At 64.0% G+C, this 259,758-nt stretch overlaps 9 protein-coding genes across 31 annotated transcripts; 2 read left to right on the forward strand and 7 right to left on the reverse strand.

Annotated features, from left to right (window-relative positions):
• The first annotated feature begins 14,256 nt into the window (after positions 1-14,256).
• GPSM1 (G protein signaling modulator 1) lies at positions 14,257-41,529 on the forward strand. The gene is given in 15 exon segments (XM_032308126.1): positions 14,257-14,551; positions 21,360-21,581; positions 22,280-22,415; positions 22,975-23,117; positions 23,650-23,773; positions 23,960-24,075; positions 24,745-24,900; positions 25,630-25,738; positions 26,860-26,983; positions 32,610-32,680; positions 33,505-33,681; positions 38,085-38,241; positions 38,662-38,870; positions 39,900-40,044; positions 40,047-41,529. Coding segments are annotated over 15 exon segments (2,349 nt in total). The 5' UTR covers positions 14,257-14,486; the 3' UTR covers positions 40,442-41,529.
• A 2,136-nt stretch (positions 41,530-43,665) lies between these two features.
• On the reverse strand, positions 43,666-45,406 carry DNLZ (DNL-type zinc finger). Its single transcript, XM_032308141.1, has 3 exons — positions 45,081-45,406; positions 44,559-44,698; positions 43,666-43,917 (listed from the first exon to the last, which is right to left on the reverse strand). The coding sequence occupies exons 1-3, from the start codon at positions 45,279-45,281 to the stop codon at positions 43,752-43,754; spliced, it is 507 nt and encodes a 168-aa protein (XP_032164032.1). The 5' UTR covers positions 45,282-45,406; the 3' UTR covers positions 43,666-43,751.
• Positions 45,407-45,493: 87 nt separating this feature from the next.
• Positions 45,494-55,096, reverse strand: CARD9 (caspase recruitment domain family member 9). 2 transcript variants are annotated; one of them, XM_032308132.1, is made up of 13 exons: positions 53,339-55,096; positions 51,972-52,169; positions 51,660-51,797; positions 50,839-51,143; positions 50,585-50,764; positions 50,277-50,420; positions 49,869-49,994; positions 48,320-48,511; positions 47,806-47,847; positions 47,556-47,601; positions 46,267-46,343; positions 45,794-45,870; positions 45,494-45,701 (listed from the first exon to the last, which is right to left on the reverse strand). In XM_032308132.1, the coding sequence occupies exons 2-13, from the start codon at positions 52,153-52,155 to the stop codon at positions 45,602-45,604; spliced, it is 1,611 nt and encodes a 536-aa protein (XP_032164023.1). In that variant the 5' UTR covers positions 52,156-52,169; positions 53,339-55,096; the 3' UTR covers positions 45,494-45,601. The 2 variants fall into 2 exon arrangements, with proteins under 2 accessions (XP_032164023.1, XP_032164024.1); XM_032308133.1 differs by having other exon boundaries at positions 51,972-52,187.
• Positions 55,097-55,189: 93 nt separating this feature from the next.
• On the reverse strand, positions 55,190-74,926 carry SNAPC4 (small nuclear RNA activating complex polypeptide 4). Of its 6 annotated transcripts, none has more exons than XR_004277520.1 (25): positions 74,827-74,926; positions 74,027-74,165; positions 73,258-73,304; positions 72,178-72,345; positions 71,904-72,029; positions 71,306-71,384; positions 70,866-70,947; positions 69,993-70,097; positions 69,835-69,907; positions 69,323-69,487; positions 66,638-66,785; positions 66,355-66,461; positions 66,114-66,208; positions 64,440-64,534; positions 63,441-63,520; positions 62,642-63,127; positions 61,684-61,767; positions 61,308-61,548; positions 60,834-60,904; positions 60,261-60,371; positions 59,555-59,579; positions 57,354-59,014; positions 56,583-56,694; positions 56,272-56,389; positions 55,190-55,391 (listed from the first exon to the last, which is right to left on the reverse strand). XR_004277520.1 is itself a non-coding variant. In XM_032308124.1 (23 exons), the coding sequence occupies exons 1-22, from the start codon at positions 74,211-74,213 to the stop codon at positions 56,279-56,281; spliced, it is 4,347 nt and encodes a 1,448-aa protein (XP_032164015.1). In that variant the 5' UTR covers positions 74,214-74,334; the 3' UTR covers positions 55,190-55,391; positions 56,272-56,278. The 6 variants fall into 6 exon arrangements, 1 of the variants encoding a protein (XP_032164015.1); XR_004277521.1 differs by having other exon boundaries at positions 74,806-74,892; XR_004277522.1 differs by having other exon boundaries at positions 74,848-74,889.
• Positions 74,927-76,407: 1,481 nt separating this feature from the next.
• On the reverse strand, positions 76,408-82,124 carry ENTR1 (endosome associated trafficking regulator 1). Its single transcript, XM_032308140.1, has 10 exons — positions 81,916-82,124; positions 81,632-81,781; positions 80,949-81,017; positions 80,004-80,119; positions 79,313-79,726; positions 78,717-78,790; positions 78,283-78,394; positions 78,019-78,081; positions 77,535-77,674; positions 76,408-76,987 (listed from the first exon to the last, which is right to left on the reverse strand). Exons 2-10 carry the CDS (start codon positions 81,675-81,677, stop codon positions 76,891-76,893), a joined length of 1,131 nt encoding a protein of 376 aa, XP_032164031.1. The 5' UTR covers positions 81,678-81,781; positions 81,916-82,124; the 3' UTR covers positions 76,408-76,890.
• Positions 82,125-82,167: 43 nt separating this feature from the next.
• PMPCA (peptidase, mitochondrial processing subunit alpha) lies at positions 82,168-91,238 on the forward strand. 5 transcript variants are annotated; one of them, XM_032308136.1, is made up of 13 exons: positions 82,168-82,288; positions 83,328-83,530; positions 83,935-84,014; positions 84,258-84,340; positions 85,217-85,311; positions 86,365-86,465; positions 86,893-87,156; positions 87,812-87,904; positions 87,984-88,102; positions 88,199-88,289; positions 88,420-88,482; positions 89,807-89,951; positions 90,942-91,051. In XM_032308136.1, exons 1-13 carry the CDS (start codon positions 82,215-82,217, stop codon positions 90,944-90,946), a joined length of 1,416 nt encoding a protein of 471 aa, XP_032164027.1. In that variant the 5' UTR covers positions 82,168-82,214; the 3' UTR covers positions 90,947-91,051. The 5 variants fall into 5 exon arrangements, with proteins under 5 accessions (XP_032164027.1, XP_032164026.1, XP_032164025.1 ...); XM_032308135.1 differs by lacking the exon at positions 90,942-91,051 and adding an exon at positions 90,796-90,931; XM_032308134.1 differs by having other exon boundaries at positions 82,215-82,288; positions 90,938-91,238.
• A 1,685-nt stretch (positions 91,239-92,923) lies between these two features.
• On the reverse strand, positions 92,924-104,514 carry INPP5E (inositol polyphosphate-5-phosphatase E). 6 transcript variants are annotated; one of them, XR_004277524.1, is made up of 12 exons: positions 104,419-104,514; positions 102,532-103,580; positions 98,680-98,803; positions 97,374-97,471; positions 96,707-96,831; positions 96,476-96,595; positions 96,123-96,230; positions 95,405-95,566; positions 95,209-95,324; positions 94,615-94,751; positions 93,878-94,304; positions 92,924-93,755 (listed from the first exon to the last, which is right to left on the reverse strand). XR_004277524.1 is itself a non-coding variant. In XM_032308129.1 (11 exons), the coding sequence occupies exons 2-11, from the start codon at positions 103,335-103,337 to the stop codon at positions 94,251-94,253; spliced, it is 1,803 nt and encodes a 600-aa protein (XP_032164020.1). In that variant the 5' UTR covers positions 103,338-103,580; positions 104,419-104,514; the 3' UTR covers positions 92,924-94,250. The 6 variants fall into 6 exon arrangements, 5 of the variants coding, with proteins under 5 accessions (XP_032164020.1, XP_032164018.1, XP_032164019.1 ...); XM_032308129.1 differs by having other exon boundaries at positions 92,924-94,257; XM_032308127.1 differs by having other exon boundaries at positions 92,924-94,304.
• Positions 104,515-104,808: 294 nt separating this feature from the next.
• Positions 104,809-138,130, reverse strand: SEC16A (SEC16 homolog A, endoplasmic reticulum export factor). 8 transcript variants are annotated; one of them, XM_032308244.1, is made up of 32 exons: positions 137,459-137,645; positions 135,410-135,496; positions 129,922-133,567; positions 127,954-128,090; positions 124,839-124,936; positions 123,647-123,773; positions 122,990-123,164; positions 122,716-122,890; positions 121,489-121,631; positions 120,866-120,927; positions 120,620-120,758; positions 119,996-120,241; positions 118,894-118,991; positions 118,178-118,259; positions 117,855-117,972; positions 117,562-117,673; positions 117,270-117,375; positions 116,548-116,688; positions 115,566-115,679; positions 115,168-115,360; positions 114,355-114,600; positions 113,793-113,875; positions 112,845-112,988; positions 110,609-110,689; positions 110,399-110,455; positions 110,181-110,292; positions 109,656-109,793; positions 109,344-109,438; positions 108,721-108,795; positions 108,201-108,260; positions 107,275-107,334; positions 104,809-106,440 (listed from the first exon to the last, which is right to left on the reverse strand). In XM_032308244.1, exons 3-32 carry the CDS (start codon positions 133,501-133,503, stop codon positions 106,372-106,374), a joined length of 7,068 nt encoding a protein of 2,355 aa, XP_032164135.1. In that variant the 5' UTR covers positions 133,504-133,567; positions 135,410-135,496; positions 137,459-137,645; the 3' UTR covers positions 104,809-106,371. The 8 variants fall into 8 exon arrangements, with proteins under 8 accessions (XP_032164135.1, XP_032164142.1, XP_032164140.1 ...); XM_032308251.1 differs by lacking the exon at positions 135,410-135,496 and having other exon boundaries at positions 122,990-123,161; positions 129,922-130,320; positions 131,032-133,567; positions 137,459-137,644; XM_032308249.1 differs by lacking the exon at positions 135,410-135,496 and having other exon boundaries at positions 129,922-130,320; positions 131,032-133,567; positions 137,459-137,644.
• Positions 138,131-146,848: 8,718 nt separating this feature from the next.
• On the reverse strand, positions 146,849-189,855 carry NOTCH1 (notch receptor 1). Its single transcript, XM_032308242.1, has 34 exons — positions 189,538-189,855; positions 187,783-187,864; positions 171,504-171,766; positions 170,594-170,932; positions 168,493-168,615; positions 167,924-168,157; positions 167,433-167,588; positions 167,049-167,234; positions 166,790-166,903; positions 165,837-165,950; positions 165,474-165,707; positions 165,266-165,376; positions 164,654-164,846; positions 163,506-163,651; positions 163,244-163,357; positions 161,572-161,691; positions 161,132-161,284; positions 160,388-160,616; positions 159,602-159,803; positions 158,775-158,928; positions 158,502-158,686; positions 157,886-158,018; positions 157,315-157,572; positions 157,128-157,240; positions 156,120-156,691; positions 155,513-155,941; positions 154,886-155,034; positions 153,974-154,190; positions 153,749-153,836; positions 153,492-153,657; positions 152,654-152,949; positions 151,369-151,516; positions 151,179-151,276; positions 146,849-149,985 (listed from the first exon to the last, which is right to left on the reverse strand). Exons 1-34 carry the CDS (start codon positions 189,596-189,598, stop codon positions 148,462-148,464), a joined length of 7,704 nt encoding a protein of 2,567 aa, XP_032164133.1. The 5' UTR covers positions 189,599-189,855; the 3' UTR covers positions 146,849-148,461.
• Positions 189,856-259,758: the final 69,903 nt, after the last annotated feature.

The following is a 259,758-nucleotide window of genomic DNA, read 5'->3' on the forward strand; positions in this document are numbered from 1 at the left end:
GAAGTCTGAGCCCCAGGACCCCCTGGCCTGCATCCTTGGCCCTGCCCTCCTAGGGGAGCACCCCAGGAGGGTCCACCTGAAGCGGGCGTCCTGTCGCCTCCTCGCCGACCCTGGCAGGGCAGTGTGCTGGGGAAGACGTGGATGCTGTCAGCTGGCTCTGAGCTTGGCATGGCCCCGAGGAGGAGAGCTGCTTCCAATCCCCACTCTGCCCCCAGCCGGCTGAGTAACCTCGGGTGACCAGACACCCCACCCTGCCCTGCCTCTGGGTATTGTGAGCTTCTGGTGAGTTCACGCCAGCAGGAGGGCACGAAGCAGGGCGGCCCGCGTCCATGAGCAGCGGGCTGGCTGAGCTGGCCACGAACGCTTCACTTCCGGGATGCCCAGAGGAGGGGGGTCTGCCGCAGAAGAGCTCCTCATTCCAACAGAAGGGAGAGCCTCCTTGATGCTTATCCTAAGAGCCTGTCCTGGGGAGGCAGGGATGCCTGGAGATGGTTGCCCCCAGGACAGGACAAAGGGCAGGGCTCTGAGCCCAGCGGGCCCCTGGTCGCAGAGGACATGGTCCCATGTTCAGCCACCAGCAGAAGAAAGGGGACGCCCCAGGCACAGGCCCTGCTCAGAATGTGAGGTTCTGACCCTTCTACTCCAAAACCAGCTTCTCCTGCAGTTGGGACAAGGGCAGAAAAGCATGCACCTCAGACCGCAGAGCCAGCCTTTGCCCCAAGGCCCTTGACCACACCTGGCGGCCTAGACTAATGACATGGTCCCCCTGCCGATGGCCCCGAGACCACCATATCCCCTCTGCCCCGTCCGCCTGGCCAAGAGTCTACCCTGCCCTGGCTGGCCTGTTCCACTGGGGACATTGCCTGGTGAGGCCAAAATGCCATGGGCCCCACCCCTATGTTTCTTTACGATGTTTGCGAGGGGCTGGTGTCACAGAGGGCTGCCCTGGGGGTTTGGGAAAGCAGGCCCTTCCAGGAGAGCCACGTGGCCCACGCAGTTTCCTGAGAACTGCAGGGGTTACACGGGGCCTACAGACAGCTCCTGCTACATGGGAGCTAGCAAGCTCAGGGGACATCACCAGGGGGTGACCACAGTGTCCCCTATACTACTCTTAGAGGCCGGACAACCGAGGAGTTCCAGAGACAGCTCAGCCTCCGCTGATTAACAGAGAATCTCCCCGTGCTGGACAGAAACCCCCTGAGGACTCTACTGACAGACCCCGCGGTCACTGCGGCCCCCTCCGGCCTCTACCTATGGATCCCGCGGTCACTGTGGCCCCCTCTGGCCTCTACTGACGGACCCCGTGGTCACTGTGGCCCCCGCGGCCTCTACTAACGAACCCCACAGTCACTGCAGCCCCTGGGGCCTGTACTGCAGGGCCACGCCCCTGCCTGGCCCTGGGGTGCCTACATCAGCTGATGTCCTGGGAGGCACCCTCCCCAGTGTCCACCTGACTTCCTAGCCCTGCTCCCTCAAGGGCAGTGGGAAAGGGTCATCCTGAGCTGCGGCGACAGGAGCCAATGTCCATGTGTTTCTGGAGATCAGCTGGTGGTCCCAGTTTCCCACGAGCAGGAGAACCGTGGGTCCGGAGCAGTGGCCTCTGTGGGAAGCGGTGGGGTTGTGAACTCGGCCGCCGGTGGCCACGCTCCAGAGTCAGTAAAAGGAGAATCCAGGAACGAGTGTGTGATGGTGCACATGACCCCAGCATCGCAGCGACCCCGTGAGCTGGGACCAGCCCAGAGCGCCTGCCCTGCCCCCTGCTCCACCAGCTACCCCCTTCTGGGCTGGTCCCCCGTTGGTTCCCCCGAGGCCTCTGCCTGCCCAGGACCCTCCGAGCACCGCTGGCCTGCGGTGGCACGACTGGCCCCAGTGCTCTGGCTCCTGCTGGGGTGACAGGAGCTCTGTGAGCCGGGTCACGGCCAGGGCCACCAGTCGTGGTGTGGGGACCAGCAGCCACAGCCTGGGATGGGGACACCCATTACACAGGTGGGGCCCCCATGTCTCCACCAGCCCTGAGCAGAGAGGTAGGCCCGGCTGGGGGGTCCCCCGGCTGTGGCAGGCACCCCCATCCTCACCCCCCCACCTCCTTTCTGGTTCAGGACCCACCAATGCCAGCCCCACTGCGTCCTGGCGCCCACTCCTCTGGCCCCCGTGGGGACTGGGGACACTGGGGGACAGGGGCAGCTCCCGGTAAGAGCCATAGCATGTCAGGGTCCTGTGTGACTTTATCTCCCTGGGAGTTCCCACAGCCCAGGGTCGCGGCAGGGTCAGAAGTAGGGGGGTGGGGAGGGCCACAACGGTGGGCTTCTTGGCCTGAGGCTTACTGTGGAGAGCAAGGTAAGCATCCGCATGCCCTGCCCAGCACCTCAATGTCCTGGGGGCCCTGACCTCAGACTGGTGGTTCCTTTGTCAGTAGAGGGAGGGTCAGAGACACAGTGCTCACCTGGGGGGCGGTGGCCTGGGGGTGCAGACTGAGGAAAGAAAGCCCGCACACCTCTGCCCTCCCCAGCCCACCCTGGCACCTGGATGGCCAGCCCAGATCCCCACCACTGGCCTGTCCCGTGGGGTATCTGCAAAGTGCCGCCAGAAAGGGGCAACTCACCAGGGCTCCTGCCCTTTGTCCCGGGGTCAGGGGGCCACCCACAGCACCCACAGCCCCTCACAGTTCAGACCACGCTACTCTTCTGGCCCAGGCCCCTGCTGGGCTGCTCCCAGGCAGGCTGGAGGGGTGGGGTGGGGTGGGGGCTGTCCTCCAGGAGCTGGATGTGGCTTCTCACCTGCCCGTTCCCAGGGCAGCAAGCCCCATGCTGACCAAGCAGGCTTGGGGACGGGGTCAGTGGACGTGAAGGAGAAGGGCCCACCGTGCCACGGCCCCTGGGCCCCAGGGTTTGAGAGCACAGAGAGCTTGCCAGCCACCGTAGCTGATACGGGCATGGACGTGGCTGTGACCCCTACAGCTACCTGCTCAGACCCAGCCCCGGTACTCAGCGGTCCCTGCAACGAACACGCCCAGGCTGGCCCTGTACCCAGACTGGAGTCTCCAGCGGCCACATGCCCCACCGGCAAGTCCCCCGCCAGCAGCAGCAGCCAGGTGGGGGGGTGCAGGGGGGCTTTGAGGGCCAAAAGGAAGCAGTGGGAGGCTGACCCAAGCTCCAGTGGTGTCTGGGGAGACATGCAGCAACAAATCATCTGTCCTACTAGGCCCTCTTGCACAAAAGCACACACTCCCCTGCCGGGCACAGCGGACACAGATGCACACACATGCCCACTGCCCGGGTCTGCAGGGCGGGGCAGGCAGGGCGGGCTGGCCTGGCTGCCACAGGCTTCGTGCGGGAGTCTGGCCAGGGCGGTGTCCCCCGCCTCTGCCACTCACTCTGCCACAATGGCCACAGCGTCTCCGCCAGCTGCTCACAGAGGCTGAGGGACTCCTCGCAGCTGGTTGGGCCCCCAGGGCGGCAGATGCGAGGGCGGGGAGGCGGTGACACAGCCAGCGATGTGGGGAAGACGGTTGGCCGTTGGGAGGAGGGCACCATCAGGGACGACAGATGGAAGCCCTGGTGGGCGAGGTGGGGCAGATAAACACCCTGGCCAGCCTCAAGTGGCCGGGTCGGCAGGCAGAGGGGGCCACGCACGTGAGTGCGGTGGAGCGGAGGCTGCCCGCACCCCCACGGCCTCTCGGCTCCAGCAAACGTCCGCGGCCACACAACCAGAACCCATGACGCCACCGCCCATGGAACCTGCGGCCTGGGGGACCCTGGGGCCACCATCCACTCCTGCCACGAGGGACTCACGGCCATGCCCACCGAGAGTCAGCAGGGAACTCCGCCCGCCCCCAGGCCCTGCCCCTGCCCTCGTCCCCGCCCCACATGCCCCCCTCAGGCTGCTGGGTCACTTGTGGAGACTGCTCGGGGCACCACCCTGCGCCTGGGGCGTTCCCCAGGCGACCCGGGGCTCCTCCCTGAGCTGGCGAGGAAGGCATTGTCACCTTGCCCACAGTCACACAACACAGAGCAGAGACCTGCCCTGGGTCCTGCGTCCTCCAGACCGGGGCAGACCGGGCACCTGGGGACTCTGAGAAGGAGCCTGTGGACACAGACACACCCCGGGGCCCAAACCATCTTCAGACGGTTCAGAGCAGTCAGCCGGGGTCCATGGGTCTCCTCCTGCCTCTGCCTCAACCGGCAACTCACGCTGCTGGACAGGAACCTTCCAGCAGGACAGGACGGCCCGATGGGCCCTGTACCCAGGGAGGTAGCTAGACAGGACCCAGGCTGGGCTGGCCTCCTCGTCAGAGGATGGCCTTGCTGGGGGACCCAATGCAGAACCACCCACCAGCCCCAACCAGGGGCTGGGAGTGTATTCACGCTCTTGTACACATGGGGAAACTGAGGCACAGGTCATCAGGGGAATCTAGTGCTAGCCTTACAGCAGCACCTGAGCCCAGAAGCAGGCAGCCCCCTGGGTAGGGCTCACGGGCATCGCACTCCCAGGGGCAGCCTGGCTTTGCCTCAGAGGGAGCCCCAGACAGGGAGACCCCTCCTCAGGAAGGCAGGACAGAGAAGGATGTCTACGCGGCTCTCAGCCACCTCCGTGTAAGAAGGAAAGGCTAACCCCCTTCCCAACCTGCCCGTGCCCCCCACACCCTCTCCCAAGACCCCGGCAGGCCAGGTAGGGCTCAGGCAGGGCCCCCCGCCAGGGTACTCACCAGCTGTCTGCGGGGAGGGCGCAGGGCAGCGGCCGTGGCTCGAAGGCCCATCGACCGCCTGCGGGTGGAGCACAGACACCAGGACGCGGGGCACCTGTACCTGCAGGTGCGCGGGAGGTGGGGGAGGAGACTGGGAGACCCGCCCTGATGTTGCCAGAGAAACCTGGGAGTCCATCCATGCAGGCTCCTCCTCCAGGCTGGCTTCCGGGAATCTGGGGGTGGGGGGTGGGGCACAGCCTCACCTGCTGATTCAGTCCACCTGGGCAGGGGACACACACCTGGGGCCCTGTGGCTGTGGGGGCAGGGCAGGAGGCAGGTAGGGGGCGATCTCTAGTGCGGTCCAGACTGCTCCCTCTCTGCCCTCCGCCCCTGCCCCCGAGGGACCTCCAGCAGCTCCCCCCAGGCCTCCACCCCGACCTCTGGAAGTGCTGCTCAGCATCTAAGAGCCCTGTCCTGGAGGCACCGTGTGGGGCTGGGGGGACTCCTGACAGCAGGGAAGTGCCCAGTGCGGGGAGATGGGAGGAGGCAGAGCCGCTGGGAAGCCCAGTGACCAAACTCAAAACCTGAGTGTCGCCTGCCTCCTTGGAGTCTTGTGGCTCAGGGAGGGCTCCCCAGGGCACTCACCTTGGCAGTGGAGGGACAGGAGGGGCTTGGGGGACCCCAGCAGTGCATTCTGTGCCTGGACCTGCAATGGGGGTCCTGGGGTTTGGTCATCTGGCTAAGATCTGTGCCCATACGTGCGGCCCTTATGGGAGGTTTTTAGCAGTGGGTGCGGGTCGGTGTGCCGGGGGAACCGTGCTGCCCACAGCCCTGTCAGCTCTGAACTCGCACTCCAGGGGTGCCCAGGAGTCCCTCGACGGGCGGCCTGTCTGATGGAAGTCAGGGCCCTCCCCGGACATGGTGTCTTCTCTCTGTCACGCCCAAGGGAGCCAGCTCTCCAGGGAGGTTCCCCCCACCCTGCCGGTCCCTTCCACCTCCCGCCCCCAGAAGGGGGGTCTTTGCCTCCCAAACAGACTCTAGTAAAATCTCTTACCAAAAGATTCCTCTCCGTGTTCAGGAACTTCGGGTTTGGGGGCAGAGAAACTCGGAGCAGCCTGGTCTCTTACTCAGGGGGTACACCTGCCCTTCCCAGAAGCGGCATGCGAGAGCAGCCCCTCGGCCCTGGGGAGCTGCTGGGCACTGTCCTGAAAAATCGAGGCACTTGGCCAGGACCCCTTTGCCCAGAGCTTGGCCTTCCAAGCAAGACCACATTGGAGGCAGCCGCATCCTGGGGCCCGAGGATCAGGAGGGGTGTGACCCCGCTTCCCTGACCACGCTCGGCACACTGGCTGGGCCACCTCAGCCCTCAGAGACATCTGGCACCCGGAGCGGGGCGGTGGGAGCCAGAATGGGCACACACAGGGGTTGCCCTGCTCCACTGATGTCAGAGAAACAGGGCAAGTCCCCCTGGCCCGAGGTGGCCGAGTTTTGTTACCCAGCCCGAGCAGACTGAGATACATGCCTTCTGGCATATAAGTCTAGTGTGCAGCTGGGCCCCAAGCCCAGCTGAGCCTGGCACCGAGTATGGCCATCGCGAGCTGAGTCTGGCCAGGCCTCCCACGCCTGAGGCCCAGTGGCCCTACCCAGCCCACGTGGGACAGAAGAGGCTCACCCAGAACCGTGGTCTGGGCCCCATGGCACCCTCGGCTGCGGCACCCGGCCCTCAGCCTGGCCCTCCGGCTGCAGAGCGGAGCCGGCCCAGCCTGGCAGCTGAAGGGGCAGGGTGTGCCGAGCTTGGTCACTGGGTGGGCCCCTGGGAGTCAAGCCGGCGCAGGCGCGGCAGCAGGGCGCCCTCCTTGCCGGAGGGGACAGGGCAGAAGGCTGTGAGGATAGGAGGGCCTCCCAGGGGAAGGGCTCTGCCCCCGGTCCCCGTGTGTGGAAGGACAGCGGCGGGTGGCCTCCCGGCTGATTGGGACCCTAAAAAGGAAAGGAGTGAACGGTGCAGGAAAGGGGGTCTGGGCAGAGGCTCAGGGCGCGGGTGCAGCGCACGCGGGTTTCTCTCCCTCCATTTTCTGCCCATCAGCGAGCACCTGCCAAGGAGCGGTACGAAGCCACTTAGACCCGGCCCGGCCCTGCCGGTTGGGGTCACCAGCTGCCTTGGTGCTGGCCCGAGGGGCGCTGGCCACACTGACAGAGACGGACGGAGGCCACCCGTGTGCCCAGCACCGTGAGCTCTTAGGGGCCAAAGTCGGTCCAGCTTTCCCTGCCTCCAAATGCCCAGCCTACCAGCACTCGGGGCGGCACGGGGCCCCAGAGCTTGGCCACCGGGCAGCTCTCTTGGGCCTCCTTGTTCCGGAAGGGCAGGAGGGGGTCCTCGCAGAAGGGGGTCTCAGGGCATGGGTTGGCCTGCTCTGCCCACGGGGCCTCAGCCGACACACCCCCTGGGGTTATAGGCACGTCTGACCCATGACACGGCTCCCACTTTCATCAGAGTGCATGAGGGGGTGGCCCCAACTGGGGACACAGCCACAGCAAGGAGAACACAGCCGGGAGTGCCCCCGGGCCCGACTCTGAGAGGGGAGGGTGCCTCGCTCAGGATCTCCCTGAGGGCTGCGTCCCCAGCAGGAAGGACAGCAGGGCCTGGGGACCCAGGGATGGGAGCAAGTCTCACTCAGCCAGAGCCCAGCAGGCCTGGCCACCTGGTGTAGGCCCCTGACCCATGTCATGCACCCCAAACTCTGCCTTGGCCTCCCTGTCTGGAGAAACTGACCTGCAGCAGGTGGGGCCAAGGTCAAACCGGTCACTCTGAGGGATGGCGGGCTGCACACTCCAAACCTTTGGGGCTGGCCAGACCCTGAGAAGACCCCTCCGCTCTCTCGCTTGGGGGGTGGAGCCAGAGGCAGGGAGGTCTGTAAGCACCCCCATTCCCTGGCTCTCTGCCTCTGCGGGCGGCGTGGGGCACTTGGTCCCAACCTCCAGCTGTGGGGGGTCACCTCTGGAATCCAACCCCCCCCCGCCCCCGCACCTGAGGGCCGGCCCCCAGCTACTCCCTCTTAGGTCCTCTGTGTCTTTATGAGCTTGTAACTTAACAAAGAAACTCATTACAGTCATTTTAATGGGGCTTCCAAGGGTCCAAAAGCAAATGCACACGGCTGGTTTGTCCCCAGTGGGTCCCTAATTGCCCAGTCAGCCTGGCTCTGAGCTCTGACCGGTCCTGCAGGGAAAGGAGGGAGCCTGGAAGCCCGGGGTCCTGTGTCCGGGGACGGAGGGGCCAGACCTGCCTCTCCTTCCCTCCTCTGCTCCGTTCCCCGGGTGTTCCAGGCCAGACCCTTGGGAAATGTCCGTGCCCCCATCTCAGGAGGCTTGCGGTTTGGAGGACCAGAATGGTGGGGTTCCAGAGGCTTTGGGGCCTGGGGACTCCCTAGGGCCTGGCGTGGACGCCTGCTGTGCTGCGCTAGGTGACAGCAGCCCACCCCTGCCATGTGCTTCAGTCGTTCCCCCCAGATGGGTTAGGGCCCCTGGCGCGGGGGTCCCACACCAAGGGGAAAGTGAAAACCGTGACGGGAACCCAGGGCCCCGCGTCTCCCTCCCTCTTCCTCTCCCCGGAGCCGACCCGGTGATTTGGAAATGAGAGAAAGGACTCGCTGTCCTTCCTCCGGGGCAGCACGGAAGAATGAGCTCTGAAAAGAACCCCACCCTGAGGCCACAGAGGGCTGGGGAGGAGGAGGCCTGGCTGAGCTTCTGGCAGAACCCGTGGAGGAGGGGCTCTAGGATGCAGGGTTTCCATGGCAACCATAGCTGTGGGGAACCACAGGGCAGAGGCTCAGGGAACAGACCCCATGTGGGTGAGGGTGAGGGTCAGGTGGGGGCGGGCAAGAGGTGTGGCCCCTTCTCCTGCTTTCCTAGGCCCCTCTCTGCTGCTGAACCGAGAGCCAGACCTTGCGGAGGGACCCCACGGAGGCAGGCAGCTCCTCTTGGCTGCCTTCCTGGCGGCCAGGTCCAGGTGTAGGTCTCGTCAACACGGGGAAGGGGCACTGCGTGCTTCCTGAGATCTCCTATGCCGGTTGCCCTGGGGAGCTGGCCACGTCCTCGCTCGGCCCCAAGTCCTGTGCCCCCCATAGCTTCCCACCCTGCTTCCTGTGCCGGCCGCTGCCCTCCCTGAGTCCCCGTTCCCACTGTGCCCAGGCCACGGGACCCCTGAGCACCCCGCGGTCCTCCCGCCCTGCCCCGGGCTGTTGGAACATGTCCCTCTAGCCTGCCTGGCCACCTGAGGCCTGAGTGGGGGTGACCGCATGTGAGGGCAGAGACAGGGCAGGAACTGGGGTTCTTTTTCCGTGACACCTGGAGGTAGGTGGGGCCTTCAGGGAGTCTGGCTCCCATAGACACAGGTGCACGTTGGGGGGTGCCCATGAGAGTGAGGGGGTCCCACGGGACCAAGCCTCCTCCTGATGTGACATGTGGCTTCCAGGTGGTGGGCACCCAGCACTGGAAGGCCGAGCCTGGGGGAGGGAGGAAGGGGTGGTGGGTACTGAGGGTGGAGGCCCCTCCTGCGGGACGCAGGGCCCTGGGGATTCCTCTAATTCCAGCCAGGGCTCCAGGCCCCTTACTAGCAGGCCGACCCAGTCCCTCAGCCTCTGGTGGCCCCAGACACACCCAGTCCCCCCACCTCCCCTCGCTGCCTGAGAAGGACCCTCTGCCCAGACCTCCAGGCCAGGCAGGAAGGGTCAGGCCGGGGAGGTGGGAGCAAGTCTCCTGGTGACAGCCGTCCCTTGCAGAGCGTGTGGTGTGTTCTAGGCCTGTGCCAAGGGCTCCCCAGCAGCCCGTCACTCTCCAGGCTTGTGTTTGGGAGAGGAGAGAGACCCAGGGGAAGGCTGGGGCCCAAGCTTGTGAGCTGCTGCGCTGGGCCGGGCCTGCTTCCCCGCTTGTCCCCTGCTCCGGGGGGCGACATCAGCACGGGCCTGTGGTGTCCCAAGCTGCACACTGTCCCTGCATTCTAGACAGGCGGGGTCCCCACAGTCAGGGGTTTTCTCTCGCATGACGGCTCTGTTCCGGGAGCTGCTCCCACCCCCAGGACCCCGGGTGCTCCACTTCCCCAGGACAAGGAGGAAAGGGGTGGTGAGGGCCTGGTCAAGGAGCCGCAGCCTACCCACGGACGAATGTCACAGAGCCCTGCCCCCAGTCACGTCTGCGCAGACCTCTTTGTGAGGCCTGGGTAGAGCTCGTGAGCTAATGGTACCGGCAAGAAGGCCACAAAACCACATGACCTGAGTCACGCAGCAGCTGTTGTAAGGAAGCACTGGGAAGTGAGGGGAGCGGGGGTCCCCAAAATGGTGTCAATGTGACCCAGTTTGGAAAAAAGATCTTTGCAGGCGTACTTAAGTGAAGGACTTCAGGATGAGACCGTCCTGGGGTCGGCGGCGCTGCGTCCGATGGCCTGCCCCTCCAGAGAAGGGGACAGGCCCTCTGAGGACGGAGCGGAGGTGGAGGGTTGCCTGGAGCCCCGGGGGCTGGGACAGGCTGGGAGGACACTCCCCCGGAGCCTCGGGAGGGAGTGCGGCCCCGGGACACCTGGACTCTGCCGGAGCCGAGAGAGAGCAACGTTGTTCTCAGTCAGTCAGCGTGCCCTCGTGGGCACACCAGCCCCAGAGACACCACAGAGGCCTTCGCCCCATGTCGACGGAGCCTGGCGGGTGCTCACAGCGCCTCACCCACTGTCCTGTCACATCACCACCCTAGGGCCGCCGGGACAGGTGCCAAAGGGGCAGGGAGCTTGGCCAAGGTTGAGGGGCCAAAGGGCTGGGGGTGCTTTTTAGCCCCAGCAGCACTCCTGGAATGGGAAACTGTGATCAGGGAACCCCTGAAAGGGGAAAACCCGCTGCCTTTTTTGTCTGCCGTCGAGGGCTTCCTCGGGTCGGTTGGGGTGGGACGTCTCCCCTCCGCTCACACACACCATCATGGGAACCCGGAGCCCCCAGACTCCGCTGCCAGGGTCAGCCCTCCCTCTCTCTCCGTGTCTCCGTCTCTGTCTCTGTGTCTCTCTCTCCAAGTCCCTGCATCTGCCAGGCCCGGGCTGGGGACACAGATGGGTCGGGCATCACTGAGGCTGAGCCGCACAGACTGACCTGCCCTCGCCGCCAGGCGAACGTGTCCCGCCTCCCGTGGCTCCGGGGGCGTGAACAGCCGGCCAGCCAGGACCACAGGAATGCCGCGTGGCCGGCTGTCGTGGATGTCTGTCGTGGATGTCGTGGGTGGTGGGTGGCCTCCCTCGGACCTCCAGCTATTTCCTGGGCACGCGGTCCCGGGGGTGGGCAGATAGACCGTTTCCTGCCAGCTCCCCGTGGCCCGTGCCCGTGCAGCCGCACACCCGCCTGACAGACCGCACTCTCTAAGGACTTTTGAAGGGCCCCAGGAGAGAGGAAATGGCTGCGGGGTGACCCATGAGGGGTCTCGGGACCACAGGAGCAGGCACTCGCCCGGCAACTGTGTGGGACAGTAAGGTCCTTCTCCGGGTCATGAGATCGTCGGGAACACAGTACACCTGAGTGATCTGCTCTGGCCGTGCTCCAGCTCCCACTGGGCCCTGCGGGAACAGCCTTGCTGCAGAGGTGGGAGCGGAAGGGGGGGGGGCGGTTGGTCTGGGAGACCACAGGCGAGGAGCAGCCACCCTGGCCACAGGAACATCCCCATCACCCCCGGCCTCAGCCAACACCCAGGGGGCCTCGGGGGCCGCACACCCTGCTAAAGCCTGTATGCCCGTCTGCTCGCCTTTGGAGCCTCCAGGCAGCCTGGATGCCCTCCACCGGCCTGACCTTCATCCCGGGCCCGTGGGGAGCCTGGAGAGCCCACCAGGTCTCCCCACTTCCAGGGGCTCAGAAAGAACCCTGCAACCATCCACCACCATCTCCCGCCAGGCATGATGCAGAGGACAGATCCAGGAAGGGGTGAGGCAGGAGACCAGGGTGTGATGCCGTCCGTGCCCCTGCGGCCCAGTCCCCTTGGCCCAGTCGGGAGACCCGGGACGCCACCGCTCTGTGTGCTCGCCTGTACAGCAGGAGGGGTGTACCGGCGAGGCAGGGTGCCAGAAAGGCTGAGTGGTGAAGGGCAGGGCGGGCACGTGGCAGTGCCCTCGAAGGGAGGGAGCACCGTGGCTGACGCGTGCTGACAGGAACGCCCGGGCCCTCCGGATGCCGTGTGTCAGCCCTCGAGACCGGGTGCCTCCCAGACCGGGGTCAGCGTTGCTGCCTGTGCCTACCCCTCACGTTCCGCTCAGGGATGTGTCTGGGCAGGAAATCGCTTTCCTTCCCTCTAACGCTCCTTTGGGAATGAGGCCCATTAGGGATGGATGGCTGGATAGATGGCTGGATGGATGGAGGGCATGTGCTTACGGCCTCCCGTGGGAGCACTCTGGCTGGCTGGGGCACCTGGCATCATGAAGTGGGGAGGCAGTTACAAGGCAGAATGTAAAGACGTGCTCCCCCGTCTCTGGGGAGGCTGGGCAGGGTGAGCAGAGCCGATGGAGCTCCAGGAGCTCCTCCCGGCCCAGACCTGTCACCCAGGAGCCCCCTGCTCTCCGTGGACCAGTGATGTGCTCCGTCTCACAGGTGGGGGGCCGTGTAGGCAATGCACACTGGCCTGTCGCCTGGTGGCAGCCCTCATCACGGGCCATCTCCCTGCAAGTGTTCTCTGGGCAGGAGAGAGGAGTCAGGTCCAGCCAGGACCACCATCGGGGCCCAGCGGGGACCAGGCCCAACCGCGCAGGCAGAGTGGTCCCAGTGCCGGTGCTCCCCAAGCTCTCAGCGCACCACGGACAGTGAGGAGCAGCGTCCACGCCCCCATGGGCCTTCACGGTCCCTGCAGGAGCGAGCCACTGAACCCTATTCCTGTGGCAGAACTGGGGCTCAGAGAAGGACAGCTTGTGGCAGCTGACCCGGTGCAGGGGACAGGGGGCAGTCCTGCCTGGCCTGGCAGCCTGAGCTGTGGACCAGCTCACCGCACAGCACCCCTAGAGGGTCCCGGCTCTCCCAGGAAGCTCTGATATAAAGCAGAGACTCTCCCAGCCCAGGGCGCCTGGCTCCCCAGTCTGCCTGTTTCCAGGAAGGAAAACAAGGTGCTTTCCCCGCAGCGACCGCTACGGTGGCCGCACATTTCTCCCCCATTCTGCCATTCATATCCCGTCACTCTGAGGGTCTTCTTGGCACCAGGCCCCCCCGGCTGTAGACCCAGGAGACCCACAGGAGCTAGCAGCTGCAGCCTCCTGGGGACGCTGAGCTCCGGTCTGGCAGAGGTGGGGCCCCGGCCTCAGAGTGATGCCCGCTCGGGAGGCACCCCAAGGACGCAGGCCTGGGGCTGTAGCAGATAAGGGTGGTGGCTCCGCCCACAGCCCCCCCACCCCCCAGCCAGCAGCCTGGCCCCAGCCGGGGAGCAAGGCCTTGCCCAGCTCCTGTGGTCACGGGGGAGGGCGAGTGGGATGAGCTGCCAGGCCGCCAAGGCTTCGGGCACAGATGGTTCTCATTCCCGCTGCCTCTCTTCCGTAGGAAAAACAAACTAGCCCCGGGCCAACAGGCTCTTTTCTATCTTCTGTTTAGTTTTGTTGCCGTTGGCCTCTGCCTGTGGGCTGAGGGTCCCGCCGGAGGCCCTGGCATTTCCCTGACCTCAGGGCAGCTCTCCTGGGAAAGTGGCCGCTTCCTGCTCCCAGAGCTGTTGCTGTCCCGTTGGGCCTCAGCCACTCTTCCAGGGTCCGGAGTCCCCTGGCTGCACCAGGAAAGCTGGGACTGAGAACCGCAGGACAGAACCAGGTGAGACCCGGGTGTGCCCAAGGGGCCTTCTGCGTGCCCGCACCCCCTCCCCCCAGGCGCTGCCCTGGGGAAAGGCCCCGAAAGCCCCGCAGAGCCCAGAGTGGGAGGCCGCAGGGTAAGGTGTAAGGTGTCAGCAGGCCGGGCTCGCAGGCACCCACAGAGGGGCCCAGCGGGGACACAGGAGGGCGGTGGCAGTGGGGGGCGTGGGCGCAGCGTCCTTGCACTCACATTTCACAAGTGAGACCATGGTCCGGAGGCTGATCCCAGGTTTGGGGAGTAAGAAACAGCAGGGTGAGGGGCTCCCGGGGCCAGCCCACACAGGTCGTGGTGAGTGCAGATCCCAGGCCCCCTCCAAAGGACCAGGGGAGTCAGACAGGGGCATGGAGCAGTGTTTCCCATCAGCTTCCCGGCTGTCTCTAAGGCAGGCAGAGGGTCACCCCAGGGCCAGCACCCACTGTCAGTTGAGAAGGGGGTGGGCATGTTGGAGCTGGACATGAGGGAGGCAGGGGACCAGCAAGGGGGGCTGGCCGCCTGCCAAATAAAGGCAAGGAGGCCTCAAACGCCCCCCGCGTGGGGGTGGGGAGGCCGGCAGGGCTGCACGGACACCCAGGCGCCCCGCGGGTCCCAGAAGAAGAGCCCAGAGCCAGGCCCCTGCCCCCCGTGCCCCCCTAGCCCCGAGCTGGGGAGAGAGGGGGTCCTGGGGGGCAGAGGCTCTTGCTCAAAGGCCCCGCCCCCTCCCCCGGGGCCGCGCGCGGGGGGAGGGACCCGCGGCTCCGTCCGCGCCCCCTCCCCTCGCGGGCGGCGGTGACATCACGGCCACGGCGGGAGGGGCGGCGCCCCGCGCGCATCACTTCCTCGGCGCCTCCCGCGGGCGGGCGGACAGACCGACGGAGGGACGGACTGACGGTGGACGGTGGGCGGCGGACAGCGGACGGGGACAGGCGCAGGGCGGCGCGCGAGCGGGGTGGGGGGGGCCTGCGCCCCCGGTCCTCGGCGACCCCAGCCCCATGGCCGGTCCGGCCCCGCCCGCCGCCGAAGAGCTGCCCGGCCCGGCCCGGCGCCTCTACTCCAGGTAGGCTGGGCAGACCGGTGGGGGCCTGCGGGGACGAGCGGGGACGCGCGCGGGGACGGGCGGGACGCGCGGGACCGGCGGCAGGAGGCGGGAGGCCCGGAACAAAGGCTGCGGTGGGCGCGCAACGTGGCGGAGACGCGCCCTCCCTGCGGGCTGGCGGCGGTGGAGGCGCGGGGGAGGAGGGGTGCAGGGGTGGGGGCGCCCGCGGGGGCGGGGACTGGGGAGGACGGGGTCCTGGGGTAGGGGGCACCCGGGGTGAAGGAGGAGATGCAGAGGAAGGAGACACCTGGTGGGGGAGGTGCCCGCAAGGGTGGGGGGCGTGGGGGGGAGGACATGCAGGGATGGGGGGCACTGAGGGTGGGGGCCGCAGGCCTCCCAGGGCTGTTCGGTCGCCAGAATTAGCCAGTGGTCAGGATGGTCGGTTGGCTGGGGTGGGCTGCTGCTTGCTGGACCGCCCCCCACCCCCTGCCCTGGGACAGTGGGAGGGAGACCCTCAGCTTCCCAGCTGCGCTCCTGACAGCTGGGCAGCCTGGCCCAGCAGGTGTGTGGAGGGGGCCCGCCAGGAGCTCCCTCCCAAGCCCAGCACCACCTCCCCACAACTGCGGTTTGGGTTCTCTGGAGGCAGCATGGCTGAAGGAACCCGGCTTTGTCCCCACGGCCCCACTATGAATCTGTGTTCAGGGGACCACAGGCTGGAATCCAGGCTGCAGAGCCAGCCAGCCGGGTGGGGTGTGTGTCTGCCTGAGAAGGCTCCAGCCTCCGGGCCCCTGCATGGAGGCCGGCGGCCCGCGCTTTCTGAGCTGACACCTGCGGGCGTGCCTGCCTGCTGACCCCGGGCCAGGGCGTCCTGCACGGCAATGCCAGGTGCCCGAGCACGTGGGCACCAGGTCCTCCCAGGGGGATGGACTCTGCCAGGGATGCCGGGGGCCCAGTACAGTCGGCACAAGTGCCAGGCAGGGGCTGGACTGGCTGCCTCCAGGGCGCCTGACGGGTCCCCAGCTTGGACTTGGACGGACACCATCATTCCTAGGACCTGGCGGCCTCCCCAGATGCTGGGCCTTCAAGGGGCCCAGCCTTGCCCAAGAGGATTCTCCAGCCCCAGCTGGCCAGTGCGTCAGCAGCAAACGCCTGTTTTACGCGCCCCCCCTCCTCGGCACCCCCCCCCCCCAAAGTGCAGAATGAGGCCCTGGTGGTGAGTGAAAAGGTCTGCCGCTCCTCCCACCTTGGTCCCTGTGCCACTGGTCAGACACAGCCGCCATTGTGTGGTCCCAGGATTGAGTGCTGAGCCCCCCGGCCTGGCTTCTGGGCCCCATGTAGGGGGAGGGGTGTGCGGGTGGGTTTCCTGGCAGCTGATACTGGAGGCCCGCCCTAGAGGTTCCCCTGCACAGCTGAGCCTGGGGTCCCTTTCGTGCTGGTCCACATCCACAGTCTCGACTTGGCAGTAGGGAGTGTGGGCCGGTGCTGGGGCCCAGTAGTAACACGCCAGGCAGGACACTGATGGGGGAGCCGTCCTTGGCAGGGACAGAGCTAAGAGGGGACGCTGGCAGAGGCCCTGAGCCCGGCCATCCTTGCCAGCCGAGAGCTGAGTTGAGCTCGAAGGGGCGAGCCGAGCACAGACTTGGGGTGCGCTGCCGCAAGCCCTCCTGCGGGCCTGCGCGGACACCCCTCACAGGGGTGTTTGGGTGGCCACAGCCAGCAGGGTGGGTCCCGCTCGGTGCCGGCTTTCAGAGGCCGGCAGGCAGGGACGGGAGTCGGGAGCGTGTGTGGGAGCATCCTGGACGGGTGGGGGCTGTTAGCTGGAGAGGAGAGAGGCGCTTCCTCTGGGAGGGGGGAAGGCATCAGGAGGTCGCCCACCCCCTGGCCAGGAAGCCCACCTATGGCAGGGCAGCGGAGGGGCCCTGAGCGGCCGTTTGGTTTAACCACTCTGCAGACAGTCGTTCGGGGGCACCTCTGGGGGAACCTCCCCCAGCAGCTCCTTTCCCATGCCAAATTCCTGCCTGGTGATATGGGGTCTGGGGGACTTGGGCTCGGAATGCACACAGAGAGGGGTGTGAGTGTGCCCGTGGGCCCAAGGAGTCCCCAGATGGGGCCCTGGGGAGGGGCCGGTGCTGGGGAGGCAGAGGCTCCTTCCTGGAGCAGGGGTTGGGGAGGGAGGGGCCGACAGGGCCTGGGAGAGGAGGGTTCAAGGGAGGGGCAGGTGGCCAGGAGGTCCCTGAAAGTGGGGAGGCCCTGGGGGAGTGGTGAGCACCCCCACCGTCGGGTGCCCTGTCAGACGTGGGTCCCAAGCATAAGGTGGCCAGACAGAGCCATACTCAGGAGTGGGACGGCCTCCTGCCGCTTACCCGTCCCCACCGTGGCTCTTTCCACCGTATCCCAGGCACCAGCCGTGGCACGGCATCTGCAGGCTAACAGCCTGGCCCCAGGGCTCACTAGAAACGCAACCCCCAGCGCTTTCCCAAGCTAGGTGACGCACATGTTCTCCACCAGCAATTCCTGTTCCCACCACGCTCCCTGCCCTGTGCTGTCCCGAAAGCTCCATGTGGAAGGGAGTCAGGATGGCTTTGCTTTTGGGGGCAGCGGGATGGGGTGAGCAGGGGCCCTGGCACATCAGCTTGATGGCCCGGACTGGGGCAGACATCCCTGGAGGGGGAGGACAGTGACTGGCTTAGCAGAGGACGGAGGGAAGACGGACACAGCCCCCAGGGAGCCCTGTGCGGTGGGAGCTGGGGGCCTGGCGTGGAGACCGGCCGTGGTGTCTGCCCCCGAGGACCCCGCAGAGGCTGGCGGGGCAGGTGGGTGAGGGCAGGAGCCTGATGGAGAGCAGAGCAGTTTGGTCCAAGTGAGGCTGGGCTGATGGCTTCTGCGGGCTGCTGTCTTGGATGCCACAGCGGGGCTGGAAGGGCGTGGGCGCCATGTGGCCAAAGAGTAAGGGTGGCCACCGGGGAGTCCATGACCATCTTATTAACCGGTCAGCCTGCTGGCGGGCGGCAGGAGCTAGGCAGACGGTGTCCTTCCTCCCGGCCACTGTGGTCCGGCCTCTGGGCACGCCGGCCTGGTGGGCCCTTGCAAGGAGGGGCGACGCATCCCAGGTGGGAAGGCCGTCCCTCCCAGGGAAGGGAGAGGCCGCCGGGGAGCTGAGGCCCCGGCCCTGGGGAGCTCTGCAAACTCTCGTCAGCCCAGCCCGGAGCTGCAGGGGCTCTTGTGCCCCGAAAGTGGGTCTCCTGATAGCCTGTGCGGTGGACAGGCCCCGGGCAGTCCTGCCGCAGGGAGGACGTGAGGCTAGAGGGCAGGAAGGTCGGCTCCACAAACTGGTGCTGGAGTGGGCGGCCCAGTGCGGCTGCAGACCGGTCCCTCACTTGGGTCAGCGGGCACATGCCAGGCGACGGGGCAAACACCCACAGGCCTGCAGAGGTGGTGTTGGGGCAGAGGCTCTGGAATCTTCTTCCTGAGCAGGGATGTGGGCCTGGCCAGCCTGGTGGGTCTCAGGCAAGACAGGGGAGGATAGCCTGTCTTCAGGCCGGCCCTGGGAGGCAGAGTGGGGGGCCTGGGGTTGATCTGAGGGTTCGGAGCTCTAATTCGTTAATAGGAGCTGGGTGAAAACGCGGTGACCCAGGCCCGCCCTGTACCTGTCAGCTGAGTGGTCCTGGGGGGGTGGATGGGGGTATTGGCAGAAGCCTTAGCGTGTGGGGCTACTCGGTCGGGACACTGGGAAGCAGGACCCGGTGTGGCCGGCAGCCTGGGACCAGATCCCCCATCCCTGTCCTCACCTGCCCCGGGCCCTCCGGAGACTCGGCCTCACCAGACCCCACCGCCCAGTGAACAGGGCCCCCAGGGCCGGTGCTGGCCGTGAGATCCTGCACCTGGGCTGGTCTTTGCCCTGGGCCTCCCACCCTCCCTCGTGTTCTCGGTTTCGCCGTGTGCTCTGACTCCAGGTAGTTTCGGGGTCAGAGGGAACCCCAGAGCGGCACCCCCTTCCTGTTCCCGTGGTCCAGAGCTGCACAGCCTTGGAGGCCTCTACCACCCCCATGCCCGTTGCTGAGCTGGGCAAGTGGCCTGGCAGAGAAAGCCTCTCCCCCGCCTGGGCCCTGCCCTGCTTGCTGACGGTGCTGATCCCCAGCTCTGAGCTGCCCTGATCCCTTGATCCCCCTCAGTCCCCGGGAGGCCCTGGACAGCCTGCCCGAGGACCCGGGGTCTCCTGGAACTTGGGACGCCAGAGCCTTTGGCCCACCGCTCTGGAGTGGGTGGAGGCAGGGGGACCACGAGGCCGGGGCATCCCCGGGACTGGCAGCCAAGGTGCGCCGGGAGCTGGTGGGCCAGGAGGGAGGCCTGGAGCCCCGCCATGCCGGCCGCCTCTGCCGAGGGCCAGCCTGTGGCCCTGAGCCTGGCAGAGAAGGCCGTGTGCAAGGTGGTGTACGGTGCCCCGCGGCCCCGCCCCCTGCTGCTGCCCGTGGGCCTGGAGCTGTGGCTCTACGTGCAGAAGATGCGTAACCTGCGGAGGAAGAGGTGTGCTGGGTGGTGACGGGGGCAGGGGGGTGGGTGCTGGAGGTCAAGGGGCCGTGGGGGGCTCTTGGGCTCAGTAGAGGGGGTGGGGCTCCTGGCCCGGACTCCCTGCCTGCGGCCTGTCCAGGGGGTGTCCTCACGATCCTGGAGCCAGGATTAGACTGTCCTGTCTGGGACTCAGAGTGGCCATGCCCAACACCCCTCCGTGGACCCCCCACCTCCTGCTTCTTTGGGCCCCAGGCCCTCCCCGCACCAAGGCAGGCCCAGGGGTTGGGGGCAGCCGCCCCCCCTCTCCTCACTACCGACCTGGTCAGAGCCAACAGGGTGAGCTCGGTCCGGACACGGCAGCGTCACAGCCCCGAGGCTGCTACATCCCTGGGAGGAGAGGTTGGCCCACGGCGTCCCATGGCCTGGTGCCCAGCTGGGTGAGGCCTGCCAGGCCTAGATTAAGGAGCCCCACGCGTGGCAGTGGTTCCGGGGGAGGCCGCTGGGGGGCTCCTGCAGTGCGGCATCTGGATGGACCTTCCCAGAGCGGGCGGGTATGAGGCCAAAGCTCTGACCCCCGGCTCTCGGAGGGGCCCCCCAGGCTCAGCTCGAACCTGGCGCGGGCAGGGCGGTGCCAGGTCCCAGAGCCCAGCCCTCCCGGGAGGAGTGGCCCCGATGCTGGGGGTTCGAGGCTGGGCAAGCAGTTCTGTGAAGGTGGGGGCTTCCCAGCAGAGAGCTCTGAGCCCATGGGGTGTGGGGTGCTGGGCTCAGCATCTCGGGGCTCCACAGGTGCGCCCTGCCTCTTGGTAAGCGGTGCTGTTGGAAACGCTGGACGTGCACGTTTTCCTGTCAATGTAGAGGTGAAGTGGGCCGGGCGCCACGGTTTGTATCGAAGGGGGTTTGGTCAAACGGTGGAGAAGCACTGCCGTAGGCAGATTTGTTGGTTGGTTGAGGGGGGGCGTGTGCTTCCCCCCAGTAACTGCTGACCACTGCGCAACCCAACAAAGCTGAGGGGCAGGTGCCCTGGGCCATGTGGGCCGTTTGGTGTGGACATTTTCAGTTACCTGTAGGCTTTCCATGGACCCGGACCCGGGATGTCGGGGTTGGCCCTCAGCCGTGCGGAACATGCCCCCCACTTTTGCAGGGCTGCATGTACGGTCACCTGCCAGGGTGCCCTCCAGCTTGGGGCCCCACTCTCCCACCCAAGGGCAGGGCCATGGGCCAGGCCTTGAGCCGGGAACCCACAGGACCAGCCAGAAGAGGACGGAGGAGGAAACCAAGGCTCTGAGTGGTGATGTGGCCTGCCCAGGACCCCACAGCTAGGAGGGCCCGAGCCAGGGCCGGCCTGACTGAGTGGCCCCACACATGAGGCTCCCGTGATAGGTGGTCTAAGACCCAGGGACCACAGGACCTAGGCTAGCAGCTGGGGGGCCCAGACCCCCACCTTAGGGGCCGAGCAGGGCCCTGCTTCTCTGAAGCCCCCGCCCAAAGGTCAGGGGAGGAGGGTCTGGCGCAGCCTCCGGCTAGGGCCTGGGTTGTCACGAGGAACTCTGGACCCTTGGGGTCAGGCTGGCTTCATGGGCCAGGAACCTGGAACAGTTTCCAGGGGTTGGGTTCATCCTAAGCGTGGTCCTGTCCTGTCCTCCCCTGGTAGAGCCACGAGGTGGGGGAGCCGCTGTCCATCAAGGCAGTCGTGGCCGTGGGGCAGCTGAGCGCTCCTCGGCTCCCAGGGCTGGCTGACCCTTGGCTCCGATGCGGCCATGCCTCCCCCAAGGATGGGAGGTGAGAACAGATGATGCCTGAGCCCGCAGCCCCCCATGGAGACCTTGGAGGTTCGGGGCGTACTCTAGGATGAGGGGGGGTCAGGTTCTGCCCGTGTGGCCTTGGCCAGCTCTCCAAACCTCTCTGAGCCTCGGTTGTCCTTGGTGACGCTCAGGGCCCATCCCAGGCTGCCGAGGCCACCCTGGAGGAGGGGTGGCCCTCACCCAGGCGCCTGAGACTTCTTGGGAGGCTGTGTTTGGAGCTTGGCCGCCATGGCCTGAGGCCTTGCTGTGGTCACAGACTCACGCCTTTGGCCGGAGCCCCTGAGCCCTAGTAGTGGTGGGGGGGCAGTGAGACGCCCTCGGTGAGGTGCACAGGTATGCCAGGTGGGAGACGGGCGTGCCAACGGCCCTGGCACCTGCTCCCGGGCACAGCGCGCACATGTGCAGTGTGGGTCCCGCTGTCGGAGGGCCTCTTGGTCCTCGCGACGACAGGGTGGAAGCCCGCGTCCCCGGCAGGGCCGCGTGAGAGGCAGGCTGTGACTTTCCTCCCCTCCGCCCAGGATGGAGGCCTCGTGCCTGGAGCTCGCCCTGGAGGGGGAGCGTCTCTGCAAGGCGGGGGACTTCAAGGCAGGCGCGGCGTTCTTTGAGGCGGCGGTGCAGGTGGGCACGGAGGACCTGAAGACGCTGAGTGCCATCTACAGCCAGCTGGGCAACGCCTACTTCTACCTGAAGGAGTACTCCCGGGCCCTGGAGTACCACCGGCACGACCTGCTGCTGGCGCGGTGAGCGCGGGCGCCCGCCTCGGGGGCTCGGGGACCTGGGGACCGGGACCAGCCTGTCCATCGGCCCGTGGGCGTGGCTGGGGCCTGCTGTCCCGAGTGTGTCCGCGCTTGTGAGCCTGCCTCCGGGACTGTGTGTGTGTCCGCTGGGGGTGGGGGGCGACCGCCTGTGCTCCCGCAGGTCCCCACCCTCCCTCAGCCCCCCCGGCCTTGGCTCGAGCTGCTCTCCTCCCCGAACACCCCCCTGCTTGTCTCCCGCCCGGGGCCCCTCCTTCGCACGTGCAGTCAGCCGCGGGGGCCCCTGAGAGGGAGTGGAGCTCGCCGGGGCTCCCGCCAGTCATGCCCGCGGGCCCTTCCCCGGCCAGCGGGCCCTAGGTGTCCTCCGCACCCCGCCGGCTCGTTGAAAGTTACTCACACTGCCAGGTGCCCCCTTGTCCCCGGCTCTCCCGGTCTCCATCCGGCGCCCCCCAGGCCCTGACAGCTGCAGGCTGGGCCCCGCAGAGAAGTGACCCCCAGCTGGACTCCCCATCCTGGGGGCTGCCCGAGGGGGCCTCGCCCGCCAGCACAGGACCCCTGCCCAGCATTGCCCCAGTCGGCTCAGGGCCGGTCCTGCCAGGCCAGCCCCACCCCTGCCCGGCGTCCCTGCGGGACTCAGCGTCTGGAGCCCTCAGCCTGGCTGCTCACTCCCCACTGCCCTCCAGGACCATCGGGGACCGCATGGGGGAGGCCAAGGCCAGTGGGAACCTGGGCAACACCCTGAAGGTCCTGGGCCGCTTTGACGAGGCCGTCGTCTGCTGCCAGAGGCACCTGGACATCGCCCAAGAGCAGGGGGACAAGGTCAGTCAGTGGCTCCCTGGGGGGCCGGCACCCCCGACCTGTGGCCCCACGCTGGCCCCCGTGGGAGGAGGATGGGAGGGTAGCCTGGCCCTGCCCAAGCTAGAGGCCCCGGCCCCCCAACATCCACGTCGGCTCTTCCTCTCACCGACCTCCCTGCTCTGGGCTCCAGAGGGAGACGTGGCCGCGCGGCAGCAGGGGATGGGGAAGCTGTGGGGCCAGCCCGGTGCGGACGCTTGACTGTCCTGCTCCGTGACCTCCCTCTGTGACCCTGGGAGATCAGCATGGATAAGGAAATAGGGTGACTCACCCCAAGTCGCAGCTCAAGGGGGCCAGGCCTGGCTGGGAGGCCCTTCCTCTCCCTGGGCAGCAGAGACCAGAGGGGTGCCCGTTACCAGGCATGACCCCCCAGCCCTTCTTGGGGCTCCGGCCCTACCTTAGCGTCTGGATGTGGTGATCGTCCCCCTCCGGGTCCTTGCCTCAGGGGATATATGGACCGGGGACAGTGGGCTCCTCGGGGGCCCGGTCTACAGAGGTCCCCCAACCTCGGTGCCACCCTCAGGTTGGGGAGGCGAGGGCGCTGTACAACATCGGCAACGTGTACCATGCCAAGGGCAAGCAGCTGTCCTGGACCGCCGCGCAGGACCCCGGGCACCTGCCGCCGGACGTCCGGGAGCCGCTGCGCAGAGCCTCCGAGTTCTATGAGTGAGTGGGGTGGGCGGGGGCGCCCGCAGAGCCGGCGGGCCGCGGGGTGTCCACGCTTTCCCTCGCGCTTCCTGACGCCCCGCTGCTGGTCACGGGGCGTGGCAGTGCCCCTATCTGACCCCATCGGCTCTCCACAGACCCCTGCATGGCGATGGCCCGGTCAGCTCTCCTTCCCCACCCCCGCCGCACCTGCGCTCAGGGTCTGGTGGGGCTCCACCCCAGCCCCCGGTATCTCCCCACGCGCCAGTCATCCACGGCGGTGCGGAGAAGCCACGTGTGGCATTTAGAAAACATCTGGCTGCAGGAAGGCCGGGGCGTGGGGCTGAGCGTCTGTGCATGCGAGACGCCTGGGGCAGACGAGCCCCGACTCGGCCTCAGAGCTCACACGGCGCCCGCTGGGGTGCGCCCCTGGGAGGAGCCAAGCGGAGGCTGCCTGCTCATCGCCCTCTAGCCTGGTCGGGGGGCGGGTGTCACGGGGCCCCTGCTTCCCATGCACTGAGAGGGACGTGGCTCAGACAGACGCGACCCCCAGGAGGAATCTGTCCCTGGTGAAGGAGCTGGGCGACCGGGCGGCCCAGGGCAGGGCCTATGGCAACCTAGGCAACACCCACTACCTACTGGGGAGCTTCATGGAGGCCACGGCCTTCCACAAGGAGGTGAGTGCACCGCGGGGCTCCCCCAGCCGCCTGGCTTCGCTGGCTCCCAGTGCAGGGACCTGGGCGGACCCCTCTGCACGCGCAGACATTGGCCTGGCCGCCCTGGGCGGGTAGGCTGTGTCTGCTGTCTGCCTCGGGTCCCAGGGCTGCTGTGTGACCACCCGGGCCTCGGGTCTGTGTCCTCAGCGCCTGGCCATTGCTAAGGAATTTGGAGACAAGGCGGCCGAGAGGAGGGCCTACAGCAACCTGGGGAACGCCCACATCTTCCTGGGGCGCTTTGACGTGGCTGCTGAGTACTACAAGTAGGCAGGCCTGCCCGCCCGCCCCCACCTGCCCAGCCCAGCCAGGGGGAGGGGGGCCACCTGGACACCAGCCCAAGGTCAGAGGTGAGCCTGACCTCCCAGCCTTCCCAGGGGCCAGGTGGGGGGTTCTGGGCCCACCCAGAAGGGTGGCCTGGCAAAGCCCTCGTCCGGGGGCTGCCAGGGACGGGAAGAATGACCTTCACTCGGTAAGTGCTGGCGGAGGCCACCGTGTGCTGGGGACGCAGCCGGCCGTGGCGAGGGCCTCCTGGCGCCGGCTGTCGGAGGAACCCCGGAGCTGCCTTTGCCCCTGACGACGCCCCTAGGGCGCAGGTGTGGTCCGTCTCATAGGGACTCATAGGGTAAAGACCATGGGGGCTCCTGGGCATCCCTGGCTTGTGCTGGGAGGCTCTACAAGCCTGGCCTGAGTCGCAGAGGCCGGGTCACCAGCCCCAGGTCCCGTGCCGAGCCCTGACATCCCAAGTAAGGACCCCGAGCTGGGATGTGCTGTCCCTAGTCCTCTCTGGAGTCCTCTGTGGGACCCTGGGGCTGAGGGCTCTGAGCAGATGGACTGCATCCCTATTGCCTGTCCACCCCGCAGATGGGGGCCCCCCAGCAAAGGGGGCTGCTAGAAACCCTCCTCCCTGGGGCTGACCCCTGTGCCCTCCTCAGGAAGACGCTGCAGCTCTCGAGGCAGCTCAAGGACCAGGCAGTGGAGGCGCAGGCCTGCTACAGCCTGGGCAACACATACACGCTGCTGCAGGACTACGAGCGCGCGGCCGAGTACCACCTCCGGCACCTGCTCATCGCCCAGGAGCTGGCCGACAGGTGTGCGGGGCGGGGACTGGGGGGCTGTGGGGACGCTGGGGGCGGGGCCGGCCCCTGGGGATTCTGGCCGGTCCTCATGGGCTAAGCCACAAGCTGCTTCCAGCGAGGCCCTGGCCTGCTGCTGACCGCCAGGCGACTCTAAGCAATGCCTGGCCTCAGCCTCCCTCCGTCACGGGCCCCACCATGCACCAAGTGGGACTCGGTGAGACCCGGTGGGCGCTGGGCCAACTGCTGTGGCAACACTGGGGGCGGGCTGGTTGGGGGTGGGCCCTCATCACCACGTCCGTCCGTGGCCCTTGAGCACCCCGTGTCTCCGAGGAGACACAGGAGTCTGAACACATGGGCAGGTGTGGGCGGCGGCCGGGGCAGGGGCCTCCGAGCCGTGGGCTGTGTGCCTCTTGCGGGGAGGAGAGGGCTGCTGGCTGGCTGCCCTGTCTGGGGGCTCCAAGTGGCCAGCTCTTGCTCCTGGGGGGACGACGTTTTGGAACCAGATGGTGACGGCTATGGATCGTTAAGTGCACGGAGCCCCTGGGCTGGCCCTGAAGGGGTTGCCTTTACCTTGTGTGATTTTTCACCTTAATTGAAAGATTAATGACTTGGGGAGTGCCCCTGTCCCTGTTCTCAAGGATGGAGGGAGCCATGGGGGTGAGAGCCTGATTGGCCTGTAGGGGGCCAGTGAGGCCCAGCAGGCCACGGGCTGTACCTGTGACCTGTTTCCCACCCTGGCAGAGTGGGCGAGGGCCGGGCGTGCTGGAGTTTGGGGAATGCCTACGTGTCCATGGGGAGCCCCGCACAGGCCTTGACTTTTGCCAAGAAACACCTGGAGATCTCCCAGGAGGTGAGCCCGGCCTGTCCTGCCTCCCCTGCCACCTGTCCCCCACGGCTGCCTTCGCTGGCCTCAGAGGCCCCCCAGTGCCCAGTCCACCTGGGACCAGGCTCCTCTGTGTGCCCTGGCTCCTGGCTGGACATTCCTCCATCCCTCCCGGGCTGTCGTGTGCTGGGCGAGCCTTCAGAGGCCGGTGGGTGCTTATCTCTGCAGTCAGGGCGTCGGGGGAGGGGAGCAGGGGGCCTGTGTTCCACCCCTAGAGTGTCATCATTCCCTGTGGGCCCACCCACGCCCGAGTCCTATGTCCCCGATGGGACCTGGCCAGGCCAAGGTGGAAATGACCTGCCACAGGCAGCCCAGGGGAACAAAGTCATGGCCGCCCCCCAGCTCTTCCCCCGGGAACCCCCAGCTGTTCACCCTTCTGGGGATGGGAGGCAGGGTCTTCGAGGGACCCTGGTCAGGTCGTCCCAGGTGGCCTCTGGCTTCCTGGTGCCTAGCCTGCCCCCTTCTCTTGGTTCCATCCTCCTCGGCCCCAGTGACACGGCCACATCCCCCTAGCACACACCCAGTGCCCACCCAGACCCATCACAGCCCCATGCCTGCTATTGGCAAGACCCATAGGAGCCCCAGTGGTGGGGAACAGGGAAGCTTGGGTCAGGAGAGCCCATCCCAGCAAGGCCGGCCCCAGTGGCCCCAGGGCTCCACTCAAGGTCTGGCCATCGCCCACTCACCGTGTTCGGGCTTGTCCTCGGGCAGTGTACTCTCCCCTATGCAGCAGGGCCATCCTCTGCTCTGACCTGGGACCCTAGAGGGGGCCTGAGGGGCCCAAGTGGTGCATGGGAAGCTCTGGGACTAAGAAAGGTGGGGTCTGGGGCAGGCCACCTGCCCTTGAAGGGCGCTCTGGCAGGAGTGCCCCACATGGCACAGGGCTGGCTGCCCGAGGCCTGGGCATTCCTGGGGTATGGAGGTGCTGCTTGGAGCCCACATGGCCCCCCGTTACCCAGGGCCAAAACCCCCAGACTCCATCCCTGAGGTACAGTGAGGCATGGTTCCCTTGGAGGCTCAGGGCTCAGCGACGGTCTGCCAGAGCCACCCGCTCACCTGCGCACTAACTGGGCCCCGCTCGGCTGCAGGTTGGGGACCGCAGCGGGGAGCTCACAGCCCGCATGAACGTGGCGCAGCTCCAGCTGCTGCTGGGCCGGATGCCCAGTCCCGCGGCCACCGAGAAGCCAGACCTGGCTGGTTACGAGGCCCAAGGTGAGTTCCCAGACAGGGTGGGCAGGGGTCTGGTAGGAGGCCCCCCGGGGTGCGTGGGGCATGGGTGCAGTTGACCCGAAGGTCAGCGGGAGAATTTTGGACAGAGCTGCCCAGTGAGGGTGGTCCGCCCCAGCCGCGGGAGTGTCTGCACGGGCACCCCTTCTTGGTCCTGCTCTGGAGCACCCAGATGGGGGGCAGGGGGTCCAGGGTCCAGGGTGCTCAGGGCACAGACAGACGGTTCTATTTCCCCGGGTCAGGCCAAGAATTGGGAGATTGGAAAGTATGGGGTAGAAAGGCATTCAGGGGCAGGGACAGCGTGGACAAAAGTGTGGCCTGAACATGAGGCCTTCAGGCCAGTGCTTTGTTGTCTGCGGCAGTGAGGGCCTGGACTCACCCTGAGCGCCCCTGGCTCATCACCTGGTGACGCCGTGGGGATGGGGAAGACGAGGAGAGGGCCACTCGCCACCCCTGTCTCGGTGATCCTCCTGCTCCGGGCTGAGGGCTGGGCCCCGGGGGCGGGAAGCGGAGGCTGCGTCAGCCAGAGAGGCTCAGGGTGCTAAGCCCAGGGTGGGCCAAGGCAGCTGTAATGACCTCATTCACGGGCTGCGGGTCCCCCCACACAGGTCCACATCGTTAGGCACACGGGCACGTGGGGACAGAATGTTCCTTGCAAAGCAGAAAATGGATAAAAAGTGTGGGGCCGGGGGGAGGGAGGCGCTCCCTGAACTGGCTTCCCAGGGGGCAGTAGGTGGGTGTGGGGCAGGGAGCTAGCTGCCCCCTCCCTGCCTGCACGGACCCCAACCTATGGTTCTTTGAGTTTTGACCCCAATCCCTTCATGGCCGTGTTCCCCAGGGGTGCCTGCCCGCCCTGCGCCAGCCTCCAGAGCCCGTCAGGCCTGCTGAGGAGGAGGCTGAGGAAGAGGCTGTGGGCTGTGTGGAGGGGCTGCAGGGTTTCCATGCCTAATGCTGGGAGTTTCTGAGCTTGCCCTGTCCTGGGAAACGGGGCACATGTCACTCCCACTCGGGTGAGGACAGGAGTAGAGGCGCAAAGCCTTCTGGGACCCCCAACCACCCTCGTTTTGGAGTGCTGTGGCTGAAGGGGGTGGGGTGGAGGAGGGCTCCCCCTTCGTCCCCGTCCTGCCCCAGGATGCATAGGACGGTAGCGACCCTTTGGGTGGGGTTTTCCTGAAGGTGGGCAGCTCTGCTTGGAGCCCCTGGCCCTGCGAGGCCCCCGCCGAGGAAGCCAGCAGCAAGGGGGGGCGAGGCTGGGCTGCGTTTCTGGAAAGGCGCCCCCGGGGGCGTGGCTAGTCTAGGTTGTGGGGCTCTTGTCCCCTTCTGCGAGCTGAGGAAAGGCGGGGCGCATCACGGGCGAAGGGCTGGGCTGTGCTGGGAACAAGGCAGCTTCTGTCCTCCCCAGGCCGGCTCTGCTGCCCTGCCCCGTGCCCAGACCCTTCCCAGCCAGGGCCTCTGGAAGCCCCCTTCCCGCCCGCTGCCAGGGCTGGCAGGGGCCGCTCTCCAGAGCAGCCCGCTCAGGCCATGGAGGCAGGTGTGGGGGCCCCGGGCATCTCTGGGGGCCTTCAGACCCTGCAGTGCAGCTTCTGGGGGCGGGCAGGCCCCCGGAGTCTGGGCAGCTCTGAAGGAGAACCCCTGTTCAGGTGAGCCTGGCAGGGGCTGGTCCCTGTGGAGGGGGCACGCGGGACACTCCTGCAGGGGCCGGATCACTCCCTCATGGACTCCGTGCACGCGCACAGAGCGTGGGTGGGGGCCTGGCCCAGTTTCCAGAAGGGTGCCTGGAAACGGACCCTCCCGGCTAGGGATGGTGCCCTTGTGTGTACATCGTGTCAGTCCTTGGGGGGGGGGGGGTGACGCGGAAGGGGGCCAGGGGAGATCAGGGAGGGGGCTTACCCGCCCCACATTCTGGAACCCTGAGAGGATGTGAAGAGAGGCCACGGCGGGCAGGGCCGCGGCAGGCAGGGCCGCGGTGGGCGGGTGGCGGACTCGAGCTTTTCTTTACTGTTGCGAGAAAAACAAGAGTCCTTTATGCTTTGCGGCTGGAGGACCCAGAGCCTGGCGCGGGGCGTAGCTCAGTCTGTGGGTTGATCGTAGGTCCCAGCCTTGCAGCCGCCATCCCAGCAGAGACCCCAGAACAAGTCTGGGTGGGCACAGGCTCCTCCCAGCCGGCCGCAGGGGCCTGGGCCTGGGCCTGGGTCCGGTGTCCTGCCGGGCCGTGAGCCTGCCCTTTCCGGCGAGGGCGTGTCAGATGCAGGTTCCAATGCACCCGCCGTGGACGTGGCAGCCCGATCAGTTCATGAGAGGGTGGGGCCGGCCCTGAGCCCTGGGGAGCTGGACCCAGTGGTCTTGTGTCTCACAGGGAATGGGCCGTCCATGGACCCTGTGTTTGGCCACCATAGTGGGCTGGGATGTGCAGCGAATGTCTGAGCCACAGCTGTGGCTGCAGGCCCTGGCTCCGCCCCGTCCTGGCTGGCGGACCCCGTCATTGGACCCAGCTGTGCCCCACTGTCCCCGCCTGGGAACTGGGCCCACTGTTGTCCTGGGGCAGGGATGAGAGCTCTCCCTGGGGCGGGCTGAAGATGCACACTTAGCAGGTGGCCTGTCCCCGTTCACGAGCCAGGCACCCACGACACACGGCCGAAGACTTCGAGGCCGCGGGGGTCCTAGCTGTCCTCATGTCTGTCCCTTTCCTGGCTGCTCCACGCTTGACCTTCTGGAGCTTGCCAAATGGACCTGACCTCTCACGTCCTGACCCTGGCTCTGCGTCTCCAGGCCCTGTGACCACGGCTGGCCATCTCTTTCTTGAGCCCCCGTATCCAGGGTCTTGGGAGGGCAGCGGGTGGGACGGGCCCCACGTAATGAACACCCGGAAACACAGGCTGCGCATCAGGGAGCAAGCCTGCCCAGGCGACCAGGGGTGACAATGTGTGGCAGGCAGTAGTGGACAGATAACGCGCAGCAGGTGTTTGGGAAGAAGGAGCAGCGTGAGGCTGAGTATGAGTGCGCATGGCCTTGTGGGGGCCGCCGCCTCCGTCAGCTTGGGAGCGGATCGGAACACCGCAGACCGGGAGGCTTGAAGGCCTAGATGTTTACTTCTGATGGTTCTGCTGCCGCTGGGGACTGGAGGTGCGAGAGCAGGGAGCCAGGACAGTGGGGTCTGGAGGTAGAGGGGGCTCTGTGTTTTCTCACAGGGGCACCCACCCCAACACCCGCAGGGCCTCAGCTCAACCCTGATCACCTCTCAGGGTCCTGCTTCCTGTCATCACGGTGCAGGGGCGGTTTGGGTCTTCAGTATGGAATGTGGGGGACACAAACATGTCGTCCATAGCAGTGACATCTGATCAAAGACTTAGAAGGGGAGGAGGGAGTGAGCCGGAACTTAAATGGAGAATAGCTGTGCAAAGGCCCTGGGGCCTGGGTAAGCCTGGCTGGGAGGAGCAATGAGGGGGAGGGGGCCCCTGCAGGGTGAACAGAGGAAGCAGATCGAACACGCCCTGCAGGCATCTCTCTGGCTCCCCAGCGTGGACAGGGTCCAAGAGCAGGGAGGCAGACCCCAGTAAGGGTGAGGAGGGCTCAGATTCTGGATCTGTTTTGAAGGTGGAGCTGCTGGGATTTTGGAAGAGACTGAAGGCAGGGAGAAGCTGGGGGGACACAGCCACGCAGTTAGAAAGCAGGATTGCCCGTGTCGATGGGACAAGCTGCACGTGGGAGGGGCAGGTCGGGGCTGCGCGCAGCACGAGACTGGTAGGGCAGAAATGACGCCGGCGCTGGTCAGACGCAGGCAGGAGTGGGGTGGTGCTCAGGGAAGCTTCCAGACCTCACCCTCTGGCTGGGTGGAATGGGACGCGTGCCAGTGCTGGTGTGGCCGCACGCCCCAGTGAGGGCAGCCTGCGCTCCCGACAGAGGGTGCATTTAGCCAGGCTCAGAGGGCCACGAGGGGACCCGCCCTGGAGCCGGACACAAGCCGTGTCTCAGAGCGGCAATTCAGCCTCCACCGCGGCCTGTGCCTGACCGTCCAGCCAGGCAGGGCCCAGCACACAGGGTGGAGACCTTGAATCGGGCCCTGGGGTATCAGGGAGCAGAGAAGACAGGGGCCACCAGCCCGCCCATGGCGGGAGATGGAACCAGGTTGTCGCTGGCTATGGTGAGTAACGGGCTATGCACAGAGGCCTGCCCATCCCAACGGGCCACTCAGCTGTGGGTGACTCCCAGAACGGAGGTGCCCCTCCATTACTGCCATGGCTGGTCGCGACCCCCAGGCACCGGCTGGTGCAGGATGGATTCCAGTGTTTCTTCAGAGCCGTCTGCCTAGTCCGGGGTGGGGGTGGACGGGTTGGGGTGGGTGCCCTTATGAGGAAACACACAGAGGGGACGCCCCCTCTGGGCCTGCTCTAGCTCCTTCGGCCACACAACGTGGGGTCGACACCTGGGCGCTGCCTGCTGGCCAGGGGCTGCGTGCAGGGGGCAGAGGCAGGCTTGGCCCTGACGGCAGCAGCTAAAGGCACGGGGGAGGGGCCGCGGACAGCCCCACGTCCTGGGCCCAGATAGCTGCAGGCCACCGTCTCCTGGTCAGGCTGCTGCAGCTGTCCCCTCCCCGGCCTGCTGGGACAGCAGTCCCCAACGCCCTCCTCCGAGAGTCACTGCTTTTTCACCCAAGGCCTCTGGAGTGTGGGGGACAGGGTGTGGCTTCTTCAGAACCCCGAGGCCAGGACAGGGAGAAGGGCTGGACACCTATTCCGCTTTTAGGAAGCCCTGGGCGTTTGGTTGGGCTGATCTGAATGACCTCTTGAGCCGGCCCCTCTTGCTCTGGGGACCGTGTCTCAGGCAGCGCGTGTGGGCCCAGGGTGGGGTCGGCCTGCGCTGTCCGCCACGGGTGTTCGCGTGGAGCTCCGTGCCGTGCTGGGGTAGCTACGGAGGGCAGGCCGTCCTCGAGATGCAGCCTGCGGGTGTCCACAACACGCCAGCCGCAGTCAGACGCTTCCCCGGGGCTCCCTCCGCACCGCCGGCGACAGGCCTGCAGGCCCAGTCTGCCAGGGGCACCGAGCCCGAGGGCAGGCTGTGGGTCCAAGGTCCGGTGCTGCCAAGACAGGACCCTGGAGCGTCCGCCACACCGCAGGCCTTGCTCACTCTACGCATAGCACTTCCTTGCCTCGCACAACCCCACCCTTGAACAGGGGCCCCCAGCGGGTGCCCAGCCTGTGTGTGGAGCTAGAGGGGTGTTCAGCTCCTGGGAGGACCTGGGCTGCGCGTGTGCGTGTAGGTTGAGGAGTGAACAGATTAGGGTCCGAGGCCCCATCTGCACGGAGTTCGGTGGGGGAGGCCCCGGGCATGGCAGGAGCTCAGACACAGGACCTGTGGGGAGCACCGGGGCCAGACCCCGCCCAGGCCCTAGGGAGTCTGCCCCACCCCACTCCCAACTGCTTGTCCGTTGGGGGTGCAAGGTCATGCGGACACTGTGTCTGCTTTTGCAAGGGACCGTGAGGTGGACATTCCCCCGCCAGTCCCCAGGGTGCAGGCTGACACCCTGACCTTCCCCAGAGAACCCGGTGGCCTGGGCCAGCCCACCTCTCGGCCCCCAGTCAGTGCCAGGCTGACCGGGCCTGCTGTCTTCCAGGTGCCAGGCCCAAGAGGACACAGAGGCTGAGTGCAGAGACCTGGGGCCTGCTGAGGCTCCCCCTGGAGCGGGTGAGTGGGGCTCGGGGTGGGCGGCTGGGGCCCTGGGGCCAGAGGGGCAGCCCCTGGCCGTGAGCAGCTGAGCGCGGAGAGCAGGTCCCCCTGAGGCTGGCCCAGTACTTGCTGAGCCGCCTCCATCCTCCACCCCAGTCTGTGTCGCATCCCCGCAACCGGAGACCAGGGTGCCCTCCGCAGCCTGAGACGCAAGCCCAACCACTGGCCCCCGGAGAGGCCCCTGCAAGGCCCTGTCCCCGCCCCCTTCATCCCAGGGTCCCACCAGCCGTGTGCCCCGGGGGACAAGCCCCAGTCCTTACCCACTGTAGACCCCAAGCCCCCACCCAGCCACAGTCCCCAGTGTCCTGGGAGGCTCCCACTCCTGGGTGCTCCCCGCCGTTCCAGCTGGAGCAGCTAGGCCTTGGCAAGCCCCCAAGCGACTGGACACAGGGCAGGGTAGGGCTCTGGGCCCACTTTGTACCTGCCAGAAGTGGGCACTGTGTCGTCCTGGGGGAGCGAGCTAGCCTTTTTGAGCCTCTGGTTCCTCCAGCGTGGACGGGGTTCAGTGTGGGGGTCTGTTGGGGAGCAAGGCGCGTGGCTGCCGTGATCACTCGCTGCTCAGTATGGGGTCAGCTGCCTCGCCTGCAGCTCCTCCAGCGCCCTGCCCTCCCTCTCCGCACCCCCAGGCCCTCTCTCCCTCCCCTCTCCGACCCCTGAGAGCTTAGGTGCAAGTCTGGGAGACAGGGCTGCTGCTCTCCCTTCTTGGGGTCCCGTGCCGGGGAGCATGGGTTTGGGATTGCTGACGGCCCCCGCCCATGCCTGGCCTTCCTCCCCCTCCCCAGGAGCAGAATGGAGACAGCCACCAGGTGGGGGAGTGGCGGGGGCCAGGCAGGGACGTGCTCCCTCTCCCCATGAGGAGCAGGAAATACCAGGAAGGGCTGGAGGCTGCCGAGAGGCCCCGAGAGGGCGGCCACTCCCCGCTGGACAGCGCAGACGTCCGGGTGCAGGTCCCCCGCACGGTAGGCGACCTCTTCTTGGGTGCCGTCCTGTGCTGCAGACCTGGGCTGGGCCAGGCACCCACCCCCCACCCGCCGGGGGCAGAGGCCACGGCCCTGGAACGCCCCCAGGCCCGAGCGCGGGGCACTCGGTGCACGGACAGCACTCCATCTGTTGTGTCCTGGCCTCGGCTGGGCCCAGGCCGTAGAGAAACTGGACTGGAGGCCTCGTGTTTGGGGGTCTGTAGGACGGCCTTGCGGGGACCGCAGGCCCTCGGGCCGGCCAGCAGCCCTGTCTGGGTACACAGCGTCGGGAGCCGGAGGCGGACGGATGGTGGGTGAGGGAGCGATGGGCTGGCAGTCAGATGCAGAGCGGTGGGGGCAGAGGGCCAGGGACCTCCCGCTCCTGGCGGGTATCCGTGAGACGGGGCTAGCCCATCTGGGCTCACGGAAGCCGGTCAGGGTTTGGGAGGCCCCGCCGAGCCAGGTTCAGAGGTCAGCCTAGAACACCACCCCTCACCACCAGGCATGCAGAACACCTGGGTCCAAATGCTTGGGAATTAGTCTGAAAACAGTTTCCTTTGAGGGCTTAATCAGCACCTGCCCCGACACTGAGGAGCGTGGGCGCCGCGCTGGGTATTCTTAGCCCCGGAGGCTGCTCTGTGCCCGTCTTTCCCTTGTGCCCGGGAGGGCCTCTGCCAACCCCGTGTGACCCCGGCACTGCCCTCCAGCCTGCCGGCCAGGGTCTGTGTCCGTGGAGGGAGGAGGAGGGGCGCCGCTGAGGCCCCGGCAGAGTGGGGCTGCCACCCACACCGTGCGTTTGGGGCCCCCAGCCCTCAGTGCGGGGGCCTTGCCACCATCACACGGGGCTTTGGGGGCCCCGGGAACTCCTCCTGGGGCAGGACGTGGGATCAGGACTGCGCCGGTCCCGAGTGTCACGGTCCCTCCAGAAAGTGTCTGGCAGGGGAGGACCCCCAGGCACCAGGGAGCCACAGCAGGCTTTGAACAGGAAGGCCTTTCTCCATGGTAACCTGGCCCTAGCTGCGTCCCTGTTGCTGCCATCCGGGGGAGGGGGTGCCTTCCACCAAACATGGATAGTAGCCAACGTTCAGGCTTGCCATGTGTAATCCGTTTACAGCAGCCCTAAGAAGGAAAACTGATGCACAGGGCAGCCGAGGGAGGTGGCCTGAGGGCACCCAGCTAGGAATGGTGGAGCTGGGGTTCCAAGGCCGTGGTCAGCTCCTGGAACCCCAGCTCTGCTCCTCAGAGACCTGGCGGGCTCTGGGCTGTGGGGACACCTTTGCAGGAGATGCCAGTGGTGGAGAGCCCCAGCTGGAGGCCTGGACCCCAGTGGCCGCCTGATTCCCCTGTCCCGAAGACACTGGCCCGGCTCCCCACCGTCAGAACTGGGGGCGGGCCCTCCTTCCAGGGCTCTGAGCTCCCTGTAGGTGCAGAGCAGAGAGGGCCCTGGGGGCTCTGCGTCCCCTTCCTGTCCTCCCCTCCTGCCAGGGCTCCTACCCAGTTCCCCCCAGTGCCCCAGGGTCGGCTGGCACTGGGCCCTGGGCCAGCGCGAGGAGGACTGTCCTGGGGGCCAGCCAGAGGCCGAGGCTCATCAGACCGCCCGGTGCAGGGAAGGGACCGCCTGGCGGGTGGCAGGGGCGGGGAGGGCGCTGGGGGGGGGTGGAGCCCCTGGGGCTGCTGCACAGGGAGCGGCCACACAGCCCGTGCCCGTGGGAAGGGCCAGCATCCTTCTGGCTCCTCATGCGGCCATGGCAGACCCGGCTCCGGCCTCAGGAGTCAGGGCTGAAAAAAGAGACAACTTCTGGGCTGACCCAGCTTGGAAGGAAGCCGGACCCCCGTCAGCGGCCCCTGTCCATGGGAACGCTGCTTCCCAGACGGGTTCCATCCCCCTCACCCCTCGGCCTGACCGCCCGTGGGCCAGAGCAGGAGCCCTCTGTGCTGGAAATAGTCTGAGTGTTTACAGAGCGTATGCGTGTGCGTCTGTGCCTCGTGTGTGAGTGTGCGCCCGCGGGAATGAGTGAGCGCAGGCAGGGGGGCCCTCCGGGGCGGGGACAGTGCTCCCCTGGGGCCTATTTAAGCACTGAACCTACGGGGGCAGCACAGACGCCACATGGCCCAGGCTGGGGACAGCACATAGTGCACAGCCCGGTCACGCCGCTGGAGGGGAGCTGCGGTGCTAGCGTAAGTGTCGGGTCCCCGGCGCGGGAGGCTCAGGGAGCACTAGGGGCCCTGTGACGCTGGAGGGGGGTTGCAGAGCAGAGCTGTTGTCCTGGGGTTGATGCTGTTGGGGTGAGCTCAGCACCTCTGCACCCGGCCAAGGCAGGGGTGCGGGGAGCCAGCAAGTCCCAGGCCAGAAGTCCAGCAGGACCCAGGGAGCCTGAGTCAGGGGCCCATGGAAAGGGCACAGCGTGTCCTGTGGGGACCCAGGGTGGCAAACCACGTGAGCAGGGCCTCTCTGTTGTCCAGAGCCTCATCCCTACACACCCCCAAATGACGGAGGCCCTAACCCTTCCCAGGGTCCCACACAGCTCTGCTCTGGGGCCCTCTCTGCCCAGCCCCAGCTACAGGGGTGATGGGCCAGGGGAAGCCTCTGGTAAACAGTACCTAGCTCAGCCCCGGGAGGCTGGAGTGCTGAGGTCCCAGATGTCTAGAGAAGAGGGGCCCTGCGGCTACACCTTTTCTGGGAGAGGTTGGCTCCCTTCACCTGACCCACAGTCCACCTGCGGTCCCCAGCAATAGGGGGGTGCGGCATGTACCCCCATACCTGGCTGACCCCAGGGCCCCAAGCAGCCTGTAAACAGCCCTGTAGGGAGGCACCTACACGACCCCCACCCGTGCAGAGCTGATGCTTGGCCCTGACCAGTCCGCCAAGAGCAGCACCCCCGGGCCCCCACCCCGGCCCAGGCCCCTGTGCACTCTGTGCCAGCTTTCGGTTCGCTCCGGGCTCTTTGGGGTTTTGGGCCAGGATGCAGGACAGCAGAGCGCTGAGTCGGAGGCTCCTCAAACACCCTCAGCCTTGGGTCTGGGCCCACGCTGGTGGGACAGGGGAGGGGCCGCTGTCCTCCCACATGGGCCACAGGCACGGCTCCCCTGTAGGCTGTGTCAGGACCACCCACGAGGTTGGCCCTCCCTGGATCCCTCTTGGCTTTGGGGGACCGTACCACCCTGGGGTCCCAGACTGGGCCTGTTTGGGGGATCCCCAACCGAGCTCCCCCCGCCCTGGTACCTGCCTCTGCAGTGGGGTGGGGGGGGGTCGTCAGGAGATCTGGGCTCCAGCCAGCGCTTAGTAGGTGACACTATTGCTATTGTGGTCTCTCCGTGAGCGAGGCTCTGAGCAGGCCCCAGGAGGCCCCCTCAACCAGCCAAGAGGTGGACAGGCCAGGGCTGGGCAGGGGCCACCGGCGTCAGGGGGAGCAGGGGAGGACCCAGTCTGTAGCCAAGGTGGCTCCTGGAAGCCGCCCCCTCCACCAGTCACCCTCGGGGCCCTGAGAGACCACTGCCTCCAGCCTCCCCTCCTATGGATGTGTAAACTGAGGCCCAGAGGGGGACTGGGTTTGCCAGCTGGGACTCAGGCAGGTCCAGTGGCCCGGACTCCGCTCGCCATCCCCCCTCACTCTGAGGACCACCGCCCCCTCCCTGGCCTCATCAGTGGGGCTTGCCCAGACCTTGCAGGTGGCCCCTGGGTCAGCCCTCCCCACCACCTGGGCTGCGCACTGAGGCATCTCCCAGAATCCCTCAGTGTGTCCAGGCTCTGCCCCCCCAGCCACTCAGAGCAGAGCCTGGACACCTCAGCCAGCGTGCAGGGGCCTGGGGGACAGCTGCACCTTCTCTTTAGCCTGAACATCCTGCACCCAGGGTCCTGGCCGCCACACATCTGTCCTCTGGGCCTGCCCACGGGTCTAAGCGCAGAAGGGGTGGGACTGGGGTGGAACACAGGAGCCCTCACCTCCCCCAGCTGTGGCTCCCTGCCTGTGGTGATATGACCTGACACTGCTGGTCCCGGATCCGCTGTCACGGCTGCCGGGGCCCTGGCACAGACAGGCCACTGTGATACGGGAGCTGGGCAGCAGGGCTTCCCGCCGGCCCAGGGTCCCGTCACTCACTCGCTACTGGTTGATTCGTGTGTTCGGCCGCCCCGGCTGGAGCTCGACAAGCATGTGATAGGGTCCCGTGCGGCAGGGGTGGGGGACGTGGGGCACAGGGACGCTGCTGGGAAGCGCTCCAGGAGGGCAAGCGGGGGTTGGTGGTGGGGTGTGGGAGGAGGATGGGCAGGTGGGGCGAGGGTCCTGACCTCATCCCGGGCGGAGCAGCAACCTCAGTGCTGTCTGGGGGCCTGAGGAGCTGGTGACCGGAGCCGGGCCACCGTGGCTGGGCCAGAGCCAATGCTGACTGCATGCCCCCCCCAGAGCATCCCTCGGGCCCCATCCTCCGACGAAGAGTGCTTCTTTGATCTCCTGAGCAAGTTCCAGAGCAGCCGTATGGACGACCAGCGCTGTCCCCTGGAGGAGGGTCAGCCTGGGGCCTCCGAGGCCACAGCTGCCCCCACCCCAGAGGAGAGAGCCGGTGAGTGCCCCCCATGGAGCTCCCCTTGTCCTTGCCACGCTCACTCCCCACCCTCCAGCGCAGTGCCCCCCAGGAGCCCTTGCTCCCGAGGGGTGGGATACCCCGCTGCGAAAGTGCCCCTTGTCACCACCTCATCCCCTGCCTCCCCCAAAAGCTGCGTCCTCCCTGCCCCCTGGGGCATGCCGTGTCGGTGCACCGTGGGCCAGGAGCTGGCGTGGCCAGGAGCAGGTGTGGGAAGCCAGGCTTTCTCCCCAGCACCTAGGAGCCCCCGTGGGTGGGCGTGGGGCCTGTGGCAGGGACAGCCCAGGGCATCTGGGGTCACTGCTGGGAGCCCCGTGTCCCCCAAAGTGTGGAGGGTGGGATGGGGCCCTGGCCTGACCCGGCCCGTGGGGGCCCCCCCTCCCCACCTCGCCCCCACAGCCCAGCCCTCGCTGACGGCCTCCCCGCAGACCGAGGAACTCCTGGACCTCATCGCCAGCTCCCAGAGCCGCCGGCTGGACGACCAACGGGCCAGCGTGGGCAGCCTGCCTGGGCTGCGCGTCACCCACAGCAACCTGGGCCGTCTGCGTGGTGATGGGGATCCACAGGAGCCAGGGGACGACTTCTTCAACATGCTTGTCAAGTGCCAGGTGGGCCTGCGGCTAGGGGACTGGGGGTACCCTCTTCCCCATGCCCGCCCCTGTCTCCCTCCATGCCTGCCCCGTGCCCCCCGTGCCCTCCTCCCCGTGCCCGCCCCCCCGCGCCCCCCCACCCCACGTCCCTCTCCACCTCCAAGCGGCCCCTTCACCTTCGCGCGGGAGGGAGGCTCCTCAAGCCTGTGGTGGGCTCAGGCCGGCTGCACTGCTGTCACCGGGTGCCCACAGGTGCTCCTGGCCCCCCCCGGACACCCTTAGGCTGGCTGTTCCTCATGGGGCAGGAGCTTTGGCTGGGGGGCACCGCTGGGGCGTGGTGCAGCCCCTGGCCCCCCAGGCAGGGCGAGACAGCGGAAGGGTTCAGGGACCTCATGCAAGGCTGCAGGAAAGGCTGCAGCCTGGGGGACGGTGTGGTTTCCAGACGTGCTGTTCGTTCCCACAGAGCAGAGGAAAGCGTGGCCCTGGGCGAGTCCGGAAATCCTCCAAAGTGGCCCCTACAGAGAACCCCCGAGCCCCTGGCCCACACGCCCGCACGCGCCAGCAGCTGCACCGGCTCCCGGCTCTTCTGCTCCAGGCCCTGCGCAGGAGTCCCAGGGCCTCCCCAGTCCTGCCTCAGACCCCTGGCCTGACGGGGCGCCCTGGGGAGCTTCACACCTTGGGCTCGGGGAGCTACAGCCCCCAATCCTGCCCCCGGGGCTCCTGAAGGCATCCCTGTCGGGAGGTCTTGGGTGCAGTAAGGGAAGGCCAGCCGGCAGCCCCGCAGCCCGGCCTGCTCCCCCATGCCTGGCGGTGACTCAGTCCTCCCTCCCTGGGTGGCCTGGGCAGAGGCTCCTCGTTCTTGAGGCCGGGGCTCCCAGCACTGCCCGCAGGGCTGATTTTATCGGTAAATGCAGAGAGAGCCGCTGGCCAAAACCCCCGCGTGGGCCTTGTCCCCGAGACCAAGGACCACTGGGCCCGTGCGCGAGGCCAGGCCCTCCGAGGCGGGGGAGGCCCAAGCTGCCAACCGACGGGTCCGTGTCTGCCCAGTCCTCCAGGATCGATGACCAGCGCTGCCCGCCTCCTGACGTGCTGCCCCGCGGCCCCACCATGCCCGACGAGGACTTCTTCAGCCTCATCCAGAGGGTGCAGGCCAAGCGGATGGACGAGCAGCGGGTGGACCTTGCCGGGAGCCCCGAGCAGGATGGGGGTGGGAGCCCCGAGCCCCGGCAGCAGTGTCAACCCGGGGCCAGCTAAGCCCCTGCAGCCACGGCCAGGCTGGCCCCAGCCCAGCTCTGGGCCTTGGGGCCAGGGGGCTCACTGTCACCTGTGATGCCCACAGCCCCTCGAGAAGCCCATTCCTCCAGAGGCCATGGCTGAGGGCAGGCTCTGCATCCCCTGTGGCCGATGCTGGGCACACGGCCCCCACAGCATCCCTCTCTTGGGGGGGCAGGCTCGGGCCGGGGCTGCCCTGGGTGGGTGGGGCCTGCCTCTGTCCTGGACTGGCTCCCACGTGGGACACGGCCCTTCTGCCCGACCTGCCTGGCCTGGCCTTCTCCCCGCCCCCACCCTGCCCCAGGTCTGGCCTGTAGCTTGCTGGTCCCTAACCCTCCCTGGCCTCTCCCCGCTCTGCCCAGCTCCATCCCTCCGGCCCACCCGGCAAATGTGAAGACTCCACGGCAGCCCCTAAGCCCCCAAAGGCTGCTCGGAAGCCACAGCCACGGGGCCTGCCAGCAACATGGATGCTTCGGTCCTCCCGGGGAGGGTCCCAGGGATGACAGAGCAGACATGCTTGGCCCAGTCCCAGCCCCTGGCCTGCCAGCCCCCCTGCTTGCCTCCTCTGGGCTGGAGGAGGTGGAAGGCCGGCTGGGAAAGCCTGGAGCCCGACGGGACGGTGCAGGCGGGCAGGGGTCCCCACACACTGTCGCTGGGCCCTGGCCCCCAGCCCCAGCTGGCCCCCAGTCCAGAGCAGGCAGGGGCCTTGAGGGAGGTGAGGGGAAGGGTGGGGATAAGCTGTGACACCCTAAACCCTAAGCCCCGAAAGCCCAGGGACGGAGCAGGCCCGGCTGGAATGCCAGCCGGCAGCGAGAGCTGCTCCCTCACCACACCAGGGCCGGGGCAGCTGGCAGATGCCGGGGGTGGGGGGTTCAGCTTGGCTCAACCCTGTGCCTCCAAGTGAGCACCCAGCCCTCATTTGGGAAGATGACATCACTGCCTCCTCCTGTGGGGAGGGTTCGCTTGCACACACCATCAGCCCACGGGATTGGGCAGGAGACGGGCCCTCTGGGGGGCTGCAGCCCTGGCCTGCCACCAGCCCTCTGGCAAGCCCCTGGCCCCGCACCTCAACCCCGTGGCCCCTAGGGTGTGGGGGCTACCTTCTCCCCAGGAGGTGCCTCAGCCGGGCTCCTCAGTCTTTCTCTGAGGCTCTCCAAGCGTGGGGAAGCAGCCAGACCCCCACCCCACAGTACAGCCTGGGGGCCCCAGGCCCACAGCGACCATGCTCTGAAGGGTGTGGGGTCCGACACCAGAACATGGGCTTCTCCCGGGCCGCCCCACATACTTGAATGTACGTGCATATTTATTGCTCACGCGTTGTCTGCCATGCTGTCAGTGGGTCCTTTCCAACCCAAGAGGTACATTTTTTTTGTTTTTCCCAAAAAAATAAAGTCTGCCAAGTGAATTATGTCTGTGTCATAATTAATCCTAAGGATGAGGGGATCTGAGTCCTTTAGGGAGCCCCAGGTGATTGACCTCATCTGGGTAAGCAACCCTGCACTGTGCAAAGGGCCTGGGGCCACCACTGTGCTACAAGCCCACCCCCACAATGGTGCCAGCCAGCCACCTGGTGGCAGGTTTGTTCTGTTCTCCACCCTGGGAGTGGCTGTCTGTGCTAAGTGGACAGAGTCACACAGTGTCCAGGAGCGCTTGCGTCTCCAGTCCTGAGTTCTCAGCAGTAGCAGAGCTGTGGCCCACCCGTCCAAGACCTGCTCGGGGAACAAGGTGCAGAGCACCCATGATGTCACACCCCTGGCACCACGGCCAATGAGTGCAACGGAGCTGTCTGCGAAGATGGGGAGCCCGCTTGGGGAGCACACCCCCAGCAGACACCCCAACCCCCAGCTGCTCTATGGCGCTGTGTCCCCAGGAGGAAAACTGAGGGGTCCGGGGACCCAGCGAGGCACTCCTGCCTCACTCACCTCTCCTGTAGTGCCCCACCGGGCCCAGGGCGCCCGCCTGACCACAGGAGGCTGCACAGCCGGGCGGGAGTGGGGGTCGGGAGACCCCTGAGATGCGGGTGGACCAGGGAGGCCAAAAGCAGGTTGGGCGGGAGGTCTGCAGGGAGGACCACAGTCAGGACATGCCCACAGAGGGCATGCCCACAGGGGCCCCGGGGGGCTGTCACAGAGCCCCTGACCCGACAGTCCTTGGTGCTTTGGGAACCCGGGCGCCCAGAGAAGGCGGCTCTGCTACGGGGCGCCGCGCTGCCCCTTACTGCCTCCAGAAGCTGTGGTTTCCCAGGGACGCAACAGTGTGGACCGTCTCAGGAGCTCAGTAGTGGGGCCCCCCTTGTTGGCTGGTACCTGGCCATGGGGTACGTTCAGCCCATCCAAGGTCAGTGGGCCCTGGACGTCAAGCATCAGAATACAGGAAATATAAGCGTGGCCTATCCCCACGTCCACACCCCGGCCTCAGTTTCCCCATCTGTGGAGAGCAGAATTGGCCCGCGGCCGCGGTCCTCTGTCCAGCTTGGCACGGTCAGGTCCAGCGGGCTCCCAGGGGACAGCAAGGCAGCCAGGCACAGGCCCGGCCCTGCCTCCCGAGGCCCACGGGAGGGGCAGGCGCAGGGGCTGGCTCAGCCTCCAGGCCGAGTCTCCGGGAGGGAGGCTCTGAGGGGGATAATAGGTGGTTGTTTGCCCGGGGAAAGACAGGGGGTAATCGAGTCACACACACACTGCCAACGCCCCGGGGAACAATGGCAGCCTGGGGCGCTGACGCAGTGCTCCAGTGCTCCAGGACCTGCCGGCCGTGGCTGGTGATTAATGGTGAAGGTCACACTTCTGGAAATACCCGCGCTCCTCCCATAAACACAGCACATCCTGAACACGCCATCACACAGGGCTGGGAGACAAACCGCACGGCCCTGGGGGCAGGGCACCACATGGGGCGCGCGGCCCACCGAGACTCCCACCCCCGTCTCGCCACCGCGGCCCCCCAGGCCCCCGTGGTCACGTGCGTGAGCAGCCTGATGTGCGGATCCCCTCTGGCCCACAGCCAGAGTCAGGGTCAGGGCCGAGGACTGCGCGGGCTCCCTGGTGCCCTGCAGGAAGTATCAGGGTCGGCAGGGGCGGGGGAGGAGCGGGGTCTGGGAGAACCTCCCCGTGTCTGGCCAGACGGGACCCACGGTGGGTGCTGCCCCCCAGGAAGAAGAGTGGCTGACTGGCCATGCCTTCCAGGTCCCCGCCAGGCCCAGCACGCCCGGGGGCCCGGCCTGCAGAGCACACCCTCGCCGCCCCCTGCCCGTCCCACGTTCCGTCTTCGTGCCCTTCCGCCTAGCAGGGTCTCCCATCTTTATCCGGTGGGAAGGCACAGTTCAGAGAGCAGAGGGACCCATCCGGGGACACCGGCCACAGCCAGGGGGCTCGGGCTCCCCGCCCCGTCTCCTCCCACACAGACACAGCTGCCAGCAGGCAAGTACAGGGCCCGTCCTCTGCGCAGAGGGACCGTGGAGGACCAGGACCACCACCTGGCGGAGGCTCCCGGGAGTCCTCCTGACTCCGGAACCAGGGACAAGAAGAAGGCGCCAGACCCCACCATCTCCATGGGACGTGTGTTTATTGAGAGAAAACAGGCCAGCCCGGGAGGCCCCGGGCCGAAGCATCTTCCGGAAGGCAGAAGACAGACTCAGCTGGGCTCCGTCTTGCCAGGATGAGTGGGGTCCTGGTCCTCACTCTCTGGAGCAGGGCTGGATCTGGGGTTCCCGGCAGCCTCTAAAACCAGCTCTAGGGCCCCCTCGCCAGCCACTCGGCACACCTTCTCCCCTCTGGCCGCCAGGATTTCTTCAATATTCCTGAGAGAGAAGGAGGCGTCGTGACCCTCCCAGGGCCCCGACCCTGTACCTGGGCTCTTCAGCACCACCCAAGGGCAGCCCAGGAGCCGGGAGCGTGGGTCCCCACGCTGGTGTGGCCATGAGCCCCACACATGCTGACCTCCGGACTCTGCAGAGCCCCCAGAAGCAGCTTTTACCAACCCGCCCTCAAGCGGAACAGCCCAGGACCCCCAGCCAGGAGGCGCCTGCCCTGGGGGGTGCACACCACCTCACACACACCCCGAGTCTGGAGAGACCGACCAGCCTGCGTGGGCAGAGGACGCAAGTGAGGCACTAGGCCCCCGCCAGAGCTGACCCTCCACACCCCTCTGTGGGGACGAGGGAGCCCATGACAAAAGGGAATCAGCCCAGCGCGCCCCTCACTTCACAGTCCCGACCCGGACAGGCCAGCGGTGAGGGCCAGGGGAGGCTGGGCCCATCCCTGCCCAAGTCATACCTGGTCTCCCCGAAACTCAAACCCAAAGCCCCTCCTGTGCCAAGGAGGCTGGGGGCGCAGGCTCCCCGGGGCTCCCGACAGGAAGGGGGCCCGGCGGACGCCGCGGTGGGCCCCGAACCGGCAGGCCAGCGGGGCCTGTCCTCCCACCCTGCCCGCAGGGCCTCACCTCTTCCCATCCAGGTCTGAGAACCAGCCCAGGTTGTCGGCAATGACGTGGTGCTTCTGGCAGCCGGGGCAGGTCACAATGACCACGCCCCGGTGATAGGCCAGCTTGGAGATGCGCTTGGAGGACCGGCTCCCACACACCTGGGGACACCCGCAGCCCAGGTGACGCCATGTGCCTGGCCCCGCCCCTCAGGAAGACCCCGCCCCCTCTGAGGATCACTTCACCTCGGGGCCCGGCCTCCTCCGCCTCCTGAGACAGCGGCACCGAACCGGTGTGCTGGGCCCCGCCCCCGGGAACGGCTCCACCTCTCTCCTGGAAAGGCTCCGCCCCCGGGAACGGCTCCACCTCTCTCCTGGAAAGGCTCCGCCCCCGGGGACAGCTCCACCCCTCTCCCGGAAACGCCACGCCCCCCGGGACAGCTCCACCCCTCTCCCAGAAAGACCCCGCCCCCGGGGACGGCTCCACCCCTCCATACTGTCCTCGGGTCCCGGGGAGCCAGTTTCGCAGCCGTCGCACGCTCACCTTGCAAGTGTAGACAAGCTGGTAGTGCGCGGCCCCGGGCCCCGAGCTCAAACGCCGCCAGCCCCAGACCCCGACCCCGGCCTGCCTTCTCTCCGCAGCCTCCGGGCCGCCCCCGCGTCCCCACAACCCCCTCAGGCCGGGCCCCTGGGGCCACCTGCGGCTCAGTAGCGGCGGCACGCGGCTCAGCGCAGCCCGCAGCATTCCGCCCTCCGACGTCGGCTGCCCCGCCCCGCCCCGCCCCGCCCCCGCCTCCACGCGGCTGAAGCCGCGCTGCCGCCATCTTGGAAGCGGGCACGCGGCGTCAGCGGCCCTTTTCGGCTTCCGTCCGCCGAAGGGCAGGCCGCGCTGGGCGGCCCCCTGGAGGCGGGAGGTGCGCGCGCGGCTCGGGGTGTACGCGGGAGCGAGGCGGGCGGAGGACACGGAACCGGGACCCCGGTCGTTTATTCACGGAACTGCATGTGACAGTGCTGCCCGCCCAGAGAACGCCCCCGGCCCGGCGTGGTCCCCGCGCGCGGGCCTGGCTAGGAGCCCTCGGTGTCGGTGTTGTCGCTGCCCGTGGTGTTCTCCCAGTCCGCCTCCGCCGGCCGCGCGCCGGGCTGCATCTTCCGGAGCGCGCGCTTCCTGCGGGGCGAGCGCGTGTCCGCGGGGCCGGCCGCACCCCCGCCCCCCGGCCAGCACCCCCCCCCCGGGCCGCCCCCGCCCGCGCGGCGCACCTGCGGTAGTTCTCGAAGCTCTCCTTGAGGCGCCGCCGCTCCTTCTCGGGGGGCTCCCCGCCGCTCGGGCCCGCGTCCTGGGGGAGGAGCGGGGCTCAGGCCGCCGGAGCGTTGGGGGGGTCCCCGCCCCGCGGCCGCGCAGCCCGCGTCCGGAGGACCAAGCAGAGCCGGGACGCACGGCCGGCCGGAAGCCGCGTCGCGGGCCAGAGTCCTGGGGCCGCCGCGCCCCGGGGCCTCGAACACAGACAGGCTTCCGACGGCTGCCACGCCCGGCCCGCTGCCCTCTGCCCGCTGCCGCAACCGCCGACAAGGGGGCACTCGGCTCCCGGCTTGTGCAGCCCAGAGCCCGTGGGCGGAGACCCCTGGCATCACCCCCAGGCATCCAGCTTGAAGAGTTGGCCTTCCCAGCTCGGTCACACAGAGGCCCGTGCCAGCGGCGCCCCTGGGCAGCAGGGACCCCCGGGCAGCCTTACATTGGGGGTCAGGGAAAGCTGCTCCTCCTGCAGAGCCGCAAAGGGCTGCTGTGGGCTGTCCCCGTCGGCCGGGCCACCTGGAATGGAGGAGGAGGCCTGTGGGTCCTTCCCAGCTGTTGGGACCACACCTGGCCGCCTCCTCTCCCCAGAAGCTGCCAGCCAGTCCTGCACCATCTCCTGGGGCATCGCTTGAACCCCAAAAGGCCTCCCGTTGTTTACACAAGAGGACTGGAGCTCAGATGTCAGTGCTCACTCCGGACCCTCTAGGCAGGCAGAGGCTGCTGGAAGCCCACCAGGGCCCCACCATCGAGCTCTGCTCCCAGCAGTTGGGAGCACAACATTCCAAGCTGCCTGGTCCCTTCAAGATCTGCCAGGGCCTGGACAGGCTCAGGGCTCTCAGGACCGTCAGAGGAAGGTGCTAGATGGACTGGTTCTCCTATACTGGCCAGGATGGGAGCCTGGACATCCAGTCTCACGGACGTCACAGGGGGAGAGACCCCAATCCGGGTCTCTCCCGGGGCTGGTACTTTCCCTTCCTCGGCCTCTGACCCTCCAGCCCGCCCCAGCTCCTTCAAGGGGCCACACCAACCCTGGGCCGGGGCTCCCAGGGTCTCCGCCTACCACTCACTGCCTGCTGGGTCCTGCCCACCTGTCCCCATGTTGGGGCTCCATGGCCTGAAGTTCAGGTCTCTGGGCAGTGCTGGACTGCTCTGCTCCCTCACTTCTGCACTGGCTGTCCCTCTTTTGCCTCCCTTGGAGGCTGGTGGCAGGTCTGAGGCTGAGGAGGTCTGTCTGGCTTCCCACACCACCTCCCCACCTCCCCTCTGGCAGCCACCTTCAGAATGAGCCCCTGGACCCCTTGTCACCCTTTGTCACTCCCCAGGCCATCCCTCTGCCATCTCTGTGCCTGGCCCTGAGACGCTCCCTTCTCCCCTGTTTGCACCTCCCCCACTCGCTGGCAGACTCCCCCCAGGCCCCCCTCCCCGCCCCAGCCGAAGCTCAGGGAGAGCAGGGTGCCTCAGCGCTGCATTCCTGGGCCCAGAGTGGGCTCCGATGGAGGGACGTGTTCTCAACATCAGAATTGGGGTGCAGGCCCCCCACACCTGGCTCTTGTTTGCTTACTGGGGAGCCTGGGGGTCACTCGTCCCTCTAAGCCTCAATGTCCCCATCTGTAAAGCAGGCTTGTGAGGTCAGTGGGAGAGGGCTGCCCCCTGTCAGGACTGGTGCTGAGTAAGGTGACAAAGAGGCCTCGGCCAGACTCGTCCATGAGAAGCTGCCCCCCGCCTCACCTTTGTCTGAGAGCTGGATGGCCTCCAGGTCCAGGGGAAGCGAGAGCTACCAGGGAGAGAGATGGGCGTCCAGTTAGACCGCCACCCCCCGGGACCCACCGCGCGGTTTCTCAGCGACCTGGCAGGAAGGGCCTTCCTGCCCCAAGGACCCAAAGGCAGTCAGCCCACCCGGCTGGGGCCTGGGAGGAGAGCAACTGGCCCAGCTCCCGTAGGGGATGGTGGCCTAGAGCCCACCGAGGGTCACACGCACCTCCTGGGAGTTCCTGGGTGAGCTGTCCTCCAGGTCGGAGCTCTGTGGTCACAGAAGGAGTCGGTCAGCAGGCTGGGGGGAAACCCAGCCTCCCCCAGGGTTTGGGGTGGGGTGGGGCTTGGTGAGGGGGTCCCAGGCCAGCCCCTGTCTCAAGGGGGCCTCTCTCCAGGCCGTGGCCGGCGCTGGCACCCCAGAACACCCCTCCCTCCCCCTCCTGACCCCGAGAGTGGCCTGCCAGGTTCTGAGCTGTGCCCCCTCCAACCTCCTAGGAGGAGGACCCTGTACAGAGGACAGAGGGGGCTCGGGAAGGCCTGGGGCCTGCCCTGGGCCACCCGTGGTGCAGTAGCCAAGCCAGGCCTGGATCTGGGCTGCCTGGAGTCCCCTCCTTTGGGCTCTGGTGTCTCTGGGGACCCCCTTGCCCCTGAAGTCCAGTCCCCTGGGCTCTACTATGGCAGGGCTGCGGCTCTGAGCATGGGCAGAGCCCACGAAGGCCCCCAGCCCCCAGGAGGCCCACCAGGATGAGAGCGTCCAGCTGTTGCCGCCTGAGCCTGCCCTCCGCGGCCAGCAGCTGGCCCTCGCGCTGGAACAGCTGGAGCTGCAGGTCGTCCGCCTTCTCAGCCAGCTCCCGGACCTGCTTCCGCAGCGCATCCTTCTCCCGCAGGCTCCTTGAGTGCTGTGCGTGCAGCTCCTCCCGCGTGGCGATGGCCTACAGGGACCACGGCGCTGGGAGACCCCAGCCCCGAGCCCCCCTCCCCACCCCCCTCAGCCCAGTCTGGGCTTGAAGGCTCGCAGGAGTACGGGAAGCCGAGGGTGCCGGGAACTTGTGGGTAAATCTTCCAGCCCCAAACCCAGAAGAGCCCCCGCCCGCCCCCAGGCAGCCCAGGGGCACACCTCCCTCCCCCGCACTCATGCCCCTCGCATGGCTTTGCTGGCCTGCGGGGGACTAACTCGGTGGCTAGCAGGGCACGCCCCGTGCTTTACCGCCCGTCCCTCTGCACACACTGGCCGGACCACACCTGGGGACACAACTCTGACCCCCGCCGAGCGGCCAATGGGAGCCGGCCCGCCTCCCGGAGGCTAACTCATGTCCCATGGGGCCCTCGGCCTGAAACAGCCGGGACTGGAGGAATCACTGCGAATGCCTTCATTTCTGTCCCTGCTTCTGACTTAGGACCAGCCAGAGAGAATCCTAGCTGCTTACCGGGGCTGCCCGGCTCTAGCGTCCCTGGCTAGTGGCCTGCCTTTGGTGGCTACAGTGACCCCTCTCCTCTGCCTGCCCCCGAGGGAAGGTGGGAGCCCCGCTCCCCGGCCTGGTAGCGCTGCTTCCCGCTTCCCACCACCGCCTATGGCCTTAAGGCAGCTCCCGAGCCCCAAGCTCACTCTGCACACTCCAGCCCCCACGGGGTGGCTTTCTGACATGGGACTGCGGAGCCAGAGGTCCCTAGCACAGGCTGCTGGTCCCCTCCGGATGGTCACTGAAGCACCCACCATATCTGACCAGAAAGGACCCCACATGATGTGGCGGGAAGGTGGCGGAAAGCAGTGATGGGGACCCAGTCCAGACAGACTCCCGCCCCTGGTCCCCAGGAGCACAGCCAGCCCACGAAAGGGCCAACAGTGTTTGAAGTTTAAAAAAGCTATTTCTGGGGCACCTGGGCGGCTCTGTTGGGTGAGTGTCCCACTCTTGATTCCGGCTCAGGTCATGGTCTTGGGTGGCAAGATCGAACCCCACTCAGCCAGGAGTCTGCTTGGGAGTCTCTCTCCCTCGCCCCCCCAACCTACTCACACTCTCTCTAAAATCAGTAAATCTTTAAAAAAAAATTAAAAAAAAAAAACCTATTTGCCAAACAAGAAAGCTTCCCATTTTGTAAGACAAACCTGGACCTATACGTACTTTGGAAAGAATCTGGAGGTACGACCCGCCGGTGGGGTGGTTTTCCTGGCGGCGGGGGAAGGGGTCACCTTCCGGGGGTTCCCAGTTGTCCCCGAGCTCTCTGACAAGGGCCCTCCCCTGAAAGGGTGAAGGGTGAGGTACCCTGCCCCCGGGGTGGGAGGCGGCCTACCTGGTCCCTCTCACTGGCCACCTCCTCCATCTGCCGCAGCACGGCCTCGATGCGGTCCTTGTACATCTCGGAGTCTTTCCGGAGGGCCAGGCACTGCAGCTCGAACATCTCCTTCTCCTCCACGCACTGCGGGAGCGGGCAGCTAGCCCCCGCCCCGGCCCCACGCCCGCCCGTTCTGGCTCCCAGTCAGGCCCAGTTGGGGTAGGGGGAGGCCACAGGAGCCCCTGGGTCCCTGCCAGCCCTGAACTTCCAGATCAAAGCCGGGGCCTGGCCATCCTGGGGGAGTACGGGCCAGGAGTGGGGTGAGGAGTCCATGCCCCTGCACCTCCAGGAAGGGGTGAGGTCGGGGTGTGGATCCCAGGGGCTGCGTGGACACGGGGCAGCCCCTCAGCCCAGCCGGCCACATACCCGGGCATGCAGGGCCTCGCCCTGCCGCAGGGCCTTGCGCAGAGACAGGATGGTGTCGGCCTGCTCTTGGTGGTCCCGCAGCGCCTGCCTCCAGTCCCCCTCCAGCACCTGGACGTAGGGGCTGCTCTTGTCTGGCTTCCCTTCCTGGGGGTGGTGAACAGGACGGAGCGGCAGGAAGCAGCGAAGCGTGAGCGGGCCCTGCTCTGGGACCAGCGTCCTGCAGGGCTGTCCAGCTTCCCTGAGCACCGCCCCCACCCACCTGGGGCCCCCGGCTCCTGGCAGGGCCTGCCCCGCCGGCCACCCCCCACCTGCACGGCGGCCTCCAGCTCCTGCACGCGCGCCCGCAGCAGCGTCTTCTCCTGCTGCAGCTCCCACACCAGCTCCTGGCTGGGCCGCTGCTCCACGGCGTGCCGCAGCTTCAGCGTGTTCCTGCGCTCCGTCCGGCAGTCGTCCTCTGCCTTCACGAGGCAGTGCTTGAGCCGCTCCACCTGCGGGCAGACGCGTCAGCCGGCCCGCCTCGCCCCGGGGGCGCCCGGCCACCCTCTGGCCGGGGCGCGGGCACCTCGAGCTGCAGGTCGCGGCTGTGCGTGAGCGCGGCGCCCTTCTCCTCGCTCTGGCGGGCCAGGCGCAGGGCCAGGTCATAGTTCTCCTCCTTGCAGCGCCGGAGCTCGCGGGCGCCGGCCTCGCACTCCTCCCGCAGCCGCTGCGCGCGCTCCTGGTGCTTGCGGAGCAGCCCGTCCTTCAGCCGCAGCTCGGCCGCCAGCTCGTCCCGGGAGCCCAGCCGCTGCGTCAGCTCCTGCACCTTCCTCTGCAGCTTCAGCACCTCGCTCATCAGCAGCTGCGTCAGGCCCGACTCCCCCGATGCGTCTGCAACGGCTCGGCCGCGTCAGAGGCCCGCCCCGCCCTGCTGCGCCCCAGGCCTGAGGGCCGGCCGGGCCCCTCCAGGAGACAGGGGGCCCGGCCGAGGGGCCACCCCGAGGTGCTGGTGCTCCCCTTTGAGGATGCAAGCGGAGCCTCCCTGACCCACCCCACCCCCTGGCCCACCCCCAGCACGGGAGCCCTCAGGCCAGGCACACTCCTGCTTCTGTCGTGATCTTGATTGGGAGGCGAGAGGACATGCGTCTAGGCTGGGGAAAGCGTGGCTTTGCCCGTTGGTAGCGCCAGTAGACGCCCGTCCTTCTAGGAGCCGAGGCTTTGGTGGGGTCAGGCAGAGTGGTTCTGACCTATAAGTCAGTCTGTCCCCTCCAGTCCCCCCAGCAGGGGTCCTGCCTTTCCTCCAGCAGAGAGAGGAGCAGGACGGAGCCCTGCGCCCCTTACACTCGCTCTTGTCCCCGGTTTGTGTGTCAGGAGGCCAGCGCTGCCTGCGGGGGTCCCATGCCTCACCGATGATCATGGAGAAGACACGGGTAGGTTCCTTGCCCGTGACCTTCTTGTAGAGCTGTGGGTAGTAGAGCTCCAGGCTCTCGAGGAAGGCTACGTAGCCCTTGTGGCCAGTCCGCTGCAGGATGTCCAGGAGCACACCTGAAACCCACAGGGCCTGGCTGGGCCGTGGCCGTCCTGCCCGCCCGCCCTGGGCTCTCCCCTGGGGCCTCTGCTGTGCCCAGAAGCGCCACCGCTCCCCACAGGCAGGACCAGGTGCGGGTGCTGGGGGTGCCCGCTGCTGTGCCCAGCGCTCCCGGCTGAGGCAGCACTGACCCACTTTCCGCTTGCGGATGACCAGGTTGGGGTCACTGAGCACCTGCTCCTCGTCGTCGGGGCTCAGCACCTTGCACTGGCGCAGGTAGGGCGTGATGCGCGAGGGGTCGATGATGGAGATGAGCTTCACGCGGAAGCTCTCCAGGGCGCCCCAGCACTGGTCCTCGTTCTCATAGTCTGACATGGCGATGGTCACGGCTGCAGTCAGCGGGAGAGCTGCTGGGAGGGACAGCTGCATGCTGGGCCCTGGCCTCATCCGCCCCGGCCCTCCCTGCTCTGTGCTGGTGCCGAGATCTGGGCCCTGCTGCCACTCCCCCGGCGCCCAGGTTCTCTCTGTCCCCGAGACGTTCTGATGATGGTGGGGGAAGACATGGAGGGCTCCAGGGACGGGTGGTGTCTGAGAACACCGCATGCCCCGCACCGTGGCCCTGCTCTGGGCTCTGCACTCCCTATCCCGAAAGTGTGGGGCTGCTGGGCCACTGCCTCCTACCCACTGGCTGGGCCTGCCCAGGCTGAGGCCACGAGCCTGAGGCAGTGACTCGCCCGCCTGTGCCTGCGTGCCAGGCAGGGCTGTGGGGGACTTCCTCCTTCCTGGACGTGGCACCCACTCAGAGCCTAGCCCCACTACCTCCTCTCCTTCCGGCGGCCGCAGGCGGCTGGTGGTGCAACCACGGACCGCCCACGGAACAGCCAGGCCTGCCGTCCCGGGAGGGGCCGCTGCATCGCCCACGACCAGCCCCAGTTGCTGCTCTGGTGCCCTCTGTGGGCTCTCAGGTCCCGGGTGCCAGACACCTCGGGGGTCCTCTCCCTCTCCCACTCAGGCACCATCGTGCCGGCTCGCCAAGGGGGCCATCTGTGTTGGGGGGACCATCCACTGTGGCTCCCTTCCACCAGCGGGAGTGGGAACCACTGTCTGGAGGCCTGGGCCAAGCCAGAAGCCGGCTCCTGGTGGCGGGACCAGAGCTGCTGACCCGCCACCTCAGAGAGCCCTCAGCTGGCGTGGGAACGTGGTTTCCAGCCAGAGGAGCTAGACAGCACTCCCCAAGCTCCAGGGGGCAGCCGGAGGGGTCTTCGCAGGAGTCTGACTTCCCGCAGCCCTCAGTCACCCCATCCAGCCAGAGGCGGATGGCCAGCAACTCAGCGGATGGCCCTTGGGCATTCAGCCTGCACCCTGCCTTTGCTGCAGCTGACCCCCTGCAGCTGAGTGCACAGAGATGAATGAGCAGGTACCACGTGGCGGTGAAGGCAGACGAGGCAGAAGAGTTGAGGTCACTTGTTGCCCTTCTGGGGTTTGTGCCCCAGGAGCCCTGAGCAGAGGGACAGGCGTCTTCCTGGACACCTTCAGAAAGAGCAGCAGCCCTGCCTACCTCAAGGTCCTGGAGGGGCCCCTGCGCGGTGGGATGTGGGTCAGCCTGGGCCACCCTCGTCCGATGAGCGGGAGGAGGTGCTGCCGGCCAGCCGGCAGAGCCTGGGAGGAGAACCGTGCCTTCCTGACGGTGCTGGGGAGCTCCACGGAGCCTGGCAGGTCCTCCCCGAGGGAGCCGCTCCTGGGGCCTGCCTTCTGATTCGCCTGCCTGGCAGGGCCCGGGAGGCGGGGCGGAGGGAAGTGGAAGTCTTGCTTAGAGGCCTGGAGGCCCAGCCCTGGCGCCCACTAAGTGGAAGTGTGAGCAAAGACCCTCCCTGGAGCCAGAGGAGACCAGTGCACCGTCCAGTCTGCTCTGGCCTGGACGCCGCCTTCCAGAGGCTTCTCCAGCAGGGACTGGCTGGGAACCAGCAGTGCGGGCAACCTGCGAGAGGAGGGTGGGAGTCCCAGCTCCGGGCGCTCCGCCGGGGCCCACGCGTGCAGCCGCCCACCGCGGGGACTTGATCCTAGGAGGGCAGCGTCCAGAGGGCACACAGCTGGAAAGGCCGCTGCGGCCGGCAGGCCAGGGACCTGGCCACGCTTGTCCCATGTGGTCTCCAGCCTGCACCACAGCCAGCACAGCACAAGCCCGTTTCTTCCAGGAAGCGTCTCCCCTCAGCCAGCTCTCTGCAGCAGGTTCCTGGGAGCCTGACGCCACACAAACTGCTTTCATAAGCGCTGTTCCCCAGCCGGCAGAGGTCGGGCCTACCATCAGGGGAGAAGGCCCCCAGCCCTGCTCAAGCCGGGGAAAGCCCCAGGCCAATGCGTCGCCGGCGGGAGACGCTGGCTGCCAGGTGGAGGCAACAGCTAGGGAGAGGCCGGGCAGGCAGAGAAGGTCCAGACCAGGGCTCCGGGCTCCACCGCCCAGACAGTGCACCTCACCGCACCAGCTCCCTGCCATCCTCCGTCCCTGGGCCTCCGGCGCGTCGGAGTCTGGCGGGCGCGGGCAGCCGACGCCCACCCCCCACCCCCGCGGGTCTCCGGGAGGACAGAGGCTGACATCACGCTTCCAGGACCAGCTGGTTCTGGGCCCTTGATGGAACTGCGACCACCAGTGTCCCTGTCACAGTGGGTGTTTGTAAAAACTCAACGATGGAAACGTCATGTTATCAGGAACTGGAAATCCGTAACAAAACGCTAACTGGAAAACCCCTAAACATTTGAAAATTACACAGAAACCTCTAAATAACCACGCGTCCAAAGACGCCCGCAGGAAAAGGAGACACGAGCTGAAACAGTGCCAGGTGCGAACTGGAAAGCGAAAGCGCGTTCCCAAGGCTGCGTGGTGGGGGGGCACCCCCGCAGGTGGAGGACGGGGTGCCCGGGGGAGGGTGGCGCGAGGAACGCAGGAACAAAGCCTCTAGAACCAAGCGCCCTGAAAGGCTGCACACCAAGACCAGAGCGGAGCGTCCCTCAGCCGTGGCGGGGCCGGAGTTTGGGCTCCTGCCAAGCAGCAGCCACACGGGAGGCGGGCTGGCCTGGGGCCGCTGCGGGCTCTGTGGGCAGCCAGGCTGTCGCTGCTTCCAGGCACCCACCTCGGTGGGCAGTGTGGTCCAGAAGGCAGTGCGGTGGGTCCGCTGTAGGCCCCGCGGCCGCACCAAGACCAGCGGCCACCTGGGAGCTCGTGGCAGGTCCCTCGGTCCAAGGCACAAGAGCGTCTCGTGGAAAGCCCCCCCCCCCCAACACTGAGGCCTGGGGTTCAAGGGGCTCCTCAGACTCAGGGCCCAGCCAGCCAGCTCCAGACATGGCCGGAGGAGACTCCAACCCTCTGCACACGCCCAGTCTCTCAGGACATCACAAGAGCCTAGGGCTTGCCTTTTAATAAAAAACATTAGCTATTCCTTTATTCCTTCAAACATCCTGATTTGTGCCCGAGGGCCAGCCAACCCCTGTGGTCACATGGTCCCTGCTGGTGGAGCCTCCCCAGCCTCCAGCTGCTTTGGCTGTTTCTCCGGAAGTGTCGGTGCGGGGCTCTCTGGGTGGGTGGGCTCACGAGGGTCCAGCACAGCTCCTGCATCCTGGAACACAGAGAAGCCTGGATGGTGGGGACCCCCAGATGGCACTGTAGGGCAAGAAGCACAGGCAGGCACCGTGCCCCACAGAACCAGGCTGGCTGCCCACCTGCAGTCCATGCAGGGACCCTGCTGAGGGCGGGCCCGGGAGCCTGGGTGGGCTTCTCATGGGACATCCTCCACTGCCAGCATCCCCTCTGTGGACCCATCTGCCCTAGTCCCAGACCTAGGACCTCTCCAGGCACAGCCCCCACCGTGCTCAGAGGAGCCGACTCCTACCTCTGGGAACCTGTGGACCTGGACGTCCTTCCCTCTGCGGGATCTCCACCCCATAAACTCAACTTATCTGTGCTGAGTGCCTAGTTGGTGCCTGCCATCCGCACACTGAGGCCCCAGCAGCACCAACCACGTTACTGCCTGCATGGGCGCACATTCACGCCACAGCTGACACTTATAAAACACGTCAAGTGTAGAGAGGAGAGTGCCAGCAACACAGACGGGCGCCGGGACTGTGGCGCTACCTCAAAAAAGCCACGGGTAGCATCTCTGAGCAGCTGACCACTGACCAGAAGAGACATGATTGAAATAAGGGAAAAGCCTTACAGACAGAGCAGAAAGACAAGCAGCACAGCAGTGCAAAGGCCCTGAGGCACACGCATGCTAGCAAGCAGGAAGCACCACAGCTGGAGGCGTGGAACCCAGTGGCAAAGGGAGGTTAGATGGCCCACCCCAGGGCCTCCAAGATCCCAGAGGCTTGTATATACCCACACCCAGCCTAAGACCATCACACTTGATAGGAGCTCCAAAGGGCCAGCCTACTCTGCACCTGGACAGCTACTGGCTCCCACACGCCCAGAGCATGGCCACAGGGAAGGCCCGCGCTTACCCTGCGCTCACACCAGCCGCCTCCTCTTCCGGGCATGCCAGGCATGCCGAGTTCTCAGCACATCAAGGTTGTCAAAACTGTCTAGGCAGGAAGAGCCCTGCCCAGGGTCTGGGGCTTCCTGTAACAGAACCCAGGCAGAGAAGGACAAGAGTGACTCCCCAGCAGAACATGCCAGGGAGGAAGCTGTGTCCTGACACCGCAGCACCAGGAACACACGGCTCCCCAGACCTGTCCCTGTGGAGATAGGGTGGCTTGTGGATGAATGGAGACCACAGAAGTGTAGACATGTCCCCCTCCCCGGGCATCCCCACCTGGGGACTCCAATTCCCTTGGTGACGCCAGAGCCAGCGTCCCATGTCCTGGTTCTCCCAGCCAGGCCAGCAGGGCTGCGCCGAGGAACACAGGTGACTGCCAGTGGAGAGCCTGCAGGCAGGACAAGGGACAGGAAGCTCTCCCTCCCATAGCCCCAGCCCCAACCCTCCCTCTGCTGTCCTGACAGCACAAAGGTTGAGTCCTAGCTGGGGACGGGCCACCAGCGGCAGGAGACCCCACAGCCTCCCTGACGTGGCACACAGTGAGAGATGTAGCTCCCCTGCTGGCCCCAGGAACAGGGCCAGAGGACACCTTGCCAGGAGCCCCGGGGCCACCACTTCCCGTGTTTGTCAGGCTTTTTGCCAGGGAAGAAGGAAAGCAGTTTGCCTCCATGGCTCAGAAAGCTCTTCTGGGGTACACAGTGCCGGAGCTGGCAGCTGGAAGAATCTAAGTGTTCCCAGACACGCAGAGCCACCCCTGCATAGCTGGTGCCCCAGTGGAGGGTCTGTGTGCTCATGGGGTGCCCGGACCCAAAATAACCCACTCCCTCTGGTGAGGCTATGTGGTGGGGGCCCCAAGAGGGGCCGAGGGGCTAGAGAGCTTCCTTCCTGTTTTCCACACTGGCCTCAGGGCCTCGTCCACAGACTGTGCAGACCTGGAGTCTGCTTCCTCCTCCTCAGCAACCCGCGGGCCAGGACTCCCGACTGGGTGCGGGCGCTGCCGCTGGTGGCGGGGGGTGGGGGGCGCCCTCTGTGCCCACGGGCACCTACCTGAGGGGGGAGAGAGGCCGCCGGCCCGGCCTGAGGACCTCCTGCGGAGCAGCCATCTCTGAGCTCCAGCTCCTGCAGGTCACTCTCACTCTCGGGCTCAGCCCTTGTGGCCACGGACAGGGTGGTGGGGACGCCGTGTGGAGACAGGGTGGCCAGGAGTGCGGGGAGGGTGAAAGTGGCCAGGAAGCGGGCCTTCAGCAGCAGGTAGGCCGGGCTGTCCCGGAGCTGCCGGTGCACCCGTCCCAGTGAGGCCTGCAGGGCTCCAGCCGCCCCACTGGACGTGAGGGAGGCGGCTCTCCGCTCCAAGGCCCTCTTGTGGAGCAGGAGTCCCGACAAGGCCCGGAGGCCGCACAAGGCCGGGGGCTGGTAGGGCAGCCTGGTCCCTAGAGGGGGCACACACACCCCCTGCTGTCCCCTCAGCCACTCCCGCACGGCAGCCTCACTCTCCTGGGACAGGAGGTCCAGGTCCAGGGTACCCCTCTCAGCCCCAGGCCGGGGTGGGGGGAGCCTTTCCAGGCCCAGAGGCCCTGTGAGTCCCCCTGGCCCTGGGGACCCCGGTGTCCCTCCTGGGCCACTCCCAGGGCCAGGGCCCGCTTGCAGAGGCGGCCGGCTGCACGAGGGGTGTCTGGCTTCAGGGCGGTCAGCTGTCATGGTCTGAGAGGGTATCCTGGGCTCGGCTATTTCCCTGGCCGCTTGGGCCTCTCCAGGGAAGGACAATCCCCCATGGGCATGGGACCCGTCACTGCCCACTTCCACAGAACTTTGGGATTGGCAGAACCTTGGAAGGGTCGCGAGGTCTGTCCTAGAGGGAGGATCTGAGCCTGTGTCCACGTTGGCTGGGGGCCGCCCAGGGTGGCTCTGCCCAGGGGGCCTGGGGCCCTGGCCTGCCTGCATCCCAGGCAGCGTGGGCAGCAGAGGCACTGACAGTCCTTTGGGGTCAGAGATCCCTGCTGGCCCAGGAAGGCCCACCACAGCTGGCACTGGGAGCAGTCCCTGGGCTGTGAGCACCCAGGTGACAGGCAGAGAGGTGCTGGCTGCCACGTGTGGCCCGCCCTTGTGCGTGGCCAGAGCTGGCGTCAGGCCGAGGGGCTGGACCGGCAGCTGAACGGGGCTGGGGCTGGCAGGGAGGAAGAGTGGCACCCCCGGCAGGCCCTGCTTCCGGGATGCGGCGGGGGCCTGAGATTGTCCCAGGCCGCCCTGATGGCCGCTCACCAGGACCTGGCTGGGAACCAGAGCTCCGCAGGCCGCAGGAGCTGCCTCTGTGGAGGCCAGGCCGCGGGCCCCGACGGGCAGGGCGGAGGGCTGCTTGTCCTCCGCTGACGCGCTCAGTCCCCTGGCTGCAGGGTCTGCGGCAGCGGGGCCCGAGGCCGCGGGGTTAGGGGTCGCCTCTGGGAGACGGGGCTGGAGCACGAGTGGCGAGAGCAGCAGCTGTGGCGGGAGCGCCACGGTGCCTACGGTGGCCTTCCTGGCCCGGGCCTCTCGAAGCCGCTTCTCCCGCAGCAGCTCGGAGACAGTCTTGGGCTTGGGGCGAGGGCCGCACAGAGCCGGCAGGGGCGCCTGCGGACTGGACTCAGCTCGGCAGGGCCGCAACCCCCTGCTCCCTTTTTGGCTGGTGCTCTGCCTTGCAGCTTCCTGCGCTGGCAGGTTCCGGAGGCCGCGGCCTGCAGGGGACACGTGCAGGTGACCTCCACGTGAGTGGACTGTGCACAGGCCTCCCAGATGTCCCAGCGGAGGGCCCGCAGGGAGGGTGGGCGGCTGCTGGGGGCCCAGAGCAAGAGCCTTAGAATCCCATCCGCACGTTCCCAGACCTCCCGGAGCTCCTGCCGTGGCCAGGGCAGTAGGGCCTGCTGGGCACTGGCCAGCTTGTACCGCACACGGGTGCCGGCCTTCAGTACCTCCAACACGACTGCTGGGCACCACCACCCGCCTCGCAGGGTCTCCCTGGGCCCCAGACCCTTGCATGATGCTGTTGGTGTGTGGAGGCTGGCGGCGGCCCGGACACCCAGGGCTGGCTTATGTGCAGGGAAGGTCGGAGCCTGAGCAGCTGCCTCGCCCACTCCCGGCAGGCATGCTACTGTCCCCACCGTGGGACTCGAACAAGACCTGTCACCGAGGCCATGGCTGTGCTGCTCAGAGCCCGAGACACAACGCCCCTTCCCACTAGGCTAGGTGCTGAAAACAAGAGCGGCGACAGACGGTACCTGCGGCGTCCTGTGACGGTGACATCTGAAACACAAGAGCCAGCGCTTCGGGAAGTCCCAGGCCCAGGCCCACTTCTCCACCCACAGCAAGACCCTCCTCCTGCCCTCACCTGCAGTGGGAGGGGGAGCGGGGGCCCCGGGCACCAAGGCCTGCCTCCCTCCCTCCCCACATCCTCTTACGGGAACCACTGGGTGAGCTCATCATGGTGGGGTCAGGGCTGTGTGGTCTGAGGGAGAAGCAGGGGCCTGGCTCTCTAGGCAGAACTCGGGGGCTCTGGGGCCTGGATGGGGCTCCAAAGGGCCAACCCGGTCACTCTGTCATTCCCTTCAGTTGTGACGACCCAGGTACACGGCCTCTCGCTGACAGACCCCATGCCCGGCATGCCACCCCAGCAGGGCCGATGCCCAGAGCAGTAGATGCCCAAGGGCTCGGAAGCCTCCACGCAGGGCCGATGTGGTACCAGCGCTGGTTCTGCCCCTGTGGACGTGTCGTGAAGCCCTCAGGACTCCAGGCAGACAGGGAGACACCTCCTAGGAGGGCTGGCACAAGGGGGCCAAGAGCCAGCAGGGCTGCTCTCAGGGACTGGCCCTGCCTCTAGGGAACCCGAGAACACGTCCTGTCCCTTACTTCCTGGTGTTGGGAAGGGGAGGAAGGGGTGACACAGGCCAGGTGAGCCTGTGCCCGGTGCTCACCCCTGCTCCTCACCTGCAGCAGCCCAGGCGCTGGGTCCCGAGCGCCAGTCTGGAGCAGGGCAGGAGTCTGGGCCTTCCTCTCCCGAACGACCTCCATGCAGCCAGCAGTATCGATCTGGAGCAACTGAGAGACGTGTGTGATGTGCACATGGCACAGGCCGGACAAGAGCCCACCCCCCTTCCCTGTCGGGGACTGAGATGATGAGGGCGTCTGCAACCGAACTTGAGCCTGCTCTGACCACTACTCGGGGGAGGTCCGGAGGCTGGCACAGGCCCTCAAGACCACGACCCCTTCGCTCAGGCCCTGCCTGGCCTCAGGGCCTGGGGGCATCGGAGCAGAGCCCCCACCGGGCTGGGGTGTGCGTCCCCCAAGCTTCCATTTACACACTTCCCAGCACCCCGTCCTTGCTCAAGGAGTTTAACCGATGGTGGTAGGGACAGGGCTGCCCCTTCCACAGGGACCAGCCTGCCAAGCATCACAGGCCACTGAAAGACCCTTTCAAGGCTCTGAACCTTCAGAGAATTAGACCTCAAGAAGTGGGCCCAGCTTCACCCAAGGCAGGCTCTGCCTTACGGGACTCTTCACCTGGATAAAGAGGGTGAACGCAGGGGTGCTGGCCAGCCGGGCTTCCTCCAGCTGCTTCCGGATGCCATCGGCTGAGGAAGCGAGAGCGTGCGTGTGTGGTTAGCAAGGCCCCTCTTCTCGGGCCCCAGAGAACCCTGCATCCATCTGCCACCACGCCCAGCCAGAAGGAAGGGCAGGAGCCCGGAGAGAAGGCTGGCCTTGACTGGCCTTCGAAGCCCCCCAAATAGCTTTCCAGAAACCTGCACGCAGGCACTGTGCACCTGAGCCCTGAGAAGACCCTAGCTAAGGCCCGAATGCTGGTCACTCCCAGACCATCTCCCCTGGGCTAGTCAGGTTGGAGACAAAACCCAAACAGCCGTCCAAGGGGACCTCCCCGTGCACCTCCCTGTCCCAGCAGAGTGACCCTCCATCTGCCCTGTGTCTCCCCACTCCCGGGCTCCACAGGAGGCTCTCAGCGGAGCCCAGGGGCAGTACCTCGGGTGTGTACGGTGGCAGGCCTCCGGGGGAAGCACGGCAGGATGACGTCACCCACCCATGGGCTCACGGCCATCAGAAGTTGACGCTCAAGGAGCCTCCTCTGTAGGGCATGTCCCCGCCACCGCCGCCTGCTCCCAATCGTCCTGTGCCACAGCTGCCGTACAGGGGGCCCGGCCACACCGTCACTGGCGCTGGTCCCCAGGGATGAGCTGAGCAGGCACGGCTGCCTCAGTTTCTCCTGAGTAAGGAAGAAAGGCACCTGGGCTTCCCGGCCAGGCTTGGCTCCCAGACTGCCTATGCCACACCCCCTTCTCCCTGGACTGGGGAGGAGCCCTGGGCCGCCAGGGCAGTGGCGGTGGGGGCCAGCCCCTACCAGCGTCTGGCGCCGGCGGGCTGTGTTGGTCCTGAGCACCTGCAGCACGGTCTCCAGCGGCACCTTCAGCAGACGACTCCCGCTCTGAGGGACAGATGGCGTGAGGCGGGGCCCGTGGGGAGCACAGGGCCCGCAGGGCAGCGTGCACACCCCCACACCCAGATCCCAGCGCGGAGTGGTGGGAACTGTCCTGAAGCAAGGTGGCCTCAGTGGGTCCCAAGGGCCTGGCACCCACGTGCCTGCCGGGCTCGGCTGCAGCCAGCACTGGCGGAGGTCCCTGCTCCTCCAGCTGGCGCCCCTTGCCGATGGCACCACAGGAGCCTGATGGGTCACAAACGTGGCAGAGAAGCCACGCACAGCGGGGACTGGTACATACACTCTGTCCAGACACCTGGACAGCCTGCCGTCCCCTCAGGTGCCACTGAGGGGAGTCTCTGACCTCTCCCAGCACACACGGCCTGCTCACCGCAACCCTGCGCGCAGCTGGAGCCAGGCAGGCAGCCAGGGCTCCAACACGGCGGACACCGACCGGACGGGCGTACACGGGGCCGGACAAGGTGGGCCCATGCAAGTGGACACTGGGACCCTGCACGGGGAAGGTGTCTGGCCTTTTGCAAGCCAGGAGGACATCCCCTGCTTGCTGCCCCCTGCCCTGCCGCTGCTCAGGGATGTATGGATCAGAAACGGCTCCAAGTCCGTGGGCCCACCAGGCAGTACCCTCAGCAGCTCCCCTGCTCGGCTTGTAAAGCAAACCCATGGAGAAACAGAGGCGGCTGCTCTGGACATGACTCTCCTGAGACAGCCAGAAGCGAGTACTCTATCGAGCCGTGATGGGTATCTGCTCTGCCGCACTCAGGAAGTCCACCGATGTGAGGTCAGACCGGCCCGCAGTGCCTCGGCTCCAGCTTCGCGACCCCAGAGCAGCAAGTGGGACGCAGCACCAGGGCCCATGGCCTACCTTGTCTGCTGGCTCCTCTGAGTTTGAGACGTCAGCGTCCGCTGAGTCTGGGCACCCGATGCCTCTCGTGCTGGTGCTGTGGGTGTCAGAGGGAGTGTCTGCCTGGCCCGCCTCCTCAGTGGGGCGACTGGCTCTGCTGCTCTCCTGAGCCTCGCTGGAGCCCCTGGGAGGGTGGGGGGAGGCAGCACGGCGTCCTGGCCAGCCTTGGGCTCCCCCTCCACACGGTTCACTGGTGCTCTGCCTGGCAGGCACCCACAGGTCCATGTCCGGCACGGTGTGCTGAGCCGATGGGAGCTCCTGGTCACCCGCCCGGGCCTCCAGGGCTTCCTCTGGCTCCGAGCCCTCACTGTCCCTGCTGCTGCTGCTGCTGCTGCCACTGCCTCCGCCCTCGCCACCGCTGTCCCCGCTGCTGCTGTCCCCACTGCTGGAGCTCCACCGCACGCTGCGAAGGGGCCTCCGTCTCCTCCTCCCCCGACTCTGCTTCTTCTGTGGGGAAAGGCTACTTGGAGGTCTCGGCTGCCCAGGGCTCACGGACCAGGGGCAACCAGCAGGCAGGCTAGCCCTTTGGGGAGAGCCCAAGCAGGCTGGGACGTGGTGCACTGGGAGTACAGGCCCCCTGGCCCCTGACTGCCTTGAGGGGACAGCAGCTATCGGGAGAGGCCAGGGCACTCTGCCCTCGGCTTCCGGGAAGAAGAGACACCGGACCAGAAACCAGATGTCCCTCCTCCACTCCCCGCTCGGCAGTGATGTTGGCCCCACAGGTGATGGGGCTTTTGGACGGACTTTGGTAGAGACGCACCCTGACCATGATCTTCCACTTGCTCAGACACTGGGAGCCCGTCCGGTGGGGCAGCTCAGACGCTATCCTTGCCCAGTGACCTATAAAGCACAACAACGTGGAAGTTGCTTCCCACAGTCTTTGACGACAAGCTCACGGCCTGAGAGGCTCTTCTCGCACGCGTGCTGTCTCTGTACATGGCCTGCGTCGCATTCCCGGAGAACGAACGCCCGCCACGCACGGCTCCCCGCGGGAGAGCAGTTTCCGAACCGCAGCGCGCAGCGAGGCCTTTAGAAAGAGTCTAGGGGATGCACGACGGGAGGGAAGAGCCCGTCTGCGCTTATGTGAAGACGGCCCCTGCCTGTCTGCCACACCCTGGCGTCTACACCAAACACTGCAAATGTTTCTCTTCCCGACAGTGCAGGCGGGAGAAGACCGGTGCCTTGTTTTTAGAGCAGTGGGCCGCCGGGCCACAGTCAGCATTCCGCGTGTGCCCGAAGCCGGCAAACCCACACCTCGGGTCTGTTCTTAGGAAACGCCGCACACAGCGAGCCGACTCAGGCCGGCTCTGGAGCCGAAACGAGAAACCATGGAAATGCGCGTCAGCGGTGGGGCAGCTGAGGCCGTTCTGGGGTCTTCCTCAGGAAGACAGAACGTGCTGTCCACAACAGCGGGAAGGCACAGCACGCGTGAAGACAGAAGGTTCACAACGGATGACACAACGCTACGTTGCAAAGCGGGAAACAGCGGGACCCGGGAGCGCACATCGAATGCCTCAGCTTTATGAAGCTGCCCCAGAAACGGGCCCAGAGTGGGTCGGGCAGGTGTGTGCGGCCGGGAGCGGCCGTCTCCAGGGAGGAGTGGAGCCAAGACGCTCCCGAACCTTCCCTTCCGACCACGCGTCAGCGCACAAGGGGGAAGAGCCGCTGCCCCAAGCTGGGGAGATGCTGGGGACCGGAGGGGCTGGCGTCGCCACCAGCCGCGCTCCCGGGGGCTCCGGGCAGCAGGCCCAGGACTCACCGACGCCGTGCTTGTCGATCAGCTCGAGCAGCTTCCCCTCCTCGCTGGCAGCCCACCGGCCCTTCTTCAAGCCAGCCTGCAGCCGCCGCACATACCTGGGGGCAGCAACGACACGGGGATATTTTGGGCGCCACAATGCCCTCCTGCAGCTGTCCCCGCTCCCACGGCTGTCCCCTTGTTGGCAAGGGCTCTGGGACCCGGCACCAAAAGCTCATGACTGAAAAGAAAATTCAGATGAACTGAATTCCGTCAACAACCTTTTCAGTGTGTCTACAGGACGCCATTGGGAAAGCCAGGGCGACGCGGCTCTGGATGAGGGACTTGCAGCCGAGCACGTATCCGTGCACACAAAGCCACCACACACGGACAACATGGTTTCGTGACCAGGCGGCACGGTATAAATGGACGTTTCTCCAGAGTAGACATGCAAAGGGCCAGTCCATGCACCAATGCTCAACGCCAGGGGCCACCAACAGAAGTCACTGAGACGCCACCTGCCACCGTGCGCCGGCTGGAGCTGCCAGGGGTACTGAGCTCCCAGAGCCTCCCGTGGGGACACCGCTGTGGGAGACCAGGGCAGCCCTGTGTGTCCTGGAAACCCCACTCGCAGGCGCACACCCAGGAGAGACTTGCATGCCCGTCCACACAGATGCTTGTGCACGGGCTCCCGTTGTCAAGGTGCGCCCACAGGGGAGCGTCAGGCCTGTCGTCCACGTATCTTTTTAAACTTCGCTACACCCAACATGGGGCTCGAACCCACGGCCCCGAGATGAAGAGTCGCACATTCCACTGACCGCACCAACCAGGAGCCCGCCCTGGGTTGCATCGTTAAGGCCGAGAGGTACCCTACTGTCCGTCCGGCGTGAGAGCGACTTTTGTTGTTGACCTGCTCCCCCACTGACAGACACCCTGTTCCCGCGTGTGGCTGCTATGAGCGGCGCAGCTCTGACGGCACGTGGGCAGGTGCCCGGTTTCGGGGGCCGTGCGGCGGCTCAGCCAGCTCCCGAGGAAGCTCACGCTGTCCTCCGTGGGTGCGGCTTCGTGCTCTCATCTACACCCACCCCCTGGCGCAGTCTTAAAGCGCCCGTCCCGAGGCGCACAAGGTGCCAGATCGCTGCTGCCCTGGTGTTTCCACAGCGACTGAGGCCGGCGAGCCCGGTCTCCTGTGCTCTCCGGAAAAGGCCCGGCTTGAGCCCTCAACTGTTTGTTGAGGAAACAGCATTTCCCTGGGGCCAGTCACACGCTCTGAAGGTGCCTGGGGTGACAGCCACACAGCTCACCGACGACAGTGACCCCCGGACCATACCCCTCGCGGGAACATGTCATACGACACGTGGACTGTCATTAGGAACTGTTACAAAAAGCCAGGCTGAGGAAAGGAGATTGCCCAGGTGGCCTTCCAGAGACCTTGCAGTCAGGGATCTGGAAAACGGACGTTAGCCACAGGCTCAGGGTAACGTCCCCGGGCCACCGTGGCTTGTGCCTGTACAAAAGCCTGGTTTGAAAAACCAGGGATCCTGCTTCCCGACCAGCCACCCCGGGTACGGAGGGCTCTCACGACCACCCCAGCCTCCACCAACAGACCATCCGGGGCCACAGACGGCTCGCCCACCCTCTTGGCCTCCCCGGAAGTGACCCCAGCAAGGCCTCCCTCCCCAGAGAGGTCCAACTCACCGGTCTCGGCACTGGGCATCGCTCCTACCTGGCACCTCTTCCCGGATTTTAAACCAGTCCTGCTGCCCGTACTTCGCAACTGCTTGAAGCAGCTTCTGCAGGACAGGATGGCAAACACGTGAGCCTCTACAGGCCACCGCGAGCTCCCCAGGCCGTGTCAGTCTGTTTTGGCAGGGACGGCGGGCACTAGGCTCCCATCCCAGGGGACGGCTCCCCTTGGTGTCTGCGGCCGTCCACTTACCGCGTCTTCCTCGGGGGCCCAGAACCCCTTCTTCAGGCTCGGGTCCAGGCTCTTGGTCCACCGATAGATGAGCTGCATGGAGTCCCTCCCTTCCATGTAGTAGACAACTGGGGACAGACGGGACCCGCGGTGCGGAGGGTGGGTGACCCTGGACGTCCCCCTCCAGCCCTACCAGCTGGTCGCGACCATGCTGCCTCCGCCCAGGCGGGGCCTCGGGTTGAGGGGGGGGTGCCCTGCGAGCCGCAGGAGGGGCCCAGGCGACAGGGCCCAGGCGGGCACTCACTCCTCCGGTAGGGGATGTGGCTGCCGACGCGCATCTCCCGAATGAGCTGGGCGAGCAGGCGGTCCTCCTCGTGTGTCCATTCCTTGCGCTTCAGGGCCTTGTTGTGCTGCTGGTACTGCTGCAGGCACTGGAAGGCGCTGCGGTTGGTCTTCCCGAGGCCCCAGAGCAAAGCAGAGTGGGCGTCACTGGCACGCACCCCCCTCAGAGCAGTGAGCTAGCTGCTCCCACCAGACCCCGCGGGGACAGCGGAGGGCCTGAGGCCAGAAGGCCACGAAGCACCCAGTCTGCGCGCTCACAGACACACAGCGCGTCCTGAAAGCCCGTGACGCTGCATCCACGTGACCCCAAGGCGACACTGGGCTCCTCAGGGAAACGCCCTGTTCCACAGCTGGGGGCGGAGCCTCCCGCAGAACACGTGCCTCTGACGCCACGGGGGCCGCGCTGCGGCCCTAAGCTGGGCGCCGACCAGCCTCCCTGAAGCCTCCATCGAGGGCGGCTGAGCGGTGCCTGCACGTCGGGGCGGGGGGGGACACCGTCCTAGGAGAGCTCTGGGGAGGACTGCAGCCTGGCCCCCACATACGCGCCCGCCCGGCTCGTGAGCCGCCGGTGTCCACAGCAGACATGGGGCCCAAGCCTGTCCCCTCACTCGTGCTCTGACGGGAAAACCAGTGCTTCGATTTGAACTCTTTTCTCCTAAAGAAAACCCTCGGGGCGCAGAGAACACATACAGCTGGACACATGCAGCCTGCAGGCCCACGAAGTTTGGGTGTGGGGATACCTTTTAGGACACGATGCCAAGAGCGCAGTCCCGGAAAGACCAGGGCAGCGGGCCGTTGCGAGGACAGAGTCCTGCTGGCCGCGGAAGACAAGATCAGGGCAGCGAGAAGACGAGGCGCAGAGAAAAACCCGCGGAAGCCTGTGATTCCAAACGCACAGGACGGTCTTTAAAACTCATCAGAAAACAATGAAAAGTAAACCAAGTCTCCACGGGCACCAGGCCAGCAATGCGGGCGAGAGCGAAAGCGTCATATGTTCAGCAACACAGATGCAGACGCGAACGTGACGCTGCCACGCGCCTGTGAGGACGGCCATGTCTGGAGCCTGGATGCCGCCACATGCCAGGGACGACACAAGGCAGCAGGACCCTCGTTTGTGGCTGGGGGTCACGGCATGGGGCGGCCACTGTGGAGGACAGAACCAGACGTCCTCAGGATGCGACGGCTCCTTGGCGTTTACCCGGAGCAGCTGAACACTCACATCTCCACAAACGCCTGCACACAGACCTCAACAGCAGCTTCCCAGCCACCGGATCCCAAGCGTGACCAAGATGCCCTTAGCAGGCGGAGGGACTAAGTGAGGTCCATCCAGAAAACAGCGTGTTATTAGCGCTACAGCAGCACAAGCGGCCAGGCCAGGAGAGGGCCCGGAGGCACCTGTTCCCGAGAGGACGGGGCTGTCCGGATGGGCTGCACGCGGCAGGACCCCGGCTCCAGGCCATCCCGGGAGAGGCCGGCAGGGCACCCGAGTGTGCGAGGCCACCCCGCAGAAGCGTGTCCCCATGCCCTTCCCACGCCCACACAGGGCACCCAGCCCGCAGGACAGCCCCGCCTGCCACGGTCGGCTTCAGGCGCTGGCGCAACAGCACAGGCCCATCCCGGGCTACACGGAAGCGCCGTTCTGGCAGGGGCGCCGATGGCGGGGGCGACGGACGGACGGGGAGGCCCTGTGCCTGCCTCTCGGCTTACTGCGAACCAACATGGTTCTCAACCAACGCACTAAATAAAACCCCAGAAACTAAAAAAGACTAAAAACGACTTTAAGCCTGACTTACTGAGGGTACACAGCCTAAGTGCGCGTGCGCCAGCTTCCTCAGCGGCTCCGTGTGCGGAGCGTGGCCAGCAGACACGGCGGGGGTTGGGGGTGGGGGGACGGACCGTGCCTTTCTGATGCCGGCATGGCGCTCTGACCGAGCAGCTCTACGGACCGAGCTCAGCAGGACAGACAGGCCATCTGCCACCCTCGGGGTCTACACTGGTCTCTGGCTTCAGTTCAGTTTAGCTCAGTTCGCGGTGATCGCGTGCCTGTCCGCGGCAGCGATAGGCTCAAAAACGGGGCTGTACTCCTCAGCCTCCTGGGCCGCGCGCCGCTGAAACTCAAACCAGGGCACCACCTGAAGGATTCCCGAGATGCCTGAGCATGTACGAGAGAAGCACCTCCCTACGCTAAGGCCCACAGAGGCGGCGAGAGCCACAGAGAGCCGTTCTCAGCGCAGCGAGCCTCCAACACCTGCACGGCGCAAACAGGCCAAGCCAAGCCCTTGGTCCTCACCTTAGAAACAGCACAAGAGCCCAGAGAAAACTGGGAAAAGCGTCCCTCTCAGAACCCATCAGAACCAACTCCTGAGCTGGATAGAAACGAGGCAGGCTCCAGAAGGAAGCCAGAGACAGGCCTTGGGAGGGAGGTGGAGGGCGGGTGAGCACTCGGAGACCGGAGGCTGAGGAACCGTAAGCTTCCAGAGACTCAGCCCAGAGAGCGGTAGAGAGGCTGTCCTCTCTGCCAGCCACACCCTCAAGGGCGGCAGGATGAAGAAATCTGCAGGCTCCCAGCGCTGTGAGCCGTGGCCCATGGCAACCCCAAATCTGCCCAGCCTCCCCGACCTGCACCCGAGGCCCCTCCAGTCCTCACCCCCAGCTCTTTGGCGATCTTCTGCCACTGCAGGTGGCCATGCTGGGCTGCGATGGCCTTCAGCTGGTCCACCTCTTGCCTGCTCCACTCCTGCTTGTTGATGCTCGGATGCTCCCAGTTCTGCCAGAATTTCCGGATCTCCTCCGCACTGCGGCCACCCTCGAACTGCACTGGCAGAGAAACCCAACCTGTAGGGGCCATCGCTCGTGGACAGCTGGCGGCTCGGCACCCGGGAAGAAGTGGGATCCCCGTCCAGTTTGCCAGGACTCACACAGCCAGAAGTGGGGGTTCGGCTCCAAGCATAAAGCCTGAACCTCTCCACTCGTCCGCCTCAGAAAAGGCAGCACACCCCAGTGGGGCGGGCCCAACGTGCGGCTGCCCAGATGTCTCGCGGCAGGTGCGGCCACCGGGGACACAGCCTGACTGCCTGAACCTGACCTTGCCAATCCCAGCCCCTGTCCTCAGCTGCCAGGATGGCCGTGAGCCACCAGCCCAGTGCTGCCCCAACTCACGTTGACATTGGAAATCTTCTCCCAGTCGTGGCTGTCCAGCCTATTCCCCAGCAAGGTCTCCTCTGGGAGTTGCCTGGCGGAAGGGACAGGCTGCCAGGGTCATGCCAGGCCTTCCGCACCTCTCCCAGGCCACACCCTCCCTGTAAGACCCAGCTCACCGGATCTCCTGGACCTCCCTCTCTGCCTCCTTGCTCTGCTTCTCCAGGACCTGCCGCTCTGCCTCGCTTGTCACCCTACTCCGTTTCTGGTGCAAGTACTCAAGCCTACGGGGCAGGCAGACACACCAGAGTCACCCACATCACGGCCGCACTCTGGGGGGTAGGGGTGGGCGTGCTGGGGCTAGCGTGGCTTCCCTGAGGACCCCAGCACACGTGTCCTGCACAGGATAAAGCCATGTGTCAGGGAGCGGATGCCAAAGCCTGGCTCCGACCTCAAGCAGGAAACCGCCCACGGGCAGCAGCGACGCTCCCTCTCCTGGTTGTCACCATGGTCGTATCAGGCACAGACAGTAATGACTACTGGCCAGAGTCCCAGCTGCCCGCCTTGGGCTCAGTATGCAGGGAGGTGTTCTGCGGGCAGCCTGGTGACAAGCCAAAGCCTACTTAAGCCTGTGGTCGCCCTTCTGGAGGCCAGGGAGGAGAAAACCATCCCTGAAAACAAATCCTGACCCACACATCAAGCCGTGACACCAAAGGCAGCCCCTGGGACCCCTGGCCCAGCCACAGGTGCATGTGACATGGTCACACGGTGTCACATCAGCACAACATAAAAAGACCGTCTCATGAACTATCCACGTTCAGACCAGAGAAACTGCCCCAGCAGCACGACTGCACGTGGCCACTGGGCCTGCCTGGTTCTCGCACACCCGACCTCAAGCACAGGTGCCTCTTTGGGGGAAAGTCCCAGGGATCAGCGCCTCTCCTGCTCGAGCGGAGGGACGTGGCCACACGGAGTAGCTGTCACCAAGCATCCAGCCCGGACTGCCCCCAGTCACCGGGGAGGCTGGTGGCCGCAGCTGTGCTCAGACTTACTTCAGTAACTTGGGTTGAAGCAGGCGCTGCAGGCGGTCACTGACCACCGACCTTCGGAGCAAAGCCTTTTCCCAGTTCTTCCCTGACGAGACACGACGACGTCAGCAGCGCCTTCCCCTACCCTGATGCGAGGATGTGGTGGGCACACAACCAGGCCAGGACCACAGGGCTGGCGGGGGGGCCGGCTGCGGGCAGGGGGCCCTCTGCCCAGTGAGTTGGACGCCTTGACCCGAGCTCACAGCTGGCCCCTGGGGCTGGGCTTTCAGAAAGGGAGACCTGACGGTGAGCCGTAGGGAAGGGGGTCCCCACATAGCATGAGCCAGGCAGGGGCTTTGAAGGGCCAGTCCCAGGGGTCAGGGCGCGAAGGAGTTCACAGAACGGCAAGAGGGCGTCTGAGGAGAGACAGGGCTGTGGCGCTGAGACCCAACACAGGCACGTACATTTAGTCACCAGGAGCTCCTCGAAAGCCTTGATGCCCTGGGCGGCCTTCTCCCGAGTCTCTTCGTTGGCAGGAGGCCCCTGCCCGATAAAGCACTGTCACGTCGTGGCCAGGATCCAGGTACGTTCACCTTATGGGCCGAGCACGTCGCTCTGGGCCCCACTAGGACTCTGGAGCCTTTCCCTTGGCCTCCTTGAGCAGCTTGGCCACGTGGGAGGCCCGACACCAGACACCTGGGCCCAGAGCTGCTCCCTGGGGAGTGGCTGGGGGCCGAGAGGTGTGTGGGGTGGGCTCGGCGGCTCCACAGGACCTCGCTACCAGGCCGGCACAACTCGTCCAAGCTGCCCTGCCCATGGTGCCACCTCTTACGGAAATGTCCCCGGGGATGATCTGTGAAGCTGAGGTTAGCAGGCCACGCTCCAGGGCCGGAGACCCTTTCACCGCCGGCAACCGAAAAGAGTTCAAGGAGAGCGGAGAGTATCATTCTGGACAGTCCCAGGAATTCCCAACACCCACAGGTGTGGAGGTGAGGGCTCCTTCCCACGCAGCCTGCTGCCCACCCCCAGCCTCCTTGATGAGAGCAAGGCCCCGCCGCTCACCACTCCGGTCAGCCTGTCCTTGAAGTAGGGCTTCATGAAGTGCCCTATGTACAGACTCGGGGGCAGGCTCTTGCCGTCCTTTGCCTTGGGGCCTTTGGACCCTGCCAGGTCACACAGGATCTCCTCCTGCGGCATATACAAGGGGCCCGCTGGGGTCAGGCGGCAGCGACTCCCTTTGCGGATGAGGGGACCTGGGCAGTCAGGGAGCAGAGCTCAAAGCCCTGGTCCTGGGGTGTCTGGCCAGGGGTGTTCTTAGGGCCTGGCCCTGTCCTACCTGCTGCTCCCGGTTCTGGGCCAGCAGGAGGCTGACCTCCGCCAGCCTCTCCTGGATGACCTCCTGGTAGACCATGTTCAACTGCAGGCAGGTCTCTGGGTCTTCGGGGAGGGTCTTGTCCTTGGGGTCATCCTCCCCGTTGCTGGCCTCACCCCACCGCTCCTCTTCCTGGTTACGGGGGGAAACTGCTGCTGAGGAAGGAGGCACACGGCCGCCACCCCCGACCCCCCAGCCCGCGACCCAGGGCAGCGCAACGAGAATCTAAGCTCGTGCTCTGGTCCCAGGGCCAGCAGGAGACCCCCCGATGTGGGACTGTGTCCAGCGCGTGCCCACTCCATAACTTCAGACAGGAAAGAAACGCCCGGGAATGCGTCTCGGGTGGGAATGCACGAGGAACCTCTTTACTGTCCTCTTTCCGCAACAGACGTTTCCATAGCACTCAGGGCTCAGAACAGGCTCGTGTGCCCTTGTCACCACCAGGGGACAGCACGTGTGAGGATGGCCAGCAGGACCTTCGGGCGAGGAGCTACAGTAAATCTACGTCAGGGGCACTATCCTGCCGTTAAAAACGGAAATTAATTCTGCACCTACTGCCTTCGTGAAAGAACACGCAACAAACTATAAAAACTCTCCGACGACTTTACGTGCGATCCCAAAATAAACACAAGTAGCACTAAAAACCGGCCGGACTCAGGGTCTACGTGCCGAGCACCGTCTGGGACTGACTTGTGCTGTGACTGCCCCACTGCACGCCGGAAACTGGGGCACAGACAAGCAACCACGGGGCCGGACCCGGGCGGCAAGCACGCCGGAAACCTTCCACGTGTGGCTCCACGCCCACGCTCACACGCATCAGGAAGCTCGGCAGAGCCAGGAGACGTGAATGCCGAGCCTCAGACGAAGGTCATCCTGGAGCAATTTCAATTTTGGTGACAAATACTTGGGGACACATCACCAGCAATAACAAAGACACGGAAAACCTGAAACGTGCTCTGAGCAACCCCCCCTTGGTCCTGGGTGCACTGGCATGGGTGGCGTCTGCCTCCGTGGGCACCACAGCCAGCTCAGGCCAGTAGTTACCGAGCCTGGGGATCCCGCAGCCTCCGAGTCTTCGTCTGGCAGCGAATCTGTGGGAACACAAACACACTGTGCAGGTGATGGCGACGGGAGCCCACAGCCACCACAGAAACGACCCGCAGGTGCAACACAGGGTTGCTTCCTGATGGCCACCGGCAGCGGAAGGGCTGAAGGGCCTCGGGACAGAAGTGCACCTGCATCCCCAGCAGCCAGCAGCTGAGCGCTATTCACTAATAGGCAAGACGGGCCCCGAACCGAGGGCAGGGTCAGCCAGAGAGGGCAGATGCACCAGGACCACACAAGGAGCCCTTGCAGGAGCCAGCCCCGTCCTAGGGGTGCTGGAGTTAGTTGGGAGCAGGGGCAGGGCTGAGGGCTTGGAGGAGTTGGAAACTCTGCGGAACAGCCTCAGAGCTGCCCCCGAGGCTGCGGAGAGGCCTGAGGGCCCAGTTTCTCCTAGACTCTGACCCCGTGAGCAGGTTCCCAATCAGAGCTGTGCGAGGGGCCTCTGGGCCCAGGGAAGCACCGAGGACAGCACGTGGGGGTGGCTCTCAGCTGCCCGGCACGATGGCCACTGACAAGCTGAGCTCTGCAACCTTCTGACCACTGAGGAGGACAGCTGGCCGTCCTCACCGGACAACGCGCTCACTCCCGGCCCTCTGAGGACAAGCGCTAAAGGCTGCCTCGGGGAGTAAAGGCCGAGGTCAGCGTGGCCGAGCACTGCACTGGCCTGGAGGGGGCCGGACGGCTCCAGCTGCGGCCCGTGAGAGCTCACCTGCGTCGGAATCCAAGCCCAGGCCGGATGCTGAGATGCCCACTCCGACGCCCGAGGAGCTGGGGTCCAGGATCCGCTCGAGCTCTGCAATCTCCTTCGCTATCTTCTCTCTTTCCGCGTTCACATCCATGACCTCAACCTGCCAGGGCACAGGCCCCAGGACTTCAGAGACCCGCCCTTCGCACATGCCAGCCGTGGGGGGACAACAGAAACCGGCCAGAGCAGGCAGTCCGGTGTGGGGGAGGGGGCCTGGACCGTGGCTGGACGCCCCCAAACCCCACAAGCACCCGCTGCCGGCTCCCCAGGCGCTGAGGCCATGTGGACGCGGCCGGCCCGCTCAGAGGCTGTGACCAGCGGGCGGCAGGGGCGCGGACACCGGCAGGGCCGCAGAGCCCGTCTTCCCACGGCCGCACGGGCACCGGGGCCGACACGGCAGGCTCCGGACGCCGGGTCACCAGGGCACGCGAGCGAGGCCCCGGCGCGCAGCACAGGCACGGCCGGCCCCGGGGACACGCGGCAGGGCTCCCGCACCCACAGGGCGCCCGCGGGACCTGCTCCCTGAAGCAGCGCCCGTGCGGGGGGCCGGCAGGGAAAAGGGTCCCGCGGCTTCACGAGCGCGGCCCGGCCCAGGAGCCGGGGGCCTGGGAGCCCGACCGGCCGTGAGCCCAGCTGCCGCCTCCGCCGCGGCGCGGCAGCGGTCCCGGCTTCGCGCCTCCCGCCCCGCCCGGGCCCCTCCCCGGCGACGGCCCTGCCGGCCTCACCGCCGACCCCGACCTCACCGCCGTCCCCGCCGGCCTCACCGCTGTCGCCGCCGTTCGCACCACCGACCTAGCCCTCCGCGGCGCCGCCGCCCCCCACACTTCCGGCGACCGCGAGACCGGAAGTCCCGCCCCGCGGCCACAGCGCGGGGCACGCTGGGCCGGGGCCGGGAAGTGCTGCCCCCGCGCGGCCGCCCTTGGGACCGCGGAGCGCCGGCCCGGGGCGGGGACGGCGGGCGGGGACGGCGGGCGGGACCGGACCGCCCCCTCTTCCCCTCGCAGTGACCTCCGCGTCGCCGGACCCCGCTCGTCTCTGCCTGTGCTAATTCTATCCGGGTCAGTTGTTCGCTCCGGCGAGCAAAGCGGACAAGTGCTCCGCACCGCGGCGGCCAGAGCCGGAGCCCGCCTCAGCACCCACCCCAACCCCGGGGCCCCGCGCGGACCTCTAGGCCGTCGGGGGGCGACCCGAGCTCGGCGCGGCCGGCGTGCAGTGGCTCCTCCTGGGGGCGTGTGCGGGGGCAGGGCAGAGGCGCCACCCTCCCCCCCGTCTGAGGGGCGTCTCCGGGGCTCAACCGGGTCCGCTGGAACCGGGAGTGCGCCTTCCCCTGGTGGACAGAGCAGGGTCAGGGGCAGGGTCAGGGACGCCCCGGAGAGCCATACTGGACTAACGGGCCGCCGTGTGACGCTGGAAGTCCTGAGGCGGCGCTGGCCGTGCGCACAAGCAAGCCTCGGCGGGGAGCACTGCGGGAGGAAGCTCCGCGCTTCCCGCCGCCCCTCTGCCTGCCCTTGCGGGGGGCAGAGGTCAGGGCCGGCCTTTCATAGCGCCCCAACCCCTTGCACACCCAGAAGAGCACCTCTCCCTAGCACTTTGCCTCTGACACCAGAGCCGCGAACCCACTTCTACGTGGCAGGCTGGAGCGCCGGCTGTGATGTTTAAAAAGCTGGGCTGCGTGACTGAAGGATGCTCCGCCCCGAGGTTCCAACGGTGCCCACTCCAAAACACGCAGCTCTGACATCTGGTGTGCGGGCCACCGTGGTCAGGCCCCGGCAGCGTGGTGTGAGTCTACCCTTGGCCCCACAGGCCACGGATTAATGCTTAATTTATCAGCACAAATCATCCCCTACGACAAGATGCATGCCCTGAAGTCAGAAGACAATACCATGCTTCTCAAGCATAAAGACCTGTATAAGTCAGAAAAAAAGGACAGTTCATAGGAGTTTTACAATTTATTAAATAGAAAAGCTGTCAATTTGAACAGGAGGGAAAAGGGAAATTTATTTAGAAAAATAACATCTACAGAAAAATAGGCAAGAAGGCACGCAGTGCATGTTCCGCCTGCCCTATCTGGCAAAGCAGTTGGAAAGGCTCCGTGGAGGCCTTGTGCCAACACAGGGAGGCTCTGCACTCTGAACTCCTGAAGCCTAAATGTCATGATATAAACCCCCTTTAAACACGTATCAAAACCCTCCAGCCAAAGCACTCTTTCAAACCCGCCCCACGGCACACAGGTGCACTTAGATGGCCGCACACACTGGCCTGCCTGGGTGACCCAGAGCCCTGCATGGGACATCCGTGCTCAGGTCTCCCACGGCAGGCACGCCCACGGGGGGCAAGAGTGGACTCCGAGCCGGCAGGGGCCCCAAGGGAGGTTGCAGGGCCCTAGGCCTTCGGAAGCAGCTGACCGCGGCTCCCCTGCTTTCTCTCCTGTCGAAATTAAGGATGAGCCATTGACTTATCTTATAATTAACATTCCAGAATGACAACGGAAGACACTCATTACAGAACTGTGCTTTTCAGTTTAGTAGCTTCAAAAAAAATCACTGGCTTTTATAGAAACATCTTCCGATAGAGCATTACTCTGGGAAGTAGCGGGAGCTCGAGCCCCCAGAAGGGCTGCGGAGAAGCCGGTGCGGCTCTCACACAGGGGCTGCTTCTCCCTGCAGAGGCTGCTCACACTTCGCAGGTCACGAAATCAGCAGGTCATGATAAATAGCTTTACTACGGGTGAGCACGACATATTTAAAGACACAACGGCATTTCCAAATCTGGTGAGCAGAGACGTCTGGCTGTACGCGAGGCCACGGCCTAGAAGCACGTCAGGGTTCTCAAGACTCCTCCTCATCTCTAATTTCAGAAATTCTGTCTATAGATTTAAGGATTTCAGCAACAAGATTCAACGTTTCAGCTCCCGAAACCAGCTGCCTGAAACGGAAACATGGCTGTTACGGGCCAGCTACCACGACTCTCTGATGACCCCGACAGAAGCCAGAAAGCAGCCCCTGGGGGAAAGTAGACTCCAGCGGCCGCCGCTCCCTCCCAGAGGGGCCTGGCGCTGGGGCAGGCAGTTGGGGCACCCAAGGGGAGTGACTGCAGCGGCCATCTCCGGGGGGTTCTCCAACGAACTCATCTGCTTCTTATGACGAGAGGGAAACACTGTTATTCCTCTCCGTGCAGAACAGAAGTGTGCGGCAGGTGACGGAGCTGGGACTCTGACCTGTGTGAGGTCAGCGCTCCGGTAAAAACCCCTTACCGTGCAGATGGTCCGAGCGCCTGCTAGCCGGGCACACGAGGTGCAACCTGAAGGTTAACAGCGCCAACAAGTGCACGTCTGCTCCCAGAGCCCTGTCTGCTGTGTCTAGTGCAGTCGTGCTTTCAAACACCGAGCTGAGGACCCCCTACCCCAAGGCCCGCTGGCAATTTCAGCCTCACCCCTGCCCATGCCCAATGCTCTTGGCACCCCCGCACGCACTTTATTGAGGAGTGGGCATTGTTCATGACGACACGGAGGTTCTGCAAGGCCACATCGGTGTTTTGCTTGACCACCGCCAGGCTGGCGCCCTGGCCAGAGCGCAAGGCTTCATTCTCACGCTTGAAGTTGGAGACCTGTGCCTGTGGCGGCGGGAGCAGGGAAGCAGTTTGGCGGCCACAGCCTTGGCACAGGCAGTGAGGGAACATGGGCTGGCCCCCGCGGCAGGCGTCTCCTGAGGGGGCTCCCCCAGGACCCGGGCTTCCCCCGTCTGTGGATCCACCCTCAGCACTTCTCTGCAGCATCGGGAAGTTCATGCGGGGCCCCGTGCCATCCCGGACAATGCAGCCTGTGCCCAGCACCCTGCCGCTGAGCAGAGCCAACAGGGCCCGGAGGACCGGGCAGGGGGAGAGCCGGCAGGGCCGGACTGCGCGAGCCAGCGCTGCTAGGGAGGCTCCCAGACCCTAAGCCCGTGCTGGCCACGCACCTGGAGCAAGCTGACCTCCTGTTTCAGCTTCATGACGTGATTTTCTGCTTTCATAGCCCGTTTCTGTCCCGACAAATAAGAAACAAATAAGCACCAGCACCACGTAACGCGGCAAGACGTGGAAACAGAGTACGCCCCCACCCAGGGGCCTCCGGCTCGCACCATGAGGGGCCCCTCCGGGCGCTGCACCTCTGCGGGCTGACGGCAGAGGAGGGGACACAGCCAGCACGTCACTATGCCCACGCACCCTCCCGGCCCCTGTACCGTCATCAGCTCCAGGTTCTGCTCCACCTGCTGGACCACAGACTCCAGATCGTGATAGTCACTTTCCTCCTTGATCATTTTCGCTTCCAGCTTGCGCTCCAGTGTCCTCACCCTGCGGACAAAGAAGACCAGGCTGTCGATCACCCACGCAGCTCACTGTCCGAATGCGTCTGAGAGGCAGCTCGGTGGGGCAAGCGGCTGACCACCACGAGGCCAGCGACCCACAGCTCTGCCGCTCTCAGCAAGCGCGGCTGGAGGGGGCGCGGCGTCGGGTCTGAGCTTTCACTCAGAACACGAGGAGCGTGTGTGACGTGGGTGACCCGCGGACAGGGAAAGCCGAACGTGGTCCCGCCCCGGCGCCCTGTCCCAGACAGCAGATGGATGGGCGTGCTGGCCGGCATTCTGGAAGCAGTGCTGACTCAGGGCGTACGTACATTTCTGTTTGAGTCTCGGAGAAACTCTGGACCTCCGTCAGCTTTCTTCTCAGCTTTGAGTTTTCATCTTTCAACTGCAGAGGAAGAAAACCCCTATTAGAAACTTTGTCTCACTCAAACGGAGGCTGCATTGCTGCAAACTGGTCCTGCAACTTCTCAATAAACGAATATTCTGGAGAGGAAGAAAACCAGGAGTGGAGAGCTCTCCCTTTAAAGGCCTAGGGTCACGGACATGCATTTCACTCCTGACCTTCTTTTAAGTGATAATCTCTCCTATAAATGTTTCTTCTACTCAGAACACAGCGAGACATCCTTGAGCTGGCGCCTGAAGTGGACCCTTTCCTGAGGGGGGCACCTGGGAGGGTCTCCGAGGTTCCTGCCCCAGCTGGGCCGCAGCCCACTGCCCCGCACACGGCTCTGCCGGTGGTGCGGCGCATGGGGAATCGGTCAATGTGGGGCGCCGCCACATAGGGCGCACCGCAGACCGTCTGGTCCTTGGTGCCAAGACCCCAGGCCACCAAGGCCACCGGGAGGCTCCGGGTCGTCTGCGAATTCACCACTCGGACACGCGGCGCCACTCAGAGTCCCTCACTTACTGCTTCGTAGCTAATCTGCAGCGTCCGGAGATGCCTATCTCCCAGGGACTCTCCGTGGGCCGCGAAGTCCGTGCTGGGGCTCCCTGGTGGAGAGGCACGAGACTCAGAGTCGCTCAGTGTCCACGGGGGCAGGGTCTCAGGCCCCACCAGCTCCGACGGGGTGGAGAAAAAGGAGATGTATGTGCTGCAGGGTGATGTGCTGGCGGTGACCCCTGAGGGGCGGCTCTGCTCCACAGTGGATGGCAAGTAGGCTCCGTTCCACCCGTCGTCCTCATCCTCGTCTTCGTCCTCGTCCAGAAGATCACCAGCCCCTGTGGGGTCTTCAAAAAATGGCTGCTGATATTCCAGGCCATACCCCACGGTCTGGGAGGTCGGGGAGTTGCGGCCAAGTCCCAGTGTGTGTCTCGTGGCTTCCTAAAGAAAACAGCCGGAGGCACAGCTCAGACCCAGAAGCTGCTGGAAGCCTGTCTTCCGAGGGGCTCGGCAGTGGAAAGAACAGCCCCGTCCTGTCTACCAGGAAAGAGAAGAGCCGGGAAGGGTCCCGGGAGCTTCTCCACCCGAGTTTCCCATCGGCGTTAGCTGCCGGCTCCCTGTGCCCCCCCAGCTCCTGCAGCGTCTCCCACGTCGGAAGAGAGATGTCCTCTGGACGTTTCTCTGTGTACAGTCATCGCAGACGACGCCTTGGATCTACCTTTGAATAAATTCTGTTGTTGCCTGGATCCTCTCCTGACAAGCTGAGGTTCTTGGTTTTTAGAAACTCTTTAAAGGAGAACGGATTGGCCTCTGCAAGGTCTTCAAGTTTATCGTCTGAAACAGTAGGACATGAAATAATTGCCAAAAGTCTCCCAAAAGTAATCGAAAAGAAACTTCCCCGTTATTTTTTTTAGAACACAACCACATCTAAAATTGGGACCACCACCCTCTTCATCCCACCAGAATTCAGCGACGCTAGGACGTGAAAAACCTAGCCAATAAAACAGCTGTCCTTCCACATTCCGAATTTCCTTCCTGGGGTGCCTGGCTGGCTCAGGCAGTAGGACCGGTGACTCTTCACATCGGGGTATGAGTTGGAGCCCCTTATTGGGGGTAGAGCTGTAGTTAAGAATTCTCCTTCCCACTTCCAACCCCCCGGCTCCTGCACCTTGCTGCCCATGGAGACCACTCCCACGGACTCAGGTAGTTGCCCTGGGGTATAACCATGCTGGGGGCCGTCTAGAAGCTCCAACAGCGCAGCCAGCTTGAGGAACCCTGCTCTACCTCTATCCCTTTCCCTGCTCACCCATTCTTCCTTTCTCTTTCCCTGCCTGCTTCCCGCTCTCCCCATCCCTAACCAGCAATGACCATCCGAGCCCAGGCGCCAACCTTGTGCAAAACCAACTCCCGTTTTTCTAGCCCGTGCTGCCTCTTCAGACCCCTGTGGTGTGTCTTCCCACATCTCTCTCGCCTTGCACATCAGGCTCATTTTTTGTCCTCGTAGCCACGCCCTTCCTACACTGGGGTTAAGGCTGAGTCTGCGGGACTCCACCACTTGGCACACTAATTACACGCTGTCAGACTGACAACCTGCCGTGAGGCACCTGATTTGGCGCTTTGTGCTGGGCAGAGGGAAAGCGAGAGGACTGTCCAATCACCCTACCTCCAAAATGTGTCTCTTGGGCTCCTGGCAGACCTTGCTTAGTACATTTCCCCTTTCCGTAGCCAAAATCTGCAAAGAGATGTCATCACCTTAACGTGATCACAGAGGCCTCTGTGACAACAGCTTTTCAACACAGGGTCTCCGTCCCAGTGACTGCCACAGGACGGGGAACTGCTCAAACACAAGCCCCCGGCTCCTGCTGGTGGAGGTGCTGTGGCTTCCGTGGGCCCCGGCTTGTGTGATTCAGAAAAAGCTCCCAGTAAGCTCGGATGACCAATGTGGCTGCGTGTGTCCTCCTCTGCCTTGTGATGCCTTCTGAATACACCCTCACAGACTGCCACTCTCCCATGACGACCTGATGAGACCCCACCTAAAGGCTCGCCCCTGCCGCAGGGCTGCTCCAGGGAGAGTAACCCCGCACTAAAGCCAGACACTGTCCCATGTCCCCCACCTCTCCTGGAAAAGGGGTGGTTGACGGTGCTCCCCTGGGGCGTACCTCTCTCTCGGCACTTACCATCCTACACTGGAAGGGTCTGTGCGGGGAGGGGCCGCTCTGCACCCGCGCCCCCAGGGGCCCGCACTCAGCCGCACTGGGCGCCCATCGCCGGGTCGGGAGCCAGCTGGCCTCCGCGAGTCCCTACGGGCCGGCCGGCGGGGGGGGCTCCCTGAGGCCGGCGTCTCACCTGTGTCTCCCACGGAAGCTAGCACCGGGCTGGGCACATAGCACATAAACGTCGGCCGAATGCCGAGGAAGTGGGAGTCCAGGCCCCCGCCACGGGGACGCTCACAGTCTAGCTGGGGCAGACAGGACCGGCGCTCAGAGAACGCGGGGGCTGCAACAACAACGACAGCGATTGGCCGCGCGCCCCGCGGCCCGCCTCACCTGCAGCCCGGTCCGGCGGGGCGGGGGCGGGGGCGGCTCGGGGGCCCGGCGGGCTCGGCCCCGCCGCCCGGCCCGGCCGCTCACCATCCGGAATGACGAGGCTCCGGGCTCGCGACAGCGGGGGGACGCCCGGGCGGCGCGCATAGCTGTCGGACCTCCCTAGCCCGGCAGCGGCGGCCCCATGGCCCCGGCTCCGCCCCGGCCGCGGCCCGAGTCGCCGGCCCCCGTCGCCCGCCGCCGGGCAGCCACTCCCAGCCTCTCGCCGCGGCTTCCGCTCTCGGCACCGGAAGCGCGCGCACGAGCGCCGCGGGCCGGCGCCGTAGGGGCGGGGCGTCGGGGGCGGGTCCGGAAGTGACGACAGAAGCAGGGGGCGGAGACCCAAGATGGCGGCTATGGTCCTGGCGACGGCGCGGCTGCTGCTGCGCGGCTCGGGTTCGTGGCGCCGCTCGCGGCTGAGGTGAGCCGGGGTCGCGCCGGGGGCCGGCCGGGGGTCGGGGCGGCGGGCGTCAGTCCGGACGCTCAGCCTCTGGCTTCCCCACGCGCAGACGTGGCGCCGCTGGCTCGGGCTCAGGCTTCGGGACCCCGGCCCTGTGTCCGAGGCGCGGAGGGCGCTTCCGTGGCGGGGCCCGCGGGTCCGGGCCCCGAGCACCATTCGCCCGGCCTCGCCGCCGGGCTACTCCCGCCCTGTCCCCCCGGGCCGATGGGGCCCGCCGGGGGCCACGTGTCGTCTCCGCCCGGCCCCCTTGTGAGGCCGAGCGCGCGGGGCCTCGGGCCGTCGCGCCTTCTCCGCCCGCCACTCGCTCTCCCGCCTTCCTGGCCGCGGACGCGTCTACCCGGACACCGTTGGCGGGCGGCCCTCCGTGCGGGCCGGCGCTGCGGGAGCGCGGGCGGGGCGGTCGCGTGAACGCTCCAGCGGGAGGCGGGCGGTGTCGGGCCCGGGGCAGCCGGGGAGTGTGACTTCGGGAGGCGCGCGCAACGGCGGCACTCCCACGCCGGCAGACGAGCGCCGGCCGGCCCGAACGGGAAGGTCGGGAGCGTTGGAGCTGGGGAACCGAGTGTGTTCCGGGCCGGGGCCTCGCGGGGGTGGAGGGGAGCGCTCGAAGGCGCGACCTGGGGAGAGAGCTGGAGTTCGCACCGTGCGGGGCTTCTGGGCCGGCTCAGGGGTCTGGCTTCTGTTTGCACCGGTGGGGCTGAGGGAGATTTGTTTGCTCGGCACAGCTCCGGGCAGAGTGTGGTGCGGTCGCTGCTGTACAAGAGACCACAGCTGAGGTCCAAAGAAGTGACCAACTTGCTGCAAGGTCCTGGGGCCCGGCCAGGATTCGCAGCGAGCAGCGGTGATCCTCATCAGTCCTGGGTGTGGTCTCGAGGGGTGTGGAAACAGGCAGAAAGGGGCATATCGAGTGTTAGTGTGGACGGAACGAGATCGCTTGCGCCCAGATGGCCACCCCAGGCTGGGGGGTCTCTGGTCTGTGTAACCACGCGTCTTCTGTGTTTAGGTCTGGAGCCCCTGCGCGCAGAGGGTTCAGCAGCAGCAGCGCCTACCCGCGTGTCCCGCTTTCATCCCCCTTACCCGGTGTGCCTGAGCCTGTGTTTGCTACGGTCGATGGGCAGGAAAAGTTTGAAACCAAAGTCACCACGCTGGAGAATGGGCTTCGTGTGGCCTCCCAAAACAAATTCGGACAATTTTGCACAGTAGGAGGCAAGTACTGTTGCTGGTGTTGCGCGTCATCCTGTTGGTCTCCACGCGCCACACTTGTTGAGCTTAACGCACTGTCCTGAGTTGTGCTGGGGCGGGGGGGCGGAGAGGATGGCAGAGGCCGTGAAAGCCGCGGCTGCAGGCCATGAACTGCCGCACTGGTGGTGGGCTCTTCCCCTTTCTACCTTCCTAGAAACCTCACACTTTCCCACCGCACACGTGACGCACACAACTCCGTCAGTGTCGGCGTGGTGTGCGGCTGCTGGGACCTAGCCCAGGTGGTGGACACACCGGCATCCTCATGTAATTAGGTCGGCCTGTCTGGTTACCATCCGTTTTCAAGGTTTCTCTTGAGTCCAGTCTTTTCAGTGTTTGGCTTAACCTGTCCATTTTCTTTTTATCGCCAGTTCTTATTAATTCAGGATCAAGATACGAAGCAAAATATCTTAGTGGAATTGCTCACTTTTTGGAAAAGTTGGCATTTTCGGTCAGTATCCTATTTGTAATCTTTGAGACTAGATCTGAGAAGGATTTATCGATTTCTATGTTCTTTAAAATGGTTATTTCAGTAAGTGGCTAAGCTGCTAAGGTAATTCTACTAAAAGATTTTTAGGTTAAAAGATATTTGATTTTACGTGTTTTTAAAGTAAACAAGTTTTTTTTCTCAAAGAATGTATTTTAGAGGTTGCTTTGGGTTGGGTACTTAGGTTTGCTTACTTATTTTTACTAGTCGACAGATCGGTTTGACAGTAAAGATGAAATTCTGCTGACGTTGGAAAAGCACGGGGGTATTTGTGACTGCCAGACATCAAGGTATGTCAGGTTATTTTGGACCCACATGGAACTGTGGTTCTTATCTTCGGTCGGAGTCCCACTGAAACCCACCCCGGAGAGTCTGTGGGGGTTAGTGGTGGGAGGTGAGCCTGGCCTGGGCTGGGCTGGGTGGAGGACTTGTGTGGGGAAGCACGTCAGCAGCATCGTTTAGAGCAGAGAACGTGCTGCGGAGCCAGGTAGTGCCCAGAGACTGCCGGCTGGGCACTAGGGACACAGCAGGCCCCATCCCCCATACGCTCACGTATCTGGCAGAGCGCTGCACCACAGGTCACGGACACGAGAGCCAGCAACCAAGACTGGTGGAAGCACGGGGAAGGTAGCCAACCTGGTGTGGAGTCGGGAAAGGAACCGTAGCAAACTCGTCATTGGACTGGTGTGGAAGGAGTTTGCCAAAGCGGCTGAGGGGAGGAGGCGGCCCAGGACAGCATGGGGAGAGGCTCAGCCAGGAAGAGGCAGCGGGCTTTTTGGGAACGGGGAGGTCCAGTCTGCAGCCAGCCCACAGACATCAGGGTGCAACGGACGGGGCAGGTGTTTGTCTACCACGTGTGGCTCTGTCCTCAGCCGGGGAAGGCCGTGTGCACTGCACGTTGACCAGCGGGTCGGGGCAGCAGATGCTCAGGAAGCACGTGATAAAAGGGCTCCCCGTGGCAGGGGTCCTGTGCTCGTGGAAATGTCTCAGAATGGCTCCTGTCCATCTTGGCTAGACAGCTGCTGTCACTCCGGTGCATGCTGAAAGTCCCACTAAGATGGGACATAGTGAGTGTGTGTTGGTCCTCCATGCCGGGGGCAGGGAACAGCCCCTGTTGGCCTGCACCTGTGCTGACCTCAGTGCCTGGTGTCATTGCTGCTTTCCAGGGACACCACCATGTATGCTGTGTCTGCTGATTCTAAAGGCTTGGACACGGTGGTTGGCTTGCTGGCTGACGTGGTCCTGCACCCCAGACTCACAGGTGGGCCCTGGGCGGCCTGAGGGGGCTGGAGGCTGGGCCCCGGGGAGGCACGTGGAGGCGCTGGCCCGGGGGAGGAGCGCTGTAGGCAGCCCTTGTGCGCAGCTGCCAGTGACTTGACAATTTCCTTGGAAATAACGCTGATGGTCGGGAAAGTCTTTGGTGTTTAGTACTTCGATGTAATTCTGTGCCTTTTGACATTTTCAGTTAAATTAGGTCTTTCTTTTTTTTTATTTTCTAAGTTTTTATTTATTCATTTAATTCATCTTTACACCTAGCATGGCGTGGGAGCTCACAGTCCACGATCAGGAGTTGCACGCTGCTCCGATGGAGCCAGCCAGGTGTCCCGGGGAGGATTTTATTTATTATGACAGAGACCATGGGAGAGGGAACACAAGCATGGGGAGTGGGAGAGGGAGAAGCCGGCTTCCTGCCGAGCAGGGAGTCCGATGTGGGGCTCCATTCTAGGACCCTAGGATCGTGACCTGAGCCGAAGGAAGACGCTTAGCAACTGAGCCACCCAGGCACCCCTCAGACTATCTGTAAACTCTGGGCTGGTGCGCTACCGGAAGCTTCCACGTCCCTGTGTCCATCCCCTTCCTTGGCTTGGTGGTGGCAGGACCTTGAATTCTATGCCTGCAGTGGGCCGGAGTGGGCCACATCAGCCTGGCCTTGTAGTCCTTCCAGTACTTGCTCCAACAAGCTACCGAAGCGGCCGCGCGATGCCGGGTGGTGCCTCTTTTGTAAATCCTTCCTACCCTGTGCTTTGGGGCAGACGGGTCAGGGGCCTGGTGCCTCTCCTGAGAAGCTGGGGTTTGGGGCTGGTCCACGTGGCTGCCTCATGGCTGAGCCGGAGAAGAGGCCCAATGTCTCTGGGCCCTGCTCCGTGCTGCTGACCCCCTCACTTATGCAAGCACCCCCAGGTCCACCCAGACGAAGGCCAAGGAGATACTGGTGCCTGCCTGCCGATGACCCTTGGCCCAGCCTGGTGGCGTGGGCCCAGTGCCATTTCTCTCCTGGCTTGTGCGGTCTGAGCCTTGTCTGGGTTCCTTGCAGATGAAGAAATAGACATGACACGAATGGCTGTCCAGTTTGAGCTGGAGGACCTTAACATGCGGCCTGACCCGGAACCGCTTCTCACGGAGATGATTCACGAGGTACTAGAGAACCCATAGCACCCGCCTCCGCGTCAGTGCCCCCCTCCCCCGGCCCCGCACCAGCATGGTTGGGAGGGTGTGTCTGCCGTCCTGCAGGCATGGACAGAAGCTCTGTCATTCCCGCACCAGCGACTCATGGGTGTTCTTCATGTCCTCATTCTTGGACAGGATCGTCATCCATTTCCAGAATGAGCATTTTAGTTGACGTGCTTTTGGGTTTTTGTTTTTGTTTTTTTCTTTTTTTCGAGGCTTCATTCTGGAGAGAGATTTTACTGCTTTTACGAACACACGAAACTGTTCCTGCCAAGCTAGCAAAGCTAAGCTCCTCTGGGCCTTTCCAGTCACAGCTGGTGTCACAGCAGGCCCCGCTGAGGGGGAGACCGGGCCCTGGTCTCTCTGTCACTGTGTTTCTCCCTTCTTTTGTTAGGCTGCTTATCAGGAAAACACAGTTGGCCTCCACCGTTTCTGCCCCACAGAAAACATAGGAAAGATTGATCGAGAAGTGCTTCATTCCTACCTGAGAAACTACTACACCCCCGACCGCATGGTGCTGGCAGGGGTGGGTGTGGAGCATGAGCACCTGGTGGAATGTGCCAGAAAGCACCTCCAGGGAACCCGGCCAGCCTGGGGGTGTGCGAAGGCTGTGGACGTGGACAGATCAGTAGCACAGTACACTGGGGGCATGGTCAAGGTAACTCGAGGTGGGGTGTGTATGTGTTGTTTAGTTTCTGTTTTTGGCATGTTCTCAGCTTCATCGCGCCGGTGTTAGAATTAGCCACACATTCGTGGCTTTACCGCGACACACCTTCTGGGGTTGGAGCAGGACATGTTCTTGCTCAAAGCTGAGAGCTTATTAAGAAGGAGTTTAGGAGTCCCGGGGTGCCTCAGTTGGTTAAGTGTCAGCCTTTGGCTTGGGTCGTGGTCCCAGGATTGAGCCCCACATCGGGCCCCCTGCTTAGTAGGTGTCTGCTTCTCCCTCTCCCTCTGTTCTCTCTCTCTCTCCCCCTCTCCCTGCAGTAAATAAATAAGATCTTTAAAAAAATAATGAGTCTAGCTTCCGTGGAAGGCTGCAGGATCGTTTCTGTGTCTGAAGGAACTTACGCTCATGCGTAGTTTCTGTAGAACCCTCGTGGGGTCTTTTGCTTTGTTTGTTTTTTTAAAGTAGGCTCCACGCCCAGCATGGAGCCCAGTGCGGGGCTTGAACTCACGACCTTGAGATCAAAAGTTGGACACTCAGTGGAACCACACAGCTGTTCCGTGGAGCATCTTTAGGCTGACCTGACCTGAGAGGCTTTTGAGGCTTGCTTGTTTTCCGTGTGGGCACACTGTTCACTCTTTGCTTGTAGCTGGAGAGAGACATGTCCAACGTCAGCCTGGGCCCCGCCCCGTTCCCCGAGCTCACGCACATCATGATAGGACTGGAGAGCTGTTCCTTCTTGGTAAGTTTCATCTGGGTCCCACCGCGCCGGGGAGTCTGGCGTCACCTCCCGGCCGAGTTCCGCCCTCGCGTCTCCGCAGGAGGAGGACTTCATCCCCTTCGCCGTTCTCAACATGATGATGGGAGGCGGTGGCTCCTTCTCCGCCGGCGGGCCTGGCAAAGGCATGTTCACCAGGCTCTACCTCAACGTGCTCAACAGGTAGCTTGACTTGCTTTCGCTGGCTGTCCCTGTGCCATCAGGCCCAGCTGCGGGCCCTTTTGCACTGTGCCACCGCCTTGTCCCTGTCCTTTGCAGGCACCACTGGATGTACAATGCGACCTCGTACCACCACAGTTACGAGGACACGGGCCTCCTGTGCGTGCACGCCAGCGCCGACCCCCGGCAGGTGAGGGCTGGGCCCAAAGCTGGCAGCCGCCGCTTCCTGTACACAGCCAGGCTCTCGGGCGTTTCCTCTGAATTGGAAGAGAGGCTCTTAGTCCGGATCACACCTTTCATCTGTGCCCTCTTCCTTAAAGGTTCGAGAAATGGTGGAGATCCTCACGAAGGAATTTATTTTAATGGCTGGAACTGTGGATGTGGTAAGTACAGCACAGAGCCATCTCCGGACGTCCCCGCGGTGTCAGCAGGTTAGAGAACGTGGTGTGGGGGTGGCTGGCAGTGGGCCCGTCCCCCGTGCTCCCAGCCCCGCCGGCATCTCAGAACAGTGCAGCCCCCCGGGTTGGCCCAGGCCCACGGCCAAGCTCCCCGCCTGCTCGCTGCTGTCAGCACCAAGAACAGTTGCTGCCTGACCCGCCCTGGGCCTGCTCACACCTGCCTGGCCTGGGGCCTCCTTCGGCTTTGGTTTTGTGGGAAGGAATGAGGCCGAGCGGTCTCGTGTGTCCGGCCGCCCTGCGGACCGTGTGAGTTAGAGCCGCATCACACTGGATGAGCAGGTGTTCAGGTGGTTCTCAGGCTCTCCCCTCATTTCCAGTGTATTTTTTATTTTGCTTTTTTGGTTTGGTTTGGTTTTGTCTTTAAAGATTTTATTTTTGAGGTAATCTCCGCAGTGTGGGGCTGGAGCTCACGGCCCCGAGACTGAAAGCCACATGCTCTGTGGACAGAGCACACCGGGTGCGCTGAGCTCCCGTTTCGTATTTTAACCTACGTCTTTGTTTCCTTGTTTTTTGGAAGTTGGTTTTTGTCACTTTACACATTTAGAGATCTTGTTTCTTGCTGGACCAGCGCTTGCATGAATAAGCAGGTTCCGTGCGCGTGCGTAGAAGGCCCGGGCAGAGCGCCCCAGCGCGCAGCCTGAGTGCCCACGAGGCTGGGCGGACGGCTGTCCGCCGCAGATCTTTCCTGCTCATTCCGTGCTTTTGCAGTAATCACGTGGTCCCCTTTCTAGTCAGGAAAAAAAGTCATTTCTAATAAAAATGTATTTCCAAAAACTCATTTTAAGAACACATATTTAAAAATTTATGTTGGGCCTTCGTTGGTGGCCTACTAGGAAATACTTCCACTAGTCTGAGGTAAGGGTTAAGTATTTGCCGCAGTAGGAAGAGTAGGGAGAACCCGTCAGGAATCAGGAGTCCTCGCGGAGACGACCGCACGGGATCTTGGCTCTGTCTCCCAGCGTGCGCTGCCCTTGCGCCCGCCCCGCCTGTCACCGCGTGTGACCTTCCGTGCCCTCCAGTGTCTGGTGGAGTGCTGGGAGCAGAACTTGAAGGAGTCACGGTGTCCGTCTCACGTGGTCCGCGGCTCAAGGCCAGACCGCGGTAGATCTAGCTGGTCCCCTCGGAGCTGCCTGGGGGAGCGGGGAGCCCCCGACTCTAGGATCCATCTTGCTCGTGCTTGTGGCCGAGAGCGGGCGACGGCACAGGCGCCACCTCAAGCTGAACTGTGGGGCGGGGGATTGCGTCTCAGGCGGAGCTGGAGCGGGCCAAGACGCAGCTGATGTCCATGCTCATGATGAACCTCGAGTCCAGGCCTGTGATCTTCGAGGACGTGGGGAGGCAGGTGCTGGCCACGCGCTCCAGGAAGCTGCCGCATGAGCTGTGCGCGCTCATCCGTGAGTACCGGCCCGCCGGCCCGCTCGGGCTCCTTCCCAGGGGACCACACGGCCCTGCTGACCTGTGGCTCTCGCACCCCTGAGCCCTCGCTCTGGGCCGGCCCTGCCTCCCGTCCCTGAGAGCCGAGCCCCGCAACTCCGGCTTCCAGTGCCTCACAGAGGGGCCGTGCCTGCCACACGGGGCTTCCGGGCACACTCTGAGAGACGCTCCACATGCAGCTCACGGGGGGCTCCCTCTGTGACTTGCACCAAGGTCGCCATGACCTCCCGAGAGTGACGTACAGGAAGTCCTTGAGTTTCCTCTGTGTGTCCCTCCCGCTTTGAGGGACAAATCTGTCCACACTGCATCAGCTCCTCAGAGGGTCCGTGAGCCCACAAGGTTGGGACGGTGGTTCCGTGGTGACGTTTGTTACCTCATGGCAGCTCCCGTGTGCCTCGTCCACAGGTGCATCCTTACCCTGCTTTGGGGAGCCCCTCCGGCCGCGGCGCTCAGCACACCGCTCTCCCTAAGGCCTCATCTTCTGTAGTAGCACCTTGTCACTGGTCGCCGTGTTCCCACACTGCGCTCTCTATGCCCACGCACGCTGAGGCCCCAGGTCCCGCCTCGGAGGGCGGCGTGTGTGACCGCCTGCCCTACGGAGCCCCGGGCGGCAGTGCTTTTCCTTCCCTGCAGCCTCTCCCCGGGGCTGCTGCGCCTACTGAGCTGTTCCTTCTCAGGGGTGTCGGCTGCTCTGGGAACTGACACGTCTCGCATTTGAAAATCCTTTAAAACCATTGGTACCTCCCCCTTCGCCAAGAAAACTTCCCTGACCTCAGCCTCACTCACCCTGTCGTTGCCTCGCAACGGAATCTGGACCCTCTGGAGTCTGGAGTCCGCAGCCCGGCCTTGGACCCCCGGGGCTGTTCCGTGGCCGTAGCCACGCACGGAGATGGAGTCCATGCAGGAGGCGGCCGTTCTCCTGAGGTCCTTTTGTTCCCTGTGCCAGGCAGCGTGAAACCAGAGGACATCCGGAGAGCTGCCTCGCAGATGCTCCGCAGGAAGCCCGCGGTGGCCGCCCTGGGCGACCTGAGTGACCTGCCCACCTACGAGCACATCCAGGCGGCGCTGTCCAGCAGAGACGGGCGCCTGCCCAGGACCTACCGGCTCTTCCGCTAGAGGCCGTTTGAGACGCGGCCCAACTGGGCGGTGGGTGCAGCGTGTTTTTTCGGGTGTGAGTTTAGTGCGAAGATTGATAAACGGTGCAAACCACGGGACTCTTCTCTTAAATTTGAACATGTTTAATGTCATCGAGCTTCTGGTTCTTCGCTGTTGACTAGGCCATTCAGTAGAGCAAAGGTCTGCCCTCAGTGTGGCTAGAAACTGGTGGCTCCCAGGAAAGTTCCAGGCCGACTGGTGCGGGGGAGCGGGTTAGCGCCCTTCCTTCCGTCCTATGCTCCCGGAGGTGAGCCGTCATGAGTCGGTCAGTGCCTGACTGTCTCCCCACAGAGGCCACGGGGCCCATGAGCCCGCCCAGCCTCCCCACAGGCCCCGGGGTAGGGCAGGAGCCCCTGGTTGGCTTCAAGGAGCGTTTTCCTCAGCACAGTGTTTCCCTTCACCGTCGTGAGGATGGGGTGTCTCAGTCAGCAGCGGCCCTAGAACAGGGTTGGACGTGGGCAAGCGAGCTGTCTCCCAGGGGAGGCCTCTCGTCCTTTCCTTTAAGATGCGTCCGAGCGCACAGGACGGGAGGCGGGGTTCTCAGACTCGGCGGCCGGTGGGGGAGCGAAGCTCGGAGCTTGCTGGGAGGCGGAGGAGCACTAGGCCCTGCGGGCGCGTGGCCAGATGTGGAGCGCCGCGGGGCCCGTGACGCCAGTGACGTGCGGTAGCTTCGTAGGTCTCAGACATGAATGCACGTAGAGTCCCCAGAGTCCATGTGGGGCACCTTGTGGTTGCAGGGCCGCCGTGGTCCCTAGCACTCGGCAGCTGGGGACAGAGCCTGCAGCCCAGCCTCGGCCGCTCGGGTGGAGGGGGCAGGGCTGCTTTGGGGAGATCAACGCGTAAATGTTCCTTCACTTTGCCGGGGCCGCCGTCCCATTTCCATGCTTTTCCAGCACACGTGCCGGTGACTGCATTTGGGGGGTGGGTGCCAGGCTCTGTGCCCACTGGGGTGGGGCCGAGGGAGACGAGCTTGAGTCGGAGGGAAGGTGGGCAGCAACGTGGATTGTGCCATTCTCTGGTTACCCAGGGGAAGGGCAGCACCCAAGGGAGATGGAGGGCAGAAGCTTAGCTGCATGGTGGGTGTGCTGTGGGGTGGGGGTGGGAAGGCAGAGCCTGCAAAGACTGAGGCCCTGGTGGGTGTTGGGTCTGGCGGAGCGCCCATGCAGCTGGATTTGAGCCTCTGACCACATCTAGCTGCTGCCCAGGCCCCGGAGTCTGTTCAGAAGCTGGTGCCAAGCTGCCTGTCCTGCTTTCCTGCTGGCTCCTTCCCTGACCCCGTCATGGCTGGGCACCTCTGACCCCCTCAGCCCGTGGTCCCACCCCACCCCCAACGTGGCTTTCAGGGTGGCTGCCGTAGGCTCAGCAGGTGCCCGAGGGACGCTTGGTGCGAGCAGAGTGTGGGGAGGCCATGAGAGCCGGGTCATGAGGACCTCTTCCTGCTTGTGCTCCACTCTCTAAAGCTGGTTTTCAGAGACTGGCCCGCATTTCCGCACTCGTGGGGATTTTAACCCGACTTCCCAAGTGAAACCTGTTTCTCTCAGATCTCCTGGCTGCTCTTAAGCGAGTGTCCTGACTTGGGACCCGTGACCTGTGTCCTGATCCCCAAAGACATGAAGCCCTGTCTCAGGCCAGACTGTCTACACGCCACGCCATCACTCGGTCCCATCGTCAGGACGGTACCCAGGAAGGTGCATGAAAAGGCCTCTCCAGACCCCTCACCACAAAAATCTGTGACAGACATTTTCAGTTCACAATTCAAAACTCAACAGCACGTTTCTTTGAGCAAAATTTTATACAGACAGACAAGTTTCAGGTCCGATGGAGTTGACTGGACCGTCTCATGAACAGACTTTCCCGTGTCAGACCGGCTGTGCCTGGCTCCGTGCTGTGGAGGTGGGCGCTCACAAAGCAGGTACACTTGCCTTCGGAAGGGGCCCTGTTTCCTCCGCTCAGGTCTGGGGTGTCCCCTTCTCCCTTAAAAGTCCCTTTCCTGCCAGCCCCACAGTCGGGGTGGCAGCTGGGCGCAGTGTATGCGAGACCTGCCGTTGGACAACTTTGTTCTCTGAGACGTCAGGAGAATGGGCAGAGCGTGCAGATGAGCTCTTCCTAGGACTCAGTCTTTGGCCAGAAAGAGTTTAAGATTTAATATATGGATTTATTTAAAAATATAAATATCGAAAAATAAATAATTTAAGATTAGATCGAGTGCCCCTTGGTCTTCCCACTTACAGAGGCTATCTTTAGGAGCCATGGTGGGTGGTCACAGGCTCAGCCCCAGGAGAAAGAAGAGATCTAGAATGTGGTGGGGACACCCGAAGCTTTGTTAACGCTATCTGTGGCTGACGATATGTGTGCCAATGGTCTGAAATCACCAAAACCAGAAGAGGGCAGGGAAATGGTGTCATGGCTGGAGGGGCTGGGCCAGGTCCCCGAAGACCAGAGGCAGCCCAGAAACAGGCCAAGCCTTCTTGTCCCAGTGGGGCCGTGGGAGAGCACTCCCTCCTTGGAAGTCAGCTGGCTCTGGCCTGTCCAGCTGGGCCTGGGCTTGGTCCTCAGGCACCGGTGGGATGGAGACACCGAGCAGCTCACCAGCTTCAGTACCAGGACCCCTGTGCTCAGACGGAGAAGGGCACCTCCCAGTTAGCACTGCCGGGGCGGCAGGTCCACAAGGCGAGCGCTGCCAACATGAGCTGTGGGCGAGCGAGCCGCTCCAGGCCCCACCACAACCCACCTGGACACCTGCCCCGAGGGACCACACGTGTGGCGTTGCCGGCATGGGGCCTGATGCGGGCTGTGGCGTCCGGGAGCGTGGCTGGTTCCATTCCGGGCACTGGGGCTGTGGTACCGCCTGGCCGGTCTTCTGGCCTCCCTGTGGGGTTCTTGGTAAGGAAGCAGGTCAGCCTCGAGCATTGGTCCGTCCGCGGCCCAGAAGCAGGAGAAGTCCCACACAGCAACCTCTTCTGTCTTTTTAGGGGCTTTTGGTCAAGTGACCTCCCACGTGGGTGACAAGGGTCCTCGGGCGCCCTCAGGACACAGTGCAGATGCTGCTCGAGTGCTGACCCTTCAGCGCTTGCTGCCTCTGGATCTCTTTGGAAATGCGTCTTTTAATTCCTATCAAGTACAGTTCTCTGTCAAACTTGCCGGCAGCTAGTGGGATGCTGTGGAAGAAAGGGGGTCAGCTGGGAGGGCCTGGCTGTTTCCGCGGCCTCTGGGAGGCCAACTCTGACGCCTGTTCCCTGTGGGCCACTGGGACCCGCTGCACACTGCAGCGTGGCCACCATCCACGACGAGAAACCCCTCCGTGACCCAGACCAGGCCCGCTGCACTCGTGGCAGGAAGAGCCGGCCAGCCCCGACCCGGGGCGTGTCGCCTGTGTGACAGCCACTTCAGATCAGGAATCCCGTTCCCCTCCCCCCGCCCTGGGCCGTGAGAGCGGGACATGTGAGGACATGTGGCCGGGGTACTGACTTGTCTCTCCCCGGCCTCACTTTGACCCGGAACAGGCCGTACACGGGGCGGTGGTCAGATGTCTTGATGCCTGGGCAGGAGGAGTACTTGATGGGACAGATGTCCCCCTTGTGGCGGCTCTTGTACATAACCCGGTCCTGTAGAAAAGAGCCCACAAATGGGGGCCCCGATGCCCCCTGGTTTCTTGGCCTGCATGCCTGCGGGCCCAGGGCACCGACCGGTGTGTGAGCACTGGGTGCGGACCAGGCCGAGACAGCAGCTTCAGGCCTGAAACCCGGAGCCAACCGCGGGGGTCCCGCCACAAACAATCAGCCAAGTGATAGCATGCAGATTGTGCCTCGCTGTCCAGGGACTGGCAGCCGACCCCCAGGAGGGCCTCCGTCAGAGGGCACCGCCCCCAGCCCCAGCAGCCTCCAAGAGCTGTGGTCACTAGCCTGGAGCGGCTTAGGCCCGAGTCTGACCGCACCCTGCAGGCCCAGCAGCCCCCAGGGCGCTGCCCGCTAGCCCGGCCTCAGTCCACAGCCTCCAGTTCGCCAGCACGAGTAGCCCCAGACCTCGGCCGCAGAGCTGGGCTGGCCCCAGGGGACTGCTCACCGTGTAGGAGGGGGTCCTCTGCTTGGAGGTGGTATCGTAGGAGTCCTTCCCGATGTCGAACTTGTACGATGGAAGGAAGTGGATGTCTGGCTCCTGGAAACCCTTGAAGATGGACCCTGGAACAGTCCCAGCCCCGTGTCAACCCCACAGGCCGTGCCTTCTCGGGGGCGGGGAGCCCCCACCCACCGGCCCTCACCTTTCTTCATCTCCTGGGTGAGCTGGTCATGCTGGAGCAGGGCAGACACCTTCTCCCCCAGGTCCTGCTTCAGGATGGCCTCCACGGCCACGCGCCCGCCGCTCAGACGGAAGTTGAAGTCTCCAAACCAGAACACCCCATCGAACCGGGTGGTAACGTCCGCTGACCAAATGGGAAAGCACGTAAGCCCAGCCCTCCCCGCACTCACCACGCCTTAGCAACGGGGACTGGTCTGGTCGGTGTCCTGCCAGAGCCACGTGCAAGGACTCCCCAGGGAAGGCGCTGCCGCCCCAGCCTTGGGAGGAGTGCCCTGCAGCCTCTCGACAGTCAGGTTCACGATTCTCATTTCCCATAGCAACAGCCATCCGGGGACCGCGTGACAGCCCACGCTCACAGGAGCCCACGCTTCCCGCTTCCCACAAATGCCGCCTCCACCAGGGCGCTGCCCCCGTGGGGCAGCCGGGAGGCAGGAGGGCCCGTGCGGGAGTGGGGGACACAAAGCGGGGCTGGCGAGGCCGGGCTCCTGGTGAACGCCGGCCGCCGAACGGGCTGACCGCCCCAGCACGAGAGGAGCCTGGTGCCAGGCCTCAGAGCGGTCTTTTTCCTGTTACCTGGTGACTTTCTAGACTTTTCTGACCTTGATTCTTAAAAGCTCCCAAAGTCTACTTTCACTGAACTACCCGGAGAACAAGGCAGAAGCACGTGGAGGGGAGCTCACCGGCGTCGGAGCGGTAGGGGCTGGTGTCGGGCACACTCTTAGGCAAGGCCAGGCCCTGGACGGTTCTGCTGTAGTCCAGCAGCCGCTCGCTCACCTTCCCGTCGCCAGCTGGGAGAACAGAGCGTGGGGGCCTCTGCAGTGGGGCTCGCAGACACAGGCGGCACCCGTGTGCTCACTGCCCCCCAGCCAGCGTACCGCCGGGTGCTCCCGGTGTCCGCCCCACGGCCTCCTCCCCGGCGCCCACCACGGAACCGGGCACGACCGGACGACACCGTCACAGGTAGCGGGGCCTCTGCCTTCCAGGCCCCTCCCGGCGGCGACGGGGAGCGGTGTCCCGCACGCCTGGGACTCACAGGTGAAGTGCGACGTGATAAAGAGGAGGGAGGTGCCGAAGAAGGTGAAGCTGACGCCCAGGGCCCCCTTGGTCTTGATGTGAGACACGATGCGGGTGGTCACCGTGGAGCTCTCCACCTCTGCGGGACAAAGCGGGGTGACACGGCTGGTCCTGCTCACCCTGCGTGCCCCTGCTGCACTGAGGCCGGGGCTGCCCCGGGTGGCAGCGCGGAGCACGGCGGCCCACCTACCTGAGCAGAACCAGATGAGGTCCCTGCGGATGAGCACGGACATGTAGAGCGCCCCGTGCGCCGCCGAGTACAGCGTCACGTAGCGCGGGCCCAGCGTCTCCTGCAGGCGCGTCTCCCACTCCCGCCTGTGGACGGAGGCCGGGACAGCCTGGAAAGGGGGGCTGGAACCCCCAGCCCCGCTGCCCCTCACCCTGCAGCCCAGAGAGCCCCGCTGTCCGGCCGCGTCCTGCAGGGTGAGTGGTGGGCAGACAAGCAACACGAGGGCCCCAGACAGCCTTGTCCATCTCCGGTACTGGTCCCAGGCCCGTGCTCTCTGGCTACTCTGGGGGCCTGGAGCCCGGCCCCTTCCCCTAGGTCGGAGGCACCTGCACGCGGTAGGCCTCCTGCGGCTGCCTGAGGGGGGCACCCGAGTGCCAGGACGCTGCAGACCTAGGAGCCCACGTAGCGGTTGGGGCTGTAGCCGGGGCTCCGCTGCTCTTCGCGGCCTCTCCATCAGTGATGCGTCAGCAAGCGAAGCTCTTTTATTCTCAGCTCTCGGAGCTGCTCATGGGCCCGGAGGCGGCTCTGGCAGGCAGCCCTGGCCCCTAAGGCCCACCTCAGCACCGTTCCCAGGGATCCACGGGGCTGACGGGCTGGGCAGACGTAGGTAGGGCGGGGTGCTCCCTACCTGTCGGAGCAGCCCTCCTGGACCCCGACGACGTACAGATCCTGGGCGTAGTCTGCCTCGGCGGGCAGCAGGAGCTCGTCCAGGTTCGGGGGCAGCTCCTGCAGGGAATCGTGTGTAGCAAGGGCCTCCCGCGGGGCCAGCGGCCCAGCCTCTCCCATAGCCCGGGACCAGCATGGCCCATGCGACGCCTCCAGGCAGGCCTCCCTCCAGCCCAACTGGTCACCACTATGCCTGCCTCTGTGCCCCGCGCCACCAGATATGCTCTGGGTGGGGAGGTGGTGCTGCCCCGGCCGGGTGCCGTGGCCCTGGACCTGAGCGCTCCTCCCCGTGGCTGGATGTGCGTAGCCTCCGAGCCCTCAGGGCCCTGGACAAGAGCGCCATCCCCTGGACAGGCCCGGTGGTATCCCTGGGACAGTGGGCCATTAGCCCGGGCACCTGCCTCCTCCTTGAGCGGGAGGGAGAATCACTTCTGTCTCTCTCCCGAGCCTGTGTTGTTGGGACTCCTGGTTACTCAGTCCAACCCTGAGCAGGAGGTGGCCCTGCCTTGTTTCCTCCCCAGCACCCGTCCCCCACGGCCAGCCCGGGCCACCTTGTTGTGGAGTGAAGGTCCTTCTGTGATGCCACCGTGACAACCACCGTGTCCTTTGCTGCACCCTTTGGTGCGCCCATAGTGCAGGGAGCCCACGCCCAGCCGTCAGAAATCAGAGCACCGCACATACAGGGGATGGAGACCACCAACCCAGGACAGTCCTTGCCGTGAGGAGTCGTTCCAGGGAGAGACGGCTGAGCTGGCGAGAAAGCCACCAGCATGGGGTCCAAGGGGCTCCCCTGAAGCAAGAGCCAGTCCTCTGGCTTGGGCAGTCTGGCCCGGGCGACTGGCGGTCAGGACACAAAGCAGCCGTCACGGCAGAGTGGCTGGAGGTCTCCACTGTCACCTCCACACACAGGTGGCCGAATGAACGAAACCCAAAGTGACCCCAAGGTGACAAGAACCAGACCAGGCCGCGTGGGCTCACCGACAGCCACAGCCGGTCTGGCGGTGGGGGGTGGATGGGGCGGCGGGGGGAGGTTGTGCATGGGGGTGGGGGCCCCAGGGAGGTCTCTGTCCCCTGCCCATCTGCTGGGAGCCACAAGCTCCCCAGCAGACAAACACGTGTGTCAGAAAAGCACATCCTCCCCCAGCAGGCAGTGGGGAGGTGGGTGAGGCCGGGGCTTTCTGGGTGCCCCAGCTGCTGGGGAGAGCCCGGGCAGACCGAGTGCGGCCGACAGCCCTGGGGGAGAACCGGAGCGGGAGCAGGCGGCCTACCTTCTGGCCCTGCATGTTCCAGGTGGCCACGAAGAGGGCCATGCTGCGGTCCGGGAAGTACCGGGCCAGCTCCTCCGCCCCCATGAGGGCTCCGCTCGCCAGGAGACTCCCCTCCAGGTAGCTCCTGCGGAGAGTGAGCAGCCGGGGGTCGAGGATCCGAACAGACGGACCCAGGTGCAGGGGACACCGCCCAGCCACACCTGTCACCTCCCCCCCCCCCCCCCCCCCCCCCGTTTTCAGGAGGCTCTCCCAGAGCTGGGGTTTCCCGAGAGCCCGCAGGTCGACAGGGGGCACAGCGCACAATGGTCCACCGCCCTCTCGGAAAACCATCTCCATTCCCCATTCTACAAACGCCGGCACGCATTCAAGTTTTCCGTCACGTCCTCAGACGAGCAGCTTGAGGGGAACATCTAGGCTCTTTGCCCTGGACAGCAGCAGCCAGGGGTATGCGTGCCCTCTACCTCAGCGTGGCCTCCAAGGACCTGAAAGCTACAGGGGACATGTCCACCCTTGCAACAACCACCGGTCATGCCTGCTTCAAGGGTTCCGGAGCGCAGAGTGCGCACGCGCATGGTTCCAGCTGCGTCGGACCCTGGGGACAGCAGCCTCGCGGAGCCCACTCGCGGGGGGCGAGCCTGGGCAGTGATGGAGTGTCACCAGGGGCCTGCAGGCTCTGATGTGTAATTTTCATGTCTCGGGAGACATTAGACCAGGTTTCTCAACCATGAAAAAATCGTCCTCAGCCAGCGGATCACACAAAGTGTGCTAAAACTGCGCTCACACACTTGTCTAGCTGCGGCCACCGGCCTGTTCTCCTGCACACAGGGCAAGCCCAGCACGCGCACACGGCCTGGTCACCGCACAGGGGTGCAACACCAGCCTCCCTGCAACCTCTCACTCCTTGCGCGGTGTTCACATGAGGCCGCCTTTCTCCAGCTGTCTGGGGTCCTCCTCTTGCTGGGAGCTCCCCTTCCAGAACCTTCTTCCAACCCAGCTGGAGATCAGGACATGCCCAGAATCAGCACCCAGGTGACAGCCACACCAGCCTTCGGTCATTTTGTCTCCGAGGTCTTTTAGTGCCATCCATCCGCTGCAGACACTGAGCACCGATTCCCCACCCCCCACCCCCAGTGCCATCATCTGCTGTACACACTGGCCGTGGGTCCCCCCAGTGCCCAGAGGGGAGCTTCATCACCTCCTGAGTGCTGGCTGTGTTAGACTCCCTCCCCCTTTCCTACAGATGCGCCCCGATAAGCTCCGTGGGTCCTATCCCTACTCCGGCGACACCATGATGGGCTGGTACCCTGATCTGTCCACGAGAACATCCCTTGTCAGCCATCACCTTGATGGCCGCGTGCAAATGAGGGCTCTTTCCACCTTCCGGGGCAGCTGGCAGGGCTGCCCCAGTCCCGTTGTCAGGGGTGGGTGGGGGCCAAGGGGGTTCTGTGCCAAGGCCTGGCAGCTGGGCACTGCGGTGCGGGAAGGCAGTCTGGTGGGCTCCGAACACTGGGGTGGACCACCGGGTGCAGCCCATCACACCTGGCTTCGGCCCCCCATGCTGCCCTGCCCATGCCTGGGGCGCAGGCCTCACACTGGCCGGCCTGGCCCGGCACCGCAGCTTCCCCATGGATGGCCCATTCTGCGGCAGCCTTGAGAAGCCAACCCAGCGTCTGTAATGGCCACCCGGAGGACTTTCCAAGCCTCTGATGACTCTTCACCCTAATTCACTACGAAAACCTCACAGCTTAGTTTTGCGAGTAGGAACCCGCTCCTTTGAAGGAAGATCGCCCGCAAGGCTCGCGAGCCCCAGCTGACCGCTGTGAGCAGAAGGCAGTTCTCCAGAGCCAGGAGGCGCGATTCCCACACCCTCCCTGGGCGGTGCAGGACATGTACCTGATTGTGCCCAGACAGGGGCCCTGCTGCCTCAGCCCCACTCCAGGAGCCCCGGCAGGCTGTGGCCACACCCCACAGTCAGGCACCCAGAGAGCCCCTGTCTCCTGGCCTCGGGGCCCCCAAAGGATCCCCCACTCTGCGCCTGAGGGCACAGCATGCTCTCAGGACCCACAGGCCGTGGGGTTAGCCATGGTGGTGCCTGCGGCCTGCAGCACCCTGAGCGCGGGGCGCCCGCTCCGACCGCGCCCATGTCCCAGCTGTTTGTGGCCAGACCACGAGCTAAGGGCTGTTCTCACACTTACAAACGGCTGGGGAAGAAAACCCCGTGTTTGGTGACATGGGAAAATGACAGAATCCGAGCGTCAGTGTCCTCACGCGAAGTGTGGCCGCCCCCATCTGCGAGCAGCCGCTCCCTGGGCCCGGCGCACCCCACACCCGCTCCAAGGCACGCCGAGGGGCTGGAGATGGGGTCGTTGCACGCGGATCTGGGCTGAGGGATCCCCACCAACCTACTGCTTGCTGCTTGCCTGAAAGTGGGGACCGAGGAGCCGGTTCTGAGAGGACAGTCCTGTCCTCGGCACCGTGTGGTGAGCGCACACGGGTAACCGCAGCTGCGCAGAGCGCGCCGCGTGCCCGAAACCCTAGCGGCGGGCCCGGTTCTGGCTGGCGCAGCCATGCTTGCCCCCAGCTTCTCCTGCTTCCTGACAACAAGAGCGCACGGGGGGACCTCTGTGGCCACGGGGGCGTTGCAGTGTGGCTAGTAAAGGACAGCCACCCGAGAGCGTCCCGGGTTTTGTTTGGATGCTAGAGTCAACGACCAGCGCCCCAGTGAGAGGAGAGACACAGACCCTGGCGGAGCACCGCGTGCGGGCAGAGGCCAGCGGGCCACCAGGGGCCATCGGGGGCCACCGGGGCACTGGGAGCTGGAAGAGCAGGAAGGACCGTCCTCTGGAGCCTCCGGGTGGAGCACAGCCCTGTGGCACTGTGGGCTCTGACTTGAGGGCTCCAGAAGGAGAGAACACGGTCCTGTTGTTTTAGGGTTTCTGCTTTGGGGTCCCACGTGGCAGACACCAGCACAGTGACCACCCCACCTTCTGCGGACTCTGTCCAGCTGGGCGGGTGCCGGCCTGGTCTGCACTGGAGAGGGCAGCAGGTAGGGTGGTGGTGAGAAGTCTGGTGAGGGAAGTGGGGCCGGGGCCTCACTTGGGGCCTTGGGTGCCATATTGGGGAGTGGGTGGCGTGGGGACCCCCAAGTCGGGGCCTGTGTGTACTTCAAACAATGGGCCCAGCCCAAGCAGGGAGCAGAGACCTGGGCCAAGTGGCAGGACTGTTGACAGCGGTCAGCGGCCAGGCCTGGCACCGGAGGAGCAGGCAGGGGAGGCCTGTTCCAGCCGCAGCATGGGCCCCACAGTGAGGACCCCGGAGAAGACCAGACCTGTGGGCTTGGACAGGCTGGGCTCAGAAGTATCGGGGACCCTGGCGCAAAGGAGAGACATGGGGGCGGGTGGGGAGCGCCTGGCTAGGTTTTTTATAAGCTGTTAAGAAAGGCCAAATACATTAGCTTCTCAGGTCCCGTGAGGCCTGGAAACCAAGTGTCCTCTGCGGTTGTGGGGCCGATGGGAGCCGATGGCCAGTGGGGCACACAGCCAACAGCCTCAGGAGCCTGTCCCGACACACACAAGGGAGAGCAAACGAGACGCAGAGCTGTGGGGAGAAGGTCACACACGCCTCTGAACCATGTTTCGTAGGCACGCAGCCCTGAGTGGTGCTGAAACACAGAGGGAAAGTTCTGGAAGGCGTGACCCTCTGGGAAGGAGCTGCGAGCTGGGGGGTTAGCTCCACACCTCTACACCGCACAGCCTTGTGAGAAAACCTTTGCGTGCTTCTCGTGGAGGCTGCACGCGAACGCTAAAGCCAAGGCACTGATGGTGCCCACGCCCCGCCCCCCTGGGGCCCTACCTGGTCCGGACGTCCTTGGCGCGGATGGGAGCCAGCAGGCTAAAGGAGGATCTGGCCTCAGAGGCCAGGGGGCTCGGGGGCCGGCCGGGGCCCAGGCTGCTGTGGGCCCGGAACAGTCTGCTCGGCAGGCGGGCCTTGAGGTCAGCCTGACCCGAGTCCACCCGGTCGGCCGGCCGCAGGCAACCGGAGGCCACCTTCTGGTCCACAGTGGGCAGCCTGGCGGGGCTCCGGGCTGAGGCCCCGTCCCGGTGCAGGACGTCCAGGGAAGTGCTGATCATTCCGGAGATACAGTGACCCCATGAGGAAGGGCTCCCTCCCGCACTGCCCTGGGCCCTGCGGGACGTGGGGATCTCCTGCAAGGAGGCGCTCAGGCAGGGGGGGGAGTCGGTGTGGGCGGGGTGCCTGGGGACCTTGTCCTGTGAGGAGCCCCTACTGGGGCTGGCCCCGCCGCGAGCTGCCAGGTCCTCGTGGCTGTTTGGAAAACGCCGCCTCCTCCACGCCTTCTCGTCCAGGGACAGAGCTCGCTCCAGCCGGGGCCTCGGCGGCGGCTTTGGGGTGAAGCTTGTTGCCTTGGCTTGTGGGTCCTCGTTGCTGATCTGTGCTGGAAGTTTCGGGGGGAGCACTGGGCTCTTCTCAGGGCCCTCACCATTGTTGGCAGGTGGGGACCCTGGGTGGGCTGCGAGGTCTTTGCCCGTGTTTGGAAGCTGTCCCTTGAGCATTCTGTCTTCAGGCTGCAGATGGCCCTGGGTGGCGGGCTGCGGGGGAGACGCCCCTGAACAGCCCACGCCCTCTAACCTGGATGGCATAGTCCAGGGGCCGGCTCTCCCAGGCTCTGGCAGCCAGCGCCCCCCTCCCGCTGCTGGGGGACAGTTCCCGCTCTGGGCTCCCAGGGAAGCCCAGGGTCAGGGATGCACGGCCAGACCGTGGCGGGCAGCTGCGGAGGAGAGAAGGCGTAGGGGCTCCCCTTTGGGCCCGGGGCCAGCCGGTGGGGACAGGGTCCGTTGCTCCATGGCTGGGATGCCAGAAGTCCTGCGGTCCCCTACAGGAACCTAAAGGAAAACCGAGCTATTAGCCTGGGACAGCCACGACCCCGTGCCACATGACTGCTCCCATGGGACTGCAGTGCAAGGAGACAGAGGGACAGGCCGGCAGCCGTCTAGCAAGAACACACACTCAGACGAGTCGCCCGCCGCCCCCTCCCAGGAAGCCACCGCACAGAGGGGACCTGTGCCTTCCTGGGGCTCTGGGGTAGGACCAGGGCAGAACCACAACCCAAAAGTCAAGGCCAGCTGGAGCAGCCTTGGAAGGGGTAAGGGGTCCCCACACCCTCACTCACCTGCGTACCCATCACCGCCGCTCCTCCCGCAGACCCCGCCCCGAGGGAGGCCCCCTCCGCCCGCCGCCTCCGCCGCCGCAGGCCCGGGCTCAGAACCTGCGAGCCTGCGGGGCCCCAGGGCAACGACCGCAGTGCAGGAGGACCCCGCCCCCGGCCCGTGTCCCCCGCCCCCGCCCAGGGATCAACCCTCGCTCTGGGCTCGTGCCCCCGCCCCACCCCGGGGTCGCCCCGCACCCTGGATACTCGTCCCCGCCCCTGCAAAGAGTTACCCCACGCCCTGGACTCCCGCCCCCGCCCCCGCCCCGGCCCAGGGGTCACTCCGCGCTTCGGACCTGCGCCCCGTAACCCCGCCCAGGGTTCGCCCTGCGCCCCGGATCCGCGTCCCCGCCCCCGCCCAGGGGTCACCCTGCGCCCCGGATCCGCGTCCCCGTCGAGGGGTCACGCCGCGCTCCAGACCCGCACCCCTGCCTGGAGGTCGCTCCGCATACCCGCCCAGGGGCCACCCCGGGCCCTGCACCCGCGCCGCCGCCCAGGGACACTCCTGCACCCACCTCAACGCGCCGCCCGCTCACCGGCCCTGCGGCCCGGCGGCCGCTCCCCGGCAACGGGCGTCCGAGAAAGGCGGGGCTCGGCCCCCGCAGCGGCCCCTGGCGGCCGGAGGACCCAGCGCACGCCCGAGAGCGCGGAGCAGTCCCCCTTCCCCACCCTGCAGCTTCCTGGGCCAGGCGCGGGGCCGGGGGCAGAGGGACGACACGCACCGGGGCAGGCCTCCCCAAGGGGCGCACCCCTCCTGCTGTCGAGGGGTTGGGGGTGGGGGCTCCCCAGCCAACCCACCCCCGGCCAAAGCAAAGCCCCTCCAGCTCGCAGCCCCAGGCAGGGGTCTTGGCCCCGCCACCCCACCATCCATGGTGACCCACAGACAGAAGGAAGCAACAGATAGATGACAGCGCTTGCGAGCGCAAAATACTTTATTTACCAATTTGCAGTGTAACAATTTGCATTTAGGAAAAATAGCAGCTCCCGCCTGGCCTGGCAGGGAGCTTCTTGAATCAAAAGTCGCTGGCAGCCGGTGCGGGCAACAGTGGGCAGGCCAAGCGGAGGAAGCCAGGGGCATGGCGCCAGGAGGGTCTGGGATCCCAGGACCCCCACTGAGCGCGGATCAACGGACACAAGAGGCTGCTGCCCCGTCAACCAGTCCTGGCCTCTCTCCAAGTGAACAAACGCACCCAGACGTGCGTGTGGGCGACACCATGGGACGACTTCCGTGGCCCTTCCGAGATGACCCAGGGCCCGGGGGAAACAGGAAGCCTGCACGGATTCCACAGTTAGACCATTTCTGCATTTAGATTTAAGACCCCAAGCAAACTATGCTCCCCGGGGGAACCTACAGAAATTATTTTCTAATGATTCTTATAAATACTTAAATCTTTTCTGTAGTCTCTTCAGACCTAACAAGAACGAGAGAGGAATTTTCTGAACAGTCGATAAAGCCGTAAAGCTCGGAGTCCGGTGGGGAGGGTCCCCTCTGTGGTTCCCCGCGGCTGGCGGGCCGCACGCCACCTGCGGAGCTGGTGCGGGAAGAACAGAGCCTTGGACTCAGAGCGCGCGTCAACAGTCCGTTCCGCCCGCTCTTCCAGACGTCACCACCCTGAGAGGACGGCAACCAGGTGAGAGAAAGCAAGGCAACTGGACGGCACCGCGAAGACCAGTCAGGACAGAGCACAGCACCGACGGTGACACAGAGGGCACCGTGGCCCCTCGAGGTGTCTCGTCAGGCTTGTCACAGACTGGAGAAAGCCCCGTCCAACTTGTCACAGTGAGTTTCAGTAACGTGGACCGATGGGGGCCAGTCCGCGGGGGGCACAGCTGCAGGGCCGCCCCCCATGGACGGGCAAAGCCGGGCCCCTGGCTCGCACGGGGCACAAAAGAAGCTGGAAACATCTTTGCCACCCGGCAGAGATGTGCTTCAGTGACTCGGGCCTCTCTCGAAAGCTAACCGAATTCTTGCCACCGAGTCCACAGCTCCTCGGGGACTTTGATGCAGAAAGGACCTCCACGGCCACCAGGAAGGCGGTGGGGCCTCTCCTGGGCCCAAGGCTCGCTCTTCACTCGGCATTTTAAAGGACCCCGTGGGGGTTGGGGGGCAGCACGGTTAGGTTTGCAGAGACACCTGGGTTCCTCAAGAGCGAGATCTTCTTGCAGCAAAGATGCCTCCAGCCTCACCCGGGACAACGCTCTTCCAGGACGGACAGTTTTACCCTTAAATCACCGTTGGGGAATGAAGGAGCCAAGAGTGCCCCTGCTCCAGCCAGCGCCTTCCAGGGGCTGCGCACCTGCCTCCGGCCACCCTTCAGAGACGGCGGCAGAAGAACAGGTTCAATCACGTGGCATCACTGCGTGCCCATTCAGGGACGCGGGGACGGTGCAGGCAATCCATCTGAGTTCTTGCTGGAGCAGAATGATGGCTTCAGGGTTCCAGATGCTACTCCAGGGTGGGGACTCTTCTAGCTCAACGCTGGGTACTTCCTCTGGCCAATCCTCCCCATCCTGGAGCCTCCGGAGGGGGCCGAGGCCTGCAGACAGGAAGAGCGCTGACTTCCGTGTGCCTGAGGCCTCCGAGGCCGGTGGCACCCTGGGAACACCTCGAGACTCGGGGGGGCGGGACCGTCTACACCAACCCACAGGCAGTCCCCCTGGTAACTGGCCAGGCCAGGACCAAATCAGTCGTTCTTAAAGGTTTGCGCTGTGGCCAGGCGGTGAAGCAAGGGGGCCGGCTGCAGCGGCCGCGGGGAGAGCCTGCGGGCGGCGCGTGGGCATTTACCTGAGCCTCCTCGCCACAGCCCGGCGGGAATGTGCACCAAAGAATTTGTGTAAAATAATGGCTACGAGATGGCGGTAACAGGATGGGAAAAAGCACATCTTGGGAGTGGAAAAGCAGGTGCACGGTGGCCAGGTTGTAACTTGGGTGGGACACGGCAGCCCTAAGGTCGGGCTGGTAGGGGGATGAGAGTCAGGTGCAGAGGGAGAAGGCCCGGTCACCCCGGGCCGTGAGGACAGGAGCTGCACCAGGACACCTGGGCTCAGGCGAGCGTTTACATCCTAAATGCCAGGACCACCCCGCCCTGGCTCGCCCCAAACCGGCAGCCAGTCTGTCTGCTACAGGCAAAAACTGGGCACGGAGAAGAGAGAAGGCAGAGGCAGAGAAACGGAAGGGAACGTTCAGCAACAACCCCCAAATGCAGGACACGGGCTGGCCGAGAGGAGGGCTCAGGCCCACGTGTGGGAGTCAGACGCAGACCCGCGGCACAGCGTGTCGGCCGGAAAGCACAGGAGCCAGGAGCGGGAAAGGCCCGACCGAGAAGGGAGAAGGGTCAGCAGGCGCGGGCGGGGGCCAGGGCGGCACTGACCTGTGCAAACGGAGCGGGGCTGTAGAAGGGCGCGGCTGCCCCGGGGTGGTCACTGGGAGCCTGAGAACCACAGAGAGCCGTGTCAGCACCGCCGCGACAGCGCTGCGCTCGCTCCCTTTGTGAACAGACACACTCTTGGGGACCCGCTCCCAGTGATTCTAAGGGAGCCACGGACGCAGGTGGAGACACTTGTCACAGCCCTGGACGTAATTACGCCAAGGTCCACGGGAAAATGGTGACACGTAAAGCAGCATGCAGAGAGAAAGGCCTTGAAACCAGAACATGCAGGGACAAAGAGTGCGCGGCGCCAAGATGTCCCGTTCGTGCTGACACGGGGCAGTTAACAGACGCTTCTGAGGACTTCAGACCTCAGTGCCCGGCTACGAAAGCCAGTGCTTTAGTGTGCAAAGGAAAAGGTGACACGAAGCCTTCTACTGAGCCAACGGAAGCTCTGTCCCACGATACACAGGAAAGATGACACATTCCTTTATCTCTCGCCCAGACTGGCCGGAGGACAGCTTCCTGCCACCCCCCGCCTGGCCTATGAGATGCCGTCTCACACTTGGTCAGAGAACGGAAGTCCCTCCTGCCCCGTGGGCTTTGGAAACCCACTCATACACGGTGAGGCCACGCCAGAGGCTGGCCATGTGGAAACACCAATCCAGAAAGAACATTTAACAGACCGCACTCATTCACTAGGCACATCGGGGTCTACGTGCCCGTCAGTGCATCATCAGGACAGCTCCCGACCCCCCGAGGTCCTGGGGAGAAAGGAACACTACATCCTCCGGTGTGTGGTGGGTGGGGAGGCAGCGGGTCGCGTTAGTGACACGGGCACAGTGGCCAGCCAGCACAGTGCGCTCAGAGGGGACACAAAGGCGACCCAGTTCAACGCGTGTCCAGTGAGAACCGCCAGGCACAGGTACCTGATAAAAATGCTGGCTTACTTCACGTGACAATGAACTCAGTGAACTACAGCGTGAAAGCTACAGGAACACACACAAAACACACACAAATAGAAAATCAGCATGCACGCTGCTGCTCCGAGCGATCCGTGTAACCCCCGAGAGCTGCAGGATGCCCTCAGAACCGGGACAGTCTGGACGGAGAGGAGCCAGAGTTAGCTTACAAGGTCTGCCTTCGGGGGCAGCTCTTAGAGAGAAAACACCCCCAGCTGGGGGCCCGCGGTGGCCCGGCCATGCTGGGCAGCGCCAGGGGCAGGTGCACTCCAGCCCTGCTTGAGGTGGAGACCCTGGGTGATTCTGCACAGACAAGTGGGACCATCTGTTGTACAAACTTGACACCGGGCAGTTTTAAGAGGCTGCTCAACTGTCTCTTCTGACTCGTCAAGACTCGCTTTTAAAGGAAGCAGCCACGTGGACAGTGCACACGAGCGACGTGCCGGGCCTGGCTTCTGGGCAGGTCCTTTTGACGGGAGGGCCTTACCTCTCCTCCGCGGGAGCCGTCCTCGCCGGTGGGTGGGAGCTCGGGGCCAGCGAGTGAAGTGGCAGAGCTAAACGCCTGTGGGAGGAAGACGATGTGCAGCCGTCCCACCAGTGGAACCACACGGGACCCCACCCCGACCTGGCCCAGCCCGGCCTGGAGGTGCTGGGCTCCACGGAAGGCACCGGTCTGAGTAGATGCAGGGCCCATCGCTCCGCCGCCCATCTCCAAGGAACGCGGATCCCAGGCCCACGACGGCCTGGTCATCCCAACTCGGAGCAGGAAACAGACTTTGAAGCATTACGTGACGCCTTACATGTTAAGCAGCTCATTAACTGGGGACCCAGGCTCGCAATCCACTGTCCCCCTCAGACACCAGACTCTCCGTGATTCCGCACCCCAGTTTCCAAAATTAAAAACCACCTTTCCGGCTATGATTTCAGTGAGACAACCACGAGGCCTCGTGCACACGGTCACACTCCCCATCTCTAGAGGGAGTCTTCCTATACACACGGACTTGGTCCCCGGGTGCACAATGGGCCTGACACAAAGGCTGGGCCAATCTCCCAGGCAGGGTGTGGGGCAAACCCTCCCCGCCCTCCCGCCCAGCCTGCAGCCCTGCTCACCTGGGGCTCCGAGGCCGGCTCTGCGCTGGCCGGACCACCGGCAGGCACCTGCCCTTCCCTGCCGCCCCCCCCGGCAGGTGGGACTTCCTCTGCATCTGTGAAGGAGACAGCGCAGGAAGCTGTCATTCTGTTCAAAACAACGCCGGCCTGTCGTTTCCCACAGTCCCATTCGTGGGGGACAGAGAAGGGGGTTCATGAACGAGCAGATGAGGCCCAACTCTGCACATCAGCCGGGTCACTCTTCTTACGGGAGATTAAAGCCAGAGAAGCTCAGGAAAGGGATCAGAGATCAGAAGGTCCCACACTGCCCACCTGAATTCGGTCCGAACACGTGTGCAGGAATCGGGAGTGGAGCCAGGGGGGCAAAAAACTCCGCAGGAGCCAGAGCCGGCTCGCTGCGCTGGGGCCCCCCGGGGTTCAACACATCCACGTAGCGTGCTCTGGCTCCAGCTGCACCGGAAAAAGCGGCAGATTTGGGTCAGCACCCCAGAGCATCCTGTTCCCCCGGGGTCCCCCTTCCTCCAGCGGGAAGAGCAGACGGGGACGCAGCTCTCCACATGGCACAGCCCGGCTGCTACCCCAGGGGAGGTGCCCATTCTACACATCGAGGCTACCAGAGCCGTGCTGCTCACTAGCAGCTTGGGGGCTGCGGAGCAGGGCTCTCGCGCTCTAGAGATGGTGGGGGGCCCCCTGCAGACTCGCCTGAGGAAAACAGGACCCCCCTTGCAGACAGACAGACTGCCATCTGCCCTGTACTTCCAGCCCTTAAGCTCCGGCATGTCTGCAGAACAAGCAAGTTCTCAAACCAACTCTTGATTTCTGGCTCGACTCTGTTACCTGCTTTCCTAGAGAACATGTTCACAGAGGCCCTCGGGGGCCCTCCAGGACCAGGGGGCGCAGCAAGCGGAGCCTTGGGGAGCGAGATGGGTGGGGGCGGCGGAGCCTTCCTCTGTGGAGGGGAAAGCTGGCTCAGAGCCCTGCCTGCGGACCCGGAGCCGCCGGGACGGCATGCGGAGCGAGGGCCCAGGCAAGCAGAGCGAGGAACCCAGACGTACCTCCTCCTCTGGCTCGCTTACGTCCACCCACCGGTTCTTCTTCTCATCCCAGACGATCTGCCGCGATCATGAAAAGTAATGTCAGGAGACAGAGCCGAGCGGAAGCAGCGCCTGCGGCCTCCGGGCCTGGGTGACCAGGCCCGTGCGCACTGGCGACCCCCATGCACGGGCACGCGCATGCCCCTCGGGGCCGCGCTCCACAGCACTCACTGATTTGTTCTTGTCGTCCGGCAAGTAAGCTTCTGTCCTCCTTTTCCCCGGCAGCCAACGGGAGAACCAGGATTCGCCGCTCTAAACACGAAAACCATCAGAACCGCCTCGAGGACACGGTGCCGCGTGAGGTGAGCCCAGCACCGAAAGGCCCTGAGGACCAGCTCCTAGGAGGGAGGCCCCAGAGGAGCCGAACGCACAGATGCGGGAGGGGAGGGGCACGGTGTGCACCGAGGCCAAGGGCCAATCTGAGAACACAAGTCCCGAAGACGGGCGGGGGCAGCTAACACCATGGAACTGCCCTTAAAAACAGTTAAAATGGTTCACATCTGAACACGTGCCTTTTGGAGCTTTTCCTGTCTGAATGCCAACGAGCGGCAGGCTCTGGCATTCTCCCAGACTGAGCGGCAGCAAGCATGTCCTTGTGGGCCCTGGGGACAGTCCCCCGCCCTGTGGCCTTGTGCTGGGAGAACACACACGTCAGGGACGCTCACTTCCATCCCGGCAGGCCGTGCCTCAGCGGAAACAGACAAGGAGGCAGCGGTGTGTGTGCTCGCAGACCCGCCGCTCTGAGCTCCACAGCGCTCACGACGGGTCAGCGTCCTCTTCTAGCTCAGGCTCACGCACACTCGGAATCTGATCTGTGTCCCCCTGTGATGCCAGGCGTCAAGGGGGACCAGGGCGGCTCAGTCTCTTGAGCACCCGACTCTGGTGTCGGGTCGGGTCACGACCTCAGCCGGGGTGGGGTCTGGGATGCGGCCCGTGTCAGGTGCTCTGCTTGGTGGGGAGCCGGCTGCTCCTGTGCCCTCTGCCCCTCCCCCTGCTTGTGCGCTAGCCGCTCTCTCTAATAAATAAACACGAGCTTAAAAAAAAAAAAAAGGGCGCCTGGGTGGCTCAGTGGGTTAAGCCGCTGCCTTCAGCTCAGGTCATGATCTCAGGGTCCTGGGATCGAGCCCCGCATCGGGCTCTCTGCTCAGCAGGGAGCCTGCTTCCTCCTCTCTCTCTGCCTGCCTCTCTGTCTACTTGTAATCTCTGTCTGTCAAATAAACAAATAAAAAAAAATAAAAAAATAAAAAAAAAAGAGGCTAACAGTTAACTAAAGTTCGATTTGCTAAACGTACGGAAATCAAGAACAAGTCTCGCGTAAACCCACGTGAAGAGAGTAAAGAGACGGTCTGCAGGCTGGGGGACAGCACCGGTGACGCACACATGTCACAGAGGACTTGGGGCCAAGATGCTCAAACGGGAGAAGACAAGCCAGCACCACGCAGGAAAACACACAGGTGGTGACAGGCGCGTGAGAAAGGTGCTCGGCACCCCCACTCGTCAGGGAGCGAAGTGAAAGCTCCAGGAGGCACCACAACCCCCGCCGAGAGGCCGCCGTGGGCGGCCCGACCACCCTGTGTGCGCGGGAACCAGGAATGTCACCAGCCGGGCTGGTGACAAGGAATGACTGGGCCTCTCTGGCTCTGCTGGGGTCACCGCGTGCAACTGTCTAGGAAAAGAGCCAGGTCGCACCTTCCCACACTGGACACACAGCTATGCCCAGACCTAGGCACGCCCTGAGAGGAAGGAGTGGTTTCGCCAAAAGAGACAAGGAGCACACGTCATATGTCATCACCCATCTAAAAAAGGGCCGGGGCGCCTGGGTGGCTCAGTGGGTTAAGCCTCTGCCTTCAGCTCAGGTCATGATCCCAGGGTCCTGGGATCGAGCCGCACATCCGGCTCTCTGCTCAGCAGGGAGCCTGCTCCCCACCCCCCGGCCCCCTGCCTGCCTTTCTGCCTACTTGTGATCTCTCTCTCTCTGTCAGGTAAATAAAATCTTAAAAAAAAAAAAAAAAAGACCAACATCTATCACCAAGAAAGAGGAAATATAAAATTTTAGCAGCTGCATTGTAACAGATACCATGACCCGATGATTTCGAAAGATTAACCTCCTTTACAGGAAGTTATGGGACAGGTCCCAAAGTCTGAAGAGGCCACCATCTGGGGTGGGTTCTGACAGGCCATGGGGACCCATGGGGCCTCCTGGTCCCATTCCAACTCTGCTCCGGCTAGTGGTCATACAGGGACATGGACACACGGGCACTCAGGAAGCTTTGCAGGCTTCGGTGGGTGCCAAGGACAACGGGAACGCCTTGGCCCGCTGCCAGTGTAGGGGAAAGTGGTCTGTGGGAGCTGTGCCTCCTCCCTGGACCCCAGGCCCCCACCCTGCCGGAGCCAGGCCATGTCTCACCTTCTTGGGCTCCCTAGTGTCTTTTCTGTTTGCCGGTGCGGGTCTCTTCACTTCTGGAGCGGACGTCGGCGGCTGCAGAGCACTGGAGCTAGCACCCTCCCCCGCCGGGGGCGCGTCAGAGTCCTGGGACACGCCGGAGGAGCCCTGTCCCAAGGCAACACGGGAGCAGGCTCACCCAAGGCACCTCCCTGGGGGCCCTGAAAACCCGTGAGCCATGAGAGCAGAGCGGGGGAGGGGAAGGGATAGCAGCCCCAGCCTCCCGCCTGCTCCCCCAAGCAACTGTGTTGGGGTGCACTGGGCACTACAGGCCTGGAAGAAGAGGTTTGAGAGTGTGTGTCGAGGGGACGCTAGCTGCAGACGGGGAGGAGGTGTGTTAAAACAAAGACTTGGTTTTTTTTTCAGTTTATCGCTTCGCTTATCACTGAGCGAAGACCCCGTCTTCCATAAACTCACTTTACGTGAGAATATTTTCATGGAAGAACGCCCAGCAGAAGTCTGGCCTATGGCAAGTGCCTGTGGCAGCGTGCCCCCAGAAGCCCTGGTGTGTGGAGATGCGGCTGTGGGACACGCCGTGCAGAAAAGCACGTGTCCCTCCCCGCTGCGGCCAGAGCAGCCGAGACACGCGGCAAGGATCTCGAGACGGACAGTGAGGTGTCAGGGATCCTACTGCAGAGAGGGGTGCAGGACCGGGGAGGCCTTTCCGGTTTGGAAAAGTCATCGTCAGCAACGCAGCCTCCCGAGAGGGGCTGTCCGTGCGCCACTAAGTGGTCGAGCTCGTCGGCCTTCCCAGCGACCCTGCGCATAGCGAGGGCTCCCCAGCCGAGGAGCAACGAGGCACAGCTGCGCGCTTTTCCTGATTCTCCCGTTACAACTGGAGAACAGCAAGGCTGGGCTCCTAATCAACGCAACTTAAGTAAAAGAGCTCGGGGGAGAAAAGTGGGCAAGTACCAGGTTAGCAAAGTTTCCACCGAAACCCTCTTCTCTCAGCTCCAGAAGTGAGCTCCTACCCGGCGCCTCCGGTAGCATCGCCCCTGTCAACAGAGGAGAGGACCACTGTGGGCTCCGCGTCGCCGACACAGGACAGGAGCTGACACGATGTACGTGCGACACGGCACAGCTTCTCCCTGGCCGAGGGCCTCCCACCGCGGGGCTCAGAGTCTGAAACCGGAAAGGTTCTCGGAAACGTTTCTTTAGGAAAGCGAAGTGCACGCGGCACCTTATTCAAGGGCAGAGACAGGAAGGCCCACGGCAGGCACAAGAAGCCTCGTGGGGCCCGCTCGCCGCCCCCGGACATCTGCTCCCACCCGCACGCCGACACGCAGCTGAGTCCCGGAGGAAGGCAGCACTGACATCAGTGAGCCCTCCACCCTACGGCTTCCGGAACCCTCCGCACATGCTGACAAACAAAACCTGTGTCAAGTTCAGATGACTGAAGGCTCTTCCACCAACCTCCTCCTTCGATGCCAAACCCCCCAGCTCTGCTCTCGGGCTGGCGCTCCAGCAGGCCTACCTGGGTCCTGGCTCCTGGCCTCCTGGGGTGCGTGCTCACTTTCCGGCAGAGACGGTGCGCAAGGGGGCAGGCCAGGCCCCGTGTAGAGAGCCGCAGGGTCAGACCCAGAGGGCTCTGGAAAGCCAAAGACAGCCGCCGGGGGTCCACAGCCGGGCCCCAGCTCAAGGGGGCCCGTGGCTGGGGGGACCGGGAACAATGGCACCCTGGCGGGGAGGGCCGGCTGGCTGTCGGGGAGCGTCGGCGGAGCTGCACCAAGAGAGCAGGGAACAGAAGCCTGAGTTACTGGTATGGACTCTGGGCACTCGGGGAAGCAAACAGGCGGCCGTTCAACACTTTGTCACACATCCTCTCCCAGGGCCACGTTCTCTCGTTACGGGGTAAGAGAACCAGTCGTCACGGCAAGAGTGCTGACGATGCCAGGCCCGTCAGTCATTGGGGGAAAAGCAGAACATACGCTTCTTAGGGACAAGGGGAGGACATCATCAAATGTTACGTGGGGCCTGGGCCCTGACTCCCGGCAAGGCCCCAGCGGAACCCGGGAGCAGGGGCCTAAAACAGAGTTCGGAGTTCACGGAGCCCTCCCCGACCCCCTCCTCCCCCTCCAGAGCTCCGCAGGACCCCCGCCCGCTCGGACGGCTGCTTAAGGCTGGGAGACGCAACAGACCCATCGAGGGAGCAAGCGTGGGGAGGGGGAAGGGAAGACTCATGCCCTCCGCTCTCCTCGGGCAGGAGGGCAGTGTTCCACGTGCGGAAGCAGCGGCGGCGAGGGGAAGGTGGGGAGGCCCGCGGCTTCTCCAGCAGCGCGGGGCTCACCTGAAGGCAGCAGCCGCACCCCCTGGCCGAGGTGCTCAGCGCTGGGCACAGGCGGCGCCAGCAGCGGATTGCCGGCGCCCAGGCCCCCCGGCGGGCCGAGAGCCAGCCCATCACACGGGCCGGCCTCAGAGCTCGGGGTGCTGGGACAGCGCTGGGGAAAGGTCCCGTCCCGACTCCACACCGCGGCGCCCTCCTGAGGGAGAGACAGGGCAGGCGTTCCCGACAGCCGGACCCTCGCCCGGCCGCGCTTCAGGAGGGCCCTCCCTCTCCCGGGAGCGCGCTGACCAACACGCACACCCCTCGAGCGTACTCTCCGCCCCTCACGCGCGGCAGGCATGTGAACCACTGCAGTCGCAGCGTGTCCGACCTCCGGGCCCGAGACCGGAAGCACCCCGCACCTTGAGCTGCCTGTCCACGCGCTGCAGCTGCACCAACCAGGCCGGCTCCACGAAGGCCTCCTGCTCAGGCTTCTCTCGGAGCTGCGGGTCGAAGAGCCGCAGCTGGGATGCGACCTGGACACACACGGGGAGGAAAGGGCCCTGTTACTACCTGGCGTGACAAGGGACTGTGTTTTCAAAAGCCATCACCAGCCAGAACAAAAGGCATCTTCAGGGTCCGGTCGGATAGCTCCTGCCACCCAAGGTTTCTGAAGCGTGTGGTGGTGACCCGGCCCGACGCGTCGCTCGCACTGCCGAGTCGCCGGAAAAGGAGTGTGGGAGCGGGACTGGCTCTGGCGCGCCGGGCGGCCCGCGTGGAGCAGCCCCCATGGCCGGCGGCTGCCGCCCGTCCCCGACTCCACAGACTGCGCTTCAGGGATCAAAACACTGACTAACCCGGGACGTGCACACTCTGACGGGCCTTGGGGGGGTGCAGGGACAGGGCGGGGAGCGTGCGGGACGGAGGTGTGAGGAACGCAGGCCCTGAGGAGCAGCTGCCGAAGCCGCAGGAACGGGGACGCGCTGACTGTTCTGTGTCCGTCCGTGGACGCCGGAAACTCCCCACAGTAAGACACTCTCTCAGCTGTCACGGAAGCGCATTCCCTAGAACGAAGGTCCTGGGGGGAGGGTGCACTGGCCGCATGCACCGGCCGACGACCAGCCTTGTCCCACGCGCACCTCCCCCGCTCCCGCAGGCCGCGCGCAGGCGTCTGTCTTACGCAGCGAGACGTGCTGGACGTGCCGTCCTTCTCCCCTCGAAGCTAAGGCCCGGCTTCGGTTGCGGGCTGGGGTCCCCAAAAAGTTCAAAACACCCACTTCCTGCCCAAGGATGCCTGAATTCCACAAGCTGCTCAAGAAAAAGTCCCCAGCATCTACACGGTCACCCCTCAGTGCCTGAGCGCAGGGATCCGCCGCCGCTGCGGGGGCGTCTGAGAACACGTACCTGAGCCAGCTGGCTGATGAGCACGGGCGAATGCTTGTGTGGCTGCAGCAGGACGCTCTTGGCGATCACCTCACAGTAGTGGAAGGCCTGCGTGGCCAGCCCCATTTCAGCCAGGCGGCAGGAGTAGATGAACTTGAACACCTGGGACCACGGAGCGTAGCACGGTTGTCCTGACACACCTCCCCAGCTCCCGTGTCACCCAACAGCCCCAAAGCTGGCGCTATTCCAATGCCCCGTGTGCCTCACGGCCACCCAGCAGCACTGAGCCCCTCCCCAAAGGACTTCTCATGAAAGCTGCAACTAAGCTTCTCAGAAACTCCCTCTTCCTCTTTAGCACACTTTGTAGGCTTGTCACGCAGGGCTCGTCACCACAAGTGCCCTGGCCAGCCAGCAGCTAGCACGGTGGGACAGTCGTCCCCACAAACCCTGCGCTACAGTGTTTATACCCACACGCCCCCTGGGTCACAGAACACCCACCCACGACGCTGCAAACTGTGCACAGGAAGCACTGGAAACCAAACACTCAGGAAACATTTTAAATGCAAAGAAAATCCTCAATTCGATAGGACTTACTTCTCAAGAGGTACAGATCAAAAGACTCCCCAGGATTTCCAAAAACTATCATTTTGGGGGGAAGAGCTCAAAAGCCCTCAACGAACAAACATCTGCTAGCACTGACCGCCCACTTGTTCAAACCACGGGCTGGTGTGGCTCCTGCACACCTGGAAATTGGGGAAGGAACAGGTCTGCGCCCCGAGAGACTGGGCGTACTCGTAGGCTTCTGTCCTCTGGATAGCTTCATTGGTTGCAAACTTTAAAAATGGCAAACTGTTGAAAAAAGAAATAATTTCAGTGTCCGAACAAGGCACCCAGAAGCACGTCCCACCACATGACCAACAGCACCCCACCAAGACCGGAGGCCACCGCTGCCAGGTGTGCGTGCACGGTTTCTGGGTCAGCTCACGGAGGGATGCTTCCTTTCTAAAGGAAAACAGACACCTTGACGGTCCTCACCTGTGGTTCGATCCAATTAAAACAAGTTTTGTTGTTTTCTTTGTGTAAACCCCCAATCCGACCTGGGCCATGAGGTAGCAGAAGTGCGCGGCATCTAAGAGACCTTTGGAAGCTGAAGAGACATACAGCAGGCCAAGGCTCAGGACCTCTGAGCTCTCCCAAAAACCTCAACACATAGCGACTGCCAGAAGGGCCACACGAGTGGCAAAACCCCGTGGCCCTCCACACCCAACAGTGGCTCTCACGCCCGAGCGTGTCGGGCTCCCCAACCTCCGTGCCCACACCTGACCTACCCAGAGTGTCGCCCATGGTGGCCATGGCCCTGGACTCCACATCCACGTTGCTGCTCAGATTGGACAAAACCATAGCAAGATGCGGCCTCCAATCACCCCACTTCTCGTCTCCACAACACTGAGGTCAGAAAAAAGCCAAACCAACCAACCCTTATCCTCAGAAGGGGGCACCACTTTCATCTCGTCACGGCTGAGATCCAAGAGTACAGCGCAGAAGCCGGGACAAGAGAAAGCGCAGGCTCTGTGGCCCTGGAGGCCAGCTCTCACGAGAGTGACCCGGGAAGCCAGGCCACGGGGACCCTGGAGAGCCCCTGTTCACTGACCGTGGACGCAGCAGGCATCCGCCCTGACATCAGCTGGTACACTGTCTGCAAAGGGTCATTGATTGGAAGACTGTTGGCAAACCTAGGTAGACACGAGGAGAGAAAAAGCTAAGTTGGCCCTGTTTTTCATTAAACTTTTTTTTTAAGACTTTATTTAAATATTTATTTGACAGACAGAGATCACAAGTAGGCAGAGAGGCAGGTAGAGAAAGAGAGGGAAGTAGGCTCCCTGCTGAGCAGAGAGCCCGATGCGGGGCTCGATCCCAGGACCCTGGGATCATGACCTGAGCCGAAGGCAGCGGCTTAACCCACTGAGCCACCCAGGGGCCCCAGCTGACTCTGTTTAAATGACAAACAGAAACAAGGCCGGTTTCATTTTGGTTCTTTGATGACTGTCGCGGGCCTGACCCCAGCCCAGTGTACAAAAAGCCCAGCAGTTTGACAAATGAACTGAGAAAGACTGAAGAATTCGTGCTGGTTTCATAGAGCACAGAAAACTCTGTGGTAAAAAACGGTTACAAGGCTGTCAGCAGTACAACCGCAGGGAAGAGGGCCCAGCATGTCCACGCCAGTGTGACAGCAGCCTGGTGCAGGGGACACGCCCCAGCTTTCCAAGACAAGCCCTGCAAGTCACGGTGCTTCCAAGAGCTGACCAGGCAGCACGACTAGGCCAGCAGGACGTGCCCAGAAATAGTATACACAGCAAGATTCTCTACCTGGTCATGACGCGGGCATGTGTCCGGCTGTCCATCTTACTTGCAAGCAGCAGAGCGTGACCCCATAAGGCATTTTTCATCGCAGACTCTAAAGCATCCTGCAAAGCATGTCAGCGGTTACCGACGTCCCCAGAACTTCGGTGACGTGCGCAAGCAAGAAGCCACACCCGGGGGTCGTCACGCATGGTGGGCGGCAGGGGTAAGGGACCGGAGCGCACGGAAGGAGTGCATGAGTCACAGGCCGGCCAACACACGCGCCCAGTTCAGACACGAAGCAGTAGCCCGCTTTTCCCAATCTGCCTGAGCCAGAAAGCTGCTGCGGCAGCGAGTCTGCGAAGGCCCGTGCTGCTGGGTCGGCTGCCTGCGGCAGCGTCCAGAGCAAGCACCCGGATACGGAACAAAGACGGGCGAGCAGCGGTCCTGCTGCCTCCAACTGCGCTCTCCACGATGACCACCTCCACACGGACAGAGCCTTTACTAATATGGCCCCCTGCGTCCAGAATCATCTGGGGTAGCACTCAGAGGACAGCGTCTTCACAGAGATGGACGGCTCACAGCAGAGGGAAACGTTGAGCAAAGCTGACAGATCCCACAGCTCCAATCCGTCGTAAAACGTCCACGTGAAAATGGTTTATTTACCAAATACGAGCTTTCCAGCTGCCATTACGAGATCAAAGTACCAAGAACTCTGGGCCCATAAGACCCCAGCCGCCAGAGCGCAGGCGCGGCCCTCGCTCCAGGCTGCACGATTACGGGGAGCTTCCCTCCATGGCCAGGGCTTGGCGCTGGGCCACTGCAGGGCACCCCCCCCGGCACCTGCGCCCCTGAGGTGACAGCGAGGGCATGCCTAACCGAGCGAGAACAGTTTGACTTCAGTCCCGCGCACAAGTCTGTCTGAGACGTGTACATAGCAGGGGCGTACCTGTGCACAGGCAAGTCTCCGACCCCGGCAACCCTCGGAAGACGGCTCTGCTGCCAGGAGGGAACACACTGGACTCCACAGACACTAGCCCTGGGTCGCAGTCAAGGTGCCACCGTTCCCGAGAGCAGGACCGCGCACGCTAGGGCCACCCGGGGATCCCGGGGGCTCGTGGCCACTCACCTTCTTGCGGCCATACAGCAGCAGCTCCCGGAATCTCTCCGTCTCCTTCTCGAGGGTGTTGCTGCCAGCAGCCTGGTTGTCGGTGAGAAACGAGAGCTGGGCCTCCCCGGACTCCTCTTCCTCTACCTGCTCCACAGCCTCGTTAGTAAAATCGATCAGGTTGGCCTCGTTGGGTGACTTCCCAGGAAGCCACACGGTTTTGTGGTCTCGTAACAAAAGCTCGGCGAGGTCTGTTCCCACCACGGTCTGTAGGGGCCACAGGAGCAGAAGAACAAAGTGTTTCACTCCACACAGAACTTCCTGTGGCGGGGGGTGGGTGGGGGCTGGTCCAGGTCAGGTGAGGCCCCGAACAGGACTCCTCAGGTGAGCACCCTCCCCTCAACTCCACGTCCTGGGGAGCAGCCGGGAGCAGGAGGGACAGACCACAGGTGACTGGACAGAGGCAGACCCGAACCTCCCTTCACCCCAAACCCCACGCCCTGGAATTCCGCTTCCCCAAAGCACCACGAGGACAGTCTCCCCGAGCGAGTCCCTGGACAGCACCGCTGTCCTCCACACATTGTGTGGCGCGGGATTCCACCCAAGTCCTCTGGGGAAACCGAGCCGCAGGCTACAGAAACGTACCCCGTTCTGTCTGCACAAGAGAACAATAAAATTCCAAAGGAGACTCGCAGACTCTTTGTCAATTAAATTCTGGTTCTGCAAACAGTTTGTCGCTTTGCTCTGTGCGAAGTTAATAACATCCGCTTTATGGGTATCATCCCTGCAAGAAGGACACACGCTCCGTGAGCAGCGACACCCGTGTCTGCGAGGCCCAGCGCAGCAGCCGCCTCCCTGCGGACGCCGAGGACGCTTCGGCGGGGAACGTACTTGCCGAGCGGGCCCGGGAACGAGCGCAGCTCCTCCTGCTCCGGCGTGTGCTGCAGCAAGGTCTGAGGCGGGCAGAGGGTACAGAGAGAGAGCAGCTCGCGGGGGGCAGGCGCACAGCGACACCCGCCCATGCCCACGGCTGCACTGGCTAAGTTCCCGGCCCTGGCACCGTCCCTGCCCGCCCCCCGACCCGCGCAGGCCTGTCTGCTGTCCCACCATGATTTTCAAACTCTCTCTGGAGCACTCAGAACCAGGTCTCCCCTCCAACAGAGGCAGGGCCCTCACGCGTGCTCAGAAGAGGCCTGCCAGGACCGTGGAACGGGCCCCCCACCCCACCTGCCACCAGATCACAAAGCTCCTCTACCCGTGACCAAAAGCCACAAGATGAACACAAGCAGGGTCCTTCCTGCCAAGCCAGAGCCACGAATAAAGCCCAAACAAATCTGCAATGGAACGAAGTTGAAGGGGACACCCGCCAGGTGCTCGGCGTCCCGCCCTCTGACGCAGAAACGGCCCAGCACAACACAACCACCACGAACCGAAGACTCGTGGGAAAAGAGCATCTTCCAAGGTCACTTCTTCAGAGCACAGTCCCATGACTCAGTTTCCACTCACACAATTACCTCCATGCTGTGAATTTCAACCAATGCAGGCTGTCCTTCCGAGGGCAGATTCGGGATCACTTTGATGAGCTGACCCCCAGGCCCGAACCTGGCACAGACGTGAGGCACTGAGAACTTCTCCGGAGAAGTTGGTCTCGACGGAGCTACGTTTAAATAAAGTGAGAAACAAACAATCACCTTGCCCCTTTTTATTGCTTTTGGACCAATTCGACAGTCCAGCGTTTCCAAGTGCCCATACGGCTGGCACCCCAGGTCGGACTGATGACAACCACCTGGCTTTCCACCGGAAGGCGCTAATCATGAGACAGCCCATCAAAAAGGAGCACTTAGGGGGCGCCTGGGTGGCTCAGTGGGTTAAGCCTCTGCCTTCAGCTCAGGTCATGATCCCAGGTTTGTGGGATCGAGCCCCATATCGGGCTCTCTGCTCAGCGGCTCTCTGCTCAGCGGGGAGCCTGCTTCCTCCTCTCTCTCTGCCTGCCTCTCTGCCTACTTGTGATCTCTGTCAGAAGAGTAAATAAAATCTTAAAAAAAAAAAAAAGGAGCACTCAGGTGTGTGCCCGAAAATGTTTCAACTGTAAAAAGTGAGAACGAGAACTATTCTCTCCTAGAAACAAAACTCCTGTAAAACAGCCCCGTGCATCGAGCACACGCTACTTGGAAGCAAGGTCTGGCCGCTGGCTGCCGGAGGCCCCACCAGAGCGTCCGTGCCCCCAGCTCCTCCTTCACCCGGCAGCGACGAGCACGGGGCACCCACAAGGACGACAACAGCTGATGCCTGAAGCACAGAGATTTGCACAGGAGCTGACACACACCGCTGCGTCGAGGGCTCCCAGGAAAAGCGTCTGATGGATCGTCTCCAAGAGGGGCTGAGAACGTGGCACAGGAGCTTTGCACAGGAATTAGGGAGTTTCCCATGCAAACTACTTACCCAAGTGGCCAGCACTGGTAAACAGTGCGGTTGCACCCAAGAGGCTGGCAGGGAGACTGTCCTCAAAGCCACACTAATGTGGCTACTATGGACAGGCTGGGCAGCTCTTGGCCGCTGTCACAAGCTCTGGGACTCACAGCAGTCCTTATTCTGCACAGAAGACCAGGCCAAGCCACTGGCAATTCCCATGAGCTGCAATCCATTCCCTCCACTACCCTAGGCCTGAGAGGCTACCCCGGCAGTATGACTCGACCTCCCTCTGCACCTGTGTGAGCACAGGGTGCCGTGCGCACACACACCTTGCTCCGTGGTGGGCCAGCCCGCTTCAGCAGCATAGCCGTACTCCGGGAAGCCCTGGGCACTGCCAAAATTGCTGCCGTAGGCGCCATACGCATAATCGCCAGGCAAGGAGCCGGGAGGAGGTGGGACCTCATAGGGAGCGGCAGCCACACTGTGATTTCTGTAAATCTGACTCTGGGAAAACATCAAGCAAACAGAAAAAAATCAACTCCTGGGAACACAGGGGACTCAGGCACACGGTCACGTGTGAAGGGACAGGGAGAGGGCCCCCACCTGACGCGAGTGGGAGCTAAAGCTACTGCGCAGGCTCTGGGCCGAGCGCTCGCTGTGCACACTGCGCCTGTCCGCTTCTTCCCCGTAAGGATCCCTGTGGGGCTCGGGGTCGTCGTCAAAACTGCCCGTGAAGCGAGGGTCGTACCTCCAGGGGTCATCATACCTCTCGGACCTGCTGGAACCATTGACAGAGGCAAGGAAAGAGGACGGTGGGTAGGTGACGCCAGGGTGACAGCCCTTTGCCACCCAATAGCAAGCACCGTGTCGTCACCCCCTGTGGGGATCGTGACCCTTAAAAGACCAGTCAGGCCCTACCCTCGGGAAAGCGGCCACATCCCAAGCCCAAGTTCAGATCCCTGCCTTCAGATCTGGAGAAACATCCTTCAAGTTCATGCTGCGTGCAGCCGCGCCTCTCCCGGACCCAAGAAGAGGAGGAGCCGACTTCCAGCACTTGTGCTGAGGCCAGTTCCCCTCCCCACAGCCCAGGTGGGAACTGCCAGCAGGGCTTGGTTCTCTTTCAGACAGGGACTCCAGTGTCAGCTGATCACCAGGATCCCAAACACAATGGCAACTTGGGTAACTGACACACGATGGCAGAGACGCAGAAGCAAAGCTCTGACTATGAGCAGCCCTTCTCATCAAGTGCGCTGTACCAACCTGTCGCCGTAAGCATAGTTCTCTTTCCTGTACGCATCGTATTCAGCGTCATACCAATATCTCCGGTCACAGGTGCGGGGATCCCTGAATCTGGAACCATAGTGGTACCGGTCCCAGCGACCTGGGTCTGTAAGCAGGGGATTCATGGTTTATGACAACAGGAGAGAGAAGACACTCCTCAGAAAGCCGAGCCAGAGAAACCACACCACCCCAGGACTGAAGAATGCCTCCAGGCTCTTAAAGGAACCCAGCTTTCCTCTCCAAAATCAGCATGACCTTGGAGGCCATTAACTGTGAGGCCTGGGTGGTGTCCCACCTATACACGTGACACCTGCTGGCCACTGGGTGTTCTCGCCACACACGATTAAAAACCCGCTAGAAGACATCTCTGTTAAATTTTATTCGTAGTCATGACTTTTTAACACTTAATCCCATGACGACAAATTTCCCTTACAAGTCTTCTAACATGACCTAAGAAGTTTTAAGAAATATTCCAAAACTAAAAAATTGAAAACAAAACAAAACAAAACAAAACATGTTAACATTGTAACTAGATGTGCCACTTCACTTGTGCCAGGTGTGAGTTTCCAACGGTACAAACACAGGAGGCAAAGAGGCCTGTGGGGAGTAGCAGGCGGGGTGGCCGTGCTGGGACACCCAAGAGGCTGTGGGCCCAGGACCCTTCCCGGCACCACACAGTAGGGAGAGGCAGGGCCACTGAAGGGCACGTGAGGCCCAGCAGGAACACGCCAAGACCAGCAGACAGCACCGGGTGCGGTGGGGACACCCGATGTCTGCACCACACGAGGAGGAGGCCCCTGGCCACGGGAGGCCCCTGGCATGGCAGACATGGCCAGTGCGATCCAGAAGCTGGTGTCCCACTTTATTTATTTTAATCAGTTAAGTAACCACATAAAGACAAGGCTGCTCTGGAACTACTCATCACCACGCTTTGCTAGAAAGTCAAAGGAAACGACTAACGTGATAGAGACATTCACGCTAGAATCAAATCATCACTTCCTAATGAAAGACAGCGACGGAAGTATTTCCAGACACAGCTTACTTTCAACTACTTTCGGCACCTGGATTAAAAACACACGAGAACAAACGGAACAGTCTCCTGAGAAGCGATCGCAGAGCAGAGCCAAGCACCGGGCTGCGCCCACGGGGCCGCAGAGAAGCCCACACGCACCTCCATACTCGTACTGGCCGGAGTAGTAGTCCGCATAGTGGTCACTCTGGCTGCTCCATCCGCTTTTGGAATCGTAGTAACCTTCGGGGTACCCTTGCCTGAAAGCACACAACACCATTAAAGCAACCCGCCTACTCCCTTCTGAGATGAGGCTGCGACGTCGGGCCACGCACTCGACTGCCGCGGAGCCGGAAATCCGAAACAGTCACGGGGACAGGCTGGGACCCCTCCCACACAGCTTTTCTCGGGGCGCCTGCATGGCTCGGTCGGTGAAGCGTCTGCCTTTGGCTCAGGTCATGATCCCAGGGTCCTGGGATCGAGTCCTGCATCGGGCTCTCTGCTCGGCACGGAGCCTCCTTCCCCTTCTGCCTGCTGTCCCCCTGGCTTGTGCTCTCTGACAAATGCACAGGATTTGTAAAACCCCCCTGGGGTACCTATTTAAGCGCCACATGGCATCCACGAGCCGGCCGCCCTCTGTGTGCTCAGCACTGGGCCCTGCACGCCGAGGCCAAACAAGTTCTCGGGCCCCTGGGATCGCACTCAGCGGGAGCGAAACGCCTGGAGCCGTTAAACCCACGCACACAGACCATGTGCTGTGTCCTCTGGACGCATGACGCTGTGCATCCAGGTGCGGGGCTGTGGCTGGCTTAGCCTCTGGCGTGGGCCTCTTAAAAGTGACTGTTGTGAGGCCGAAAAGGCACCTGATGGAGGCCGGCCTCGCAAACCAAGCTACTAGTCTGACTCAGCGCACAGAAAGCAGAACGTAGTGATGTCAGCTGTCAGACCTTCCACAGAGTAGGATTCCTTTTTGTTCCCTCCAACAGAATGAGAGAGCACATGCACGCGGTGACAGGGAGCACTGGGGAGAGGCAGAGGGGGAGATAGAATCCCAAGCAGACTCCACACCCAGCCCAGAGCCCTATGGGGGGGGGGGGGGCTCGATCTCACAACCCTGAGATCAAGAGCTGAGCCAAAATCAAGAGCTGGACGCTGAGCCAACTGAGCCACCCTCCGGGGCAGTCAGACTCTCGGGAACACTTGCTAGCATTTGTATTTATTAATAACAAGTTTTAGACAATATCTGATATTTAAAGCGTGACTTTTCTCATGGCTCTTCAGGAATGTCTCACTCAGCTGAGGCCGGGCGGCCTGGGAGGAGCACCCTCCCATGGCTTAGCTGTAGGAACAAGGCCCCTTCCCAGGGCTTTGGAGGAGAACCTTCCACCCCACCCATCTGCAGAGCGGAGGCCCCCAAGGACACCAGTGGTGGGCTCAGAATAATGACCTGACACAGGGCAGAACCAAGAGCCCACCACCTACTCACTGCCCTCACCACCCAAGCCCGTTCATCCACTAGCAAAGACAGCCACAAGAACGAAAGACACGTCCGTGCAGGGACGTGCTCATACCAGGCCCAAGTGCACATACACACGCACACATATCCGCCAACCAAAGCAGGGCAGGAAGAACAGGCTGCTCTACAGAGCCGACACAGGAGAGCAGTGAAGGAACAGAGGACAGAGACACTGTGAGATGGGACGGGCCCACTCCTGTGCAACCTGGCCCAGCCTCTGGTTGGGTGACTTTCAAGGGCAGCACGGGGCCATCTTCAGTGTCTCAGAATAGGTTCCATGTTAACCTGCAGGTGGGCAAGCAGACAGGAACCGGGATGGCGAGTTGTGCCCTGGCTGTGCCCTCCTCCATGCCTACGGGTTTCTAGGAATCACTTGCCCACGGCTTTCCCCGAGTCGGAATACTTAACCTCAAACCTCTCCTTCCAACTGCTTATCCAAGAGCTAACCCCTCGGGAACTTTCTTACAGAAGTTCCTAGAAGGCTGGGCCATGTGCAGGTCAGTGGTGCAAGGAGAGGGCAGCTCAAAAGGCAAAGGCTCACGGAGACAGAACCTCATCTGCAGACAAGCTATCAAGGACCCCAAGATTTTGAAAGGCAGCACACACACGAGGTCTCCACCAGCAATCAGACCTCCTCTATTCTAAGTTCAAGAAGCCACATACTCTGGTAGTAAAACCTACCCCCGTGATTTGTCCCCCCATAACCTGATGATGGGCAAGTACAGGGGAAGGCTCTGGAAGGCAGGCAGCAACACCACACTGTAAACACGCCTGCTGCCCCTTGCGGCTTTACCCGTGGCTCTGAGTGGGAGCCCCGGGACCCACTGAGGTCCTGCTTGGCTAAGTCAGGGATCTTTCAAAATCCCTCATCCAGGAGTGCCTGGGAAGCTTGGCTGGTTAAGCATCTGACTCCTGATCTCAGCCCGGTCATGATCTCCGGGTCGTGAGGTCAAGCCCTGCGTCGGACTCCACGCTCAGCAGGAAATCTGCTTGAGATTCTCCCTCCCCGGCCCGTCCCTCTGCACTCGTGCTCTCTCTCGAATAAACAGACCTTAAGAAAAGAAAGAAAGAACCCCTCATCTATAACCCCACAGCCGAGATGTGCCTGGTCAGCAAGAGAGAGCAGCAGGGGGACGCCTGGGTGGCTCAGTTGGTTAAGCAGCTGCCTTCGGCTCAGGTCATGATCCCAGTGTCCTGGGATCGAGTCCCACATCGGGCTCCTTGCTCGGCAGGGAGCCGGTTTCTCCCTCTGCCTCTGCCCGCTCGCTCTCTCTCCCTCTATACCTGACAAATAAATAAATAAAATCTTAAAAAAAAAAAAAAAGAGAGAGCAGCAGGACAGAGGTGTGCGGGGGCCTCCGCACACGGGGCAGGGCTGGGAAAGGGACATGGGCAGGCGTCCTGGCCAAAGAACCAAGCAAGTCTGTGATTAGTGGCGTGGCAGAGGCTCAGCACGAGGGCAAAGCTGCCACGGTCTAAGGGCCCTGAACACCCTGGCAGCCGAACACCAGAGCTGTGCGTGCCCCGGCAGTGGGGTGACCAGCTGGCCCCGAGAGGACCCCGCCAAGGGTCTGCCCGCCCAAGCGCTGGCTGACTGCACAGCATGGCCGCAGGGGAGGGCTTTGTCCCATTCCAAAGTGCCTGTGCGCTCTGCCCGTGCTGATTACACACAGAAGAAACATGCTGATACAACTCTTCAGGAGCACCGTCTTTCTCTGGGCACCGCGTTCCTCCCACAGCCAGCGCCACGGGGCCCATCACCTGGCAGGCGGCCGGTCTGAGCAGTGACTTGCTCGGGAGCTGGGTCGCTCAGGCTCGGAGTAGCGGTAGTTCTCAGCATAGGCAGACGCCGTGCTGTCGTAGGACCTGTACCTGGGCTCATACAGACCGTAGAAGTCCTGTTGGAAGAAGGGTGTGCGTAACATCAGAGACCAGTAAAGAGACAATGCATCAAGCCACTGGCACCAGCTCTAAACGGCACCAGGGACGGCCCTCCAGGAGGAGCACTAGACGTGGGGCTTCTTTCATGCAAAACAGAAAGCCTACAGTCGGAAATCTGCGGCCGCCGCTGGGCGGCAGGATCCTCCTCGAAGGGACCACCCTGGGCCTGCTCAGCAGATAACCAGTGTGTCAGCGGGCAGCCCCTATGGAGCCGCGGAGACTCTAGAGGGCCCCACTGGGCTTCTGGTCCCTGAGGTCTCGAAAGTGGAGGTGCTGTGACCCCCTAAGTTTGTGCTGTTTCAGATGCCACCTTAGGTAAGAAAACTACCCAGGGTTCCACCTCAGTGCGTCCCCGAGCTCCAGGAAGCCTCCAAGAGAGGATCACGTTTTCCTCTCCTGAGGCTTTCAGCCCCATTGCGGACCAATGAATGGCCACGGCTCTGTCTCTAAGGGGCAGCTGTGCAAAGACCGGGGGCAGGAATGAAGGGATCCCGGCAGGAGATGGAACCAGTCCTCTGGTCTAGGAGATGGAACCAGTCCTCTGGTCTACAAGCCTGACTCTCTGCCATCACCCAGCAAAAGAGGAGGAATCACGTAAAACGGACTTATTCCTGACCATTGCCACAGGCTGTGGCAACAAAGCCAGAGGGCACCAGGAAGCGGGATCCCAGAGGTGACGCCAGGTTCTGGCTGGAGCTCCCGGGACGCACACGTAGCCACTGCACAAAAGACCCAAAGCAGGTACACTGACCCCCTCACACTCTGCCAGACCCTCGGGCTCTGGGCGCATTGGAAGTCAATTTCGACGTGTGGCAACAGGAGTCCTACGGGCTCCTTCCAGGATCTAGGATTTGCTGCTCTCGGTGGTTAGCTGTGCGCTCTCCATACATTTCCAAAGATGCTCAAAGCCCACTAAGGAGACCTAAGCCTCCTGTCGCTGGGGGCTGCCGCCTGGCCCAACCCCATCGGCCTCTGACTGCGAGAGCCCAGGAGGGCCACCCGCCCCTGCCCAGGAGGACTGTGCTTTCCAAACCTCTAATGCACACTCCTTTGAACTCAGCTAACCTTGTGTGATGCCGGGCTGCAACTAGACGTGACGAGACACAGACAGCGATCCAATGTGTGTGCTCGAAGCACGCGCTGCAGAGCGACACAGACCAGGCAGAACCCAACTGCAGCAAGGCTCACGTGCCAGCACGTGCCACCGTGAAGGCCGAGGCTTCCACGCAGCATGGCGGCCGCCCCCACCCCGCTGCTGGGGCCACCACACGCCTCAGAGTCTATGTAATTTCATCCCCCTTGGCTGTTTCACTAGGATGACATTCCAGACCTCACTTTTACCTTTAAATGTTTTTATTCTCAAGGAGGGACCTCAAAGACTGCAGATCCCTGCGACTCGCCAGGTAGGTGTTTCATGCCAAAACCACGCTGAAGCTCGCAGGGGCTATCCCAGTTGCCCGAAGCTTCTCCACAGAGAAGCCGCCACTGGGACAGGAGACAGACAGCTTCTCAGCCATGGGAGTTGGAGGATACCGCGTGAAATAAATAATCAGGTACCCCTTATGACGCAATACACAGCTGTGCAGAGTAAACTCCCAAGAGACAGGCTGCGTTGGTCATCTGTGAGAGGCGCACTCGTCCCCCGCCACTATGCCTGGAGCTGGCACTCGGCACGGTGGTGGCACTATGGATTACTTCTGAACTGAGCAACAGAAGCCCACCAGGGCCCACAACTCGAGAGAAAGGAACCACTGGTCGCAGGGGTCAAGTGCGAGCGCCTGATCGTACCTGGTAATAGAGGGGGGCCGCGCCAGGCTCCAGCGGGTACGACGAGGGGTAATGGGACTGGCAGCCATCGTACAGCGCTCTGTAATAGTAGTAAGATGCCAGGTCTGGAGGCGGCGGCTGCAGCCAGGGCTGGTCCGACCGCACGGCTGCCTGGCTCGAGCTGGCGGACGCGACTGATGCACTGGAAGACCGAGGTGGCCGGGGTGGCAGCGGCTGACCTGTGTCAGCCGGAGCTGGACTTGGGGGTGGTGGGACCGAGTTTTGGGACTGTCCCTGCACAGGTGGACTTCCCGGGTCTGAAGGTTCTGAACATGTCGGTTTGGGCCCTTGTGGAGGAGGCGGTGCTGGCTCCTGCTGGGCTCTCTCGAGGCCACGCTGGTCCTGAGTGTCTTTCATCACCTGTTGGTAGAAATGGTCTGAGTTACGCGGCCCTGGCCCAGGTGGCCTCGAATGACTGCTGGCGGCGTGCTGACACGCGGAGCTGTCAGAATGGGGTGGGCTACACATTCTTAGAGCACTTTCCAAAGTCCTACTGGGTGTGAGGTCTAGGGCTCCAGAAGTTTCTTCCCGCTGACTGGCGTGATCTGCCTTATGGCCAGCAGGTGCTGTGGCAGCATTCGCAGGCGGCACCAACGTCACGCCTGTGCTTCCAGCAGGGCCACTAACCAACTCGGGAAGACCGTTCTCTGCATTGTCAGTATTTTGGCTTTCTGAAACCAAGTTCTTTGGAACTGGATGAGGTGGTGGCTGAACCAGCAAAGTAGCAGGTTGATTAGAAGCTATTTCTGAAGTACCAGGAACTTGTGGAAAACCACTGTGCGCAAAACTGTTAGGCAAAGGCAAGCGGGTGAGAGGGCCGGCTGTTCTCCCAGACACAGGGGCGCTGTCTCCAGAGTCCCCCCCCAGAGCCCAGCTGCTTGCCAAGGGTTTATCCCCGACCAAAGCATCTCTCCAGGGCTGATTCTTCTCATTAGGACTCGGTAAGGACACAGAAAAATTAATGGGCTGAGCCAAATTATAGCTTCGATCAGGCTGGGCAATCAAGACTGGTGGGTTCTGCAAAGATTCAGTGGGCGGCGAGGATAAGAGACTGGCATAGCCAGAACTTGCCTGGGACGGGAGGGCCTCCTCTTCTCCCATCTTGGGAGGGTTCTCGAGGTTCTCAGAAGCACCAGTGCTGTCCCCACTCTGCAGAAGGCCGGAGCCTGGTTGCCGGGCCTGCGGAGCGGACACGCCCTCATCTGGAGGCTGAATCACTTCCGACGGCGGCGGTTTCACAGGCATGTGCAGCGCAGGAGCAGCTGGAGCTAGAAGGACGTTGCCTCCAAAATCTGGCAACTCGTTCTGCGCCCACAACGTCGTCACTGGGCTCTCACACTTCACAACCCCCTGGGCTCTGGCCAAAGGCCTTTTCTCGGCTGCCAGGGGCAGAATTTCCAGGGGTGGTCCCCCGGTGTGCACGAGCCCGTGCCCCGGCTCCGCAGGTACAGAAAAGGGGGGAGAACAGGCCTGGAGCGTGAACAGGGTCTCCATGTTGTCCGGGGGCTGCTCCAGGTTGCCGGGGGACGTGTCAGGCGGGGCAGCAGCGGGTCTGCGCTGCTTCTGGTGGGCAACGGCCCCTCTCACCTCACCCACCATGTTGGCGCGATCGGCCTCGATGGGTTTGACTCCAACTAAGTGGGATTTCACTGGTTCAAAAGAACTATTTGCACTTGTCTGAAATATTCCAGTGGGTTTTGGGGGGCTTGGGGTTGAGGGCTGGGACAGGCTGCCGTGGTGACTCTGGTTCCCAGTGGTCTCGTCGGTCTCTCCTCCCACAGGAGAAGAATCAACTTGCTTAAAAAAACTCCCTGGAGACTCATCTTCAGGTTTTCCAACTTCTTGCTGAATGAAAGTGCCTACATCTTGGGGCCTGGCTACACTCGGGAGATTCCTGTGGCTCTTGCCGCTGTAACCGGATGACACACCATCAGACTGCACGGGGTGCGGCGCTGAATCTGGGGCCTCGAGATTTGGGCCCCCGCCCCCAGAGTGGCCCACAACGCCGAGCCTGGGAACGGCTGGCCCGGACAAGGGCCCATATCTGACCTGATCGCTGGGGGAGGAAAGGTCCAAACTCTGAGGCTCACTTGGCAGAACTTCCTGATTCTGAATGAATTCAAGGTCTTCTACATTCTCAGACTGCGAGCTGCTGGTCGCGTGCACCCCTGCGCTGGGTGCACCGCCCCACGTGGTCCCGGGAGCACTTGCTGCGGGGGGGCAGTCAGGTGGGGCGCCTGCAGTCTGATAAAAGTAAGGGTGCGGGTGTCCTCCCTGCTGCGTGGCCTCGCTGTTGGAACCTCTGGGAAAGGCCTGGTAGATGCTGCCTGCTCCCACGTGTGCAGGAGGGTGACCAAGTGCAGGGCTGGGGGAGAAGCCACCAAAGTCAGACCGACCAGCAGAGCCGGTGTTTTCGGATGAGAGGTTCTCCTCATTTTCTGTCTCCCCTCCTTGGAAAAACATGGAGAGAGCCCCGGAGTCCACTTCTGACACGGCTCGGCTGGTCCCGGCCCCTGGGGGGCAGTGCAAATGGCTTTCTGGGCTATTACCCTGAGTGAGGGGATTACTGAGAGCAAGGTCCGGCAACTGCTCTTTGTTCACTCCTGGATTTGGCCTGAGCTCCTGGCTCGCCCGAGTATTCCCAGCTTTAGAATTTTGCCTGAACACATTTTCAGGATCAAAGTTATTTGCTGAACGGTTTCCACTTTGCAGGCAGGCTGCCTCATTGCTTCCATCACTGGCTAAGGGTCCTGGCAAAGACACCAGTGGGTTGAGCTGCTCGTGGCTGGGACCATGACGCAGGGCAGACGGAGCAGGGAAGTGAGAAACGCCGGAGGTGTGGGGCAGCGCATTCTGGATAGGTCCTTCCGGGCGGGGCCAATAATGTTGACCTGAGGGTTGTGCGCCTCCCTGCCCTGGTCCCCACTGCCCTGGCATTTGCTGACGAGGCTGAGGGAAGAAAGGGGATGGTGCTGATGCCGTGGCACTGTCGTGTGGGTTCTGCCTACTCAGGGGCCTATCGGGCCCAAGCGTGTTCGTATGCGGACGGCCCCCATGAGAGCTGTCCACACCTGCTCCTGGAACATACTGAGGATGTGGCAGAGTCTGAGTTTCAGGTTCCGAGCTGGGAACCACTGTGGTACTCCTGTTCCCCTCGGGATCTGATGGTGCTGAAGGGGTCAGCACACCGGAAAACAGACTGCCATCTGCTCTGGGCTGCGACATCGGTCCTTGGGGAGTATCCCCAGCATTCGTGTGAGCCACAGACAGACCAGGGTGCTGAAGGAACGCTGGTGGGGCCGGGCCTTGCGGAAGGGGTGGGCTGCTTTTGGACGAACTGCCCAAGGATGTACTTTGTAGCGCCTGTCTACTAAAAGCAAACGGATCCGTCACCGGCTGCAGCGGGCAGGTGATCGGAGTTACGGGTGCATTATTATTTGCCTGTCTCCTGTACGGTCTGTTGGACCAGAACATGCTCTGAGGAGTCCCAGCTGGAGGAGGCCCAACCATGCCTGACGGGGCTGCCTGCGGCGGCGGCTGCATGACTGATCTTCTGCACAATTAGATGCTGCTTACAGAAAGAAGCAGGATATAGGTTGTCCTTAATCTGAACAGAAAAAGAAAAAGAAGAAATTAGCATAAAATCCATATATTCAAACTCCCAGACAGAATTAGGAAAACTAAAAAAACAGAAAGAGGCTGGAAACCACTTAAGAGTCTGCGTCTTCGGTCCCGAAGCCAGCTGTTTCTGCTCCCACCCCTCCTGCCCAGAACTGCGGCCTGGAGGGGCTGCTGCTGCTGCGAGGGCCACTGAGTGAGCAGGCAAGAAGGCAGACAACACCAGCCTGGGGTGCAAACGCAGGCCGCGCCCGGAGCTCCCGGACTGACTTCACACAAGTCACTGCCTTCTCTGTGGCTCGTAACCCAACTGAATACCAGCGCAGAATGCCTGATGCCTCCGCGACACCCTCACCGAGCAGGCAGAGATGAAATACAAGTGGACTGCTGGTCTTACCACCAGGTATGCTGGTAACTCCCCAAATGACCACCAGACCCCGAAAGAGCCTCCTCCTCTATTAACACTGCACATCACACTTCTCACACAGGTTAACGTCAAATCTTGAAAACACAAGTTGAAGATTTATATTGCCATTTTAACGAAAGAGCATTATAGAGCACAAATCAGTACAAGCTGCAAAACCTAAAATAAATAAAAACGCCTTTTATGCCCCCGTGCAAAAGGTCTCCTTTTCTGTGTGATGACTGCTAGAAGAGCATCAGCAGGACAAGTGGCCTCTGCCCACCAGAGCTGTAACAACTATGCCCAGGATGAAAACCCCAAGTAAACTTAAAGCAGCTTTAAAACTGCCCAACTGACTTCATTCAAAAATTTTCAATAACAGAATGCCAACAAACCTTTTATAGAAAACAAAGGACCAAACTCATCTTTACAGTATTTTTTCTTGCTGGGGTGGGTTTTTTTCTAAATAAAATACATTAAGCATAATCTTGAACAGTTAACCTATACTTTTAAGACAAAAACCCAGTCACTGTCTTTTTCTATGTGTAAGTCCTTCCCCCTAGTACCGCCCTCACAAACAAACAGGGTAAGCTCAGCCCATCACGGGGATAAGTCAACATCAGAGGGAGAAACTGCAGAAGGACTCCAGAGCCTAACCCACATGTTTCTGCAGAGGTACAACATTAATGCTCTTGGAAATCTTTCTAGCAGCCAGATACAAGAACGCACTTATGAATGTCTCTTAAATATAGCTATTTACAAATTAAAGCTCCTATGTCTCTCTGGAAACTAGTCCTAGGAATCCATTAGTCCACTACCACTGCTGCCCACACATGCCCTGTCCCAGGCCAACAGGAAACCTTCCTGGGGAAGAGCACGCTGAAACTCACTCACATTTAATGCACTATATTAAGATCAGCACTGGAGACCTCACCGGGTTATAAGCCGCTGTTTCAAAACCAAGAACGCTTACAGCTCAGCTTTCCATGGAAAAGAGCCTCTCCCAGGACACCCTCCAAGACACAACTTCCTCCTTGCAAGGCTCTAGCAGAGGACCCTCGGCCATTCTAAGCAGCATTTTAAAGCTTTTCTTTGAAAAGAAAAAGAAAGAAGGGGCGCCTGGGTGGCTCAGTGGATTAAGCCGCTGCCTTCGGCTCAGATCATGATCTCAGTGTCCTGGGATCGAGCCCCGCATCGGGCTCTTTGCTCAGTGGGAGCCTGCTTCTCTCTCTCTCTCTCTCTGCCTGACTCTCCGCCTACTTGTGATCTCTCTCTCTGTCAAATAAATAAATAAAATCTAAAAAAAAAAAAAAAAAAAAAAAAAAAAAAAATTAAAAAAAAAAAAAAAAAAAAATAAAAAAAAAAAAAAGAAAGAAGAAAAGAAAAGAGAAGAGAAAAGCCACACATGGCAGAGGCCCAGAGGATTACCCAGCGGAGGTATGACTGGGAGAGCAAGGCTGGGTGCCCAGCTGAATGGCGCCGGGCACACTCCCTTTCTGTGACCCGTCACTTCATCTGTAAAGTGAGAGAGGCAATCTGACAATTTCCAAGGTTTCTTCTGAGTTTTATCTTGCAAAGTTCTACCCACAGCAGATTCTGGGATGCCTTAATCCCTACTGTTGTTTAATAGGGAAATGTCATCAAAAACGTAAACTTCACAGGTTTATACTTACACGCTTTCCTTGAAGAAACTTTCTTTAAAAACTATTTTCTCCCAGACTAAAAACCATTTTATAAGCAAACGCTATCACTTCCCTATAGAGTAGAATCCCCTACTCTCCCCGCCAAGCCCGAAATTGAGAGCTTTTTAACCAGTACGCAGACTGCATCCAGAACAACCGTGAACATTCTCTCCTGACCCCAGGGGGCTCAACTCCCTCCAGGAAGTCATCCTGTAACCTCTGGTCACCTGACTTAAAAAGGCAGTATTTCAGAGGCACCAGGGGCTGCTCTTACAGAGGCATAACTACAAATTCCTGACTGTGGGACCGAGATGCCTGAAGCCCACACCTATCCACTCAGAGCTGCTGCCTCAGGCAAGGAGTGTGTAAACCCACAGGAGTGCCAGAAGGCACCCGGGAGACCACCCTTTGCCTACAATCTCCCTCACGGCAACTGTGAGTGTGGATGGCCCTGTCAGACTCTGGGACACTCCACCCAAAGACACCATAAACTCCAACCTTCCTAAGTACAGGATCAAACACATTTAGAGAAGGGAGTCTAAATACTGTTAAAAATGGCAAAGATCTGGGCACCTGGGGGACACCGTCGTTAGGCATGGGCCTTTTGGTTCAGGTCCTGGTCCCAGGGTCCTGGGATGGAGCCCCACATCCGGCTCCCTGCTCGACAGGCAGCCTGCTTCTCCCTCTCCCACTCCCCCCACTTGTGTTCCCTCTCTCGCTGTGTCTCTGTGTCAAATAAATAAATAAAATCTTTTTAAAAAAAGTTTAAAAAAGTGACAAAGATCCTAAAGGACGCACTGACATTCAGGAAGGAGCTTTACAGAGCAAGAAGGAATCATTAGAATCAACAGGCTACGCTAGAGAGTGCTTTCCGGACGATTTGGGGAATTACTACTATTTAGGGTGAATGTATTGCAGGAACATGCCCCCGGCCTCATCTCTGTAAGACAACAGCCCCCAGAACTGCAGGAAACAGCACGGGGGAGGAACACCTGCAGGGAGCCGGCGGCGCCCAACTTGCACAAGCACCAATGTAGCAACACCAGGCGTGACCCGGTTCGCTCCCGCCGCACCCGCGGCTGGCGGACAGCGCTCGTTAACGTCCGCACACCTGCGGCAGCTCGGGGCACTTCCGAGCCATCTCAGAGCGTCTGCAGGCGAAGCGGCGAAAACCCATCCTAAACGGCTGTGACGCGCGCAGACCCGCGACCGCAACGTCTGCGCCCCAAGAGCTGTAATGAGCTTGTCCCACAGCCCTCTGAGCCTCGGCGTGAAACCAAGGGGCCGGCCTTCGCCGCGACATCTCGGTCGCCCCGCCACGGAGCTCCCGACGGACACCACGGATGCGAGCCCGTGCGCTCACCAGCGCGGCTCGCCGGACACCTCTCAACCGACGGGGACAACACCACTCGGCAGCCTCCAAGCAAAGCACACGCGGAACCGAAGACATCCCGGACACGCCGGCACTCTTCACAAACTTGCCGGCCCGCTCTGCCCTCCAGCCATCCCGACACCGCCTCCACGCAGGCCTCCGGGGCCAAGCCAAGGGTCGGCACAGCCGAGCCCGCCACAGCGCCGGCCCTCCCTGCGGGGTCCACCTCGAGTCTGACGAGGCGGGCGCCAGAGCCGCGGCAGGCGGTCCGCGCGCCCGGGCCCCGCGGCCCCAGCCGGCCCCGCGGGTCCCCACCCGCCTCCGGCGCCCCTGCCCGACCCCCCGGCGGCACCCGGAGACGCGCTGTCCGCTCCGGGCTGGGCCCGGCCCGGCCGTTCCCTTCCGCTCGACCCCGGCCCTCACCGGCGCGCCACAGGGCTGCCAGGGCTCCCGCCCGGCCCGTCCGCGACCGCCCGGCCAAGCCCTCAGGAGCCGCCGGCGGAAGCCGGCCCGGCTGCACCGACGAGCTCAGACACGACAGCCGCAGCAGCCATCTTGGCACATCCGGCTCCGGCCGCCGCGCCGCCGACGTGTCCGACTGCGACGTCAGCGCGCGCCACGCCCGCCCACCACGCCCATCAGCCCCGCCCATCGCAGCCGCTCCCGAGACGCTTCGCCCCGTACGTTCGCTCCGCCCTCTCCCTCGCCGGCCACCCATTCGCCCGCCCCGTTGACCCCGCCCCTCACCTGCGACCAATCTTTCGGCGTTCATCCCTTCGTCCCGCCCCCTTGGCCTCGCCCCTTGGCCCCACCCCCCTGCGACCCGCCCTTCGCCCACCTGCCGGGCCGGGCGCGCGGCGGGCGACTCGGAGGGGTCGCGCTGGTTCCGCCGGCTCTTTCTCCCAGTCTTTTCTCGTCTTAGGGTGGGAGGACAGTCGGGGCTCTTCAGTCAGACCTAGGTGAAGAACCAGCCTTGAACGACCGAGGCCGGCGGGCGCCCCCGCCGACAACGGCTACTCGGCGGCGCCCCGGCGCAGGCGCGACCCTCCCATCCTGCCGTTGGACTTCCTCCAAGGCTGGAGGCCGGCAGGAGGTGGCCGCGCATGCGCCGGCGCCGCGGCGGGCCGCGCCTGCGCACCTCGCGGCGGCTCGCGGGTTGCCTGGTTACGGCCGCCGGCGGCTCGGGGTTCCAGTTGGGCCCGGGAAGTTCGTTTCGGTCGGCGCGCGGCCCTCGGGAGCCCGACCCTGGCGCCGTCCTGTAGGCGGCCCCCGGCCCCGCCCTCGCGCACGCCCCGCTGCTGCCGCCGTCCTGTCCCCTCCCTCCGAGCCCGCCGCGGGCCCCCGGCTCCGTCTGCGCGCGGCCGCGGCCCCAGGCCGCCTGCACGGGAGCCGGGACCGGGTTCGGCGTCCCGCGGCCGTTGAGCGGGTGCCCCGTGCTGCGCGCGCCCGCCCCAGGGACCGGCCGCCGCGCCTGGCCTGCCGCTCCTGCCCGAGGACGGCGGCGTCCGGGCCCTCCCGTGGAGGACCGCGGGGACGAGGCGGTGCTGCCCTGTGTGTCCTCGTTTCCCCGCGAGGAGAGGGAAGTGCGGTCCGTGGGGAAGCAGGCACCAGGCCGGGTCCGCTCACCTGCATAGCTGCCTGGGGTGCGGAGGGCAGCCGCCCGCCCGCGCTTGCCCCGGCTCCGCCCGCAGGGCGGGAAGAGGCGCGCCGCTGCCCACCCGACAGCAGCCCCCGGTGCCCCCGCCGCCTGCCGCAGCCGTGCAGCAGCAGCCGCTGAGGCCTGCCGGGGCGGGAGGACTCCCTGGTCACCCGTGGGCCTCGGGAGCCTGGGAAGGAGGAAGGAGTGTGCCTCAGCCACTTGCGTGCTGTGACGTTGGCCGGGAGCGGCCACGCTGTCAGGGCCCCGGGGCCTGCCGGGGGACTTTCAGCCCATCTGACGTGGCCACGCTGCTAAGCTAACATTTGCCTTGCAGAAATCAAGGTCCCAACCGATCTGAACACAGAGTCCGCCTGCGCTGGAACTCAGCCCCGGCCCTGGCCGCCCTCGATTCACTTCCTGCTGGGTCACCTTGTCCCAACAAGCGGCTTCGCAGAGACAGGGGTCCCTGTTAATTCCCCGGGAAGGGGGAAACAGAGGCAGAGGTGCAAGAAGGGCCCATGCCCTCCCCCCTCTTGTTAAGTCTCCTGAGCAGAGGTCCTCACGGCCTTGGCCCTTCGTGGCCTGGTGTGCAGGAGAGGGATCTGGGCCCGCAGGAAAGCCAAAGGTCAGGCAGCCTGGGCTCTGAGCCCCAGGTCCGCCGCTTTTGAGCTTCCTTGCTCCTGACCATCCCGTCCTCACCAGCCGGGAGTCCCGGCGGGGTGAGCACCTGTACAACGTGCTTTTGGTGCTTTAGCCGAGCAGCAGGCAGGAACCGGACTGTCCCGGGCCCGTCAGGGGCAAGGGGCCTGTGCCAGGTAGGGGGGTGCACCGCCTTGACCACAGCTGCTTGACCACAGTCCTTCCCGCGACCGGCAGCGTGTCCCTTGTTCTCTCCCTCCTCCTCCTTCCTGGCCCACGGAGGCTGCATCCAAATGGTGCCACCTCCCTGAAGCCCGCCTGTGGGGGCGGGAGTCCGTCGCCCTTTCCTGAGTGGTCGTTAGTTCCTCACACAAAGCTCCATAACGAACTGCAGCCCTGTGGACAGCACGCCCGGACCCAGGGCTCCACGCTGGCCAGCACAGCCGTCCTCCGCTCCCAGCAGCCTGCGCGGTCCAGAGAAGGCTGCCGCTGAGCACCTGCGAGCGGGGCTGGGCGGAGCGGGGACGGGCTCTAGGACACGACAGAGGCTGAGTACACGACAGAGAGCCCACTGGCGGCTCTCCGTCACACATGGAAATGACAGCATTTGGGGTATATTGAGTTAAATAAACCATTACGTTTATTTCATCTGTTTCCTTTAATGTAGCTTGTCGGAAGTTTGAAGTTCCACATGTGCCTGGCCTATTTCCATCAGACAACACTGGTCTAGACCTTGAGCACATTGTGGGAGGGGGTCAGGGGCCCCCCATGTGGCAGCTGAAGGCTGGTGGCTCACAGCCACGAGCCTCTGCCCCTCACGCCTGCAGGGCACAAAGCAGTTGCAGGAGGGCGGTGTGTTAAGTGGGTGCTGGCAGCGCAGCTCTGCTTCACACCAGGTGCTCTGCTCAGCCTCTGACTCCAGGCCTTGGTCCTGGGCACTGAGGCTGGGGGCACAGGAAGGGACCTGCTTGACTCAGTCTGGAGAGAGCAAGGGGCTGTCCCTGTGACACAGGGCCAGCTGAGAGGTCCAGGGGAAAAGCACGTTAGGGCTGCAGAGGAGGGAAGAGCTGGCAGGGAGGGGTTCTGGAAGAGGAGGCCGTACAGCTGAGCAGGTCTGAATGCAGAGGACGGCGACGTTCGTTCCCTCAGGAGTGTACAGGTCGGGGGGCAGAGAGAGCTGGGTGTTCACGCCTTCTCTGTGGCCCCCATGCTGTGGAGCACCGGTTGGCGGTGTGTAAGGAGTATAAGGAGAAGGAAGCACCTCTGTGGGGGCAGCTAGGGGAGAAAGTCAGCAGGAGTAGAGCCATCCCAGACCCCAGGGGGCACCTCGCAGGAAAAAATCCAGACCCTGGCCAATCACAAGCATGGCACCTTCTCTCTTTTCTCCTCCCTGGCACCTGCAAACGTGCCTGGCACCTTGCAAGCCTTGGAGAACTTTTTTTCTTGTTGAGCCAAGTACTACACATGTAAGGTGACATAGTGAAAGGGGTGTCCTAGAAAGCGCAAGAAGGACGCTAAATCCACGCGAGGCAGGCCACAGAGTCAGGCGAGAAAGTAAGTCGTGTCCCGGTAGCTGCAGTGGAGCCCTGGGGAAAAGCTGAAAGAGACCTTTTTCACAAAACTGTATGCGTCGTTTGCTGAGCAGCTGCTGTGTGCCAGGCATGGCTAGGAGCTGTGGCTGTGGGACTGACTGGCCAGGCCTCTGCCCTGGGGAGCATAGACACTGGGCACCTGCCAACGTGTTCAGTGTGGGCGCACCTGGCAAGGCCTGGGTCCCACCTGCTGGTGACAGGGTAGAGCCAGGGATGGAGGAAAAGGCGCATTTGTGGCTGAAGCAAACAGAAGCTTTGTAGAGGCAAGGGGCAGGAACACAGACAGTGGGAGGTGGCCTCAGGCGGGAGTGCCTTGCCCGGGGCTCTTCGGGTCCTGCACTTGATTTCTGAAAGCAAGAAGGCTCTCGGGTCTCCCCACCAGGGATGACATCATCAGTCTGGCCTCTCCCTGGCTCCGGCAAGGTGCTATTGAGAGCCAGAAGCCCAGGAGGTGGCCTTGGGGCCTCAGGGGAGCAGTTAGGCTGCTGGGCCAGACTGGTGACTCCCAAGGGCAGGACCCAGCTCTCTCGCTGCCGGCTGCGGCTGCGGCCCACTGCACAGCACCAGCACACACGTCAGCCAAAGGAGCATGCAAGACAGGAGGGCAAGAGCCCCAAGCGTCCGTGGGGAGTACTTTCAGGCCTGGGGCATTGCGGATTGGGAAGACAGAAGGGCTGACCTAGAGCACAGGAGAACGCCCAGATCTGCCCGGTGCCAAGTTCCACGCTGGGTTCAGCACTAACTCCTGAGCGTTCATGTTCTTGTCTACAAGTGATGTGGCCGAGCCGTGGGTCTTCCCGAAAGGTTATGAGAACATGGACCAGGAGAATCACCCACCCTGGCTTAGATGGGTGCACTTGGGGAAGTCACCTGCCCCTCTAAGCCTCAGCTTCTCCATCTGTAAAACGGGGTTTCAAGGGAGGACTGTGAGCGATTTGTGAGCGGCAGCAGAAATGATCAAGTCCCGGTGGGACCGCCCGCTCTCCAGAGGGGGCACTAGCTGGACGCTGCCAGCAGGTGGAGGCAGAGAGCCGCCTCTGAGTCGGCGGGCCCTGCAAGCCCGCGCCAGGGGAACTCGGGCTTCAGGGTGTGGGCATCAGGGACACCTCAGGCTCCTGTGGGATCTGGCCCCGGTGCAGCAGGATGAAAGATTCTGGCTCCTCACATCACCACCCGACCGCGGCCCTCTCCAGGGGATTGTTCCTCTCTGGACTCCCCTGGCCCTGGGAGTGGGGGTTGGTGGGCTGAACACAGCAGGTTCCCCATAAGTCCTCCCAGAGCTGGGCTTCGTGGCACGGCAGAGAGCCTGTGCTTCTCCAGCTGCGCGCACCGACTTCATCCTCATCCGGGGGCTGAAAAGTGTTTCTCTCCTGTATAGAGCCCCTGCATTCTGCGTTACCCTGTCCCTCGCCAGGTGCTGCCAGCCGCCTCCCTTTCCTCTGTCCTACAGACAAGGAAACACGGAGAGAGCAGGTGACTCACTTCAGGCCACACTCTCCTGGGGCTAGTGCTTAGGAAGGAGCAACGTCCAGACAGGGTGACTGAAGGTCTAACGTGGTGTGTTTGCTCTGAGACCAGAGGCACTTTGACCGTAGACATGCTGCGATGTCATCGAAAACATAAAACTGGATGGGCAGTAAGTATGACCACAGAGAAGCCTAGATTTGTGGTAAGCACTGGGCACACGTCACGGGCTCTCTGGTCCAGGAGCAGCCCCAGGGCTGCATGGAGAACCTCGCAGTCCAGCCTCCAGACCCATTGCACGCTCGTGCTGTCGCACCAAGAGCGACGTTTTTGTAGTGCAAATGCCAGATGGGGAGGACCTCGGCTCCCGACCGGGGCTGCCGCTGGCTTCAGGACCACACGGGCGTGCAAGTGTGGGGAGCACAACGGTTTTAGAACTCATCATAACGGCGGCTGTGCCGTTTCTGCGTCCTTAGTCACACACCGGGAGCTTTCTGTCGGCGACCTCACGGGTCCCCTCCACATGCTCAGGAGGGAGGCTGCGAGCAGCTCCTACTTTACCTCTGAGAACACCCAGGCTCAGAGGTGCTGAGTCACCCACCTCTGGTCCAACGGTGGCCATGAGGAAGGTGAAACCGAAATGACACAAATCGGGAAGTGGAGCCGGGCACACAAGGCAGGCGCAGCCGTGTTTGCAGCCTGGGCTCACCTGGGGCGGCCCCTCAGGCTGCATCCGCTTGGGACCCGCTGGGCGTGGGGGCCCTCTCCAAGACCCACAGGACACACAAGCCCGACCGAGGGCTTCCCAAACTCGTCACTGTGCCCCCAGGCAACACTTTGAGATGCAGGGCTTATGGTCTCCGTGTGCCCTGGCGTCCAGCCGGACCACATTGCTTAGGTTTCTGCTTGAGGCACTTGGACAGACTAACTCTTTGGCACTGTGCCAGGGACCCCCACTGTGGGGTGGTCCCACAAGGAGTGGCCCCGGGATGCCCTCCACGGCCCATCTGTGCCGCCAGCGCTGTCTCCTCCTGCGGGGCTCTGGGTTGGTTTCTAGATCAGGCCAGCCCATGAAAGACCCGTCACCGGTCTGCAGTGGGACCCGAGTGGCACCAGTGTGAAGATGGGCTCCAGCACCGAGCCCAGTCTTGGCCAGCCAATATGCTCTGGAGGCTGTTAGTGGCCATGGAGCAGAGCTCAGCCCCTTGGCAAGCCTGCAGGGCTGTTAAATCTCTGGGCACGGATGCCGTCCCCTCCTTGCTCTGGCCAGAAGGGGGCAGAGCCACATCTGGGGATCGCGCTGGAAGAACCATGCCGACGCCGTGTCTCGGGCTTCCTGGGCGCCGACAGGTGCCAGGAGGCCCCCTGGGAACCTGTGCCGTCCAGTGTGGCGGGCATGAGCCACACGGGGCAGCTGAGCATGGGGCCGGTCCACACGGAGGTGTGCTGAAAGACCAAAACACACTGGGTCTTAAAGCCGTAGTATGAAGGAGAGAGAGAGAGAGAGAACACAAATGATCTCATTAACTCTTTATGTCAATTCCACGTTGAGATGCTAATATTTTGGATATATTGGATTATCTAAGATGTACGAATAAGCTTTTTTTGGTTTCTTTTCACTTTTTTTTTATGTGGCTACTGAGATATTTAAAATTGCGTTTGTGGGCTGCATTGTACTTCTGCTGGAAGACGCAGCTCCGAAGAAGGTCCCCCGCTCCAACCCGCAAAGGAAGGAAGGCTCAGGGACGGGCAGGCGGCTCCGGTGCTGGTCTCCCGTGCTGGAGTGTCGCAGACTGTGAGCCTCCTGAGGAGGGAGGGGGCCCGCGGGCAGGGGCTCCCGGCACCCTGGCCGTTGGCATGTGCCTTTGGCCCTTCAGATCGTCGGCTGGGGTTAACGGAAGTGAATGTGCTCACCTCCCGGAGGCTGGACATCTGAGATGAGGCGCAGTCAGGGCGGCTCCTCCTGAGGTCTCCCTGCTGTGCTTGTAGATGGCCATGTGCTCCCGCGTCCCCACCTGGTGGTCTCCTGTGCGTGTCTCTGTCCTCCTCTCTTCCTGAGGACACCGGCCAGACTGGAGGAGGTGCACCCGGACGGCCTTAGTCTACCTTCATTCACTCTCCCCATAGGGCCACGTCCCAACATTCCGAGGTCTCGGATCTCACTGAGAAATTCTGCGGGGGACACAGTTTAGCCCTAACAGATGCCCCAAGCCAGGGCCCGTGTCCTCTCGGGGAGGACCATGGTGTCTAGACGGGAATTCTGAGGGTGAGGACTGGCTGAGAACAGGCTGGCTCAGCGCGGACATCGGGGAAGAAGGACCGCAGGGTAGAGGGAGAGCCCGCTGGTGCCCGGGGGGCTCGAGTCAGGGAGCAGGTTTGGGCCCCAGGGAGAAAAACGGGTGGGAAGCTCAGCCAGTGGTTCTGAGCCAGGTGGGTGGAGATGAGTCCCTGGGGAAGAGACTGCTGGGCTGGCAGGGCAGGACAGAGCCTGCAGCCAGGGGCTGGCCTCCCCCCTGGAAAACACAGGCAGGGCCCTGTCTCCAGCACACTCAGTGCAACGCTCCAAGGCCCGCCCTCCTCTCTGGGCCCCCTTCAATCTGCCAGGGGCTCCGGTGAATTTGGGGAGCATCAGGACCCCCCAGGCCCATCCCACTGCATCAGTGGATCCCACGACCCAAACAAGCTTCTTGGAAACTTCAAACACTGCTGGGAGTTCTTCTTCTGAAGCAATGACTAAGACGAAACACAGAGTGGCCCCTGCTGGAGTGAGCAAATCAGTCACAGTTAGTATATTCAGAATGCTGTGCGACCGGCAGCCCCGTGCACACCCACGCTTCGTGGCCCCGCAGTCGCTCCCCAGACCCTGCAGGCAGGTCCCGGGGCCCCCAGTCCACCTTCTGTCTCTCTGGGCCCCCCTGTCCGGGGCAGCGATGTGTCCGGCTCAGCCTCCTCCTGTCCTCCTGTGTTGGGGTCTGGCTGCTCCGTGCTGTGAGTCAGGCCTTCCCTCCTCTCTAGGGCCAAAGAGTATTTGCCGTGTGCTCAGCATGGGTTCTCTGGACCAACGGGACCAGCAGGGCTGCACATAGGTATCAAGAGATTTCTGATGAGGAGCTGGCTCAGAAGGTTATGGAGGCTGAGGAGTCCCCAGGTCTGCGGTCAGCAAGCTGGCGCCCCGGGACCATGGGTGCTGGAGTTTCCAGCCTGAGTCCTAAGGCCTCAGAACTGGCAGAGCTGACAGTTAAGTTTTTGTTGGGAAGTCAGCAGGCTTGAGTCCCAAGAAAAGCTGATGCTTCAGTCCAACATCAGAGAGAGGAAAGGAGCTGTGTTCCTGGACAAGCATGAGGCAGAAGGACTTCCTTCTTAGCCCTTCTGGGCTGTGCGGGCCGTCAACTGATGGCGCAAGGCCCACCCATGCTGAGGGCCGCAGATTCAAATGTTCATCTCATCCAGAAACACTCTCATGTTTGGCCAAATGGCCCAACCAAGCCGACACATAAAATGAGCCATCACGGCGTGGCCTACCACACATCATTGACCCATGCACCAGCCAATGGGCTTTGGGCCATTCCCACCTCTTGGCTGCTCTGACTCATGCTGCCGTGAACAGGGGCGTGTGTGGACCTGTTTGGCCCATTGGTGTTTCTTTTGCGCGTACACCTAGGAGCTGTGTCACGGGGCGCTAGGAGATCTTGAGGCAGATCTGAGACCGGGTCTACTTCCTCTGTACACAACTGCTGGGCTGCTCACCGGACTCCATTTCCTGGACCCTCTTGTGCAGTCTACACAGCCTGGGGCCTGACACTGCGTCAGGTGGGAACGAAGCCTCCAAACTCAGCGAGGAGATTTTGGGCTCGCACCTGGGCTTGCGGAGGCTGGGAGGCACTTTGCCACAGAAGGGGATGCCAGACTTTCCCTCTGTTAATCTGGTTTGGATCCACCAGCTGGGGTGGGGTCGGGTGGCGGCAGGATGGAGAAGGGAGGCCCCTGAGGGTGCCTGGCAGGGGTTGGCCTCCTCGGTGGTACTCCCTCGGCTTCACAGAACCTTCCCCACTCCCCCCATCACCCCTGTGGTGCCCCTGCTCGGACGCTTCTGTGGCCCCCTTTGCCCTCCTACTGGGGTCTGGATTTCCCACTGTGGTCTCTGGGCCCCTCCCCGTATACCTCCTGCCCACAGTGGGCTCCTGGCTGCCATCCCTAGGTTGGGTAAGCGGTGCCCTGTCCCTCTGACTGAAACAGATGGAGGAAGCCTAAATCAAGCCTGCTGTCATGACAGCCACGTTCCCAGACCCAGGAGGCCCCTGCAGGGGGGCCCGGCCCACACGGCCCACACAGACGCAGAGACACTGTGGAACCTCTAAGAGACTAGGGCTGGCTGGTCTCCAAACCTTCCTATCAGAAGGGGCAGAACTGCTGGTTCCCTTGGAATAGAACGGCCTGCCCTCCCTTCCTCCAAGAAAGGGAGCCAATGCCACCACCAGGTTTAGCAAAATTGGGATGACCATCAGCATTACTTTTATTGCATATCAGTTAACAAAAAAAGATGAAAAAAAAATACAGAATTTTCATCACCTACAGTTTTGCACGTAGATAACTTTTAAAAAGTTTTTTTTTTTTTTTTTTTTCTGTAAACTACACTCTATTTTTACAAAACACAACAAGAATCGACATCTTAGGGCGTGTCTGGTCATGCCCACCAGGGATGGCACAACACTGGCCCCCGCAAGGCCAGGGAGGCTGCCTGAGGGAGGCAATGGGAGCCTCGCCTGGGTTTGCTCTTCAGAGCTACAGTCCAGGCGGCTGCAGGTCAGGTCGCCAGGCCTGGGTCGCGAGCAGAGCCATGTCCTGACATTCCTCGTCAGCATGACCCCGACAGACTTGTTCATTCAGATTTTTTAAACAAAATCCACCTTTGACAATGTATTTACAGCCATTTACTTTGCCACAGGCTTATACTTGATTTTGCAAGAATCTGCTCCCTCCCCAGGCACACGCCCCCCCCATTACCGGGAGGGGTGGTCCTTGTGCTGGCTCCTGTGCCCCAAGGGGCACCGTCTCAGCTGCTTGCACCCTTGAGCCGCGCTGGGCCCTGGGATGAGCCGCCTCTGTGAACCGAGGCCAGACGCAGCCATTTTTTCCAAAGCCTGGGCAGAGGTCGCTCTGGGAAGTCTCTCAAGGGAACGGGGCCGCAAGCTGAACCCAGGCCCACCGGTGCCACTGGCCCATCGGGGTCATCCAGGCAGTGTCTTTCCCCAGAAAAGGCTAGGATTCCTCCACGTGGCACCCCAGGTGAGCGCCCCACGGCCACCGGACTCCTCATCTTACACATGCCTGAACATCCAGGCGTCGGGGCAGAGGAGCTTCTGGAAGGAACAGGAACTCACAAGACCAATCCACAACTAGGCAATAATACTGAACCCGAAACAAAGATTCATGATCAGTACCAGGAAGTGTGCTCCAGGACACCCCAAGAACACATCTTTAAAAGCATGTTTTCCAAAAAACCATTTTAAAAAAGCCACCAAAATGTATAAACCCCATCATTTGACATTTTATGTCCCTATTTTAGATGCAAATTAATCCACGTGCCAAGGTGTGACGAGGGTTTTTACTGTGTCTGGATGCATCTCCCACAAAGCAGGGGATGCCGGGTGGGGAGCATCCGGGGTCATGGCAGCGGGCCCAGGCACCCTGGCAGCAGTCTGGACCATGCCGGTTCAAACCTCCCTTCTCCAACATTGTTTCTTTTGGGATTTTGAAGGAAAAAAAAAAATCAATAAATAAATGGCATCTATAAATCATGAATCTTTGTTTGTATTTTACAAATACATAACCATATTTATCACAAGTAGGAAAACCACGGCTGAGAACTAGTTTATTTTCTTGGAACAGATAAAAGTTGTTACCTGGAGCCATAGAAAACATTACGTATAAATAAAAAGGCAGTGTTTCCTTGTAAAATAAAAGTACATAAATAAATACTAAAAAAAATTAAAATCCTTGTCCTTTTATTTTGTATAAAAACTTGTTTCCTATGCAAACGTCCCTTCGGTCCGTCGGGTGCGGGTGCAGAGCCCGCAGGCGCCCCGCGCGGTCTACTTGAGCGCCTCGGGCACGTGCGCGATGTGAGCCTGCGTGCTGGTGGGTGGGCTGGAGATGCCCTCCGACCAGTCGGACACGTGCGAGTGCGGGGACGAGCTGGACCACTGGTCCGGGGACTCGGGGGACGGGGTGAGGAAGGGGTGCTCGGGCACCTGCAGCTGGTGGCTGGGGGTGTTGTCCGCGGGCGAGGACGAGTAGCTGTGCTGCGAGGGCGGGGTCAGGAACTGGGCGGTGGTCATGGGCGGGGCCAGCGCGGCGGGGAGCGCGGTGGGCAGCGCCTGGCTGTCCTGCGGCAGGACGGTGTGCACCGCCAGGCCGCCCGGGCCCAGCGGCGGCGGCACGTCCGCCTGGCTCGGCTCGCCGCCCAGGAAGCCCCGGCCCAGGTGGCCGGCGGCGCCGGAGCTCACGCCCAGGTGCGGCTGCGGGGGTTGCGGCGGCAGGGGCTGCGGGGGCGGGACGCCGGGCGGCGGCAGGCCCGGCTGCTGCATCTGTAAGTTCTGCGGCGGCGCGGGCTGCGCCTGCGGCAGCGGCTGCGCCTGCACCAGGTGCGGCTCTAGGTGCGGCTGGCCGGCCAGGCGCGTGCTGGGCAGGGCCTGGTAGCTCATCATCTGGGACAGGGCGGCGGTGGTGGAGAGGCCGGCGTGCAGCGGGCCCAGCATCCCGTGCTGCAGGGTGGGGGCCTGCGTGCCCAGGGGGCCGGGCGCCACGCTCCCGCGCAGCGGGTTGTACTGGCCGGGCACCAGGCCGTTCTGCAGCCGGGACAGCCACTCGCACTGGCCGTTCAAGCCTGCAGCTCCCCCTACGCTGAAATTCACGGCGGCGTTGCCTGCGCCGGCACCCAGGACCGTGCTGGTGCTGGAGGCCACGGGCAGGTGGGAGAGCCGGGGCGGGCCCCCCTCGAAGGCCAGCCGGCCGCCGGCGCCCAGGGCTGCCATCTCGGGCTTGGCAGCCACGCTCAGGTGGCCAACACCCAGGTGGGCGTCGGGCATGCCGGGCAAGTGGCTGAGGGGCACGGACGGGGACTGCTGGAACGGAGAGGACAGGAGGGGCGGCGAGGCCACGTCCGACAGGTAGCCGTGGGGCGACTCAAGGGAGTCCACGGGCGACAGCACGCTCGAGCTGTCCAGCAGGCAGCCCTTGCCGTCCTGGGATTTCTTCCTCCGCGCCTTGAGGTCCTTGGCCTCCTTGCCGCCGCAGGCCAGGCCCTTGGTGCTGGGCTTGCGGGCCTTCTTGCCTGGCACGGCCGGCTTGAGGTTGCCCAGGTAGCCATTGGGGGAGCAGAGCGGCGGGGACAAGGTGGGCGCGCCGCCCAGGGCGGTGCCGTGCAGCGGGGGGCTGCGCACCAGGCTGTACTCGTCCAGTAGCCGCACGATGTCGTGGTGCATGCGCTCTTGTGCGATGTCGCGAGGCAGACGGTCCATGTGGTCTGTGATGTCCCGGTTGGCGAAGTGGTCCAGCAGCACCTTGGCAGTCTCGTAGCTGCCCTCCCGAGCAGCCAGGAACAGGGGTGTCTCCTCCTGGAGTAGACAGGCAGGCAGGTGATGGGGTCACTCACACCCACGCCCCGTCACCAGAGGGATCAAGGCAGAGAGACGCTCACGAGGGGCCTGTCCTGTAACCCCACGGTCAGCTGCCCACGTCAGGTCTTACAAATAGCCTTAAAGTCCATCTCCTGAGCCGCTCCGAGGCGGTTGGCGGGACCCTGCGTCCTGAGTCACCGGGACTTCAGCAGCATAGGGAACAAAGACCCTGTGGGAGCCTGTAACCAGGACCTCCCCCTGGCCACCCGCACAGCACAGCCATGAGAGCGCACCAGCTTCAGGGGCTCAGGGACCCCACCGTGTGTCCTTGGGCACCAGGGTGGGGGTGTCCCATCCCAGACAGTCCCCAAGGGAACCTTAGTCCCTTCCCGGAGCCTCGGTTTCCCTGTCTACCACCCGTCCCCAGGAGGCTGCTGCGTGGCCGGATAGTGCCTCCCTGGCTCACATAGGGCTTTGGCCATAGCCTGATGCTCTCTGGCAGACCCTGCCTTTCTGAGGCTCAGCCTCCCCAGTGGGAGGGTAGGGGTCATATGTCACCCGCAGGTGACTCCGGAATGCCAGGGCCCAACAGCTGCTGTGTCCCCCAGGAAGGAAGGAGAGACATCTGGGGGGGTCAGGGAGATGCAGGCAGGGCTCAGCTGCCAGGGAGCTGGGGTGTCTGCCTGCACCCTGTGAGCCCCAGAGCTCAGACTATGGGCTTTCCTGAGCCTTGGGCACATACTGAGCAATGGTGAGCCCAAGGAGCCGTGGTACCACCAGAAGGAAGGGGGCCACTCGGCTTCACACCTGGGGCCTCACACTGTGCCAAGCCCCATACCCCACATCCAGCAGTGCTCAGGCTCTCTCTGCACCACCTGCTTCAACCCTCCACACCCTGGTGACCGCCGAGGACAGAAGGTGTGGTGCCGATCTCGGCGACGCGGGACAGCCATGGCCATGTCACGTGCTGAGCACGCGAGTGCTTGGAAGGCGTCAGGAAGCATGCTGATAAGGGCCCAAGAGCGAGCTGTGCACAGGCCCCGAGCTCAGGGCTCGTCGTGGGGCCCTCCCAGCTTTGGAAGTCAGAGCCCAGGGGTTCACGCCGAGGGGTGCGGTGTTGCCGTGCTCAGAAGAAAGGTGTGGTGCCGGGTGGAGGGACCCGCCAGCCCCGGCCCCGGCCGCGAGCCTACCTTGTTGCTCTGCATGTCTTTGTTGGCCCCGTTCTTCAACAGCACAACGGCTGCCTCCACGTTATTCACCGCAGCGGCCCAGTGCAGGGCAGACTTGCCTGCACGGGGAAGCAGAGGCTAGGCTGGGGCAGCCCTGGAGATGGTGCCCCCCCCGCCCCCCCCCCGTGGGCCGTGCTGCAGCCCGCCTTACCCAAGTCGTCCACAGCATTGACGTCCGCGTGCGCATTGATCAGGTCCTCCAGCATGCCCTCCACAGCCAGCCGGGCGGCCAGGATCAGCGGCGTCGTGCCGTCGTGCATGCGGGCGTCCAGGTCCGTGGCTCGGTTCCGGATGAGGATCTAGACGACATGGCAGGGCTCAAGCTTGGCACACCAGGGTCGGAGGCTGCTGGCCTGGAACTGATGCCTGGGAACCAGCCCGCAGCGCCACAGAGCCCCTCTTGGGGTCCGCACGGGCCCAGCCAGTGTAGACAGCAGCAGGAGCACAGGAAGAGCGGAACTGCGCCGGCCACAGCCGGGGGTGGGGGGGGTGGGGGCAGGGTCCAGGGCGCTGGCCATGCTGCCCACACGGACCCGTCCCCCCGAAGCCCAAGTGAGGACGTCTCATCCTCACCCTGTGCCTGGCTGCCACCCTCCCCACCCACCCCAGGACACGGAAGGATTAAATCCCTGCCCAGCCACAGTGGGCAGAGCCACGCCTGGACCACGGACTGAGAACTGCTGAGCTATGCCGTGTCCATGCAGGACACAGAAGCACCAGCAGTCCCTTAAGTGCTGCTGTGCCCTGGGTCCCAGGCGGGAAGGAGGGTCATGGTTCCCTGGTCAGGCAAGGGGCAGGGTGCCGGGCAGCACCAGGGCTGGCCTCACTCCCAGGGAGCGCCCATGGGATTTACACGTCCGCACGCCTGAGAGGCCGTCAGAGTGGACACAGCCAGAGCCTGAGTCCAGGGGCTCGTCTGCCCGGTGCTCCCTCAACAGCCTCACTCCGTTACTTCTACAGGAGGATAACGCACCACAAACCACTACGGTAACAGCTTCGTGACAATCCCACCCCCCCCATTTGTGCCCAACCTTGTCTGTTTGGGGCAAGGACGCCCAGAGCCTGGGGACTCGTAGCAGGGAATCCGCTGGTGGCTTTGCAAAGGGAGTCTGTGCAGGGACACCCCATCCCTGGGCTCCCTGCGAGGTAATGCCCTGGGGCCGCGTCTGCAGGCGACAGCTGTGAAGCCCTTCTCACTGCCACGAGCCACGCCTCCAGCCAGCACCCCCCCCCCCCCCCCGCTCCAGCCCCGGGTCACGTCAGCCTCCTGCAGGCCCCCTCCAGCCTGCCATCCCTGCATGTGCCGGACTCGGAGCGGCAGGGCTGCCGGGATACTATGGGCTCCACTCAGTGTTGGGCTCTGGTGCCCCGTGGCCTCGTCGCCGGCCCGGACCAGGAGGCGGGTGGGCGGGCCAGGGGCTGGTGAAAGGGCGCACCTGGAAGACGCCCTGTGCGTCGGCAGACACGGCCGCGTGCAGCGGGGTCCGCCCCATGTTGTCCTGGATGTTGGCATCTGCGCTGGCCTCCAGCAGGCGCTTGGCCGCATCGGAGCGCGAGTAGCGGGCGGCCAGGTGCAGGGCGGTCTCGCCGGTGCGGTCCGTCTGATTGTGCAGACTAGCGCCCTGGTAGATGAAGTCGGAGATGACGGCCGGCGCGTCCTCCTCCTCCTCACTGTTGCCCGTCTCCAGGCCCCCGCCGCTGCAGGAGGCGATCATGAGGGGCGTGAAGCCGTCTGTGTGAGAGCGGGGCGAGGGCTCCGTCAGGAAGGTGGGCCCCCAGCGGCGGCACTGGCGGGCGTGCGGATGGTCCCGAGTTGGTGGGCGCGTGTGGACGTGCAGCCCAGCCCGTGGCACCCGGGGCCCTCAAAATCAACTTGAGCTTCCCGAGGGTCAGAACCAGGTCCAGCCGCCAAATGGCCGGTGGGCAAAGGCGACCCTGTGGCTCTGCTTCCTGACCTGCACGAGACCCTCACCGATAACCCAGCTAAGAGACCACGCAAGAAATGCGTGGCTGGGAAATCAGCTCCTCAGACGGATGTTTCAGGACAAGCAGTTGATTGGGTGGGCAGAGAGCCTCCCCCCGGTGGGAGTGGCTACGAGCAGAGCCTCCCGGGAGGTCCCACCTGCTCCAAGAAGGGACACAGCTTCCTCCCCACCCCCTCACACCCCCGGTGCTCAGCTTCCAGAATGCCGACCCCTGACAGGCTGCTGGGTGAGGGCGACCCTATCCTGAGAGCCTCTGGGGGGCGGTGCAGGTGGCCGGCTGTGCACCTACCTGGCCCTCGGACGTTGACGTCCATGCAGTCAGTGTCGGCTTCGCCCTGGGGCGGCGTGGGGGCCATGGCCGACACGCGCAGGTCGGCGGCGTCCAGGTGCTGCTGCGTCCACTGCCGGTGGTCTGTCTGGTCATCCCGGTCGGGAAGAACCACCGGCTCCTCGAACTGAGGAAGGGGTGAGCGGAGGGCCCCGTCACATGCAGGCTGGGGCAGGGGTGTGGCTGCCTGGGGAGGCCCCGGAGCCCGCCGGACTCACCCGGAACTTCTTGGCCTCCAGGTCCTCGTCATCCCATTCATTCTGGTTGTCGTCTATGAGGGCACCGTCTGAGGCGTTCTTCAGGGGCCTAGGAGCAGGGGGGCGGGAGGTGGGACTGAGTGTGGCTCTCCTGAGGCCGTGGACCGCGCGAGGCGTGGCCTGTGGGTCGGCAGGGGTGTACCCCGTCTCCCCCAAGCCCCCCAAAGCCGCGGTGCGTCCACTAACTTGAGGCCCACGGAGTCCTCGCCGAGGGGCTCCCGCCGCTTCTTCTTGCTGGCCTCCGACACCTTGAAGCCCTCGGGGAACCAGAGCTGTCCATGCTGCCGCCGGCGCTTTCGGGACAGCAGCACCCCGCAGCCCACAAAGAAGAGCAGCACGAAGGCAGCCACAGCCACGTACATGAAGTGCAGCTGCGGGGGCGGGGGCGGCTCCACCGTCTCACCTGCGGGCGCCCGGACATCAGGCGGCGGCTCCGCGGCAGGCCGGCAGCCGGGGGGCAGCGGACCGGCTCCGCGGCTGGGCGCCTTCTCACCCGCTCTCCTCCACCCCGCCCCCCAAAATAAGGTCATTTTCTACGCGATTAATCAGAATTGCAAACTATCGCTAAATTCTCTCCTGCACCAGCCGACGATCTGGAGACGGCTTTTACTTTTTTCTCCTTTAAGGGAGAAGGATTAGCCAACTTCAAATCACTGCACTTGCATTGAGCTGTTAAGACAAAGGATTTAGGGGGATTTTCGAGATACAAACTTCAACACTTCACATGACACCGATCAATTCTTCCCCCTCTCTCTCTTTTTTAAAAAGCTGTAATGATTTTGAAATAATACCCAACAAAGAAAAATCAGGGGAGTGAGCGGGGGGAGAAAAAGGCCTCCACTCTCTGGCAGATGTGTCCGTCCCCTGGGCCAGCCGCACCAACAGCTGTCACTACGGGTAGGGAGGGTGCACCAGGCAGAAAATCCCACAAAAGTGCTTCCTGAGCTCTGGATGGCATGACACGCACCCGTGGGCAGAGAACGGCCCAAGGAATGCGAACACTTGGGGGGGACTGGGAGACATGCCCCCTCCCAGGCAGACTTTCCTTAGAAGCCGGCAAACCGTCCCCCGGGAGCAGGGCCGGGGCGGACCACTCACTCTGCACAGCCTCGATCTTGTAAGGGATGTTGAGGCTCCCCAGTGAGGCCAGGGCACCCAGAAAGGCGGCCACGTCCGTGGCGCTCTGGAAGCACTGTGAGGACGACTGGACGCACTGCCGGTTGTCGATCTCCAGGTAGACGATGGATCTGGGGGAACACCCAGGTCAGGGGGCTCAGACCTCCGGTCTGCTGCTGCAGTCACCCCGTTTACCCCTCAGGCCCAAACATGGTCGCAGTGCGGGAGGGGGGCACTCCCAGGATGGGTGAGGTGGCCCCAGGGCCACAGGGAGTCCCGGAGGCAGAGAACCACCCTGGAGGCGGACTGTGCTCTCTGCAGCCCACCAAGTCCAGCACCACGTGTAGCAGGGCTGTGGCACCTGAGACCCTCAAAGTGCTCTTCCAGCCAGAGCTGCCACCCTCTGCCTTCCTACCAGGGGCCGCAAGCGTCCTTCTCCCATCTCAGAAGGACAGAGATTCGGGGAGTCCAGTCCTTCTCTGGGAGCTGACCCCAGGCGCTGCACCCCATACCCCAGGAAGTGCCCTGGAAGCCCCCAGTCTTGTCGGACCCTCCGTGTGTCCCGCCATCAAGTTCGGAGGGCCCAGGGGAGCCGCTGGAGCTACTCACCCGCGGATGTCCATGGGGTCCAGCTCCCTGCGCCGGCGGCCGGCCCCGCCGCCCGGCAGGAGAGCGGCCTCCACCCGGTCCAGCAGGGCACCAGGCACGGCCCAGCCGTCGGCCGCACGCTTGATGGGGTGTTTGCGCAGCTCCTCCTCGCGGCCGTAGTACGGGAAAATCATGGGCTGGCCGTGGGCGTCGCGCTTGAACACCACGTTGGTGTGCAGCAGGCGGCTGAGCTCCCGCAGGAAGTGCAGGGAGCGGTTGCGCAGCTGTGCCGGCGGCGTCAGCACCACCAGCACCAGCGCGCCGGCCGCCAGCCGCTCGGGCACGTGCTCCGCGCAGTCCAGCCCGTCCCACTCGCACTCGGCGCTGTTGCAGCCCTGGTCGCAGTGCCCGTCGCCGAAGTGGTCCTTGCAGTACTGGTCGTACAGGGGGCTGTGGACGGAGGGACGCGGGGGTGCGCGGGCTGTCACCGGGCCCCGCCCAGCCGGCAGCCCCCACCCAGCCCGCCCCCTCCGCAGGACCCCCGCCTGCACCTGCCTAGCTACCTGTGCCCCACCCCCACCTCCCCTCGCCCTCCCCGAGCGCCGCCCCGGCCGGCCCCCCGCCTCACTTGCACTGGCCCTCCGCGCGCTGGCAGTCGAAGCCGTCGAACAGGCAGCCCGCGGAGCTGCACTGGCTGTCGCAGCGGCCGTTGCTGAAGTACTTCCAGCACTGCAGCGACTGCGAGCAGTTCTGCCAGGGGTCGTTGAAGTTGAGCGAGCAGTCGCCGCCGTCCCAGCCGCACGCGTGGTTGTTGCAGGCCAGGCTGCACACCTTGTTGCCCGCCTCCTCGCGGCACTCGGGCAGCGCGCACGCCTCCTCGATCTGCGGCGGCGGGATGTCCAGGCCCAGGCCACCCCCGAAGCTGTAGTCCAGGATGTGGCACAGGAGCCCGTTGAACTTGGCGGGGCACAGGCAGCGGTAGAAGGGGCTCTCCGCCGTGGGCTCGCAGCTGCCCTGGTTGTAGCAGGGGTTCCCGCCCACGCAGGGGCTACCGGCCGGGAACTGGCACTCGGGGCCGGTGAAGGCGCCCAGGCACAGGCAGGTGGGGCTGCGCGGGCCCGAGATGCACGTGCCGCCGTTGAGGCAGCGCCGGCTCCCGCAGGCGCGCGCGTCGTTCTCACACGTGGCGCCCTCGAAGCCCTGCGGGGACAGGCAGTGGCCGCGCGTCAGGGGCCCGCAGCCCCTGCGCTGGACGGCACAGCACCCCCCACCCCGCGCACCGGAAGCCCGGGGGTTGTCAGAGGCGCTCCGGGAGCTGCAGGCACTGAGCCCTGGAGCGTGCGTGTCCGCTGGGTTTCTCGAAACCCTGACCAGCAGCCGAGGCACCAGTGTGGGCCGACCCTCCTCACCCCTGTAGGCGGGACCAGGGACAAAGGGGCTTGGCCAGTGCCCCCACCAGGGCGTTGTGAACCCCAGATGCCTCTGAAAATGAAGTCCCAGCCGAAAGCCTGGGTCTGGGAGCCAGGAGGACGCAGCCCAGTTCCAGCCGGCCCTTATCCTCTGGTGCTCCGTGATCGATGGCAGCAAGGGGGCATCTCCCGCCACCGAACACCAAGCAGCCCCACGTGGCACCTACCGCCGGGCACTTGCAGATGAACCCGCGGGCAGTGTTGGAGGCCACGGCGCAGGTGCCCCCGTTCTGGCAGGGCCTGCCTTTGCAGCCGTTGATGACCGACTCACAGCGGCGTCCTGAAGAGGAGAGCGGGCATGAGGCACTGGCCGCGGACAGTCCAGCCTCGGCCCCGCCCACCCCCGGCACCCACCAGTGTGGCCGGCGCGGCACTCGCAGTAGAAGTCGTTGACCCGCTGCACGCAGTTCTGGGTGCCACGGGCATCGCAGGGGTTGGACAGGCACTCATTCACGTCCCCCTCACAGCGCTCGCCCACGAAGCCGGGTGGGCAGGTGCAGCTGTAGCCGCCCACCTGGTCCACACAGGTGCCGTTGTTAAAGCACTTGGGGCCCCGGGAGATGGGGTCGATGGGGGGGCTGCAGTCATCCACGTTGACCTCACAGTGTATGCCTGTGGAAGCCCGGGCGCTGTCAGGGACCTGCGCTGGCCTCATGCTGGCCTAGCTCCGTCCCAAGGGCGCTCCCTCCAGCAGTCAGGATGGGACCACACAGAGGCTCGGGAGAGAGGATGCACCCACAGGGCCCTCCCGCCCAACAGGCCGCCCTGTGCCAGTGGCCTGGCTAGGCTCCATCCCTTGGATTTTCCTCTGCTCAGCCCCACAAGGCAGAACGGAAGCCGGGACTGGGTCTGGCATGCTTGTGGTCGGCGCCCGATGCGCCCACTTGGCCCCGGACCCCAGCCCTGGGGTGTGGTGAGCCCTTACCCTGTGTGCCCCGGGGACAGGAGCACTTGTAGGTGTTGGGGAGATCGATGCAGGTGCCCCCGTTCCGGCACGGCTGAGACAGACACTCATTGATTTCCTCGGAGCAGTTCACGCCATGGTACCCGGCCACACACTGCGGGGACACAGACCAGGGGTGGAGGCACACGGCTCAGTGGGGGACGGTTGCGGCCCTCTGCACCCTTCGAGGGCTGCCAGGGCCACACGGGCTACCCTCTTAACCAGTGAAGGCTTGAGTCCCTCATACGTGGCCAACCCAGAGGAAGACCTCCACCCAGTGGGCGCTGAGGAGGGTCAGAGCCTGGGCCAAAGCTCGTCTCGTGCAACAGGTGTCACCTCTCAGCAGGGGTCGGCTGAGCCCAGACGGAAAGCTCTGGGGAAGAGGACACAGAGGGCGACCCGACGCCATATTTCCGAGTGGTCTTCCTCTTCCACGGATGCCGCCACCAGGCAGTCCTCCCTGATTATCACAGCCCTCCCTTCCCACGACCCTATCTGTGTGGTTTAGCCTTCCCTGCCGTGCTTGCTCGCAGCCTAGGGCCTGGCGCGCAGTGGCCCTCCCAGCAGCATCCCCCGCCCCCGCAGGACGGGTGCCCACCTCACAGGAGTAGCCACCAGGGTAGTCGGTGCAGGTGGCCCCGTTCTGGCAGGGGCTGGGCGAGCACTCGTCCACCTGGTCCTCGCAGTAGCTGCCCGTGTAGCCCGCCTGGCAGCGGCAATGGTGGGTGTTGCCCGCGTCCACGCAGAGCCCCCCGTTTCGGCACAGGTGGGTGACGTTGATGTCTGGCGGGGAGGTGAGGGGCAGGGGCGTGAGCCGGGGTCGGCAGGCGGGGGACCCCCGGGGGGCACCGGGTCGCCCGCAGCTGGTTACCTTGCCGCTGGGCGGCCACCTCGCAGGACACGTTGGGCACGTCGCAGTAGAGGCCGGTCCAGCCGCTGCGGCACTCACACCGGTACAGGGCGCTGGTCTGCCAGCACTTGCCGCCGTTCTTGCAGGGGGAGGAGTCGCACCAGCGCACCAGGCTCTGGGGGCGGCAGGGGGTGCCCGACTCTCACTATCCCCCCAACCCCGCCTGGGCCCACCCACCCGTCGGTACCCAGCACACACCTGCCAGAGTACCCCACGCCCGGAGTGGGGGCTGGGAGCCCAGCCCACAGACGCGGAAGCTGAGGCCCAGGGGCTGCCCCTCCCTCAGCTCAGGAGCCGGCTGGCTGGGGTTGGGGGGGGTCGCTCTTTCTCTGGGCCCTCGGCTAATCCCGATTGGCCTTTCCTGAAGGAAGGTTCTTCTTGGGAAGTAAACTAGTCTGTTGGGACTTTCTGTAACAAGTATCTGACGTGAAAATCTTCAATAAATATACCTCTTTAATACTTTTGTGTATTTTCTATAAAAAAGCTGGTTTTTAGCCGTTTTCCTCCCCTTCTTGATCTCACTCCATAAACCTCTGCTCCTGACCTGAAAGCTCCAGCTCTGCACTTGCTTCCTCCAGGGACAGTGCGGCCTTGAGCCGGGCCCTGGGCTGGCAATTGGGGTCCCCGGGAGTCCTGTGACCACGGCCACCCCTGCCCTCCTGCTTTCCTTTGTGGCGCAGGGAGGCCGACGTGAGTGGGGCCCGCGGGGTGGCTGTGACGACACGCTGGGGGCCGGTGCCCCGCCTTGGCCACCACCTGCTGGGCCCCCCCACCGCCCACTCACTCACCTGGCAGTTGAGGCCCGTGTAGCCCTGGGGGCAGGTACACTTGTAGGTCCCGTAACTGTCCTGGCAGGTGCCCCCGTGCAGGCAGGGCCGCGAGTCGCACTCGTTGACATCGTGCTGGCAGTAGCTGCCCGTGAAGCCCGGCGGACACAGGCAGGTGAAGGAGTTGATGCCGTCCACACAGGTGCCCCCGTTGAAGCAGGAGCTGGAGGTGAGCAAGCAGCAGCGGGGAAGGGTGAGCGCGGCTGTGGGAACCCGCCGGGCAGCTGCTCCCTTGACTCAGACAGTGGCGGCGGGGGGCCCCCCCGACAGCCAGAGCAGGTGGGACATCGTGTGGCTGACCTCAGAGCCAGGGACCTCAGGCCCTCCTGCCACCCACTTCCGCTGCCTTCCTTACAAGCCGAGCTGAGAGCTTCGTAACACAGGAACGTGCAACTGAATGGAAACGCGCAGAATAAAACAGAACCCGTGTGGCCACCAGGAGAGAGCCGTGGTGGCAAAAAAGGACGAGACCACGGAGTGTGGAGTTCCCTGGCAGCCCAGGTAAAGAAGGAAACAAGGTGGGTCAGCGTTGGTGCCGTGGGACAGAGGAGGGCGCGTCAGCTCTTCCGGAGAAACTGCCAGGCCTCCTGGTTCTCCCACTGGCCCTCTGAGGATCCAGGGGACCCTGTCTGACTGGACAGGTAGTGAGGGTTGGCCCAGGGGACACCTGCTGGGTGCACGGGGCACCACACCCGGCCCGCCTCCCGGCCGCCTCCACCCGCGGGCCGGGTCGCCCGTGGCACTCGCCTCTCTGTGCAGTCGGGAGTGTTGTTCTCGCAGTGGATGCCGCTGAAGCCGGCGGGGCAGGTGCAGGTGTAGCTGTCCACGCAGTCTGTGCAGTTGGCCCCGTGGCGGCACGGGTTGCTGGCACACTCGTTGATGTCCTCCTCACAGAAGGGCCCCTGGAAGCCGGGCAGGCAGCTGCAGAAAGCCGTGTTGACGCCGTCGGTGCAGGAGCCGCCGTTGTGGCACGGGTCTGGGCGGGGACAGAAGGCAGGCCTGAGGGTGGCCGACGCCGGGGGCCCGCACTCCGCAACACGCTCGCCACCCCAGGCCGTGGGGCGGGGACAGAACGTGCAGGCCTGAAGACCGACGGAGCCGGGCTCTCAACTCCCCTGCTTGCTTGGCGGTTCTGGACAACACGCTTGGTTTCTCGGGTTGGCTGAGAGCCCTGCTCCTCGGTGGGTCACAACAAGGACCGATGAGGGCACGCCCGGTGGGGCCAGGCACGGCGCTGCAGGAGGAGCTCCCAGAACCCACCGCGAGGCCCCGGCAGTCCGGCTCTGGAGGCTTCTGAGGCCACCCAGGACCACCCTCCTTGGTCCACATGAGGCTACCCCCTGGCACTTCCCGCGTATGCCCCCGCGTGCCCCCAGGTGCTGCCACACCCGTCCTCCCAGCGGACCCCAGCCTGCTCCCTGCCCCATGGGCCACGCGAGAAGCTGCAAGTCCCAGAGCATCTTGGGGGGCCAGGCTGGTAGGGCCACTCACTCGGCCGGCAGTCGTCCACATCCGTCTCACAGGTGTGCCCCGTGAAGCCCGCACGGCAGTGGCAGCGGTAGCCGCCGTCAGTGTTCTGGCAGGAGGCGCCGTTCCGGCACGGGCTCTTCACACACTCGTTAATGTCGACCTCGCAGGTCTGTCCTGGGGGGATGGGGGGTGTGGGTTCAGATCCCTGCCTCCAGGCCTCTCTCCCCTCCTCCTGGCAGTGGGGCCTCCCGTGGCCCAGGACAGTCCTCTGGGGACATCCAAGAAGGAAGGGCGCTCTGACTTGGGAGCCCCCGACCTTGGGCCGGTGACAGAACTCAGGGCGGTGAGGCCCCATCGGGCCTGCACCTGCTTCTTGTGCCCCTGCTCCCTGCTGGCTCAGCCCTAGGCCTCCGGCCTCAGGGGGCCGCACCTAGGCAGGGCTGCAGGGCAGGAGGCCTCACCTTGCCAGCCCATGGGGCAGATGCAGGAGAAGCTCTCGTAGTCCTCAGACTCCTTGCACACGCCCCCGTTTCTGCAGGGGCCGGGAGCACACGGGGCCAGCACCACCTCACATGTGGCTCCTGAGGGGAAAGGGGACAAGGGCTGAGACCCAGGGAGCCCGGCCCAGTGGGTCCTTGCCCCACGGCATCTCCCGATGACTGGCCCCATGGCCGGTGAATGGTGCTGCACTGGGACCCCCAGCAAGCTCCTGGCTGGGTCAGGACCCAAATGGGGCCCTGAAGACAAATCAGAGGGAGGCCCTGCTCTAAAACGTCTCTGCAGTATACAGCCTGGGCGCCAACCCCTTAGGAGCAGACCGGCGGCCCCCCACAGCCTCACCCTCTCTCTTGGTCTCTGGGAGGCCTGAGAGCACCTCCCAAGGGCTCTGTGCCACGGGCAGCCAAGGCCTGGTCCTGGAGGCCCTGGAGGCCCCCGAGCAGAGGCCGGACAGCAGGGGAGGAGCCCCAGTGACACAGGACCGCGGCACAGGGAAGGGAGTCTCGCTAGGAGTGTCACACTGGGGTGACTTTCCTCCCTGAGAGCCCAGCAGACAGCCTTCCTGTTTACAGCCATGGGGGTCGACTCCCGGGGAAGAAAGGAAGCACTATCTTCCCCATGGCCCATTATCTCCCCAGCCCGCTGGGTGATTTTCCAGAGCCTTTCTTTCTATCTGTTTCCACGGTGACCTAGGCAGGCAGGAAATTCGCCAGAGTTTCCGACAATTGTGCAGAGGGAAGCAGGAAGTGGGCAGACGGGAAGCGGGTCAGCACAGGCCAGCTCCTCCCCATCAGGCCCGCCAGCCTCTGATACTGCGTCCGAAAGGGACCCGTGTGTCCCCAGCCATGGGGCCCTGGGCGGCTACCAGCCGGGCACTTCCTCATCGAGGCAGGAGAGAAAATCCAGGTCCCCAGCCTCGATCAAAGAAAATACCACACCGGCCACCAGCTACCCAATGTCGTGGGGCTGCCAACACGGGCCCAGGCCCCCACCCCACCTGCCTGGCCTGACAGGATCACCTCCAGACCTCCAGGCTCAGCAGCAGTGCCCCCTGCCCACTCCCAGGGGGACCCAGTGGCGGGACCAATTGTGGACTTTTGTTCTGCAGCACTCTGTAAATCTCTTCCACAGAGGGGACCGTGTCCTGCGATCCTGTTGGCGGGGCCAATGGCAGACGCCAGGACACCCAGGGAAACGCCTCCCGCCTCTGCTGGTCCTCACAGAGGGCTCCTTGTTCCCCAGCACAAAGGCGGCCGTCAAAGGGATCCCTCAAGCCTGGCCAGCAAGGTGGGGGGGGTGCAGTCTGGCCTCAGGGGCCCATGCACTGTGGACACCGGGTCGTGGAGGCCAACGGCCCAGGCCCAGCTCCTAGCTCTGCTGCAGAGGACCCCAGCTCCCAGGTGGGCCGGCCGAACCAACAGTCTGGGACAGCCTCCTAGGACGACGCGTCCCCAGCTTTCCGTATGTCTGCAGTGAATCTGGCAAGGACCCCCGCAGGGGGAGGCCCAAGTGTGGCCAGGCCTGAGCCTCAAGGCAGGGCCCAGAGGTGTGCAGGCCAGCCGCTGGCCAGCTGCTGCGGCGCCACACGCCTCCCCCAGCGGCTAGGCCCGACCACCCTGCCCGCCCCGCCCGCACCTGTGTAGGGCAGCGGGCAGCTGCACTTGTAGCCAGCCACGTCATCGATGCACGAGCCCTGGTTCAGGCACGGGTTGGAAGCACACTCGTTGATGTTGGTTTGGCAGTTGGGGCCTGGAGAGAGAGTGCCGACCGTCGGTGCGCCCGTCACCGTGGGGCCGTGGAAGCAGAGCTCCACGCGGTCCCCACCCCGGTGGCAGCTGGTGCCCGTGGTGGGACCGTGGGTCGGCCCAGAGTCCCCCACCCGGCCCTGCTCACTCACCACTGAAGCCCTCGCGGCAGGTGCACACGTAGCCGCTGGTCATGTCCCTGCAGGCGCCACCGTTGGCACAGGGGTTGGACTCACACTCGTTGTCGTTCACGTCACAGTTGGCTCCACTCCACCCAGGGTCACAGTCACACTTGTACCTGTAGTGGGGACCACGGGGCGGTTCACGCATGCCCATGCTCCCGGCTCTAACACCATCCTACAGTCTGACGGCAGAGGTGCTGGTCCATGGTCCACTCTGACTGTCAGAGCCCCTTAAAGTGGGGGTAACAGCACCCCAGGCCCGACACAGGGTTTCCACCACCTCTGGGACAGCCCCTCAGCCAGGAACATGGTCGGGCCCCCTGCCACTCAGCCAGCACGTGGCCTTGAACACAGAGCAAGGGCTCCCTGCCCACTCCACAGCCCCACCCCCACAGGGCAGTGCAGGGCACGCAGCGGGTGTCAGAGACCAAGTGAGCTCCCGTCACCCCCTGCCCTCGCACTGCTGACACCCCATGAGCAAGGTTCTCCCACACCAACCGGCTCCCCAGCTCTCAGGACGCCAGCCGGGTGTCCCACGACACGCCGCAGGAGACGGGCTCGGGCGCACACACGGCACCTGCATCAGATGCCCGTCCCATGGGCCAGGCGGTCACCCACCGACTGAGTGTCCCAAGACCCAGTCTGTGAGGCTAAGAGTGGGCCAGGACGGCTCACAGAACTCGCAGGGAGAGTGTGCTTGCTGGGGGAGTGGTCGGACGGAGTGAACTTCAGAAGCAACCCAGCGGGGGCACCAGGCCTCCCGCGGTCTGGGTGCCACCCTCCCGGCAGCTCCCTGCGCCCTCCGCCGGGAAGCTCTCCCGACCCCTGATGACCCGGCTGCACCAGCTTCCATGTCTGGCCTCGGGGCTTCACTCCACCTCCGGCCCCTCCGCTTTGCTGAGAGGTCACACGGCTCACCCCCCAGGCCCCCGTCTTTGGGTGACCTCAGCCACCTCACGAATGTGAACTCAGTGCAGTTCGGGAGCTGCCAGCAGCCGGGACAAGGAACGGGACAGATGAGCACGGCACACGTGCTCCGGGTCACCTCGGACCTGCACTCCAAGCCAGCCCGTGTGGGGCTCTGCCCCCCGACAGCGCCCCCACCACCCCGTGCCTACCCGTTGAGGCTGTCGCGGCAGGCCCCGTGGACGCAGGGGTTGCTGCTGCATTCGTTGACCTCGGACAGGCAGGTGGGGCCGTGGTAGCCCTCGGCGCAGCGGCACGTGAAGCTGTTGACGCCGTCCTCACAGGTGCCCCCGTGGTGGCACGGGCCGCTGGCACAGTCGTCGATGTTTACGTTGCACATGCTCCCTGTGGGCGGGCAGGGCTCAGACACGCACGCTCCGGGGGCCCCGAGCTCCCCCGGCAAGAGGAGGCGCCTCAGTGAGCAAGCGCCGGTTCCCCTCTGCTGACCCGGGGATGCCACGCAACCCCCTCCCTAGGTCCAAGGGGGCTTCGGCGTGAGCGCAGGGTCCCTGGGGACAGGGCCCGCGTCATCCCAACTGCCCCACCTGCGGCAGATGCAGGACGTGCGCGTAGGCGTCTGGCTCTGACCAGGGACCAGAGGCCCGAGGGTGCCCGTCCTGGCGCTACTCAGAGCCCCGGGCCTCCCACACTCTCCGCCACACGACCGCAGTGGGCAGCCAGGGAGTTGGGCCTGGGAGGTGGCCCGCAGCACCCTGCCCTCGGCGGCCCCCGACCTGGCTCGCCTGGGGCCCTGCGCCGCTCACCTGTGTAGCCGGGCTCACACGCGCACTCGTAGCCATCGATCTTGTCCAGGCATGTGCCCGAGTCGCAGGGGCTGCTGGCGCAGTCGTCCAGGTTTGTCTCGCAGTTGGGTCCTGGCGGCGGGCAGAGCAGCGGTCAGCCCCGGTGCGCGCCCCCATGCCCCCCACCCCTGCACCCCGTGCCCCTCACCCCCGGCCCCCGACCAGGCACCTGTGGTCCCCTTGAGGCAGGCGCAGAGGTAGGCGTTGTCCCGGTCCTGGCAGGTGCCGCCGTGGCGGCAGGGCTGGCTGTGGCACTCGTTGATGTTGCTCTCACAGTGGTGGCCCGTGTAGCCCGGCCGGCACAGGCAGGTGAAGGTGGCCACCCCGTCCTTGCACACCCCGTAGTGGCACGGGTCGGGGTCACACTCGTCAATGTCCACCTCACAGTGCGGCCCTGTGTAGCCTGCAGGGCAGGGCCCGGAGCGTCAGGGCGGCTGCTCCGGAAGGCCACCAGCTGGGTCTGGCTGTCCTGTGCCTTTGCCCACGGGAGACCCTCCCCTCGCACCCGTCCCCGCCCGCCCCACGGCCCCACCTTCCGTGCACACGCAGGTGTAGGTGCTGGGCCCGTCCAGGCACTTGGCGCCGTTCTCGCAGGGCGTGCTTGCGCACTCGTCCACGTCATACTGACACAGATGTCCGGTGAAGCCTGTGGCCGGGGGAGGGGCTGCTGTCACTGCTGTCAGAGGCAGTGGTGCCGGGAGCCCCCGCTGAGCCCCAGCTGGACCGGAGCGGGGAGCTCCTGCGATGGGCTCCCCAGAGCCTGCTGCAGCCAAACCTGGGCTCGGGACACCGCCCAGTCTCTCTTCTTGTCCCTTTTAGCTCCTGCCCCTCCAAGAGGCCCCTTTCCCAGCTGAGCTCAGCTGCTGTGGCCTCAGCCGCGTCCGGCTGTGAAGGAGTTCCCCAGGGTTTGGGAGGGCTGATTTATACCCTGCAGGCCGAAGCTCTGACCTGCTAATGCTTCCTGGGGCCCCGCACCCTAGGCTTACAGACCCCTCCCGCTCTGAGCCCCTCAGACGTTCCTGACGGTCACGTCCACTGCGGGTCATGTCCACTGTCCATGACGGGTCATGCCCACTGCTGGGAGTGCAGGCCAGGCCGACTCCCTCCCAGCTGCGAGCCCTCTGAGAGCCAGGCTGGCCCCTCTTCCCCACCCATGCCCCTCAGAGGTCCAGGGAGTACACTGCTCTCCCAGGGTGCTCTTGTCCCCAGGGAACCCTGGCAGCAAGGAGGATTTCTGGGTCCTGGGCTCCTCTCATGTCCCCAGCAAGGTGAGGGGCCAGAAGCCCCTGCCCAGCCTGGCCTAGTCATTCCTAAGATGAAGTCCTTGTCCCCCACCCCGGAGGCAGCTGTGTGGCACCCCCTCAGGGCAGTAGGGAGACACTCCTACAGGATGAAGCCCAGGAACCGTCCCCCCGCAGTAGAGTGTTGGGGCTCCCAGCCCAGAGTGTGGGGCTCAGCGGCAGCCCTCCGGGGGACGGGTCTCACCTGTGGGGCACTCGCACAGAAACTCGTTGATTTTGTCCAGGCAGCGGCCGTTCTGGAGACAGGGGCTGCTGGCACACTCGTCCGTGTTGATCTCACAGTGCACGCCCTCGTAGCCTGGGGTGGGGGACGGTGAGGGGGTTCAGGGGCCCATGAGCAGCCTGGGCCCAGAGGATGTGGCGCCCAGCTCCCACTGCCCGCAGAGCCCACAGCCCAGCACCCCAGGGCCCGCCCCGCCAGCCCGGAAGCCGGCCCCTCGTACCAGGCATGCAGATGCACTGGAACTCCCCAATCTGGTCCAGGCAAGTAGCGTCATTCTGACACGGGTTCGAGACGCACTCGTTGACGTCGATCTCGCAGCGGGGGCCGGTGTAGCCCTGCAGACACTGGCACTCGAAGGAGCCCAGTGTGTTGATGCACTTGCCCGCGTGCTCACAGGGGTTGGCGCCTGGCGGGGGGCGGGGGGCGTGCAGCGGCGGTGAGAGTCTGCTTCAGGCACCCCGGCCTCTGGACCGTGCGGGGACACGCCCGCCTCCCCCATCAGACTGGCAGTCCTCCAAGCGATGGCTCCCCCATCAGACTGGAGACACTGGTCCTGCAGCCCCCTTGGCTGTGCCCCCCCGCAGCATCCCTCGCCCTGACGCACCCAGCGAGCACTCGTCCACGTCCTGGCTGCAGGCCGGCCCCGTGTACCCCGAGGGGCAGGTGCAGATGGCCTTGCCGTTCACAGGGTTGGTGTCACAGTTGGAGCCCTCGTTGCAAGGGTTGCTGATGCACGCGTCGTTCAAGTGGCAGAGCAGACCTGGGGGGGCGGCAGCGGTCAGTCAGGCACCCCCCACCCCCGCCTGGGGATGACCAGCCTCCCACGGCCACGCGACCGAGTGGCCCTGTCGGGCTCACGATACCCAGGTCATGCCGGGAGGTTCGTCGCCAGCAGGCCCGCCCCAGCGCGCCCCAGCCCTCTTCCCTCCAGAAAGGCCCCTCTCGTGCCATCTCCGGGGGCTCCGGGCACTGCCGGCAGCATGTCCCAGGGACGGTGCGCCCGCCAGGTGGGGCCGGGGGAGCCGCCGAGCCGGCGGTGCCCTCCCCCGCTGCCCGCCACCCCGGGCAGCCCCGCTCCTCCAGCCTGGCGCTCACCCGTGCGGCCGTGGGGACACTCGCAGTAGAAAGAGGCCACGCGGTCGTGGCAGGTGGCGCCGTGGAAGCAGGCAGCGCTGGCACAGTCGTCAATGTTCTCGCTGCAGTCCTCGCCCGTCCAGCCGTTGACGCACACGCAGGTGTAGCCGCCGTGGCTGTTGTGGCACGTCCCGCCGTTCTGGCAGGCGTTCGGCATCAGCTGGCACTCGTCCACGTCCTCGGTGCAGTACTGACCTGCGGGGCCGAGACCGTCCGGCTGGGCGAACGCCGCCAGGGCCCTGGGCCCGCCTCCGCCGCAAAGCCTTCCCCCCACCAGCAGCCCGAGCCGTGGGCATGGGGCTCGGGGGCCATGCTGGTGCGCCGCCAGCTGGATGTGAGCCCCAAACGCGGCCCAGACCCAGAGAGCCCGGCTGCAGCATGGGGCTGGCCGGGGTCAGGCTGCGGTGGGCCCACGCGGGGCAGCTGAGGTCGCGTAGGTGTGGCCGGGGGGCAGGGACCTCCGGCGCCGGTGGCGGGCCAGGGCTGCCCCAGGCCACGCCGTCGCCGCGCGCCAGACCGGGCGGCCGCACCTGTCCACTCCGGCGGGCAGCGGCAGTTGTAGGTGTTGACGCCGTCCACACAGGCCCCTCCGTTCCGGCAGCTGCTCCCAGGACAGTCGTCCGCGTTCTCCTCACAGTTCTGGCCGGTGAAGCCTGCGGCGGGGGAGCCGGGGGCCCGGTCAGGCCCGGCCCGCGGCTCCGGCGTCCTCCTGGCTGGACCCACCGCACCCACGGGTGGGGTGCTGCCCCTCTGTGGCCTGCCCGGGGTTGCCCGCTGCCTTGGGGCCTTTGGGGTCCAGGCCTTGTCCCCTGTTCTCCGTGGGACCAGGCCCCACGTTCCAGTGCCCACGGGTGACATGCTCCTCTCTGAGCGACCGTTTGGCCCAGGGCCTGCTGAACAGACAGGGACTGGGGAACGCGGGGCTCTGGAGGCTCACTTGGAAACAGCCTCGTATAGTAGAGTTCCCTGTGGCTGCCTCCAGGCCAGGCACCATGTGGGGGTCCCCACGGTGCCCCATGGGCGCGCAGCACATGCCCCGTCTTAGGGAACTGCCCTGGGGCTGGGGAGGGTTCCAGGCAGGGGACCCACACGTGGCCCTCAGCTTCCCAGGAACAGAGGTGTGGTTCCTCCAGCTGGGGCCAACCTCTGCCTCACAGCCTCCCCGCTGGTGGGCTATTAACCCGCTCAACCCCCACTCACTCAATCATCAACCAAGAAAGGTGCGCTGGCAACAGCCCAACCTATAGCCGCTTACTAATTAATGCCCCTCCTGGGGTGCCTTTGAACCCCTCTCCTGCCATTGGAGCAGCCGTCTCCTCCCTGGGGGACCCCTACCCTACCAGTGCTGTGGGGGCCAAAGCAAAAGGCCGGAAAGAGCCAAGGTGCTAAGTGGGTAGCATTCTGGAGGACACTCCCTCCAAGTGGGAGCCCAGAGCCCGGGCTGTGGCTCCCATATGTGCTGGAGTGGGCCTAGACCGTGGCTTCCCCCATCCCTTCGACAAGCTCCGGGCACGGGGTATCCTCCGGTGGGTCCTGCAGCCCTCACTGTGGCCCTGGCAAGGCAGGCTCCTTGTGAGCCACGTGGCTGGATGGGAGGTCCCAGGCCTGAACTCACTGGGCCAGCAAAAAGGCAACTGAACCCAGAACCCAGGGGTGGGCCTGGCAAGTGGGCTTAGTTCTCAGCCCGCCTGGACGATCCAAACAGCCAGCAGCACTGGGGCGGTCAGGTAGGAAGCGGATCACCCAGCGCTACCCAGGAAATGCACGCGCCTGGCGTCTGCACGCAAAGGCGTCTGATGCAGTGACAAGGCCCAGGGCTCTGCGGCCAGCAGGCAGGCGGGACACTTCCCTTTTGCTGGGGCAGGGGCGTACGGCAGCCGGGGTAGCCCCCCAGCAGCCCCAGATCAGCCCCGTACGCCCAGCAGCCAAACCCGGTGACCCCACCATCTTAGCTCCTGCTCCTCCCCTGCCCCAGGCCCAGGGAAGTGCCCGCCGTGCGGCCCACAGACTGCGAGGTCTGCAAACTTCCCGTCAGTAGTTTTTAGATCAGCAGCAGCAAAACTGACTCAGAAACTACGGTGCCAAGACCAGCCCATGCAGTGGGGCCGGTGGAGCTACCGGGGCCAGCCGTGGGTGGCCGCCCCTCATGGTCCCCCACACCCACAGGAGACAAGCCACCAGGGAGGCGGGACATGTCCCAGTGAAACAGGAGGTAGGCTGCAGTGGGCTTCACCACCGGCACATGGTTTCCAGGGAATTCAAGAAGAGGGAGCTCGTGCCCAACCCAGGAGTTTCAGAGCAGGGCGAAGAGCCAGGGGCCATGAGTGCAGGGGTGCCTAGGGGGCGGAGGGAACCCCTGTCCAGCTTGATTCATCCAGGGTTGCATCTCACCGATGAGCCTGCCCTGGGGGCTGCAGGGACCCTGGGTCCCTACCAAGGAGGGCAGGGAACAAGTGTTAGGGGGTCACAGCGGACACCCCCAGGGGCGGAGTGATGGCCAGGGACTGGGATGACACCTGGACCCCATGCAGTCCACCTCCTGACTGGTAACCCTTCTAGACCCTTCCCTGCCCCAATACTGGACACCCCATTCCCACAGCCCTGGGGCTCCCGCAGCCGGCGGGACGGTACCTGGCAGGCAGGCGCACTCGTGGGTGGTGTCCCCCGTGGGGCGGCAGGTGCCCCCGTTCTGGCAGGGGGAGGGGCTGCAGGGCACGTAGGGGAGCTCGCAGTGGGGGCCGGTGTGGGTGGCGCGGCAGGTGCAGCGGTAGGAGCCGACCTCGTTGTGGCACGTGCCCCCGTTCTGGCAAAGCCTGGGGTTCTGGCTGCACTCGTTCACGTCCTGCCGGCAGGTGGGGCCGTGGAAGCCGGGTGGGCAGCCGCAGATGTACGAGGCCTCGAACGGCAGGCACTGGCCGCCGTTGGCACAGGGGTTGGAGGCGCATGGGTCGGCCTGCTGGCACGTCTTCCCTGGTGGGCGAGGGGCAGTGAGCGGGTCACACGGGCTTCCGGCTGGCTGCGCCCAGAGCCTCCTCCAGGCCCCAGGGGTGGCTTCCGGGCACCACGGAGGAGCCCACCCCGCACAGACCTACAGCGGCATCTCTTTAGTCCCCAGGACCCGACAGCAGGACGTGGCCATCTTCCTGTGGATAGGGACTGAGGTGCCTGGGACGCATGGCTGGTGGGGGAAGGCAACCTCGAGACCTGAGCCGGTCTGTCCCCTCCAGGGCCCGGGGCGGCGTCAGAGCTCCTCACCGAGAGCTGGCCCGCCCCTGAGCTCAAGACCAGACAGAGGAGCCCCATTCTCATGGAGGTGGGGAGGAGCGGGGGCCCCCGAGCAGCCGAAACCAGACAATTTCAGGGCTGGAAAGGGGCATGCAGACTCTAGGGCAGGGGTAACCAACCCCAACGGCCTGAAAAGAGCCCTAGAGCCTCTCCCTGCCACACCGACGGGCTCGGCCTCTGCCCTGCGCGTCCTGGCACGTGGGCAGCCAGGGCAGGGCCAGGGTTAGGGGTCCTTAGGGCCGCCGCCCGCTCTCACCTGACCAGCCTGGGGGGCAGCGGCACTTGTACTCGGAGAGTGTGAGCAGGTCACAGGTGCCTCCATTGCGGCAGGGGGTAGACAGGCAGGCATTGTCTCGGGGTGTCAGGCAGAGGGGCCCGGAGAAGCCCAGGCGGCAGGTGCAGGCGTAGTCCACCAGACCTCCACGGTCCACGGCGTGGCACGTCCCAGCATTCTTGCAGGGGGCGCTGAGGCAGGGGTTGGGCGCCTGGCACCGCTGGCCCGCGAAGGCCCCGCTGCAACTGTGGGGGACACGCCAGAGCGGTTACGCATGCCAACGCCCCGGACCCTGCCCCGGCCTGGCCCCCGCTCCCCACCCCGGTGTCGGCAGGGCCTGCAGCTCGTGTGGCCGGGTGTGGGCTGGGGGCTCCTCCGGGGTGGCGGAAGGTTCTGGGACCAGACATGGGAGGTAGTTGCACAAGACCACAGACGTGCCAACCGCCTCCGAACTAGACGCTTTAAAGTGGTTAACTTCACATTCAGTGAATTCCACCTCAATTAAAAAAAACGATCATGTTAATTGGAGCATCGGGCTGGAGAGCAGAACGCACGGGGGGCGCAGCCTGGGTTTCAAAACCCGCGCGGGCGTCTGCGTGAGCGGCTGGGCGAGCTGGCAGAGGGGGCCACACGGCCGGTGCCAGCTGTGCCCTAGGAAGGAGCGCTCTGCGGCTCGCCTGTTGGGGGCTCGTCCGCGTCTCCCTGCTAGCTCTCCTGCAACCAGCGAGCCTTATTTGGGTAATAGAAGGGTTCATGGATCGCGAGCACAAGAGGCCCGAGACGTGGGAGACTGCTCCCCGCTTCCTTTCTGAGGAGGAGTTCCCTCTGCTGGGGGCTCTTAGCTGACAGGAACACCGCTGGGACACAGTCGGTGCCCCAACCCCACCCCCTGGTCCCCCACGCCCAGTGCCCAGACACGGTTTCCCCCTTTGGGATCAAGTCTTCACAACGTCCAGGTGACATCAGCCGCAAGCAAATACACCCATTTCACGGCAACAGAAATCAAGGTGCCCAGAAGTGCATCCTTCCCGAGCCCTCGGTGAGCCAGCCCGGGGCTGGGGAGCAGGGGGTGAAGGCCGCCACGTCGGCCAGCTCCGTGCCCTGCCCCACAACCCGCTGCTCAGGCTCCATCAGGAGCGGACAAACTGGGAAGGGGGCGTCTCACAGGTTCTTTGCAGGGATGGGGCTCTGCACAGACCACCCCCATCCCAGAGCACCTTGGACACCTGTTGGCCCAGTTTCTGGAGTCTGGGACTCCCATGGGCCACTGAGGTCACCCTGTGGCCTCGCACTCGAGGGGAAGTGCAGTGAGGCCCTGGGACCAGCCAGGCATTGTTCTTCCCAGGGGCGCAGGCTGTGAGGCATAACAGGGCCCTGGCCCGCCTCCGGCCCACCGTAGCCTGGGAAGGCCGGTGGGATGCCACACCCACAGCTCCAGGCACCGGGTGGGCAGGCCCTCCGCCCCCTGGCAGAGGCGGGGGTGGGCAGGGAAGCTCAGGCCCCCGGATGAAGAGGGGGCTCTCCTGAGCACAGAAACGCCCCATCGGCCAGAGCCCCGCCAAGAAGGGGCTTCCCCCGGCCCTGGCACCGAAGCGACAGCCACGGCCATCCCACGGGGACCCCACCCTCAGCAGGTGGCAGCCTGCCAGTCCTCACTGCCTCCCCCTGGCCTGCCCCAGGGGCCAGAGCCAGAGCCACAGGGGCGGGTGGCAGTCTGGGGAGCCGGGGTCTCAGGGTCTCCGCATCTCTCAGCAATGAGCTGTCCCCTATCTGTCCCCAAGGCCTGGGCTGCGTCTGTCTCCCTGCAGGTTTTTATCTGTGGTGGCCACTTGGGGAAGGCGACAAGGACAACACAAAATGGCCACCCTGGCCCACCGTCTGTTGTCAGAAGCCAACAGTCCCAAGCCAGCTGGCCTCAGGAAAACCAGTCGCCCTTTGTGGGGGGCAGGGAGGTATCAGGACGGAGCCAGGCTCCTGCCCAGCCCGCTGGGGAAGCAGGCTGTGGGGCTGGCGGCTCTGGCACGGCCCCCCGACACACCACCACGCTCCAGGACTCTGGGGAGTTACTGACCGTCTGCTCCTGGCCTCGGCGGTACTGGGAGCCCGGAGAGGAGCAACGGGGGACGGGTGTGGGGACACAGGCAGCACCTCCCCCAACCTATCAATGCCCTCCATTGTCAGGCAGGAGCTGGCCACTGCTCCCGCTGGGAGAAAAGGCTCTTTTTTCTCTTGCAGCCACTGATGGGGCGTGCGGGTGGAGGACGCTGGGCCACTAGAGCGGGGTGGGAGCCTACCTTGACCACACCGCCCCCTCCCTCTCGGAGCCCTGCTGGTTTGAGGGGAGGGAAGCCTTCAGGGTCCCCGAGGGGGTATCCCTGGGTCCCCCGGCCACTAGACAGATTCCTAACTTGTTGGGATGCTGGGTATCCCCAGATGGACCGGAAGGCTCATCCCTAAACCCTCCAGCAGTGGGACAGCGCCCCTGTGAACAGCCCCCCTGCTCCGGCTCAGGAGGGGGACTCTGGTGGCAAGACCATGGGACAATCCACCAGGATGGGTGGCATCCTCGCCGATGAGGCCAGCGGGGGAAAGTCGCCAAGACGTCAGGCGTTGGTAGCGTGGACAAAGGCTGGCCGGGGAGCAGGTGCGCCTGTGGCCGGGGACGCGGGCGGCAGCTGCTCCCAGCTGGGCGCCAACCAGGGTGGGCGGGGCAGGGGCCAGGGAGGCTCCTCTGTGGGGGGAAAGCGGCAGCTGAGGAGGCCCATTGTCTTCCCTAGTCCTGCCCAGGCCAGGCAGACACTACCGTGAAGGCATGCTGTCCAGCCTGGCTGGCTCCTGGGCTGGGCCTGGACGTGGCCACCATCCGCCACCAGCACCCCAGCTCCAGGACGGCCAGGCCCACCAGGGAAGGGGGGGTCCCTGCAGACCGGACAATAGAGGCCGATGCTTTGTGGGGCCGTGTGGGATATGACCTATAACAGGGCTCAGCCAGGAGCCTGAGCCAAGGGGAAGCCCTGAGCCAGACATAGGGTCTGGGATGGCAGGTGCTTGGGTTAGCTTTGGGCCAGTCCTGGAGGCCACCCTTTCCCCACTGTGCCTGTCCCCCCTCCAGTCCCCGACCCTGCCATCTCTCCCCTCTGCCCCTGTGTACACCTCTCACCCCACCCGGCCACAGCACGGGAGCTGCCCGGGGATGGACACCTGTGGGCCCCTCTGCCCACAGCCCCCAGACTTCCCAGAGGGGGCCGGAGGGACCAGGAGGCCGGTCTGTCCTCCGTGCCGGTCCTGGAGGGCTGCTCTGAGTAAGTGCCCGGTGGGAAGGGGCCCTGGCCTAGCCAAGGGAACAGCACCCGACAGCGGCCAGCCTAGAGCGGGCCCAGAGCGGAGCTTCAAGTGACCCGAATGAAACCTCCTGTAGGTCCACATATCCTCCTGTCCAGGCAGGGTGGGGAGCCCAGGGCAGGTGGGGGGAGCCCCCTGCAGACCAGACAGGGACAGTGGCTCCCTCCTGGAGGCCACCCAGCATCTGTCCCCCGCCTGCCCTTTCTCCCGTCGCCTGCGCTGCCCGCCCACTCGTCAGGCTGACCCACGCTGGCTGTGGCAGGTGAGGGACAGGCGGGCTGGGAGCTCCAGGGGAAGGCCACGGAGGGGGCCGAGACGGGCCAGGCTTCCAGCAGACACCCTGGCTCACGGAGGACCGCCAAATGGCTGCTGGGCCTGCTGTCCCCAGCCCTGGCCGGCTTTGTTCCCACCTCCGTATTTCCACCCACTCCCTCCTGCTCCCCGGCGCTCCATAGAAATGCGACTCCAGAAAGCATCTGGAGGCAGATGTGGCTGCGACCTTTCACCCGGGACTAATTCTAAATTGTGCTGTTTTCCTTTCTAAGCTAAGCGGCCGTCTGCCGCCCCCAGGGACAGATGGCAGCTCCCTCAGCCCCAAACTAGGAGACACAGAGGGAGGGAGGGGCGAGGAGTGCTGGGCTCGGCTCCGCCCTCAAGGAGTTTGTGGTCCAGAGGGAAGCACGGGGCCTGCACCCTGGCCAGCTGGGGGGCCGGGGCAGTGATGGGGATCCCCTCCCTCTGTCCCTGCAGGAGGAACCTGATACCCCAGGAGAGCTGCTTCCTGAGGGTGCAGGGGGAGTGTAGCGGGAGCAGAGGGGCTCTGGGGGCTCGGGTGGAGGAGGGGCTCTCTGTCCCACTCTGTCTGGGCCTCGGTTTCCCGAGTGCAGTGGAGTCCGGGGGAGCTCAACGGACTGCACGAGCTCAGAGGGCCCTCGTGCATGTCGTCCGGCGACCTCACCGTTCGGCGGAGGGGACTCACGCTCGCCAGCACTGGATTTGGTTTTTGTGTGATTCACCGCGTCTCTGAGAACACACGGACGGAGCCAGCTGAGCTCTGTGTGTTTATGGAAAGTTGTGGGGACGCAAGGACCTGTCCTCCCAGGGGCGACCCACCCTGCCGGGACCGGGACGAGCTCTAGTGCAGGACTCGGGCAGGGCGGGGGAGGACACTCCAAAGGGGAGCAAGGCCCACGCCCCCCACTGCAGGGAAGGAACGCCGCGCCCAGCCCAGCGGGCAGCCTGCAGCCAGGGCTCCTTGCTATGGAGAGCCAGCGGGATGTGCTCAGCGTCCCTCCTTAACCGAGTCTACCTGGCCCCGCAGAACCACCCATCTTCCCACCACCACCGGCAGGGCCCGTGCCCCACGGCCACAGGATCAGTTACTGGGGAGCAGAACAAGGAGGTTCACTCCTCACCACCCCGGACCCCAAGCTGCCCGCCCCCAATATGGCCCCCGCCCTGCCTGCAGCGGACTGCCTGCCTAGAAGCCCCCTCCCACAACACCCCTGCTGCCCCTCCACGAGTCTTCTACCCAAGAAGCAGTTCGGGGTCCCCTGGGCTCCTGCTGTGTCCGGGTCAACCAAGTCAACATCACTGATGTGCACTGGTGCCCAGGGCCGGGAGAGCCTGGCTGTTCCTCCCAGAGCCCAATCCTATGCTGTTGAGCCAAGGACGACCACCTTCCAGCCAAACCACCAACACCAGACATAAAACTAGGGCCCGCCCACCCCTGGGCAGCTGGGTTGGGAGTGTTGGGAGACCCCTGGTCTGGGGAGAAGAGAACCACCCATGTCCCAGCCCACCTAAACGGGGCCACCTGTGGACTTCCTTTGCTACAGAGGTAGACCGAGGGCAGGTCAGAAAGACCTCAGACCCGAGGTTCCCAGAGCTACAGCCATGGGTAGTAGGGTCAGTGAGCTCAAGTCTTTCTCTGGTCAAGGCTTGGCGGGGGGAGGGGAGGAATCCTAGGACCTCGGCCCCTGTCTCGGGCAGGGCCAGTCCAAGTCTCCCCGCAACCCAGCAGGGGCCACCTGTCTTACAGGAGGCAACAGCTGAGTGATGACCATGGGCTGGGCAGGGAGCTCGGCGACCCCTGTGGGCCTCCCCCAACGGTGGCCCATCTGGGGACCTGGCGTCCTTTCCCACTGGGAATGGCCAGGACAGCTCAGCTCTGGGGAGAGCACCCCCACACTGGAGATGTAAGAACTGACCCAGCGCCCAGGCTTTCCGGCCCCAACAGCTGCTGACAGTCCTGCTGGCTCTTTGTCTTGAATCTTTTCCCCAAGTTGCATCTTTGGAAGGTCTAAAATATGCTGGGAAGAGGAAACGCAGGAAGAGCCGGGCTTCCTTCCCCGGCTCTGGGGGAAGCCCTTTGTGTGGGGGAGGAACCTGTTCTCCTGGGAAGTCACCTTTCCCACCGCAGGGAAAACAATGCCCCCAGTGGCTCATTGTCCCCATGTCACTCGGGGCTGCCCCACCCTCGGCGTGGGAAGTGGCCGGTGGTCTGGAGGGAGGGAAAGACCAGTGCAGGAGCCAGTGTGGGAACCGGGACGCACTGAGATGGTGGAGCAGCCGGGGAGAGACAATCCAGGCCCACCTGTGGGGTGGGGAGGGCTGCTGGTTGGCACAGCCAGCAAGATCAGGGTCCCCCAGGGTCACAAGAGAGCCCCGTGGAGATGAGGTATGTGAGGAAAGTCTGCTGCCCACCCCCACTCAGAGAATCCCCCCCGCCCCTCACCCCCGGTCCGCCAAAAGACAGAGCCCCAAACTAGAGACAAGGGTGGCAGGTGTGACCTCTCCTGGGCTCTCCCGAAGGCCCACTGCCCCCCACAAAGGCAGGGGCCTCTGCTCCCAAGCAGGATGGAGCCCAGACCCACACCCCCAATCGCTCAGAAGCAATGAAGGAATCGACAGGCACAAGAGGCCATGGGGAGGGCTTAATCCAAAACTCGATTAATGAAGTCAGCAAGCGCAGACTGAGCTCCCGCCAAAGCCAGAAATGACTCTGGCAACTTCCCGCCTCCACTCCCAGGAGCAGATGCCATCTCAGGAGACGTGGGGAGAGGAGAAGCCTGCACAGTGACACCCCTGACCCCCGGCCGGCCAGGGTGGACCCCCAGGGGCACCTGAGCGCCTTTCCAGAGTCTGCCGAGTACGCCAAGGACCCTCTCACATGGCTTCCAGAATGAAGACACAGAACCTGTGCTGAGACCCCACCAGCTTCCTCTCACCGGGCTCCCACGGCGGCCCTGCAGGCACATACTGGGCCCATTTCACAGATGAGAAAACCAGGGCCCAGGCACGTTATGCTCACTGCAGCAGCTGGACTTGAACATGGCTCTTAACCAGCAGCCAGTCCCCCAGGGGCCATCAGAGCCAGGCTGCTCCCTAGTCTCACCCGGAGGCAGCTATGGGTCCAGCGGGAGGGTGTGTGTCCCCTATACCCCAGATAACCCGCCCAGGAGGCCTGGATTTCTCACCTGACCGCCCCAGCCCCAGAGGGACGCAGCAGACAATGCATTCCTACCCCCAGCTCAGCTGAAACACAAAACCTGGTGTGGGGGTGGGGGTCTGGGAATCAGGAAGCCTCCCAGCCAGCTGGCGGGTGGGCTGTCTCTGGGCCCGGCTCCCCTGCAGCCCTCGTCCAGCAGGAGGGCTGGTCATCCTCCTCCACGGGGCTGGGGGGCTTTCCTAGACATAGGTGCTGGCGCGAGAGGGCCAGAGCTCACAGCCAGCCTGCTCCCTGCGGCACACAGCAGGGCTACCCTGCCTGCGGGGACCTGCAGGGCCACCTGTGGGCTCCCTCCGGCCGGGCCGCAGCACGGCAATACAGTCCGTGGTGGTCCCAGAGCTCACTCCCATCCTGCCCCTCTCACCAGCCCTTTCTCTCTGGCCCCGCTGCCCAATCATGCCCACTGAGCACCGCCGCCCTGAGACCAGGCCCCACGTTCCCCCCACAGGCTTGCATACCTGGCTGTGTAGCCCTGGCCGTCGCCCCAGGCCCGGCACGGCCTCCGAGGTGCCCTGGGACACAGCAAATGCCAGAAGACAGAGGCCAGGCCCGGGGTCGAGGAGGTGAAGAGGGGGCCTGCATTGTCATCGTCTGGGGACACCCGGCTGTCCGGAGACAGCTGGCACGGGTCTATGGCCCTCAGGAGGGCTTTTCCCGGCAGGGAAAGCAGGCGGCTCTCGGGCTGTGCTTGACTCTCTGCCCTAGCATGAGCTTGGCCCAAGTGCCCGGGTGGGGCCTGTCTCAGGAGAACTTTCTCGGAGCATGAGGGGATGGCTCTGGTGCAGAGAAGAACTCACCCCACCTGTTGTCAGGGACCGACCGTGTTAGAGCCACCTGTGAACCCAGACAAACCGAAAGGCGACGCGGACTCGGAATCACCCCAGACAGGCCATGAGGGTTGCACCTGCCGGCCAGGAGCTCTACGGGACGCCTCACCCGGCTCGAGGCGCCTGGTCCCAGTTCTCCCCGAGGGAAAGGAGCTCAGAGAGGTGAGTGGGCAGCCCCAGGCCACACAGCACGGTAGGGGGGTGGGGGGAGGAAGCGCATTCACGGCCTGTGTTGCTGATGGAAACGCCACCCCAGCGCCACGAGAGCAGCATGCTAAAACAAGGGAAAGCCCTGCTCAGGGCAACCAGCTTGGACTGCCACTCCTTCCAGAACCTGGAGCCACCCAGACGCCTCTGGCCTCAACTTCCTGCTGTGTGCCCACCTCCAGCACTGGCCTGGGCTCAGGAGCAGAGCACAGTGCCTGCCGAGCACCAGGGGAACAGGCTGCCATGCGCTGAGCCCCGGCTGAGCGGTCGCCGGGACACATGGCCTGGCCTGCCAGGCTCTTGGGCAGACACGGCCGAGGCCGCCCTCACTCTGACCCCGGGGAAGGGAAGCGGGGAGGGGGCCGCCCCGCCCCGTGGGCCGCCCCATGGGAGCCGGAACCAGCCAGGCGGACAGGTTGGCCCGGAAGGCCCAGAGGTAGTCACTTCGCCCAGGCCCTGGAGGGCGGGGAGACAGAGGCTCTGAGGGGTGGGTGGACGTGCGGCAGGACCCTCCCCACCTCCCGGGCTGAGCTCAGCGTCGCTCTTACTGAAAAGCTGTCGGGGGGAAAAACACACACACTCAAAACTCTGGCTTCTTCCCCAAACCTCTCATTTCCAGTAACTGTGCAGTTTCCGCTCACCAACAACCGACACAGAGGAAATGGTGGGAGGCAGGTCCCCAGCCCCATGAAGGGCCCTGCTGCGCAGGCCTGGACAGACCTTTCCAGAGGCTGCCAGCTGCCGCTCTCACGCCTACACCCCTCCCGCCGTCCTGCAGCGGCGACCCCCCTCTCCCCCTGCCTGTCCTCCGCAGCCTGGCCAGGCTGGTGGGAGGCCTGTGCTGCTTCCTCCTGGCAGCTTCCTGTCCCGGAAGGGGACACCCCACCAGGGCAGGCGCACTGAGCAGGCTCTGTGACCCAGGCTGGTCGGCGGAGGGTCAACCGCGGATCTGGCTGGGTCCTTGGTTCTGGCCCCCTGGGCAGATGCCTGTGGCTCAGCTGTGACCCAGGCCAGGCCACGACCGTGGGGTGAAGAAGGCAGAAGGCCAGCAGCCGGGCGACCGCCCGGGCCCGGAAGTGTCCCCAGGGAAGGGAGCAGCCGAGGGCCCGAGGGCCACCACAGCATCCTCCTGTCCTGTTGCATGACCCCGCATGGGTCCAAGAAGTCTTGGGGTGGGGGGTGTCTCAGATGTTCTGGGGGCACCTCTCAAACCCAACTTCCTGGGGCCCACTGCTCTGACGGCGGGATGGTCGTGACCATCCGCCCAGCTCCCCAAGGCCTCAGCTCCCCCACGGGGGAGCAGTTTGCTCAGCAAGTAAACACTGTCAACAGTGACAAGGCGCCGCTTACCCAGCTTAACGGAACCAACTGCAGCCCTGAGAGCTCGCGACAGACAGCCGGCCCACTGAGGGGTGAGCTGGGACAGCTGGGGACAAATCCTCACCCACTCATTAGCATGTGGCCAGGATGGGTCCCAGCCCCAGACCGGCACCGACGCCAGAATGTGGCCACTTCTCTGGCGAGCATCTCAGTGCCCCCCCCCTCCACGCCCACCCATCTCTGAGCAGCCTGTGCACAGGGGAGGGCCCGGGGAGCGAGCAAGGGTCCCCACCTCAGCAGGGCGAGCTCTCGGGCTGAAGGGTCCAAAGCCACGGCTGGGCCAGGACCGTGTGGGGCGTCCCAGACCGTGACCCAGCTGGGGGCTGGCCGCTGTGTTCGGGGGTGCTTGGGTTTGGAAACTGCATGTGTGGGGGTCCGAGGCCAGGCTCCCCAGTGCACACCTCCCCACCAAGGCCCACTGTGAGAGCAGGACCCCAGGCCCTTCTTCCTGGAAGCTGTGCACCCCGGAAAGCTGCCTTCATTTGCTGGGGGGCGGGGCAGGGAGGCGCAGGTGTGACCTCCTGAGAAAGCCCCCGGCCCCCCGCCCAGGAGAGCTCAAGACCCACAGGACAACAAATGGCAGTGGGGGCAGGAGGAGGTCGGCTGCCCAGCGGGAGACCGAGGGGTCCACCACCCACTCAAAGAAGCATCAGGGGGGAAGCCAGGGAGCAGGGGCTTAAGCAAAGTAATTCGCCTGAAAGCGCTAATGACTTGACACACTGATCCCCGCTGATCCCCGCCCCCAGCCGGGAGAAAGCTGTGCAGCGATGCGCAGGGTGGGACGTTGCCACCACTTGGCGAAACACTGCGGGGGGAGAGTTTCTGCCCCAGAATTCCATGGGTCTCAGAGAAGCCGAGAGAGCCGCACTCCCACCGACAGGAGTGAGCCCGGGTGCCAGCATGCCCGAGTCTGCCTGACTGGGAGGGACCCTGACCGGGAGGGACCGTGGTGCTGCCCCGGGGGAGACACGGAGCCTGCCTTAGCCCGGAAGGCAGCGTGCAGGGACCCCGTCTGCATCTAAGAGCGAGGGGCCGGGCCCCAGCCCTCTCTGTCTTCCACAGGGCCACACCCAGGAACTCGGAGCCCATCCTGCGAGTCCAGAAAGGCCAGCAGGCGACGACAAAACCCCCGCTCCCGGGGCCTGCTGTCTGTCCTGCGGCACCGCATCTCCTCTCCCATACGGCAGGGCCTGCGTCTGCCTGGCCTGCCCCAGCACCTACTAAGCGCTCAGTAAGACCCTCCTCCCGCCGCAGCCCTGAGAGCTCCTTGGGGCAGGCTGGTGCTTGGCGGCCAGTGAGAGCAGGGTCCAGAGTGGACATGGAGCCTGAGCAGGCCAGGGCCACAGGCAAGTCAGGCCTTCCCGGGTGACTCCCCTGGGGACATGCCAAGCCGCACGCCTAGGGTCACTGGGACTGCAGGCCGGCCACCCAGGCCCAGAGACTGAGTGCCAGTTCCTCCAGGAAGCCTTCCAACCCCCACCTCCTCTGTACTTCAGCCTGAGACCACAGGACCTGGGTGCTGACGCCCAGCACCAGCCCATCCTGGACGTCTCAGGGACATGGGGTCCAGGGCAGGTGGGTCCCACAGAGGGACACTGCCCAGAAGCAGCCACGTCGTGGGGCTGTGTGAAACATCCTGGACAGGCAAATCGGGGGCAGAAAGCAGATTAGGGCTGGCCAGGGCTGGGGGCTGGTCTAGAGCAGGAGCTCGCAGGGCTGTGGAGCTGAGGCCCAGGGCCTGGTGCTGCAGGGTGGTGGCCCGAGGAGGGTTTCTACTGAGCGCTTAGTAGATGCTGGAGGCGGACGAGGCAGACGCAGGCCCTGCCATGTGGGAGAGGAGATGCAGTGCTGCAGGGCTGGCCTGCGGATGGACAGACGGCAGGCCTCAAGCCGGACGGCGCTGGTGCTGGCACAGCCTTAGGAATGCGGCAGGTGCCCGACAGTGCACTCCAAGTGGCTAAAACAGCAAAACTCATGATGCCTGTGACTGATCCCCCAAATAGCCATCTATGCAGCCCCCAACCCATCTGTCAGCCCCTCTGTCCTGGGGTGGGGGGGTGGGGCCCAGTCTGAGAAGACACCCCAGGGTCCGGGCCGCTCCCGGAAAGGGCCTTCCTCGGCCTGTCCACCCTTCGCCAGAACACCTGTGCTTCAGCACGCCCTCCCCAGTGGGCACTGCCCAGCCCGGGACGGAGGGTTGGGGGGGCGGGCATCTGCTGGGAACACCGGAGCCTAGAGTGGGGCCCAGACTCACAGAACCTGTCCTCCCCACCAGCCCCGCCTCACTGCCAGGCACCCCTGCCCCGGCCCGGGCATTTAAGGGCCCGTCCCAGGGTCCTGCTGGGATGCCACGGAGGGGAACGCCATCACGCACAGAGGGGGAAACTGAGTCCTAGGGAGGTGATGTGTGTCTGAAGGGGCCCCGCCACCTTCTAGGCTGTGCATGGCAGGACATGGGTGGGGGCCCACACAGCCCACCAGAGCCAGCTAAGCCCCAGCCGTCCCGGGGAGCCTCTGGACCCACAGACACGCCGGCCCCACAGTCTGATGCATCAAAGCCGGCTGCCTGTCACGGCCTCTGGCAGTTGCGGCTATGGCGGCACACGGAGCCGACATAGGCAGAGCCCCAGCCCTGGCCCGGCCCCTTCCCCTCGAGGCCTCAGTTGTTCCCACCTGTAAACTGGCTTAAAAAAAAAAAAGACAAGCAGTGCTGGCCAGCACCAGTGGGCGGTGGCCAACACCTAGAGGGGGTGTGAGCCAGCGGAGAAACGGGTCTGCCAGGGCCTTCGGGGGCCGGTCAAGGCGACCATCTGTGCCCGGACATCTTCCTGCTACGTTGTTGAGGAAAGCAATCTAGACGCTCGACCAGGTCTGCAAGCCACATCCTCCCACTCTTTCTAGACAAGATGCGAAACAGGAAAGGTGCCCTCCCCACTCCAGGACGGTGCACCCCTCGACCCGGCGTGGCCCCGGCTGCCCGTGGAAGGCACGGTGAGCACAGCGGGGGCCGTCACTGGCCCCTGTGGGGTCCCGTGGGCCCCTCCCCTGCCGCCAGCTGCTGGGGGTCCCAGCCCCGAGCTGAAGCCCCCGCCATCCTGCTGAAGAGCTTCTCCTCCATCAACAGCTGACCTGAACCAACCCTCTTCCTGCAAAGGGCACAGTTTCCTTTCTCTTTTAAAAAATATATATATATTTCTTGCTACAGGAAAAACGTTAGCCACGGTGCAGGGGCAGGGCCTGGCCCCAGGAGGCACCTTCCTTCAAAAGAAGGCGGGTTCCTTGAGTTCTCCACACAGAGCGGGTAAGCAGAGGGGGCCGGTCTGGTTCACCCTGGGTGTCTCGCCCGTGTGTGTCTAAGCCGGTCCTGGGTCCCCGACGCCGCGGAAACAGAGGAAGCCCCACGGTGGCCTGGAGAGTCAGGCTGTCCCTCCCCCAGGCTTGCCCAAGACTCTCAGGTGACTCAGTGGAAACCGCCAGACCAGGTGACGGGAGCTGACGGAACAGTCTCTCTGAAGCTAGGCCCCGTCACTTCCCCCGCCCAAGCCTCCCAACCTCCTCTGGTAAAGGGAAGTTGTCCCTTGGGCCCTGCTTCCTCGGAGAGCAGCCAGGGAGAGCTGGGGACAGCGCGGGTGCGACAGGGCGGCGGGTAGGGACACAGGCTTGGAGAGAGAGAGGGGCAGGGCCAGGCGCCACTTTGTGCTCTGCCATCCTGGCAGGGAACCCCCCTCCCCCCGCCCCGTGCCCGACCCACATGTGTCACAGGCCGGAGCCATGTCAGCCCCGGGTCAGGCTGCCCCGCCCACCACGCTCACCTCCGCCCGACACGTCACACCCACGTGGTGTTGCCGGGAAAGTCACCCCATCACCCCCACCAGGGCCCAGGCTGGGGCAGACCAGCGCCCGCCAGCCAGCACATCGGGCAGCACCCGACAGGTGCTCAGAAGCATCTTGGGGGAGAGCACAGGGAACTGGGGGTGTGAGCCAGCGGCAGTAATAAAACCGCCAGCTCCGGGGAACCCCTCCCGGGGCAGCGCCTTCTGCCGCCTCTGAAGGGACTGGTGGGCCGACCAGACACTCGAGAACGAGGATCCTGAAACCCGCCCGGTCAGCTCGAAGGGAGAAGCAGGGGGACCGGACACTCGACCGGCGGCTATTACGCAATCTTTACACCACAGAGAGATCAGTCGTGGGTCAGAGCTCAGGTGACCTGGCGACGGGGTCATAGAGCTGGTGGGTGGCGGAGCCAGCCTCAAACACGGGCTGGTCCTGGAGCTAAGCCCCCAGCCGTCAGCCCGCTGGCCTTCCCTCCCAGGTGCTCCAGGCACGATGGCTCAGCCTGTTTCTGTGATCACCTGGGCGGCGACCTGGGGAGCAGACTTTCTCACGGGTCGGGGGAGCAGCTTAGCAATCCTGGGACATCAGCTCCCCCCCAGGCTGGGGCAGCCCCCCACCGTAAGGCTTTCAGACGGAGGATGCACGCTCACCCCAGTGGACAACAATCCCGTTGGGCCTTCCTCCAAACAAAAGAAAAGAGGAGAAGGCCTCGTGAGTGTCCCCAACCCCCAGCACTGACTGCCTTGGGCCTGGGGCTTGGCCCACAGGGACAGGCCTTGTGACCCTGGCAGCCACTGGCCCACCAGTCTCGGTGCCAGTCTTGGGAAGGCTTTCACACCAACAAAAACCTCCTCCCCAACCCTGAGCCCTAGAGCCAGCCACCTGACTAGTGGGGCTCTGGGGAAGCTTTCTTCTCTTTCGGGTGGAAACATATGACTCACCAGGTACTAACGTGTCCGGCACTGGGACACTACCATCTCCATAGGGAAGCCAGCAAACCGACCCAGAGAGGTCAAGGACTTTCTGAGAGAGTCCAGGATAAATGCTACAGAGTCGAAATTCCTACCTAGGCTGGCACCAGGGGCCTCCGCCTCACACCTTGGGGGAAAGAAAGTGCCTTTCCCGCTCAGCTTCCCACCCAGCAGACTTTCCAGGGCCTCAAGGAGAACAGAAGGTCGCAGCAGAAGGCACTGGCCCCAGGCGCAGAAGGAGCCAGGGCCCACCACAGGAGTGGCCATGACGTCCCTGAGCGGCATCCCGAGTCCAGACCTGGGCCTCTGCACAGCTGGGCCTGGCTGGCACCCCATCCCTACTCCCCAGTCTCCAACGCAGTGCGACCCAGAGGTAGGGCCTCTGAGGACAGGGCTTCCGTTCCGTCTTCCAAGTGGATCTGTGGGGTGTGCACAATGGGGTTTCTGTGGGCCGAGCTCGGCTGAGCGCCAGGCCAGACCGAGGCAGGCTTCCCGCCAAGGAGGAGGGGGCCTCAGGCCCCAGTGGGGAGACAAGCCTGCCACCCCAGCCCCCAGTGGCTGGGCTCAGGCTGGCAGGGTGCTAGGACAGAGGGAGGGGAGGGCACGCTGCACTATCGCTCTGTGCCCTGGAAGGGTCTCACCCCAATGGAAAGGAGGGGGCCACATCCCAAGGCAGCCCCCTTGTGGCCCCGGCTCCAGCCCAGGGAGACCTCAGTGGCTCCTGGGCCAGGATGTCCCTGCTCCTTGGTGGCACTGATGAAAGATGGCTCCCACTTTTCCCAGCACAGCGCCCCTCCTGCCTTCCCAGAGCCTCTGCAGACACGCAGGGACCCCCCCCCCCACGCCCCATGGGTGAGCGCTGCCAGAGCAGGGCCGGCGGGAAGGGAGTCGGGAGTCATGCATTCTGGGAAGCCACGCATAATTAATCACACGGCATTAATCCGCCTCCCGACAATAGCCCCCGCGCTTCCCCTGAATCCCAGCTGTCGGTCTCTGAATGAAAGGAAACAAGATTTAGGGCATCAAGCGTTGGTGAGGCTTCTGCAGGAGAAGAAAAAGGACCCAAAAAACCAAAAAAAAAAAAAAAAAAAAAAAGTAGTGTGCATTCATTAGCGTCTGACAAAGACACAGTCCTCTTTGTCTATTAAACCGCTCACAGACCTGCTTAATTGGCTTCAGTTCGGGGAGGGTGGAGGCAGGGAAGGAGGGGCTGCTTGCCCACCGGCCAAGGGTTGTCAAGGGAAGGGGCCCTTAGCAGTGGGAATGCAGCTCGCCTGAGGAGGACGGAGGACCCGGACCGGCTGGGGAGCCCCTGCTTCCTCGGTGCCCCTGCCCCCCCCACCCCAGGGGAGGAGAGGCCCTTCCTCCAGCCACCAACCGCCTCCTTGGACTCCCACCTCACCACGTCAAGCCGCAGGCCACCAGCACAACAGAAACACTCCTCTGCGGCCGGTGTGCACGGGCAGGCCGGGTGCGAGACTGAACCAGGAGCCCCCTTCCCAAACGGGGCGAGCCGCGGGAACGCACCCCACAACACACATTCCTGCCCCAGCTTCAGGGACCAAGGCCCGACAGCCGATGGGTGGGGTGATGGGCCGGAGGGTGGGGGGTAAGGGGAATGGCAGGGGGAGGTTGGAGCTATAGATGCCAAGACAGAACCGAGCCCTGGCAGGCACGCGCACCCCCCCCAACCTGAGGGATGAGCTCCCCAATCTCCCCTGAGGTCAGATGGGGGAGCTGGGAAGGCCCAGAGGGGCGGGTCTGGCTTTGAACCAGCCCATTTCTGTCTCGGAGGCACTGCCCAGAGGAGGCACCCCCCAGGGACCGGGCCTCTCTGAAGGCCCACAGCCTCTCCAGCGGGTCACTTGTTTCTCAGGGACTTTAGGGAGAAATGGGGTACCAGGAATTCCCACCGAGCACACCCCAGGAGTCCAAGGTGGCCCATAAAGGCGTGCTCGAACCTCCAGCAGCCGGACCAGCTCCACACACACAGTGTAATTGCTGGTGATTAAGTAATTGCCAGACTTTGTCCAATAAAAGTAGCACGTGACCGCGCCCAGCCTTCTGGGCCATCTCCACAAGACAATGGGCTAGTGTTCTGTCCCCGCTGGCCCTTGATGCACAAGGCAGGGGCTCTGCTCCCGACAAAAGCAACAGGTCCCCACAGGGGCGCAGGGGTGCGTACTCACACACAGGCCTCGGTGCCGTTGGGGAACACTTCACACTTCCCGCCATTCAGGCAGTTCTCACTGGGCTGGGAACATCGCAGACCTGGGGAGGGGCAAGACGACAGGTCAGCCTGGGCGGCGGGAGGGCCCTGAACCCAGGGAAGGGGCCCCCCCAAGCGGCATAGCCACCCCTCTACCTACAAGGTTCTGCGTCATCATGGGCTTGCTGGGGGCAGGGGACCTCAGAAACTCCCAAATGTGAACCCCGAGGGGCTTCAAAACTCTGCCCAGAGTTCCGTGGTCAGAAACGAGGAGGAAGGGCAACAGGCTAGCTGGGTGGCAGGTGGGCAGGTCACGCTCAAAGTGGACAGGGTGGCCTGAAATGCCATCTGGACAACAGTGAAGAAATCTGACATGACCCTGGGCCACTCTCCCAAGCACCCCCAACCCCTCTTCAATGGGGCTTCAGCGGGGAGCCCAGGGGGGCTGGGCCCCTATCCAGCCACCAGGACTGTCTTGCTGTTCAAACATGTTCTGTGAGGGGGCGGTGCTGAGGGGTGGGGTGGCCACACTGCCCCCAGCCCCAGCTCGTGGGAAAAGACGACAGCTGCGAGGCTTGACGCCCCGCCCGCCTAGGAATCAGAGCGGCCCATTGTCACCAGGGCCGCCTCCTGGGGCACCGGGCTACACCGGGGCTACACCTCGGGGACCTGGCCCCGCCTCTAGGATACCCAATACCTGCCCCTGGGGGGGCGGGCATCTTCAGCTTCACCCAGGGGAGGGGAATGAACACACGCGTTTGGAAGGAATTCGACCCCCTTCCCCAGAAGGGATTAAGCCAGTCGCTGCCTCCCCATCTTGCCAGCGCTGTGTAAAATAAGCCCCTCGGGGGTGGGGACGGGTGTGACTTGGGACCCCACCTCCTGGAGGGGGGTGCTAAGTCTCCCCTCCAACTTTTAGGGGCCAGAGAGGAGTTAATCTCCACTGGATCCCTCGACGTGAAGTGGAGAGGGACAGGCGCGCCTCCTCCACGTCCCCCTTCACCCTCGCAGGATTTCCAAACTCCAACTCCGCAAAGTGAAAGTCCCGCCAGTCCCGGCTGGGGGTTCCGCATCCCTGCGCCACCCCCGGCCCCCGCCCCGGCCAGACCGCCGGGGGGCCTGGCTGGAGGCAGCGATCGCCCGTGGGAAGGAGACCCCCGGGTCCGCGGCCCTCGCCCGGCCCTTCGCCAACTGTCCTGAATGGGGAGGAGGCCGGTTCGCTTTAGCGCCCCGCTGCCCACCACGCCCGGCAGCCTGGCCGCGCCGCACAGGGCAGCGCGACCGCCCGGACCCCACGCTCCGCGCCCCAACATCCGCCCGCGGCGCGGGCCAGCGGCAAGGGAAAAGATAGTGGCCCCCAAAGCAACAGGAAACCAAAACCGACTCGATTCAAATCGAAAAGCAGTAGGCAGCTCGCCCGCCTGCCCCGGCGGCAAGCCCCACGCGTGGCTGACGGAGGGCGAGCCCAGGGCTGGGCCTCCCGGGGCCCCGTGGGCCCCCAGCGCCCCACGCCCGGCTTCAAACCCGGCTCCAGGCGCGGGCGGCGCGGGTCCACCCGGGTCGGGCAGGCGGCGCCGGGGGGGGGGGGCTCGGTCCTTTTCCCCGAGTCCCGGGTCGCCGGGTCCCCCCTCCCCGCGCTGGCCGTCCGCTCCCAGCCGCCCGGGGCGCGCGCGCAGGTCGCAGCCAAAGTTTCCGGAGGGCGCGGAAAGTTGCGGGCTCGCGGGCGGGCGCCTACCTCGTGCGGCGAGCGCGGGCAGCAGCGCCAGGCAGAGCAGGGGCGCCGGGAGCGGCGGCATGCCTGCCCGCCCGCTGCCCGCTGCGCCGGGTGGCGGCCTCCTGCGCCGGGACGGCGGGGCTCGGGCGCACGGGCGCGCGCCGGACGGTCCCACGAGCGGGCGGCGGCGGCCCGCGGCTGCTCTCCGCTGCTCCGCGGGCGGGCGGCGCTGGGACCCTCGCGGCCTCCGGGCCCGGCTCGTGCCCCCGCTCGTTCCCCCTCTCGTTCCTCCGCTGCGCTCGCGCCCGCGCCCGCGCCCCGCGCCCCTGCGCTCCCTCCCGCGGCCGAGGCACTAGTGAGGCGCGGGCCGCCGTGCGCCCCCCCCCCGCCCCGGCCCCGCCCCCCGGGCCCGCCCCGCCGATCCCTCCGCACCCCTCGCCCTCCCTGGCCTCGCCCCTGCGCGCGCGCCGACCGCCTGCCTCTGCTCGGGCTGGGCGCGCGTCCCGAACCCCCTGTGCCCGGGTGCTGGAGGCCGTGGCGGGGCGAAGGGGCGCCGGGGCCCAGCCCTAGGGACTACTTCTTGTTCGAAAGTTTTCAGCGGCAAAAAGTTTGGTTCCGGACTGCGGAAGGATCCGGCTTCGACGGTCGCCGCGCTCGGCGACAATTGGCAAAGATTTGCATCTCAATAGCGGAGGAGGCGCGGGCGGAGTGGGCACAGGGGAGTCTGAGGGGACCGTGCGCGGTGGGGATGGGCGGCCAAGGCCGCTTAGGGGTCCCCAGGCCCGGGGCGGGAGAGGTCGTGCCCCCGACAGCCGTACGTAAGCCCTGAACCAGGGCTCTCTTCCCAGCAGCCCTGAGGGCTCAGTTGCAAGCCTCCAGGAGACCCGACGGACACCCTAGCTCTAGCGACCCCGAGGGACGGTGACACCAGAGCTACGGTTTCTGGAAAGAGAGTTCTGGGGGCCCCAAGGAGACAACTTGGGGCCAACGCCCGGCCACACGATTGCGCTGCCACTCCCCCAGGAGGGACCCGCCCCTAGACGCTCCTTGGTCACAGTCCAGCCCCTTTTCTGGTGCCTCCAGCCTAAGATGCCCCGGAAAGCGCACGAGCCCCCCAGTCCCGTTGCTAGCGCCAGTGCAGCCCTGGGCGCCTCCCACGTGCTCCTTCCGCATGATTTATTTCTCCGCCGAGATGCCAGATTTGGGCATCCTGTGCCCAGCCGGGTTAAGCGCTGGGCGTTGGAAATGTCTGCCACAGTCCCCCCTAAAACCAAAGTTAATGGCCTGGCCCTGGGGACAGACACCCCTGTCCCAACACAGGGCGGTCAGCACCGCGGGAGGAGGCACAAGCACCCGGCGCCGCGTCCTGGGGGGCTCCTGGGGTAGGTGCTGCCAGAGGGGAGCCTCAAAGGCTGAGAGGACACTAGCTGGGTGAAGGAGCCTGGGGAAGGAGCACTTGCACGTCCGCAGAGTCCCGGGGCTGGCCGCGAAGCAGCCCTTACCAGGAGCGCCGCAGCGTGGGCAGACTGGGATGGCTGGTGGTGGCCGACTGGACACCTAACTCTTCTCAGCGCACCTGTCGCGAGGGGCTTGTGTGTGGCACTGGTGGCGGCTGGGATGCTGTGAGTGCTGGAGGGACAGCCAGGCCAGGCCAGGGCAGCTGCCCCCATCTCCCCCCAGAAGCTGGCTGCACTTCCCAGAGCCTGGGGTAACTTCTCTTGGGGCCAGTGCCCAGGAGCTGAGGCGCCTGGAGGCAGAGACATGTTTATGTAGGAGCAGCGGGGGGCCTGGAGGAGCAGATTGTTCATTATAGGAAGAGGGTGGCCGCAAAGTCCCTCTCTGTCCCCCCTTCCTAGCCCACAGGCACAGGGCTCTGCGCACCACACCCCCTCTACCCTTGGGGAAGAACTGAAGGCTTCAGGAGAAACCCCCTCCTCCCTGAGCCACTGCCTGGGTGCCCTCGGCTGGGGCCCTGCTTTCTGTCAATGGGCTTTGGGCCAAATGTTCAGCCCTGGCTTGAGCAGGTTTTCACGCTCCTGCCTTGGAGCAGCTCAGGAAGGAGGGAAGAGGGAGCGCTGGAAGGAGGAGTGGAGGGGGGGCTCCAGGGGAGGAGGCAGCTCTGGAGGAAGGACGGAGGACGCAGCCTTGGAGGGGGAGGGGAGGAGGGAGCGCTGCAGAGGGGAGCACTACCTGGGTCTGCCCAGTTGTGCTGACTCCACTCTGGGCCTCACCCAGGAGCCAGGGCTCTCCTCAGCCCCTGGTAGACAGGACAGCCAGGCTTCCCAGGCTTCCAACCCCTGTGCCACCTGCTGCCTGGGGCACCCCCATGGGCAGGAGGGGCCAAGGAGGCCCAGGAAAGCCAGAGTAGCTGGGGCTGGGAAGGGTTTGTGTTTGGCCAAGGCAGGGGCTGGCCTGAGGCGGGTGGGGGTGGGCAGCAACCCCCCCCACCATGGGGATCCAGAGCTCTCTCTTTCACAAATTAAGCCTGAGTTTTCAGGCCTGGCCTGACTCTTGATCAAACTTTCCAGGCCAGGGGTTTGGAGGGCAGGGAGGGGAGGGGAGGGTTCGGCCAGTCTGCGAGGACGTGTGGATGGTAGATGTGGGGCACCTGGGAGAAGCAAAGGAAAGGAGGTAGACGCAGGGCACAGGCCACTCCAGAAACCTGACGGGGGGGGGGGGGGTGGGGGGTGGGGCGGCGAGGGGCTGGGCTCCCAGGTGAGACAAGGCTTCTGGGGAAGGGGCCCCAGGGGGCTGGCTGGGGAGCTTGAACCAGTAGGGGTGAGGCTGCAGGGCTGGCTTCTGGAGGGGCTGCTGGCCGTGGCCAGGGGCCAGCTCAGGTTCTCGGTGTCTCCCCTGGCCAGCTTTCAGGCCCCAGTGGAGAGAAGGGCCCCACACGCCCACCTTCGGCAGACTGATTTGGGTCCGCTCCTCTCCCTGCTGCGTCCAGATGCTGAGGTGCCACGGTCAGGGCGGGCTGGGGAGGCCATGCTGACGTTTGGGCCATTCCTGCCCCCATAAGAAAACCCCTCCCGGCCCATTTGGCAAGGGGGTGGTCAGCAGTGACTCAGCCTGCTTTGTGGGCAGGGGGCAATGTGTTTAGAGCTCCCCAGGATTCTAAAGAGCGGCGAGGCCCAAGTCTCCTGGTGGGGGGTGCTGGGCCCGCTCTTCCCGCTGTGGTCGGTCTGGGTGCTTCTGGGCCCCCCGGAGCCCCTCGTAGCCCTGGGGGGTTGGGGAAAAGCAAGCAGATGCTCCTGAGTTTTCAGAAAAGCTAGGCCAAGGCTGGATCCTGGCCAGGCCAGGTCTGGGCCTCCGTCCACAACAGCAGGTGGGCCCCTGGAGGGCTGCGGTGGGCCAGGTGGGCACCACCGATGTGGTTCGAGAGGTAGGGGCAGCTGGTGGGACTTAGGGTGTGAGCCCAGCTCTGTTTGGTGTGGGTTCAGGGGTTCTGAAGCAAAGGGGAAGGAGCTAGGGCTCACAAACTGGACTGAGGGTCTGGGTCTGGCCCGTAACAGGGGCGCTGGCCTGACCTGGGGGAGGGGTGCCCTCCAGAGCCGCTGTGGGAAGGTTGCAGAACACAGGGGCAGGGCCTCACTCACCACCTTTTGAAGCTGATTGTAAAACATATCTGACCTTCTTGTAAAGAGAGTCCGGGGGCCTGAGGAGTGTCCAGCCTGTTACCCCAGCCACAGCCAGCCAACGCCAGGTGCGGGCCCAGCACCGGACTCTGGCCACTGGCCCCCCAAGGGACCAGCACTGCCCCCTGGGCCTCAGTGGCCCTTTTGCCACGTCCTTTCCAGAGTCCTATCTACTTTTTCCTCCTTGCGACCAAGCAGGAGCATTTCCCAGAGAGCTGAGAGTTTTCCCAAGGTGTGGACTTAGGGCTTTGTGGCCCTGTTTCGGGTGGACAGGCGGGGCTAGCCACCTAGTCCCCTGCGTTGGATGCGGGGCCCCTAGCATGCTGTTGTGCTTTCCTGGGGATGGGTTCAAGTAGACCTTGGAGGGCTCCCCCTTGTTCTGAGGAGGAAGGGCCTAGGCCGGGCTCTACAGTCACTTGCCCGTTTGCCTCTTGCTCCTCATGCAGCGGTTAGGCCTAGGTGTGTACCCGGCCATCGGCCCGAGGAGCGGGCTGGCTGGGGTCACCTGCAGGGGCTGGGCGTCTCCCGTCAGCGATGGGTCAGAGCCCTGCTCTGTTGTCTGCACATCTCGTCCTCTGCCAAAATGACCCCTCACCCCTTAGTCTTCTCTTCCTCCAGGAAGCCGTCGCAGAGCCCCTGGATGACGTCTGTCACTCCCCGTGCAGCTGTGACTAGCAGGAACCTGGGGCTCTGCACCGGGCCCTGCCTGCGGGGACCCCGTACACCTACTTACCCTGGTGGTCACTGCGCAGGAGGCCCAAGGCCTCTTGTTAGCGCAGGCCGAGGGCCTGCTCCCTCCTGCCAGTGAGCGCCAGGAAGGAGGGTTGGCATCACGGAGGCAGGCCTGGAGCCCGGGGAGTGCATTGCCCGGGCAAGTCCCTGAACAGGTAGCCGGCCTTCCTGAGCAGGTGAGCTAGTGAGCATGGGCTGGGGTGGCCTGTGACGACCACAGACTTGTCACTTGAGACACGGGCTGCCGGGGTGCCAAAGCCTGACAGAGACCACCTGCCTCTCCCAGCAGCCCCTGCACTGCTCAGAGCAGAAACCCCCCACTGCAGGTGGCCCTGGGCATGGCATGGCGTCCTGTGCCCTGAGAAGGAGGAGCCCCGCGCAGACCTCTCTAGGCCCCTGGATCCCCTCAGCGGGCCACAGAACTGGAACCCAGCCCAGCCGGGCCTGGGGCTGGGACACTCAGGGTTTGGTGGCTCACCTCTGGATGTCCCTTGGAGGCTGAGGCTCCGAGGAGGAAAGCTCTGTGGGGACTCCAGGGTACTGTTTGGATGCTGAAAAAATCAGGGGAGCCCCGTGGAGGGGGGACATCATGGGCACAGGCTCTGAGAGGGTTTTGGAGCTCAGACATGACCCTCCAGGCAGGGGCTGGCCAAGGGGGCTGGGCCCCAACAGGGAAGCTGTCCCCATGTCCCGGGGGAATGGACAGGACACCGATGATCTGAGTGTGGTTGTGGAGCCCAGCCCGGCAACAGGGTCTGCCCACACCAGTCCTCACCCCATGGGTTCCAGGACCCCTCAGAACCTGCGGGGGAGGGGGAAGGGGGGGGTCTGGGGAAGACAGCTCTGGGGACCTTTCACCCTGCCCAGCCCGGTTGGCTGCAGCCCAGAACTTTCTCCAAAAAGAGAGGGCCCCAGGGGACGAAACTGCTCAGCTCCACCCCTCAGGCTCGGTAGAAACGGCGGCGGCGGCTTAGCACAGGCCTGAGTCACTCCGGGAAAGGCCGGCCGGCTGCGCAGGGAGGCCCCCCTCCCTCTCCCCCTCCCTCTCTCCCGGCCTCCTCCTCCTCTTTCCCTTTCTTCCTTTCTGGGGTTAAAAATAGCTGGAAATTTCCCTTTAAAAGTCAGTCCACTTTTATTTTCACAGGGAAGAATTGCGCAAGAGGGGCCAGGCGGCCCTGCGGCCCAGGTGGGGCTCCACCATCCTTGGCCTCAGCCTCTTTCTCAGGCTCCCTCCCGCTTGCTCCCGACACATTTAAACATGTTGAGAACTTCCGTCCTCCCCCACACTTCCCCCCCCCGCCCCCTGCCACTGAGTGAGCGAGAGCGCGAGGGGGCTGGAAATTGGGGTTCGGCCCACAGGGCACCGGGGGACGTGTGCTCCTGCAGCAAACCGCAGCTCAGAGGGCAGCAGGTAGAGTCCAGCTGGAGCTAGCTCTGCGTCTCCCGGGGGAAGGGAAACCCCTCCAACCACCCCCCCCAACCCCGTCCTTAAGTAAGACCAGAATTCTTCTATATTTCTGCTTGACAGCTAAGGAAAAAGTCGGCCAAAAACGAGAGACGCCTGAGTGTTGGCGTGGGAATGTTAGCTTAGTCAGAGACTCGCTCAGGGCCATTTAAATAAAAACAGGCTCTTTGGTGGCAAATTCCAGCGGATGCTCTGGGATTGGAGCTCCGTGCCCAGAAAGGGGGTTTTGTGACCTCCCTCTCTCCCGCCCTGGGCGCTTTCCCTTGGCTCCCCCAGCCTCCTTATCATCACAATCAGCGTTTCACTGGTAAACATTTGGTGCAATAATTTTCAAAAATCAGCAAGGAAAGGCAAGTCTTTCATGTGGCGGGCGTGCGTTGGCCCAGCTGGAGGAGAGGGCTCCTGGCCCGCCCCAGCCTGTCTCGGGGTTCCTCAGCCACCGTAGGGTCTTTGCACGGAGCAGATCAGATCCAAGCGCCCCGCCCGGCCTGTCACCCTGCGGAGGGGAGACAGCATACTCTCCCGGGGCCAGTACCAGCAGGCGGACCCTAATGGGATTAGGGTGTGTGTCTGCCTTGCAGCCTGGGCCAGGACCTGGACACTGGCGCCCAGGGCTACTGTCAGGCCAGGTCCGGGGTGCTGGGGCTGGGCCAAGCACCCCCACTCGAGACTTGCATTCAGGCCGGTGCCCTGCTCGGGGCGGTGGGGGTGGGGGTTGTGGGGGTCTGGGTGTGGGCTGAGCACCCAGCACGCGGGCATCTTGTGCATGGGGCTGCCCCATGAGGCTGGGCGGGGAGGGACCCTCCGGTGGTGCCACTCACGCAGGGGCTCTCCTACTTTGAAGGAAAGCTGGTTCCTGGAGGGCAGGGCTGGGGAGGGGTGAGCCTGCGAATTGCAGGGGGCGGGATGCTGCCCGTGAGAGGGACCTGCACCCCTCCCCGGCTCCCTGAGGCCCTCACTCCAGGGGGCCATCCGGCCTCCTTTCCCAAGTGAGACTGTACGCACATCGGCTTCCCGCTTAGGATGGCAGCCCCGGAGGTGATTCGCGGGAAGAACACGCAGGTGTCCCCGTCCCTCCTCCCACAGCCCCGTCCCTCCCCCACCGTTGCCGCCGAGGCCCTGCGGGTCCCAGGGACCCAGACGCCATGTGCCGGGCCATAGGCCACAGCACCCTGCCTGCCCGCCTGCCCAGGCGTCCGTCCGTCTGTGGAGTTGGGCCCCTCCCCCGGGTTAGCGGTTACACGTCCGGTCCCGGTACCTGCGCCGACCCTGGCTCCAGTGACTTGTGTCCGTGGGACCAGAGCAGCAGGGACACGTGGGACTGCGAGGACCACCAGCAGGGGCAGGGGTGGGGACAGGCGGGAGGGACCCCCACAGCCTCTGTAGGGAGCATGCCCTGCGACGCCTGTCAGACTCCCCACCCCAGGACGGGGGAGAAGAAGCCTCCGCGGTGAAGGTGCCTTGTTGACGGGCGCTTGGGACCGTGACCCTAGGGACAGACGTGAGGGCTGAGGGCAGTGTAACTGGGGTTCCCGCATAGGTGGCTTTGGGGCATCCCAGGATGGTGGAGAGGGCAGAGGTTCTCGGTCTCCTGCCTCCCGGTCCACTGTGGGCACGTGGGCACATGGGCACAGCCGGTCCCGCTTCAGCTGTAACAGGCACCCAGATGCCTGATGTCGGGGGGGGTTCACCTCCCCCCCACAGCAAGCAGGGAGAGCGCCCCTGTATCCACTGTGTCCACTGTGTCCACGGCTCGTGGTGCCCGGTCGCGGGGAGGCCGAGAGATGACAGCCTGACCCCGTGACTGAGGCGGGGTCGCGGGCTCCAGGCTTTCCAGGAAACACACGGAAGCAATGCGCGGGCAAGCTTCATAGCCGAGCTGCCGCGTCCATCCGTCCTGCTCCGTCCGTCCGTCCGTCCGTCCTGCTCCGTCTGAGCCCGGGGCCTGACCCTTCCCAGGAGCCGTGCTCCAGGGAGCCGTGAGGAAGCCCCAGGAGGTCCTGGCCCCTCCGAGGGTTTGGTCTCCTCCGTGTGCTTCTTCCCCAGGGAGCCAGGCCGCGCCGGAGACCCGCTGAGGCGTCCTCCAAGGTGTCACGCTTCCCGTTTCTGCACGTTGAGGAAGGTGTTGGTTTTCTTGAATTTGAGTAAACTGGTCCTTGAAGCCCCAGCCTGGGCCAGGCCGCCATCCCCCCGGTCCGATGTCCTGCGGGTTCCTCACTCTGACTTCGGGGAGCCGTGGGAAAGCGGGGAGTGGGGTCCGCTCCCTCTGCTGCCACCCAGGCTCCCAGCCCAGCAGCAGGCGTGTGGAACCCCAGAACCTCACCTCGTCCTTCCCTCAGTGGGCTTGTGGGATTCTGGTTCCACGGAGACTGGACGGCAGGGAGGCAGCTCCCCGTGCAGGTGCCCCACTCCTGCCTGCGGCTGCTGGCCTTGGCCAAGCGGTCACGGCTTTCTGAGATCCCCTCCTGTCCCTGCGAGGGGTCCAGACAGGCCTGTGCTCAGGGCCGCATGCAGCAGGGGAGGCCGAGCCTGGGGCGGGTTCCGGCATGGGGGCCTATAGGACTCAGGGACCGTGGGGCCGTGCTGTGGGCGCTTCTCCCCCACCTTGCCCAGTCAAGAAGGGCACCAGCGCCCAAGGACACTGCGTGGGAACCCGGGAGCCCAAGGGAGGGCCTGAGGCTCTGAACAGCCTCCCTCTGGACAGAGGGGGAGGAGCCGGTGCCCATTTCCCAGAGGCACCTGCCCCCTCCCCACCTCGGATTGCCCCCGTGGCACGTGTGGCCCACTCCTGAGCTGGGCCCTGTGTTGACAGCCGTCCCGGCCTCTGTCCCATGAGGCCCTGAGGAAGGATGGTGCCGTGAGGTGTGGGGAGCCCCGTTCTGGCTAGTGCTGCCTCCAGGGAGCCCGCCTGCCTGCCTCACCCCAATGGGAGGCCCCAGCTCCTTGGAGCCCAGAGCCTAGGGCCCTGTTCCCACCTGGACCCCTCCACTCGGCTGTGGGAGGGCTGTGACCCCCGAGCGATGCAGGTCAACGTCAGGGACCGGAAGGGCAGAGACTTGGATGGCCTGAGAACTTGGCCTCTGAGGGGGCATCCTCCTCCTGGTCTCAGCAAGCCGGTGGCAGCTGCAGCTCCTCAAGGGGGAAACTGAGGCAGAGTGCCCGAGGGTGGGGCCACACCGTCAGCCGTTGGAGGCCTGGGCTCCCCTACCCTCATCTCTGGGTGCAAAGTTACTTTTTTTTCTCACTTCAACACCAACTGGGGCAAAACAAACATGTTTGTATTTACCAGTTACATTTTTTTTACACAAAAGAAAACAGTATTTTCCCCCGTTGTAAAAATTCAAACACGAAGAATGAGCCTAAAGAAAGTCCCGCCGTCTGCAACGCCCAGCAGAGGCCACGTTTAAAATGAAACAGGCGCTTCTGTCATTCTTAGAACCCCAGGGGGACAGTCTTGGACCGTGTGGCCGCCAGCACCCAGGGCTCCTCTTCCAGACACCTTCCTCAGGCGCCCCACCTGATGGCTAGGCCCACCATTAGGGGCAGGAATGGTAGTTTTTTCCATAAGGTTTCATTCAACATGGTTTATGCCCCTGGATCAGGGGGGACAACCTGGGGGTAGCTGCAGTGTCCGGCACAATGTGGACGCTCAGTTGGATGGCCTTCTGAGCCATACCCAAGAGGGGGCATGTGATCCAGGCTGGCCAGGACAGAGTCCATCTTCCACAAGACACGCTGAGCCGGGGGCTCTCCAGGGGGGGCAAGCTGCTGCTGGCCTGTCCAGCTGGCATATGAATGACCACTCGGGGCTTCCTGAGCTGACCCGCTAACCTGTCAAACAGCAGCCAGCAGCTCCTCCAGGAGGCCCACTCACTGGTTTCTGCACCGCTGCCAGGCCAGCCCAGCCCAAGAAAGCCCCTTGGCCACCACCTATCACAGCAGACACTGAAGCCCCTGCTTTCTCCCCAGGCCACCTTGGCCCAGGGGGTGGCCGCAGTGCCAGCCCCTCCCCAGCCAGGCCCAGCATTGGGCACCCGTCCTCCTACTGCCCCCCTGCTCACTTCCTCTGCCGAGTGGAGCAGGGGCTGTGTGGCCCGGCCGCTGGTTGAGGGGAGGGCGTAAGGGCTCTACCTGGCGCGCTCTCATGCACAGAGCTGTACCGGCCCCCTGCGCCCCTGGGGCTGAGCAGGTGTTTCCGCTCGGGGGATCTCAGAGCCACACAGCAGGCATCAGAGGCCCCCAGAGGCCACTGTTTCTGTTTACACTTAGAAGAAAGTTCCCACCTTGGCAGCCAGACTGCTGCGTGTCCCCGTGAGGCTCCTGGACACTGCCCAGCCTCGAGCCCAGCCTGGGAGCTGGCCGGGAGCCAGATGCACCAGCCTGGCCCTTGGGAGCAACAGCCTCCCCTGGCACTGGGCTCTTCAGCCCACGGGCCCTGTCCCCAGCATCCTGCCAGACCCCCCAGGACAGGAAACGTCCCCCGGGACTGTCCTCTCCTTCGCTGACGGCAGAAAGCCCGGGTCCGAAGCTTCGTCCTGCCACTCCCTGCCTTCATGACCTTGGAGGAGTCACCTCACCTTTTCCTTCCTTACTTTTCCTCTTTAGAAAACGGGACTATTCCTTCCTACCCCACTCACCCCACAGGTCTGGCCAAGGATTGAAAAGTGAGCCCAGGCTGGGAATGCCGGATATTAGGACGACCTCGGGCTCTCCTGGTCTGATGGTCCACGCGGCCCGACCGCAGGCCGTCCGGGGCAGCCGGAGCCGCCTCGGGCATGTGGGAGTTCACACAGCAAGGCAGGCCCTCGACAGTCCCCTTATAGGATCGCGTGGAGCCCTTCCCTGAAGCATGCCATCCCCGAGACATCTCCACAGCATCCCCCAGAAGGGGCTGTTCTGGACTTCGGAAGGCGGGGGCCACCACCACCCTGCTCCCAAACCAGACTGACCCTTGCAAATGTGCTTGTCAGGATGGGTGAGTCCTCCTTGAGTCCCGGACTCCGACTGGTTCACATTCACAACTGGGGGCATTTACTGAACAAAGCCTGGGCCAAGCTGTGCACCTTGCTCTGGGCACTGGGTTTTGGCCTTCAAGAGCCCCAGCCTCACAGGCTGTGGGCAGGTAGGTGGCCTGCTATAGCTTAGCTGGAGGCCCTTGACGGAGGAGGGGGAGGAGGGGGCAAAGGGGGGGGCCCTGTCCCCCCTACAGGGCCCTTCCTCTGCAGGAAGGAACGTAAGTGGATTTGGAGAAGCCAGGAGGACTTAGACCTGGCAATGGGAGAGGACCCTGCCCCAGCCAGCCCCGCTGCTCAGGACCTGGGGGCCTGAAGCTGGAAATGGCTTCCGACCATCCTTTCGGGAACTGGCCCCAGCGAAGCCGGGTCAGGGCCAGACTCTGGGGCACAGTAAACAGGAAAATCAACGGGAGGCGGGAGGCCTGGGGAGAAAGGAAAGGGCTGGGTCAAAGGGTCTCACAAAATGTTTAAAATGAGCAGGAAATGATGACTTCTCAATGTCTCTGTCTCCCATCCCCACCCCACCCCCAACTGCTGGGTCCCAATGCTAGGGACCTGGGATGTGTGGCTTTGGGGAGCACCTACTTGACACCCCAGATGAAGCCCCAGCTTCCCAGCCAGCATTCAGGGCTCGCTATGGCCCAGCCCCAGGGTGGGGGCCCCATCTGCGGAGGGGCCTGGTGCCCCCCCGCAGCATGGCCCCTAGTCCTATGCCCCTCCTTGCCAGCTGGAGCTGTGCATGGGAAGCCGAGGCCCAGCGGGGAGGAGACCGGCTCGAGGTGACCCCAGGGGTCAGCAGCCGGTCTCTGCTTCTGGGTCTGGTGGCCTGGCCTTGACCACAGCTCGCCTTTGTCAGCACACCCCAGACCTTGGTGGATTCTGGGGACCTCTGAGTCACCATTCCCAGGGGAAACCTGACCCCGGCATCCCACGGTGTGAGAATTCCTTGAAACTGGGTGAGCTCCGCGCAGGTACCCTGCTCAGCCAGAGCGCACGTCTCCCGGGCCTCTGCGGTGTGGGCAGAGGACGGCTCAGCGGATGGTCCGGCCCCGTCCCAGGTGGCTTCCCTGTGCAGTGATGAGTAGAAGACGTCTGTGGTCCAGAGCCAGTGGTGTTCTGCCCCCGGGAGCTTGTCCTGAGGAGCTTCGGCGAAGCCCGAGAGCCTGCCTCCCAGGCCCCTCCGGCGGCAGTCGGGGTAACCGTCAGAGACCGGGATCAGCCCGGATGGGAGGCGCCCTCGGAGACCAGCGCTCATCTGCCTGACCGAGGACGTGCAGCTGTTGAAAGTTATGTCTGTGGAAAGTTCCAGCAGTGTTAGAGATGCTGGCTCTGTGATGGGCGGTGGGGAGGGCCGAGCACGGCGTGGCCTCAGCCCAGTGTTCTAGCTGGCCAGAGCGGCCAGAGCCTCAAAGGCACGACCTGCCCACGATGTGCCCACGTGGGAAGGAAGACACCCCGGCCGCTGGGGAAACAGTCGCGTGGGTTCCTGCCACGTTCTGCTCCCATTCGTGGTCTGTGGTATGGACCATCTTACAAAACCGTGTGGTTTATGGGCTCGACTTTCACCCCAGATGTAGAGGCCCTCCACCCAGGCCCCCAGCGTCTGTCCCTGGGTCAGCTTGTGCCCCAGGGGGTCCGGAGGGGAGTTGGGTGGGAAGCGGCCAGTTCTCACAGCCAGGACCACCCCTCCTTGGTGCTTGGCCTCCCACCTGCTCCCCCAGAGGCGGTTTCTGAGCCCCAGGCCCTCGGGATGCATGGCTGGCTGTGGGGTCTACATATGGCCCCAGCCCGCTGCTACCTCCTTTCCCACCCCCGCAGCCTGTGGGGCCTTAATGAGGACATGGGTGGGGCTTGGCATCCCGGCCCTGAAAACGGCCTGGAGCTCCAGGGCGATGAGCTTCGAGGAGGACTCGCTTCTGCACCTGGGGGTCCAGACAGCGCTTCTCCCAAGGCCAGCAGGGCTGAGCGAGGAAGGGGCGGAGGGCTGAGCCGGACCCCTGGGAGCTCCAGTTCCAGGCTCCAGTCCCGTTGCCTTTGGGTACTGCCTCCGGGCTCTGGTGGGCAGGGAGGTCCAGCCAGTGTCCACAGGGCAGGCCCAGCGAGTGTCCCAGGATGGGCGAGGTTCAGTCCTCCCCCGACCCCACTCCCAGAGCGGCAGCAGACGGGTCTTCCCTCCCCGTGAGGCAAGGGTGGTCCCAGAAGCGGGGCTCCAGCAGGGCATTCCAGTCCTGCAGCTCGGGCGGCAGGGAGGCAGTGGAATGACCGTGTCCGGCCTCGTCCCAGTGGGCACCACTCTGACTGCTTACTATTTTAAAATCTTTTTTTTAAGTGCACTCTATGCCCAGCATGGGGTTTGCACCCAGGACCCCAAGATCAACAGTCACACAGTCCCCCCACTGAGTTGGATGGGCGCCCCATGATTGTGTGGTGATTTGTCATCACAACAAACATGTGAGGTAAGGCCGTCCAAAGATGAAGAAACCAAGACCCACGGTAAGAACGGGCAGCGGCGGGATTCCAACCGGGCCGCCCCACAGCTGCCTCAGCACCTCTCCGAGGTCCCACGGGTGCTGGAACATTTCTGGGGAGATGGTCCGAGCCTCTGGCAGAGCACGCAAAGCCCCCAGGACCACACACAAGCTAAGAGCCAGGGCTTGGGGTCCCGTGCGCAGATCTGGGTCTCCCCTGGCCCCAGGGAGCCTGGGACGCCCAGGACGCCTCACCTTTCTCCTTGCCTCCCGAGGGGGCTCATGGAAGCTTCTCCCTTGCACAGCCCTAGGAGACTGGACACTCCGCCCAAAGCCCCACGGCCGCCCCAGCTCAGCACAGGGTCCCCGGCTCGGCACCCCCACGGGACGCCCCTGTTCCTCAGGCCGAGCGGGGCGGGCGTCTGCTCTCCCTGCCGGCCAGCCCCAGGCCACGCTCCCCTGTCCCCTGCTGGAGATGCCCCCACACTCCAGCGCCTCTGCCCTGATGATGCCTGCATCGGGGGTGGCGAGCCCAGCAGCCTGCGGGGAACCCCGCTCTGCGGCCTCAGTGTTCTCGCCCCAAACCTGGGGCGGCACCAGCTTCCTCACAGGGCTGTGTGCAGGTGGAGCCAGGGGAGGCCGGGATGGCCTCGCGGGGACAGGCTGGCCTCCGCCCCAGCACGAGTGAGCGTCTCAAGAAGCAGTAAAGGAAGCAGCCGAGTCCTGGCTTGTGCTGCGGCACAAGGAGTGTCGAACACGGTATGCTCCGTGGAACGGCCCCGGCGCGGGGAAGGGGGCGTGTGTGCGGCGGGCCGCGTGGAGGGGACGTGTACTCTGGAGGGAATCCCAGAGACGGCCGGAGGCCGGGGGGTCGGCGAGCTCTGCTCCGAGCTGAGGACCGGGACCGGGTGCTGGCGGCACGGTGGAGAGAAAGTACCAGATACCATCAGATCCTTCCCTTCAGACACCCATCTTGGGGCGCCTGGCCGGCTCAGTCCGTGGAGCCTGCGACGCTTGGTCTCAGGGTTGTGAGTTCAAGTCCCACGTGGGGGTTAGGGATTACTTAAAAAGAAAACTTGAAAATAAATAAATACATACACACGTATGTCAAGTGGGCACTTTTATGTTCTGAGTAGGGTGAAGCCCCTCTCCCCGGGCAGCAGGCCCACCTGGTCCTGCCCCGTGCCCGGAGGTCAGCCTGGCACTGTCCCCCTCCCTAGGGGAGCAAGCTTGGCTCCAGGAGGGAGGTGACCTGATTTGGACCCAGGTCCCTCACTGTGGATGGGCCGGGAGTCCCCTGAACTGGCCCCCTTTTCTGAAACACGGGTCTGAGGTGTGGGGGAAGGTGAGGACCAGTCAAAGGGCCCCGGGTCTTTGCTTCCCCAGGTATCCTGGGAGGCAGGCAAGGGCTGGGCCGGGCCTGGCGGAACCTGGGGAGGGGGCGCTGGCCTGGTGTGAGGCCAGGCCACTCTGTCCAGATGGCCAGCCCTGCCACCCACACCTGGGGTGGCTGACCCCGCCCCTCTAGTCCCTCCAGCCCCTGACCCCAGCCCAGGCCTCCCTTCCCCTGTTCTCGCCGGACACACAGCTGGGGCCCCGGAGCAGAGCCAGGACCCTGGGCCAGGGGCCAGAGCTGGGCTGAGACCTGCTTCCTGTTGGCCCCAACGGGCACTTGGGCCCTGCCTGAAAGGGGGGCCAACCCCCAGGACCAGGGAGGGTGTGGTGCAGAAGCTTCTCTCTGTCCTGGCCCCTCGCTGGAGGCCTACCCCCCCTACACAGCTGGAGACCACGCTGGGTCCCCCAGACGCAGCCCCTCACACCCCCACCATCTCTCTGCCTCTGAGATATGGTCCTCGGGCACCCATTCTAGCCCAGTGTCCCCTCTCTGGGGGCGTCTTCCCCCCACCGCTGCTCAGGCCCAACTCATCTCCATGGCCTCATTGTGCAGAGAGAGAGGTGGGAGATCCTAGAGCCTGGTGGACCCCGGCATTCACCCGCTCTGTGCCCGCCAGCTCCCGGGTGACTGTCCTGGGCTGCAAGTGTGTGCGTGTCAGGGGCGGGGCACCCCACTCGGCCCTGGGCTCTGCTGCCCTGTCGTTGCTGGGGGGGTCCGGGCTGGGAAGCCGTAGCGGCTTCGGCTTTGGGAAGGGAAGGAGGAGAGGCTTCCTGCACGCTGGTGGCTTGGGCTCTGCCAGGCAGACAGCTGTGGTCCAAGCTGGCCCTTGGCCAGGGTTGCGCCGGGTCAGCGGTCAGGGAGAGGGCTGAACATGCTACTCGAGCCCGACTCCCCCGCACCTCAGCCACGGTTCGGGTTATGTGCCCTGAGACCCCCCTCAGATGGCCCAGACTACTGCTTGGATGACTCCTGGGCCAGGCCTGGTGACCAGGGCCCCCACCATCTCCTCCTGCTTGCTCTCTGCCCTCTGATCATCACACCCCACCCCGTGTCCTTGGCAAGCCCCTGTTGCTCTCTGTGCCTCAAGTGTCCCCATCCTCACCACGAAAGCACAGCCTCACATCACCAGAGGAGGCCCCGTCCCACTTGCCACGTGCTCCTGCTCCCAGTGCTGGGTCCCCTAGGGAGCCTGTTCTGATGGGGAACCTTCTCCACCAGCTCCACGGAGCAGTGTCCCAGAGTCCTGCCTCAGCCCTGGCAGGCCAGGACAGCGGCCACGCCCATTTTACAGGTGGGAAACTGAGGCAGGGCGCCACTGGCCCAAGGTCACAGAGCGCAGTATGTCTGGGAGGGCTCTGCCCCTGTTTGCCCCCTCGGAGCTGGCGAGAATATCCGTCTCTCTCTGCGTTGTCCCCAGGGAGCCGGCCAGGGCCCAGCCACTGGCTCACAAAGAGAAGGAGGAGCCGCCCTCCCCCAGCTCAGGCCTCTTGGGGATCCTGGCCTAGTACGAGCCCCTGTCCTGGCTGGCGTGCTGCCTGTCAGTGTCCCCTTGCCAGGACCAGGTCAGGGCCCTGGAACCCCCAAGCTCTCCACGGCTTCCACAGAAAACCTGCTTCCGGGACAGCGCAAAGTCCCACCGCTGGGGCAGGGAATGTGGGCAGACCCTTGGGGCTCTGGGCCTCCTGCTGCCCCTCCGGGTCCCTTTCCCTCAAGCCAGCCCTTCTCTTCCCTTGTCCACCCCCGCCATGTGCCAGCCTCGCCGGTTGCTGATGCCACGGGCAGCCTGCCCCTTGGCTGCCATCTCGCCCCGATGCCGTTCATGCTTCCTGGCCTTTCTTCTCACGGTTCCCTCTGCCGCCAGGTGCTCCCTGCCTGTGCCCCGCCCCCCCCACTCCTACTAGGACAGCCCAGCACCTCCATCTCTGAGAACAGCACCAGTCACACGGGCAGCAATCTCTGGGGTGCTCACTCCCCCGCCTGTTGGCCCACTCACCTCCCATACCCTGGGTGGTGCAGGCGCCAACCCACCCCCTCATTTCAGACAGGAAGCAGGTGCACCTTCTGGGCTGCCGGCAGTCCCCCCTTCATCTGCGGGATGGACTCAGCACTGTGTCTGGGATCCCCTAGCTGTCAGACTACAGGCGGCTTCCTTCTCACAGTTTACCAGATTTCCTTCCTTTCACTGTCCTTCTGCTCCATCTCCCCTCCTGTCTCCTCCTTGGGCTGAGAGATACTCTCTCAGGACAGGAATCTCCTGTCCCATTTTACTTTGGAGATCACAGAGGTCACCTGGGAGGCTGAAGGGTCACAGGTAGTGGTTGGTGGGTGCCTAGGTGAACAGGCCATCCTGGTGTTGTGCAGTGCACAACCTATACCTCTGTGCTTGGCAGCCCTTGGTCACTCCCATCTGGTGCCCAAACCTGGCTCATCTCATCCCTCTCCACCTTCAGTCCCAACAGGTGTGAGTGACAAGAAGATTCAGAAGCTTGGCAAGGATGTGCTGGGCTGGCCAAGTGCTCCAGAGCATGGCCCTCTGCGGGCTCAGGCAGCATTCTTGGGATGCTTGTGCCCCATTCAGCAGCCAAGGCACTTGCAGTGCAAACATTCAGGGCCTCACACACAATGGTTCCCGCCAGCCTGGCCAGGCCAGCCAGACCCCTCCACCACCTCCTCCCCACCACCATTGTCCTTCCCTCTGGGGAGGGGCAGTCAGAGGGTGGGGGGACTGGCAGGGGGACCAGGCCCCACTCTGGGGTGGCTGGGAAAGATGGGAGAGGATGAATGGCCATGCAAATGAGACACTGATGAACCCAGGCCAGGATTCCCCAGGAAGGGGGCCCCCCACAGGGAGGGGAGACTGCCCCCTCGCCTCCTCCCCCATCTCTGGGCAGAACTGCCAGCGGTGGAGGGAACCTCCTTTCGTGGAGAGGGCAGCCTGCTCCCTGGGCCTCCCCTTGGCCTGGCATCTGCCTTCCCTCCGTCTGGGACCCCAGCCTGGGAGGTGCCCCTTCTCGCGGCCTGGTCTTCTACAGGAGGACCTTTGTCACACAGGACAGTCACCGTCCGTCCACAGTGTCGCCCTGTGGGTCCTGCCAGGGTCCTAGGTGAAGGTAGGGCCTCCTTGGTCAGGGCTGAGCTCTGGGGCCAGTGCAGCTGTGTTTGATGAATGAATAAGCAGCCTTGTCACCCTCCCCCTTCCCCTACATCTGCAGAGCTGGACCCAGACCTGGAGCCGGTGGCCTGGGTTTGGTGAGACCCCAGCACCCCCCATTCGGCCTCCTTCCGCTGCTCCCTGCGGACAGGACTTGTCGTAGCTCAGAACGCGGGGAGGACCCAGACGGTGCGTGGAAGACAGCCTCCCTGAGGCACGTCCGGGGCCCACAGAATATCCCACTGTGTGCCTTCTACAGTCCACTCATGGGCACGTTGGGGTTTTTCTGGCCAGCTCAGGAGCTGAGCCGCCCTGACTTGGGATCTGTGGGCTGGATGCCTCTCTGGGACTGGGGCCACTGGCTCAAAGGGTTACACTTGGCCAGATTGCCTCTGCGAGGTTGCCACCACTTAGAGCAGCATGTGCCAGCCTGGGTCCTCACGGTGCCGCAGCAGTGTGCAGCAAAGATGTCGCCGCTCTCACAGGCGCACCTGTGACCATCGCCAGCCTCGTGGAAGTTCCGGCGAGCACATCTCTCACCCACAGGGAAGCCGAGCGTCTTTTCACACATCTGTGCTTCCTTTCTCGCGGACTCTCTGCTCAAGTCCTTTGCTTTTTTGCTTTTCCCCTACCGGATTGTTAACCGTTTTTATTGATTTGTTGGAGCTTTTTGTATAGGAGAGAATTGAGCCCTTTGTCTCTGTGATGTAGTTTGCAGACATCTTCCCTATGTTTCTAAGCCGCAGACCTCAATAGCTTCAGGGGGTTTGCTACGCAGAAATTTTCTTATGTCTTTGAACGTAAAAGAAGTTCTGTGTGTGTGTGTGTGTGTGTGTGTGTGTGTGTGTGGTTTTTGTATTTTGTGTCATGCCTAGGAAGGTGTTACCTCGAGTTCATAAGGAAATTTCTTCCCTGTTTCTTTCTGGCCTTTGTGGTTTTATTTTTTACCTTGAAACCTGACCTGTTGGGAATTTATTCTGAAGTGAAGTGTGAGGTACAGACCCAGCTCTTTCTTTCCCAGAGGCGGCCTGCCCTGCCACATATAGACGGGCACTTGATGGTCCATCTTTCCTCACTGATTCGGAATGCCGTCCTCGTCATACACTGAACTCCCTTAACGTCTTTGAGTCTGTTTCTGGGCTTATTCAGTTCCATTAATCCACCTGCTTATTTTTGTGGAGTATCACGCTCTTTTAATTAGTTGTAGCTTTGTAAACATTTTAATACTTGGAGGGGCTAGTCCCCTCTTGTCACCTTGGCAGAAACTGCGGGACCCCACCCCGGCATCTGTGGCCTTCTCTCTTCCTTCTTTGTCACCTGATTTTAGGAGAGGCAGCAAAGCAGGAACCACCTGCTTTTCCCAGCTTCACTGCGGCAAGATGTGGCCAGGGGCTAGGTTCTGGTTAGAGAGAGGGGAGCAGAAGGAAGGTATGGCACTTCTAAGGACTCTCCCTGTAGAGGAGAGCATGAAGGCTTCTCCTTCCTTTCTCCTTCCAGTTGCCTGGAATGTGGGGGTGATGGCCAGAATCCCAGCAGCCACCTTGGGCCACACAGCCAACCCAGAAGGGAAGCCACACCACAGGAGGGTAGGGCAGGAAGATGGAAGGATCCTGAGTCTGGGATACTGCAGAGCCCCCATCGCCCTGGGCTGCCTCCCTGGCTCAGGACTTTTTTCACAAGACAGAGAAAGAGGCACCCACCTGTTGAAGTCTCTGTGTGTGCAACCAAACGTAACCCCCATGAGCATACACTTCTTTCTTTCACAATTTTCTTGGTTGTTTTGGCTCAGGCAGTTTTCCGCACAAGCCTTAGAACTAGTTTGTTTGATTTAAAAATAAGTCCTGTTAGTTTTTTAAAAGCAGAGTGCCATCCGTAATAAATTATGGATTTATTAAAGGGAGTCAATATGTTTATGTTACTAAGTGTGCATTAAAAGGCTGGGCCTTCCTCTGCACTGAGATCTCGCTGGGTGACCCTCAGTTGCATCTGAACGCTCTTTTCATAGGAATGCGGCACGGTGAAGCGTCTGACTCTTGATTTCGGCTCAGGTCATGATCCCGGGGTCTGGACATCGAGCCCCGTGCTGGGCTCTGTGCTCAGCTCAGAGTCGGCTGGAGATACTCCAGCCCCACCATGGTCGGCCTCCGCCCCTCCCAGTGCTCTCTCTCTCTCTAAATATATACGTATATGAACCTGGCATATTTCTTACTGATTTCCTATTTTATAATGTCTATAGCCAGCATCTAGAGACTCTGTTCTTTCATACCTCAGCTACTGGCTTGGTGTTTATGCCCACAGAGGGTCTCAAGGAATTCCTTTGTTGTTTGAAATCTTTCCGGTTTTTAGGTGCTTAATAGGATCATCTACATAACCATCATTTCCTCTTTCCGCGCAGTTGTCCTGACGCCGGCTTCAGCAGCTGTGCTTCTAGAAGCTTCCCCATGAGGAACAGCTCGGTCTGGGGTTAGGATATTTTAACAAGTTAAGGAAGTAGTTCTCTAGTCAGATTTTATTACGGTTTTTTTTTTTTTTTTTTTTTTTTTAACCGAGAATTTTGTTGCATCTTGTCGCGTGCCTTTCGGGCAGCAGATGGAGAGGTTTTCTTGCGTTACTCCAAGGTGAGGTCGGGTACGGGTCCGAGTGCGAGAAGTAAACAGATGGGGCACTCGGAGGGGGTAATTTGAGGAGATTTAGTAAAAGCTGTCCTCACGGAGGTGTGGGCAGGGATTAGGGAGAGAGCAGCCCCCAGCCTGGGAGCCCTGGGCTTGAGGGCAGGACCAGTGAGCGTGGGAACAAGCAAAGAGGCCGCCCCAGCGCCCCTCAGCCCCTCTCCCTGGGGCTCTTGGTTGAGGGAGGAGCCGCCTGAAAGGAGGGGGCGCCCAGCCAGGACCCCGGCTCCGCTGCGTTCTGAGGATTTGATTGGCTGACGTGGGTCCCTCAGCTCAGGCTGGCCTAGCCCCAGACACACTCAGGAATCGGCTAGGTCTGCCGGGCCATGGGGGAGAGGGGGAAGGAAGAGGGGGAGGGGGTCCTCCATTCCTGCCCAGGAGGAGCTCACACCTGGCAGGGGACAGAGGGGTCTCAAAGAAGAGCCTGCAGATTCCAGGCATGTGACCCCGGACAGCTGAGCCTGGAGCCATCTGGGGAAACAGGAGGGTCCCAGGGCTGGAGTGGGGAGGCTGCAGGGCGTCAGAGGTGGCCTAGCTCTGGAGCATGCAGGGTCTGGCTCTCGGGTGCGCTGCGTGAGCCGCAGGGGTACCCAAGGCTGCCCTCCTCAAGCCCGGCACAGCTCTGCCACCGTGACTGGGGGCCCCCACCTCCCGCCAGCCAGAGCAGCCAGCTTCGGGGGTGGGGTGCCTGCTGCAAGCTGATCCCCCGCTCCGCCTTTCAGGGCCGCCAGGGTGTTCCTGGAGGGGCCCCTCGGAGAGAGCCCCGTCTTGCCCAGAGCCCTACCCGGTGGCAGCGGGAACAGTCCCTTCGTCCTATTCCCTGCTCCGTCCCCGCTCACCTCCCAGTTCTTGTATGGGCTTATTCTGCGAGGGGAGGCGAGGGCCAGGGCTTATTCTGCGAGGGGAGGCGAGGGCCAGGGGCCGGGTCTGCTGAAAGGCCCTGCGCTCCCAGGTGGGAACCATCTGGTCCTGGCTCCGCCCCTGGGGGTCCCAGCTTTGCGACCTCCTCTCTGAAGTGTGACTACTAGTGCGAGTGTGGCTTTGTCTGGGGAGACCCCCGACAGCAGGGAGAGCCCCCAGGATGGCCAGGCTGTCCTCCTGGATGGAGCAGCCCACAAGGGCCCGTCCCGCCTCTATTTCTTACTTCTGGTCTCAGAACTGGGGGAGAACATGCTTCTGTTGTTCACAGCCTGTGACTGTCTGGCTCCGGGGTCCTTCTCCTCCTGGGGGCCGCTCCTCTCTGCGTCCCCAGTGGGGCCTCCCCTCCTCCCGGCCCCTGCCCAGGGCCGCCCCTCATCTCTTCCCCACCCCCTTTGCTATGACCGCTGACCTGGGGCTCCAAACCCTACATCAGGACTCGACCCCCAAAGCACATGTCCTCCGGGACGATTTCCCGCAGAACCCCCTGACTGAATGCCGACGGCCGAGCAGGCACGGCCCCCCTGGCCCAGGGAGTTTCTCAGCCTCAATGTTTCTGACCCTGAGCTCCATCTTCGCCCAGACCGGTGTTTCTGCGGGTTTCCCCTCGTCCGGCGTGCTCCAGCCTTCCGCATCCTGTAAGCGGCAGCATCTCGACACCCTCCGTCTCCAAACCCTGCAAGTGCTGGCCGATGCCCACTCCCCAGTCAGACGTCAGAATGACGTGGAATGTACCCCCCCACTGCCCCCCCACCGTGCTCTGCAAGCAGGCGGAGCTGTCTGCGTGGCCTCCCTCACGCCACTTCAAACCTGCTCAGCACTTGACACTGGCTGTTCCCTCTGGCTAGAACACCCTTCCCTGCATTCCTTCCCGGCTGACCGGGCCCCTCGCCGCCTCCACCTGCAGCTCAGGCTGCGCCAGGAGCACTCGCCCCTCCGTTCTGCGTGTGCTGTGTCCCCAGAGCCCAGGACTGTGCCTGAGGGCCGTCGGCTCCCTCCTCATGGGTATTTGCACAGTAGGTGAACACAGGAGGACTGAGATGAAAACAGGTGCCAAGTGAGCCGACCCGGGGTGGGAGGACCAGCATCAGGCCGGTGAGGCCAGGGCAGCAGGGAGTCCCCTATGCTGAGGGGCCCCCAACGACGCACCCAGAGCCCAAGCCCGCGGAGGCCGTGGGGCCCCGCAGCTGCACTCCCAGACACAGGCTGCTTGTCAGGGGACCAGTCCGGGTATTGTGGACGGAGAAGCAGTCTCCCAGTCCAGCGGCCAGCAGAGGCCCGGGCGGCCGGGGTCTGTGCGCAGGGACCTGGGGCAGGGGCAGGCTCTGCTGCTGTCTGACATAAAGGTGTTTTATGTCCCAAAGTGTTTGTGGGGATGTCAGCGGGAGGCGGGGAGGCCGAGAGAAGGAGCAGAAGGGCTGTTTGCTCCAGGCCAGACCCCGCCTCCAGGCCCGGGGTTGCCACACGGCAGGGGGGCGAGGGTGGCCAGGCTGGCCAGTGCTGGGGCTCTGCTGCGGGCACCCCACAGGGCACAGAGTCTGGTCCTCCTGGGGCACCACTCCAACTGGAGCGCTGAGCACAGCTGCTGAGCAGAGCCGGGAGGGCTCCCCACGCCCCCGAGCCACCAGGTCGGTGTCCTGTGACCGAGAAGTCTGGGGGGCGAGGAGGGTGTCCGCCCAGAGCGACCTAGCCAGGCAAGGGGCCCTGCTGCGGCCTCACACCCACCATCAGGGAGTCTGGGCTCCTGTCGGGCTCCCCTCACCCCTCCCGCACCTCCCCTGCTCCCCTACCTTCCAGAAGGGCTGGGCCGTCTCTGGGCCCCACGAGAGGGCTTCCTGCCCGGAGCTCCCTGGTCTCGGGGCTGGTGGCCCACCCACGGCTCACTCCGAGTCCCACTGTGCCCCCAACACAGACATGAGGGGGAAAGGGAGGCAGGGAGGGCCCCGAGCTCTGCAGAGCCATGCGGGCACAGAGCCACCTGAGTTGGTCCCCTGTGCGGGGCCGATGGGCTCAAGCCTGCCATGTTTCCTCTCACTGACCTCCGTCCTTCTCCCCTGGGTCTCTCCCAGTGCACCCGAACTCCCGGGAGGCCTGAGGTGGGTCCTGAGGGAGCAGAGCAGGGTGTCTGTTCTCCCTGGGGCCCTCCGGTTCACTGCAGATGGGTGATGGCAGGGCCCAGCCTGGCCACAGATGTGGGACAGAGTGCCCCCCTCCAACACCAGACCGCCTGGGTCAGCCTCTGAGTTCCCTGGGGCAGGGCTGGCTGCGGACTGGGCAGCAAGGACTCCTGGAGGTCACTTCTCCTGCCCCCCTGGCCGGTGGCCGGCATCAGAGGCTCTGTCTGCAGAAGGATCTAGGCCTATATCAGGGGTGAGCAGCCCCTGACCCACTGGGCCCTGGCCTCCCTCCTCCTGGGAAGGCAGCTCACCCCCATCCCGGCCCCGCCTGTGCGTGTCCATGCCCACCTGTGCCCGCCTGCATCTACCTGGGCCTTACCTGCTATGCCCCTCCTGAGCCCATGCAGACCCCTCATAGTGGGAGACCGCACCTGCTAGCCTCTTCCTCACCCCCTTCTAGCAGCCTCTCCCTGCCACTCCGGGGGCATGGGGGCCCCCTGTGCAAGCTGGCCGGCTGGCTCCTGCCCGGAGCTGTGGTGTCCTGTCTCACCGCAGCCTGAGATAAGGGCCTGGCTCAAAGCTGCTTTGTTCCACCAACAAAAAGACATTTCTGCAACGCTGGGAGCCGGGCCACAGGCTGGCCAGCACCGGGGAGGCCCCAGCCCAGACCCGGCTCCAGCTAGGGGAAACCTTAGCCCAGACGGGGCTGCGGGAGCTGGGGACGCACCTGCCACAGGCTTCTCAGGCCCTCGGGCCCCCAGGAGGTGTCTCCTTTCCTGCCCTGGGCCTGCCCACGGCCATTGCTGTCCGTCACCCAGAAGCTGCAGGGCCCAGAGCCTCCCACTTCTCGACAAGGAGTGCCAGTTGCCTTCAGGGAGAGCACAGGACACGCTGCCAGGACCTCGCACGGAGGACAGTCACGGGGCGGGGGAGGGGGGTGGGACAGGGAGGCCCACCTGCTCGCCCCAGCTCCGCCTCCTACCTTCTGTCCCTGTAGCTCCCTCCTCCAGGCTCACTGCCCCAACACATTCCCCAGCTAACCCTGCCTCAGGGGCCTGGGGACCGAGTGCCAGGACCAGGGAGGGCCCCACTTGTGCACGCATCTCGTGCTGGACTGGGGGTCCGCCGTATTTGTGGTGGGTGGCGTGGCAATCCCCAGAACACGTCCACCTGGAAGCTGAGGACGAGACCTGACGGGGGGGGGAGGGTCTTGGCAGGCGTCAGGTGAAGATCTGGAGATGGGCTCCGCCTGCACTAGGGAGGGCCCAAATCCAGTGACAGGGGTCCTGCGAGGAGGAGGCGGTGTCTGGGAGGGGAGACCGCGTGCACAAGGCGCAGAGATGCAGCCGCAAGCCCAGGAAAGCAAGGGTGGCCGGCCACCCACGGGAGCTGGCAGAGACCTCCCCGGAGCCTTCAGAGGGTGCACGGCCCGGCCACGGTCGTGACTTCAGACTCCGGCTTCCAGAGTGACCGAGAATACAGGTCTGCTCTTTCCAGCCAAGTCTGTGGTTCGGCTGCCCCAGGACCCGCGAGCGTCGCGTCAGAGGCTCTCCCAGGCATGGGGCTTGGGGGGGCCTCCTGGACCCTCCCACACCCCATCCCGGGCTTGTCGGGGTCCCCAGCCACCTGAGTCGTGCAGCAGGACCCCCCTTCTCCGTCGGCCTGCAGGGGCTGCCGCGGACAGGCCCATAATGGGGGAAGTGCCTCCGTCTGCCCCGTCTCCAAGGGGTGTCCTGGGTAGCTTGGGAGCCTAGCCTCCGCCCTACCTGCTCCAGCCCCTCCCTCTCTCGGCTTGGGGTCTGCAGCCCCCCCAACTTCCTCCCCGCTTTCCTGTGGCCTGGGCCACAATGAGCAGCTCCCTGGGGGGCATCCCTGCATTCACCCTCCCCCAGGCTGCCTGGAGCCGGCCTTCCTTCCACCTTGCCCGCTGCTTCCCACGGGCCGGCGGACTGCTCCCTCCGACCTCGCCCGCATGCCTTGGGTCACAGGGTCACAGGCCAGCCCAGCAGGGACCCAGGTCCCCCTACTCACAGACCCAGAGTGGGTGAGGAACCGGCTGGAGGTCACACAGTGCGTGAGTGGTTGTCTGAGCCTGGACACAGGGCACCGGACCTGCCTCCCTGTGGCGCAGTCTCTGCTCTCTCCCCGTGGTCCCTCCAGGGCGTCCGCCCCCAGCCCAGCGCTGAAGGGTTTGGGCCCATATGCTTCAGGCAATCACGTCACCTTGGGTCTCACATGTGCAGGATGGCAGACGGTGGAGGGGAGAGACTGGGTCAGAGGCCCGCTGGAGGCAGGGCGGTAGGGTAGGGGTGCGGAGCAAGGCCTCTCTGGAAGGGGCTGGGAGAAGGGAACGCACGGCCCCGCTTCCAGCCCTGAAGCACAGGACACAGCCCGTGTCCTCGGGCGCGTCCCGGCCACGTGTTGGCTCACTCTCTGCTCCTTCCTGGGTGCCTCATTCATTCTGTGAGGATCTGCGGGACGACAGCGTGAGTCAGGGCGGTGGGGCCTCTGGGAGCCGCCGACACGGTGCGCACCGGGAGGTGGGAGTCTGCGGGCCCGCGGCATCCGCGGAGGCCGTGAGGAGGAGAGGCCCTCCTGAGCCAACAGAGAGGCGGGGATGGGGCCATCCGTGTCCTCGGCGGTGGACCCCGTGTGGCTGGGACCCGGATGCCCGGGGGCACCCCGCCGTGCCCCACAAACCAGGGAGAGGGGGGCCAGACGCCAGCCCCCACACTCCCTCTGCTGGGGGCCCAAGGGGGCCTGTCACACTCACACACACTCTCCCGTGGTCTCCCAGGCTCGGGTCCCAGGAGCGTGCTTACGGGCTGGGTCCAGGCAGGAAGTACCTGGGGAACGTTTATTTGCAGACATGGGCTGTGTGCGTGGGACCTGAAGGTCCTGGTCCCATGACTCCTGCCGAGAGCAGGGGCCATGCTAGGGAGGAGGGTCTTCTTGATGTCCCCGGGGGCGGCGGGGCGGTCGGCCCTGGCCCTTCTGAGGTGAGGGGCACTTGAGAGCTCTGGGCCAGGTTTGTCTTCTTGGACTGCATCCATCCCCCCCACACCGGGCATCACACAGTTCCCTGGTGACCTCTTGGGCTCCCCCCCAATCCTGCCTGCTCCGTGACCAGGACGGGGTACAGAGCGCATCCAGCGAAGGGCTCACGCAGCTGCTTCTGGGAAGGAGGAAGCTTTGGGTGCACGTGTGGGCGTGTGAGTGTGCAGGCAGGTGTGCAGGTGTCACCGTGGGGGCAGGAACACGGCCTCACCTGCACATGCATGTGCACACACATGTAGGCCCTGTGCATGCGTCGATGCAGGCGTGGGCTTGTGTACAGGCCTGAGACCCCCACCATGTGCCCGTGTGAGTATGCGTGTGTGTCCTCAAGCAGGTGTTTGTGGACGAATGTGCCCACATGGATATTCACACACATACGCTCAGATGTGCCCACGCGTGCACATGCACATGTGTGTGCTTATGTATGTGCGGGACAGGAACGGGGCTGTCATCAGGCTCTGGGGCCCGGGCCCGGAGGACCCAGCACGTGTGGGCGGAGCCTCTGAAGGTGCCGGAGGGCGGACAGCAGGGGTGGGCAGCAGGCCGGCGGGGGGCCGTGGGCAGAAGCAGGCACTCCGCTGGCAGGCTCAGGGAGACAGAGGCACAGCGAGGCTGATGCCAAGAAGGAGGCATGTGCTTCCCCAGCCTGGGTGGGGTCTGCCCCGGGGCCTCCTGGTCCTCAGGACCCTGGTCTGCACCGCAGGGAGGGGGCGGCGTGGACTCCGGTCTTTCTCTGAGCCTGGCCAGGCCTGCCTGCGCTCCAGGCTGACGTTCCCCCCAGCCCCCGGCCCCAGCCACTTCCGCCTGCGCCCACAGGCCCCAGTCCCAACATCTGGTTGGTGTTTCCAGAGAGTGGGGGGTGGGGGTCCGGGAAGCCCATCTGCGGGGCCTGTGGGAGTCTCTGGAGCTGTGAGAACAGAGTCCGGGGGGCGGAGTCCAGCCTCTGCTGGGGGGGCGGGGAAGCCAGAGCTGGAGGTGACCAGGCCAAAGCCACCGCAAGAAGAGGCAGGGCGGGCGGGAGAGGACCTCTCCGGGCTCTGCTGGGGTATATATACCCCAGCCGCCCAAGTCCCTAAGCTCCAGCCGGCACTTGCTGAGGGGTGGTCCCGAAGGGTCGCAGGCCTGTCCCAGGTGTCCCCTGCCGGTGGCTACCTGCTGTCATTCCTCCTCCAGGCTCAGGCAGGGACCACCCTGTCGGTGTCAGCCTCCCGGGCCTCCCAGAGGGACCCTCCCTGGGGCTGAGTCCCCTGTGTGTGCGTGGCCCCCTGCTGCAGGCCCGTCTGCTGGTCCCTGGCCTCCAATCGGAGGCAGGAGGCTGCTGGGCGAGCTGTGCATGGCCAGCTGCCCAGCAGGTGGGTGCAAAGGAGGGGGTGGGGCATGTGGGACCCCTGCATGGATCTGCTGGGCACAGGCCCCAGGCAACCCTGGCTGAAGATGCTGGGGGGGCCGGCAGCCCCTACAGAGCACCCCCATGCTGACAGCGGCTGGTGGGGGGGAGGCTCACCTCCTGTACTCAGCCCTTCCGGATGAGGTCATGGGAAAAACTTGCCGCAGACACACTCCCCCAGCCCAGGGTCCCCAAAGCCGCCCAAGGGCTGAGGGTTTAGTCTGGCTCCTCCTCGCTGTGGGGAGGAGTCCCCACCTCCGGGGGGCCCAGCCCACCCCCTGGCTCCAGTTCTGACCCCCACCCTCCAATAAGGAGTGTGGGCATGTTTCCGGGTTCAGACTCCACCGGCCTTATCTGTCCCTGCTGCTTTGATTTGTTGGGCTTTTAAGTCCCTCCCCACACCCACCGGGAGCCTGCGGCTTCAGGAAAGCCGTTCCCCAGGCGCCGGAGCCTGGAGGAGCCTGGCCGGAAGGGGGACAATTAAATTCAGGGGAGAAAGAGTTAAGGAGAGTACCCCCGCCCCCCACAGCCTCTGGGCTCCACAATGCACCAGGAAGTAAACAAGAAGAGCTTGTTTCCATTTGTCCTCGAAAAATACAAGGATTTCCTCTCCCACTGGTCTGGTCTGCCCCTGCAGGCCCCTTTGAACCCCAGAAGGTCAGGGCAAGAAATTGGCCCTGGGGTGGGCAGGGAGCTCCCCAAGCAGCCCCTTATCACGTTCCCAGCCATCTGTCCCTCTCAGAACCTGCCACTGGGCTGGGGTCCCTTAGGGTTAGGCACCTGGCCGAGGCCCTCTCTGACTTGTTCACAGAGGGCCTACTGTGCGCAGGTGTGGCTCTGCTCTCAGGAGTTCACCACACACACACTTGACACCAACACTTCCAGGGCATGTGTGACCGCCCTGAGGCGGTCAGGAAAGGCCCCTTGCCACCTAAGTGACCCGAAGAGCTGGGGCGGAGCATCATGTCAGAGGCAACAGGTTGTGCAAAGGTCCTGGGGTAGGAGGGTGTTTGGTACCTCCAAGAAACAGAAGGAAAGGGACTAAGGGGAGCCAGGGGCTGGGGCAGGAAGGTCACCATGGTGGTCAGTAGGGCCCATCACACAAGGTCTCCCAGGCCACAAGGAGGCACTGGGTCTCAGACCTGTTACCATGGGAAGTCAAAGGCTTTAAGCAGAGGATGCTGTGGTTTATGACTACTTTTTAGAGGTTCACCCTAGCTGGTGGTTAGACGTGAGGAAAATCCCAGGTTTCTGGGGCACGACCTGCTGAGAGGAGCGGGTTTGGTGGTGGGCATCCAGGGGAGAGGCTGCTGGGAAGGCAGGGGGAGGCAGGCTGTAGCTCCAGGAGGGGAGCTGGGCTACAGGTGGCCTCTGGAGCCTGTCGCCGAAGGAGGGGATGGTCTGGGGCCACGGGGAAGCTCCTGCCCGGGAGGCTGTGGGCAGGTCCTTTGGAGGCCCCCTGGCCACCCTGGGCTCTGTTTCCTCATCTGGACAGTGGGGGCAATGATACCACCTTCACTGGAGTCGTGCCACTGAACGAGGCCACAATGTATTCGTCTAGTGGGTTCCAGGTCCCCTTTAGAAGGGGCCTCCCCAGTGAGGCCTGGGTTGGCAGCCCCTAGGAAACCTTCCCAGATTGTCCCGTCTTGCCCGCTGACTCACCACTGGTCCCCACACTAGTAGTTCCCAGCGCCTGCCTCTCCCTCCCTCCCCCACCCCAACTCAGTGGCACTGCCCACGCCCCTCTCTCGTGGCTGGGGTCCGCATCCTTACCCACTTTGCCCTCACACAGGCCCTAAGTGCCCAGGGTGACAAGTACCTTGGGGCTGGAGATGCCCACGCATGGGCTGTCCCCAGAAGCTCTGGGCCGAGTGCTTCGTGCTGCCCCTCTGCTCCCCGTGCCCCGAGGCCCCTGTGTTCCCGCCCTCCCTGCTGTCCCCAAAACAAAGCTGCTCTGTGGATCCTGGCCTCAGGCCTGCTTCAAGGGGGACCCACATAAGGCTGACGGGACCAGAGTGGCCCCAGGATTGGGGTGCTCAGAGCAGGGCCTGGGATCTGGCTGCTGTCCTGCCAGGTGACTGAAGAGCCCCACAACCCCTGAAGGGGAGGGTGACAGGTCTGACCCCGCCGCGGAGGTCTGTCTCCCCAGCACCTGGGAGACGCAGGGGTTGTGATGTCCGGGTCGCGGCCAGTGTCCAGCCTGACCTCCTCTCCACCCACAGGCAATGAGGGTCGTACTGGCCCCTGACTTTATGGTGTGGCCAGTGCTGGGGATGGGGAATCCGGGCTCCAGGACCAGTGGGAATAGGGTATGACCGGGGAGGCACAGAAGTCCCTGAGGGGAGAGTCAGGGCACTGACCCGGGAAGAGGGGACCCTGTGACCTGGAGTAGGGCTACAGAGTGGGGGTGTCTGAGGGCTCCACGCAGAGGCTGCGTCTGGGCAGGGGCCCCACAGGACCTGCCTCCCCTGTTTCCAGGCCAGCCCCTGTCCCACAGCACAGGGGGAGGAAAGGGACTGGCCAGAGAGAGGCGGCAGGACCCGCTGACACCTCCCCACAGCCAGGGGTCTGAAGGACGCGGCGCAAGAGCAGGGGCTGTGGGTATGTCCGGAGAGGGACAGTCTGTTTATACAGGGGTCCTGCCTCAGGGTTTAGGGTTTAACCCCGGAGCTGGTTCTGGAATTCAGCTCCCCTTGCCCAAAAGGCGGCGGGAGAAGGAGGCGGGCTGGTCAGACGGTGAGCTCTGGAAGGGGCCGGAGGACCCTCCGCTCATCTCCGCCCACCTCCGCTAGCGTAGCGGGGAGGACACCCCAGGCCAACGCGCTCAGGGAGGAGGAGGAGCAGGCGCCGCACGGCTGGGGTGCGCTGTGGCTGCCGTTCCCCGTGAGCCATGGTGGACGGGAGGGGACACTGTCCAGAGCCTGGCCCCCCAGGACCCCACACTCCTCTGCTGGGGAGTATTAGAGCAGCACGGCAGCCAGGGGGCCTGCTCTGGAGACATGGGGCACCCGCTGTGGGACTCGCGTCCATACACCATAAGGCCGAGGCCACGGGGCCCGCGGGTAGGCAGGGGATTATCCCAGCGACACAGCTAAGAAGAACCAGGACAACATGCTGACCCCAGCCCCTGACACAGTAGGCTCGCTCCCCAGGCCCTGAGCCGGCATTGCTCCTCGGACCGAGCCCACCACTAGAGGAGGGACCCCATAACTCCAAAGCCAAGTTGTACAGGAACATGGGGGCTCCCTGGTGCTTCCCGGAGGGACCTGCGGCTGGGCCCTGGAGAAGGGTCATTGGGGACCACAGTGAGACAGGCTCAGCCCCGTGGTGATGCAGTCCTGCCCAGCTGCATCTCCCAGGGGGGCTCATGGGGCCGGCCGAGGATTATCTCCTCCTGAGGATACAACGGGAGGGCTCTGCTTAGCAGCTGGCAAAACCCTCACGTGAGCTCCTTTCCTTGTGCAGTGAGAGCCTGACCGTCAGGAAGACTCACGTCGCAGCCATGCCCCTCTGCAAGGTAGGAACTCAGAGGCAGACATCGGGGAGACGGCAAGCTGGTGCCTGCTCCGAGGCTACAGGGGGGCACAGGGGGCGTCCCACACTGTGCCCGCTGGGCTCCCTGTCCTGGCTCCTGCAGAGGTCAGATGGGTCACCTGGCGGATGAGCCTCTGCAGACCTCAGGCACCTGCCGTGGCTCTGAGCCGATTGCCATGCCCGTCAGACAGAGTGGATGACACCGAGGGACTCCAGTCAGGGGCCAGGAGAGGCAAGCGATGGGCCGGGGAGGAGCCTGGCAGAGGTCCGGCGGCTTCTCCGCCAGGCTGGCGTATGGGGGCCCGTGGTCTGGGAGCCTAGGGCAGAGCGTGGCCGGCCCAGAAGCCCTCAGAGAGCCAGCAGGGACCTCTCCAATGGCAGAAGGTTGTAGGCGCCCCTGCTCTGAGCACCCACCCCCCAGTGCAACAGGGTCAGTGCTCTGCCGACTTCTGGGGGTTTGAGGGGCCCGGTACCGCCCTGACCCTGTTGTGGGGGTCCCAGAAGACTGTTGGTTTTGAGTGAGGCCTAGAGAAAGAGAGAGCTCTGTGCAAGTTCTGGCTGTGGACCGAGCTGTCCTGCCTCGTGGGCCGGGTGCCAGGATGCTGACCCGTGCACGCAGCCGGAGTCACACCGTGGTGTGCCAGGCCCGGGGGAGCCCCTGGAGGGCTGAGTCAGCCCAGCGCCGGCAGCAGGCTTTCCCCTGGAGGGGCGGCTGCCTGTGTGAGCCCAGCAGACACCCAGAGCCCTCAGCGAGCTGAGCGGGGTCCCCCCAGATTCATGTCCACTCAGAACCCCCGAAAGTGACTTTATTTGGAAATAGGGCCTGTGCGAATGCCATCAGAAAGGCTCTCAAGATGAAATCATCCTTGATTAGGGTGGGCCCGGCACCCAGTGTCCTCAGAAGAGAAGAGGAGAGGCAGAGACACGAGCAGAGGCCACGCGAGGACAGTTGGAGCAGAGACTGGGGGACGTGGCCACGAGCCAAGAGACAGGGAGTCACCGGGAGCTGGAGGAGGCGGGGAGGGCCGTCCCCCCGCACCCCTGCAGGGAGCGGCCCTCCCACACCTGGACTCAGACCTGTGGCCCCAGAGCTGGGAGAGCCGCTCTCGTTGGCAGCCCCTGGTCTGTGCTTTGCTGTTACTGCCCAGGGACCCCCTACAGTGCTGACCACGGACATGGGGGGACCGTGAGCAGGGCTGCCCACCTAGCTGCTAAGTCACGGGGATGGGCACCCATGTGCTGGGGTCCCAGGGTCCCTGGATGAAGTCCCACCCGCTTGGCTTCCCCGCGTGTAACGAGAGGTCTGGGGAGGGGCAGGCGGGCAGGCCCGTGGTGGACACACACCAGAGGGTACGCGCGTCACCTCACTGCCACCCACACAGGGAGGCGCCCAGTCCGGGCTGCGGAGCTGGGATTAGTGTCTGTGCATCTCCAGCCGCCGCCCTCCTCTCTCACCTCCCCTGCGCCCAGAGCCCGCCTGCACCTCCCAGAGCTGCCCTCCCTGCATCTGTGGGCCAGCCCCACTCCCCCACCGCCCCCAGGACCCCTGGTGGTGCTGCCTTCACAGGTGTGGGGGGAGGGGTCCCGAGGAGTGGCCTTGATACCAGAGAAAGTGTCTGCCGGTCCTGCTGTGGAGTCCCCACGAGGAACTGGCGGACAGGTGCCCCTGACAGGGCTGACGCTGCCACGGCCCAGGGGGTGGCCCTCGGGAGAGTGTCACCCGCCGAGTGCCCCGGCCATGCACTCCCGCCGGTGGGCACGGTGGGGCCGCTTTCTGACCCCCGTCTCTTCATCTGCTGGGTGGGATTGGTCACAGCACGGAAGAGTCCAGGAAACGCTCTGATGGGTTGTTGGACGCGGGCGTGTGAAGGTCTGTAGGTTTGTGGGTGAGGACCTCGCCCTCTGCAGGGGGCGTCCTGGCTGTGGCGCAGCCCCAGGCCCTGAGCCGGAGGGTGATGGCTTGTCAAGTGAGTGCGGAGCGGCTTGGGGGCTGTGAGGCCAGGCTGGAGTCAGACACAGAAACACGGGGAGGGGGGCGCACTCAGGCGGCCCCCAGCTCAGATGCCCCACCGGGAGTTTTTGATTTTGTGGGTGTATGGGATTTCCTCTTTGGTTTACGTTACCAGAGGCCGCAGCAGGTGCACAGGGCTGAGGGGGGCGTGGCGGCCGCGCCCCTGCTCTGTGCCCTCTGGCCCTCCTGCCAGGCCGTGGGGTGGCAAGGAGTGAGGCTCCCAAGCCCGGGGACGCGGTGGGCGCTGGAAGCCCCGTAGGCACCGGGGAACGTGTTTGCTTGAACCCCTCTGCCCACCCATGGCCGCACACAGGCCGGGAGCGGCGGCCCTCCCTCCTTCCCGGGCGCTCGGGGCATCTGCAGGGGACAGCCAGGCCCTCTCTCTGCCACGTCCTGGCCCTCTGGAACAGAAGTGCGTCTGTACTGGAGAAGAGGCGGGTTATGAGAAAGACCCTTCCCGCTGCAGGGTTTTACGTGTGGAAGGGAAAATGCTGGGCCTCGCGGGTCCTTCCAGAGCGGCCCGCACAAAAGCCCCTTTGTCCCCCCACCCCCACCCCAGTGCCCGACAATGGCACAGAAAGAAATTATCTTTTCAGCGAAAGATTAAGCAGGCGTCCGAGCCCAGGCTGGCTGGTTTCCATGTGGCTGGGGAGCTGGGGGGCCGGGGTGGGGGCTGGACGCCCTCCCAGCTTGGGTCCGGTGGGCCACTTGGAGACCACAGGAGGCAGCGCCGCTGAGGCAGAGGACAGACTCCATCAAACAGCCCCGGCAATGAGATGCCCAGCGGCCCCAAGTAGCAGATGAGGACACTGAGGCCGCTCAGCTGCTGCCCATGCCCCCAGGCTGGCTCTCTTAGGCTCTGCTGGGTAGGGGGCCCTCCCTGCCTTGAGAAAGCGAGGGGCCCGGGCCACCCAGGCCTGCGTCAGACGGTGAGCCCTCCAGGGGATGGGGAAACTTTAGTCTGCCGCGCTCACCTGCCCGCCTGGGCCCTGCCCGCCCCCGCCCCGCCTTGCCCCCGAAACTCCCGGTTTCAGTCTTTACTGTGTCCAAGATGGGGGCTGGGCACCCCCATTGCTCCTGAGAAAGCCCCTCCCGGCCCCAGCTCCGTGGGAAGGGGTGCCAGGGGCTGGGCTTTGCCTCGTGGGGCAGGTCTGCAGGGCCCCCGGGGAGACGGGTGTCTCCAGGAGCTGGGCAGGTCTCGACAGGCTGCCACCACCTTCAGCCCAAGGCTGCCTCCAGAGACCAGGCCCGGCACGGGCAGGAGCCCCTGCAGGGTTGGGGGCCATGGGAAAAAGGACCAGGCTGTGAAGGGAGAAGCCCCCAGACTGCTCTCTGTCCAGGACTGGGGCTATTGGAGGGTTTTGGTGGGCTTGGACTGTCTGGAGCTCCGTGGACGGGCTCATGGGGCTCGCTCCTGCCCCGCCCTCCCTTGGCAGGTGGCATGCACTGCCTTCAGGCCCTCAGAGGGGGGGAGGTGGGGGCGCAGGTGGTGGGAGAGGGGCCATGAATGCTCCAGGACTGTGAGGGTGGGTCATGGGGGAGGGGCTGGTGGGAGACAGGGAGCCTGTCTCTGGGCCTGGCTCTGCCCACACGGACTTTCTTGGTTCACCTCCGCCCTCCCCCACCCTGCAGGCCTCACCTCCAGGCCCAGAAACTCCCAGAGCAGAATCTCCAGCCATCGGCACCAGGGAAAGCGTCTGAATGCTGGGATGTCCCATTTACAGATGGGCAAACTGAGGCCCAGAGCTGAGCTGGCCCAGAGTAAGGCGGGCTGAGGGAGTGCCTGGTGAGACCGGGTTCCTGCCTCCGGCCTCGGGAGTGGACGCGGTGGCAGCGTGGCTGAGGACCTGGCCCCACGTGGCCCATCTTCTTCAGGCTTCTGACGTGGACGCGGGTCTGTCCCCGGGGCTCTCGGGAACCCGGGCACTCGGTCAGCAAGGCTGCAGGCGGTCTGTCTGCTGCCCGTCAGAGCCCAGCACGGCCTGAGGGGCCCACCTCTGGTTCTAACCCAACATGTGTGGGGCCCTTGGATGGAACCCAACATCGTCCTGAGCGGTTAGAGCAGAGAGAGGCGGGCAGGGCACGTGTGTGCGCGTGTGCGTGTGCATGCAAAGCCCCGTGGGTGTGAGCAGCAAACCGGTGAGGCAGGAGGGCCTTCCTGGGTCCTTGGAGGCTATAGGGCCCCTCCATAGTGCATTGTCTTCCCCTTCGCAGAGCAGGCCCCTCCCCGGCCCCTGGGCACCTGCGGGAATCCAGGTAACCTGAGAACGGGCTGAGGCCACAGCTGCCACCCTGTCCCCATCCGGCTTCCCCAAGACCCCCAGCAGCATCCTGAGTCACAGCCTGGGGACACGAGCCTCCCAGCTGGGCCCTGACTGTGCTCATCGGTGCTCATGTTAGAGCTGGGCGCACACGGCCAGTCGCGGTAGGGGCCCAGCCAGGCCACAGGGCAGCTCTGTTGAGCCCTGACCGACAGGGCCTGCGGGCTGTTCCCATGGGGCTCAGCTACCTAGTGGGCGGGAGCCAAGAGGGCCCCTGTCTCCCACCTTGCTCAGTGCCCGTGAGCTCCTCCCTCTCTGTGCCCGCAGGGGCTCCTCATGAGGACACCTGCCCTGAAGCCAGCCTTGGGGGTCAGCCGCAGCCCCCCTCCCAGCTGCCAGGACTGGGACGCCCCACCTGCCCTGCTCGGAGTGGCCAAGGGTCTCCAGGCGGCGGAGAAACTGGGCAGAAAGGACAGAGGACAGGTCCCTCTTCTTCCAGGGAGAGGCTCACCCGCTGCCTCCCAGTGGCCCTGAGCTTCCGCCCCTTCTGCCCGCCTGCTGCCTTGTTCAGGTCCCGTCTGTCCCCGCTTGGAGGAGCGTCCATCTCAGGGAGCACCAAGGTCCACGTGCAGACGTCCGGCCAGGCACATGCGGTTCTCAATGGATCCTGGCAGTGGACTGATGCCTGGGCTGGCAGCATCATCACCGGACTGAGCAGATGAGGGCGGGGAGGGGGGGCAGGGGGACAGGCCGCCCTGTCCCCTCCCCTTGCTAGAGGTTCCAGATGTGCTTGGGGACCACAGACGGAGCCCTGTGGGATAGGGGCCTGGCGCTGAGCCTGGTGCAGCTCCTTCCAGGAGGCCAGCCTTCGGGGTGGCTCCCCTGTGCCCCGCAGAACCCTGGGAAGCTGTCTGCCCCATCCTGGTCCTCAGGGGTCTGTCCTGGGGGCAGGCAGGCACCCATAGGATGCTGGACCTGATGTCTTGAGATCAGAAGGGAAGGGAGCACAGGACAGACCACAGGGGGTCTCACTGCCACTCCCTGGTGTGCCTGCCCTCCCCTCCCCAAGAATGAAAGGTCCCTGCAGTGGGGCTGGGGGGAGCTCACAGAGCCAGGCCCCCAACCTCCAGGCTCTAGGACGACACACCCTCCTCCCCTCTCCCCTTCGGCTTCTCTCCCACCTCACTCCTTGTCCCCCTTCCTCCACTCAAGCCCACCGCAGGGGTCTGCCCAACTCTACCACCCAAAGGGGTGGTGACCCAGCCTCTGGTCCCAGAGTGGAGCCCCTGAGACCTGCTCCCCCGGCACCCGCAGGTCTGGCGGGGGTGGGGGCTGGCACCTTGGGAGGCACCCCAGGGAGGGACAGTGAAGCTGGGAGCCCAGGGTGGTCCTGGGCCTTGATGCAAGGTTCCAGGGCCCAGCATCCCCCGCCCTTGCCAGGCTCTTGGCTGGCTCAGGAAGGCAGCAGGGGCTGAGGGACAAGGTAACTGCCATTGTCCTGCTCCCTGGGGCTTGGCGTACAGAGGGTTGGGGGAGGGCACATCCCCGGAGCTCATTCCGCCACCTTAACCCTGGCCGTGAGGCAGGCAGTGAAAGCACAAAGGGCCCTTTGTCCTGGCCGCTGGGCCCTGCTGCCTTGCGGATAGTGTCCAGAGCCTGCTGTTCCTGCAGGGCCATCAAGGCCAGGCAGAGCCTCATGGTACCTTGGGGCCTGTCCTCTCCCGCAACACCCCAGGGGCCAGCTGGCTCAGGGGCCTAGTGGAGGCTGCCACCCCCCTGGGCTTCAGTTTCTGAACAAACCCTTCTCCCGGCAGCCTCCAGACCTCAGAAACAGGGAGCAGCAGGAGATGGGGCAGGGGGTGAGGTAGACAGAGCCAGGTTGGTGTGTGTGTGTGTGTGTGCACACATGTGCCCTCTGCTTGGGACACCATGCCCTGTGCTTGGGTGTGCAGACACCTGCCCGGGCACCTCCCCTCTCCGCCCTTTCCCTCCGCCCCTCTCCCCAGCACCCTGCCGCTGTCTCGCGCTGGCATCCACCTGCCGGGACACTCATCTCCAGGCAGCTGCCCCCACCTCCCAGCCTGGGCCCCGAGCCCCTTGGATTGGTCTCTCTGTTGGTGTAAGATCTCAGTGCAGCCTGACCCCGGGCTCAGGGAGGCGGGAGTCGGCACTGCCCCCCCATCCAGGGACTCCTGGGAACCCAGGGACAGCCTCCTGGCTGAGGACCAAAGGAGGTGGCAGGGACAGACACTGGGTTTCCTGGACTCCTCGCCCCGCTGGGAGCTTCGGGGCCCCTCGCTGCATCTCTGAGACCCAGTCTGGGACAGGCACTGTGGAAACGGGGACAGAGCCTCTCCCCGGGAGCAGGCAGCCCAGTGCCGTGGCAGACGGAGAGGGAGGCTCAGAGACGGAGGCCGAGCGGCTTCAGGGCCCGGAAGGCACCTCAGATGAGGGGGCCCCCACCGTGGATTCCCAGAGGTGCTCTTGAATGAGGCCTTAAAATGGCCAGCAGCCAGGCCCCCTCGGACACAGGTGCTCTCGGTGGCCCGGAGACAGGGGTCCAGAGCGCTGGAGAGCCGCTGAGGGCTGGCAGGGGTGGCCCTGGAGCAAGGGCTAGTGCCAGGCCTGCAGGGTCTCCGTGTCTCCGGGCAGTGATTTTCGGAGCCGGTGGATGAGGGAGGGGTGGTGTCCCCAGGGTCCCCTCACCCTGGTGGGGAGATGGTGCAGGAGCATCCGACACCTGCCACCAGGATCCTGGAAATGTGGGGACAAACCCTGAAACCGGGAGGAGGTGGGGCGGGTTCCCTGGCTCAGGGAGTGACAGAGCATCTGCAGGCTGACGGTCCCTCTGGCCTCCGGGGGGGCTCCTTGTCCCTCGCTGGGGGGACTCTCCTCTAGAGCACAGCTGGCCTTCGGCATTCTCCGTGGAAGCCCCCGCCCCGCGCTGTGCTCCCGAATCTGTCCCGGAGAGACATGTGGGACCCTAGACACAGTGCTCCAGAGATGCTGGGGTTGGGGGAACTATGTGGGGGGGCGGGGGGCAGCCCTGCCCCCCTCATCAGGGTCCTGAGGCTTTGGGTTGAGCTGGTGGGAACTGCTCAGTCTGCTTCCTCCCCCACCCCGGTGAGGCCCTTCTCTGCGCCCGACCCGTGAAGTGCCCGGAACTGCTCTGTATGACCCCGGCCCTCTCTCTCGGCTTGAGTCTCAGGCCTGGGACAGCAGAGTGAGGAGGGGGACTTGGCCACCATCAGCCACCCCCGATCGAGAGCGTGTTGCCCACTTTGTAGATAGCAGCTCGGCAAACCTGAAAAGCCGACATTCTATCTCCCCTTTACAGCTGGGGACAGCTGGGGACACTGAGGCCTTGGGAGGTCCAACCAGCCGCCCCAGGGGAATCTACTGGGTCAGAGGCTTAGAGGTCTGGGGCCAGGTGTGCCTGACTTTGGTGTTTGTGCTTGGAGGCCTGACTTTGTCTCTCGGGAAAGCTCCTGTGAGCTAGGGAAACTGAGGTCAAGGGAAACCACGTGGCCCCAGTCTCCACAGCCAGCTGGAGGTTGCAGCTGGGATTTGAGCCCCGGGCAGGCTCTTCCCCATGCTGGGGATGCTGGCGGGGCCTGGGCCGACGTGGGCCCCGGGAGGACCGGCATTTGCCACCAGCTGGTGCTGTGACGGGGCCTGCTAGAGGCTGTCCTCTGGCCCCGGCATCGCCAGGCCCAGGTGTGATGGAGCCGCTGTCCCAGCCTCAGAGCTTCCCCTGGGGAGCCCAGAGAGCCTGGGGGCCATGGGAGCTTCCCACCCCTTGCCGTAGCTCTCCAGTTGCCAGCAGGCCAAGACCCAGCCTGCGGGGCTCTGAGCAACCCGGGACACCCTTCGTGTCTGCATCCCTTCTGAGCCTCTGTGTTCGCACCTGTCGGACGGGGCGGGAACAACTCCTCCCGGGTCAGGGCTTAGCCAGAGGCCCATGGACTCCTCTCAAGATGGTCTGCAGCTTCCTGGGTCTGTAATCCCCCTGAAACTCTGAAAGTCGGGTGTGAAATTCTGTGCGGTTATGCATTTTCCCAGGGAGAGGGTCCGCAGTGGGTGCCAGGCTCTGGGCTGTCTTCAGCCCCCCAGAGAAGCCCGCGTGGCCGTCGCAGGGCTGAGGAGGCAGCCAGGAAAGCTGGGGTTGGAGCTGTACCAGTCACTACTCGGAGGAGCTGGTGAGGCCCAGGGCCCGGGGTGATGGGAGCGCTGTGCCCGGAGTGGAGGGCTGGGGGCCTGGGCCGGCAGGTTGCCCCGTGCAGGGGCTGTAGGAGGACCCCTGGCTGGCCCCGTGGGAGCACCCTACAGGGCTCCGGCCTGCCTGAGCTGGGGGTCGCCCTGGGGCCAGGATTTCCTGAGGGAGTGTGTGTCAGAGCCGGTGGCTGGCTGGGGTCCCCGACGTGGCGGCTCCCGGACAGGAAATCCACGTCCCTGTGGGCCCCGATCCCACTGCTTAGGGCTCCCCGAGCCCCTAGAGCAGCTGCTGGGCGGGTCCTGGGAAGGGAGGGAGGAAGGGAGAACAAGAGCCGCCCGCAGGGCCTTATCGGCCTCTGACTCCAGGCCCTGCTCTCAAGACCCGAGAGCTGCTGCCGGGAAGTCAAGTCCCCAAATCTGGGCCCTCTTCTTCCAGCCTCTGATGGCCCCCGCACAGCCCCCAGCAGGCCTTACTCTTCCTTCCATCATCTCGGCCCAGACGTTCACCGCCCCCACCGAAGGGTCAGGGAAATGCCTCCTCCTCCAGGAAGCTGGCTGTGATAGCCCATCCACGGCTGGCACAGCAGGCCAGGTCCTTTGACCTGTTTGTGTGCATGTGGGGTGGGGAGTGGGTTCTGAGGATCTCGAGCAAGTCAGAATCTCGGCTGAGCTTGAAATGTGCTCCACTCCCCAGAGAGGCTCGGGGGGCCTCTGCGACTGGAGGCACCTGGGTGTCCAGCAGTATAGGGAAACTGGGGCCTAGCATGTCCTGCCCTACGGGGGTTTCTGGGGGGCAGCCTGCCATCCACTGCCCTGACTCTGGGCCACACTTACCACTGACTGGTTCTTTCCTCTGAGAGCTGCCTGCCTGGGGGCCTTCCCAGGCCCAGGGACCTGCCCCTTAGGGCAAGGCTTCTGCCCCCCTGGGCTGCGCACCCCTGGCCAAGGGCTGAGAAGCAGGGCTGGGCAGAGCCAGATGAGCCCGAGTCCCAAGGACACTGCACTTGCCGCTCCTGTTGGCCGAGGGCAGAGGGGGAGGGGCAGGGCTGTGGTCCCCCATGGGGGTGCTGTTGGATCCCCAGTGTGAAGTAAGCTCAGTACCCCCCAGGCTGCCTCAGGAGCCCCCAACCCACCCAGCTTAATGGCGTTGTTGGACCTGGGCTGCGGCTCTGAGACCCCGGGGACACCAGGGACGGGGGAGGCTGCAGCAAGCGGACAGCCCTGGGTCAGTAGGGCCACACCCCATTTCCTAAGGATCTCAAGATGCCCCACACCTCTGTTCTCTCCTCTGTGTTCAAGTGTGGATGCTCCAGGATTCCGTGCTGAGTGTGTCGAGGAGGAGGTGCACGTGGATGTGGATGTTGGGTGAATGGACGGGGAGGAGGTCGCTGGACGGACGGAGGGATGGTGGCTGGGTAAGTGGGTGGGGGAGGGGTGGGTAGAGGGTGGATGGGCGGACGGACGGATGGATGGGCGGACGGACGGATGGATGAGTGGACGGCGGGGTGCGCGGGGCCTGGAGGAACTGCAGGTGCGGACATGTACTCCGCTGCGTGTTCGGGACGGCCGCTCAGAAGCCCCTTTCCTGGCTGAGACCCGGGATTTGGGCAAGAGGCCGAGGGGCTGGAGACTGACCCAAGCAGGGGCTCAGGGCTCAGGGCTCAGGGCTACTGTGCTCCAGGGTTCGGTGCTCAGGCAGAGAGGGTGGGGTGGGGGCGGCTGCGGCTTCAGGCCTTCCAGCCGGTTCTCCTGGTTGACCCAGGATCCCCCGAGGGCTCAGCCTGGGTTCTCCTTCACCAGCACAGGCCCTGGCTGCCAGCGGAAGGGGGATGGGGCTAGAGTAGGGCCTGGCCTCACGCCAGCCCTCACATGGGAGGCTGGTGCCCAGGCCCTGTCCTCAGTCCCTGAGCAGGCAGCGACGTTCTGTGCTGGAGCCGTGAGGGTGGGGGTCTGGGCTGGCCCTGCACCTGCTACCCTCACCTGAGCCCGGACCCCTCCAGGTGCAGCCCCAGGTGGGAGAGGGATGTGCCCTGGCCAGGATGGGGGTTACTGGCAGAGCCCTGGGGCCCTGGCCTCCTCTGCCTGCCTTCTTCCCTGGGCAAGAAGTGCACCAGGGCTTGGCCATGATTTCTGCCTAAAACCCCAGGCATCACCATGTCACCCTTCATTCTCTGGCAAGGAGCTGGACGCCGGGTGGCCGGACGCTGATAGATGAAGGGAGTACTTCTAGGGCCTGAGGGTATCCCAAAGGCCACGGAGACCCCCAGAGCAGCGGCGAGGGGAGGGCCCCGGTCCCCCGCCATGCAGTTACAAAATGTGTGGGTGGCCCGGGGGAGCAGGTCCAGCCATCTCCCCCCTTGGGGATGGAAGCCAGGGAGGCCCGGAGCCCAGAGACCCTGCCCTGGGTCCTGTCCGGGGAGCTCGGCCCGCTCTGCCCTGGGCGTCCGCAGCTGGTTTCGCTCCATGTGTGAGAGAGAGTGAAACCGTCCTCCCTAATTAGCCTGGTGCAAAGACTCCTCCCGCCCCCGCAGACCTTCCCACTTCAAAGGCCACTGGCCCATAGTCAGGGAGGGAAAGTTTCTGGGTGTCCGTGAGCCTCCTTTCTCCCCGGGGCTGGAGTCCCGAAGAGCGTCTGTCCCTAGCAGGCCTCCGGGTCTCGGGGTGCCGGGAGCTCTGACCCAGCTGGCCCCAGCTTACTGGACAGCCAGTGCCTGTGGGGCGGGCACTTCCCCTGGGGACCCCAGCCCGCCTCCTTGGCCCCGGGGCTGGGCAGGCGGGGGTGGGAGCCCGGTCCCCATGCTGCTCTGGCTGTTTTTCTAGCTCTGGGCTCTCCTCTGCCCAGCAGCCCCTCTGATGCCTAGGCCGTGGAAATCAAGCTCTCCGGAGCCCGTGAGTCCCGTGTGGCAAGACCCCTCCCCACTTATGGCTCTTCTGAGTCAGGGTCTGTCCTGATTGGCTCACAGTTCTGGCCGCAGACACACAGAGCCTTCCCCTCCCAGACCACACAGCCACCCTAAGCTGGTGGAGGGAGCTGTGCTGCCCACGGCCAGAGCTGGACTGGAAATGGGAGGCAGGGCCAAGGAACAGGGCCAGGCCTGGCAGCGGGCTCCGGGCAGGGGGCCCGGAGGATGCTTAGGTGGGCAGCTGCTCCTGACGCGGCATGTGGGGGAGGCAGAGGCCAGGTTCCCAGGCCAGGGATCAAAGCAGGTGCAACTGGTGGCTAATTACAGAGGGAGCCAACATATGCCTAGGGAGGCTTTGTGGGTGGGGCCAGGAGGGTGACGTCCCCAGCCTGGGGGCAGCTGGACCATCCCCCATGAACCAGGCAGCTAGAAGATTCCCATGGGGCCAGAAGGGAGTGCATGCCAGGGCTGAACCTGGGATAGAGCCCATGGGCCTGAGATGCCAAGAGGAGCATGCTGTGTGGGGGGAGTGGCAGGGTGTGAAGGCTGGCTGGGTGGTATTAATAGAGGTCTAGTGTCCAGACTGAAGAAGGTGATTTCCTCTTTAGTCTGCAGTGATTGGGTCTCCTAGGCTCAATCCTGCTTATGCTCCAGGTTTGGCCCCAAGCCCCTTGGCCTGGGAGGTCTCCCCCAACCCTGGGGCCCTCACCCGCCCTTCTGGGTGGCTGCATCCAACACCTTCCTGCCCACCCGAGAGCTGCCTTCTGGCCCTGCCGCCGCGTGTGGAGGCATCAGGGACAGGCCTGCCCACGGAGAGCGTGCTCAGCATGGGCTCAGTTAAGGCAACCCTCCCTGGAGCCGTCCTCCTCCAGGAAGGAAGGGGGGGGTCCCAGGATCCCCCAGGCTCGCCAGCCCCTCTTCCATTTTACACGGAGGCTTCCCCATCAGCTGCTTCTTCCAGGGCTCGAGCAAAACCCTGAGCGTCTGATCTTGACTTCAAAGGGATCCCTGCCTCAGCCTGGGCTGCTGGAGTGTGTGTGGGCCGCCCCTGGTTCACCTGTCCCTGTGGCCTGAGGCTGGGGGGGAGGCGGAGGAGGAGAGAGGGCCTGGCGGACCCTCCTGGGGCCCTGTCTTGGGCGGGGGGCTGGCCCTTTCAGCCTTTTCTGCGCCTCCGTTCCTATCTTCGTCTCTTCTCTGGACGTTTCCGTGCCCCCCTCCCTCGACCCCCCCCTCCTGGGCACAGGCCCCCACTCCCTGAGGAAACAGAAGCCACAGGGTCTCAGTGGGGGGGACAATGGCAAATGGGCTAAAGCTCTCCTCTCCGGGGTGAGGCCCAGCACAGCTGGGCAGCCTCAGCAAATGGTGTGTGTGGCCAGAGCCGCCCCGCCCCTGGCTCCCAGCCCCCCATGGACTCCTCCGTGGCCCCACTGGGCAGGGTGCCCAGCTTCTGGTGACAGAGAAATAGGCCCGAAGTTGCCTGTGTTCTGAGGAGGGGATCTGGGGAAGGGCAGGGCCCCCCTGGCCTTGCACGGAGCCCATCCCCAGCCCCGTCCTGGGAACCCGAGACCTCCCAGGCAGGGCCAAGTGGAGGGGTCCCAGCAGGCAAGCCCCGGAGCCATGGGCCTGGCGACTCCGACTCCCGGGCACAGGCCGGCCTGGCCCTTCCCTGCAGCTGCCCCTTGAGGGCATTCCAGGGAAATACCCAGGAGGCCAGGCTGCACCCCGCAGGCTTGCCTCAGCCACCTGCTGCCCGCGTCACCTTCCTCTGCAAGCAAGGGCCCCAAGTGCCCTCGGCCTGTCCTTTCTCAGATCCTTCTCCCCTCTCGAAGGGACTTTCTCTGTAGGGCTGCTTTCCACCAAACACCCTGAGAGTTGGGTGCCCACCTGCCAAGGGTCTCTTAAACCGTGAGCTGGCCCGACGACTGGGGGTGACTGTGGGGGAAGCAGCTTCTCCAGGAATGCTGTAGGACCCCGTGGCCTAGCCCCGGAGGGTGGGGTATCTTGGCCCCTTCATTCGGCAAGTCTCTTCTGGCACCTGCTTTGTCGGGTCTGTGTGAGGTGCTGGGGGCATGGAGGGGACAGGGCACCCCATCCCCTGGGAATTCTGGGGGTGGGGCACAGAGGGAGGCGGGGCAGGGCTCCAGACCACCAGGCAGTCAGCTGCCCCCATGCATGGGGTCCCAGGTCCCCTGGTCTCTGCCTGAGGAGGAATGGATGCCATTTGGGGTTTTCGGCTGCCCTGGCCTTCCAGACAGGCTGCTCCATGGCGGCTGCCCCCCGAGTCCTCCCCAGAGAAGACCTGACCAGCAGCTTCGGGCAGAGCACCACCATGAGCCGGAACCCTCCAGAAGGCTCGGCTGGCATGGGGGGCCCAGAGGCCCCGCACCATTACCTGTGGCAGCCAGGGACAGGGAGGGCAGTTTCTGGGAAGCCAGTGCGTGGGACGGTCCTGCCCGAGTGTCAGGGCACAGGCCACCCATCAGCCACACTGGGGGAGCACTGTTGGGGGTCATGCTGGGGGCATGGGGGCTGCGAGACCTGCCCAGACCCAGCCCCGAGCGCCAGCGCCCACCAGCCACATCAGGGGCAGCAGTCACTCCGAGTGCAGCTTTGGGGCCACAAACCACCCCTCACAGGCCTTGGCGTTTTCCAGCCTTGCTCTGCTCGTCAGCCTCAGTTTCCCTGCCTATAAGTGGGGATGGCGTGCCCGCCCCCTGAGTTGTGCGAGGGCAGGGTGCAGGAAGCGGGCTGGTGGGCGGTGGCAGGTACCGTTAACCCTCGGGGCCGGCCAGACTCTCCCACCCTGTCCTCGGGGCTGGGCTCCGGCCCCTTCTGCTGCAACAGGAAATCCCTCTGGTCACAGGGACCTCGGTGTGGGCCAAGCAGCAGGGGGCCGGCGGGACAGGGGGGCAGCGATGCCCAGCATGACCGGCCTGCTCGAGGGTCAGCTGGTCAATGGGGTGCTGCTGCTTGATCCTGCCCACAGGCCGTGGGCACCAGGCCAAGAGCTCAGGAATAAAAATGCCTTTGTGTGAGGAAGGGCCTCAGACAAAGAGCAGAGCTGGGCTCTAGGCGTGCGAGAGGGGGCGAAACGGCACCCAAGCACCCAGTAACAAGGACCGTGCTCCCAGGAGCATCGGCGGGGCCGGGACACTGGTGAGCGGAGAAGGTGCTGGTCTTTCCCCCAGGCTAAGCTGGGTAGGTGGCTACCAGGGACCAGAGCCGGGGGTGAGCGGGCGGTAAGGGGGCTCTAGAGGGACGGGAGGGTCCAAGCCAAAAGAATGCATTGAGGGGGTGGGGTGTGCTGAGTCCCTGTGCGTCCAAGGGAGCCCAGTGAGGGTGAGCCCAGCTGGCTGCTGGCCACAGCTGGCTGGCACTCTCCTTCGGGCCTAGGGAGCTCTGGGGGCTTCTGGAACCCTCTAGAAGCTCCCGCCGGAGTGCTGTTTGGTCATGGATTCTCCAGCCCCAGGCCCAGTATTCAGCTCAAGTCCTGGGCAGGTCTCAGGGAAGGGGGGGCAGCAAACTCCTGCCATGTCCCCCGAGATGGGGAGCACACGGACCCGCAAGGAGGCAGGACCGGCGGCGTCCCCAGTCAAAGCTGGGAGCTGGGCTTCCCTCTGAGCCCAGCATGTCCCCGTGAAACACGGAGCTGGCCTCGCGGTCCCCCAGGGCTGATCCCTGGGCTGTCCAGCATGCGTGGGTCCGGGGTGGGCACTCACTCCCCCACCTGGCCCCCAGGGCGGCAGCCCCATGTGTGGAGAGAGGAGCCTCAGTCGGTCGTGTCCGGAGCTGGCCAGCGAGCCTTCAGACGCCGCCGGAGGCAGGAGTCAGACGGGGCTGCCGCGCGGCCCGGACCTGCCCCTCCTAGACCTGCGTGCGCCCCGGAGAGGTGAGAACACGCGAGCGCGGCAGCCCCTCCAGCTGCCACGTCCAGCGCAGGAGAAGGGACGAAGGAAGGCCGGTCCATCCGAGCCGCGGACTGCGATCCAGCTAGGGAAGGGACGAACCCAGAGAGCGCGGAGGGAGAGCCACGCACCGAAGGGCCCGTCATGTGCGGTGTCCAGAGCTGCAGCGCCGCGGACCCAGAAAGCAGCCCGGTGCGGGGGGCTGGGCGGGGAGACGGTGAAGATAGGGTTTCTCCTGAGCTGATGAAAATGTTCTAGAATTGATTGTGGTGATGCCTGTATTTATGAACACACTAAAAACCGTTGAATTGTAGACTTTAAATGAGAAATTGTATGGCATGCAAAGTACATCTCACTGATGCCGTTTCAACAAAAAAAAACTTTGCAGGCCCCCGCGCGGGCTGTCTCTCCCCGCGGCGGCCGGGGGTGGGTGGCTGTGGGAGGCCAGATGGGCTGGGAGGGGGATGGCCTGGGCCCGGCTCCCATTTGTGGCAGGCGCTGTGGTGTTTGTTCAAGAGGCCCGGGCCCTGCTCCTGACCTGGCCAGAGGCCTCCTCCCAGCCTGCCCTTCTCAGATCCTTCCCAGAAGGATGTTTTTCCAGGGACCTGCTGAGCAAATGGCATTTGGATTCTGGCCTGGGAGCCTCGTGGGGAGGGACCCCACGTCCCAGCTCGCTTGGGAGTGGCCTGTTTCCTCCGGACACTCCGATCTGGCCAGAGCCTGGCTCTGTGTCTTCTCAGCCCCTCCGAGCCATGGGATCCCTGGGCTACCAGTCCCATGGGTTATCCTGGGTGTCAGAGAGGCTGTGTGCAAAGCCTGAGCCCCCAAGTGGGAAGCTTTTTATCACTAGGAGGGCCTAGGGAGGGACTTAGGCAAACCCGATGTGGCCCTCCCCGGGGACCTCAGGTCCTGACTCAGCAGGAAAGGCCAGTGTGCAGAACTGGGGAGGTCCAGGGCCGGGTAGCCTCAGTCTGGAGGCTCAGAGAGCCCAGCCCGGCGGCCCATCTGGTCCCTCCCCTGGGTCCCCTTCTCCTCCCCCAGACCCCAGCCCCTAATTATAACCACACTTCCCACAGCTAGCCCCCACTTGGCCAAGCTCCACACCATCCGGATCTGCTTGGGGTGGGGGGTGGGAGTTTTCCCAGAAAAGGGCCTGTGAGTCACCAGCCAGCCCAGGAAGTGGCTGCCTCCTGTCCAGCCAGCTCACCACTGGGCCTCCATTTGGACCAAAGCGCAAGAGGCCATTCACGCATGACCTCAGAGTTGACCGAGAGCCTTCTGCACCCAGGCCTCAGAGAGCCTGGCTGTAGGCGAGCCTTCGAGGCAACAGTGGTGGGCCCTGGGGGGCAGGGAGGGCCTTCCCAGTGGGATCAGCTGGTGGGGAGCCCTGCGGTCAGAGCAGACAAAGCCCAGAAGGGAGGCCGTGAGGCTGAGCTAGACCACTTCCCAGCCTGAAAGGACAGAGCCACCAGAGCCTTGCTTTCCTGGCACTCAAGGCCCTCTATGCCTACCCTATAGCCAGACTTCCGCTGCACACACTGCACCCGCACTACCTCCGAGCGCTGGCCTCCCTCTCACCCCTACCCTAGCCAGGAACGTCCCCTCTGGCCGGAGGCAGCCTCGCCCTGGCCCTCGCTCTGTCCTGTCTCTCTCTGCGTCCATGACCCTTTGGGATCTGAGAGCACAGATGGCTAGAGCTACTGTGGAGCTTTCAGTGTACCTGGGGGACACTAGGCAGGGGAGTCCAAGCGTTTTCCCCAGTAGACAGACTGACCTCCGCTTGCCTCACCAGCCCAGCTATACCCATGTCCTGGTCCTAGCTGCAGGCGGGGTGGGGGCGGGGGTTGCACACCTCTTTCCGGTGCCCCAGAGCGTACCCACCCCTCCCCTGCTTTCCAGAGCCCCAGCCAAGGGGCGTGGGGGGCCCAGGGCAGGATTTTCTTGGTCGCACCTGTGCCTGTCTCTGCTGCCGCCCCACCCCCACCCAGAGGGGACAGTGACGGAAAGGATGTTGGGGGGCTTTGCTTTCTGGGGTCAGGAAAACATGGCTGTACCCCCCATCTTCCGGCATGTGAGTCCTCCCAGACCCCCAACCGACAGCAAATTCCAGAGCCCCCGCCCTCCAACTCCCTGCAGCCGAGCTGCCCTTCCCGAGGGAGGTGATTTCTTCCGCTCAGTCCTCCCATGCCGGCCTCCAGAAAGACCCATTAAAGCTGCAGCCAAAGCCAGGCAGGTCGCAGGCCAGCTCTGGGACCTCCAGCTGTGCAAACACTCTGCGGGGCCTGGGGAGGAGACCGCCTGACCCCACTCCTGGCTGCTGGGGAGCGGCCAGGGGGTGGGATCAGCAGCCGGGGCCTCGGGCCCAGTCCTCCCTACACTGGTCTGGACTCCAGCCTGCCCCATCCTGGCCGGGGTTTGTCACCATGGTCGGGTTTAAGTCCTGGGCTGGGGAGACCCTCGGGCTGTGGGAGGTAGGGGAGACCCACAGCTCTGGGCCACCACGAGGGTGTGGAGGAACAGGGGGAGGGACAGGTTCGGAGGCATCCTTGGGGTCCAATGGGATCTTGGCCCAGGCAGGCCTGGAGACACAAACCCCCTAGTGGGGAGGCCAGACGTGGCTATGGTCTTTGCGGCCTTCTGCAGTGGGGTCCTCCCTGGGGGAAGCGCTGGTGCACATGGGATTGTCTGTGTCTCAAGCAGGCACCGGGACCACAGTGGGCCCGAGGGGGTCTCCTCCAGGAGGGGTGGACTTCGAGCAGGGATGGACGGAGCAGAGCGTGCCAGGATAGGCGGCTCCTGAGCCCCCAAGGGAGGGGACAGGGCAGCTGGGTGCAGGACTTGATGAACCCGGGGTTCAGGGATAGGGCCCCAGGAGGGGGTGGCCCAGGCGGCCGCTGGTGGAGTCCTCAGTCTACCAGGACGGGGTGTGGCCACGGCCCGCCTGCCTGGACAGGCTCCTGGTGCGGGTGAGCTCACGGCCCGGAGACAGCTGTCAGGAGCTCTGGGGGGCGGCGTGGGGCATTGGTGTGAGTCTCAGTGCTTCACAGAGGCCATGGGTGAGAAAGGGGCACCGGGGCGGGGTGCCATCCGCCAGGTGACTAGAGTGCGTCTGCCCCCCTGGTCCTGAGATCTGCTGGGAGCCGGCGCAGCTGCTAAATGAAGGAGTTGATGGAGGAGGGTCCTCCGTCGGCGTGGCTGCAGGGCGATTGCTGGGTTGGGGTGATCAGGAGTCTTCCCGGAAGAGCGGGCCTCTGAGCCTGGACCCTGTGGTCAACTGTTCCGGGGGCTCCCTGGACAGGGTCTGAGCCGGGGCACGCCTGTGAGGACAACAGACAGGTGCAGGGCTGGCCAAGCTGGGCGAGGCGGGGAACCGGTGTTTCAGGGCAAGAAACTCCCCACCAGCTGAAGGGAGAAAGGAGGGGGCCGCAGGCAGTGCGGCCAGAGGACCGAGTGCGTGGGCTACTGGTCGGCCCTGCTCCTTACGGCGGGGAGAGGCGTGGAGAGCGTCTGGTCCGAGCAGGGCTTCGTGCTTTCAAAGGAGAAGATGCTGGGAACTCGGCTTTATTGTCAGGCAAGATGTGTTGGAGCCTCCGTAAAACAGAGAGCAGGACCGGCGACGGGGCAGCCTGGCTCTGTGGGAACCGGTGGGGGTGGGAGGGGCGGTGGAGATGGCGGCGGCGCGGGGTCCGGGGTCCCCACTTCCTCCCTTCCCGCCTCCCACCACCTGGCCTGGCTGTGCCGTATTCAGGCCCCTTCAGTCCCCAGTAGGAGACCTCTCCACGGTGCTGCCTGTCCAGCTTCTGTGGCAGGTCCTTACGAGGTGACCCTCCCCCAGGGCTCGGAGCCCACGTGCAGGGCCATGAGGCCCAGCTCCCAGCCCAGAGCCCCCTGCCAGCACGCTGACCCAGCAGCGGGAGCATCCTGGCCTCGGACAGCCCTGTCACCTCCTGCGTCCTTACCCCTTCTACCGGTGAAGAAGCTTGGGAGACCGGCGAATGCTTGGGGAGGGCCTCATGTCCCCCAAATCTGGCGAAGGAGGACAGGGAAAAGCCAGATGTACACACTAGTGGGTGGAGAAGGGCTCAGGGAGGCTGTGAGCAGAGGGGCAGCAGCAGCTAGGACAAGACTTCACTTTTAGGGAGGCTGAGACCTCTTCTAGGTGGAGTAGTCCTAGAGGACTTCCTGGAGGAGGAGGAATTTCAGCGGCCCTTAGAGGCTAGACATCTCTCTGGGCCCTAGTTTTCTCCCCTATGAGATGGGAAAAGAAGCTTGTTCTATTTGCTGCATGGGCTTTTTATAGAAAGGAGCTGGTGAGCTCACGGCCACCCACCCCTCCCCACTCTGTTACACCATGTGCAAAAGGGATCCCAGAGCTGTTGTGTCCCAGTGAACACAGGGACCCTGGAGGCCGAGCCCTGGACAGACTGAGGCTGGCTGGCACTGGGGATCCCCCTGGCCTGCCTCACCGAGGCTGGGAGCAGCCTCAGGGCCTTGCCACAGGCTCACGAGGCTGAGCAGTAGGAGGGCCACACCCCCACCGGCCCCAGCTGGGAGAGCTGGGTCCCTGCTCGCTCCCGGCAAGGCATCCGCAGAGCAAAGAGGAAGTGGGGCTGGTGCAATTCGGTCCTTCGTGTCTGCGATCTCACAAGCTTGTGCAATGAATGTGACCCGGAAAGCTGGCTGCCTGAGGCCGCACGCAACAAGCAAGCCCAGGGGTCACCCGGGAGGCAGCTTGCGCCCTGGGCGGCCACAGGTCACCCTCGCCCAGCTGGGGCCAGTGGGATCCTAGCTCCTTTGGCCCTTCTGGCTGCCGAGGCCCATGCCTGCCCCAGCTTCAGTGCCCCCTGCCGTGGGCTCCGAGGGCTGTTCTCCCCACTCATGTGCGTGTGGCCAGTGTCCTCCCGCTGAGCAAGGCCAGTCTGTGTCCCGTTGCCCTTTGTGCCCTGACCCCCCCCAGCACAGAGCAGGAGCCTGGCCCTCCGGGGGAGCTGGTCTTAGAGCCATCCGGGGTTGGAGACCCAGCCCGAAGTCTGCAGCAAGACCCTTTCCACTTATGTACTCGGGGGTCATGGACGGATCCACCCACAGAGCCAGAGAGAGAGCCCTGGGACAAGGCCAGGGCCACACACCAGCCCAGGGCCATGCCCGTGGCCAGGTGTGCCCTTAGGGCTCCTGTTGGAAAAGGGGAGCCGGGAGGGGGTCCAGCACGGCTCCGGGTGGAGCATATGTGGATGGAGCCAGGAGAGGTCAGGCCACAGGGGCCGTGACACAAAGGCCGGGGAGCTGAAGATGGGCCCGGTTCTGCCCAGGGGGCCCTCGGAGGAGGCCCAGGCTGCCCCAGATCCACCGCCAGTACCAGTAACACGTGATGGGAGCCCAGTGCTCCTCCTACGGTGCCCAGCCAGCATGACCCTTCCCAGTCTTTGGCCTGGTACAGAGTCAAGATGGCTTGGGCACCCCCAGGTGTGATGGCCTCCCCAGAGGACAGCCCAAGCCAGCTTGGGTCTGGGCTTGGGAGGGGCCTCGAGAGACCTGGTTATCTAGGCTCCCCTGACAGGGTGCTGGATACAGAGCCCAGAGTCCCCAGCCCAGTCAGTTATCAGGGGGCCGCTGCCAGCGTGACCTCACCAGGCCCACATCGGGCCGGGGGCGGGGGTGCCCGAGGCGTTCCCAGCCCGCCCGGTGCCGGCAGCCTCGCCCGGCCGGCCGGAGATAGCTGCCCCAAGCAGAGATAGGCTGGGAACCCTGCCATGGGGCCGGCTCCCAGCTGGGGCCGCCAGGAAGGGATGTGGGCACTGGGAGGGGCTTCGCAGACTGTCTCCGCGGAGCAAGACCATGGGGCTGAGCTTGTGCATCTGTTGGAGAGACCAGAAAAGGGAAGGGGGCTGCCGGGGGCCACCAGGGTATTTGAGCAGGCTCAGACTAGAGCTTGGTCTCTGGGTCCCTGCCCAGAGCGCCCTCCTCCCAGGACCCTGGCCTCTGGCAGGAATTGGCTGGGTGCTGTCTCTCTACTCGGGAGGGAGCTGCAGGGCAGAGGGGACAGGCCCGCTCCCACGGCACCAGCCCCACACGCGGCTCCCGGCCACACAGCTCTGCTTGGCACAGCGGGCTCGAGCCGGTGCCCGAGGCAGTACCTCCTCCGTGCCAGGTCCTGTGTGTGACTTGTGGCCGGGGAGGGGGAAGGCCACACCTGTTACACACCCACCTCGAGCCCTGGGGCCTGGCCTGGGCTTCGAGAAAGCAGAGTGGGGCCCGCCCCCCAGGGGGATCCCAGAAAGCCCCTCTTCCCACGGGGACACCGGGCCCAGCTTCCCGCCAGCATCCCTCCTGCCCTCATGACAGCAGAGTGAGTGCCAGGCTGTGGCAGAATCCCCAGTCCCAGCTCAGGCCCTACCGTGTTCCTGGCTGCTCTGTCTCCAGGGCACTTCTCCCAAGGCGAGGAGAGGAAGGGGCACCCGGGGCTCGGTTCCCCTGCGGCCCCACAGAGGCCTCGTCCCGCCAGTGGGTAGGGATATGAAGGAAGGGTCTGGGTCTGCATCAGCCCACTCCCACATCTCAGACTCCCCGCCCCCCGTGCCTGGGACTCTGCCCAAGAGCCCCGTCAGATACCTCGGTGGGCACCCCCGGCCACAGGGGAGCGGGCAGGCTGTGCTGCTCTGGCACTGACCCCTCCCATTCGGGACCCACATACTGTTCGTCTCCTGGGAGCCGCTGTCAGGTAGGGCCCACGGGAAGGGGACCCTGGAGGCTAAGGGGAGATGGCGGGTTCTGCCCGGGCATGTCCAGGAGGCTTCTCCAGCACAGGTGTGATCAGAGCTGCGGAGAAGCAGCAGGTGTGGGTGGCTGAGTGGGCGCTGGGGGCTCCCAGGACCTTCCAGCCCCAGGCCCAGCCTCCCTGCCTCTTCCTGCTCCTCCCCGGTGGAAGGGCAGGTGACCTGCTGCCCTTGGCTTCCTGTTCCCAGAAATGGCCACCGCAGGTGGGGCTGGTGACAAGGGCCTTCCTTCCTCCATCACAGATGGCGAAGGAACAGTGGTGACTGGAGATAAACAAGCCGAGGCCCCTCCCTGTGGGGAAGCTGCCGGGCCAGGGTCTCCCAGGTGGGCTCAGTGGAGGAGGGGGTCAGCCCTGCGGCCAGAAGCCCTCTGGAGGCCAGCCACCTCTGCACACCAGGACCAGGGCCTTGGGCTGCGGCCCACACTGAACCGGGCAGGGCTGCCCTGTGTGATTGTGCAGGTTGGGCACTGCTCACGGACTGCAGATTGTTGGTGCCACTGTCCTGCCTGCATAAGGTGTCTTTCTACAGAGCTTTCTCGAGCAGCTCCAGCCCGGCACGGCACCCTGCGTCCTCTGCTGGCCTGCGCCTGCTCCCCTGCAGCTCTCCCTGCATGGCTCCTGGGGCCTCTCCTGCACCCACCCACCATGGCTCTCAGCCAGGGTCTCCCTTTCCGGGGGAGTAGGTCGTGCTGGCTCTGTGCGCACTGAGACATCTCTCCTCTTCCCCCGAGACTGCGGTGCTGAGTGAGCCTCTGGGCAGGGCCTGAAGACAGTCCCTGCTCTAGGTCCCGGAGGCCCCCTGCCGCTGTCCTGTGGGGAGCAGAGCCCAGACTTTCTGTACAGGGGTCTGAGCATCCCCACGCCCGAACCTGGGAGGTGCCTACCCAGCCACAGGTGTAAGGCCTGCCTGTCCCTCAGGGATAGCTCTGTTCGGCTGCCACGCCAGGCCATCCTGGCCTTCGGGAGGCGGGACACGGACCACTTCTTCCTGGGAGCCCCGTGGGGTTCCTGGCCAGAGCCCGTGTCTCCCCCAGTTTCGCGGGACTCCTGAGGGGCCTCTGTGAAGCCTAGCCGGGCTCTCGGGACATTTGAGGCTCGGGGAACATGGGAGGCCCTTGGCCAGGGTCCTGCTGTGAGGCAACCATGCTCGCTGACCCTGCTGGGCCCTCTGGCCTGCCCAACCCGCGCTCCCAGGCAGCTCAGAGAGCGGGCGCTTGCCCGGGCAGGGCCCCTGCACCCAGCAGCTCCGAGGACGGCACTCCCTTCCCCCTGCTGGCTTATGCCCCCTCAGGGGTCAGCATTCAAGGAGCTGCCCACCCACACGTCTCACCCACCTGGCTCTGGGCCCCTCACCCTTGCTCGCTCCTTGTCTCCAGCGTCCCAGCGATGCATATAGGACCCAGCACCACTCACAGGACACAGACACAGGCCTTGGTGCCCCCCGGCCCCGAGACACCACCCTGTCCTCCTCTCGTGCTGGGGGGCAGGGGGTTCTCCAGGGGCTCTGGTGCCTCTCAGGCCTGCACACCTGGCCCCAGGGGCCAGCACAGCTCAGACTTCAGTGACCGGGACCAGGAAGGAAACGCTCTGGCGATGGGGCAGCCCCTCGCTGGCCAGTGGGCCACGCTGCCTGGTTCAGCCTCCTGGTGGAACAGGCACCGAGCGCCTGCTGAATGCCGCTGGGGGATGCTTAAGGGGTGCTGGGGGAGCTGCAGCCAGGGGCCAGGTCTGGAGGGGCCGGAGATGGCCGTGGTGTCTCCAGGACAGCTCCAGGAAGGGCCAGGGCTGGGGCTGACCTCCTCCTCCGGGCACAAGGAGGTGGGGGCTTGCTGGGACCCACACCCCGGCCACCTGCCACACCAGCCTCCTCGGCTCGGGATTTTCTCACGCTTGAAGCTGGCATGGGGGAGCGGGCCAGGCCGGGACTTGTCCTCCTGATCCCAGGAAGGTGGGCGAGGCTTTCCTCTGGGCCCAAGGGCAGGGGCCGATGCAAGTCCAGACGCGGCCTGGGGCGGGTGGAGGGTGGCCGGCTTGCAACACCGGCTGAGCAGCTGCCCCAGCCCGCCCTGACACCCACCCCCACGAGCCAGGGGAGGAGGCAGATGGGGGAGAAGTTCCCATCCTTCTGAGATCGGATGCAGGGACACCGGCCAAGGCCCTGACCCTCTCCGGGCCTCAGTTTCTCCCCTTTGAGACTGAGGCTCTTCGGAGTGGTTTGGGCACCTCCGTGGGGTGATGTAGGCCCCCGACTTGGCACTTCGACAGAGCCTGTGCTGGGCTCACCCTGCAGACCTCAGAGCTCCCCTCCGGAGAGTGGGGTGCTATGGTTGTCACCCATGCTGTGGGGACACTCCAGGAAGAAAACCATGTGTGTAAGGCCTTCACCCTCCTGGCACTCCTGGCTGTGCCTCTGGAGCAGGAAGGACATCCTAAGGGCCCCTTTCTGATGGGCTGGGAATGGGGGGCAGAGGCGGGTAGCCCCCGATTCCTGGGCCTCATCCAACCCCAGACTGAGACGTGAGATGCATCTGGCCAGAGCTGGTGGCGCTGGCCCTGCCCCACTCACCGGCCAGTCCTTCCGAAGCTGCCGACCCTCCTGGTGAGGGACCAAGATCCCCAAGCAAATCCATTGCACTTGAGGTCAGGACGGCCCACGGGTCTCTGTGCATCCCACTGGGTCCTGAGGGGTGGGGTCCGTGGTGTTAAAGACCAACAGGCCCCTCTCTGGGCACCCCCACTGCAGCTCCTGTGAGCCCCTGGCTGTCAGACTTGCTGCGGGGGGCCACGGGGCAGGCTGGAGGATGCAGTAGACAGACCCTCCCTGCTCTGGTGTCACACGGGGAAACAGTGCCGGTCCCGGGCGGGGTCCGGGAGACAGGCTGAGCCCCCCTGGGGAAGTACTTGGCCATTCTGGCCTTGGTGCTCAGGCGCCCCTCTCGTCTGCCCCCTCACTGGGCAGGAAGGCAGGCGCCAGGGTGCGGGGCTCTGGGCAAGAGACCCCACAGAAGCTGCTTCTGCTGCAGTCTTGGGCTGCCATCAGAGGCTGGGGAGGGCAAGGCGTGGGTCCCCTGGGAGGCAGCCCCTCGACACCCTAGTGCTCCCCAGCAACTCCCCAGGCAGGCGTGGGAATGTGACCGGCGGGGGCAGGTCTCTCCCCCGGGAATGAGCAGCTGGGCGCCAGCCAAGGACACTCAGATCCAAAGAGGAAGCAAAGCGTCTCGCGGCAGTTCGACGAGAGCCACTGGGGGCACAGACGGACCCCGGCCAGCCCCGACCCCAGGCAGCCCCGACCCGGCCACAGACCGACCCCAGCCAGCCCTGACCCCAGGCACAGATTGAGCTGTCACCCCAGGAACAGACTGAGCTTTGACCATAACCGTGGACTGATTCCTGGTCCCGATTACAATTTGACCCATCATCCCTGTCACAGACTGAGCCCTGACCTCGGCCTGAGCGGAGCCCTGATCCAAGTCATGGACGGATCCCTAATCCCAGCTGTAGACTGAGCCTGGCTCCCAGCAGACTGGTTCCTATTCCCAGGTCCAGACGGACTCTGGCTCCAAGCAGAGCTCCAGCCCCAGGTCTGCAGACCTCAGGCTGCTTTGATGGCCCCGTCCCTGGCTCTTGGTCTTCTCACAGATGGAGACCTCCCTGGGCCGCGTCAGCAGAGGCCCAGCCCCAGCACCTGGAAGGTGACTGTCCAGTCTGCTGGGTGTTGTGTTCCCTCCTGGTCCTGCATTTTAAAAAGGGGACTCAGGCCAGCTAAAGCGGGGCACAGAGGGGAGACCAGAGGGCAGGGGCTGGGTGCAGAGGGAGCCAGGGCTGGCCTGTGCGCAGGTGGGAGACTGGGTCACCCTGGTGGGACCCACTGTTTGCTGAGCACTCAGTGTGGGTCAGCATGTCCCTCCACATGCTGTCTTCCCCGCCAGCCCTGAAAGGTGGTGAGTGCCTGCCCCACTTTGTGGAAGAGGAACCTGGGTCAGTGACAGGGTCAGTGCTATGCAACTGTCACGTGGCCCCACTCAGTGTGACCCGAAGCCGGGTCGGTCAGCCACTTACTGCGTGGAGCAGCGGCTGCTGGGGAGGCTGGGGTGTCTTTGGGGGAGGGAGGAGCAGCCAGACACCCCTCTCTGGGAAGTCCCAGTCCCAGCGGGATGGGGGCGGGGGTTCAGCCTGGGCTCTCAGGTCCCTGCAGCCAGGAGCTCCAGCTCCCTGGGCCTCCCAGGGTCCAGGCTGGGAATCCTGTGCTTGGGCTGGGCGGGGGCGGGGGGGGGGGCAGCTGCTTATTTGCCGCTCTAATCTCTGTGCCTTATCTCTGCCTATTTGCCCATCGAGAGTTCAAACACGGCAGAGGTCACAGGGGGTGTGGGGAGGGGCTGACAATGTTTGCTCGGCTTCTCCCAGCGGCGTGACAAATAGCAAGGAGCGTCTTGGCTTGGAGGGATGTCCCGCGGGCACCAGATGCCAGGTGGTGAGCCTGTGGTGTTGACACTGCCCCGCTCCAAGGCTGGCTTCCGATAGCGTCCGCCAGGGCGCGGCTAGAGGGGCCGTTCTCCTAGGAAGGCACTGAGGAATGGCTGCATCGCGCGCCGCCCCAGCCCACACCTGCCTGCTGGGAAAGTCCACCCCCGGCCCTGGCCCCTGCCCCGGGCTGCCGCCAGCAATGCCCCCGGAGGAGGCCGGGCCCAGCCAAGGCTCCCAGCTCTTCCAAAGGAGGAAGCGCGCGCTGGGGGCGATGGTGCTGGGATGATCCGGGAGCCCACGTGGAACTTGTGCGGCTTGTTTCCCAGCCGCTAAATGGGTCCCTGGGGCCCCGCACCACAGAGGTGTAGGGAGACAGCCCAGCAGGCCCTTGTCCGTCTCCCTTCCCAAGGCTGCCCCGGCCCCTCGTCCCCTCAAGTGAGTGGGGCTCAGTCCGCCCTGCCCTGAGGTGTGCTTGGCGGGCCGCACCCAGCCACGCCCCGACTACTTTTCCTTCTGGGTTTATTGGGGGTTAATCACCATCACTTGGTTTACGTGGCCTCTGGGTCGCTTCAACCTTCCCTGGGCCCCCAGCGATGGGTGTCTGCCTGCCGCTCCTGGAGGCCGAGGGGGCCCAGCACACAGGCTCTAGCCCCAAGGGAGCCGCCTGCAAGGCTCCCCGAGCTCATGACCACAGTGGCCACTGGACCCACACAGGGCCTCCGCTGGTCCAGTGGGTGCCGTGTGGAGCCCGGGCCAGGCTCCCAGGTCTGGGCAGGCAGGCCCGCCCCAGGTGAGGGAGCCCATGTGGCCAGCATGGGCTCGGGCAGCTCAGGACCTGGGCTGCAGCGAGCCCGGGTTGGGCCCAGGCACTTGGCCTTCCGGGGCGCCGACCTCCATAAAAGACAAAAACAGTGAAGGTAGGACTCTGTGGCTGCATTGGTCTAAAGACAAATATATTAATATTATATGTGAAAGCACTTTCTCGTTCTAAAAGCTTCATATTTTTCCTCCTGACTTTGGCGAGGAGACGCTGGGAGTCCGTCTCACCACCCCGAGATCGCGACCTGAGCTGGAGTCGGGAGTCAGACACCGAACCGCCCGGCCATCCAGGCGCCCCCTCCCGATTTTATTTTTTGTTTATTTATTTTTTGGATTTTACTTTTTTATTTGACAGAGAAAGAGAAGAGAGAGAGAGAGTGCAAGCAGGTGAGCACAGCGGAGGCAGAGGGAGAAGCAGGCTCCCCGCCGAGCAGGGAACCCAACGCCCGCTCGATCCCAGCACCCCGAAATCATGACTTGAGCCGAAGGCAGACGCTTCACTGACGGAGCCCCCCCCCAGGAGCCCCTCTCCTCTCCTGATTACCCTGAGCCCCTGAAAGTCTCTTGGGCCCTAGTCCCTGGGCGTGATGAAGGAGTCTGCCCTGGGGACTTGGAGGCCCCATGGAGGGGTCTGACCAGGGCTGGGGGTCATCAGGGAAGCCGCTCAGAAGATGTGACACCAGAGCCCGGACCCAGACTGGGGAGGAGCCAGCTAGGGACCGGGAAGGGGGGAGGGGGGGGAAAGGGGGGGCTCCTAGAGTTGGGCAGAGCCTGAGGGGGCAGCCTCCAGGTAAGGAGGTTGAGGTGGGGCCTGTGGGAGGAGCAGCACGGGGAGCTGCCCTCGTCCCCTGGGGCTGGGGCTGCGTGGGCGCTGTGTGATGACTCGGGGGGCCCAGGGGACTTAAGCAGGAGGCTACTGGGCCCGTGAGGGAGGCTGTGAGGTGAGGGTGAGAGGCTGACGTCACAGCCTGATGTGGGGGGAGGGGAGACGCAGGGGTCCCAGCAGGAAAAGGGGTGAGCAGGAGGCTGACTCTGCCCCAGGCCTTGGTTTCCCCACCTGCACGAGGGAACGTCGGGCTAGATGGGCTCCAGGGAGGCTCCTGGCGGCCGGTGGAAGGACCTATGGCCCTGGGGGGAAAGGTGGAAGTTTTCGGGCTGAGGGGTCTTCACCCAGCATTCCGGGAGGAAGATGGGGGGTGGGGGCAGGGCGGCTCCCCACTGAGGCTTCCCAGACACAGAGCTCTGCCGCCTTCTGCCCTCCCTCCTGGGGCTGGCTGCCGGCTGGATCTCCCCCTCCACCAATAAGCGCCTCCCCTCCCCCGTCCGGATCCCTTGGCCAAACCGCCATCAATCAAGCTGGCAACACCTGCCGCTCCCCGCGTTCCCACGTTCCGCTGCCTGCCCCGCCTCCCACTGGACTCAGGGGAGCACAGGCACACAACAGCCCCTCGAGGACCCCGAGGCAGGGCTGCCCGGGCCTGGAGGCGGTAGCTCTCTGTCCTGCTAACCCCGGGGAGAGCCCCCAACCAGAATACTTCCCAGGAGGAGCCTGGCCCTGCAGACCCTGAGCTGGACTTGCCATCACGTCTGACAGATGAGAAAACTAGGGCACAGACCTCCCAGACCTGCCTCCCCTCGGCTTTGTGCCTGCAGAGGAGAGCAACACAGGTGGGCAAGGGCCAGACACCCCAGATAGATGGGGACACTATCGGGCCACTGACAAGTGCTTGGGGAGCTGGATGGGCAGGGAGGGGCTGTGCTGCTGCAAGGCCGTCTGTTCCAGGGTTCCCTGCATCCTGTTGGGGGGACCCTAGCCCAGGCACTGCCCTAACCAGCTTCCAACCCTGTACCTCAGTTTCCTGGGCAGTACCAGGACCTGTGGCATCCCTGACTCTAAGCACAGATTGGACGACCAGGAGGAGACCGGCCCCCGGGATGAGACCTCGGAAGCTTTCCAGCAGCTTCTTTCTGGGCAAACAAAGGGCCTGCTGACCATATGCTGCTGCTCTGATTTGTTTGGGCTGGGACAGCGGGGACTGGCGTGCCCCACCCGCCCACCTGCACACATCACAAGCTCTCCTGAGCCTGTGGAGGCCTCCCTACTCAGGGCTCCCACACCCCCAGACTCCCCCCAGCCTCCCTGGCTGCCTGGGGGGTGGGATCCACACCACACCGTTAGCGGGGGCGAGGCTCAGCTAAGTCTAGCGGATAACGCGGCCCCCGCTCTAGCCCTGGAGAGAGGAGGGCAAGTGTTGGCTCCCTGAAGCGTGGCCTCCTCCCCAGGGCCCCCAACGTATGCCCCTCCCCCAGGGACGGAGCCCCAGGTCACAGCACAGTGGGGTCCCCACCTGCTTTGCCCCGCCCCTCCTGAGCCCTAAGCCCCCAGACTCCTCCCTGTTCCCCTGCCCTGCTCCTCCCTGGCTGGGCGGGTTCCTCTGCTCCCCTACCCCAGCACGGAGGAGGGGGAAGGTCCTTTGCTCTATCCCTATTGGGATACCACTTGGTGGGGTCTGAGACTCCTACCTGGCAGGTACACCCCCAGTCCTTGTCTCCAGGCGCCACTCCTCCCAGTCTTCCCCCAGCGCCCCCCACCCAGGGTGATTTGTTAAAGACTATGGGACGGGAAAACATCTTAGTGAGGCCTGGGAGCACCCCCACACTTCAGAGCAGCTCTTGGGGCTCAGCCCCCGGTTCAGAGGAAGCAGTCCCCAGTCTCTTACCGCAGAGCCCTCCCCTATCCCACCCCTGCACCTGCCCGCAGGGTCTGTTCCCAAGCTCCTGACGCCACCTGCCGGGCTAAGTCGGTGTTGCTGGGGCTGCGGCCCCGGAGGGCTTCAGGAATGGAGGGCGCTCGGGAAGGGAGCGGGTTGGGGGAGGGGCTCAGGAGAGGAGGAATGGGGGGATTTAGGAAGGGAGGGGCTGAGGCAGGGAGATGCTCAGGTGAGGTGGGTGCTCAGGAGGGGTGGGACCTAGAGGGGATGGATCAGAGGAGTCCTGTGAGAGCTTACGTACACACACACACACACACACACACGTGTACGCACGCGCGCGCACGCGCGCGCGCACACACACACACACACACACACACACACACACAGCAGCTCTTCCTGGCCTAGTCCTGCCCCCCCATCCCCTACTCCCCCACCACCAACCCCCTGACTCCTGGCGGTGGGCAACTCAGACTCAGCCGCCCAATCCCAGAGGGCCTCCAAGGATTGCCCTGGGGGTGGAAGCCACGTGGGGTATGGAGACCCCAAGGTCTGGGTGAGGGCAGAGCCTGGCGAGACTGGGACCCCTCGCTCTGACAGTCTGAGGCGGGGATGGGGAACCCCGGCTCCCACACCTGGCTGCCCACCTCCAGGTGGGAAAAAGGGAAGAAGGGAAAACTCCTTGAAAGACACAAATGACGCGGACAGGCGCCGAAGGCCCACCCAACCAGAACCCAGCTGCGTCTGTTACAAAGACTCGTATATAACTTAAAACATTGCCTGGCCCAGAGACTTCCCTGGTGAATGCAACCACACGCTCACAGGAGAAATACTAATTCCACGGAGATTCTAAAAGAAATTTAAATATCACGAGGCCACAATATCCCAAGACCAAAACCAGATAAGATATCCTAAGAAGAGAAAATTAGGGACCAACAGCCCTCATATACATGGACATAGACATCTTTTAACAAAACAGGGAATCTAATCCAACAAGGTACAGAAGGGCTTCTACACCTTGACCAGGGAGTTTCCCCCGGGAAGGCAAGGCTGGTTCAACATCCTCAAACCAATCCATGTAAACCACCATGCTACGACCTCACCAAGAAAACCTACATGATGTTCTCACCAGGTGGGGAAAAGCATTTGACAAAATCCAGCACCATGCGTGGTATGGACTCTTAGCAAACTAGGAAGGGAAGGGAACTCACTAACATGCCGAGAGCTTCTGTACAAAACTGATGGCTTGAGTCTCGTTCATGGTGAGAAGCTGCAGCCCCCGAGGCCAGGAGAAAGGTGGGGACATCGGCTTTCCCCACCACGGTGAGAACAGGGATAGGAGATGTGATCTTATGGGTGGATCCTCCTAAAATCACGACAGCAGCTTATTAAACAAGACGGTCCAGCAGCCAGTTTAGAAAAAGAAGTTACATTTCTATTGGCTAATAACAAAACACTGGAAAGTGACCTCTGAAAAACTTTACAATAACATCAAGACATCACATGCATAGGAACCAAAATAATGAGGAAAACAAGCACAGAGGAATTTTGAACAGGAAACTTGGCTGAAAGAAACCACGAAAGGCCTGAGATCTCAGCGAGATTAGAAAACCCAGTGTTTCTAAGAGATTGATTCTCTCTGAAATAATGGGTAGACTCACTGCAAATTCTATCAAAATCTCATCAGGCTTTTAAAGTTTTCAAGAGCGACGTCTGGGTGGCTCAGTTGGTTGAGCGGCTGACTCTTGGTTTCGGCTCCGGTCGTGATCTTGGTGCCCCAACATCGGGCCCCTCTTCAGACAGCATGTGCCATGGGGAGTCAGCTTGGGATTCTCTCACTCCCTCTGTCCCTCTTTCTCTCTCTGAAATAAATAAATTAATTAAAAACAAAGTTTTCGATTAGATGATTCTAACTGTAATTGGGGTTGCCGAGGATTTAGAACAGCTGAGAGAATTCTGAAAAAGTAGGTGAGGTCCAAGGGCCTACACCGTAAAGACCACCAAGCAAAGGTTGTCTAGACAGCACGGCGCTGGTGGAGGACAGATGAAGGGGTTCGTGAAGACAGAGTGAGGACTCCGGGAACAGACTCACAAGCACGTGGCCGTCTGATTTTCAAGAAGCCGTATCAACTCAGTGGGGAAAGAAAATCTTTTTATCAAACGGTGCTAGAACCGCTGGATATCCACACAGAAGAAAATTGGGCCTCAACTCTCAGTTTCCTCCTTGACCCAAAACGAAATTGGAGTAGATCATAGGTCTCAACATGAAACCCAGAACCTTCTAGAAAAAAAAGCATAAGAGAAAATCTTCTCAAGCTTAAGGTAGGCGAAGGTCTCTTTCAGGTCACAAAAGCACCAGCCATACAAGAAAAATCAATAAATTGGTTCTCATCAAAGTAAAAATTTTGTACTCCTCAAAAGATACCACTAACAAAGTGAATAGGACATCTGAAAGCTGGGGGGAAATTCACAGCACAGTCTTTGACAAAGGATTTGTGTTGGAAGATGTAAAGAGAAACAATGAACAAAATACAGACACCCCAATTTTTTTAAGCAGACAAAATATTGGAATCAGCATTTCACAAGGAGATGCACACATGGCCAGTAACTCACGGAAAGGTGCCCAGCACCTAGAGAGGTCAGGGTAATGCACAGGAAAATCACAGCGAGACACTAGTACGGACCCCTGGAAGGGCTGACGCCCAGGCTGACAGCGCCGACTAGTGGTAAGGACCTGCGGCATGGGCAGCGCGCGGATTTTGCCTGCGAGAGCTAAGACAACCCAACCACTCAGACTCTGTGGGAGAAGTTTCCCGAGTTAGTGTGCATTTGCCCTAAAGCCCAGCCATTCAACGATCGGGTATGCATCCTGGAGAAATGAAAACATGTGTCTCTATCATCTGTTTCCGGGTAACAAATCGCCACCAGCTTGGCGGCTTAGTGGGATCCCACTGGTCTGCTAGGGGATCTGTAGGTCACATGTCCCATCTGGGCTGGTTCTCAGGAGGCTGAAATGGACGGCGGGGTCAGGCTCTGCGGAGGCTCAGGGCAGAACTGGCTCCCACGTTCATCCAGGTTGTTGACCAAATCCAGTGCTTGCTTTGCAGGACCCATTTCCTTGCTGGTTGTCTCTGTGCCTACGGGCTACCCTTACTCCCTGGTAGATGCAACCCTATATTTAAAGCTGGCGACAGAGTCACTCCCTACCTCTACCAAAGAAAACCTGCTTTTAACAAAATGGTGTGATTAGATTATTCTCACCCAGACGATCTCCTTTGGCCCCGTGCGGCAACCTGGGGCAGGAGTAGCATCTGGTGGCATTCACAGGTCCCACCACGCTTGACACAGAGGGGACACAAGGGCCAGATCATCAGGGCCAGTCCTAGAATCGGCCTACCACGGTCACCAAAAACCTTGTACTAGAACGTTCCAGGAAGCCTCATTCAGAAGAGCTGGAACTCGGAAACCCATGGAGCACAGGAGGACAGCTGGGCAGCTCGGTGTAAGGACTGCGTGGGTCCGGGGCTACACCGAGCGCTAAAAGGACCTGCAGGTGCACCGAGAACAGTGCAGGGGTAGGACTGTTCCCCACGGGAGCACAGGCAGCAGTTCTGCACCCATGATGCCGCGACCCGGAGCAAGTAGGGAAGCGGCCGGTGGACGCAGGAGGTGGGCTGGTCTCTGTTGGAGCAGGACTGACAGCACAGCGGGGAGGAGTTGGCGTGCCCCACGTGGGGAAAAGTTAGCACAGGGTGCTCACAGGTGTTAGACCCCTATAAATGTGGGGGGGTCCCCTGTGGAAACGAGTGTCCACATGCAGGTCCTTGGGTGCATATCTACTGCCCGGCTCACCCGCTGAGAGCGTCTGGAAGCTGTGGCTTCCCGTGGCAGCGAGCACACCCGCATCCAGCCCTGGGTGTCCAGTGCCGCCCCCCGCCGGGAGGGACGGGGTGGGGGTGTCCTTGCAGCAGCACTGACCTTGCGAGGAGGCGGGAAGTCCGCGCAGGGAACCTAGAACCTCTCAGTGCCAGAAAGTAAGGAAGTGCTCGCCCCCAAAATAAATGTGAGGGGGTATGTATCCGGAGGGGGGACCCGGGAGGACCCTGGACAGAAGAAAATCAGAACAGAGCACACACTTAGAGTGAATGACAATGTACATTCAGGGGTCGGGTCTACCCGGCGCACCAAACCCGTGGCAGGTGCTATTAACGGACGTGGGGAGGAGACCGGTGGACCTCGGCACCGCACGGTTCTGCGGCTTCAGTGTGAGTCTAGCCCTATCCCAAAACAAACCCTTCACTTAAAGTGCCCGCAGCTAGGCTGCAGCTCACGGGCCGCAGGGGCAGACTCAAAACCCAAGCTGCACTCCCAGCAGCTCAAAGTTTCTGCTTCTGGGTCAAAAACGTCAAAATGAAACCGCACCACGGGCTTCCTGCTAACCATGCTCAGGACAGGGTTCGGGTCTGGTTTTATTTTATTTATTTATTTTAAATGTTTTATTTAGTTGTTTGTTTGAGAAAGAGCTCTCAAGCAGGAGGGCAGAGGGAGAACTCACGGACGGGGCCCCGTCCCAGGACCCGAGATCAAGGCCCGAGAGGAAATCAAGGTTCGGGTGCTTCGGGCTGAGCCGGCCCGGTGCCCCCCGGGGCTGCTTTTCAAACTGTCCTCCTGGGTCACACCGGAGGAGTCCTCAGTCTGCCTGGTCTCGGCGCAGGCCCCGGAGCCAGGGGGCCCGTGCCGTCTTCTTCGTGGTGGGGGCCGCCCCTCCTTCGGGTAATGCCTTCCCTGTGTCCACTTCACTTTTTAAAAAATTATTTTTAATTGTGGTAAAATACACATGACAAAATTTATCATCTTCACTGCTTTTAAGTGCACAGTCCAGGGGCGTCAGGCCACTCACACTGTCGTGCGCCGTCCCTCTGTCTGTCCCCTCCATCCGTCCCCAGAACATGGTTCTCTGCCCAGACTGGACTGCGTCCCGGTACACACGGGCCCCCTTTCCCAGACCCCGCCCCCCAGCTCGCCCCCGCCCCTCCCCCAGTCCGCAGCCCCAGCCTGCTCTCCGCCTCTTGAGTCTTTTTCTTCCTGCTCTCCCTGTGTTGCGGGAAACACAACATCGCGTTTGCTATCTTGACCGTTTTTGAAGTTTCGTGGTTCAGTGGTGCCAAGTGACCGGCCACTGTCCACCTCCGGGACTTGTCCTTGGACAAGTAGGAAACTGGTCCCCGCGAGACAGCAGCTCCCTTCCCGGTGTCTGTTGGTCCCACGGTCCCGGAGCCTCACGGGGGCCGATGCTGTGGCGTTTGTCCCTCTGCGTCCAGCTGCTCTCACGGAGCGCGGTGTCCTCCTTCACGGAGCACCGCGTGGGCTTCCACCTTCTAGGGCTGAGCCACGTTCCACGCCATGGACGGACCACGTCCGCTTGCCCATTTACTTGCCGAGGGACACCTGGGCTGCTGCTACCTCTGGGCTGTTGTGAGTGTGGGGTTTGGGTATCTCTTCCAGACCTTGCTTTGAATTCTTCTGTGCAGACACCAAGAGTGGAATCACTGGGTCGTATGGTAACTCTGATTTTTTTAAATTTAATTTTATTTTTTTTTTTGGTAACTCTGATTTTCATATTCTGAGGACACTGCACGCTCTGCCCCCGGCCGCCACCGCGGTCCCGGTTGTTCCTGCCCACTGTGCAAGGGCTCCCACTTGCCACCGCCGAGTTTCTGAGTCTTGCCAGTAGCCGTCCTCCTGGGGCGGGAGTGGTGTGTCACTGTGATTCTACTTGACTTTGAGGGGATGGAATCCAGGCCTCAAAACTGCCCCGATGGCCCCCGGTGCTGACCGGCTGGGACACCTGCATCAGCTCTGGGCTGCTTTGGGGTGGCTGGTCCCTCTCCTTGTGCGTCATCTTCTCCTGCTTCCTTGCATGTCCTCTCCTCTGGCTTGGATGCCAGACATTGAGGTTTGCTTTGTCGGGTGCCGGTGTTTTGCATTTCTGTCAATTTTGAGCTTGATTCCGGGGAAGCAGGTGCACTACCTCGGAACAGTGTGTCCTTCCAACCCTCGCTTTTCTGGTTGGGTAGGTGCCCAGTCGGGGGCCAGTAACTCCACACCATAGAGGCAAGCCCTTCCTGAGAGCTCAGCCTATACCCTGCAGATGGAGAGTCTCTGGTGCGGCCATTGGGAGCCGGTGCTAGGTTGGGGCATGGTTCCCTCTAAGGCAGATGCTTCCTCCCTGCACCCGGGCATGCCCTCCCAGGCCAGGCCGGCCAGCCCTCCACTGGGGGCTGTGGACAGCCAGCGCTCTGTGTGGCTCTCCCCTCTCACACTCCCTCATATGAGCTCTAGCCACCTGGTCCCCAGACTGTCATCCAGGGGCCTGTCCCAGGCCAGGGCAACCTCCTCGAGGCAGTGAGCTGGGACAGGGGTAGGGCGCATCCCATTCCTGCCTGCATCTCTCAGAGGCCATCATCGCGTGTCACCTAGTGTCCAGCCTTAGAAGCTGCTGCTTCATGTTTTTTGTTTGTTTGTCTGGTTTTGTTTAGGGCTTCAGGTGGGAGGGTAAATTCTCCATCCCAGCTGGAAGAGAGTCTCCTAGGCTAATGAAGATGCCCCATGTCTGGTGCTGCAGTGACCACATGTGGTACTCAATGGACAAAACTCTGAGCTCGTGTGGCCCAGCAATGCCACCTCTGAGTAAATGACCGGCAGCATTGCACGCAGGAGCACAGACTCTCCTGCTCCACGGGGCGTCCCTCACTGCGGCCACCGTGTGGAAGCAACCCAAGCAGTCGTCGTCGGAGTGACTGCGCTAGACGTGGTCCATCCAGACAGCAATAACAACACTGTAGCAGTAACGGTAGCAATGACAATAATATAATACACGAGTAACAATGACATAATAATAATGACAATATTATTCAGGTTTAAAAAGGAAGGGACTTAAGACACCTGCCACCCTGGATGAAACTTGTGGGCGCTGTGCCCAGTGAATATGCCACGAAAGGACACATCCTGTAGGGTTCTGCTCACCATCGGTGTGACGCTTAATTTGCGTGTCGCCGTGACTGGGCCACGGGTGCCCAGTATTCAGCCAGTGTCCAGCTGTTTCTACGAGAGGCATCCTTTCAGCTCAGCGGACGAGTGGCGCAGATGTGCGGGCCGCATCCGATCAGACGGCCCGACCACAACAAGGAGGCTGACGCCCTGAGCTTGAGAGCGTCCTGCTTCCTGAGCGCCCTAACGGGGACACCTCCCGCCTCGGACCCCCAGGAAAGCCGGCCCCCCTCCTCTGGCGCCTTGTTCCTGCAGATCGGGGGACTGGTGCCAGTTGCTTGAAAAGTGTGTCGTTTGCCCACCTCGGCTGGTTGTTTCTCTGGACAAACTGACTATGACCGCCCTCGAGTCCGAGACCCACAGACGAAGGGGGCGGGGCCGACGGAGGGGCGGGGGGCGGAGCTGAGGGCGGGGCGGGGCGTAGCGGGCGGGGAGGGGCTGAGGGAGGTGGCAACGCCGAACCGGGGGCGGGGCCGTTGCTGAAGGAGGGCTGGTGGGCGGGGGGGAGAGAAGGGGCAGGGGGGCCCGAGGAAGGGGGCGGGCCAAGGCGGGGCTGAGGGAGAGGCGTGTCGGGGGGGGGGAAGAGGGTGGGGCGGGGCCGCACTGAGGGAGGGGCCAGGAGGGCGGGGCGGGACTGGGCCTGCAGCAGGAGGCGGGGCCGCGCGGGGCGGGGGCGGGGCGGGGGCGGGGCTGGGGGTTGCTGCGAGGGCGGGGAGGAGCTGTGGGGGCCTGGGGCAGGGAAAGGTGTTCGGGGGCTGGGGGAGGGGAGAGGTCCGTGTGCCACCGGGCAGAGTCCGGGGTGAGCAGACGGCCGCGTCCTGGAGGCGGACGCGGCCGGTGCCCGACGCGGGAGCGCTGCCGCCCCGACTGTGCGCGTGGGAGCGGGGAGACGGCGAAGCTTCGTCCGCAAACCGCGCGCCCGGAGCAGCTCGGCCCCGCGGGGAAGGGTCGCAGGGCGCCGCCCGCGGGCCGGGTCCGGAAGTCGCCGCTGCGGCCGCCAGCGCCCGGGCCTGAGGGACGCTGCGGCAGAGGCCGATGGCCCTGTGACCGCGACCTTGCCTGCCGGCTGCAACGGCCTCGGACTTCCAGCAAGACCTGCGGCCCCGACCCGCGGGCGGAGCTTCTTGCCCGGCTCGTTGCCCAAAGCCGCGTGGTCCTCAGGAGGCCGCCGCTGGGAGCCCTTGGTCCCCTGTCCCCTCTGCGCGGGCCGCTCTTCAAGCCCACGGTGGTCCTGGGACTGCGTTTCCCGTCATCGCGGGGAGGCCCCTGGGCGCTCCGGCTGAGGGTTAGGGAGTTAGAGCTGGACGCGCCGGCGCCGTGTGCGGGGCCACTGTCTGCGGGACCCCCCACCCCCGCGGCGCAGCACAGCGGGAAGCCTTCGGCGAGCCACACCCTCGGGCTCCTGGGGGAGCGCCGGTCCGCCTCCTGCCCTGCTGCTCCCCCCAGGTGCCCTATGACCAGGCACAGCCAGCAGACACGGGGTGCTGTCAGGGAGTGCGTGGCTGAGGGGAGCTGCTACGAGGCCCAGCGCCAGAGGGCTGGGGCTCTGGGATCCCCCTGAGGCTTGAGGCTGATGTGCTTCCAGCC

The sequence above is a fragment of the Mustela erminea genome, chromosome 12 (assembly GCF_009829155.1).
Source record: "Mustela erminea isolate mMusErm1 chromosome 12, mMusErm1.Pri, whole genome shotgun sequence".
In the NCBI taxonomy this organism is placed as follows: Eukaryota; Metazoa; Chordata; class Mammalia; order Carnivora; family Mustelidae; genus Mustela; species Mustela erminea.

Bases quoted from the DNA above. Each gene is read 5' to 3' on its own strand.
- CARD9 (XM_032308132.1), bottom strand. From the start codon at position 52,155: ATGTCAGACTATGAGAACGAGGACCAGTGCTGGGGCGCCCTGGAGAGC. The intron at 48,512-49,868 runs GTAGGCCGCCTC...TGGTCCCTGTAG, and splicing joins TGGCCAGTGAGAGGGACCAG to GCCATCGCCACGCGGGAGGA. The intron at 47,848-48,319 runs GTGGGCCTCCTG...CTGTGACCACAG, and splicing joins AGCTGGACGCTCTCATCCTG to AGCTCCGACCTGGAGGACAG.
- NOTCH1 (XM_032308242.1), bottom strand. From the start codon at position 189,598: ATGCCGCCGCTCCCGGCGCCCCTGCTCTGCCTGGCGCTGCTGCCCGCG. The intron at 165,377-165,473 runs GTGCCTGGTCGG...GCCCGCCGCCAG, and splicing joins CTGCCTCAAGGGGACCACAG to GACCCAACTGCGAGACAAAC. The intron at 157,241-157,314 runs GTGGGTGCCGGG...TCTCCTCTTCAG, and splicing joins GTGCCGCGCCGGCCACACTG to GACGCCGCTGTGAGTCGGTC.
- DNLZ (XM_032308141.1), bottom strand. From the start codon at position 45,281: ATGCTGCGGGCTGCGCTGAGCCGCGTGCCGCCGCTACTGAGCCGCAGG. The intron at 44,699-45,080 runs GTGAGCGTGCGA...GGGTGTCCCCAG, and splicing joins AGCTTGTCTACACTTGCAAG to GTGTGTGGGAGCCGGTCCTC. The intron at 43,918-44,558 runs GTGAGGCCCTGC...CTTCTCTCTCAG, and splicing joins TCAGACCTGGATGGGAAGAG to GAATATTGAAGAAATCCTGG.
- PMPCA (XM_032308134.1), top strand. From the start codon at position 82,215: ATGGCGGCTATGGTCCTGGCGACGGCGCGGCTGCTGCTGCGCGGCTCG. The intron at 85,312-86,364 runs GTGGGCCCTGGG...GGTTCCTTGCAG, and splicing joins CCTGCACCCCAGACTCACAG to ATGAAGAAATAGACATGACA. The intron at 88,483-89,806 runs GTAAGTACAGCA...ATTGCGTCTCAG, and splicing joins TGGCTGGAACTGTGGATGTG to GCGGAGCTGGAGCGGGCCAA.
- SEC16A (XM_032308245.1), bottom strand. From the start codon at position 133,503: ATGCAGCCGCCGCCGCAGGCAGCCCCGTCAGGCATGGTTGGGCCTCCT. The intron at 128,091-129,921 runs GTACGATCAGGC...TTCTTCCAACAG, and splicing joins CGGCCCCCCTCTATTACCAG to GACTTCTACGGTCTGTATGA. The intron at 118,260-118,893 runs GTAGAGAATCTT...GTGTCTACCTAG, and splicing joins CATGCCCGCGTCATGACCAG to GTTTGCCAACAGTCTTCCAA.
- ENTR1 (XM_032308140.1), bottom strand. From the start codon at position 81,677: ATGTGCTATGTGCCCAGCCCGGTGCTAGCTTCCGTGGGAGACACAG. The intron at 78,791-79,312 runs GTAAGTGAGGGA...CTTCCTCTGCAG, and splicing joins TGCAGATTAGCTACGAAGCA to TTGAAAGATGAAAACTCAAA. The intron at 78,082-78,282 runs GTACAGGGGCCG...TTGTCGGGACAG, and splicing joins AGAACCTGGAGCTGATGACG to AAACGGGCTATGAAAGCAGA.
- SNAPC4 (XM_032308124.1), bottom strand. From the start codon at position 74,213: ATGTGCGAAGGGCGGGTCTCTGAAGTCCTGGGGCCTGTGCCCTGGCAG. The intron at 64,535-66,113 runs GTGAGTTGGACC...TGCTGCCCCCAG, and splicing joins GATGCCCAGTGCCGAGACCG to GTATGTGCGGCGGCTGCAGG. The intron at 61,549-61,683 runs GTAGGGGCTGGC...TTCCTTACTCAG, and splicing joins CCCGCCGGCGCCAGACGCTG to GAGAAACTGAGGCAGCCGTG.
- INPP5E (XM_032308127.1), bottom strand. From the start codon at position 103,337: ATGCCATCCAGGTTAGAGGGCGTGGGCTGTTCAGGGGCGTCTCCCCCG. The intron at 96,832-97,373 runs GTAGGGAGCACC...CTCCGTCCACAG, and splicing joins CAGGAGGGCTGCTCCGACAG to GCGGGAGTGGGAGACGCGCC. The intron at 95,567-96,122 runs GTGAGCTCCCCT...CCATTTGGTCAG, and splicing joins CCCCTACCGCTCCGACGCCG to CGGACGTTACCACCCGGTTC.